The sequence below is a fragment of the Saccoglossus kowalevskii genome, chromosome 10, assembly GCF_978046115.1.
Source record: "Saccoglossus kowalevskii chromosome 10, keSacKowa6.1, whole genome shotgun sequence".
NCBI classification, from domain to species: domain Eukaryota; kingdom Metazoa; phylum Hemichordata; class Enteropneusta; family Harrimaniidae; genus Saccoglossus; species Saccoglossus kowalevskii.
In genome coordinates this window covers 36093108-36381465 of record NC_140650.1, presented here as the reverse complement: position 1 = coordinate 36381465, position 288358 = coordinate 36093108, and the positions used below count along the sequence as shown (strand labels likewise).

The 288358-nt window shown below is 35.4% G+C and overlaps 5 protein-coding genes across 7 annotated transcripts; 2 read left to right on the top strand and 3 right to left on the bottom strand.

Moving 5' to 3' along the window:
* Window positions 1-1751: 1751 nt before the first annotated feature.
* LOC100373104 (uncharacterized) lies at window positions 1752-5045 on the bottom strand. Its single transcript, XM_002732176.3, has 3 exons — window positions 3977-5045; window positions 2948-3214; window positions 1752-2272 (listed from the first exon to the last, which is right to left on the bottom strand). Exons 1-3 carry the CDS (start codon window positions 5043-5045, stop codon window positions 1968-1970), a joined length of 1641 nt encoding a protein of 546 aa, XP_002732222.1. The 3' UTR covers window positions 1752-1967.
* A 5037-nt stretch (window positions 5046-10082) lies between these two features.
* On the top strand, window positions 10083-50546 carry LOC102807217 (serine protease HTRA2, mitochondrial-like). The gene is made up of 6 exons (XM_085504572.1): window positions 10083-10838; window positions 15705-15909; window positions 29138-29332; window positions 29735-29882; window positions 38682-38856; window positions 50084-50546. The coding sequence occupies exons 1-6, from the start codon at window positions 10315-10317 to the stop codon at window positions 50250-50252; spliced, it is 1416 nt and encodes a 471-aa protein (XP_085360698.1). The 5' UTR covers window positions 10083-10314; the 3' UTR covers window positions 50253-50546.
* Window positions 50547-54578: 4032 nt separating this feature from the next.
* Window positions 54579-101688, bottom strand: LOC100373253 (uncharacterized). Of its 3 annotated transcripts, XM_085504571.1 has the most exons (13): window positions 101211-101688; window positions 98749-98879; window positions 98339-98397; window positions 96175-96321; window positions 92662-92941; window positions 81019-81159; window positions 77226-77314; window positions 67524-67547; window positions 66353-66435; window positions 64302-64378; window positions 62628-62754; window positions 57845-57899; window positions 54579-55315 (listed from the first exon to the last, which is right to left on the bottom strand). In XM_085504571.1, exons 1-12 carry the CDS (start codon window positions 101412-101414, stop codon window positions 57858-57860), a joined length of 1404 nt encoding a protein of 467 aa, XP_085360697.1. In that variant the 5' UTR covers window positions 101415-101688; the 3' UTR covers window positions 54579-55315; window positions 57845-57857. The 3 variants fall into 3 exon arrangements, with proteins under 3 accessions (XP_085360697.1, XP_085360695.1, XP_085360696.1); XM_085504569.1 differs by lacking the exon at window positions 57845-57899; XM_085504570.1 differs by lacking the exons at window positions 57845-57899; window positions 67524-67547.
* A 674-nt stretch (window positions 101689-102362) lies between these two features.
* On the top strand, window positions 102363-244453 carry LOC102801750 (serine/threonine-protein kinase 32B-like). Its single transcript, XM_085504568.1, has 11 exons — window positions 102363-102626; window positions 102933-102988; window positions 165254-165579; window positions 202084-202121; window positions 228992-229084; window positions 230822-230925; window positions 233159-233275; window positions 237014-237139; window positions 237431-237553; window positions 238241-238311; window positions 239988-244453. The coding sequence occupies exons 1-11, from the start codon at window positions 102575-102577 to the stop codon at window positions 240166-240168; spliced, it is 1287 nt and encodes a 428-aa protein (XP_085360694.1). The 5' UTR covers window positions 102363-102574; the 3' UTR covers window positions 240169-244453.
* Window positions 244454-245456: 1003 nt separating this feature from the next.
* LOC100366805 (grpE protein homolog 1, mitochondrial-like) lies at window positions 245457-258036 on the bottom strand. Its single transcript, XM_002734255.4, has 4 exons — window positions 257894-258036; window positions 250773-250908; window positions 248553-248783; window positions 245457-246229 (listed from the first exon to the last, which is right to left on the bottom strand). The coding sequence occupies exons 1-4, from the start codon at window positions 257980-257982 to the stop codon at window positions 246035-246037; spliced, it is 651 nt and encodes a 216-aa protein (XP_002734301.2). The 5' UTR covers window positions 257983-258036; the 3' UTR covers window positions 245457-246034.
* Between the last annotated feature and the right edge of the window lie 30322 nt (window positions 258037-288358).

The window sequence follows — 288358 nt, the reverse complement described above, 5'->3', positions numbered from 1 at the left end:
AATTTTTTCATACTATGATTTTTCATAGTATGATATAATTAAATTCCTAGTTGTCCAAAAGTGCATATGACCTGACTCCCTAACCCACTCATGTAAAAGAGAGCACTTTGATGATTCACTCAAAGATCATAAAGTATCAGATTTACATAAAGCAGGTGCGCAGGAACCACCTCGGGAAGATGGCGACCTTCTTGGTGACCTTTATTGCCCATTGTCCTCTTATGCTACCCCACTCCATAATGACATGCACTTGTTCCATCAATTTTGGGGAGATGTGGCATAGCTTGATGAATATAATTATTTAATTTTTGTTTATTGACATGCTCAAGTTGATATTTTTAAAAACATATTATAAAATATATAATTATGAACATAATATATATGAATTATGTAGTATACATCCGGGTATTTTCATCGATGAACCATGACTACCCCTACATGTGCATATAATATTAGCTGCTCAGAATTATCTCAAAGTTGAGTTTGGATTTTTTCATCGTCTCCTTGACAGGCGTTCCTCAGCAACTCGCACATATCCATAACAATACATTGTACAATGGGGCGCGTCGAAGCATCATAGAACGTTTTGTGACGTAGCTCCTCCCGGGTATAATACAATTTCATTACACTCATATTTGTGCCGCAAATTACTTTATTTGGATATATCTGGCGTGATTTGATGTATTGAGAAGACACGTAAGGGACAAAGACCTACTTAACAAAAGCGTTATATTGCTGTTGCTTTTTTGTATGACAGCAAATAGTAATAGATTAGGAGTATAAACAAGCGGTAACGAAACTTTTCTCGTCCGATTTGTACGGTCTCAATTCATGTTCGGAAAAGCTGTATTTAATCTCAGTTAAATAAAAAGATTTCCGTATGCACGTGTTGAAAGTGCCGGAAAGGTCCCGGCGGGAAGTTCGGGCCTGCTCGGGGCTATATGGGTCCGCCAAATCGGGCCTAGGGCGGTGTATGGGAGTGGTTGTATCAAGAAGGGCCAGCAGCGGGCGCAGCAACCCTGTGAGTTTATTCCTGGGGGCATATTGCAAAAATTAGCATTTTAAAGGGGACCTATGTGCCTCCCGCGCGGGTCCGCTGTAGAAGGTGACAAACACCTCTGTTTCCCGCTAAATTTGAAACTCACATGGGGTAGTAACGGCATATAAATTACACCCCCGGATTTTTCGTGGAAATGCGTCAGTGCACGCGCCGTTGTGTTTGATTCAATATACAGAGAGCGCAAGTTTATAGTGGGAATTCTGCTGCTAAGGTATAATAGTGGCATGAAGGTTGAATTAATGGACCCTGGCTATTGAAGATACAAAAATCTTAAATGAGCCACTAGCCAAAAAAAGCTAACTGACTAATTTGCACTGAGGGCGAACACTCGATATTTTACAGTTTCTCCTACTAAATACAATATACACTTTACTTCAGTAAGATCACAAACTATGTGACCTCACTGCAAGCACTTGCATCTTTCGATTAGAGAGTAATCGTCACTGATATCCCCTAGAGATATCCCTGAACAGGCAAAAGCAACTTACATTGCAACTATTGCCACGTGGGCTTTAGATGTCTTCGCGTCACGGTACTCAACAGCCAGCCAATCAATCATCCATGCGTTCCTTAGTACACTGTATGTTGTGAAATGTTTTAAAATAATGTAGCGTTCTCCGCTAAGGCAATCGACACACGCGCTTTTTTGTTATCATATATCGCGTATAACAGAGACATCACCAATTATGAGTATTGGGCTGGTATGATTTATTTATTTATTTATTGATTAGTCTCAAAACAAATTTCCCATGGATAGCTGTCTAAGTCGGGTTGTTTATTGGTGAAATTATTTAGTGTCATTGGAAGTGTAGTGAAAATATATAATAATATTATCCCAACAATGGTCAAATATAAATACAGTATAATATGCATTCATTGGACGGAGTATTGAATAATTTTCTTTATATTACTTCTTCCTTGGCGAATATGGCCAGTATGGACCAGTTGTCTCAAACTTTCTGTAACTGTTTTCGATCTTGAATGATTCGCTCTTACCATCGCACGTTGTTTGAATTTCAAGCAGCTGTGATTTGAAGGGATTAAACAGGTAAAGAACCTGATCCTTGCAGGTATTGGCAGCCAGAGCGCAGACAGCTAGTTTACCTTCGATGAATTCGTGTGTCATCTCTATAGCAACGGGAGAACGTTCTTTGACGTGAGACACTTGGAGAATCATTTTGTCACGTGACAAGGGTTGAACGTCGGCAAAATCTGTAGATGAAACAACACAGTTGTATATCAATGATACAGTGAATGACATAACGCTGGGGGTCATCATAAATATTTCACAAACAGACATTTTCTATAACTCAAAATTGATTTTAAAATTCACATTGACCAATCCGATAATGGTCTGTGACGTCATCATTAGTTCTAATTAAACATTATCCAATCAGAAAGCGTCTCATTCTGAATAAGTGAACTTTTGCAGTGAAATGAAGGCATTATGGTCATAGACGATGTTTAGCTCTTGAGCCAATCACTGTTAAGTATTTGAATTTGAATGAGAGCTTATGATCGGTATTAATTTTCTTCAGTACGTTTATAACTTAGCTAAGGTACAGCTATATGCAGTTCATCATGATTGTAATAGGAAGAAATAGATTCATAACATTATTAAATACAATTACTATTTACAGTGTTCAGAATGCCATACTAGGCTCATAAAATTATACATCTTGTTATATTACAGGTACAATTGTAAAGCTACACGAGTTACCAAAACGCTGTTCTTATACGTCGCGCCCTCTAACGAAGAATCATTTGTATGACGTCAGTTGACTGTGTGCCAGTGTAGTCGTTCGTCGAAAAGTCAAAACATTATTTTCATTTCATTAACTAAAAAAATATTGATAAATATTGTGATGTGTTGCCATGGATATTTACCGTTTCCCTCGTTTTTCATCCAGGTTCCATCAGTTACATTAACGCACTGATAAATTTGCCGAAACTCATCTTGCTGCCCTTTGATGATGTTTTTCGCCGTTTCCAGCTCAGCTCTAAGTTTGGTGCACAGGGATAGTGATGCCTTTGTGATATAAGACAGCGGTACAAGTTCTGTCTCGTATGCTCTACGCAATGTATCTTCACTAAGTCGACGGAAATCCACAAGTTCTAGAATTGCCTTTCTCCCATCCACGGGTATTTCGGTTCCTATGGAAACAAAGATAATTGTCATTCCATTATAACGAAGAGTCGCATAATAAAACAGGTCGTCATATATTTGATATATATGACAACCACAATGAACCACGGGTCGTGCCAATGATTCACATTCAGCTTCGATTATTATTATGAACTATTTGAATTCTACTCTTGGTCTATACAATCAGTTCTGATGTCAATGTGTAGTGCGCTAAAGTATGATATATGGTTGTTGTCTAGAGTGTTATTAACGGTTTTTATAGAAGTTATTTTTCTGCCGTTTCTTATTCTTAACACTTTTCTGTTGGTTCTTTTTTTAGCTTCGTTTGTATCTGTGTATTAGTGATATACTAAGAATATTACCTATGTACACATTGCGAGACAGAAGGCGGTGCATACATCTCACACTGCCTTCACGGTTCAAGACATTAACAACAAGAATATGATTTTTGTCGATCATGATGATTTATCTCTACCGTGTGCTGTTCACGATTGGGGTCTACTTCTAAACATGAAAAACCGTGATATTAATTGGATTTTACAACGGCTTGTATAATTAAAAATACAGGCAATTGAAATGCTGATATTATATAATGTATTTAGCTTTAAAATGGATATTTGTAACTGCAACGAAAACATCAGTAATTCGCGGGTGATTTTTCCTTTTTTTGTCCGGAATTGGTAATATTTTCAAATTCACCACGGATTCAGAATAGATAATCTATTTTACACCAAATATTATCGGAGATAGTGAAAGATAGTCGCCCTTACCTGATTTGAATAATAATTCGACAACTTGAAATATTAAATCATGACTTGTTCGGAAATCCACTGGTAGACAAGTTGCAAGTTTCATGAACACCTCCGTGGAAAGTGATTGGTCTAGAGCAAGGGAGTGCAAGTAGCGGTCGATGACGTCACATGAAATATCGGGAATACATTTCTCGCTGTTGCTTGCATATTGTACCAATTCACGCAGCAAGTTCGGCGGAAACTGCATCAGGTCTCTCACTGTGAATTTTCGCAGCATATTACTGGCCAGTTCAAGAATAATTGATTGGCTTTTACATTTTTGTGTAGCCGTTTTAAGCACAGTTATTACCCATTCTGTATTAACAACAGCTTGCAGCGCTTCGGCGGCAGCGGGTAGCTCTAACAAAATACCATCTATTGTGTCATACATGTCCAGTTGGTTTTCTTTAAGAACGCTCCAGACATATTTTCTAGCCAGCAACGCTAATATTGTGCTGGAAACACCTCGGTCACGTGACATAATTAATAACTGTAGAAACCAACAGAGGGGGATATCAGTGAGTTTATCGAGTACACTGTCAGAAATTGCATCTTTGGCTTTTTTACATCCGTCCTCCATTTTCCAGACTTCTACCAGAGCGTCTATGCACTTGCCGGTAATGTTGGCTTGTTCAGCAACGGGTCCTACCGAGCAACAACCTCGTAATATCTGCACTACGGATTCCATTGACGTCATCTTGGCCGTGTACATGACGTCATGCAAATATTCATCAGTCTGGTCGGACAGGTTGCCAGGTGACGTCATCTGTAGGTACTCCGCCGCGCATCGTAACTGAGCAACATTTTTCGGCGAGACCTGTATATCTAAGTTGTAGCAGAAGTCAGCAACCGACGAGAAAGTGGCGGCTCCACCTGGAAAATCGTTGAGCTCGACATGATTTGAGTCGTTCATAGAACTCCGCGCTAAAGCTTTAAAGAAATCGGATTTCGTATACAGAGGGAATTTGTGCAGCATGAATGTTTGTTTGTTCACGATCACTGTGATGTCGGACAGTTCTCCGGTCACGCGATACTTTTTAAATTCCATGATTCCAAGCCCCGGTAAAGGTGTACGTAATGTTTACCGTTTTCTAACTCGCCAACTTCGATTGAATACATACTTAAAACAAGTCTATCCTCGTTTTGATGTCTTGAAGCTTATTGAAAAGCTCCAATCATTCACTAATCCAATAAAAGACCTTTGTATGGGTTTCCAGGGACCGTCAAAGAGACAATACAAGCGGTGTCAGGTTGGACAATAGAGACAAACAATAAAATGCTCGTATTTTACCTCAATGACCGTAGCTAACAGTAACTACTAGTCAATTGAACTGAACCAATATGTGTAAGCTACTCAAAGAATGATTCCTCGAAGGTGTTCGAAATATACAGCGAGAACCCCTTCATAATACACTTTATCTCATAAATTGCGCCCTCTAGCGACAAAGCGCTTCAGCTTTATCGTATGATATATGGTCGTCCGTGCTATGTGTTTTTTTTCCACACTGCAGAACAAAAGTAAACAGGGTGACATGAAGTCTGTATGATTAACTGTAGACATTTATTCCTTTTTAACATTCTGCAGACGCGCAATTTGTTTTTATGGTTAACTCATTTACAGTCTGTTCATTTGTTTATTGTTATTTATTGTTCACGACTATTTTTTGGTTTTCATTATTAAGTATTTTATATATCTTATCTCAGTAGTTATACGTCATGAATAAACAAAAATAACAATGAAAACATATAAAGATTAAAAAAAATTGAGCCAATACCTGCATCGAATTTTAATCACGCTGACCACTTTATTATCATCATCGTAGATTTTTAGTTTACATTATAAGTTTTTAGTTTGCATTTTTAGTTGTTTACATTTTTAGTTTTTAGTTTACATTTTTAGTTTACATTTTTAGTTTACATTTTTAGTTTTTAGTTTGCATTTTTAGTTTGCATTTTTAGTTTACATTTTTAGTTTTTAGTTTGCATTTTTAGTTTACATTTTTAGTTTTTAGTTTACATTTTTAGTTTACATTTTTAGTTTACATTTTTAGTTTTTAGTTTACATTTTTAGTTTGCATTTTTAGTTTACATTTTTAGTTTTTAGTTTGCATTTTTAGTCTAAATTTTTAGTTGTTTACATTTTTAGTTTTTAGTTTACATTTTTAGTTTTTAGTTTGCATTTTTAGTTTACATTTTTAGTTTACATTTTTAGTTGTTTACATTTTTAGTTTACATTTTTAGTTGTTTACATTTTAGTATTTGTTTGAGCTCTGTAACCAAATTTAAGACCCATTAGTTGGATACTACAAGCTAATGATTTTTCTTTGTCATATAAGCTTCTCCATTGTGAGTGTGGTTGTAAAGATATCTCTTGATTGTGGAAAACAATCATCAGTTCAACCCCTAACAAATCATTTTAGATGGGGTTTAATTGGGATATTAATTTCCGAGAAAAAATTATTGATTAATTTTAAAGTATGCTTTCACAATTCCGTGAAAAGGATCCTTCTTAGATCTACTTCATTTACTAGTTTTTATTTTTAAACTTAAATGAGTATAAAATTTTATGTTTTCTAATTCTTGGTCGTTTATTTCAAGTTAAAACATAACTTTTGATTTTTTAATCTTTATACGTAGCTTCCAGTGTGGAATGATTGACATTGAATTGTGAATGCACATGTGCAAAAATTTCAGTATTTTTACGAGATTAACTCTCTCTATTTCCGATATTAGATTTACGTTCATATACTCACCACAGTAGGGGCTGCATTAAACATACTATGATAGTTATATATATTCATGGATATTTGATATGTAAATTTGTCAGCAATATGCCTGTGTTATTATATTTAGGATAAATTATTTAATTTAGAGAAAGAAAGTAAGCAATCCCCATTGCTTGAGTTTTGAGGGCTAAAGCCATACATACACAAAATTATAGTGAAAACATAACGAATTTCGAGTTCAGTCTTATTGCAGTTACACGGGTTACACAAATTGATTGCCTCTCTTGATGCCATTATACCTGCCCTTTTTAATTTGAAGCTTTTGATAGGCAGAAACTCTAAAAATGCTGACAATGGAATTTTTCTTTGAATACCTTATAAATACTCATTCCAATTTACAAAAAAAGAAAAAAAAAGTCAGACCCGAACAATTACAGAGACCGCCTCAGCAAATTGTTTGCCGAAATTGTAAAACATCGATCAACTATATATTTGCAGTCACAAAATCATTATAAAACAACAAACAGGCTTCATGCCTAAATTTGGCCCAAGAGATCACATTTTTGTTTTAAAGCGGTTACTTTCGAAATACGGCAAATACATTTTTAGCTGCTTTATTGATTTTCAAAAAGCATTTGATCCACTCTGGCACCAAAGCCTCCTATACAAACTAACAAAAATGTTGGTTTTATGAAATAGATGAATCTACCGGGGAATATACACTGGCGGATCCAGAAATTCGGTAAGGGGCGCGCTCCTCCGGTGGGCTGGGTTTGTCATTTGATTTGTTATTTTTTTTTTTTGCGGGCTGAAGGGGGAGAGGCGCGCGCCTAGTGATTTAAGAGATATGGCTCTTGAAGCCCAATTATTAAAACAAAATGGCCGCCAGTCAGCCATTTTGAATCCAATCTAAAAAATAAAATGACGAGCAGCAGGATCCCGTAATGTCTAATGTATGTACCAAGTTTGAACGAAATCCACCCATAAATGGGGCTAATCTGCACTGGCTCGGAAGGTTGTAAATGATTAGCTAGTTTGAATTTCTAATTTGCATAACATTACTGAGAATGAACGTGCATTCAACGCCACAAGTTTTTTGTTTTTTTAGCCAATCAGAATTCATCTTCCGAGCCAGTGCAGATCAGCAGCATAAATGCTTGATATTTTATGATTTTTAGCACAAAAATGACCACCATTTGGCCATTTTGAATAGGATAGTCAAACCAATATATCTGTTTATCTATGACATGATGTATAATGAATATTTAAAATTTGAAAATATTATCAGTCAAAACAAGTCGGAGATATGGGTCTAAAAGCCCATTCATTAAAACAAAATGGCCGCTAGACAGCCATTTTGAATCTTATCTGAAAAACAAAATTATTTGCATCAAGGTCCCATAATGTCTAATGCATATACCAAGTTTGAACAAAATCCATCTGTAAACAGCCGAGAAATGCTTGATTTTGATGATTTTTAGCACAAAATGGCCGCCATTCGGCCATCTTGAATCAGATCGTAAAACAAAATGATGTGCATCAAGGTCCTATAATGTCTAATGTATATACCAAGTTTGAACAAAATCCATCTGTAAACAGCCGAGAAATGCTTGATTTTGATGATTTTTAGCACAAAAATGGCCGCTATTCGGCCATCTTGAATTAGATCATGAAACAAATTGACGTGCATATGTATAATATCATGTATGATGTATGCACAGGGAGCCCAGGAAATATAATCAACTGTAATACGTAGTCTTTATGAGCGGGGGGGGGGGTATCGGCTGGTATCTAGTGTAAGAAATAATAGACAAGGGATGAAGGCTCCAGCCAGCTCACATTTTTTAAACTCGAAAAAACAGACGAAAAAAATAAAAAATAAAATCGAAAAATAAATACCAGGTTGAAGAATATTAGTTGCTCCTTCGAATTTCGCCAAAGCCTTACTTATATTTTACCGATATCTGCAGAATAAATCAAGAAAACTACACAAATTGACTCCATTTTAGAATTCTTAACGGTTAGTCCGAACGCACGACACCGTTGGAGGCGTGGCCTGTTCAGCATTTGTCAATAACCAATCACAAGACTGGTTACGAACCAGTTGAGCAAGGCTAACCGAGTCGTGACCTCGATGTGGTTAGTACCTTCCATGCTGTGATGTATGTGTGAAGTTTGATTGTGATTGGTCCAGGCATTTCTAAGATACAGGTCCGGACGGACGCACGCACGCACACACGCACGGACACACGGAGGTCAAAACATAAGTCCCCGTTTTCGGACTGCGTCCGAACGGGGACTAATAATGTTCATGCTTGGAAATAAGGACAAGAAAATTGTTGTATACAAGATAAGATAATTTATTGACATTATTCTTTCTATAGAAGATGAACATAGTCAAGTGAAATAAAAAAAAAAAGTAAAAAGGATAATCAAAAAATTAAAATAACAGATTAATTAAAAGGCAATTAAAAGGTAGTACAGAATCAGGTGTTTTATTAATACACACCTGTTTGCATTATAAACACACCAAGCTTAATGTGGCAGTTTGTCATAATGTAAATAAATTTATCGGGATGATCCATTGAAGTAAAATTAGGATTATCCTTATGTAAGTCTGTAAAAAGTATCTGCCTCATTTTATTGTGTTGTGGGCAGTCCATAATGTAATGGTACTCGTCCTGAACTGAGTTATTGTCACATCTTGTGCAGATTCTGTGTTCCAGTTTTGTTTTTGGTCTAGTATATCTCCCTTTCTCAATCATAAGCTGATGGTCACTAATTCTTAATTTACAAATATATTTTCTATATTTTGAATTATTCACATCCATCAAATACTTTTCCATTTTGAAGTTTGTTTTAAACTTCCTGTAGGTGCGAAGTTTGTAGAGCTCTCCTGAATCAGATTTTTCTAAATTAATGTCACTCTTCCACTTTTTTGAATAATCATCTTCTATTTTTTCTAAAACTCCCTTCACACTTTTACTATCCCCCTTCCAGTAATCATTAATATTATCAACACCAGTTATTTGACTGATTGTTGTTGCCCACTTTGTTTTGTTGTCGATATTGTAAGACATTGCCTCATGAATTAGAGTGTTTTCTTTCACAGTGCATGATCTATGCCAGTATTTTATCATCATTTTATTAATAAATACTGACAGTGGATGTCTACCCAGCTCTCCTCTTACAGCCAAATTTGTTGCAGACTGGTTAACTTGGAGGAGTAGTTTGCACAATTTTATGTTAATTTTATGTTAATCTATCCCCCAAATCTCACAGCCATATGTTAATATGATCAAAGACATTCAGCCAAGTACTACATGTACTACAACCCTCTGCACACTCGACCCTTGACCTAACTTAGTGGCGAAGTGTTTGTTCGGTAATACTTTACTCTAATCCACGTTCTTTATTTCCTGTTAATTCCAGCCATTTTCTGTGTAATATTTCAATATTTGTACTGTTACGTGATTAATGTGTGACTCGATATGGTGCGACGAGGTTGTAATTTGCATTAACAAGTGCGAAATGCGGAATTAGGTAAAAATTACTGTCGCTGCTAGAGGGCCCACTTCCTAAGAGTTCAGCATGGCGGTGTCAAGATTGGGAAGTGTTTTCGAAGTTGGTCGGAATATGCATCTGAGATTGTTGTTTTCATCTCGATTGACGTCACCTTTAATGCAAGAATCGCCATATAAAATAGTCACTAGAAGTATAAGCAAATCGCAGCGAGATAAAAACATACGGATATACTGGAAGACACTGGGTCAATTCGCTTTGGTTGGCTTTCTTGCTTACAATTTTGTGGGCCCGCTCCAAAGATGGTTTAAAATCGGCAATGTTTCACGCAGAGAGCGCAAAAGACTCGAAATCAGAGAGGCGAAAGAAAATGAGAAAAAAGAACAGCGCAGTGAAAACATCGAAACATTCACAGATAATGATGACGTAGTGAACAAAAGTCCAAGAACAAGTTTGTTGCCGACTGTCAATGCGGCAGAGATTTACGGAAATCCGGGTAAAGGATATATACCGCCAACAAAAAGATTCAATTTTATCGCAGATACAGTGGAGAAAGCTATGCCAGCTCTTGTCTATATTGAAATACACGACAGGTGAGTTAGCCATATCATAGACGTACTGGAGTGGGGATACATCTGTGAGACAGGTGAGTTAGGCATATCATAGACGTACTGGAGTGGGGATACATCTGTGAGACAGGTGAGTTAGGCATATCATAGACGTACTGGAGTGGGGATACATCTGTGAGACAGGTGAGTTAGGCATATCATAGACGTACTGGAGTGGGGATACATCTGTGAGACAGGTGAGTTAGGCATAATAATAAAGATAATTTATTGCATCCTTAGAAATACAGTGTTTCCATCAGTTTATAGCAACAAAAGTAAGATATTAAAAAACAAAATAACAAAATAACTATAGCAAATAATAAATGATAGATTTTAGTGTTTTTGTTAAGTATCTTTCTCGTTTCTCATTAAGAACGAGCTGTGTATAAATTCTCCAACAAGTTTGATTACATTTGTGTTAGAATTTTTCATTAAGTATGTAAATTTCTGTTGGTCAGTTTTTGTTTCATCAGGAAACTGTATATTTGAGAATATATCCATTCGCAGTGTGTGATATTTTGGGCATTTGATGAGGAGATGCATTTCATCTTCTATGTCTGCTAAAGTACATTGTTTACAAATCCTGTTTTCCAAAGAAATTTTAGGTTGGGTATGTCTACCCTTTTCTATTGCTAGGCTGTGATTACTTGTTCGGAATCTAGAGACAGAAATTCTATGTTTTAGATTCAGTATAATTAAGTAACTTTCAAAGTTGTAGTTTGTTTTGAATTGAGTATATGTTCTCAACTTAGGTTTATCCATAATTGTCTCCTTCCAGAATTCAATATATTTTTGTTTAATATTGTTTCCTATTCTCTTTATATTTTGTTTTGTTGCATTCAATTTGTCATTGATATTCTTTATATCTAATGTGTTATCTTCCTTATTTAACTCTTTGTAAATTGACATAATCCATGGGAGTTTGCAGTTTATCTGTTCATGGTATGCCTGTTTTGTTAAATTACATTCTGGAAGTTCTTTGATCCGTGCCAAATACTTTATAAGATTTATTTTGATGTCTACTAGTAATGGTAGTTCACCTATTTCTGCTCTACAAGCTAGATTTGATGAAAATTTATTCAATCCAAGCATTCTTTTACTAAATTTCAGATGGGTTTTCTCGATTGGTGTAATGTCCCATTTATTATTTTCTTGAATTTCGAAGCCCCATACATCTGATCCATATAATAGTATTGGTCTTATACATGTTTTGAATAGGTGTAACATTGTTTTGCAGTCAGTTTCTTTTGGCACAGAAGTCATCATTGCATATAAAGCTCTTGTGGCTTTGTCTGCCAAATTATTTCTTGTGTCGCTGAATTTACCATTCGACTGTAATGATACCCCAAGGTAGTTGTATGAAAATACACAACTAATATTTTGACCTTGATATGTAAATTTTTCAGTATTTCTCAAGTATCCTCTTTTAAATATTACAATTTTACTTTTTGACATATTCACTTGGAGTTTCCAATTTTGGCAATATTTCTCCAAATTATTGATTAATCTCTGTAGACCTTTATTTGTTTCTGATATTAAAACTAGATCATCTGCATAAAACAGTGAGCTAATTTTGATGTTATTAAGTTGAACTTGATCTTTGTCATTGTTTTGTATTGGACTATTTAAGTCATTGACGTATAGATTGAAAAGCATTGGACTCATAACACATCCCTGTCTTACACCTGTGATAGTTTCAAATATCGGAGATATCTTATCACCGAAACGAATGCATGCCTTTGTATTCTGGTACATATTTTGAATTAATTTGTAGATATTTCCAGTAATACCATTATTTAGCAGTTTATAGAATAATCCTTCTCTCCACACTTTGTCAAACGCTTTTTTAAAATCGATGAAGCAAGTATAAATTTTTTTGTTTTGTTTCAGATATTTATGAACTATTGTTTTTAAGACAAAAATGTGATCAGTTGTCCGGTACCCTTTTCTGAATCCTGCCTGATTGTTGTTTATGATATTCTTGCTTTCTATGAATTGGCATAGCCTAATATTTATTATTGTGCAAAATGTTTTGCCTATACAACTTGAAACTGCGACTCCCCTGTAATTATCTGGTTCAGATCTGTCTCCTTTTTTATAAATATGAGAAATTATACTGATATTCCATATATCTGGGTAAATAGCAGAATGTAATATATTATTAAATAATTTTTTCAGAGGTTTAATTAAATAATCTGAGCTGTCTTTCAATAATTCAGGGCAATACCCATCATATCCTGCTGCCTTTCTGGGTTTAAGTTTACTAATTGCTATTTTTATTTCCTTATCTGTTATTTCTTTGTTTAGTATGCATGAATTATTTATGTGTTCTATATTTTCTGTTGATTTAATTGTAGATGTCAAGTCATTTGGTAAATTTGTGTTTAAATTGTCGTTATTTAATTGTTTATAATATTTGATCCATTCTTCTGGTGAAATTGGGTTTGACCTATTTTTGTTTGAATCCCTAAGTTGGTTGATCAATTTCCAAAACTGTTGAGAATTTGCATTTTTTAAGTTTGCCAATTTTGTAACTAATGAATTTTGTTCTTGTAATCTCTTTTTCTTAACATATCATAGACGTACTGGAGTGGGGATACATCTGTGAGACAGGTGAGTTAGGCATATCATAGACGTACTGGAGTGGGGATACATCTGTGAGACAGGTGAGTTAGGCATATCATAGACGTACTGGAGTGGGGATACATCTGTGAGACAGGTGAGTTAGGCATATCATAGACGTACTGGAGTGGGGATACATCTGTGAGACAGGTGAGTTAGGCATATCATAGACATACTGGAGTGGGGATACATCTGTGAGACAGGTGAGTTAGGCATATCATAGACGTACTGGAGTGGGGATACATCTGTGAGACAGGTGAGTTAGGCATATCATAGATGTACTGGAGTGGGGGATACATCTGTGAGACAGGTGAGTTAGGCATATCATAGATGTACTGGAGTGGGGATACATCTGTGAGACAGGTGAGTTAGGCATATCATAGACGTACTGGAGTGGGGATACATCTGTGAGACAGGTGAGTTAGGCATATCATAGACGTACTGGAGTGGGGATACATCTGTGAGACAGGTGAGTTAGGCATATCATAGACGTACTGGAGTGGGGATACATCTGTGAGACAGGTGAGTTAGGCATATCATAGACGTACTGGAGTGGGGATACATCTGTGAGACAGGTGAGTTAGGCATATCATAGACGTACTGGAGTGGGGATACATCTGTGAGACAGGTGAGTTAGGCATATCATAGACATACTGGAGTGGGGATACATCTGTGAGACAGGTGAGTTAGGCATATCATAGACGTACTGGAGTGGGGATACATCTGTGAGACAGGTGAGTTAGGCATATCATAGATGTACTGGAGTGGGGGATACATCTGTGAGACAGGTGAGTTAGGCATATCATAGACGTACTGGAGTGGGGATACATCTGTGAGACAGGTGAGTTAGGCATATCATAGACGTACTGGAGTGGGGATACATCTGTGAGACAGAATATTTTGTTTGATTTACACCATGGATGTACTACATCCATGTTTACACGTAAATCAGTTTGCCAGAATTACTGTGACTGTACCATCACATGTTTTGAACTAACAGTATAACTGTTTCTTTACAAATAACCCAATACTCTTTGATAAATAACTTTCATATTGTACTGTGTGGACTATTTTGACAATCAGGGTATTATCAAGGTAATCAAAAATGCGATCCTGAATTTGATTTACACCATGGAATGACTCATAAGAATTAGTTTGGTGTTTCTTCGTTGTTCAGTGGTTAAATTGTGATCACTTCTTTGGAATCTAAATCAAGAAATTTGTTCAAATTTAGCATGTGTTCTTTTTTTTTCATTTATCATATTTCTACTCTAGATGTTTTTAATTTAATTTTTTTAAATTTTTCTGTGACAGTTGGGATTTTTTAGGGTCATGTGCATCTTTTAAAATGCTTTCTTGCTGGTCATTTCCCAATGTCTGTTCATTTAATGCTATTTTTGCATAATTATATTGTGTGTTATATTACTTAGGAATTTATCATATTTTTTACATCAACAATCAAAGGGAATTCCCTATTTCCTCTTGAGATGAATTAGTTGTGTGTATTTAATATCTAGCATTATTTTAATTATACTTGAGTTGCTGGAAAAGCAAAGAAAGCAAATTAACTTGCAAATTCATCAATAAACTATATAAAAATAACAGTAACATGCTACATGTATTTAGTCTTCCAAATAGTAAGCCATGGGGTCACAAGTTGTTCTAACCAAGATACTAAATGTGGCTAAACATTTGCCAGATAATATTATTCAAACTGTGATCACTTTTAAAAATTGCATGAGAGCTGTGCCATAAGGATTTAACAGCTTAACAATCAATCACATTGCATTACCTCCATTCCCTTTTGTTTTCATGGTTGTTGTATTGCTGGTATACCTCCATCTCTATAAGTAATATATTGGTTTTTTATATACAATGGAGAAAAGGTCTACCTATATCATTTGACATTGTGTCGTACCATTGCTTAACAATGCTGTTTCACCCTAGTGCTGTTTTGTTCCAATGCTGTTTCGTCTCAATGTAGTTACCTCCCAATTGTTTTAATCCACTGTTACACAAACTGTCCAATTATAAAATTACATTTATTTGTAAATATTAACAGAAATGAAACAGTATTGGCATGAAAGATAATAGGAATAAAATATTTTTGGAATGAGGCAGCATTGGGACAACACAATATTAGGATCAAATAGCTGGGATTGAAATAGCATGGGATGAACCAACACTGAACTGTATCATCATTCAACAATACAAACTTGTGTTTTTCAGACATCCTTTCTTTGGGCAAGATATGCCAACATCTAATGGTTCTGGATTCATTGTTAGTCCTGATGGTTTAATATTGACCAATGCTCACGTGGTAGCGAACAAAAGAAGTATCAAAGTTAGGTTACAAGATGGCCGAGTTGTGGACGGCAGAGTTATAGCTATAGACCCGGTCTCTGACATAGCAGCTATTAAAATTGAAGTCACGGTGAGTCAACTTGTTCGTCAATTAATTGTATAGAAGGTTTTGTCTGTTACCGTACATCATTGGAAGACAGTATTCAAATTATGCAATTAATTATAAAGGAAATGCAACATTATAGAGTTGTGGAAATGTAAAATACACAAGTCTACACTCTAAATGTGATAAATGTCAATAGTAAAATTATGTTAATTAGTAATAAAATAACAGATAAATGTTATTATGTTTTCTGAAACTGAAAATGACTTGTAATACTGTAGGCATCAGGAAACAAGACATTAGAAACTTGCAATAAATTACTGAAGTATGATGAATGCTCAAATAAACAGGCTTTTAAGTGATCTGTCATTGTTTTTTGAAAAAAAACAACTTGAAAATAATTCTGAGTTTAAATTAAAAAAAAAACATATATGATATTACAAGGAAAAAAACACCTTTGGCTGTGGTGTGATTTAAATTATATATTAACTAGAAAAAGTTATCAAAATATTAAATATGTAAAATTCACTACGTTCAAATACCCACCATAGACTTAGGTCAGTCAAAATGACTATTTTGAACTGTAGGCATTAGTCTGCAATTCAGCCAATGGCGGAGAGAGAAATCTAGGTCATGGGAAGCCCCATGACCTCAAGATTTCCCTTCACGTCACAAACCACTTGACTGAGGTAATGAGGCGGCACCATATTGCCTTCACAATCACTCTTGTTGTTTCTCCGCCTGAGTTTGTGAAAACGGTGCGCTTCAGTCATCCAGATTTGTTCCTGTCCGGGGTTTTGGTCTGGCTAGCTGTCACCAGCGTGGCAGCCGCCACTGTGCCTAGTAGTTAAGTTTTTTTTATTTTTTACCTTTTTGCGTTTTTTGCTTACAATAACGCAAATTTGTCAGCTTTTAACTGTAATTCATTCCTCTCATGCATGTCAAATTCATTTTTACCAATGTGTCTTTAGAAATGAAAAGGCAATCTTACGATAGTTGCCACCAAGATTTACCAGCTTGGAACCCACATAGCAAATGCCTTTTGTGTTTGGATTGTGTGCAGGGCTCGGTGTTTTGGCCTAGAGAATATTTGTAACCACTGGGGTTCCGAGGCCTGGGATGCTTTCCAAGGCTGCGTGCAAATTACCAAGACAGACCGCTTCACTCGGGTTCGCAGCAGTTGCACATGCAGTAATGTGAGCGTGAGTGTAGCATGAGCAGAAAGTCCTCCCGCTTGTCTACCAGTGCTTTGAGTACCGTGGCGATGAGTGAGAGGCCCGACAGTGGTGGTCCAAAGATTTTTCGACCACCTGGTTTGCCTACGAGATTCAGGCTTTGGTTGAGGACCTGCCAGGACAAATTGCATCCCTTGCAGGTCAGGTAGATCAAATGCAGGGAAGCATGTTGCCTCCACTGCAGTTGCCTCTTGTAGCCAAGAGGCAAGCATCCCGGCTCTTACTTAAGCAGACAAAATCAGTATGTGCTTCCTGGAAACGCCAAGCACTGTGTTACTCTCCGTGCTCTGTTTCTACTGGTTAGCCTCGCTAGACTTGAGCGATGCTTACCCACACACACCAATACACCAAGTGAGTCAGCGACTCCATCGATTCACCCATTTGGGAGAAGTAGTCAAGTACAGGGTGTTCCCTTTTGGGTTTTGCATAGCTCCATACGTTCACCAGAGTGTGGAAACTGGTAGTACTTCTGCTGCGCAGGGCGATCGGTACACATCAACCCTTACAACAAATAAAATAAAATGTTATTATCAATTTTTAGGCAAAACAAATTTTGCATTTTTTTTAATCTGTCTATTGAGGGCGCTATGTGACAAAATAAGTAAAAAAAAAAATGAAATCAGCCCACACTTTTTTTTTTGGTGGTGCGCATTCTGACAAAAAAAACTTTTTTTTCAGCCCTTATAACGAGGAACTTTAATCTTTCTTAGGCCTACGTAATTTGAAACTTATGTCTATCATATACTAGTACATACCGTAGTATTGCCTGGCCTCATAACACTACGGGAAGTATGCCCTCACACTAGGGCAATAATATTATCTCTCCTGGTTTTCATCAATCAAAACAAACTGTATCATTCTCAATTATGTCATGTACATTGTATTTGAGGTCACGCAATATAAGGCATATGATAAAACCTCTATCCAGTCTATAAAGATTATCACGCAATATAAGGCATATTATAAAACCTCTATCCAGTCTATAAAGATTATCACGCAATATAAGGCATATGATAAAACCTCTATCCAGTCTATAAAGATTATCACGCAGAATAAGGCGTATGATGAAACCTCTATCCAGTCTATAAAGATTATCACGCAATATAAGGCATATGATAAAACCTCTATCCAGTCTATAAAGATTATCACGCAATATAAGGCATATTATAAAACCTCTATCCAGTCTATAAAGATTATCATGCAATATAAGGCATATGATAAAACCTCTATCTTGTCTATAAAGATTATCACGCAATATAAGGCATATGATAAAACCTCTATCCAGTTATAAAGATTATCACGCAATATGAGGCATATGATAAAACCTCTATCCAGTTATAAAGATTATCACGCAATATAAGGCATATGATAAAACCTCTATCCAGTCTATAAAGATTATCACGCAATATAAGGCATATGGTAAAACCTCTATCTAGTCTATAAAGATTATCACGCAATATAAGGCATATGGTGAAAGCTCTATCCAGTCTATAAAGATTATCACGCAATATAAGGCATATGATAAAACCTCTATCCAGTCTATAAAGATTATCACGCAATATAAGGCATATGATAAAACCTCTATCCAGTCTATAAAGATTATCACGCAATATAAGGCATATGATAAAAGCTCTATCCAGTCTATAAAGATTATCATGCAATATGAGGCATATGGTAAAACCTCTATCTAGTCTATAAAGATTATCACGCAATATAAGGCATATGGTAAAAGCTCTATCCAGTCTATAAAGATTATCACGCAATATAAGGCATATGATAAAACCTCTATCCAGTCTATAAAGATTATCACTCAATATAAGGCATATGATAAAACCTCTATCCAGTCTATAAAGATTATCACGCAATATAAAGCATATGATAAAACCTCTATCCAGTCTATAAAGATTATCATGCAATATAAGGCATATGATAAAACCTATATCCAGTCTATAAAAGATTATCATGCAATATAAGGCATATGATAAAAGCTCTATCCAGTCTATAAAGATTATCACACAATATAAGGCATATGATAAAACCTCTATCCAGTCTATAAAGATTATCACGCAATATGAGGCATATGATAAAACCTCTATCCATTCTATAAAAGATTATCATGCAATATAAGGCATATGATAAAACCTCTATCCAGTCTATAAAGATTATCACGCAATATAAGGCATATGGTAAAACCTCTATCTAGTCTATAAAGATTATCATGCAATATAAGGCATATGGTGAAAGCTCTATCCAGTCTATAAAGATTATCACGCAATATAAGGCATATGATAAAACCTCTATCCAGTCTATAAAGATTATCACGCAATATAAGGCATATGATAAAACCTCTATCCAGTCTATAAAGATTATCACGCAATATAAGGCATATGGTAAAAGCTCTATCCAGTCTATAAAGATTATCATGCAATATGAGGCATATGGTAAAACCTCTATCTAGTCTATAAAGATTATCACGCAATATAAGGCATATGGTAAAAGCTCTATCCAGTCTATAAAGATTATCACGCAATATAAGGCATATGATAAAACCTCTATCCAGTCTATAAAGATTATCACTCAATATATGGCATATGATAAAACCTCTATCCAATCTATAAAGATTATCACGCAATATAAAGCATATGATAAAACCTCTATCCAGTCTATAAAGATTATCATGCAATATAAGGCATATGATAAAACCTATATCCAGTCTATAAAAGATTATCATGCAATATAAGGCATATGATAAAAGCTCTATCCAGTCTATAAAGATTATCACACAATATAAGGCATATGATAAAACCTCTATCCAGTCTATAAAGATTATCACGCAATATGAGGCATATGATAAAACCTCTATCCATTCTATAAAAGATTATCATGCAATATAAGGCATATGATAAAACCTCTATCCAGTCTATAAAGATTATCACGCAATATAAGGCATATGATAAAACCTCTATCCAGTCTATAAAGATTATCACGCAATATGAGGCATATGATAAAACCTCTATCCAGTCTATAAAGATTATCATGCAATATAAGGCATATGATAAAACCTCTATCCAGTCCATAAAGATTATCACGCAATATAAGGCATATGATAAAACCTCTATCCATTCTATAAAGATTATGACGCAATATAAGGCATATGATAAAACCTCTATCCAGTCTATAAAGATTATCACGCAATATAAGGCATATGGTAAAACCTCTATCTAGTCTATAAAGATTATCACGCAATATAAGGCATATGATAAAACCTCTATGCAGTCTATAAAGATTATCACGCAATATAAGGCATATGATAAAACCTCTATCCAGTTATAAAGATTATCACGCAATATAAGGCATATGATAAAACCTCTATCCAGTCTATAAAGATTATCATGCAATATAAGGCATATGATAAAACCTATATCCATTCTATAAAAGATTATCATGCAATATAAGGCATATGATAAAACCTCTATCCAGTCTATAAAGATTATCACGCAATATAAGGCATATGATAAAACCTCTATCCAGTCTATAAAGATTATCACGCAATATAAGGCATATGATAAAACCTCTATCCAGTCTATAAAGATTATCACGCAATATAAGGCATATGATAAAACCTCTATCCAGTCCATAAAGATTATCATGCAATATAAGGCATATGATAAAACCTATATCCAGTCTATAAAGATTATCACGCAATATATGCCATATGATAGCACCTCTATCCAGTCTATAAAGATTATCACGCAATATAAGGCATATGGTAAAAGCTCTATCCAGTCTATAAAGATTATCACGCAATATAAGGCATATGATAAAACCTCTATCCAATCTATAAAGATTATCACGCAATATATGGCATATGATAAAATCTCTATCCAGTCTATAAAGATTATCACACAATATAAGGCATATGATAAAACCTCTATCCAGTCTATAAAGATTATCACACAATATAAGGCATATGATAAAACTTCTATCTAGTCTATAAAGATTATCACACAATATAAGGCATATGATAAAACCTCTATCCAGTCTATAAAGATTATCACGCAATATAAGGCATATGATACAACCTCTATCCAGTCTATAAAGATTATCACGCAATATAAGGCATATGATAAAACCTCTATCCAGTCCATAAAGATTATCATGCAATATAAGGCATATGATAAAACCTCTATCCAGTCTATAAAGATTATCACGCAATATATGGCATATGATAAAACCTCTATCCAGTCTATAAAGATTATCACGCAATATAAGGCATATGATAAAACCTCTATCCAGTCTATAAAGATTATCATGCAATATGAGGCATATGATAAAACCTCTATCCAGTCTATAAAGATTATCACGCAATATAAGGCATATGATAAAACCTCTATCCAGTCCATAAAGATTATCACGCAATATAAGGCATATGATAAAACCTCTATCCAGTCTATAAAGATTATCACGCAATATAAGGCATATGATAAAACCTCTATCCAGTCTATAAAGATTATCACGCAATATAAGGCATATGATAAAATCTCTATCCAGTCTATAAAGATTATCACGCAATATAAGGCATATGATAAAACCTCTATGCAGTCTATAAAGATTATCATGCAATATAAGGCATATGATAAAACCTCTATCCAGTCTATAAAGATTATCATGCAATATGAGGCATATGATAAAACCTCTATCCAGTCTATAAAGATTATCACGCAATATGAGGCATATGATAAAACCTCTATCCAGTCCATAAAGATTATCACGCAATATAAGGCATATGATAAAACCTCTATCCAGTCTATAAAGATTATCACGCAATATAAGGCATATGATAAAACCTCTATCCAGTCTATAAAGATTATCACGCAATATAAGGCATATGATAAAATCTCTATCCAGTCTATAAAGATTATCACGCAATATAAGGCATATGGTAAAAGCTCTATCCAGTCTATAAAGATTATCATGCAATATAAGGCATATGATAAAACCTCTATCCAGTCTATAAAGATTATCACGCAATATAAGGCATATGATAAAACCTCTATCCAGTCTATAAAGATTATCATGCAATATAAGGCATATGATAAAACCTCTATCCAGTCTATAAAGATTATCACGCAATATAAGGCATATGATACAACCTCTATCCAGTCTATAAAGATTATCACGCAATATAAGGCATATGATAAAACCTCTATCCAGTCCATAAAGATTATCATGCAATATAAGGCATATGATAAAACCTCTATCCAGTCTATAAAGATTATCACGCAATATATGGCATATGATAAAACCTCTATCGAGTCTATAAAGATTATCACGCAATATAAGGCATATGATAAAACCTCTATCCAGTCTATAAAGATTATCACGCAATATAAGGCATATGATAAAACCTCTATCCAGTCTATAAAGATTATCACGCAATATAAGGCATATGATAAAATCTCTATCCAGTCTATAAAGATTATCACGCAATATAAGGCATATGATAAAACCTCTATCCAGTCTATAAAGATTATCACGCAATATAAGGCATATGATAAAACCTCTATCCAGTCCATAAAGATTATCATGCAATATAAGGCATATGATAAAACCTCTATCCAGTCTATAAAGATTATCATGCAATATATGGCATATGATAAAACCTCTATCCAGTCTATAAAGATTATCACGCAATATAAGGCATATGATAAAACCTCTATCCAGTCTATAAAGATTATCATGCAATATGAGGCATATGATAAAACCTCTATCCAGTCTATAAAGATTATCACGCAATATAAGGCATATTATAAAACCTCTATCCAGTCTATAAAGATTATCACGCAATATAAGGCATATGATAAAACCTCTATCCAGTCTATAAAGATTATCACGCAGAATAAGGCATATGATGAAACCTCTATCCAGTCTATAAAGATTATCACGCAATATAAGGCATATGATAAAACCTCTATCCAGTCTATAAAGATTATCACGCAATATAAGGCATATTATAAAACCTCTATCCAGTCTATAAAGATTATCATGCAATATAAGGCATATGATAAAACCTCTATCTTGTCTATAAAGATTATCACGCAATATAAGGCATATGATAAAACCTCTATCCAGTTATAAAGATTATCACGCAATATGAGGCATATGATAAAACCTCTATCCAGTTATAAAGATTATCACGCAATATAAGGCATATGATAAAACCTCTATCCAGTCTATAAAGATTATCACGCAATATAAGGCATATGGTAAAACCTCTATCTAGTCTATAAAGATTATCACGCAATATAAGGCATATGGTGAAAGCTCTATCCAGTCTATAAAGATTATCACGCAATATAAGGCATATGATAAAACCTCTATCCAGTCTATAAAGATTATCACGCAATATAAGGCATATGATAAAACCTCTATCCAGTCTATAAAGATTATCACGCAATATAAGGCATATGATAAAAGCTCTATCCAGTCTATAAAGATTATCATGCAATATGAGGCATATGGTAAAACCTCTATCTAGTCTATAAAGATTATCACGCAATATAAGGCATATGGTAAAAGCTCTATCCAGTCTATAAAGATTATCACGCAATATAAGGCATATGATAAAACCTCTATCCAGTCTATAAAGATTATCACTCAATATAAGGCATATGATAAAACCTCTATCCAGTCTATAAAGATTATCACGCAATATAAAGCATATGATAAAACCTCTATCCAGTCTATAAAGATTATCATGCAATATAAGGCATATGATAAAACCTATATCCAGTCTATAAAAGATTATCATGCAATATAAGGCATATGATAAAAGCTCTATCCAGTCTATAAAGATTATCACACAATATAAGGCATATGATAAAACCTCTATCCAGTCTATAAAGATTATCACGCAATATGAGGCATATGATAAAACCTCTATCCATTCTATAAAAGATTATCATGCAATATAAGGCATATGATAAAACCTCTATCCAGTCTATAAAGATTATCACGCAATATAAGGCATATGGTAAAACCTCTATCTAGTCTATAAAGATTATCATGCAATATAAGGCATATGGTGAAAGCTCTATCCAGTCTATAAAGATTATCACGCAATATAAGGCATATGATAAAACCTCTATCCAGTCTATAAAGATTATCACGCAATATAAGGCATATGATAAAACCTCTATCCAGTCTATAAAGATTATCACGCAATATAAGGCATATGGTAAAAGCTCTATCCAGTCTATAAAGATTATCATGCAATATGAGGCATATGGTAAAACCTCTATCTAGTCTATAAAGATTATCACGCAATATAAGGCATATGGTAAAAGCTCTATCCAGTCTATAAAGATTATCACGCAATATAAGGCATATGATAAAACCTCTATCCAGTCTATAAAGATTATCACTCAATATATGGCATATGATAAAACCTCTATCCAATCTATAAAGATTATCACGCAATATAAAGCATATGATAAAACCTCTATCCAGTCTATAAAGATTATCATGCAATATAAGGCATATGATAAAACCTATATCCAGTCTATAAAAGATTATCATGCAATATAAGGCATATGATAAAAGCTCTATCCAGTCTATAAAGATTATCACACAATATAAGGCATATGATAAAACCTCTATCCAGTCTATAAAGATTATCACGCAATATGAGGCATATGATAAAACCTCTATCCATTCTATAAAAGATTATCATGCAATATAAGGCATATGATAAAACCTCTATCCAGTCTATAAAGATTATCACGCAATATAAGGCATATGATAAAACCTCTATCCAGTCTATAAAGATTATCACGCAATATGAGGCATATGATAAAACCTCTATCCAGTCTATAAAGATTATCATGCAATATAAGGCATATGATAAAACCTCTATCCAGTCCATAAAGATTATCACGCAATATAAGGCATATGATAAAACCTCTATCCATTCTATAAAGATTATGACGCAATATAAGGCATATGATAAAACCTCTATCCAGTCTATAAAGATTATCACGCAATATAAGGCATATGGTAAAACCTCTATCTAGTCTATAAAGATTATCACGCAATATAAGGCATATGATAAAACCTCTATGCAGTCTATAAAGATTATCACGCAATATAAGGCATATGATAAAACCTCTATCCAGTTATAAAGATTATCACGCAATATAAGGCATATGATAAAACCTCTATCCAGTCTATAAAGATTATCATGCAATATAAGGCATATGATAAAACCTATATCCATTCTATAAAAGATTATCATGCAATATAAGGCATATGATAAAACCTCTATCCAGTCTATAAAGATTATCACGCAATATAAGGCATATGATAAAACCTCTATCCAGTCTATAAAGATTATCACGCAATATAAGGCATATGATAAAACCTCTATCCAGTCTATAAAGATTATCACGCAATATAAGGCATATGATAAAACCTCTATCCAGTCCATAAAGATTATCATGCAATATAAGGCATATGATAAAACCTATATCCAGTCTATAAAGATTATCACGCAATATATGCCATATGATAGCACCTCTATCCAGTCTATAAAGATTATCACGCAATATAAGGCATATGGTAAAAGCTCTATCCAGTCTATAAAGATTATCACGCAATATAAGGCATATGATAAAACCTCTATCCAATCTATAAAGATTATCACGCAATATATGGCATATGATAAAATCTCTATCCAGTCTATAAAGATTATCACACAATATAAGGCATATGATAAAACCTCTATCCAGTCTATAAAGATTATCACACAATATAAGGCATATGATAAAACTTCTATCTAGTCTATAAAGATTATCACACAATATAAGGCATATGATAAAACCTCTATCCAGTCTATAAAGATTATCACGCAATATAAGGCATATGATACAACCTCTATCCAGTCTATAAAGATTATCACGCAATATAAGGCATATGATAAAACCTCTATCCAGTCCATAAAGATTATCATGCAATATAAGGCATATGATAAAACCTCTATCCAGTCTATAAAGATTATCACGCAATATATGGCATATGATAAAACCTCTATCCAGTCTATAAAGATTATCACGCAATATAAGGCATATGATAAAACCTCTATCCAGTCTATAAAGATTATCATGCAATATGAGGCATATGATAAAACCTCTATCCAGTCTATAAAGATTATCACGCAATATAAGGCATATGATAAAACCTCTATCCAGTCCATAAAGATTATCACGCAATATAAGGCATATGATAAAACCTCTATCCAGTCTATAAAGATTATCACGCAATATAAGGCATATGATAAAACCTCTATCCAGTCTATAAAGATTATCACGCAATATAAGGCATATGATAAAATCTCTATCCAGTCTATAAAGATTATCACGCAATATAAGGCATATGATAAAACCTCTATGCAGTCTATAAAGATTATCATGCAATATAAGGCATATGATAAAACCTCTATCCAGTCTATAAAGATTATCATGCAATATGAGGCATATGATAAAACCTCTATCCAGTCTATAAAGATTATCACGCAATATGAGGCATATGATAAAACCTCTATCCAGTCCATAAAGATTATCACGCAATATAAGGCATATGATAAAACCTCTATCCAGTCTATAAAGATTATCACGCAATATAAGGCATATGATAAAACCTCTATCCAGTCTATAAAGATTATCACGCAATATAAGGCATATGATAAAATCTCTATCCAGTCTATAAAGATTATCACGCAATATAAGGCATATGGTAAAAGCTCTATCCAGTCTATAAAGATTATCATGCAATATAAGGCATATGATAAAACCTCTATCCAGTCTATAAAGATTATCACGCAATATAAGGCATATGATAAAACCTCTATCCAGTCTATAAAGATTATCATGCAATATAAGGCATATGATAAAACCTCTATCCAGTCTATAAAGATTATCACGCAATATAAGGCATATGATACAACCTCTATCCAGTCTATAAAGATTATCACGCAATATAAGGCATATGATAAAACCTCTATCCAGTCCATAAAGATTATCATGCAATATAAGGCATATGATAAAACCTCTATCCAGTCTATAAAGATTATCACGCAATATATGGCATATGATAAAACCTCTATCGAGTCTATAAAGATTATCACGCAATATAAGGCATATGATAAAACCTCTATCCAGTCTATAAAGATTATCACGCAATATAAGGCATATGATAAAACCTCTATCCAGTCTATAAAGATTATCACGCAATATAAGGCATATGATAAAATCTCTATCCAGTCTATAAAGATTATCACGCAATATAAGGCATATGATAAAACCTCTATCCAGTCTATAAAGATTATCACGCAATATAAGGCATATGATAAAACCTCTATCCAGTCCATAAAGATTATCATGCAATATAAGGCATATGATAAAACCTCTATCCAGTCTATAAAGATTATCATGCAATATATGGCATATGATAAAACCTCTATCCAGTCTATAAAGATTATCACGCAATATAAGGCATATGATAAAACCTCTATCCAGTCTATAAAGATTATCATGCAATATGAGGCATATGATAAAACCTCTATCCAGTCTATAAAGATTATCACGCAATATAAGGCATATGATAAAACCTCTATCCAGTCTATAAAGATTATCACGCAATATAAGGCATATGATAAAACCTCTATCCAGTCTATAAAGATTATCACGCATTATAAGGCATATGATAAAATCTCTATCCAGTCTATAAAGATTATCACGCAATATAAGGCATATGGTAAAAGCTCTATCCAGTCTATAAAGATTATTATGCAATATAAGGCATATGATAAAACCTCTATCCAGTCTATAAAGATTATCGCGCAATATAAGGCATATGATAAAACCTCTATCCAGTCTATAAAGATTATCATGCAATATAAGGCATATGATGAAACCTCTATCCAGTCTATAAATATTATCACGCAATATAAGGCATATGATAAAACCTCTATCCAGTCTTTAAAGATTATCATGCAATATAAGGCATATGATAAAACCTCTATCCAGTCTATAAAGATTATCACGCAATATAAGGCATATGATAAAACCTCTATCCAGTCTATAAAGATTATCATGCAATATAAGGCATATGATAAAACCTCTATCCAGTCTATAAAGATTATCACGCAATATAAGGCATATGATAAAACCTCTATCCAATCTATAAAGATTATCACGCAATATAAGGCATATGATAAAACCTCTATCCAGTCTATAAAAATTATCACGCAATATAAGGCATATGATAAAACCTCTATCCAGTCTATAAAGATTATCACGCAATATAAGGCATATGATAAAATCTCTATCCAGTCTATAAAGATTATCACGCAATATAAGGCATATGGTAAAAGCTCTATCCAGTCTATAAAGATTATCATGCAATATAAGGCATATGATAAAACCTCTATCCAGTCTATAAAGATTATCGCGCAATATAAGGCATATGATAAAACCTCTATCCAGTCTATAAAGATTATCATGCAATATAAGGCATATGATGAAACCTCTATCCAGTCTATAAATATTATCACGCAATATAAGGCATATGATAAAACCTCTATCCAGTCTATAAAGATTATCATGCAATATAAGGCATATGATAAAACCTCTATCCAGTCTATAAAGATTATCACGCAATATAAGGCATATGATAAAACCTCTATCCAGTCTATAAAGATTATCATGCAATATAAGGCATATGATAAAACCTCTATCCAGTCTATAAAGATTATCACGCAATATAAGGCATATGATAAAACCTCTATCCAATCTATAAAGATTATCACGCAATATAAGGCATATGATAAAACCTCTATCCAATCTATAAAGATTATCACGCAATATAAGGCATATGATAAAACCTCTATCCAGTCTATAAAGATTATCACTAAAATAACAATATAAATGTTACAACTATTTATTCTTTTTATTCTTCTTATTCAGGATAATTTATCAGTTTTAAAACTTGGTAAATCTGATGATTTGAGACCTGGTGAATGGGTGATTGCAATGGGGAGTCCATTGTCACTGAGTAACACCATAACATGTGGTATTGTCAGTAGAGTACACCGTGGCAGTGGAGAACTTGGTATGAGAAATAAAGATATGAAATATATACAGACTGATGCAGCTATCAATGTAAGTTATCAATAAATGTATGAACTCAAATACGTAACCTCATAACTTTGTAATTTTTTACCCCATATGTCGCCATTAAGAGATCTAAAAATATAATCTATAATAATAGTTTGAGGTACAGCATGTTAAATAGATCAAATAATTTCAACTACATTACTTTGTTGTTGAATCACAGTGAAATTTATTCTTTTATTAAAGCCACAGCAAAATTATTTCAATTGCTCAACAGTTATAATATGTTGGTCGCTATTTTAGTTTTTGTTTACTTATTTGTCTTCATGAACAATTAATGTATACAAACACAAACAAATCTGGTTGTTGTTATTAGCCCATGATGACACTTATATTAACCAGTTCTACAGCAATATACGATAATAACAATTCAGCATTTGTTTTCAATAGTTTGGGAACTCTGGGGGTCCATTGGTCAACTTAGATGGTGAGGCTATTGGTATAAACACACTAAAAGTGACTCCTGGTATATCATTTGCTATTCCTATTGACTACGCTAAACAATTTTTAGTTAAACTCGATGAAGCTCAGAAAACAGGTAAGATGAGATTATGGGTAACCATGAAGTGTGCGTGCATAAATTCCACATTCCAAATCATTAATTCATCAAAAAAACAATTGGTTATTTCAGCCCTGGATCTCAGTTCAATGTATCAATCTGGTATTTGGACAATATAGGACCTGGATGCACATCATTTTGTTTTACAGATGGGATTCTTAATAGCCATGGTAGCCATTTTGTATTTTCAAATGCCACAATCTGTGACATGCTATGATTAATTGTGTTCAAACTTCACAATCCACATCATACATAATGACACACAAATTGAAATGCATTCAATTCAAGTTCTTATTCAAAATGACTGACTCGTTTTAGTTTTGTTTATCAGTGCACAATTGGACAGTGACTTTGTTAATTGTTCTTGCAAGACTTCCCTAGGGCCTATGGAAGGTCGAGTGCTTTATGTGCAAGAATTTATATTCATATTTATAAATGACATATTTATATTTATATTTATAAAATCTCCATTTGAATTTGTAAAGTCTTCATTCATATTCATAATACAAATTTGCATTTGGTTTTGTGAAATTGGCATTTATATTCATAAAATCTTTAATTTATGTTCATTATTTATCTACATGTATTTATAAAAAATGTGATAAGTGAGCATAGAGGGTGCTTTTTTGGTAGAAATATATATTAGTATTTGAAAAACCTCCATTTATATTCGTCAATCTCAATTTGTGTTCGTAGAATTGTCTACATATGCGACAAGTGAACACTGATGGCGCTCTTCGGTATTGACTTTGATTCAATCTGTAGCCTGTCGGTCCTAACACGAATATTAATGGGGATTACACAAATACAATTATTTTAAACATTATAGAAACATACAAATGGCTTGCAAAGGTTGTAAACTTTGTTAGTCCCCGTTCGGCCGGAGTCCGAAAACGGGGACTTATGTTTTGCCCTGTGTGCGTCCGTCCGTCCGTCCGTGATCACCTGTATCTCGAACATGCATGGACCGATTATGTTCAAACTTCACTCATACATCACACATTATATGGGACATATGCACATGCATTTTTTTTATGATCCGATTAACGATAGCCGAATAGCGGCCATTTTAAGGCCGAAAATGCATCAAAATGGCACATTTTCACCATTCCGGACCCGGATCTCAGTTATGCATGGACGGATTTCGTTCAAATTTGGTACATACATTAAACATAATAGGACCTTGATGCACGTAATTTTTTTTTTCGGATCAAGTTCGAAATGGCCGACTGGCGGCCATTTTGTTTTAAAGAATTCAGTTCTGGATCCGTATCAGAGACATGTCTGGATTGATCAAGTTCAAACTTCACACACACAAGGTACATCATGTCACAAATATGTATGTGCATTTGTTTCATGATCCCATTAACGATAGCCAAATGGCGGCCGCTTTAAGGCCGAAAATGCATTGAAATCGCACATTTTCACCATTCCGGACCCAGATCTCAGTTATGCATGGACGGATTTCATTCAAATTTGATACATACATTAAACATAATAGGACCTTGATGCACGTCATTTTTTTTTTCAGATCAAGTTCGAAATGGCCGACTGGCGGCCATTTTGTTTTAAAGAATTCAGTTCTGGATCCGTATCCGAGACATGTCTGGATTGATCAAGTTCAAACTTCACACACACAAGGTACATCATGTCACAAATATGTATGTGCATTTGTTTCATGATCCCATTAACGATAGCCAAATGGCGGCCGCTTTAAGGCCGAAAATGCATTGAAATCGCACATTTTCACCATTCCGGACCCAGATCTCAGTTATGCATGGACGGATTTCATTCAAATTTGGTACATACATTAAACATAATAGGACCTTGATGCACGTCATTTTTTTTTTCAGATCAAGTTCGAAATGGCCGACTGGCGGCCATTTTGTTTTAAAGAATTCAGTTCTGGATCCGTATCCGAGACATGTCTGGATTGATCGAGTTCAAACTTCACACACACAAGGTACATCATGTCACAAATATGTATGTGCATTTGTTTCATGATCCCATTAACGATAGCCAAATGGCGGCCGCTTTAAGACCGAAAATGCATTGAAATCGCACATTTTCACCATTCCGAACCCGGATCTCAGTTATGCATGGACGGATTTTGTTCAAATTCGGTACTTACATTAAACATAATAGGACCTTGATGCACGTCATTTTTGTTTTTTCGGATCAAGTTCGAAATGGCCGACTGGCGGCCATTTTCTTAAACAATTCAGTTCTGGATCCGTATCCAAGACATGTCTGGATTGATCAAGTTCAAACTTCACACACACATGGTGCATCATGTCACAAATAGATATGTGCATTTGTTTCATGATCCGCTTAGCAATAGCTGAATGATGGCCATTTTAAGGCCGAAAATGCATTAAAATCACGTATTTTCACAATTCCAGAACCGGATCTCAGTCATGCATGCATGGATTTTGTTCAGATTTAGTACAATGTGTTGTACATATGCAAGTGCATTTCGGTCATGATCTGCTTTGAATGTATATGTCACTCAAATATGAACGGAACGGGGACGTGTCATTGACAATGACTTGTTAAATTTAATTTAACTGATCATATATCTGATACTACTTTCGACACTTTCCAGTTTTATAGTTTCAAAAATAGAACTGACATCATCATAGAATGCAGTACAGCATGTAAAAAGGAATAAATTAGAATGTGTTCGGATGATGTGTTTACAAGTACAGATTATGTCAAGGGACTATGTCACTCATTTTGTTTTAATTCTTTTCACCAAACTCAGATAAATGAAAATATTATCAAACAAGCCATGCATGGCACAGTCCCCGTTAGTTATCAAATTTAAGATATATAGTTTTGTTTATAGTAATATAGCTGGAATATAACCATGTCAGGAATATGATTTTTTAACATTAAAATGATTGACATTTGTATCTGATCGTCAAACAAGTACAAGAGAGATATTGCTCTGGAACAGCATTCAAAATCAGTCATTTTGAATACATGTATATATATATATAACATGATGTATAACGAATATATAAAATTTGAATATAATCAGTCAAAGCATTTAAGCGATATGGCTCTAGAAGCCCAATCATTAAAACAAAATGGCCGCCAGTCAGCCATTTTCAATCCAATCTGAAAAATAAAATGATGTGCATCAGGAACCTGTAATGTCTAATGTATGTTATAAGTTTGAACAAAATCCATCCATAAATGCAAGAAATGCTTGATATTTGAGGATTTTTTTAGTACAAAAATAGCCACCATTTGGCCACTTTGAAAAGGATCATCAAACCAGGTATGTACGACCTAGAAATAGTGCCGTATGCGAGTACCAAGTTGCGAGTCGCAAGTAGCAAAATATGCCATATGCTAGTGGTAAAAACGGCATATGCGAGTGGTAAAATATATCGTTTGCTAGTAGCAAAAAAGCCCTATGCCAGGGGTAATACAAGGGCTTGTAACGTTTGCTTATAATATAACAACGTACGTTCAATTGTGTTTTATCACAGTAAAATCAAATATTTACCATGGTTATGAAATGATGTGTACATGGTTGGTTAAGATTGGCATGATGCTGTTAAGGTTTTTACTTCAGGGGTGATTCATGTATAAAAATAATGGTAGCAAATAGGGGTCAACGCGATCTAGCTTAGGTGTCAACCGGCGCACGCCGCCCTGTACTAAACATTACAGTCGACTAGTGTACGCGGATTACATTGCGAAGCTCGCAAATAAAAGCAGCTTTAACTACTATTTCCAGTGCTTTTTGTTTATTATTCATTTAAGTGTTTATATCAAAAAGTTCGTTCAGTCGTTTGCATAGAATCGATGTTTGCTCTTCACGAAATTGCACAGGAAACGTGAAAGCACAATAATTTAATAAACGGCCATGACCAGCCAGCACACTCCGCATAACATGTGAAAATTGTTTTTTCTTTCGGTAAAATTAGTATGAACCCGTGGTCAGCGATTAAAGAATCATAGAATTATAATTGTAGTTAGTAAAAACGGGTGCATGTTCACCAAAGGGCCACAGAATTCTTGTGTCACGCGCCGCCGTTTAAATGAAGACAATGGCAGGTTTCAAAAGTAGTCACACCTCGGAGAATTTGAATTGAAACAAAGAAGCGTTTGCCGTTGCTTGGTCAGGATAGAGAGACAATTTCCATGGGTAAATGCTAGTAGAAGACCCTCAATGCCCTAAATACTTCGACCATGGAACTATAAACCATGTATAGTTCCATGCTTCGACCTAACCACTTTATTTGTACAAGTAGAAAAAGTGATATGTTTCGTTAAAACATATACCTTAGAAAAGATAATAACAATAAAAATATACAGTTCACATATATACTCTCAAGCAAAGATCCTGGCATAATTATAGAACTTGCCAATTATATTTACACAACACAAAGATTTATTTAACATTTAAATACTTTTGTATTGTTTTTTGTACAATTCTTACATATATCTTGTTATTATTTTAAAACTCTTTTTTGGTGTACTTATCCTATGTAAAAAAAAATACACGAAGGCAATAAAGTTATTATTATTATTATTATTACTACATGCCCGGGAACTTCACGTTCAAGTATCCAACTTTCCAATACAAAACATGATTAGTATCAGCAATAATTTCTAGTACTGCCTGGATAATTGCGTATAATTAGTTGACACAAAACATTAGTGTTTTTCGTCAATGTATTAAATATAAGTGCGTTGGGAAATAGCATAATTATATTGCGTGAGTGAAAGAGGCTGGTGATACTGTGTCACAACGCAGTTGAACGCGTTCTATTTATTTCCAACGCGCGTGGTCGGCGCCACTGATTGCGTTTATTTTGTATTTTTATTTTCGAAATGTATCACTGGCTGCGTTTTTTGTTGTTACGTCTCGCAAATGTCCAAGGTCCAAGTAGTCTGGTTGAAACGTGCGTTCCCATTGGTCGACAGAATCAACAGTTTATAGGAGAATTTAGCTAAGGGCCTGTGCTTCATTACAAAGCTGTTGAAATACCACAAAATTAACATCACGTTATTCCTAATCAGCAAAACAGCGAGTTTGTTGTCCATGTCTTGTCTGAGACAAAATTGCTTTGAAACCAGCCATTGTTTCCATTGGCTCGCGTGTGAGTTCCTGTTCAGCGAGTCTACTTGTACTGATAATAACTGTACTTCTATGATTATTTCAATGCTAACATGTCCATGCTTATTTTAACGAAACATAACACTTTTTCTACTTGTACAAATAAAGTGGTTAGGTCGAAGTATTTGAGGCATTGAGGCTAAGTCTTCTACTAGCATTTACCCATGAAAATTGTCTCTCTATCCTGACCAAGCAACGGCAGACACTTCTTTGTTTCAATTTGTTTCAATTCAAATTTGATCCGGGTTGCGTGTAAATACATTCCATGTGTGAGGGACGTCTCGTAAACATGCGGACTTATCACTCAACATGCACTTTATTCCTTTTGCCGATTAGGAATAACGTGATGTTAATTTCGTGGTATTTCAACAGCTTTGTAATGAAGTACAGGCCCTCAGCTAAATCCTTCTATAAACTGTTAATTCTGTCGACCAATGGGAACGCACGTTTCAACCAGACTACTTGGACCTTGGACATATATTACCTTCATACATATACAGTTAGTTGGGGGCTACAAGTCAACACATCAAAAACAAAAATTGTCATATTCAGGAAAAACTGGTGTAAAATATTATCACAAAAATTCACCTATGGAAAAGAAGAAATAGAAGTCAAAGAACAATACACGTACCTAGGAGTAATTTTTAAGTCAAATAGTAATATTGTAACTACAGCTGATAGACTAGCAGACAAAGCATACAAAGCACAATGTATACAATCACAACTATATTTACATAATACAAATAATATTAATATTAAATTAAAGCTGTTAAATATGACCCAATTACCAATCCTAACATATGCAGGAGAAATTTGGGGTGTCCTTCTCAAACCTGCTACATGGGATAAGACAGAAACTGAAAAGTATCACATCCGTTTCTGCAGACAAATTTTAAATTTAAATAATAAGACAAACAAAATAGCCTGTAGGATGGAAATGGGACGGGAACCCCTTATCTCCAAAATATACTGCCAAGCAGTTAGGTATTATAAACACCTAATAACTCTTGACTACAACAACTTGGCATACTATGCACTGAAGGAAATGAAGAAAAATAATTACCCGGGGTCATGGTTGAAGTCATTAGAAGACAACTTAGAAATATATACTAAATGTAATATAGATAATATAACAATACAAGAAGTGATAATTTCAATTAGAGAATATTACACTAACACATGGAACAATGATAATAAAAGAGATGATGCAAAACTGCGCACTTACAGTACATACAAAACCACACTAGACATGGAACATTACATAAAACACATAGATAACAGACATTACATCAAAATACTAGCACAATTTAGAACAAGTAGTCACAAACTAGCTGTAGAAACAGAAAGGTACACAAAACCAAAAACACTGATAAAAGACAGATTATGCACCCACTGTAAAGAGATAGAAGATGAATTACATCATTTACTAGAATGTAAACTGTACACAAAACACAGAGATGACATATATAATATCCTTAAAGAAATTAACAGTGATTACCAAAACTTAAACAAAAAAGAACAATTTAAACTTGTACTACAGTCACCAAATACAAACCATCTTATCACTCTCTGCAAATATTCAGTTAAATCTAAACAAGACTAATTCTTTTATTTTGTCATGTTCTTCTATATTTTTTACATATTCTATGCTACATACAGTGATACTTACATATCACAGTATTTTAATATTTCTTATATTATTAATATTTGTCTGTAGTATTCTTGTCGTTCACTAATGTTGAATTGTTCACTAATGTTGAATTCTTTTTAAATCAATTTTTATATTTCATGTACTTTTATTATTTACTTTATTAATCTGAAAACCTAAAAGGAAATGTTAACTCTTTCTTTACGGTATTAATAAAGCATTATTCTATTCTATTCTATATGTATTATGGAATTGTGTGCTAGTTAACACTTGGGTTGTGGCAAATTTAACACCTCACCGAGGTGTGACTACTTTTGAAACCTGCCATTGTCTTCATTTAAACGGCGGCGCGTGACACAAGAATTATGTGACCCTTCCGTGAACATGCACCCGTTACTAACTACAATTATAATTCTATGATTCTTTAATCGCTGACCACGGGTTCATACTAATTTTACCGAAAGAAAAAAAAAATCACATGTTATGCGGAGTGTGCTGGCTGGTCATGGCAGTTTATTAAATTATTGTGCTTTCACGTTTCCTGTGCAATTTTGTGAAGAGCAAACATCGATTCTATGCAAACGACTGAACGAACTTTTTGATACAGCATTATGCCAATCTTAACCAACCATGTACACATCATTTCATAACCATGGTAAATATTTGATTTTACTGTTGTGATAAAACACAATTGAACGTACGTTGTTATATTATAAGCAAACGTTACAAGCCTTTGTATTACTCCTCGCATAGGGCTTTTTTGCTACTAGCAAACGATACATTTTACCACTCGCATATGCCGTTTTTACCACTAGCATATGGCATATTTTGCTACTTGCGACTCGCAACTTGGTACTCGCTTACGGCACTATTTCTAGGTCGTACATACCTCATCAAACCAATATATTCGTATATCTATGACATGATGTAAAATGAATTTTAAAAATTTGAACATAATCAGTCAAAACAAGTCAGACATATGGGTTTGGAAACCCACTCAATAAAACAAAATTACCGCCAGACAGCCATTTTGAATCTGATCTGCAAAATAAAATGATGTGCATCAGGAACCCGTAATGTCTAATGTATATACCAAGTTTGAACAAAATCCATCTGTAAACAGCCGAGAAATGCTTTATTTTTTAGCACAAAAATGGCCGCCATTCGGCCATCTTTAATCAGATCATAAAACAAAATGGTGTGCATCAAGGACCTATAATGTCCAACGTATATACAAGGTTTGAACAAAATCCATCTGTAAACAGCCGAAAAATGCTTGATTTTGATGATTTATAGAACAAAATGGCCACCATTCGGCCATCTTGAATCAGATTGTAAAACAAATTGACGTGCATATGTATAATATCATGGATAATGTATGTGAGTTTGATTGTGATTGGTCCAGGCATTTCTAAGATACAGGTTCGGACACACGCATGTACAGACACACGGAGGTCAAAACATAAGTCTCGTTTGAAATAGGTCAAACAATGTTAAAAATAGGTCAAACATCAATAAAAATGATTATCATTATTGTATTTTACAAATTTCTTATCCTATAGTGAAAACACTTGTATGATGTTATGGACACTGTTATGAATATTTATAATTGTTATGATATGACCAGCATTATGATCAATCTCATCACATCTCTGACAATGTCTTCACACAATTTTTCGTGTTCTTTGTCAAGTTTCCATAGCAACAGATGAAGATATTTCATCACGGAACAAGTTTTTTTTTCAACACTTTGAACACTACACTTCTCATCTTTGTTAATTATGCTCATAATTGACTGCATGCCTAATAAATTTTTTTGAACAAAATATGATAACAACTACCAGTATGCAAATTTAAATGGTAACAGAAGTTAATTCCTACTCACTAGTTACGAGTTTTTCTCCCAAAATATATTTTGATAAATTTCTGTCTTTATTTGATGGAATGACTCTTTGAAATGTAAATAAAGATACAACCTCTTATTTATTTTAAGGTACAAAGCGTGGAAGGGAAATCAATTTAACCCCACCCAGGAAATACATTGGAATAACAATGTTGACACTAACGCCAAGTATAATATATGAGCTGGACCAACGAATGACTGATTTTCCAGTTGTAAAAAGTGGTGTCTTCGTACATAGTGTCACGGTTGGATCACCCAGTCATGTGTAAGTGGTGCATAAGTAGGAATGTCTGTTTTAGTACTCAGATGAGATATAGTATGATGGCCTCAGTACTAGGTCAAGGCTTGCAACAGAAATGAAATTACTCTCTGTATCTGCACACAACATTTACCTGGCTACAATGTCTGTGTCATGGTAGCCACAATGCCTGTGTCACGGTAGCTACAATGCCTGTGTCATGGTAGCTACTATGCCTGTGTCATGGTAGCTACATATGCCTGTGTCATGGTAGCTACAATGCCTGTGTCATGGTAGCTACACTGCCTGTGTCATGGTAGCTATAATGCCTGTGTCATGGTAGCTACTATGTCTGTGTCATGGTAGCTACAATGCCTGTGTCATGGTAGCTACACTGCCTGTGTCATGGTAGCTATAATGCCTGTGTCATGGTAGCTACTATGTCTGTGTCATGGTAGCTACAATGCCTGTGTCATGGTAGCTACAATGCCTGTGTCATGGTAGCTACTATGCCTGTGTCATGTTAGCTACAATGCTTGTGTCATGTTAGCTACAATGCCTGTGTCATGGTAGCTACAATGCCTGTGTCATGGTAGCTACAATGCCTGTGTCATGGTAGCTACAATGCCTGTGTCACGGTAGCTACAATGCCTGTGTCACGGTAGCTACTATGTCTGTGTCACGATGGCTACTATGCCTGTGTCACGGTAGCAACAATGCCTGTGTCACGGTAGCTACACTGCCTGTGTCATGGTAGCTACACTGCCTGTGTCATGGTAGCTATAATGCCTGTGTCATGGTAGCTACAATGCCTGTGTCATGGTAGCTACAATGCCTGTGTCATGGTAGCTACACTGCCTGTGTCATGGTAGCTACAATGCTTGTGTCATGGTAGCTACAATGCTTGTGTCATGGTAGCTACAATGCCTGTGTCATGGTAGCTACAATGCCTGTGTCATGGTAGCTACACTGCCTGTGTCATGGTAGCTACAATGCTTGTGTCATGGTAGCTACAATGCCTGTGTCACGGTAGCTACAATGCCTGTGTCATGGTAGCTACACTGCCTGTGTCATGGTAGCTACAATGCTTGTGTCATGGTAGCTACACTGCCTGTGTCATGGTAGCTACAATGCCTGTGTCATGTTAGCTACAATGCCTGTGTCATGTTAGCTACAATGCCTGTGTCATGGTAGCTACAATGCCTGTGTCATGGTAGCTACACTGCCTGTGTCATGGTAGCTACTATGTCTGTGTCACGATGGCTACTATGCCTGTGTCACGGTAGCAACAATGCCTGTGTCATGGTAGCTACACTGCCTGTGTCATGGTAGCTACAATGCCTGTGGCACGGTAGCTACAATGCCTGCGTCATGGTAGCTACTATGCCTGTGTCACGGTAGCTACAATGCCTGTGTCATGGTAGCTACAATGCTTGTGTCATGGTAGCTACAATGCCTGTGTCATGGTAGCTATAATGCCTGTGTCATGGTAGCTACTATGTCTGTGTCATGGTAGCTACTATGCCTGTGTCATGGTAGCTACAATGCCTGTGTCACGGTAGCTACAATGCCTGTGTCACGGTAGCTACAATGCCTGTGTCATGGTAGCTACAATGCCTGTGTCATGGTAGCTACAATGCCTGCGTCATGGTAGCTACTATGCCTGTGTCACGGTAGCTACAATGCCTGTGTCATGGTAGCTACAATGCTTGTGTCATGGTAGCTACAATGCCTGTGTCATGGTAGCTATAATGCCTGTGTCATGGTAGCTACTATGTCTGTGTCATGGTAGCTACTATGCCTGTGTCATGGTAGCTACAATGCCTGTGTCACGGTAGCTACAATGCCTGTGTCACGGTAGCTACAATGCCTGTGTCACGGTAGCTACAATGCCTGTGTCATGGTAGCTACAATGTCTGTGTCACGGTAGCAACAATGCCTGTGGCACGGTAGCTACACTGCCTGTGTCATGGTAGCTACAATGCCTGTGTCATGGTAGCTACACTGCCTGTGTCATGGTAGCTACTATGTCTGTGTCATGGTAGCTACTATGCCTGTGTCATGGTAGCTACAATGCCTGTGTCACGGTAGCTACAATGCCTGTGTCACAGTAGCTACAATGCCTGTGTCATGGTAGCTACAATGCCTGTGGCACGGTAGCTACACTGCCTGTGTCATGGTAGCTACAATGCCTGTGTCATGGTAGCTACAATGCTTGTGTCATGGTAGCTACACTGCCTGTGTCATGGTAGCTACTATGCCTGTGTCATGGTAGCTACAATGCCTGTGTCACGGTAGCTACAATGCCTGTGTCATGGTAGCTACAATGCCTGTGTCATGGTAGCTACAATGCCTGTGTCACGGTAGCTACAATGCCGGTGTCACGGTAGCTACAATGCCTGTGTCACGGTAGCTACAATGCCTGTGTCACGGTAGCTACAATGCCTGTGTCACGGTAGCTACAATGCCTGTGTCACGGTAGCTATAATGCCTGTGTCACGGTAGCTATAATGCCTTTGTCTCGGTAGCTATAATGCCTGTGGCACGGTAGCTATAATGCCTGTGTCATGGTAGCTATAATGCCTGTGTCATGGTAGCTATAATGCCTGTGTCACGGTAGCTATAATGCCTGTGGCACGGTAGCTATAATGCCTGTGTCACGGTAGCTATAATGCCTGTGTCACGGTAGCTATAATGCCTGTGGCACGGTAGCTATAATGCCTTTGTCTCGGTAGCTATAATGCCTGTGGCACTGTAGCTATAATAATGCCTGTGTCACGGTAGCTATAATGCCTGTGTCACGGTAGCTATAATGCCTGTGTCACAGTAGCTATAATGCCTGTGTCACGGTAGCTATAATGCCTGTGTCACGGTAGCTACAATGCCTGTGGCACGGTAGCTATAATGCCTTTGTCTCGTTAGCTATAATGCCTGTGTCATGGTAGCTACAATGCCTGTGTCATGGTAGCTACATTGCCTGTGTCATGGTAGCTACAATGCCTGTGTCATGGTAGCTACAATGCCTGTGTCATGGTAGCTACAATGCCTGTGTCATGGTAGCTACAATGCCTGTGTCATGGTAGCTACAATGCCTGTGTCATGGTAGCTACAATGCCTGTGTCATGGTAGCTACAATGCCTGTATTATGGTAGCTACAATGCCTGTGTCATGGTACATGTAGCTACTATGCCTGTGTCATGGTAGCTACTATGCCTGTGTCATGGTAGCTATAATGTCTGTATCACGGTAGCTATAATGTCTGTATCACGGTAGCTATAATGCCTGTGTCACGGTAGCTAAATGCCTGTGTCACGGTAGCTACAATGCCTGTGTCACGGTAGCTACTGTGCCTGTGTCATGGTAGCTACTGTGCCTGTGTCACGGTAGCTACAATGCCTGTGTCATGGTAGCTACAATGCCTGTGTCACGGTAGCTAAATGCCTGTGTCACGGTAGCTAAATGCCTGTGTCACGGTAGCTAAATGCCTGTGTCACGGTAGCTACAATGCCTGTGTCATGGTAGCTACAATGCCTGTGTCACGGTAGCTAAATGCCTGTGTCACGGTAGCTAAATGCCTGTGTCACGGTAGCTACAATGCCTGTGTCACGGTAGCTACTGTGCCTGTGTCATGGTAGCTACACTGCCTGTGTCATGGTAGCTACAATGCCTGTGTCATGGTAGCTACTATGCCTGTGTCACGGTAGCTACAATGCCTGTGTCACGGTAGCTACAATGCCTGTGTCATGGTAGCTACAATGCCTGTGTCATGGTAGCTACACTGCCTGTGTCATGGTAGCTACAATGCCTGTGTCATGGTAGCTACAATGCCTGTGTCATGGTACATGTAGCTACAATGCCTGTGTCATGGTAGCTACAATGCCTGTGTCATGGTAGCTACACTGCCTGTGTCATGGTAGCTACACTGCCTGTGTCATGGTAGCTACTATGCCTGTGTCACGGTAGCTACAATGCCTGTGTCACGGTAGCTACACTGCCTGTGTCATGGTAGCTACAATGCCTGTGTCATGGTAGCTACAATGCCTGTGTCATGGTAGCTACAATGCCTGTGTCATGGTAGCTACAATGCCTGTGTCATGGTAGCTACAATGCCTGTGTCATGGTACATGTAGCTACAATGCCTGTGTCATGGTAGCTACAATGCCTGTGTCATGGTAGCTACAATGCCTGTGTCATGGTAGCTACATATGCCTGTGTCATGGTAGCTACATATGCCTGTGTCATGGTAGCTACAATGCCTGTGTCATGGTAGCTACAATGCCTGTGTCATGGTAGCTACAATGCCTGTGTCATGGTAGCTACACTGCCTGTGTCATGGTAGCTACTATGTCTGTGTCACGATGGCTACTATGCCTGTGTCACGGTAGCTACAATGCCTGTGTCATGGTAGCTACAATGCCTGTGTCATGGTAGCTACTATGCCTGTGTCATGGTAGCTACAATGCCTGTGTCACGGTAGCTACAATGCCTGTGTCACGGTAGCTACTATGCCTGTGTCATGGTAGCTACAATACCTGTGTCACGGTAGCTAAAGGCCTGTGTCACGGTAGCTATAATGCCTGTGTCACGGTAGCTATAATGCCTGTGTCTCGGTAGCTATAATGCCTGTGGCATGGTAGCTATAATGCCTGTGTCATGGTAGCTATAATGCCTGTGTCATGGTAGCTATAATGCCTGTGGCACGGTAGCTATAATGCCTGTGGCACGGTAGCTATAATGCCTCTGTCACGGTAGCTATAATGCCTGTGGCACGGTAGCTATAATGCCTGTGTCATGGTAGCTATATATGCCTGTGTCATGGTAGCTACAATGCCTGTGTCATGGTAGCTACACTGCCCGTGTTATGGTAACAACAATGCCTGTGTCATGGTAGCTACAATGCCTGTGTCATGGTAGCTACAATGCCTGTGTCATGGTAGCTACTATGCCTGTGTCATGGTAGCTACAATGCCTGTGTCATGGTAGCTACAATGCCTGTGTCACGGTAGCTACAATGCCTGTGTCATGGTAGCTACAATGCCTGTGTCATGGTACATGTTGCTACAATGCCTGTGTCATGGTAGCTACATATGCCTGTGTCATGGTAGCTACAATGCCTGTGTCATGGTAGCTACAATGCCTGTGTCACGGTAGCTACAATGCCTGTGTCACGATAGCTACAATGCCTGTGTCATGGTAGCTACAATGCCTGTGTCATGGTACATGTAGCTACTATGCCTGTGTCATGGTAGCTACTATGCCTGTGTCATGGTAGCTACAATGCCTGTGTCATGGTAGCTACAATGCCTGTGTCATGGTAGCTACATATGCCTGTGTCATGGTAGCTACAATGCCTGTGTCACAGTCGCTATAATGCCTTTGTCATGGTAGCTATAATGCCTGTGTCACGGTAGCTATAATGCCTGTGTCATGGTAGCTATAATGCCTGTGTCACGGTAGCTATAATGCCTGTGTCACGGTAGCTACTATGTCTGTGTCATGGTAGCTACTATGCCTGTGTCATGGTAGCTACTATGCCTGTGTCACGGTAGCTACAATGCCTGTGTCATGGTAGCTACAATGCCTGTGTCATGGTAGCTATAATGCCTGTGGCACGGTAGCTATAATGCCTGTGGCACGGTAGCTATAATGCCTCTGTCACGGTAGCTATAATGCCTGTGGCACGGTAGCTATAATGCCTGTGTCATGGTAGCTATATATGCCTGTGTCATGGTAGCTACAATGCCTGTGTCATGGTAGCTACACTGCCCGTGTTATGGTAACAACAATGCCTGTGTCATGGTAGCTACAATGCCTGTGTCATGGTAGCTACAATGCCTGTGTCATGGTAGCTACTATGCCTGTGTCATGGTAGCTACAATGCCTGTGTCATGGTAGCTACAATGCCTGTGTCACGGTAGCTACAATGCCTGTGTCATGGTAGCTACAATGCCTGTGTCATGGTACATGTTGCTACAATGCCTGTGTCATGGTAGCTACATATGCCTGTGTCATGGTAGCTACAATGCCTGTGTCATGGTAGCTACAATGCCTGTGTCACGGTAGCTACAATGCCTGTGTCACGATAGCTACAATGCCTGTGTCATGGTAGCTACAATGCCTGTGTCATGGTACATGTAGCTACTATGCCTGTGTCATGGTAGCTACTATGCCTGTGTCATGGTAGCTACAATGCCTGTGTCATGGTAGCTACAATGCCTGTGTCATGGTAGCTACATATGCCTGTGTCATGGTAGCTACAATGCCTGTGTCACAGTCGCTATAATGCCTTTGTCATGGTAGCTATAATGCCTGTGTCACGGTAGCTATAATGCCTGTGTCATGGTAGCTATAATGCCTGTGTCACGGTAGCTATAATGCCTGTGTCACGGTAGCTACTATGTCTGTGTCATGGTAGCTACTATGCCTGTGTCATGGTAGCTACTATGCCTGTGTCACGGTAGCTACAATGCCTGTGTCATGGTAGCTACAATGCCTGTGTCATGGTAGCTACAATGCCTGTATTATGGTAGCTACAATGCCTGTGTCACGGTAGCTACAATGCCTATGTGGTGGTAGCTACAATGCCTGTGTCATGGTAGCTACTATGCCTGTGTCACGGTAGCTATAATGTCTGTATCACGGTAGCTATAATGTCTGTATCACGGTAGCTATAATGCCTGTGTCACGGTAGCTAAATGCCTGTGTCACGGTAGCTATAATGCCTGTGTCACGGTAGCTACAATGCCTGTGTCACGGTAGCTACTGTGCCTGTGTCATGGTAGCTACAATGCCTGTGTCACGGTAGCTACAATGCCTGTGTCATGGTAGCTACAATGCCTGTGTCATGGTACATGTAGCTACAATGCCTGTGTCATGGTAGCTACAATGCCTGTGTCATGGTAGCTACATATGCCTGTGTCATGGTAGCTACAATGTCTGTGTCATGGTAGCTACAATGCCTGTGTCACGGTAGCTACAATGCCTGTGTCACGGTAGCTACACTGCCTGTGTCATGGTAGCTACTATGTCTGTGTTACGATGGCTACTATGCCTGTGGCACGGTAGCTACACTGCCTGTGTCATGGTAGCTACACTGCCTGTGTCATGGTAGCTACAATGCCTGTGTCATGGTAGCTACAATGCCTGTGTCATATTAGCTACAATGCCTGCGTCATGGTAGCTACTATGCCTGTGTCACGGTAGCTACAATGCCTGTGTCATGGTAGCTATAATGCCTGTGTCTCGGTAGCTATAATGCCTGTGGCACGGTAGCTATAATGCCTGTGTCACGGTAGCTATAATGCCTGTGTCACGGTAGCTATAATGCCTGTGTCACGGTAGCTATAATGCCTGTGTCACGGTAGCTATAATGCCTGTGTCACGCTAGCTATAATGGCTGTGGCACGGTAGCTATAATGCCTGTGTCACGGTAGCTATATATGCCTGTGTCATGGTAGCTACAATGCCTGTGTCATGGTAGCTACACTGCCTGTGTTATGGTAACAACAATGCCTGTGTCATGGTAGCTACAATGCCTGTGTCATGGTAGCTACAATGCCTGTGTCATGGTAGCTACATATGCCTGTGTCATGGTAGCTACAATGCCTGTGTCACGGTAGCTACAATGCCTGTGTCACGATAGCTACAATGCCTGTGTCATGGTAGCTACAATGCCTGTGTCATGGTACATGTAGCTACTATGCCTGTGTCATGGTAGCTACTATGCCTGTGTCATGGTAGCTACAATGCCTGTGTCATGGTAGCTACATATGCCTGTGTCATGGTAGCTACAATGCCTGTGTCACAGTCGCTATAATGCCTGTGTCATGGTAGCTATAATGCCTGTGTCACGGTAGCTACTATGTCTGTGTCATGGTAGCTACTATGCCTGTGTCATGGTAGCTACTATGCCTGTGTCACGGTAGCTACAATGCCTGTGTCATGGTAGCTATAATGCCTGTGTCACGGTAGCTATAATGCCTGTGTCACGGTAGCTATAATGCCTGTGTCACGGTAGCTATAATGCCTGTGTCACGGTAGCTATAATGCCTGTGTCACGGTAGCTATAATGGCTGTGGCACGGTAGCTATAATGCCTGTGTCATGGTAGCTATATATGCCTGTGTCATGGTAGCTACAATGCCTGTGTCATGGTAGCTCAACTGCCTGTGTTATGGTAACAACAATGCCTGTGTTATGGTAACAACAATGCCTGTGTCATGGTAGCTACAATGCCTGTGTCATGGTAGGTACAATGCCTATGTCGTGGTAGCTACAATGCCTGTGTCATGGTAGCTATAATGTCTGTATCACGGTAGCTATAATGTCTGTATCACGGTAGCTATAATGCCTGTGTCACGGTAGCTAAATGCCTGTGTCACGGTAGCTACAATGCCTGTGTCATGGTAGCTACACTGCCTGCGTCATGGTAGCTACAATGCCTGTGTCATGGTAGCTACACTGCCTGCGTCATGGTAGCTACACTGCCTGCGTCATGGTAGCTACACTGCCTGCGTCATGGTACATGTAGCTACTATGCCTGTGTCATGGTAGCTACAATGCCTGTGTCATGGTACATGTAGCTACTATGCCTGTGTCATGGTAGCTACAATGCCTGTGTCATGGTAGCTACAATGCCTGTGTCACGGTAGCTACAATGCCTGTGTCATGGTAGCTACAATGCCTGTGTCATGGTACATGTAGCTACTATGCCTGCGTCATGGTAGCTACAATGCCTGTGTCATGGTAGCTACACTGCCTGCGTCATGGTAGCTACACTGCCTGCGTCATGGTACATGTAGCTACTATGCCTGTGTCATGGTAGCTACAATGCCTGTGTCATGGTACATGTAGCTACTATGCCTGTGTCATGGTAGCTACAATGCCTGTGTCATGGTAGCTACAATGCCTGTGTCACGGTAGCTACAATGCCTGTGTCATGGTAGCTACAATGCCTGTGTCATGGTACATGTAGCTACTATGCCTGTGTCATGGTAGCTACAATGCCTGTATCATGGTAGCTACAATGCCTGTGTCACGGTAGCTATAATGCCTGTGTCATGGTAGCTATAATGCCTGTGTCACGGTAGCTACTATGTCTGTGTCATGGTAGCTACAATGCCTGTGTCATGGTAGCTACAATGCCTGTGTCATGGTAGCTACTATGCCTGTGTCACGGTAGCTACAATGCCTGTGTCATGGTAGCTACAATGCCTGTGTCATGGTAGCTACAATGCCTGTGCCACGGTAGCTACTATGCCTGTGTCATGGTAGCTACATATGCCTGTGTCATGGTAGCTACTATGTCTGTGCCACGGTAGCTACTATGCCTGTGTCACGGTAGCTACATATGCCTGTGTCATGGTAGCTACATATGCCTGTGTCATGGTAGCTACAATGCCTGTGTCACAGTAGCTATAATGCCTGTGTCATGGTAGCTACATTGTATAATGCCTGTGTCACGGTAGCTATAATGCCTGTGTCATGGTAGCTATAATGCCTGTGTCACGGTAGCTACTATGTCTGTGTCATGGTAGCTACTATGCCTGTGTCATGGTAGCTACTATGCGTGTGTCACGGTAGCTACAATGCCTGTGTCATGGTAGCTACAATGCCTGTGTCATGGTAGCTACACTGCCTGTGTCATGGTAGCTACTATGTCTGTGTCACGATGGCTACTATGCCTGTGTCACGGTAGCTACAATGCCTTTGTCATGGTAGCTACAATGCCTGTGTCATGGTAGCTACTATGCCTGTGTCATGGTAGCTACAATGCCTGTGTCATGGTAGCTACAATGCCTGTGTCACGGTAGCTACAATGCCTGTGTCACGGTAGCTACAATGCCTGTGTCACGGTAGCTACAATGCCTGTGTCATGGTAGCTACACTGCCTGCGTCATGGTAGCTACACTGCCTGCGTCATGGTAGCTACACTGCCTGCGTCATGGTACATGTAGCTACTATGCCTGTGTCATGGTAGCTACAATGCCTGTGTCATGGTACATGTAGCTACTATGCCTGTGTCATGGTAGCTACAATGCCTGTGTCATGGTAGCTACAATGCCTGTGTCACGGTAGCTACAATGCCTGTGTCATGGTAGCTACAATGCCTGTGTCATGGTACATGTAGCTACTATGCCTGTGTCACGGTAGCTACAATGCCTGTGTCATGTCCTAATCATGTGACATTATGTGTGTGTTGTCCTAATCATGTGACATTGTGTGTGTGTTGTCCTAATCATGTGACATTATGTGTGCGTTGTCCTAATCATGTGACATTATGTGTGCGTTGTCCTAATCATGTCACATTATGTGTGCATTGTCCTAATCGTGACATTATGTATGCATTGTCTTAATCATGTGACATTATGTATGCATTGTCCTAATCATGTGACTTTATGTATGTGTCCTAAGCATGTGACTTTATGTATGCATTATCATAGTCGTGTAACATTATGTATGCATTGTTCTAATCATGTGACATGTGTATGTTGTCCTAATCATGTGACATTATGTATGTGTTGTGCTAATTATGTGACATTGTGTGTTTTCCTAATCGTGTGGCTTTATGCATTTTCCTAATCATGTGACATTATGTATGCATTGTCCTTATCATGTGACATTATGTATGTGTTGTCCTAATCATGTGACATTATGTGTATGTATTGTCTAATCATGTGACATTATGTGTTGTCCTAATCATGTGACATGTATGCATTGTTCTAATCCTGTGACATGTATGTGGTGTCCTAATCTTGTGGCATTATGTATGCATTGTCACAATCATGTGACGTTATGTATGCATTGACCTAATCATGTGGCATTATGTATGTGCTGTCCTAATCATGTTAGATTTTGTGTTGTCCTAATTATGTGACATGCATTGTCCTAACCATGTGACATGTATGCATATTTCTAATCATATAATATTATGTATGCATTGTCCTAATCATGTGACATTATGTATGCATATTTCTAATCATGTGACATTATGTATGTGTTATCATAATCATGTGACATTATGTATGTGGTGCCCTAATTATGTGACATGTATGTGTTACCATAATCATGTGACATTATGTATGCATATTCCTAATCATGTGACATGTATGTGTTGTCCTAATCATGTGACATTGTGTATGTGTTGCTCTAGTCATGTGACATTATGTATGCATTGTTCTAATCATGTGACATTATGTATGTGTTGCTCTAGTCATGTGACATTATGTAACCTTGTGACTTTGTGTTCATTTCAGAGCTGGTGTGAAACCAGGTGATGTAATAATTAACATAAATGGTAACGATGTAAAATCTGCCTCGGACGTATATGACGCTGTCAGTAAAAATAAAACGCTGTTGGTTACAGTTTACAGACAACGCCAGCAACTAAAATTTAAAGTTATTCCAGAAGAAAGCAACTCGTGAACCTCATGAACATATTTATGTCAGTTTCTGTAAATGTAGATAATACATTGCGCTTGTAATAGAGCAAATATGGTATTGTAAATGTATGATGTGCATGCTGTACGTTGAATTCCATATGATAATTTTAGATGAAGTTGTAATTTCTTTGTAATTCTTTGGTTGCCATTGGTTACATGGTGTTCTCTCAGAATAATACATTATATTCTGTAATGGATGAAGGGTTCAACAATTTTATTGTGAGGAGTGTAATGCTGTATACTAATACCGATTAAAGGAACACATCCTGCATCTAAAGGTTTTCTTATGCAATGTTTCGTTTGTAAATTCCTATTATGTTATTCCACCTGCTATATATCATGTTTCATTTCTGGTTGGACTCCAGGGAGGATGTATCCCACTATTATTACAATGTATTATGTATCATTTCTGGTTGGACTCCAGGGAGAATGTATCCCACTATTATTACAATGTATTATGTTTCATTTCTGGTTGGACTCCAGGGAGAATGTATCCCACTATTATTACAATGTATTATGTTTCATTTCTGGTTGGACTCCAGGGAGAATGTATCCCACTATTATTACAATGTATTATGTTTCATTTCTGGTTGGACTCCAGGGAGAATGTATCCCACTATTATTACAATGTATTATGTTTCATTTCTGGTTGGACTCCAGGGAGGATGTATCCTACTATTATTACAATGTATTATGTTTCATTTCTGGTTGGACTCCAGGGAGGATGTATCCCACTATTATTACAATGTATTATGTATCATTTCTGGTTGGACTCCAGGGAGAATGTATCCCACTATTATTACAATGTATTATGTTTCATTTCTGGTTGGACTCCAGGGAGAATGTATCCCACTATTATTACAATGTATTATGTTTCATTTCTGGTTGGACTCCAGGGAGGATGTATCCCACTATTATTACAATGTATTATGTTTCATTTCTGGTTGGACTCCAGGGAGAATGTATCCCACTATTATTACAATGTATTATGTTTCATTTCTGGTTGGACTCCAGGGAGAATGTATCCCACTATTATTACAATGTATTATGTTTCATTTCTGGTTGGACTCCAGGGAGAATGTATCCCACTATTATTACAATGTATTATGTTTCATTTCTGGTTGGACTCCAGGGAGGATGTATCCTACTATTATTACAATGTATTATGTTTCATTTCTGGTTGGACTCCAGGGAGAATGTATCCCACTATTATTTCAATGTATTATGTTTCATTTCTGGTTGGACTCCAGGGAGGATGTATCCCACTATTATTACAATGTATTATGTTTCATTTCTGGTTGGACTCCAGGGAGAATGTATCCCACTATTATTACAATGTATTATGTTTCATTTCTGGTTGGACTCCAGGGAGGATGTATCCCACTATTATTACAATGTATTATGTTTCATTTCTGGTTGGACTCCAGGGAGAATGTATCCCACTATTATTACAATGTATTATGTTTCATTTCTGGTTGGACTCCAGGGAGGATGTATCCCACTATTATTACAATGTATTATGTTTCATTTCTGGTTGGACTCCAGGGAAAATGTATCCCACTATTATTTCAATGTATTATGTTTCATTTCTGGTTGGACTCCAGGGAGAATGTATCCCACTATTATTACAATGTATTGTTTCATTTCTGGTTGAACTCCAGGGAGGATGTATCCCACTATTATTACAATGTATTATGTTTCATTTCTGGTTGGACTCCAGGGAGAATGTATCCCACTATTATTTCAATGTATTATGTTTCATTTCTGGTTGGACTCCAGGGAGGATGTATCCCACTATTATTACAATGTATTATGTTTCATTTCTGGTTGGACTCCAGGGAGAATGTATCCCACTATTATTACAATGTATTATGTTTCATTTCTGGTTGGACTCCAGGGAGGATGTATCCCACTATTATTACAATGTATTATGTTTCATTTCTGGTTGGACTCCAGGGAGAATGTATCCCACTATTATTACAATGTATTATGTTTCATTTCTGGTTGGACTCCAGGGAGGATGTATCCCACTATTATTACAATGTATTATGTTTCATTTCTGGTTGGACTCCAGGGAAAATGTATCCCACTATTATTTCAATGTATTATGTTTCATTTCTGGTTGGACTCCAGGGAGAATGTATCCCACTATTATTACAATGTATTGTTTCATTTCTGGTTGAACTCCAGGGAGGATGTATCCCACTATTATTACAATGTATTATGTTTCATTTCTGGTTGGACTCCAGGGAGAATGTATCCCACTATTATTACAATGTGTGTTCAAATTTATGTATTTTTCTGTTGCCTACATACAGATGTTGATCAAAACATTTGACAAAAAAACATCATCACTAACGAGAGTATTGTGTATCTGTCTACTGCCCTCTACTGGAGATACTGTTTCAGTGAATAATGGAAAACTGAATTTCAGGTCTCAAACTGCTAAATATTTGTTTCTTGGGCAACCAAGTTTCAATTACTTTATTTTTATCTGGAATTTGTTTCCTGAAAACAGCAAATTTAGTTGATGTAAGTGATTTGACACTGCCTGTCAACTGAGTGTCAGGAAAAAAGTGTTTACTGGGTGTGGTTATTCAACATAACATTTATATCCTTATATTCACAAACATACCCCCCACCCCCCAATATGTATCGTATGTGATTGCAGTGCATTTGTTCAGCTGAGTGTGTTTATAAGATGTTGACAATCATAAACACATGATAATGAGTTGTGATTACAAACTACTTCCACAACAAAAACAGTTATCAGCAGCTTAAATACCTACAGGTCATTAACCAACTGTTCTATACAAAAGTGAGTTGCATAATACATGTATGCTGTGACAACAGATAACCCATGAGAGGAAACTTGTCAAATTCACAGTATTTCTTTGTTAAAGTATGGATCCCGTAAACGTCTTCACCCAGGTGAATACACACTGCATATGATGGCAACTGTAGCAATTTAAAATCTGCATAATTTATGGGAACAAACGTTCACATGACCAAGTGTGGTATTAGCACAAGATGATGGCAGAAAAAACAGACCATATCTGGTGAAGTTTACATGTCACATTCTAGTTATAGAATCATAATATATTGTGTTTAATTCAGTAGAGCTAGTCATGTACTACCATATATTGTTGGTGGATCTCAACCTTAATAAGTAATTTGCTGATGCATTTATATCGCATATTTTTTCTCAAAATTAAGAATGATACAATTTCACCTTTGTGGTGTGCAGTCCCTGATGTAGTTTAGTCTTGTACGAGTGTGCACATAACTCCCATTTGGATTAAGTGCCTTTTATATTTCAGAAATATTTCATTTTTAAGGATTTATTTTCATGTATCGAGCATAACTCATATATTTTGAATATACTAGTCAAGAATAACGTTTCCATGTCACAAATTCTTTGAATTTTTTACAGTAGTTTCAGAGAAGAGAAAACTTCATCGCACATGTACATTTGTATTAACATGTAGCACAAACTATCAAAGAGTGAACACCATTTTAAAAAGTCTGATGATCCATTTTGGTAGAAAATATTTTTTACAACAACCCAATCATTTTCAGAAAACCAAAAATGACAAAAATATTCATCAAAATTAGAGAATTAAAGATATCACGAAATGAACAAATCTGAGAGAGGTTCACATGTAGTACCTATATATGTAATATCAAAGCAATTGAACTTGCGGTTTTCCACAAAAAGTTGAAAATATCACTTTCCACCAAAAATATTAATCAAAATTAGAGAATTGAAGATATCATCGTGAAATGAACAAATCTAAGAAAGGTCCTAATGTTGTATCTATATGTATAATATCAAAGCAATTGAACTTGCTGTTTTCAACAAGAAATCAAAACATCACTTTTTAGCATAAATGACAAAAATATTCACCAAAATGAACAAATCTGAGAGATCCACATGTAGTACCTATATATGTAATATCAAAACAATCAGACTTGTGGTTTTTAACAAGAAGTCGAAAATATCACTTTTTACCAAAAATTACAAAAAACTATTCACGAAAATTAGAGAATTGAAGATATCATGAAATGAACAAATCTGAGAGAGGTCTACCCATGGTGCATATACACCAAGTATCAAAGCATTCAGACTTCAAGAAGAAGTTGAAAAAGTAAAACATTGACACTGACGCCGACGGACGGACAATCACTCATATGATAAGCTCCGCTCGACAAAGTCAACAGCAGAGCAGAGCTAAAAAAGGAACTGTTCACCTGTAACTAAATATGAATGCTTATCATACCATGAGTTGTATTTAAATCATGTGATGGGTTTCACTTTGAATTACATTTTTATTAAGATAATTTTTAGACCACTTAAAAATACAAATTACACTGAAATGAATAGGTGACTGTTTACACTTTCCCTGAAATTGTATTTGTACCAGGGTTTAAGCAGTGGATATCAAGATCAAGGAGGTTAATTAAAGAGTTTGCAGAGATGAGAAAATTAGTACCTTCAAAGGGTTAAAAGCACACCAAATTATGTGAACTCTAAGTATCCACACAATTGTCATTAATTCCAAGTGTGTGATTAACACTGAAGGCAATTTTCCAAACGTTGCTGTGACAGTATCATTTTAACTGACATCAATACAAAGTATGTGTACATTACACACAAACACAGAGGTGACCGAAAATAGCATATCAAGTATTTATCAATTATTTGGCATCTGTGTAATAGAAAATTATTCACAAAATAAAAAAACAAAATTCATTTATAGTTTCCAATTGCATTCTTCCTGTTACGCAGGGTGAAAATATAGACACAAAACGTGTGAAATTGACATAAAAAAGCGCATGAACTTTGGCAATAATACAATTTATCAGATCCTAGAAGTATATACAAAACTTTAAAAAACTATTTTTTATGCAATTTACATTTAATAAAGTTATAAAATAGTGAAAATTGTGGCTGATGGTTAAATTCTAGAAGTCTCCTGTGAACGCTTTGAATCTATATTCCAAATCCATTTGTCGAGAATTCAGGTGATGTTGAAGTGATTCAGCCTATATAACAGAAAGAGAAAAGAAGACATTTAAATCACTATGCAAAAGAACATACCTTCATCTGGAAAACTGCATATATCAATATGTAAATACATGGAATAACATGTGTTGTATAAAACAATTAGAAAGAAATACATGTTGCTATGGAAATGAATATCTATTAATTAATAATAGTATTTAATATTTTTAAAAAAAAGTTGTACTTGAATTCATTGCATTATTGGAGGTACAACATACTCAACATTTGTCCTGGTTTACATTATGAAAGTTTAGGAAATATTTGCAAAATATAAGAAATTTACATGGATAATGGAGGTCCCACTGTATCTCTGTTTTGCCTAGCAAGTTTGGATAATGGAGGTCCCACTGTATCTCTGTTTTGCCTGGCAAGTTTGGATAATGGAGGTCCCACTGTATCTCTGTTTTGCCTAGCAAGTTTGGATAATGGAGGTCCCACTGTATCTCTGTTTTGCCTAGCAAGTTTGGATAATGGAGGTCCCACTGTATCTCTGTTTTGCCTGGCAAGTTTGAATAATGGAGGTCCCACTGTATCTCTGTTTTGCCTAGCAAGTTTGGATAATGGAGGTCCCACTGTATCTCTGTTTTGCCTGGCAAGTTTGGATAATGGAGGTCCCACTGTATCTCTGTTTTGCCTGGCAAGTTTGGATAATGGAAATCCCACTGTATCTCTGTTTTGCCTGGCAAGTTTGGATATTGGAGGTCCCACTGTATCTCTGTTTTGCCTAGCAAGTTTGGATAATGGAGGTCCCACTGTATCTCTGTTTTGCCTGGCAAGTTTGGATAATGGAGATCCCACTGTATCTCTGTTTTGCCTGGCAAGTTTGGATAATGGAAATCGCACTGTATCTCTCTTTTGCCTGGCAAGTTTGAATAATGGAGGTCCCACTGTATCTCTGTTTTGCCTGGCAAGTTTGGATAATGGAGGTCCCACTGTATCTCTGTTTTGCCTGGCAAGTTTGGATAATGGAGGTCCCACTGTATCTCTGTTTTGCCTGGCAAGTTTGGATAATGGAGATCCCACTGCATCTCTGTTTTGCCTGGCAAGTTTGGATAATGGAGATCCCACTGCATCTCTGTTTTGCCTGGCAAGTTTGGATAATGGAGATCCCACTGCATCTCTGTTTTGCCTGGCAAGTTTGGATAATGGAGATCCCACTGCATCTCTGTTTTGCCTGGCAAGTTTGGATAATGGAGATCCCACTGCATCTCTGTTTTGCCTGGCAAGTTTGGATAATGGAGATCCCACTGCATCTCTGTTTTGCCTGGCAAGTTTGGATAATGGAGATCCTACTGCATCTCTGTTTTGCCTGGCAAGTTTGGATAATGGAGATCCCACTGCATCTCTGTTTTGCCTGGCAAGTTTGGATAATGGTGGTTACTGCTACTGATCATTACTTCACACATGTAATGCTAACATACAGCTAATTATCTTCTGATATTTGGGGAAACATTATGAATGAAATGGAGAAAAGCTGGCTACACATAATTGTGCAAATTAAGTAGTGTTTAAGGAATGTGGAAAATTATAAATTGTTATTGGTAGTGTCATCAGAAAATATCAAAGTTTTTAATTCTCTAGTTACTTATAAAGCACACAGTGCAAGTGATGTTGTACTACACAGAGATTTTATTCAACCAGTATCAATTAAGTCCAAAACATGGCAATTGTAGTCTTTATAGTTACGTTTGAAAGTCTATGGAATTTTAAATATGAGAATATATTTTTTATTCAGATGAACAGGACAAATAACATAATTTGTGTCATCTTGTATCATATATATGAACATTTCAAGGTAATTGATTAAACTTGTGAAAATAGCTGTAAGTACATGGTCGTAAATACCCAAGCACAGGTCACATAGTAAAAAGAGAACTCAAAACATGTCTATAGAAACAGTGTTTGTATGGGTGCACTCAAAAGTGAGATACTGTGCATTCCTATACATGTACTTGTAATTTATAGACTACTATGATTATAGTATAACATCTAGTATGACACCTGTTCCCTAAATGTCAGTCAAAGGTAAGGCTTCTATCATGACAATTACAGTTCGACACAAACCAATATAAAAGTAGATATTATCGAAATTATACTCTCATATCACACACACTTGTAAAACATACAAATGAATGCTGTTAAAATAAGACATGTCAAACTAATTTGAAGTGATCTGTGCATGTCTGATAAACAGGAAATTATTTTTTTATGAATATACCCAATAACCTTAGAAACCTGAATGACTCAATATTATTTTACTAATTATCACATTTAACTTTACAATTTTATTGTAATTACATGGTCACCACTAGGGTAGAATATGTGACCAATTCAAGACTAATATATGGGATAAATATGTCTTATATGGCAATTATGGGAGTAATCAGAAACCACTGTGTGCATGTTTGTACAAGCAACTTCAATCTGTTTGTGAAATTATTGTGATAGATCATTTAATCCCTGTGGTACATGACATATTGAACTCACTAAGAGTCATGCATGGGACTTACGCTCACGCTCTGTTTAATATAGCTTAAGTTTGGAATACCTAGCTGGCAGAGGTAACTGAAAAAATTGAGAAAAATCAAAGTAAATAACTGAAATGAAAAGTAAAAGACACACAATAATTTGGTGGCAAAATTAAGCAAACTTTAAATATGCATAAATATATGTATTAGTAAATATAGAAGCAATATTAGGCAGTCGTAGTGTTTATGTATACACCATAGTGCTATCACATACCATGCATTACTAAACATGCATTAAGAAAAGATGAAATCAGCAGGAGATGACCACTGTGACTCCATGAGATGGGAGATGACCACTGTGACTCCATGAGATGGGAGATGACCACTGTGACTCCATGAGATGGGAGATGACCACTGTGACTCCATGAGATGGGAGATGACCACTGTGACTCCATGAGATGGGAGATGACCACTGTGACTCCATGAGATGGGAGATGACCACTGTGACTCCATGAGATGGGAGATGACCACTGTGACTCCATGAGATGGGAGATGACCACTGTGACTCCATGAGATGGGAGATGACCACTGTGAGTCCATGAGATGGGAGATGACCACTGTGACTCCATGAGATGGGAGATGACCACTGTGAGTCCATGAGATGGGAGATGACCACTGTGAGTCCATGAGATGGGAGATGACCACTGTGACTCCATGAGATGGGAGATGACCACTGTGACTCCATGAGATGGGAGATGACCACTGTGACTCCATGAGATGGGAGATGACCACTGTGACTCCATGAGATGGGAGATGACCACTGTGACTCCATGAGATGGGAGATGACCACTGTGACTCCATGAGATGGGAGATGACCACTGTGACTCCATGAGATGGGAGATGACCACTGTGACTCCATGAGGTAGGTATCCATAGTTGTGTAATATATACATATGTATAGAATACAAAGATAGATGCTGAGTGAGACTACTTTCTCATTAGATTACTAAAACATACCCTAGGTTGCCAGAAGAGACATAGATTACCAGACGAGACCTACCGTATTTACCTGAAAGATCACCTTGGACAATGATTTGAATCATATTTTGTGATATCACCAGAACCAAAACATCACCCAGGGCGATGTTTTGGCATTTTTTTCTCAAAAGTTGTTAGAACAGTCACCTTTCTCATAATAGTGTTTCGATCTACACTTGGTACTGCAAAAACTATTATTCGCAGACTCTACTAATTCAGGCACCAATTGAATTTGAAAAAAAAATGTTATTAAATGTATTCTATTCGCTTTATTCAAAAAAGATTTATATTTGTGTCCTTTTAATTTGGGCTGTAACTATTTATGCAAAATGAAAAATATCATTGTCAAGCACTTTTGTTTTTAAAAAAAACATACCGGCATTTGTGATGTTGTTAACAATTTTGACCCAGTAGACCTTCATATCTGTGGTGATTCCTACCAGAGACTACAACACGTACTAGCGATGATTTCAACAAAACATCAAGTTTAATTTTGGCAGGAATATGGCAAGAATATGGCATATAGATCAGAACATTTACTCAATCAACACAGACAGACAGACATGTTCTGAAAACTTGAATGACTTCAACACCATAAAAGGTTGAAAGCTACCATATACATACACGTACATGTATATGCATGCCATGAGTGACCCAATTCATGATCAGTAGACCCAAGTTCAAATCCTACCTGGATGAGCGTGCCACAGAATCAATGGGAGAGCGAAATCCACTGGCCGAGATTCATTCACTAAAGAATGCGAATTTGGTATAAAAAGATTGTTGGCAGAATTGCATGCTTTTCTACGTTTTGTACAAAGCCCCATCAGACTGACACTGTCATTGTGTGCATGACATCAGACTGACACTGTCATTGTGTGCATGACATCAGACTGACACTGTCATTGTGTGCATGACATCAGACTGACACTGTCACTGTGTGCATGACATCAGACTGACACTGTCACTGTGTGCATGACATCAGACTGACACTGTCACTGTGTGCATGACATCAGACTGACACTGTCATTGTGTGCATGACATCAGACTGACACTGTCATTGTGTGCATGACATCAGACTGACACTGTCACTGTGTGCATGACATCAGACTGACACTGTCACTGTGTGCATGACATCAGACTGACACTGTCACTGTGTGCATGACATCAGACTGACACTGTCATTGTGTGCATGACATCAGACTGACACTGTCATTGTGTGCATGACATCAGACTGACACTGTCACTGTGTGCATGACATCAGACTGACACTGTCACTGTGTGCATGACATCAGACTGACACTGTCACTGTGTGCATGACATCAGACTGACACTGTCACTGTGTGCATGACATCAGACTGACACTGTCATTGTGTGCATGACATCAGACTGACACTGTCATTGTGTGCATGACATCAGACTGACACTGTCACTGTGTGCATGACATCAGACTGACACTGTCACTGTGTGCATGACATCAGACTGACACTGTCACTGTGTGCATGACATCAGACTGACACTGTCATTGTGTGCATGACATCAGACTGACACTGTCATTGTGTGCATGACATCAGACTGACACTGTCATTGTGTGCATGACATCAGACTGACACTGTCATTGTGTGCATGACATCAGACTGACACTGTCATTGTGTGCATGACATCAGACTGACACTGTCATTGTGCATGACATCAGACTGACACTCATTGTGTGCATGACATCAGACTGACACTGTCATTGTGCATGACATCAGACTGACACTGTCATTGTGTGCATGACATCAGACTGACACTGTCATTGTGTGCATGACATCAGACTGACACTGTCATTGTGTGCATGACATCAGACTGACACTGTCATTGTGTGCATGACATCAGACTGACACTGTCATTGTGTGCATGACATCAGACTGACACTGTCATTGTGTGCATGACATCAGACTGACACTGTCATTGTGTGCATGACATCAGACTGACACTGTCATTGTGTGCATGACATCAGACTGACACTGTCATTGTGTGCATGACATCAGACTGACACTGTCATTGTGTGCATGACATCAGACTGACACTGTCATTGTGTGCATGACATCAGACTGACACTGTCATTGTGTGCATGACATCAGACTGACACTGTCATTGTGTGCATGACATCAGACTGACACTGTCATTGTGTGCATGACATCAGACTGACACTGTCATTGTGTGCATGACATCAGACTGACACTGTCATTGTGTGCATGACATCAGACTGACACTGTCATTGTGTGCATGACATCAGACTGACACTGTCATTGTGTGCATGACATCAGACTGACACTGTCATTGTGTACATGACATTCCTACTAAACCTGTCAATTTGTATCCTATTAATTAGCACTCTTGAAAAAACTATTATTTTTACTACCAGATTATTTTTTTCTGTTATTTATCTCTTTTTGAGGCACCAAAAATTGTCTTGGTGCAATCTTTAACAGTAGGCAATCTTTAAGATAAATACGATAGGTTCAAAGAATAAACCTAAATTGCTAGAAAAGACCTAGGTTAGACCAAACCAGACCAGGTTACCAGAACACATCTATACATGTAGGTTTATACCAGAACAGACATTGGTTACCTAATCACATCACCAGACCAATATAATTCCAGAACTAACTGGTCAGCTAAAATGATGTATGGTCATGATGGTATGAATAGAAATAACACAGTACTATGGTGAACACAAAACACTGGTGATGATTGTCTGACAATTTAGGGAGAGATTATAAACCCCTTTCTCTTGTCTACATGTAAGTGTATTTTAGCAGACTGTTACAAACAATGACACAGGTATTTAAGAATTATTAGCAATATATTCATAATTTTTTTTAAACGTTGTAATCTCAGTGTACAACTGTGCATATAACACATTGTATTTCCAGGCAGTCCCAGCATGCAACAGTATTACTGTGTTGCACAGGATATCTATGTTGTCAAATACAATACACTACACTACGCAACACTACACTACACTACACTACACTACACTAGCTACACTACACTACACTACACTACATTACACTACACTACACTACACTACACTACACTACACTACACTAGCTACACTACACTACACTACACTAGCTACACTACACTACACTACACTACACTACACTACACTACACTACACTACACTACACTACACTACACTACACTACACTACACTACACTAGCTACACTACACTAGCTACACTACACTAGCTACACTACACTACACTACACTACACTACACTACACTACACTACACTACACTACACACATGCATGATTACAGTGCTTTAAATAATCATTTCAAATGATATTTTTAAAGTCTGTGCTTATTTTTTAAATAAATGTCATCTGTAGTAATTAAAACCACATAGCATGCATGTAAAGTTTGCACAATGACAAGCTACAACATGTATTGAGCTGGAAACATTGACTATGCTGACAGCGAGCATAGAACACCATGACTTACAAACACTGCACATCAAATTCACACACTACAAATATAAATTATACAATTGTACTTCTGAATAAGTACCGGGTAATGTTATTATTATCACATGATGATGGTAATATACTGTAGTTTACCAGTCAGTAATGGCTGTGTTTTTGTAGCCTGTATTACTACATGTATATCCATACATATTATATATAATTGATGAGCAGGGTGTACAAGATTACCATCATTATGTAGTAAAATAAACCATTACCACATATACTGTCCTGGTATTGTGCATTGAAAAGCAATAATATGCCATACTTACCATCTCAAGTTCCTTCTTAGCGGCTTCCAACTCTTCATGTGGTGTGCCTTTTGGTTGTTTCCTTCTCTCTCTCATTACTTCGGTGTGTGATTTGATTCTGTCTGCAAGTTCTCTTTCCCTAGCAGCCCTACATACATGTGAATGACAATAGCAGATCAAATCAACGTCAGCTGTCTGTTTTCAAATAAATTGTATTTACAAGCATTGACAAGGAAATGCACAGGCCCTGTGTTCAGTGCAAATCACATGTAGATAGACATGTTCACCAATGGGCTCCACGCACCGGTGTTCAGTGCAAATCACATGTAGATAGACATGTTCACCAATGGGCTCCACGCACCGGTGTTCAGTGCAAATCACATGTAGATAGACATGTTCACCAATGGGCTCCACGCATTATCTGTCAATTTCAATGTAGTATGACTGAGAAGTACACATAAATTAAACAACATGGCTGCCAGTTGGTAACTTTTGTTTGAATCTCAAAAACAAGCAGCCTGTCGGCTGAGATAGCTCCGCTGTTAGCAATGCACATTTCAATTAAAGAACTGAAGATATCATTAGAAAATGAATAATATGTATAGTATCAAAGCAAAGGACCTTGCTGTTTTCAACAAGAATTCAAAAATATCACTTTTCACCAAAAATGACAAAAATATTCACCAAAATTAAAGATATCATTACAAAATGAACAAATCTGAGAGAGGTCCACATGTAGTACCTATGTATGTAATATAAAAGCAATTGGACTTGCGGTTTTCAACAAGAAGTTGAAAATATCACTTTTTACCAAAAATGACAAAAATATTCACCAAAATTAGAGAATTAAAGATATCATTACAAAATGAACAAATCTGAGACAGGTCCACTTGTAGTACCTATGTATGTAATATCAAAGCAATTGGACTTGCGGTTTTTAACAAGAAGTTGAAAATATCACTTTTTACCAAAAATGACAAAAATATTTACCAAAATTAGAGAATTGAAGATATCATTACAAAATGAACAAATCTGAGAGAGGTCCACATGTAGTACCTATATATGTAATATCAAAGCAATTGAACTTGTGGTTTTTAACAAGAAGTCGAAAATATCACTTTTTACTAAAAATGACAAAAATATTCCCCAAAATTAGAGAATTAAAGATATCATTACAAAATGAACAAATCTGAGAGAGGTCTACCCAAGGTACATATACACCAAGTATCAAAGCATTCAGGCTTGTAGTTTTCAAGAAGAAGTCAAAAAAGTAAAACATTGACACGGACGCCAGACGATGCTGGACAATCACTCATATGATAAGCTCCGCTCGACAAAGTCGACAGCGGAGCTAAAAATATAACATGCAGCTGTAATTCAATATGTATGATCATGATACAAATTTTGTGTGAAATCACCATGTATGTCTCAGAGAAATGATTTTAGGCAGAATTGCTGTCAATTTAACAAATTTGAATCAGAAAATATCAGAATTATTTTACACAATACATGGGGCCCATAGTGAATATACATGTAGCATATTAGTACAATAACACAACATGACACTACATGTACATGACTACTACAATGTAACTACGATAACACAACTACTATAACACGACTACTATAACGTGACTACTATAACGCGACTACTATAACGTGACTACTATGACATAGGATGCAAATCTTATTTACCGAGATTCATCCAATCTTCTTTTAGATCTCGGTGACAGCATATTTTTCAAGGCTTCATGTCTGTTTCTAACTTCTTGCTGCAAGTAATATTAAATAATAATAAATATTCTATTAACTTCATATTAACTTTTTGTATTTGATGGAAAAAACAAAGATAACTGTAGAAACAAAGGTGGGAATTTAGGCAGCTGGTAAGTTTGTATCAAGGCTAGCAATGCTACATGTACTCATTCATTCATTCATGGGGGCACATGCCGGGGTGGCACCTTGCTGCACCCACCATCTGCGCAGACTCCTTTGGCCTACTCCGAGCAAGTGTCTAAGCCCAAGGATTCGCCGCATGGAGGTTGTCACAAAGGTGTTTAGTCTTTGCCCCCAGCCCCTTAGTGAGTGTCCAGGCCTCACAAGAATATAATAAGACCGGGTGTACTAGAAACTTGAAAACTCAGACTTTTACACCTCTACTCAGATATCGCAAACGCCACACACCTTTGTCCAGCGATCTCATAGCACCCTGTGCAAGGCCAAGATGTCATGTACTGATTCAACACTTGAATATGTATTTACTGAGACTCATTAGACTGTGAAAACATTTTCTATATCTCCTTTGTTTGTTGTCTTGTTGTTGTCTTCAAAAAATTCCATTCTGAAGTTATTGTAATGACCACAATTTAGTATGAAATGGCAATAATCCTTGTTTTGGTTGTCTTACAGTAGAGATGTTTTCTGTGTTCTAACTTCTGTCCAATGTATCTGCTTCAATTTTAAGATTGTGAGCACTATTTCTCAATTTAGTTGGAGTAGCTTTTTAACAACACTGAGATAGTTTTTCAGATCAAGTCTTCGTTAAACTGTCTTTCATTTAAAAACAATATCATTGTCTTGGTGGGATAAAGGCTCTTGTTAAATAGAGACATACATATATTTTTGCTTAATCAAGATTCTATATTTCCATTTCACTCAAAATTTAAGAAACTACTAGTAAACTATGCAGGTATACCCCCCCACCAGAAAACTTATCATCAGAATTTCAAATCCTGTTAAGCACATTTCGAGATCAATCTCTTCTACAAACATGCAAACAATTGTTGCGTTTACACAACAATATTTTATCATTAATTTTATCAGCCCTACGGCTAAAACCAGCAATAATGACCGTGTATACGCTTTGAGCTCTGATTGGGCTCAGACCATGTAAATGCAATCAAGGCTTAACAATCAGGCCGAAATCACACCCTCAATCATCTTCTTCAAGTAAACGCTCATTTCAATTATGGTGGAGACCACGTTTGTAATTTCTAGCTTGATGAAAAAGTATGCATCCTAATATCTATTTGGCAGAGTGAAGATGTAGCTCAACAAGAAACAGAAAAATGGTGTACAATATTATACAACTGAACAGATCCAATAGAAATAGAAGAAGTGGTCACAGTTTGCTGACGTGTCCCTACTAGGTTTACGTTGCCAATTATTACATATGTGACAACAGTTGAACAATTAAAAGATGGTAAATTTGAATGACAATAACTTATGTGAATAGGATATAACACATTTAGTGTATTTTAGCTGCTATGTATCCTGTTATATTCAAGATACCTAAATCATTGCCTCAGACTCATGACTCTTTCTTTCTCGCACATCAACAGGATAATACTCTGACATACATTGTGCCATGTAAAGAAACCACAACACAAGCACAACACCAAAATCGTTTTCAGCCATGTTGTTTTCATACTAAGCAATTGAGGATGCTGTTCTGTTCAGCTCTGAACGAACTGGATTGAACTCTAGGGAAATCTCGGCTCTCATTTGGCCAGACCATGTAAACGCATTGGAGATAATCTCCTGTTAATCTGTGGAAGGAGCAGTCGTTCGGCTCCGATAGAATGCTGTCGTGTGAACATATCAAATATTTAACCTAACTGCATGCATATGGTGCATTTTAAGGTCAATAAAAATTCAGTTATTACAAGATGTGATTCCCCTAATTATGCAAATTGGCCATTAACCACCAAGACTTGAGATAAACAGATAACGGTATTTTCACTGACCTTAATTCTATCTTCTTTGGTCATTATCTTCATGTACGCTGGATCAGTGCCATACGGAGCAGCCACTGACGGATCATAGAAATCTGACGTAAATAAATTGAGATTAGACAGATTAAATTCTGATCCATAGCATTTTAACTGATAATGTGTGGCAATGTCAACAACAAGATTAATTAATCTACTAGTGTGACAATAACTAGTTATTTGAAAACTTACACAAATAAAATGTGGCAGTTTGGATCATATATGATAGACATGTACCCTATTACCCCATGTCTATTTATTAGGATAAAATCATATTCCAACTAAGTCAAATACAGTGTTCCATAGTAACTTTTAAGGAGGTCCACATCAATATTTAGTTTCAGTTAATATTTCAGTTTATATTTAGTTAATACTCTCAAACTGTAAACTACCTTATGTAATGAATTGTATTTATTGCAAAATCAACTCATGCAATCATCAATAATTGAAATCCAAAGTATATAAGTAAAGCTCAGTATAGTATCAGCTTGATTACATAGAATATTAATTGTTAGTCACTAGCTATAAAATATTCTTGTAACTAAATCTAAATTGAATTCATGATTGGTGAAATGTTTTCTGGTTGCTAGGTTACTGTACACATGACACTGTCTGAGCTTCAAGAAGATGTAGTTTTGAGATGTGATTTCAGTTTTGTACTGAACATGTTGAATTTGGATATGACAAAATTACATCATCTTGGTATCCATCTATTTAGGGCAATCTATTTAATGGCAACTGGTTATAAAATTGACCTAACCACTGGCATCAGAATCAAAATATACTAACATAGCAAACAGAGAACTATAGATGGGGTTATCAACGCACCCTCCAGCAATGAAGCAAATGTGACGTACGTGGATAAAAGGAAAGTCATTCAAAGTGTCAATACTGTTTGAATCTATATTAGTTTATTAATAAATATGTTTTTGAAAGATTGACTATATTCCAAATAACAAACTTAATTGTGATATATTATATCATTTTAACATCACATAAACCTCACCACTAGAGGGCGATACCTATAGGATGCCAGTTGTGAATGAACAATGTAAGGAAATACATATTCTTATGAATCAACAACAAACTTAAAAAAATTAAAACACTCAATTGATATTATTTAATCATGCTAAAAAACATGCAATACCTGTTGGGTTTGAATTAAACCAAGCTGTAGGCAATGAAAACAAAAATACAAACATACACAATTAATTTTCTGAACAAATATTTAATACATTTTTTTTATTCACAACAATCTCTGCAAACACGTGTGTATGCATGCATCACAACAAAAGATATCAAGATGATTCACAAAGAGCAGTAGATTATTACCTGCCACTCACAGCAAATATTTTAAGAAAATAAAATCAGAGAGAGTAACAAGTTCACACACTAACTAATTCTATTTGTATGTTATTTGCTGTATGACACTCAAAGAAATGTACAAAGTGAATACACATTTGTCAATGTATATACAATCAATAAATGCAACACAGCATTACATATTAATCAGTATAACAACTTTGTATAGCTTGTATACATTGATACCAGCATTACATATTAATCAGTAACAACTTTGTATAGCTTGTATACATTGATACCAGCATTACATATTAATCAGTAATAACTTTGTATAGCTTGTATACATTGACAACACAGCATTACATATTAATCAGTAACAACTTTGTATAGCTTGTATACATTGACAACACAGCATTACATATTAATCAGTAACAACTTTGTATAGCTTGTATACATTGATACCAGCATTACATATTAATCAGTAATAACTTTGTATAGCTTGTATACATTGACAACACAGCATTACATATTAATCAGTAACAACTTTGTATAGCTTGTATACATTGATACCAGCATTACATATTAATCAGTAACAACTTTGTATAGCTTGTATACATTGACAACACAGCATTACATATTAATCAGTAACAACTTTGTATAGCTTGTATACATTGACAACACAGCATTACATATTAATCAGTAACAACTTTGTATAGCTTGTATACATTGGCAACACAGCATTACATATTAATCAGTAACAACTTTGTATAGCTTGTATACATTGATACCAGCATTACATATTAATCAGTAACAACTTTGTATAGCTTGTATACATTGACAACACAGCATTACATATTAATCAGTAACAACTTTGTATAGCTTGTATACATTGACAACACAGCATTACATATTAATCAGTAACAACTTTGTATAGCTTGTATACATTGACAACACAGCATTACATATTAATCAGTAACAACTTTGTATAGCTTGTATACATTGATACCAGCATTACATATTAATCAGTAACAACTTTGTATAGCTTGTATACATTGACAACACAGCATTACATATTAATCAGTAACAACTTTGTAGCTTGTATACATTGACAACACAGCATTACATATTAATCAGTAACAACTTTGTATAGCTTGTATACATTGATACCAGCATTACATATTAATCAGTAACAACTTTGTATAGCTTGTATACATTGATACCAGCATTACATATTAATCAGTAACAACTTTGTATAGCTTGTATACATTGACAACACAGCATTACATATTAATCAGTAACAACTTTGTAGCTTGTATACATTGATACCAGCATTACATATTAATCAGTAACAACTTTGTATAGCTTGTATACATTGACAACACAGCATTACATATTAATCAGTAACAACTTTGTATAGCTTGTATACATTGATAACACAGCATTACATATTAATCAGTAACAACTTTGTATAGCTTGTATACATTGATACCAGCATTACATATTAATCATTAACAACTTTGCATAGCTTGTATACATTGATACCAGCATTACATATTAATCAGTAACAACTTTGTATAGCTTGTATACATTGACAACACAGCATTACATATTAATCAGTAACAACTTTGTATAGCTTGTATACATTGATACCAGCATTACATATTAATCAGTAACAACTTTGTATAGCTTGTATACATTGATACCAGCATTACATATTAATCAGTAACAACTTTGTATAGCTTGTATACATTGACAACACAGCATTACATATTAATCAGTAACAACTTTGTATAGCTTGTATACATTGATAACACAGCATTACATATTAATCAGTAACAACTTTGTATAGCTTGTATACATTGATACCAGCATTACATATTAATCAGTAACAACTTTGTATAGCTTGTATACATTGATAACACAGCATTACATATTAATCAGTAACAACTTTGTATAGCTTGTATACATTGACAACACAGCATTACATATTAATCAGTAACAACTTTGTATAGCTTGTATACATTGACAACACAGCATTACATATTAATCAGTAACAACTTTGTATAGCTTGTATACATTGATACCAGCATTACATATTAATCAGTAACAACTTTGTATAGCTTGTATACATTGATAACACAGCATTACATATTAATCAGTAACAACTTTGTATAGCTTGTATACATTGACAACACAGCATTACATATTAATCAGTAACAACTTTGTATAGCTTGTATACATTGATACCAGCATTACATATTAATCAGTATAACAACTTTGTATAGCTTGTATACATTGACAACACAGCATTACATATTAATCAGTATAACAACTTTGTATAGCTTGTATACATTGACAACACAGCATTACATATTAATCAGTAACAACTTTGTATAGCTTGTATACATTTGAGTGTTTCACCTTTCACAAAATGTGCAGCCAATTAGAAATTACATCCACATGGTCTAAAATTTACAACTCAAAAATGACATGATAAATGATGATTAAAACCGAATTGTGTGAAATTTATTCATTGGTACAGTGTATTGTTGTTGCCTTTACTGTCCAGTACTTAATCCTTGGGTTCTACATTGACAACAAACTTAATGCCATAAGCAATACTGTAACAGTACATTTGATTACAGTAAATGACAATTGATCTTGATATCACTTATACATCTGTCACCGTAATGCCATAAGTTACAGCATGCCATAATTTTGCGATATTTTACGGGGTATTTTTATCCAACCATATAACGAAATGCGAATTCCAAATATGCAATGATTAAGTGTGTAAGCGTCCTCTAATAATAAAAACAAACATGGCTGCTATCAGGGTTTGACCGGACTCCACATGAAGAAGTTCCCTGATTCTGTTCTAAACTTTTTGGATTTCAGCATTCCCATGATGTATCCTCGGAAGGAAAAGATGTATAATAATAAGGTTATTATGAGAATACCTCAAAGTACATGTATGCACTCAGACAGTACGCTGCACATCGACCTCTGCTGTGAGTCTGTCAATAATCCAGCTGTACTGTCTTCATGTATAATTTGAGGTATTCTCGTAATAACCTCATATTATATTTCATCTTTAGTTAGTATAATGGTAAACAGTCAATATCCAAATTTTATAAATTTCATTGGATTGGCAATATGAATTTTGATGGTTTGTCAATAATTTGTAGGTTACAGTGAAAAAAAATATTGGAAATAAATGAATTATAAATATAATGCCAACACAACATTCATCACTCTCATAATCACTCTCCTTCTCTTGTGAAACAGCTTGTAAATGTAATGCTTTGATGACCATTTATGCATTTTGATACATGTATATATTAGGTTTGTCCTATGCCCTACTATCGGCATCACTTGAAATATTTGTAACATGTTAGAATAGACATTAGGTAGAGAACACATCTATGCCACATGTACATCATCTTTGCCAGCAAAGGTTTGTTTATCCGGCCATCAATAATGCTATAATGTGGTGTCTGCTACAAATATGCACTTTTACAGAATCAAGTAATAATCTGCAACAGTAGTTTTTGTTCAGTACTAGGCCACAAAACAAAGACAATCCTGGCAGTGGAAAAAAGCTGCAAAAAAATGCAACGGTGATTCTTTGTCATCAGCAACTCAACTTACATTTTGTTTCTGACCAGTTGTCACATGTTATGTTAACTCTGAATGGCACATGCCTTAGAAATGTCTCAGAAATCTCTGCATTTCACAGAGATCAAACACATATAGGGAAGAGTATGTTTACATCAAGCTCAGGACAGTTTGTGAAAGCATTCATTCTCACTGGCATTCACAAATTTTCCAGTAAAACATTGATATGACTGTTTATCAGCAACAATAGGGATATTAAAACCCAGTGAATAAAATGCATATACAGCATTAAATTGTTTTGATACAGACCTCAAGTGCTTCAACTATATATTCCATGTAAAAAGTTATACTTTAACATAAATACACATACATAAGACTAGGTCATTTAGTTGCAAATATTCATTATCAGTGGGTTGAACCTGTGTTCTGTTTATACGTTGCAGTGGCTTAACTTAAGGTAGAGGGCATTAATGTTTTAACCATGAAACTTTGATCCCATGTGTCACAACATGGAACCCCGAGTTGAGACCAGATTTAGCTGTTCTAATATGCTTTTCAACAGTGGGTTAAAATTAACTTTGAGTTGAATCCCATGTTTTGCTACAATAAAGTGGCAACATTTATACCTGAATTAAAACGTGCAATATTGATTGGACTAAACAGATCAGTGTACATTGTGGAGTACATTCAACTAGACGGTGGGGTTTCAACTCACAACATCCCTTGTCATTTGAATGGACAGGGAAAACAACTCCTCAGAATTGTTTGTAAATGAGAATTCTCTCTCATAAAGTACAGGGATCTGTCTTTAACAATTACTTTGAAAACACTACTGAGCATATGCATAAAATGGAAGAATATTATCACACTAGGAACTAAGTCTGAATAATATTAGGATTCATATCAATAACAATATACAACTTTTAGGTATAATTTTTGGTATAATTGTTAGATGATGATGCCAATTGTTTGTTATTTCTAATGAATCCATAATACTGAAAGTATGAAATACTTAATCTTCCAATTGGTAAGTTAAAAAATATTAGAAGCAGAGCAACAATAATTTGTTAGTTTAAAGCTTGTTATCACATAAATTAAGCTACAATTACGCGATCACCATCACCTCAAACTAAATACAGTTGAAATGGTTTTAGTGTTACTTACGTTTACGAGCTGGAGTTAGGTAGGAATAATGAAAATAAACATGACATGAGCATTAGATTAATACCATGAAATATGACAATGTAGTTAGATGAAATGAATGACAAGTAAATAAATATGATTAAATGATAATTATTATAAAAGAACTACACTATCATGCTAGTATCAGAATTGATTTCACTGAGCCTTTGTGTTATTAAATCAATAAACACTGTTACACAGTGTTTATGACATAATTTTAGGATGATGGCATGCAAATAATTGACAAATTAATATTTGGTCAACCAAAAATTTTATTTTCCAGATATCTAGGTTTTGTTTTTTATCAAATGTGTATAATGTAGCATGAACCTGCTAACATTTCACACTGTGTTTGTTTCTACCATAAATGTCATATTGCCTTAGGAATTAGTGATCTCACGTAATGTGTACCGAACATCAGCAAATATTTAATAAATTAAAATAATCAATGTTGAAATGCTGCATTTGTTGAATTCATATTTGATGCCACTGTGATGCTTAAACCTTCGTTTGTCCTGTATTTATAATAATGGATATCACAGTGAAGAGAAAATGCTCTATTTTTGTGTAAACTGCTAAAAGCAACACATTTTAGTGAATCAGGGAATATTGCAAAATTTTGTAGCAGTGTAAATTACACTTGGCATGTAAACAGCATGTAAACAATGGGTTCGTGTTGTCATCAAGCATGTAAACAATGGGTTCGTGTTGTCATCAAGCATGTAAACAATGGGTTCGTGTTGTCATCAAGCATGTAAACAATGGGTTCGTGTTGTCATCAAGCATGTAAACAGTAGATTTGTGTTGACATCAAGCATGTAAACAGTGTGTTTGTATCATCAAGCATGTGAACAGTGCGTTTGTGTCATCAAGCATGTAAACAATGGGTTCGTGTTGTCATCAAGCATGTAAACAATGGGTTCGTGTTGTCATCAAGCATGTAAACAATGGGTTCGTGTTGTCATCAAGCATGTAAACAATGGGTTCGTGTTGTCATCAAGCATGTAAACAGTAGATTTGTGTTGACATCAAGCATGTAAACAGTGTGTTTGTATCATCAAGCATGTGAACAGTGCGTTTGTGTCATCAAGCATGTAAACAATGGGTTCGTGTTGTCATCAAGCATGTAAACAATGGGTTCGTGTTGCCATCAAGCATGTAAACAATGGGTTCGTGTTGTCATCAAGCATGTAAACAGTAGATTTGTGTTGTCATCAAGCATGTAAACAGTAGATTTGTGTTGTCATCAAGCATGTAAACAGTGTGTTTGTATCATCAAGCATGTGAACAGTGCGTTTGTGTCATCAAGCATGTAAACAATGGGTTCGTGTTGTCATCAAGCATGTAAACAGTAGCTTTGTGTTGTCATCAAGCATGTAAACAGTAGATTTGTGTTGTCATCAAGCATGTAAACAGTGTGTTTGCATCATCATCAAGCAAGTAAACTGTGATCGTGTTGTCATCAAGCATGTAAACAATGCATTCGTATCATAATCAACATGTAAACAGTGCATTTGCGTCATCAAGCATGTAAACAGTGTGTTTGTCTTGTCATCAAGCATGTAAACAGCGCATTTGTGTTGTCATCAAGCATGTAAACAGTGCGTTTGTGTTGACATCAAGCATGTAAACAGTGCGTTTGTGTCATCAAGCATGTAAACAGTGCGTTTGTGTTGACATCAAGCATGTAAACAGCACATTTGTGTTGTCATCAAGCATGTAAACAGTGTGTTCGTGTCATCAAGCATGTAAACAGCACATTTGTGTTGTCATCAAGCATGTAAACAGTGTGTTCGTGTCATCAAGCATGTAAACAGCACATTTGTGTTGTCATCAAGCATGTAAACAGCGCATTTGTGTTGTCATCAAGCATGTAAACAGTGCGTTTGTGTTGACATCAAGCATGTAAACAGTGTGTTCATGTCATCAAGCATGTAAACAGCGCATTTGTGTTGTCATTAAGCATCTAAACAGTGTGTTCGTGTCATCAAGCATGTAAACAGCGCATTTGTGTTGTCATCAATCATCTAAACAGTGTGTTTGTGTCATCAAGCATGTAAACAGTGCGATCGTGCAAACAAACCATGAATTATGCACATTGTATAAATCGCAATGGGACCCACATTAACATGACATGATGAGATGACCACCATCCTTATAACCTTATGAGTCATTGATACATATCAACCACACAATGCAATACAGCAACAATGTACATTAAATAGTAATAGACTGCATACATAACACAAGCATTAATAATAGACTGCATACATAACACAACCATTAATAATAGACTGCATACATAACACAACCATTAATAATAGACTGCATACATAACACAACCATTAATAATAGACTGTATACATAACACAACCATTAATAATAGACTGCATACATAACACAACCATTAATAATAGACTGTACATAACACAACCATTAATAATAGACTGCATACATAACACAACCATTAATAATAGACTGCATACATAACACAACCATTAATAATAGACTGTATACATAACACAACCATTAATAATAGACTGCATACATAACACAACCATTAATAATAGACTGCATACATAACACAAGCATTAATAATAGACTGCATACATAACACAAGCATTAATAATAGACTGCATACATAACACAACCATTAGTAATAGACTGCATACATAACACAACCATTAATAATAGACTGTATACATAACACAACCATTAATAATAGACTGCATACATAACACAACCATTAATAATAGACTGCATACATAACACAAGCATTAATAATAGACTGCATACATAACACAAGCATTAATAATAGACTGCATACATAACACAAGCATTAATAATAGACTGCATACATAACACAACCATTAATAATAGACTGTACATAACACAACCATTAATAATAGACTGCATACATAACACAACCATTAATAATTGACTGTATACATAACACAACCATTAATAATAGACTGCATACATAACACAAGCATTAATAATAGACTGCATACATAACACAAGCATTAATAATAGACTGCATACATAACACAAGCATTAATAATAGACTGCATACATAACACAAGCATTAATAATAGACTGCTGCATACATAACACAACCATAAATAATAGACTGCATACATAACACAACCATTAATAATAGACTGTATACATAACACAACCATTAATAATAGACTGCATACATAACACAACCATTAATAATAGACTGCATACATAACACAAGCATTAATAATAGACTGCATACATAACACAACCATTAATAATAGACTGCATACATAACACAACCATTAATAATAGACTGCATACATAACACAACCATTAATAATAGACTGTACATAACACAACCATTAATAATAGACTGCATACATAACACAACCATTAATAATTGACTGTATACATAACACAACCATTAATAATAGACTGCATACATAACACAACCATTAATAATAGACTGCATACATAACACAAGCATTAATAATAGACTGCATACATAACACAAGCATTAATAATAGACTGCATACATAACACAAGCTTTAATAATAGACTGCATACATAACACAAGCATTAATAATAGACTGCTGCATACATAACACAACCATAAATAATAGACTGCATACATAACACAACCATTAATAATAGACTGCATACATAACACAACCATTAATAATAGACTGTATACATAACACAACCATTAATAATAGACTGCATACATAACACAACCATTAATAATAGACTGCATACATAACACAACCATTAATAATAGACTGCATACATAACACAAGCATTAATAATAGACTGCATACATAACACAAGCATTAATAATAGACTGCATACATAACACAAGCATTAATAATAGACTGCTGCATACATAACACAACCATTAATAATAGACTGTACATAACACAACCATTAATAATAGACTGCATACATAACACAACCATTAATAATAGACTGCATACATAACACAACCATTAATAATAGACTGCATACTAAACACAACCATAAGAATATGTATCAATACATTTCTACATTTAGATAGATTTATTCATCTAGTGTTATCTTTATAAACAGTTTAGATTATTCTAGTTTATTCATATTTCCCTATTAACTGAGGAAATTACCCTATTATTTCACTGTTAAGATCGTTTTCATGTGTTCGTACATTAAGAGTTACCCCCTATGAGCAATGGAATCGACCTCAAACATGCTAATTATTATGCAAGTGTTACCCATAATTCCTACTCTCGATGGATATGGCGGTCATCAATGGAGTCCACATTTGAATTTAGTTCATAGTTTTTCAAGTTATTCACCTATTTGCCCCTCATCAAGGACACTCACAGTTTTAATACAGAAGTTTGTACTACTGATGTAATTACTGGTTGAAATGTTCAGCGTTCTACCCATGAATAAAGAAGTCATTACGACTTTCTTTTGAACTCGATCATTTGAGTCTGCTGTATGTTCTGTGGAGATTTATTAAATGTGGCGATTTATTCGAACCGAATTCCCACAGCCACAAACACAAGCATTAATAATAGACTGTATACATAACACAACCATTATTAGTAGACTGCATACATAACACAACCATTAATAATAGACTGCATACATAACACAACCATTGATAATAGACTGCATACATAACACAACCATAAATAATAGACTGCATACATAACACAACCATTAATAATAGACTGCATACATAACACAACCATGCTGTATTTACCTTCTCTGTTCATTTGAACAGCTTTAATGTAATGTTTGCGCTGTAACTCTCTGGTTTCATCACGCCAATTTTTCAGTAATTCATTGTCTCTGTAATATTAGAAGCATGTATCAATTTCATGTACCTCTCAATGCAATCAAAGAAATCAATCAATTGTAATAACATGATAGAACATGTGCTGAATGCTTACATGGATGAATGTATGTATTATTATGTGTGACACGATATCAAGTTAAAACATTCTACACTGTTGGGGAGGGGGTGGTGAAGCATAGAGAATGCACAGTCTATTAATGCTAATGTCCATTACTGGCAGTGACGACTGGTCCATCTGTCCATCTGGTTAATAACAAACAAATTGCAATTGATGAAATCACAAAATAACCAATCTATGAGTTAGTCTTTGGTGTTTTTCCAGTAATATAAAATATTGTACTGTATGAGTGTATAAATGAAAAATGCGTACAATTTCAATTTTAGGATTGTTTCTAAACAGCAGCCTGTTGGCTAAGATAGCTACGCTGTTAGCAATGCACATTTCAATTAAAGAACAGAAGATATCATTAGAAAATGAACAATATGTATAGTATCAAATCAACAGGACTTGCTGTTTTCAACAAGAATTCAAAAATATCACTTTTCGCCAAAAATAATCATCAAAATTAAATAATTGAACATATCATCATGAAATAAACAAATCTGAGAGAGGTCCACATGTAGTACCTATATATGTGATATCAAAGCAATTGGACTTGCGGTTTTCAACAAGAAGTTGAAAATATCACTTTTTACCATCAAAATTAGAGAATTGAAGATATCATCATGATATGAACAAATCTAAGAAAGGTCCACCCAAGGTACATGTACATATACACCAAGTATCAAAGCATTCAGGCTTATAGTTTTCAGGAAGAAGTCGAAAAAGTAAAACACTAACACGGACGACAGAGACGGACAATCACTCATATGATAAGCTCTGCTAGACAAAGGCGACAGCGGAACTAAAAACAATTTAGACAATTGTTTGTTATGAAAATTTGACTCTAATTTTGACCTTGATGCTGATTGGTAGAATATTATTGAGCCTGTCAATCATTGCATCATGCACTGTTACCCAGTCTGGTTACAATCAGCACAAGTGTCACAAAGAGTGCATCTACAAAGGACACAAGTCTCTTGTTTGTTTATTTCGTACTAATCATCACATTATAATGAAACTTGGTACATGGATGATCTAGGAAGATGCACATACCCCGGTACCTTATTATTTTTACATCAAAATCTGTGTGCATTAATTACCTGATTTGCATAATTAGTTTAGTTTTCAGCTTTTCCATCGATATGTCAAGTACTTATTTTTCTTCAATAAATCTTGGTATATAAATACATGTAACAATTTAATATAATCTAATGTTTTGAGTTTATATACATCTATAATAATTACCTAATTTGCATAATAATTAGCCAAGTATAAACATTTTCACTCATTTCTCATGTACTATTCAACTGATTTCAATGAAACTTGGTACATGGATGCCTTGCGATAATGCACTGATCTGTTTAGTTTTGGGTTGAGCTCCAGTGCATATTACCTAATTTGCTTATTATTTAACCAATTTTATACCTTTTCAATTTTCTCTCAAGAACCAATGAATTTCAATGAATCTTAATACACAGATGCTTCAGGATAATGTGCAGATTTGTTTTTTTGAAATCCATGCATATTAATGACTTAATTTGAATATTAATTAGCAAAATTTGAGTATCTTCACCTGTTTCTCAAGTACCATAACATATTTTAATGAAACATGGGTAGCCACAAAGATGCTCTAGGATAATGCGTAAACCTGATTAGTTTTGGGTTGAGATCAATGTTATACCGTACTCGACCGCGTTAGCGCCCACCCCCCACTTTTGCGCAATTGTTATATTTGGGGTCACATTCGGCAAAGCACCCACCCCTTCAAAATGCAACTAATTTAAAAGTTGGTCTTGCGTAACGAATCTTGGTAATCGTTTTTATATGATACAGCGTGGACATCGATCGCTGTGAACATGTTGTGAATGCGTAGAACATGGTAACCATGCGTAAACTACGCTTCGACGATGACCTGTTAATACAAGTAAAATGCAATAAATATTTCATGCCATATTCAGTTTACCTCTCAAAAATGGCTAGTTACTAGTTTTTTTGGAAAACCATGTCGTTTATTCGCTGAAATCAATTCCAACAGATCGTACTTCGACATCGATTATTCACTTTCGCATTGCGTTACCGGAAAGTCTTCGGGAATTTCCGAAGAATTGCGTCAGTACAACACAGCATTCTGATTAGTTAATAACCAACTTTGACCCATTAGGTCAGACGACGCTGCTGTAGGTCAAATCTGCAATTGTATTATGGCGGAAAGTGATTTTCATCGAGAGTTTGCGTACGATCCAACAACTTCGTCAGTGGAAATAATATGACAATTTTGACTTTGAATGTGTTCCAACAGACTCAAATGTTTTTAATTCCGTAAATTATGGTGGTACGTAATTAATATTGTAATAAAATGTGCATATTTTTTGTGGTCATTTCTGTTTCTTCATTGTGAAAATCAATGACGACGCAAATTAATTTAGTAATTTGATTTTCCCTCAAAGACGTAATCTGTCACTTGATGAATCACAATTTTCATTTGCACTCTTTTTCGAGGGGGTGCTCGGGTAAGCGCCGACCCCTACAAAATCGTGATTTTCTGAGTTGAGGCCCCTGGGCGCTAACGCGGTCGAGTACGGTATGGCTAATGTTTCAGATGACTATATATGGTCATGTCATAAATACAGTATTCCTTATTTGTACTTCATGCCTCTAATAACTTCACAGAACACAAGAGTTCTTTCTAAGCTTTCTTTGATTAAGATTAAAATGGCCACTATTCGGCCATCTTGAATTAGATTATCAAACAAATTAATGTGCATATGTTTGACATCATGTATGATATATGATGTATATATCAAATTTGAACATCATTGGTCAAGGCATGTTAGAGATATGGATAAGGAACAGTCTTCATTAAAACAAAAAGGGTAGCCAGCTGCTCATTTTAATCTAATCTGAATAACCAGATGACGAACAGCAAGGTTCCATAATTTTTGCACAAAATCCATTTATACACGACCAAGATCTGGTTACAGTATGGCAGAAATGCTACAATTCAACAATCTTGAATCTGATGGTCAAAGTACATGTGCATATGTGCGACAACATGTGTGATGTATATAAAGTTTGAACATGATCAATCAAGGCATGTCAAAGATACAGCTCTGGAACCATAATCATTAAAAATGACCACCAGTCATCCATTGATTAAAATGCACTTAATAGTGGATGTAGAAGTTTTAAAGTAATGTCTTAATTGTGATAAGCTTGTACTGTATCAATGTGTGCAAGAGAGAGTATAGAGTAGTTCTTCTATTAGTTAGACTACCCAATTTTTTCTAAAACAATGCTTTATTTTTTCCTCTCAGCAATTCAATGCACACAATTTATCGACCTTGATTTTCTTCTTATTGTCAAGAAATTTAGCCTCACTGAATTTGTTTCAATTTTTCCCCTTTATGTTTGGAATGACCTCCAATAAAATCTGTAATTCTACAGCCATCAAAAATGTAACCATATGTACTCTATTACATGTAGAAGTGCATATCAAAACAGCAGCACGCTGACACATGTACATGGATGGCCAGTCATGTCAGTCAGTCATGTCAGTCAGTCATGCCAACCATTCATTTATATTCTATAACTTACTTTCTTCGCTGTAATATAAGTAACTGTTTTTCTTTCAATTCTCTTAACTGTGCCAGTCTTCTTTCTTCAATTATTCTCGATTCGATTGGATCAATCATCGGTGGTGATGGAGCTCTCTGTAGCTGCTTCTTTTTATTCCTCCTATAAATTGAAATTAGTCAAAAAAAAAGAGTAAGTAACGCATGTACAGGAACAACTTTTTCCCAACAAATATTTTAGATAAAATAGGCATAATGAATATAATATATTCACTCAATAAGAATCAATTACACTAAAGCCTGTGGTGTGATTACTGGTAAATTGTAAGTATCTTTTTCACCATTTTCTTTCTTTTTATTTGTATGTATTTACTATTTTAATTAGTTGACTCACAAGAGATTGTTGATGTTAATGGTTTAGACAAGATAGTAAAACACAGTTTTACAAGGTTGTACTTCTTAATGAAGATACATTGTACATATTATGTGTGAGTTGATATGTACACTCTATTTACAGTCCCAGTTAAATTTTTGAAAGTTCTCTTTGTGCTCGTCATATTAAAGTGGATGGGTTGTCGCAAGCGTGTCCTTGAAACTTGAGTTCCAAGTGGCGTATACAACAGATTGTTTATTTACATCAAAACACGTGTTCCGTGTAGTAGTAATATGGCCAAAAATAAAAACAGCCGTTATTGGGCCATCTTTGATTTGATTATGAAACACACTGATATGTATGATGTATGTGCCAAATATGAATGAAAGTGGTACATAAATTGTGGAAATATAGTAGTAAGGCCAAAAAGTCAGATGGCTGTCAATCGGCCATCCTTGACCAGATTTTGAAACAAATTGTCATGGACATGCATCCTAACATGTATAAAGTACATGTATGTGCCAAATTTGAATGAAAACTGACAGAGCACGTTCAAGATACCGCATAAAAAAAAAAACCAAGATGCCTGCCAGTCGACCATCTTTGATCCAATTGCGAAATAAATCGTCATGGACATGTATCCTAACATGTATAATCTATGTACCAAGTTTGAATGACAACTGACAAACATGTTCAAAATACAACATTTTCAAAAAACAAGATGGCTGCCAGTCGGTCATTTTGAATCGAATTGCTAAACCACTGCATGTGCATATGTCCCACATAAGGTACTAGGCACATGCAAAGAATGAACGGAATCGGTCCACAGGATTCTGAAATATGACTCTGGACAGACTGACGCAGGGACAGACGGACAGACAGACTCAGGAACTCATGGACGGTCGGGACTTGTATCCTAACATGTATGATCTATGTACTAAATTTGAATGAAAACTGACAAAGCATGTCCAAAATACAACATTTTCAAAAAACAAGATGGCTGCCAGTCAGCCATCTTTGATCCAATTGTGAAATAAATCGTCATGGACATGTATCCTAACATGTATAATCTATGTACCAAGTTTGAATGAAAACTGACAAAGCATGTCCAAAATACAACATTTTCAAAAAACAAGATGGCTGCCAGTCGGCCATTTTGAATCGAATCGCTCAGCCACTGCATGTGCATATGTCCCACATAAAGTACTAGGCACATGCAAAGAATGAACGGAATCGATCCAAAGGATTCTGAGATATGACTCTGGACGGACACCCGGACGGACACCCGGACGGACACCCGGACGCACAGATGGACGGAGACCGAATTATAAGTCCCAGTTTTCCGACTTCGTCCGAACAGGGACTAAAAAGTCTACATAATGAAATTTGCTGAAACGATGTTGAAATTAAACTTGAAAATATGGACACACTGCGACACAGATTAAAAAAAAAGAATTCTTGGGCCATGAGCATTACCATATTAAAATAATTTAATGTAAATCTGTTAATAAGTATAGGATTAGTCTTTTCAATAGAGTAAACAATTTGTGTTTGTTTTCATTCACAATCACCACTGTTACTACATGTACGTTCACATTATGGAATCTCGGGACATGCAGAAATTTTTAATCCTTCGGATTTGGGTTTGTGCAGAGCATTCAGGCAACAAATGTTGGTACTTGCCAAGTTACGGTCAGAATAGACACTCAAGATAGAGTTTTTTTCTGCATGTGGCAACTCAGTCCCAATCGTTTATACTTGCCATGTGCCGAGATCTCTAACGTGAACGCCACTTGTATTTGAGTATACACTGCTCATTATCGCAAGAAAGCAGCTCGAGGATATATATGATTGTTAAAAGTGGTGAGCACAATTCCATCTTTGTCTATATCATACAATAATGAACAGTTTATTGATTTAAATAAATTTGCATGTATACTCACAATCTTTATTTATTTGTAGAATATTAAATGATATCAATAATACCTCACAACACTCGAAATATGTAGACATTCAGATTCTATAACCTGCCATACAATTGGATACTTTATCAGACTTAACATAAACAATGTCAAATGTTACATATACATGTCAAATGTTACATAAACATGTCAAATGTTACATCAACTCCATTACTTATACTGACTTGTATTTTAATTTCTATAAACTGATGGCAACCAAATAAAATCAAATATTATAATCTATGGAACAAGGAACAAAGATTTTCAATTTAAAAAAAAAAAGATTGTCATAATATTCCAGCATGAAGTAATATTTTCACATTAAATTTTTAACAAAATCACACTATATAATCATTTGTTATGTTATGGCCGAATAGCTTAATTTAAATTTCTGAATTGGCATTTCTAATTTTTTATTGGGGTCTTGGGAATACTATAAAAAATATTTGATAGTCTGCATAGCGTGAAATAAAATAGATGTTTTTTTAGTGGTTTTTAAAGGCTGGCAATTGTTTTGGCATCACATTTTATTGTGTGTTGATTCACAAAGATTCACTTCTGTTCCCATTTACTGTAGGCCACAGTAATTCCAAACAAAGCTGAATCTTTATGATTCCTTATTTGTTCCCCATAAAGCATTGCAAATTCAGACCATGAGATAATAGTCCAAAGATCCCAATAAAGCTCAATAAATGTTCTAAGAGTGCAACTTAAAGGTATTTGATGTGACTAATGACCATACTGTCACTTCTAATAACGAGCATGAAAATGACAACTACTTTTTGTTTTCTGAATAGATGTTTCCATAGCAACAGTTGCATTGATGTACTTGCCCCGTTTTACATACCAAAATCAGCTTGAAAAATAAATGTAATGTAATTGGGTATCAGTTTCTTCTCAGTATAATGCTGCTTTTTGAGAAAAATTATGAATACACACAATTGTAATGGATTTACATTAAACCATATTGTCATTAAAAATCTATCAAAATATTTTCCGGATTAAATATATGATTAAAGACACACGCTGTCATTATGCCATATTATTTGTTCGTATTATAAATTCAAGCTGTATTCTTTACATAGAAAACAATAATTATTGTAAAAATAATAATAATTTGATTTTCACTCAAAGATTGAAAAAAAATCAAATTTTTCAGACCTTTTATATATTGCTAAGCCTTGTAACAAGACACAGGATTACTCAAAGGCAGGGGGGGGGGGGGTTACAGATCTATTTAGTAGTTTGATATGCTAATACCGGTAGTATGTTTTCTGAGATGTGAACTCCATGTGTGAATCTATCCTCAATCATCAAACAGAATGGAAATAAAAAATAATGTTCTCTAGTACCCGGTAGTTAAAGTGCCTGTGAAATGGCTGCTATTTTCACGCCTAAAATTATCCATTGATATATAAATATTATTAATTTTTATGTTTCTAAGCATGAATTATTTTTTTTAAGTGAAAAAATGAGTTTTAAACTCAGTGTACGGCAACTTTATTTTTGTGTATTTTAAAACGAGGCTCCTCATTAGCTTCTCATTTGCATACAGAAATTCCCCTTGTGACGGCAGAAGGGGAAGTCGCATGGCAGCTTGCATTGCCGATACGTGTACATAAGGCAAATTTCTTGTACAGTTTTCTCATCTTTGACTAAATTGTCACTTATGTACTTGTTCGTTGAGGAAGAATGGACCATAATGAACACATAGTATCAATTTTTGTTGCATGGGGTTGAGTTAGATGCGAAATATGTCTGTTCTGGTGTAGCTGGTCACCGTGATCGTCACCGACACAGGCGCACGTTTGTACACTGTCGCTGGACAAAATAGGATTTGACGTCGGAATTATCTCGTTATTTAGCAGGTTACTAGGCACGTCACTACACTGTTTTATTTCATCGATCGTCTGAGTAAAACTTTCAAACTTAAAATAAAAGAGAACATATTTTGACATTCTAAACATTAGACTATAGTGATCACTATAAAATAATTAAACGCCGAACGACAAATCACAGTTACTAAATAAATGACAGCCGCGTGGAAATAAATTGACATTTTGTTGAAATAGGTGAACGCGTCGGGTCACGACAAGGGCAAGTGCGTTAAAAGCAGCGTTTAATTGGATAACAAAAATAATCAAGATCGACACACATACATATTAAAACTTTATTTGGTGGAAACACATTGACCAAGCCCGGATTCTTATTTCATAAATTATCACGCAGATCAAGCTGCAAGCATGGAGGTAAAAAAAGAACAGAGGTGTGAATTCGACATTCAACACAAATCACCAAACAATTCAGAAACTTTTAACCTTCGAAAATGAAAACAATTAGCAGTGTGTAAGGGCTGTGTAATTTCCTGTTTGTCCGACGCTTCGTTTTCGTGTCACTGTCAAAATTATTGCTACCATTTACTTAACTAAATGGTTTCTATAAAACGATAATCAGGATCGCAAAATAGTCAACTCATTTGAAACACTTGCCGGACGTCTCTCTCTCTTCTGAAATCCGCCTCGGTGATCATGGGCTGGTCCGGAATCTATTTCTTTCAAAAGTGTTGCGCCAGGTTTACGTTGTCGGCGTTTCTCTTTAAATCTAGTTTTGGTTTTTTTCATGGACGAGGACAGTTTTTCCAAAAAAAAAAAAGAATCTGAGGTTAAGTGGCTTTCGTCCACTGATGTTGCACCTTCGGATCGATTAGAAACCTGTGAATACATACACTACGACTACTAGTATACGTTTCACTGAAACTTCCCACAACACAACATCTAAAAACTCTCTCTCAAAAAAAATAAAATAGACCGAAAAATGTATATCGTATAAAAGTATACTGAATGACCAGTGTTATTACGGCTCAGGGGTATGACTTTCTCTCACATTTTGTCATTTGGTGGCACACTTTCGGCGAGAGTCGGAAATCCGGAAACAGTCAACTGTTTCGGGATAGGTGGGCGTGGCTAAAACACGAGAAATATCCCAAATTTACTTGGATACGAGTAATCATTTTCAGCAAAAAAATCAATAACTGCCCATTTCAGTGGGAAACAGATCTAAAATGAAATTACAGAAATACCAGTTTAATTAGATGCTAACTTTAAAGAGCCATGACAGTTGGCATGGTAAAATGTAAAAGTACAAGTGACATAAAGTATTGACAGTAAGAACACATAATGTTGAACCTCTTAAGGTCAAAAGAGCACTCAAGGTGAATCAACTAAGTAAATGAGTCATGCATCATACAAAATCCAAGTGATAAAACTGCTTCACCAGCAAATCTGAATAGCCCTTGCACACAATTTCATACTGTCATGTGACTACAAAAAACACGTCTTGTTTGGTGACAATAATATGCAAGGTATAATTAATAATACCGGTAACTGTTTGAATATGATCAATCTGAATGTTTTTGCTATACACCGATAGTTTTACACATTCACCAAATTATTCCATATGTGGATCTCTCACTGATTCTACTTCATGGCAATGCACAGAGTCCACTTATTCACTGTACAACCACTATTGTACACTATTTTTAATTGTGAATTGATTTATAAATTTAACATTGCTAATAGAACAATTAACTAATATTTTCAAAATGTTTTTAATGAGTTGTTTTATAATGTTGGCTCCAAAAAATAAATTATTTTTTAAATCCCAGGCGATAACTGAAAACAAACTATATTCAAAGCTCAGAACAAAAAATACTGCACATGATGATATCATGGGCAACTCTTCAGATATCTTTTATTTAAACATAAAAGTCTCTCGCAAGTTGTTAAATTATTTTGACCCATCATAAACTATTCAATTGTTTAAATAAGTTCACTGTTATTCATTATACAACATTCATGTGACCGAATACATTCAGCAATCTATATTTAGTAGTTATTTAAAATTGTGTGTTCTTTAATTCTATTAGAATAAACAGTACAAACTCATTACAGTCATGATTCACCATAATACTGTAATGAGTACAGCATGGCCACCAAAGCAACTGCCTACATGCCCCACCTGAATACCTATAGATACTTTTAACAAGCAGCCTCTTAGCTGAGATAGCTCTGCTGTTAGCAATGCATATTTCAATTGAAGAACTGAAGATATTATTAGGGAATGAAAAAATCTGAAAGAGGTCTACTTGAGGTACCTACATGTATACCATAAAAGCAATCGGATTTAACAAGTTTTTAACAAGAAGTCAAAAATATAATTTTTTACCAAAAATATTCATCAAAATTAGTGAATTGAAGATATCACAAAATTAACAAATCTGCGAGAGGTCTACCAGTAGTACCTATATGTATAATATCAAAGCAATCGAACTTGCGGTTTTTAACAAGAAGTCGAAAATATCACAAATATTCATTAAAATTAGAAAATTGAAGATATTATAACGAAGTAAACAAATCTGAGAGAGATTTGCCCAAGGTACATATATCAAGTATCAAAGCAATAACAATTGTAGTTTTCAAGAAGAAGACAAATAAAAAGGTTGACACAGATGACGACGAACAATCACCCATATGATAAGCTCCACTTGACAAAGTCCCCAGCGGAGCTAAAAACAGTCAAAATTCCTTCACAATGTCAATGTGTCTGGTAAAAGAAATCTTCTTAGAAATGTATGCCTTGAAATTGAGTTATACAGTACATGCACTTCTAATAGAGCAAATATGCACGACCAGTCCCATAAATCAGAGAACACACAATAATTCTGATATCACAACTAGTCCCATAAATCAGGGAACACAAAATAATTCTGATATCACAACCAGTCCCATAGATAATGGAACACAAAATAATTCTGGTATCACACCCAGTCCTATAAATCAGAGAACACAAAATAATTCTGATATCACAACCAGTCCCATAGATCAGGGAACACAAAATAATTCTGATATCACAACCAGTCCCATAGATCAGGGAACACAAAATAATTCTGATATCACAACCAGTCCTATAAATCAGAGAACACAAAATAATTCTGATATCACAACCAGTCCCATAGATCAGGGAACACAAAATAATTCTGATATCACAACCAGTCCCATAGATCAGGGAATACAAAATAATTCTGATATCACAACCAGTCCCATAAATCAGGGAACACAAAATAATTCTGATATCACAACCAGTCCCATAAATCAGAGAACACACAATAATTCTGATATCACAACCAGTCCCATAAATCAGGGAACACAAAATAATTCTGATATCACAACCAGTCCCATAAATCAGAGAACACACAATAATTCTGATATCACAGCCAGTCCCATAAATCAGGGAACACAAAATAATTCTGATATCACAACCAGTCCCATAAATCAGAGAACACACAATAATTCTGATATCACAGCCAGTCCCATAAATCAGGGAACACAAAATAATTCTGATATCACAACCAGTCCCATAAATCAGAGAACACAAAATAATTCTGATATCACAACCAGTCCCATAAATCAGAGAACACAAAATAATTCTGATATCACAACCAGTCCCATAAATCAGAGAACACAAAATAATTCTGATATCACAACCAGTCCCATAAATCAGGGAACACAAAATAATTCTGATATCACAACCAGTCCCATAAATCAGGGAACACACAATAATTCTGATATCACAACCAGTCCCATAATCAGAGAACACAAAATAATTCTGATATCACAACCAGTCCCATAAATCAGAGAACACACAATAATTCTGATATCACGCCCAGTCCCATAAATCAGGGAACACAAAATAATTCTGATATCACAACCAGTCCCATAGATCAGAGAACACACAATAATTCTGATACCACAACCAGTCCCATAAATCAGAGAACACACAATAATTCTGATATCACAACCAGTCCCATAAATCAGGGAACACAAAATAATTCTGATATCACAACCAGTCCCATAAATCAAAGAACACACAATAATTCTGATACCACAACCAGTCCCATAAATCAGAGAACACACAATAATTCTGATATCACAACCAGTCCCATAAATCAGGGAACACAAAATAATTCTGATATCACAACCAGTCCCATAAATCAGGAAACACAAAATAATTCTGATATCACAACCAGTCCCATAGATCAGGGAACACAAAATAATTCTGATATCACAACTAGTCCCATAAATCAGGGAACACAAAATAATTCTGATATCACAACCAGTCCCATAGATAATGGAACACAAAATAATTCTGGTATCACACCCAGTCCTATAAATCAGAGAACACAAAATAATTCTGATATCACAACCAGTCCCATAGATCAGGGAACACAAAATAATTCTGATATCACAACCAGTCCCATAGATCAGGGAACACAAAATAATTCTGATATCACAACCAGTCCTATAAATCAGAGAACACAAAATAATTCTGATATCACAACCAGTCCCATAGATCAGGGAACACAAAATAATTCTGATATCACAACCAGTCCCATAGATCAGGGAATACAAAATAATTCTGATATCACAACCAGTCCCATAAATCAGGGAACACAAAATAATTCTGATATCACAACCAGTCCCATAAATCAGAGAACACACAATAATTCTGATATCACAACCAGTCCCATAAATCAGGGAACACAAAATAATTCTGATATCACAACCAGTCCCATAAATCAGAGAACACACAATAATTCTGATATCACAGCCAGTCCCATAAATCAGGGAACACAAAATAATTCTGATATCACAACCAGTCCCATAAATCAGAGAACACACAATAATTCTGATATCACAGCCAGTCCCATAAATCAGGGAACACAAAATAATTCTGATATCACAACCAGTCCCATAAATCAGAGAACACAAAATAATTCTGATATCACAACCAGTCCCATAAATCAGAGAACACAAAATAATTCTGATATCACAACCAGTCCCATAAATCAGAGAACACAAAATAATTCTGATATCACAACCAGTCCCATAAATCAGGGAACACAAAATAATTCTGATATCACAACCAGTCCCATAAATCAGGGAACACACAATAATTCTGATATCACAACCAGTCCCATAATCAGAGAACACAAAATAATTCTGATATCACAACCAGTCCCATAAATCAGAGAACACACAATAATTCTGATATCACGCCCAGTCCCATAAATCAGGGAACACAAAATAATTCTGATATCACAACCAGTCCCATAGATCAGAGAACACACAATAATTCTGATACCACAACCAGTCCCATAAATCAGAGAACACACAATAATTCTGATATCACAACCAGTCCCATAAATCAGGGAACACAAAATAATTCTGATATCACAACCAGTCCCATAAATCAAAGAACACACAATAATTCTGATACCACAACCAGTCCCATAAATCAGAGAACACACAATAATTCTGATATCACAACCAGTCCCATAAATCAGGGAACACAAAATAATTCTGATATCACAACCAGTCCCATAAATCAGGAAACACAAAATAATTCTGATATCACAACCAGTCCCATAGATCAGGGAACACAAAATAATTCTGATATCACAACCAGTCCCATAAATCAGGGAACACAAAATAATTCTGATATCACAACCAGTCCCATAAATCAGAGAACACACAATAATTCTGATATCACAACCAGTCCCATAAATCAGAGAACACACAATAATTCTGATATCACAACCAGTCCCATAGATCAGGGAACACAAAATAATTCTGATATCACAACGGTTGAACCAGTCCCATAATTCAGAGAACACACAATAATTCTGATATCACAACCAGTCCCATAAATCAGAGAACACACAATAATTCTGATATCACAACCAGTCCCATAGATCAGGGAACACAAAATAATTCTGATATCACAACCAGTCCCATAAATCAGGGAACACAAAATAATTCTGATATCACAACCAGTCCCATAAATCAGAGAACACACAATAATTCTGATATCACAACCAGTCCCATAGATCAGGGAACACAAAATAATTCTGATATCACAACCAGTCCCATAAATCAGGGAACACAAAATAATTCTGATATCACAACCAGTCCCATAAATCAGAGAACACACAATAATTCTGATATCACAACCAGTCCCATAGATCAGGGAACACAAAATAATTCTGATATCACAACCAGTCCCATAAATCAGGGAACACAAAATAATTCTGATATCACAACCAGTCCCATAATCAGGAAACACAAAATAATTCTGATATCACAACCAGTCCCATAGATCAGGGAACACAAAATAATTCTGATATCACAACCAGTCCCATAAATCAGGGAACACAAAATAATTCTGATATCACAACCAGTCCCATAAATCAGAGAACACACAATAATTCTGATATCACAACCAGTCCCATAGATCAGGGAACACAACATAATTCTGATATCAGATCATGAGCCTAATGTCATCAATAATGCACTGGTTGAATGTCTCTAACTGCAATAGTGCTCCAATAGTGAGGTCACATGACTATGTGTGGTCATTGGACATGTTGATCAGATCTAGTGTGCAATGTCTTTAATACAACACTGTTTGAATGTCTATCTGAAATAGTGCTCCAGATATGATGTTTATGCATATTTAATGAGGTCACATGACTATGTGTGGTCATTGAACATGTTGATCAGATCTCGTGTACAATGTCTTCAATACAACACTATTTGAATGTCTATCTGCAATAGTGCTCCAGATATGACGTTTATGCATATTTAATGAGGTCACATGACTATGTGTGGTCATTGGACATGTTGATCAGATCTAGTGTGCAATGTCTTCAATACAACACTGTGTGAATGTCTATCTGCAATAGTGCTCCAGATATGATGTTTATGCATATTTAATGAGGTCACATGACTATGTGTGGTCATTGGACATGTTGATCAGATCCAGTGTGCAATGTCTTTAATACAACACTGTTTGAATGTCTATCTGAAATAGTGCTTCTGATACGACTCTGTATGGATGAAGGACGTACAAACATTTGCTAAGCACTATATCATCCAGAGATAATAAAGATTGTTTCCAATTATACAAAATTCAGACACTGCTAGTTCACAAAGAATGAGCCAATTTACTAAATTACATGCCTTTTTTTTGGTGTTTCACGCTATTATACCACTCTTGAACATGTGACTCATTGTCCTAGTCATGTGTTTATTTCTATAACTCCACACTCAGTACTTTGTCTCATCTAAATGTAGATTTTCACACACGTTTTACATGTGCAAATTAGTAATCACCTTCTTCGGCTTTGTAAAGTTTACAAGATGCTGACCATAGGTGTTACTGTTGCAAATGATACAGTACTAACTATACACATAGAAGCCTTGGTTCAACTTACCTTTCTTTCCCAAGAATTCCTAATGCACCTGCTCTTTTGAACCTGTCATATTGTAATTGTCTGTATTCATTGTACGATATAGGTTTATGTAAACTAACAGATTGCGGTCTTGGAAATTCAATATCAGATGGATCACTAACAATTGTAGTTCTTGACTGTCCACTGAATACACGCCGCCTCCTTTTACCGCCACTCTTGGAACGGGGTTGGCTGTATTCATCAGAACTTGTTGATGAATACCTATCAATATCATTGATGCGAAGATCTTCCATTCTCAAATCTATAAGCAAGCCAAAAACAGAATCATAAGAATACAAACAACAATGCAAGATTTTATTTTGAAATTACATTGACTACATGCATAACAACAATGAACGACAAACAACGCCATATTACTGGAATCCTTCCATTACGAATACTCTAACTTCAATCATCTCCAAAACTCTGGGGTCTACCGTATGATCAAATAGACCATTGGCATGTGGTCCACCATATGACCACCACTAAGAATATAGACAATGACAATGCTACTCATGACTGTAGAGAATTCATTAATGGGTGTGTACCAATCTAAATTTGGCTGGCTGATGTCTAAAACATGTATGATACAGAGCACAGGCCTAGAGCCTTGGAGCATGTACACAGGTATTAACGGAGAGAACACACTAAGTTGTGATAATATAATGTTCTAATTACTACCGGTATAAATGTATTTTACTTTTCAATTCAAACCAACACCTGAACATATGCATTATTATTTTATAGAGATTTATGATTTGTAGCAGCATTATGCAGTCAGGGCCAATATAATGCAATGATTGTACCATATTGGATGAGAAGGGTCTATAGCAAGATAATGTGTGAGGCAAAGCCAAACATAATCACATGTACACCCTTCTCATGCAATATGACGCTGTGGGCATTCATATTTGTTGTTATAAATCAACACAATCTGAAAAGAAAAAAGACTGGCTATGACATCATATAAACCTCTGATTTGTGTAGCAGTGATTTATAACATTGAATAATATACAGCAATGACATCCTGTGATGTCCTCAACTTGCTATTAAAGTGATATCACCATGAGGTCACTCAATTTGAAACTGATTAGTACAAACACTGATGCCCATTTCAAGTTTTCTATATGCAAAAATATCACAACCTACACATACAGAGTGTCACTGATGATTGGTGTATATTGCTGTTTTTACTCATAGACATTACGGTTTTATCACAGATTAAATGGTTTAGACTGTATTATGCTATCCTAATTGTTAAACCAAGTCTGCAAACACCTGTGACCACTCTCACACACTGCATATTGCTGTCAAATGATTGTTAGAACAGTCACTATTTTCATAAAGTCTCAAATGACAGCTTACGGTTCATTAATCCATGTTTAAACCTTGCAAACAGATGCTTAGATGTGAAAATGCATTTTAGTTTTTGTATCAGTACAACATTGACATATTGGGTATATTTTGTTCATTTTGTTTTAATTTCTATTTGAAAGGACTTTGAATTCATAATTTGTGAAACAGTATTGATCAACTATAGAAATATTGTCTCATATTATTGTACATAAAAGTTTACACATATTATCAACTATACTTCCCCAGTCATATGCCTAGGGGCCTCAACATGTAAAATCTCGAAAAGTAAAGGGGTGGATTTATACCCAACCATATCTGAAAAGACAAAAATTGTTTTTAATTGTTTTTTATTTGTTTAACATTATAACATGTTCTCTCCTTGGAAAAAGATCCAAGGACAATTTTCATTCACTTTGTGTTCGATTAGGAGGCATATTACATGTACCGTAAAATCTGTATTAGAAGCCGCATCTCTAATAGAAGTCGCACCCAAACTTTTTGAATAATTGAGAATCAAAAATTCATTATTTCTCATAAGTGTAGATGCTCTAATAGAAGCCGTATCCTCTCTGTTGCATTCTACCATTTTAATAGAAGTCGCGGCTTCTAATACAGATTTTACAGTACATCTTTTTGGGAAAAATAAAATTGTGAAATGATTTGCATTATCATTGATTTTTACTTTGACAATAAAAAAAATTACATGATGATGTAAAAATGATTAGGGTCTGAGGGAAAACAGTCAAAGACAAGATCTTCATTGTGGAATGTTTTTGATTCATCCACAAATTCTTGATGCAAAGCAATTTCTGCCATGTTGTTTTTCTGCACGATTTGACCTGAAAAACATCCTCTGATGTGACAGGTCAAGTCTATTATTAACCAATCAGAATTCTGTGTTGTACTGACCCAATTCTCCAGAAATTTGCATATATTGATGACAGCATTTTTTTAACGCAACATGGAAAACTGAATTATTGTGAAATTAAAATACAATCTATTAGCACTGATTTCCACAACAAGATGGTAACACTTTTTAAAAAAAAATGTGGAGGAAGGAGTGTGGAGGAAGTATTTAATACCTTTCCAGGTCGTCAATTGCATCCAAAAATTATGTCGCCAGTTGTAGGCTATGCTGTACCAAGTCTATCACACTTCCTTTTTTGACTTTGGCTTGCTTTTTAGATTTGTGCATGTTTATATTCAGTTATTATATTTGAGGTTACGTAAAATGTGTCTTTTGCCAATGTGAACACTTTGAATTCAATCTTTCTGTGATAAAATATTTGTTGTACGCAAAACCTCAATCTTTCTTATCATTTTCTGAGCCAATGCATGATAATAATGCGATCACTTTGTATGTTCATTCCAAGTCTTTTGTGTCCATTCATGGTCTTGACAATACATGTAGATGCAGCGGGCGTCATGAATCTATTCATAAATTTGCATAAAAGGTGGTAGACCTGCTACAGCTATCCACCACCATGGCGATAGCCAAGATGCACCACCAATTTAATTTCCTACTATCTTTATACTCGTATATAATGAAAACAATGTATTGGTTTACTTCACTTACCAAATAGGTGATTCTCCATCCACCACATATTACATGAAAGGACTGAATCAAATGATTTGACTTTAAACTAGAATTACTTTTTTATAACTCAATTCAGAGGAGAATATTGAGTTAAGATACTCTTTAAATATTTCATCAAAATTGACAATCATCAAATATTTAAAGCACATTATTAAGTGTGAAAATAGACAACTGATTTTGAGTCAAACTGATTTTTATCAAATCCCATGTGATGTTTTACTCCACATCTTATTAAAAATTACACATGCTAGTTAAACTAGTGGTTGATAAGATTCACAATTTAAAAAATGATTAGATAATGATGAGTTATTGTAAACACAAGAACAATTTTAAGTAAAATTTAACCAATATGTTGAAAAATAATTATATACATATAACACATACTAAATCAGACTTGGTTGAGATCACAAACTGGTTAATATAATAGAAAGAAAGAGAGTCAACAACAACAACAACAAGGACAGACATTTTCCCCTTATATGATGATACAGACAAACTTTTAGTTGCATTTCAACAAAGTATATACAAATATTACAACTCACCGGATGCTGAAAGTTTATTATTTTTGATTGCCAATGCTTCTCTCAAGTACCTCAAAATGTCTTTAACACCTTTCTCTAATATATAAGGAGGTGGGAACTCCAATGGATTGTTTTGTAGATTCAAACCATTCAGCGTGTCAACTAAACCTGTCAAAATAAACAGTATTTATGTACTATTAGTACTTGAACATAGCACAGTTACTAAGCGAAATACAATTGTCAGTGTTTGCACACTGTACAATTCTCTTCCATTGTTAATCCTATGTCAAATAAATACATGATAAGCGCAACAGTGGTACATGTTGTCTACTGCAATATCAGAAGTTCATTTACATTCACATGTTCCTATTGCCAGACTAATTTCCAATATGATCGTGTGATTTTTGACATGTCTCTATGTTTAAATCAATGCAATTATACAGACTGACAATTGATTGATGTCCTGCCTTACATCAAATGGGAATAAACAATGTGGCTTTGAGAGCACTTCGTGTTCGATCAGACTCGAATAACTGACACTGACAAACTAGTGCATACAACTGATGTAATTATGTATCAAGCCAGCTATGTCAAGTATTTCCAAATATATGACAAATGAAAATTTGTAGAGCAAAAGACCATGTGTTTTATATATATATATGAATTTTTAAAGAATCTGTGAGAAGATACATAGCGAGGGGAAAGTTGCAATGGGTTATGTACAAATACATACAAATACTTGCACAAGAGAGAGAGGACACATGCTGTCAGAAACCAGCAGCCAGCGAATCTTAAATGGCTATACACTTATCATACCTTAGTATGTTTTGAAGTAACCTGCTACTCGATAACCTCATGATGAGACAGCTGAAGGTAGTATAAGATTAAAAGTTCAGAGCTGTCACAAAATAGGTGAGTGTCAAGATCATTTATCAGCCATGCTTGAGCCGACTTCATTCAAACTTGGTATTTACTTACATGTAGTTACGGTACATCATTTTGTTTAGCCATAGAATTTAAAATTGGTAGCCATTTTTTGTTTATGATTCCTACCCACTTTAGATACATTTCCACCAATCGTGTTTACATTTGATGCAAAGATAAGATATAATTTGCATAATCTCTCCATGGTTTAATTTTTGGCCATTTTCATCCCATAAAAATTAAATCAAAACATTTCTCAACATTTAGTCGAGTGTTTTTCAGGCATGCCTGGGCAGATTTCTATCAAATTTAGAAATCACACAATTTATTTTATAATTTGATTCAAAATGGATGACTGGTGGCCATGTCAGTTTATTTTCATGTGTTCTTAACCATTTCTGACAAGCCTGGAGCAATTTGATTTAATGCACTGAAAATAAGACATAATGGTATACATATGCATGTTGATTTGATTGTCCCAATAAAAGAACACATCATTAACTGTTTTTCAGGTGTCCAGGCCAATTTTTTTAAAAACTCGTATGGATATTACTCATGGTGGTTGACTGATGCTCCTCATTTTGTTTGGATATCTGATTTATAATGGCCAACTGGCAGGCATTTTTTTTTCAAAACATCTTATTAATTTCATTCACAGTTTTTTTTAATTTTTTAAACGTCATTACCCATTTCTCTGACATCCTTGACCAATTTTGTATAAATTTGGTACACAGGTAAATCATTATAGGTTTTATTTGTTTTTTTGTTCTGATGAAATTTCTTGACCTCCTTTTTATCCTAAAATGTCAATTCAGCTAAATACAAATGGGGACAACATTCCTCGACAGTTCTTTCATAGTACCTTAATTACTTAATTCAAGAGTGACAGTAACATTTTCTTTTTGGCAAACAAAAGACCTACTTAAAGCACAGTTTATGTGATCATGAAAAAGACTATAATATTATTATTTATCTCATCCAGGCAGCTACATAAAGGTACATGTACATATAATTTCTTTGAGTGAATTAGCCCAATGCATCCATGAGAGGACTATTGTCAGAGAACAGACAGCATGTACCACTATGACTAACTATTTTTAGAATATAACCACAAGAGATCCTTTCCATGTCCCCTAGGTAAACACAGAATTGACTTGCCCATTTTGTAAAGTTCTATAGTTGTGACACTTGTGTTCACATAGACATAGTCTAGTCATACCCAGTATTCATTAGGAAAAAACGTATTATAAATGTACCATACCTAATTCAGGTGGCAATTCTGTGATCTGATTTCCCTCTAGTAATAGTGTTTTCATACTTCTATAATAAAAGAACAACTTATTAATGCAAAACACACACAAGCACAAATTTGAATTCAAGACACGAATAATCTTATACAGTCAATTTGTGTTCCATCAATTGTTAGCTGAATGCTCACCAATATGTGAAGTTAATTATTGTGGCAACTATCTCCATCGTTGGAACATCAATGAAAAAATTGATTTTTTGACGTCATGCTGTGTTGTAGACTTATATCAACAAAATTTGCCATTTTTAGAGAAAATTAATTCCAGCTCAAATAAAATAATTTACAGTATTACTTAAATAATTTATTTTAAATATCACCTTGTCAATCACAATTTATAAGGATATACAACCTTTGAACTTTACCTGTTATCTCCAATAGTGGCTGGAAGATTTCTCAGTTGATTATTTCGTACATCTAACCATATTAAGTTTTCTAACGATTTAAATAAGGTCTGTGGTAACTCTGTCAAATTATTTCCTTCCATATATAAATACTGAAAGTAGGAATAAAGATATGCAATAATTTTATTTATTTTACTGGCCGCTAGAATTTATGAAATGGTAGCTATAGAGCTACCTCTTCTTTAAGAACTGACCATCAATGTTATTTTGGACTGCAATGACTTGCCTGCTGTGTTAGTACTGCCCACTGGTCATGTAGGAATGTAACGTCTCTTTCTGATACTAACAAATATTCTGGCAAATATGGGATTCAGAAATAAATGTAATAAGTTCAAACAGCATTATGTTAATGAAAAAAAAAACTAATTCTAATTTCTATTCATCTTTGGTGGCTATTAATTTTCAAAACCTATGTAGCAGTGCTGATGTGAACGATGTATACGAACATTTCAGTTTGGGCTAACAGTTTAATAATTTGTACATAAGGAGACATTATATAGCAAGCAAACCGTAAGATACATTTTAAAACATGGAAGTGCTGTCAGGCCCCCTTACATGTGATATCGTCAACAACATTCAAAGCAATATGTTGCCAAGGTTCAAAGGTCATAGAAATATCTTGAAAGTTAAAAATACATGTACAAACGCAAAAAAGTTCACAAAGTTCTACAGAAACTATTGGTATACTACATACATGTAGATACATGTGTATATTACAATAGGTGCACTTAAATGTTTTATTTCTTCAGAAACAGTTTTCTGATGTCTTTGTGTATATGCATGTACTGTATTGTACAACAAAACAATGAACCATTCCAACAAACAATAGTACATAGATGTCATTGTTGCAGTCAGCTGACACATAAAGTTGACATGTCTAATCATGGAGGTTATTACCTACATGGTCTAATATAAGGCTAGTATAATGTCATGTATAAAATAGAAATGCTATAAGCTGATAATCCTGTTTGCTTATCCTATTTAATATGTATATTAATTCTACATGGATACTAGTACATAAGAGCTTTCACAGAGGGTAAAACAGTTTTAGCCATGTCAGCTATACTACATTGTTTAGTTTGTTTCTTTGAAAAATCAAATCAATGCAAATATAAAAGTACATATATATGCACTGCCAAGTTAAGGTCAGAGAAAATAGAAATGGTGACACCTGTAAAAGCAAAAAGTCTGGAACTCATAATATCTCAATGGTCATACATCACAAAACAAATAAAGAAAAAACAAAAAAACAACAACACTATTAATGCTTCCAACTCATTCAAGACACAGTCACTGTCTGGTATTAAGACTGGTCTTAATGAACTGAGCTATATACATATACTTGTTGCTCATAATGGAAATAAATTTATCACACTCACTACTGGTTCTAAAATTATTTATATGCATTTCTGCTTTGTAAAATCATGGATGTACTAACAAAGGATGAACCACTGACCAATGACTAACGTCGACCATGGTAAAAAACAGGAATAATAAACATTTTGATCTGATATTAAATTTGTTTGTCGCAAATCAAGGTAAAATTGAAATATCATACAATAAAAAATTAAAGCAAAAATTTCAAAAACCACTAAGAAAGTACTGTAATTTCCCGATCATCAACAAACTTCAGTCAATCTGATTTATTACCGGTGTTTGACAGGTCACCTGTCACATGGTGGAAACTTTGCATGCTTGTCGTCGCTGTTTTTGAATGCGCAGTGAAATTGGAAAATGGTATGACATACATGTGTAACATTTTCACGCGATGTACACACCCCTTTTAATGACAGCAAGACTCATCTAAATACTTTGATCTAGTTTATCATGTTTTATCTGTATGTTTATTGGTAAGACAAAGGTTCGGAGAGAATTTAACACATTATAACACCAAAAGTAAACTTTCTCCAGTGCTTTTTTAATCCTCTTAACTCAGTGGTTCATAGTTTGGTAGATTGTCCATAGTTAAAGAGGCACCTTCCAGTTAAGTCTAATCTCACAACAAATTTACTTGCTGGATTAAAATAACAAAGATAGATTGACATTGTAAACAACATAAACAATAGTGTCCCATGATATTTTGGTGCAATCCATGGGATTGAGCGGTTCCCTGGGTTTGATTTCCGCTGATGTTAAATGCATTAAATTAAAAACTACAGAACTTTCATAGCCTCATACACTGAATATATTGTTTCAAAACTGTAAATTTAAAACCTAATGAGGATTACACATACCAGCATTCAAATAATCAGCTGATTTAAATGCTCCAACCATGGAAGGTATTTATTGCTATTAATAAAGAACACCTTTCATGACTCCAATCACAGAGCTGCAAACCACTCCCATACACAAATGACAGTACATTTAAAAATCACTGGTAATTCATGTTACACCTCAAAAAACCACTGTTAATTATTTCTCACCTCAACATGATTGAGTTCCAGTATTTCTTCAGGAAACTTTGAAATGTTCCTACCACTGATATCTAAAGTAATTGCACCAAGGGCTCGAGCTGTATCGATTAAATCCCTGACAACTTCTTCGTCTGATTTTCGTACTTTCGGATTTTCAGACACAGGCCTTGAATCGTTATATTCATCCTCGTCCGTGCTTGCAATGTCCGCCATTATTCCAAACAGAAACCAGATGTGGACGATTACCGACTGGCACTGACTTACTATGATGAATTACTAGTTTTGACGCGCGTGAGTCTTGACTGTATTTCAATTTATGTGCTGACTGGACCACTACGTTGTATACATTTCGAAAAGCAGCGAAGTATTAAACTTTAGAATGTCGCTGGGGGTCATCCATTTGCTCTAATTACTTGTAACAGCAATGTACTGGTCATGGATCTATGCCAGTGAAAAATAACGACAGACTTCTAGAAAATGGCGGCCCTTGAGTAAACAATTTGTATACAATTTCTATGGATACAATAGTCGCCTCCAGACAGTTGCAACACCCCCGGTTAAAAATGTAGTTTTCAATATAGGTTAAAAAAAAACAAATTGAAACAAAAAATGAATACAACAGTAAAACAGAATAAGCTGTATTTGTAATATCCACATTTCAATGTTACAAGAGCCGGAGATTTAAAAAAGGGCATCTTGAAACCTTTGAGGTCAAATAAGCTTGACCCAGAACACTCCAATCATAATTTAGGGGTTCCAGCCAGTAGAATACAAATGGAAACTCTTTTAAGTAAATTAAACTCCTCAGAGTTCATTGTTTGTGTACACGTAATTAGTTATGTATTTATTATTAGATTGTATGTGGTAATACACTTTATAATCAAGGTTATACTGCGGTAAGTATATTGTTGTGTTTGACGTTCCCCCTTCCGATAATATAGCATCCCTTTTTGTTTGAAGGGAATGCAAATACATTTGATGTTGCTCTCTGGTTGTGATGCTAGTATATGATCTAGATGTAGATGCACCCGCCATACTACAGTTACTACACATTAATGACGCCATCGTTTTGAGGATTATATCTGTTTGTATATCATGCCATAATCAAATTGACGACTCAAGCCCGAGAACGTCACAGCAACAGAAAAGTACTTATAGATGAGGCAGATATTATTTTGTTCATGAAGCTCACTTGGTGTCAATGAGAACAGTAACTAGCACCTAACTACTGGGACAAGCTAACCGCTCTTCCCGTCGTCGCCTGCCAAGGATTTCTGTCACAATCATACTGGTAATTTATAGTATTGCCTTCGATCTGTCCTTCTCCTGCAGGAAGGACAGAAACATTTGAGACCGTCAAGATAGGTTGCACAATGGGAGGGAACCACTCCGCGCGCAAGCATTCATTTGACGTGAACGGGGAGGGTAAGTGAATTATTATGATATTATTGACAACGCGCCATATTGGGAAGAAACGGGCTTTATTGCTTTATAACCGCCTTCACTCCTTATGAAATTATATGTGTTATTATGTAGTGTTCAAGTTGTTATGTTACTTGGTGATGTCACTTTTATGTATTATTCTATGATTTTGATGTAATACGATGTGTATAAATTTGTTTTTCATATTTAGGGATTTTATTGACAACTTATGTTAAGAATAATAATTCTTAATTTTATTGTCAGTTTTCATGTTTTTATAACTTTATTTGCTTTGATTTTTAATTGCAGTAAATTTTGACCACTTTCAAATTCTTCGAGCTATTGGGAAAGGCAGTTTTGGAAAGGTTAGTACAGTATTATTTTGTACGTAAAGCAATCCTACCATCAGATATGAGAAAACTTAAATTTTACATGTGCTTTCTTTATATAAGTACATGTAATTGGACTGAGCTTATAGCTAGTAATGCCACATCCTTTCATGAAATAACAGTTTTTATGCGGGTAACTAATATGCTCTCACACTCGATGTCTTAAAATACATGCTAGGTAATTGGAAGACAAGATTATTTGTGTTCAAGAGTGTTTGTTGAAGTTAATAATAATGTTAATGCCTAATACACTATGCAGAATGAATGAGATGTGATCAAAGAGTAGGTGTTAATTGCTTGCTCATGTTTTTATCTCTTAGTTGTGACCTTGCATTAACATTGAGATGTCCCCTGATCGCCTTGGCAATAATTCCCATATCAATACTTCTATATTTTGATGCACACATTAATGGAAATGGTTGTATGTATTTTATATTGGTTGTCAGGGTAACAAGATTACTCTTGATACCATGGAAAAGTAATTGAACAAAACTGTTCTACTATTCATTCAATTTAGCTTTCTATTGTTCAGGAATATTATGTAGTGTTTAAAATTTTGTTCATCCATTCTTGCCAAAATAATCTTTTTTTGTTGTTTAATTAATAAACTTCAAGTATCAATGATGACACTGTTCATTAGAGATGATAATTTCAACTCTTCACTGTTGTAACATATTTGCTCTCTTATAGATGCACATATAAACCAAAAATCACATTTGTTGTTAAAGTATCTCTTATTTGACCATTTACCCAATTATATGCACTAATAATAACGCACATACAGTATATTATTGTGTATTACACTTGAGACTGTAAAGTGACATTGAAAGGATTACATAAAAAAATTAGGTTGGAATAGAAAATTAATCCTAATGTTTTTATCTAGCTTCTCCCATGATGCATCACTTCATGTAGAAAAAAAGTTATACTACTATTGTAGTAATCACACCAAGTTGTCTTCATATGTTGTCTGTTGTCTATACACTATACTATGGGTTCCATGCAACATGTACTGTGGGTCTAATGCAACATAAACTATGGGTTCCATGCAGCATATACTGTAAAATGACTAATTTTCACTGGGTTTAAATTTCACTGATTTACCATTTCAGGCATATTCAGTGGGTTTTAAATTCACGGTTTCATCATTTAGATAATGTGTTCTATGCTAAATTTTATATATTCACTGTGTTTTAATTTAGCGCATTTTTCCAGTCAGCGAAATAAGCTAAATTAAAACCCAGTGAATAATTACCCCCTTTACAGTACTATGGGTTCCATGCAACATATACTATGGGTTCCATGCAACATATACTATGGGTTCCATGCAACATATACTATGGGTTCCATGTAACATATACTATGGGTTCCATGCAACATATACTATCGGTTCCATGCAACATAAACTATGGGTTCCATGCAACATATACTATGGGTTCCATGCAACATAAACTATGGGTTCCATGCAACATATACTATGGGTTCCATGCAACATATACTATCGGTTCCATGCAACATAAACTATGGGTTCCAGGCAACATAAACTATGGGTTCCATGTAACATATACTATGGGTTTCATGCAACATATACTATGGGTTCCATGCAGCATATACTGTGGGTTCCATACAACCTATACTATGGGTTCCATGCAACATATACTATGGGTTCCATGCCACATATGGGTTCCATACAACATACTATGAGTTCCATACAGCATATACTATGGGTTCCATGTAACATATACTATGGGTTTCATGTACCATATACTATGGGTTCCATGCAACATGTACTGTGGGTCCCATGCAACATATACTATGGGTTCCATGCAACATGTACCGGTACTGTGGGTCTAATGCAACATATACTTTGGGTCCCATGCAACATATACTATGGGTTCCATGCAACATGTACCGGTACTGTGAGTCTATAATGCAACATATACTTTGGGTCCCATGCAACATATACTGTGGGTCCCATGCAACATATACTATGGGTTCCATGCAACATATGCTATGGGTTTCATGCAGCATATACTATGGGTTTCATGTAACATGTACTATGGGTTTCATGCAGCATATACTATGGGTTCCATGCAACATAAACTATGGGTTCCATGTAACATATACTATGGGTTTCATGCAACATATACTATGGGTTCCATGCAACATATACTATGGGTTCCATGCAACATAAACAATGGGTTCCATGTAACATATACTATGGGTTTCATGCAACATATACTATGGGTTTCATGCAGCATATACTATGGATTTCACGCAACATATACTATGGGTTTCATGTAACATATACTATGGGTTTCATGCAACATAAACTATGGGTTCCATGCAACATAAGCTATGGGTTCCATGCAACATAAACTATGGGTTCCATGTAACATATACTATGGGTTTTATGCAACATATACTATGGGTTTCATGCAACATATACTATGGTTTCCATGCAGCATATACTATGGGTTCCATGCAACATAAACTATGGGTTCCATGTAACATATACTATGGGTTTCCTGCAACATATACTATGGGTTCAATGCAACATATACTATGGGTTCCATGCAACTTAAACTATGGGTTCCATGTAACATATACTATGGGTTTCATGCAACATATACTATGGTTCCATGCAGCATATACTATGGGTTCCATACAACATATACTATGGGTTCCATACAACATATACTATGGGTTCTATGCCACATATACTATGGGTTCCATGTAACATATACTATGAGTTCCATGCCACATATACTATGCGTTCCATGCAGCATATACTATGGGTTCCATGCAACATAAACTATGGGTTCCATGCAACATATACTATGGGTTCCATGCAACATATACTATACATATACTATTTTGGATTTCTTTTAAACAGGAAGTAGTTTTTTCTGATGATACAGTTATCCTATTTCTTCAAAATTTGCTATGTTGCATCTCTCAACTGAACTCCTTCTGACAGTAGAAACTGAATGCTTTAAGCCATCAACTTGATATTTTGCATATAATAATAACTTTATTACATGTAAATGGGATCTGGAATAACTTAATGTGCAAGTCAGAACCCACAAATTACAATAGTTGTTAATAAAATGTAATTATAAGCACTTTAAATTATATATTACAATAATACAGAGATAAAGAAAAGTAATACATATGATAATAATAGTGGAATATTAGTTAATACTCATAAAGCCTTACTAAAGCATATATTTTGACATAGATTTTAAGGACATTCGTAAGTTATGACATAGATTTTAAGGACATTGGTAAGTTGTTCCTGATTTTAGAACCTGTGAATGATTTACTGAACATCCCCATAGTTGTCTTAACTCATGGTACATTAAGATCACTTCTAGGTTTCATTCTGGTGTTATATACATGTGTTAAATAGTATAATCTGTATGTATTTAATAAGTGTGGCATATTTCTGGTAATGAAATAAAAAAAATGGCAAACATTTGGCAGTGAAGTAGGAGAATGTTATAATTTTTGTAATAATTTTTTGTGTACTGAGAATGTATGGCAGAATCATCTTGTGAGAAAAAATTATTTTCATCAGTTACATGGTTTGTCCGCCATCTTGGATTTTTGGCAAAAATTAACATAATTCAGGGCATTTGTTTCTTATGAGTACTTCAATTGATGAACCTGATATTTTGTACATGACATGTATGACCAAACGTCTTACGAGAAAAATAACTAATTTGATCAGTCACCTAATGTCTGTTAGACATTCTGAATTTTCTAATTGTGGTGTGAAACCAACATTCAGTTTCTATGGAAATGGATTTATTGGGTAATGTATATTCCCTAGGAGAGCAAATATGCCTTAGTCACTTGAGTCAATTTGTGCAGTTTACTATATCTCTGGGGTTAATTTAGAAAAAAGACGACTGATTACATTATAATTTTCGAAATCTAAAAAAAGCTTTCTAGAACACAGCAGTTCATTCTACTTGCCCTGATTGAGTAGTCTGATTGTTTGTGAAAAATGTTTCTCAGAACAATCACGCTGATGACAAAAGAAAGCATTTTTCTTATTGTCCTCCTAATGAAGGCCAGAACACTTTGAAATAAATCGTTGCTAACGGTAAATCATGTCATGATACAAAGTATTTATGAGTGTCAAAATAGTGTGACTCTAATCAATACTAAGGTGACACCTAATCATGAATGAAAATACTTATGGATATTGACTTAAAACATTTGACTATTTTATAAGAAAATGATGGTATAGAAGGGTGGCCATTTTTAAGAATTCAATTGCTGTGATGGTAGACTTGCTTTACAAAAGGTTAAGAAAATAGCAACAATGAAAAATAATAGGAATGGTTGTGAAGAAAATGTCTTTTATCTGTTGCATGCTGCACCAACTAGGTTTCTAACCAATGACATAATTTGTGTAATGGGCCTGCATCTATTTTTGGAATAACCAGATTAAACCAATCAGAAACTACTATATTTCCATAATAAAGCAGATTTTGGGTTGCTTTTTTTATATTTTGCTGTATCAGTCAGTTGACATTGTTAGGATTAAGTTAGAACTTTTGACTATCAGCACCAGGTATGGTACATGTATGTAATAGTGCATTCAATCATGCCTCGCACCAGGGTGCACCATGTCCCATACAACTGGACACATGCTCAAGAATTTCAATAACTCAAACTGCACATGGTACATGAGTCAATCTATCAAAAACAAACAAGACCTGTAAGAAATTCTTCCATCGTGGAATTATTATAGCTAAATGATAGTTTTTCAGGATTTTTAAAAGTTGAAAATTATCACATGATAAAATATGAAAAAAATCTTGTACCTGCATGTGTATCTACTTTGTTTATTATTGATGACAATATTTATTTATTTATTTATTTATTGCAACTATATAATTTATTTTGATAAAGTTGTGCAATGAATATACTACTGTTTGAAACGAGTACTTATAATTCGGGCCCCGTCTGTCTGTCTGGAGTCATATTTCAGAACCCTGTGTACCAAATCTGTTCATTCTTTGCATGGGACATATGCTCATGCAGTGGCTTACTGATTCAATCAACGATGGCTGACTGGCAGCCAATTTGTTTTTTGAAATTCTGGTATCTTATGCATGCTATGTCAGTTTTTGTTCAATTTTGGTACATACATTATACATGTTAGGAAAAATGTTTATGATGAACCGTTTCGCGATTGGATCAAAGATGGCCGACTGGAAGCCATTTTGTTTTTTGAAAATGAGGTATCTTATGCTTGTTTGGTCAGTTTTTGTTCAAATTTGGTACATAAATTTAACATTTTAGATTACATGTCCATGATAATTTGTTTTACAATCAGATCAAAGATGGCTGACTACTTCTATATCTCCAAGGCATAGGGACCATTTTAAAGCATATTTGGCAAATACATCATACATATAGGTTTACATGTTCACGTAAGTTTGTAGACTTTGTTGAGCGGAGCTTATCATATGAGTGATTGTCTGTCGTCGTCCGTGTCAACTTTTTACTTTTTCAACTTCTTCTTGAAAACTACAAGCCTTGGGGAGACCTCTCTCAGATTTGTTCATTTCATGATGATATCTTCAATTCTCTAATTTTGGTAAATATTTTTGTAATTTTTGTTAAAATGTGATATTTTCTACTTCTTGTTGAAAACCGCAACTTTTGATTGCTTTGATATTATACATATATTAGGTAGTTTAGGTAGACCATTTTCAGATTTGTTCATATTATGATGATATCTTCAATTCTCGAATTTTGATGAATATTTTTGACTCTCGTGTGCGAAGCACAAAAAGGGAGTCTTTGCAGTTAGTGTGTCTATATGTATGTGTGTGTGTGTGTGTGTGTGTGTGTGTGTGTGTGTGTGTGTGTGTGTGTGTGTGTGTGTGTGTGTGTGTGTGTGTCCGTCTGTTCCACTGATATCTCAAGAACCATACATCAGTTTTTGATGAAACTTGGTGCATAGATGCTCTGGGCCAATGCGCAGATTTGATTAGGTTTTGGTAAAAATCCATGCATATTAATTACCTAATTTGCATGATAATTAGCTGATTTTTAGCTGTTTCATGACTGTTCCACTGATATCTAAAGAACCACTTATTGGATTTTGATGAAACTTGGCACACAGATGCTCCAAACTAATGCACAGATTTGATTAGTTTTGGGTAAAAATCTGTGCAATATTAATTACCTAATTTGCATAATGATTAATCAATTTTCAACTTTTCCACTGATATCTCAAGTACTAATCATCACATTTCAATAAAACTTGGTACATAGATGTCATAGGACACTGCACAGACCTGATAGTTTTTAGGGTAATATCAGTATATATTAATTAGCTAATTTGCATAATTAATTAATTTTCAACTTTTGATATTTCAAGTAGTAATCATCACATTTCAATGACTCTTGGTACATAGATGTCATAGGACACTGCACAGACCTGATAGTTTTTAGGGTAATATGAGTATGTATTAATTACCTAATTTGCATAATTAATTAATTTTCAGCTTTTTATATATCAAGTAGTAATCATCATATTTAAATGAGACTTGCTACATAGATCTTCTAGGATTATGCAGAGACCTGATTAGTTTTAATTGGATATTAATTACCTAATTTGCATAATGTTCCACTGTTATATAAAGAACCACAAATTGCATTTTAATGAAACTTTTAAAGAGAACTATGCAGAAACCCAATTAGTTTTTGGTAAATATTTATGCTTATTAATCTCATAATTAACATAATTAATTAACACTGATATCTCAATCACTGATCATCACATTTGAATAAAATTTGGTACATAAATGCCTGATTAATTTTGGGTTAAAATTTGTTCGTATTAATTCTCTAATTAGTATAATAATTCCTAATTTTTTTGTTCTGTTCTGTTCATATTAGTTACCTGATTTACATAATTAGTTTTCAGCTTTTCCATCAATATCTCATGTACAAGTATTTTTAATTAATTTTTAATGTGTCTTCAATACTCTCAGCACACGGGAGTTCTTTCTAAGCTTTCTTTGATTGTAATTATTGGTAAAATGTGATATTTTCAACTTCTTGTTGAAAACTGCAACTTTTGATTGTTTTGATATTATTATTACATATATAGGTACCTCAGGTAGATCTCTCTCAGATTTGTTCATTTCATGATGATATCTTCAATTCTCTAATTTTGATGAATATTTTTGTCATTTTCGGTAAAAAGGGATATTATCGACTCTTGTTAAAAAAGTCCAATTGCTTCGATATTATATATATAGGTACTACATGTGATTTGTTCATTTTGTAATGATATCTTTAATTCTCTAATTTTAGTGAATATTTTTATCATTTTTGGTAAAAAAAATTATTTTTGACTTCTTGTTAAAAACCACAAATCTTATTGCTTTGATACTATACATATAGATACCTCAGGTAAATCTCTCTCAGAATTGTTCATTTCGTGATATCTTCAATTTTCTAATTTTGATGAATATTTTTGTCATTTTTGGTAGAAAAGAAATGCAAGAGGTAGCATGGTGATTCAGCGGCGCCACCAAGTGGGGGAGATAGGGTTCTCCCTACCAGGGTGTGGAGTTGTTGATAATTCTAAGTTAAAATAGAGCATTCTATGGCTTCCTAGGGACCAACATTAAGTATCAGACAGGTCACAGTTGAAGACTGTGGCTGTAACGTCTGTATTGATAAATCAACTCGAGAAGCTATGTTTTGGATAGACGTATATTTATTGACAACTGATGGCGGCCATGCCGTTCAGGTATCCCATAATGCTACAGAGTCATCACTATAGTAACATATCGTGTGATGTCAAAGGTCATGCATAAATAATGATATAGGACATTACATCCCCTTCCTTGTGGATACTAAAAATCTCACAATACAAATTTTGATCTGATAACATTTGTTGTATACGAACTATCTTTTGTAAACGAATGAATCGAACATTGTATAGATCTTATCGAGTAACGAATAATAACAAACAACAAGAATCACGATGAATGTCAAGAGTTCAAAAGTCTGAGATATACTTTAAATGTTATGAATCGACTAAGCGAATGTCTCTAGATTACAAATCAAGTATTTTGCGTGGAACTGGCTTTCTTGACGATCTGCGAAGTGTAGGAGCGGATTTTGTAGAATCATCGCTGTTAGTCAATTTGTGTTCTTGTCCTGGACTGTTCACTTTTACGTTTTCACCGTTGTTAGGATTACTCGTCTTTGGCATATTTATTTGCAATGATGGTGAATTGATGGAGCTAGATTTTGTAGATTGTTGAGGATATACCGGATCGGGTGTGGTGTCATAATCAGTAAGCGAGGGGTTATGATCATCAAAGCTAGAGTTGTTTTGAAGTAATGATCTATCTAACTTCTTATAGAATGATGAGTTTCTTGTGACCGTGTGTTCATCATTTTCAGCTGTAATCATAGAGCCTTTTTTCCGCACTACTGTCATTGGAGTAGGCTCATACACTGTGGAACCTTTGGTTTTGTTGTATGGTCGTTTTACCAATACCTTATCACCTGTCTCTATATTACATGGTTTCACATTTGATTTGTTGTCAGCACGAATCTTGATTTTGTGCTTCTGCAGTGAATCATATTTACGTACGATTTCTGATACCGGGTCAATATCATTTATTTGAGGGAGCTTGTTGCGTATGATACGTTTCAGAAACAAAGTTGCGGGTGATACACTGGTTGTAGCATGAGGGGTTGTGCGGTAGTTTTGTAGAAATATTTGCATTTCTTTTCTCCAATTCTTTCCTTCTGTTTTTGATGCTTTGATCGACTTCTTCAACGTTTTAACAAATCGTTCTACTTCTCCATTGGCTCTAGGCCAAAGTGGGGTTACCTTGCGATGTCTCAGTCCTAGTATCGAAGCAAATTTCTCAAATTCCTCACCATTGAATGGTGGGCCATTATCAGATTTGAGAATTCCGGGAGTGCCAAACATCGCGAATAAGTAGTTGAGCTTTGGTATGACACAACGTGCAGCAGTTGACAATATTGGTTCTACAAATGGATATCGTGAATAGTCGTCAATGAGAAGAAGTAGCGTTTCACCTTCTGCGTATGCAAAATCTATGCTAACTTCGTCAAATGGATTGTCTGGTAGGATAGACATTTGTAATGGTTCTCTGGTGTAAACTGGGGTTACTATCTGGCAGGGTAAGCATGATTTGATTTTGGTTTCTACCATTTTGTCCATATACGGGAACCATACTTTCTCACGCATGAGACCTTTTGTTTTCACCATGCCGAGATGAGCTTCGTGAGCTATGTCTACTGTTCGCTCTTGCAGTGCAGCGGGTATTATTATGCGATTTGATTTCAGTACTATGGTATCGGTACTGGTAAGCTCTTCCTTCACTTGTTCATAGCGAGATAATTCAGATAGTGATACTGTTGGTGGAGCTTTGTGCCATTTACCTAATCTAATTGCAGACATAACAGCTTGTAGTGTCGGGTCATTGGAAGTCGCGATCTCAACTTCCTGCAGTGTGATTGCCTTCGGCACAGCATTTTCTGTCACATACGAGATATACTCTTCTGATGTATCGGTAAAATCAGAATCGACAGGATGTCTGGAAGCATAGTCTGCTGGGTTTGACAAGCCTGGTTGATATTCAACTATAAAGTTGTACTGTTGCAAGTCCATTAGCCATCGTTCTATTCGTGCGGTGGGTTTGGAAGTTGGGTTGTTGAATAGTGATACTAACGGTTTATGATCTGTGATGATTTTAAACTCTTTTCCATAGAGGTATAAATGGAATCGTTTAATAGACCAATATATCGACAAGGCTTCTCGATCAATTTGCGGATATCTGCTTTCAGTAGGAGTTAGTGGATAGCTAGCGAAGTATAGCGGTGTGACTTCTCCTGTGGTTTCATCTCTCTGGGTTAGAACAGCACCCAGTCCTATGGGACTGCCGTCAACAAATACTGTGGTAGGTTTCGTAGGATCAAAATATCCGAGAGTTGTCTTAGTTGTCAGAGCAGATTTAAGAGATTCAAAAGAAGACTGTTCTTTGTCAGCCCATTGCCATTTAACGTTGTCACAGGTGAGCAATCGGAGCGGTCTGGTGATTATTGCGAAGTCTTTGATGAATCGAGAACAGAATGCAGCGGAGCTAAGTAAACTATGTACTTCGGTTACATTGGTCGGAGGAGCGACTTTTTGTAGTGCTTCGACTTTCTTTGGGTCAGGTGAGATACCCTTTGCGGAGAACACATGTCCAAAGAATAACATACTAGAAGCTCGAAATATACATTTCGGTAGGTTGATTGTGAAGTGATTGTTGTGTAGTTGTCTAAATACTTGCTCTAGATGCTTGTCATGTTCTGCTTGATCGATGCCACCGATGTAGATGTCATCACTTATATTTCTAGCACGAGGTATACCACGGATTGCATCACCGACTATCTTTTGAAATATTTCCGCAGCACACGATAGCCCAAAGTTGAGGCGTTTATATCGATAAAGTCCTATGTGTGTTGAGAATGTGGTCAGGTGTCTCGAGTCTGGATGTAGTGGAACTTGGTGATAGCCCTGATTGAGGTCAATTTTACTGAAAACAGTGCAGCCATTTAAATCTGATATCACGTCATCAATGGTCGGGATTATATGGCGTTCGCGGATGATGGCCTTATTTACTGATCGCATATCAATGCATATTCTAATCTCGTTCGGCCTGTTGGGTTTCGGTACTACAACAATTGGGGAAACCCAGGGCGTTGGACCTTGTGCACGCTCGATGATGTCATCTCTCTCAAGCTGATTTAGTTTCTCTTCAACTTGTTTTCTTGCATGGAAAGGAATACGGCGGTGGGGTTGTGCCACTGGTTTTATGTTTTCATCAACATGTATGTGTACTGGTTCACACTTGCATTCACCCATACCTGTGGTTAGATTTGGAAAACTATCAAGGATATCGGGCGATGGGTTGACTTGCGGGTTTTCGACTGCGTGGACTGTTTTGATGAATTTCAATTTCTGTGATGTTTTCCAGCTTAGTATAGAAGTAGATGAACCCTTAGCTACGTGGAATGTTTCAATCGATGAACTATGATCACTGTTGACAGTTGCCTGGAATTTGCCATACAGATCTAGTGGTTTATCTGTCATATATGGATATACTTTCGTTGTACTGACTGAAAGTCGTGGTCTAGGTTTAATGCTCATATAGTCTCTGTGATTTAAAATACTAACTGTAGCACCTGAATCAGCCATTATTTGCATCGGTGTGCCAAGTATGGTGACACTGAATGTAGGTTTATCAAACTGACTCTCTCACATCACCTCCGAATGTATACTCAGTGTGGTCACTATTGCCGTTAACTTCACTGTCATGGGTTAGATGAAGATTGTCCGATGAACTTTGGTCATTGACTGCCCTAGTATAATGCTTACTTTTATCTCGGGAGCGGTTCTTTTGTTTACTGCGACAAACCTTGGAGAAATGGTTGAGCTTATCACAATTATGGCAGCGTTTTCCTTTCGCTGGACAGTCACCTCTGTGTGGGAATTTACCACCACATAAACCACACTGTCCACTTCGGTTGTTAGCTCTGAACTTCATATTCTGTCTGTCATCATGTGATTTTGTAGACTTGTAACTGACTACATTTGACTGTTGTCTCTCAATTTCACTAGTTTGTTCATCAGCTGTTTCCATTGCTCTCGCAGTTTTCAATAAATCTGTTAAATCAAGGCTTTGCTCAATGGCCTTACGTCTCAGTCGTACTGATGTAGTGCCTTGAATTATTTGTCGTTTTATTTCTAAATTGACGTCATCAAATTCGCATTTTCGTGCTAGTAGCTGTAGACGTGTAGAAAACTCAGAGACGTTTTCATCAGGTTTCTGTACTTCTTTTCTAAATACGTATACATGGTGGTCGACACATTTCTGTGGCTCAAAGTAATCAGACAAAGACTTTACTGCGGTTTGATATGCGTCACGGTCCTCCGTTGGCTCCGGTACGGCCAGCGTGTCAAACACATCACATGTTTCCTCACCAACATAGTGCAGTAACATTGCTTTCTTTTGAGCAGCAGCGGTTACATTCATTGCAGCAAACATGTTGTTTAATCGCTTGATATATTTTTCAAAGCGGGTGGGCGTTGTTTCTCGAAGTCGGAGATCAAATTCAGAGAAATTCGGTAGATTGATAGCCATATTTGTCAGTGTTGATACGATCGGTTGCGGTAAGGACAATGGCGTACAGTGACGTAGTGTCTATTGGCGGTAAATGTGAACTCAAACTGACAGCGTCCAACTTCATCAAATAATTGATGCGAATCGTTGCACAGGTACTCACTCAAGTTGCCAATGGTGGGTCGATTACTTCCTTATTCCGTCCATCCCGTCCTCGTCTCCATTTGTAACGTCTGTATTGATAAATCAACTCGAGAAGCTATGTTTTGGATAGACGTATATTTATTGACAACTGATGGCGGCCATGCCGTTCAGGTATCCCATAATGCTACAGAGTCATCACTATAGTAACATCGTGTGATGTCAAAGGTCATGCATAAATAATGATATAGGACATTACAGTGGCCACATGTGATCTCTGGTCAATCAGAATTTTATGGTTGCCAGAGAATCTGCTCCCCAGGGTAAAGGGCGCATGGACATGGCATGAGGGCGCTGTGCCCTTGTTCGCTTGTTTAAAAAAATCCTTGATGATAATTCGTTTTGTGTTTCGTATTTTCTGTACAAGAGCCTGGGCAAATGAAATTCAGTTTGGATACAACAAATTATAATTTTGGAAGAGTCATTTTATACATCTAATTTCTATTGATACTAGACTAGCCTATTATTCACTCTAAATTAATAACTATGCTTTTGGTGCATATTACTTTTTTTTGGCATGAATTCCACTGTTCAATTGATTTCTCCATTGAAGACGTACACATAACATTCTGTCGCTTTCTTTTGAATATCTCAAAAAATACAACTAAAATGGCGATTTACTGTGAATTGGGAAGATATCCAATTTATTACTTCATACAAAATCAGGCAATTAAATATATGAACAGAATATCCAACTCCAGTAACACACTCTTATAAGGCATTCTATGTTAACAGAAACATGAAAAGCAAATGGTACATGAAAATGATGCATCCTACCGGGTACCATGAACTAATAGATTAATATTAAGTAACCATTCACTGAGAATTGAAACAGGGTACCATACTCAAATGCCAGCAAATCATAGGGTACGTCTTCTCTGTAACACAAATCAAATCAAAGATGAACAACATTTTGTGTTGCCTTGCCCAGCACAGAAACATTCTATTTATGGAAACAAGGAAAATATCTCCAAATTTCAATAAAATAAACCACAACGACAAATTCAGATTTATCTTGAGTAATGGACCCTTTAGGCCAATATTTGCGAATTTGTTTTGAATCTAGACAGCAACACCTCCTGGACATGGATGTCTAATGACCTACAAAATACTTTTTTCTGCCATTTTCATTATTTTGTAATTGTTGCTTTTTCTGTGTATTATTTCACTTTTCATGTTTGTTTTTTTCATTTTAAATGTATTGTACCCATTATCATCCATTCCAATAGAAGTAAAAAAAAACATCCTTGTTTTTCTCTTGCTCCCAATATGATCTTGGCAATTATTGACACAATAGATGTTTCTACATGTATGTTTCATTTATTCATGTAAGATCAATGAAATTGCATAGTAGCATTTAATATTGATCAATAACTTGATTTCACATGGTAGGAATTAGGCCAAATTTAGTATTGTTGCAGTTAATTAATTATGCTTAGGACAAATTATTATTTTTCTCTAATGTGTACTAGGCGTTTGTTGTAATGTGTTTTTAGCAGCACCCTGATCACACAAGTACATCACATATTTTGGGCATCATATGCACATCCATACTTTTCATGATCTGAATCAAGATAGCGGAATGGTAGCCAAAATAAAAAATATCTGCCATTGTGGAACTGGATCTTAGTGGTGTATGGATGTTCATTCAAACTTGGTAAAAACATAGGACATTATGTCACACATGTGCATATTTATTTAAGATGGTTATCTGTTTCAAGATGGTTGAATTGCAGTTGTTTTAATGTTAATACATGCAATTCATCAAAATCAAACATTCCGGCAATTTTGGGTCAGTCATACATACAGATTTTGTTCAAACTTGGTATGTACATTGAATGAATCTTAATGCACATCACTTTGTTTATCATATCAGACTCAAAATGACTGTCTGGTGGCCATTTTCTTTAATGAATGCAGTTTGGGACCCATATTTCTGACATTCTCTGACTGTTCATGTTCAAACTTTAAGTTTCTTAAACTTGAGAACCCACAAGAGCTATGTAGTACAATTACTTGTTTTTTTTTATTGCTATATTTTCTTGAAATACCAGGTGGGAATGTGTCCCACATCTTATTTATTTCAATTGGCTAATGGTAGTTTATAAGTACAGAACAAATTAATGAATTCTGCTGTAGAATAGATTGCCAACAGCGGATATAATTATACATGTATCTCCTCATTTACACTAAATGGGATCTCAAACCACTTAAAAGTAGTAATATGAAGACAAACATCTCTCTTATAGACAGGCTTGTTTCTATCTTCAAATCTGTAAAAGGAGGTTATATATGCACTAGAATAATTGAGTGTATGACAAATAACAGATATGATCCATGGTGAATACAAATAAAGGCAGCCCTGAGTGCCTGCAGACCACATGTGGACAGTGCTTGGTGATTGCAGACCGCTTGGAATAGCTTAGCAACACCATGACATCCCTTGAACAGCTTGGCATACCATGACATCTCTTGAACAGCATGGCATACCATGACATCTCTTGAACAGAATGGCAATACCATGACATCTCTTGAACAGCATGGTAACACCATGACATCTCTTGAACAGCATGGCAATACCATGACATCTCTTGAACAGCATGGCAATACCATGACATCTCTTGAACAGCATGGCAATACCATGACATCTCTTGAACAGCATGGCAATGCCGTGTCATCTCTTGAACAGCATGGTAACACCATTACATCTCTTGAACAGCATGGCAATACCATGACATCTCTTGAACAGCATGGCAATACCATGACATCTCTTGAACAGCATGGCATACCATGACATCTCTTGAACAGAATGGCAATACCATGACATCTCTTGAACAGCATGGCAATGCCGTGACATGTCTTGAACAGCATGGCATACCATGACATCTCTTGAACAGCATGGCAACACCATGACATCTCTTGAACAGCATGGCAATGCCGTGACATGTCTTGAACAGCATGGCATACCATGACATCTCTTGAACAGCATGGCAATACCATGACATCCCTTGAACAGCTTGGCATACCATGACATCTCTTGAACAGCATGGTAACACCATGACATCTCTTGAACAGCATGGCAATACCATGACATCTCTTGAACAGCATGGCAATACCATGACATCTCTTGAACAGCATGGCAATGCCGTGACATGTCTTGAACAGCATGGCATACCATGACATCTCTTGAACAGCATGGCAATACCATGACATCCCTTGAACAGCTTGGCATACCATGACATCTCTTGAACAGCATGGTAACACCATGACATCTCTTGAACAGCATGGCAATACCATGACATCTCTTGAACAGCATGGCAATACCATGACATCTCTTGAACAGCATGGTAACACCATGACATCTCTTGAACAGCATGGCAATACCATGACATCTCTTGAACAGCATGGCAATGCCGTGACATGTCTTGAACAGCATGGCATACCATGACATCTCTTGAACAGCATGGCAACACCATGGCATCTCTTGAACAGAATGGCAATACCATGACATCTCTTGAACAGCATGGCAACACCATGGCATCTCTTGAACAGCATGGCAACACCATGGCATCTCTTGAACAGAATGGCAACACCATGGCATCTCTTGAACAGAATGGCAATACCATGACATCTCTTGAACAGAATGGCAACACCATGACATGTCTTGAACAGCATGGCATACCATGACATCCACTGAACAGCATGGCAACACCATGACATCCACTGAACAGAATGGCAATACCATGACATCCACTGAACAGAATGGCAATACCATGACAATATATTGGTCACCAAGTCATGTGTATTTGAATTACCCAACCATACATGTAGCCATAAGTGTAGGATGGCCAAGCATGTAGCCATAAGTGTAGGATGGCCTAGCATGTAGCCATAAGTGTAGGATGGCCTAGCATGTAGCCATAAGTGTAGGATGGCCTAGCATGTAGCCATAAGTGTAGGATGGCCTAGCATGTAGCCATAAGTGTAGGATGGCCTAGCATGTAGCCATAAGTGTAGGATGGCCTAGCATGTAGCCATAAGTGTAGGATGGCCTAGCATGTAGCCATAAGCGTAGGATGGCCTAGCATGTAGCCATAAGTGTAGGATGGCCTAGCATGTAGCCATAAGTGTAGGATGGCCTAGCATGTAGCCATAAGTGTAGGATGGCCAAGCATGTAGCCAAATTAGAATCTATCATAATACAATCATCTCTGCGTTTAAAATCCTAAAACTTACTCTAAATTAAGTGGCTTTATAAACACCATGATTTAGGTGTTTCAGCATAAACATACCAGTAACTACAGACATATGTGGCAAGGAGAAAAGTGAATACAGATTGTAAAATACTTCTTCAGTCAATGCAGATAGACTTTGACTTTCAAACCATGTTGTTGCATGTTAATCACTACCATATATAGATGCGATGAGTGACCCGATATATAAATTTATGTCCTATGATTGGATAAATACTTGTCCCTGTGTCAGTATAATCCTGCCAGTGTGACAAAACTCTCAGTTGCTTAATTTTGAATTTCTGTAATCTAAATTTATTCAACAATGAACTGTTTCATGAATTATATAATTTTGGGGGGAGCAAGTGTACCTAGTTTTTGAATGTCTATTTTGGGTGTAACTTGGATGTCACAAGGCTATCTTTTGGCAGATATGCATACTTTCTACATAGCTCCATTAAACAAAACTACCATTTTGTACCTGAAATTTTTGCTGAACCTGCTCTGTCTGTGTATATTTTAATCTGAAAAACAAATTATTATTTCTTGAATCAGCTGCAAATAATTCTTAGACTATTAAATCACACACTAGAAACAAATAGTTTCCATTTGTATTCAAGCTCTAAAACAAATTATTATTTTCTGTACCATGAATTAATATAGTTTTTACAATAATTTGAGTCAATAATTATGCAAATTTATTTTGTTGAAGGTGAAAAAAATTGGGTTTGGCAAAGGTCAAAGTGTTAAACATTAAAGTATTAAAATAAATATTTGTAATTATTCGTAAGTGTACATGGCTAAATACATCAAAATATCGTCCAACTGAGTTGGCAATAATAGCTCAGTATGTCTTCAATGCATTGCCACATGAAGGCAATATCTGAACAGTTAATCTGGTATGCACATCAATAATGTGTACTGGTTGAAATGACAGCAAAAATCTTTCAATTTGCCTCCAATATTTGCTGTTATGGTCACATGATTCAAGGTTTCAACCTATCATTGTCTTTGTATCTACTATAGCATAACATAAAAAATAACATCATTATCTCCAAAAATGTGGATTTAAAATGCACTTGGACATACCATTTTATGAGGGATACACTCAACTAGAGTGCAGTACATGTATGTCGATTTGATTCAAAATAAATAAGATTTAGAGCAAAAGAATTGCTTGAAATAAGAAAATGGTATTATTAAATACGGCAAGCATTATATATTTGAACACAGTGAATTGTTTGTTATTTGATCACAAATAAATATGCAATTTCTTTCCAAATTTAATGTTCTCAACTTCTAAAATCATAAAAGTTTATCATAGTGAAAATAAAACAGTTTATAGTACGGTATCTGCTTAGGTTCTGCCTTGAATTTTTTTATCTGATTTAGATCCGTTTTGTATTAATTTTTAAATGCAATCCACTTACCAATGTAAATTAGGTTAATCCTCGCTGGCCCAAAACAAGAACTACATGTGCAGGTACTCTATCATATTAATTATAACAGTCAACAACTACGCATATACCATAGAGAGTGTGGTAAAACTAATGCACACTGTTGAACCATGACAAATGTTGAAGACAGTTGTTTGGAGATAATAGCAGGGTGTTTTATGTGAATTTCAAGATTGTGATATTCACACATATATACCACATACATGTAGCATGTAGCTATTTAGATGATTTGAAAAAAAAAAGCTAATTTTGTGTGTGTACGTACGTGTATCTTTTCAAGGGTGACAGCATTTAATACTAATATACTATACAAAACAAGTGACACAACAGCTTCTTTCAGTATATCTCTTGATACCAAAGCCATTAATTTTCCTGTGGTTTTGTTATATAATCTAAAAATGTAATAAATCATACACAAAAATTGATTTGCAGCAGGGGTTACTGTTTCTTCAAAATACCCCAACTTCATTTGATGCATTTATATGGCATTGCTTTATTCTGTTTTAGTCACTAAAGACATTTAAGATGATTTCAATTGTGTGTAAGATGATTTCAATGACATTTAAATGATTTCAATTACATTTAAGATGATGACATGTAAGATGATTTCAATGACGTATAAAATGATTTCAATGACATTTAAGATGATTTCAATGAAGTTTAAGATGATTCAATTGCATTCGCAGAGACAACCTTTCATGAACATTTCTTCAGGACCAAAGTGAAATTTTTACTGATACAAAGTAGTTTTTAGCCCAGCTGATTAGTTTACAAAATCATGACCGAGGTGTTGATAATAATGGAACTTGATGTTAACATTATGCCACAAAATGACTGCATGCGCATTGCAGAGATGTATAATAAATATGCAGTGCTGTTATTTAGAAATGTATGTTCAAGGGCATTGCCATTATTTATTGGAATATGAGGCTCAAAATACACATTGCCATGGTTTCTATGAATCCATTTTCCTGGGCAGCCAGGCACTAAGGTCAGCTACTTAATAGATCTATGAATGTCTACAGTATGAGTAAACTTAACCATAACAAACAGAAACTGTTAAATGGATTTCATTCAACAAGACATTACTATGCTACATGTACAAGTCTCTGAAGAGGATGATGATCCCTTGACCTTTTTGATCTTGAAAATTTAAAAGACGACATTTGGATCACACCTGTGGGACATCACCTACTAATAAAATGTCATTGTCATCATTCAATGTACATCTACCTTCACACTCGCTATACCATTGTCATGTAAACTTCATCATACATGTACATGTAGTAATGCATGAACCAGCTTCTCACTATATCATTGACATGTATACTCCATCATAGTAATACATGAACCAACTACTCACTATATCATTGATATGTATACTCCATCATAGTAATACATGAACCAACTACTCACTATATCATTGACATGTATACTCCATCATAGTAATACATGAACCAACTACTCACTATATCATTGACATGTATACTCCATCATAGTAATACATGAACCATCTACTCACTATATCATTGACATGTATACTCCATCATAGTAATACATGAACCATCTACTCACTATATCATTGACATGTATACTCCATCATAGTAATACATGAACCAGCTACTCACTATATCATTGACATGTATACTCCATCATAGTAATACATGAACCATCTACTCACTATATCATTGACATGTATACTCCATCATAGTAATACATGAACCAACTACTCACTATAACATTGACATGTATACTCCATCATAGTAATACATGAACCATCTACTCACTATATCATTGACATGTATACTCCATCATAGTAATGCATGAACCAGCTACTCACTATATCATTGACATGTATACTCCATCATAGTAATACATGAACCAACTACTCACTATATCATTGACATGTATACTCCATCATAGTAATACATGAACCAACTACTTACTATATCATTTACATGTATACTCCATCATAGTAATACATGAACCATCTACTCACTATATCATTTACATGTATACTCCATCATAGTAATACATGAACCAGCTACTCACTATATCATTGACATGTATACTCCATCATAGTAATACATGAACCATCTACTCACTATATCATTGACATGTATACTCCATCATAGTAATACATGAACCAGCTACTCACTATATCATTGACATGTATACTCCATCATAGTAATACATGAACCATCTACTCACTATATCATTGACATGTATACTCCATCATAGTAATACATGAACCAACTACTCACTATATCATTGACATGTATACTCCATCATAGTAATACATGAACCAGCTACTCACTATATCATTGACATGTATACTCCATCATAGTAATACATGAACCAGCTACTCACTATATCATTGACATGTATACTCCATCATAGTAATACATGAACCAGCTACTCACTATATCATTGACATGTATACTCCATCATAGTAATACATGAACCATCTACACACTATATCATTGACATGTATACTCCATCATAGTAATACATGAACCATCTACTCACTATATCATTGACATGTATACTCCATCATAGTAATACATGAACCAGCTACTCACTATATCATTGACATGTATACTCCATCATAGTAATACATGAACCATCTACTCACTAAATCATTGACATGTATACTCCATCATAGTAATACATGAACCAACTACTCACTATAACATTGACATGTATACTCCATCATAGTAATACATGAACCATCTACTCACTATATCATTGACATGTATACTCCATCATAGTAATGCATGAACCAGCTACTCACTATATCATTGACATGTATACTCCATCATAGTAATACATGAACCAGCTACTCACTATATCATTGACATGTATACTCCATCATAGTAATACATGAACCATCTACTCACTATATCATTGACATGTATACTCCATCATAGTAATACATGAACCATCTACTCACTATATCATTGACATGTATACTCCATCATAGTAATACATGAACCAGCTACTCACTATATCATTGACATGTATACTCCATCATAGTAATACATGAACCATCTACTCACTATAACATTGACATGTATACTCCATCATAGTAATACATGAACCAGCTACTCACTATATCATTGACATGTATACTCCATCATAGTAATACATGAACCAGCTACTCACTATAACATTGACATGTATACTCCATCATAGTAATACATGAACCAGCTACTCACTATATCATTGACATGTATACTCCATCATAGTAATACATGAACCATCTACTCACTATATCATTGACATGTATACTCCATCATAGTAATACATGAACCAGCTTCTCACTATATCATTGACATGTATACTCCATCATAGTAATACATGAACCATCTACTCACTATATCATTGACATGTATACTCCATCATAGTAATACATGAGCCAGCTACTCACTATATCATTGACATGTATACTCCATCATAGTAATACATGAACCAGCTTCTCACTGTATCATTGATATGTATACTCCATCATAGTAATGCATGAACCAACTACTCACTATATCATTGATATGTATACTCCATCATAGTAATACATGAACCAGCTACTCACTATATCATTGACATGTATACTCCATCATAGTAATACATGAACCAGCTACTCACTATATCATTGACATGTATACTCCATCATAGTAATACATGAACCATCTACTCACTATATCATTGACATGTATACTCCATCATAGTAATACATGAAGCAACTACTCACTATATCATTGACATGTATACTCCATCATAGTAATACATGAACCAACTACTCACTATATCATTGACATGTATACTCCATCATAGTAATACATGAACCAACTACTCACTATATCATTGACATGTATACTCCATCATAGTAATACATGAACCAGCTACTCACTATATCATTGACATGTGTACTCCATCATAGTAATACATGAACCAACTACTCACTATATCATTGACATGTATACTCCATCATAGTATACATGAACCAACTACTCACTATATCATTGACATGTATACTCCATCATAGTAATACATGAACCATCTACTCACTATATCATTGACATGTATACTCCATCATAGTAATACATGAACCAACTACTCACTATATCATTGACATGTATACTCCATCATAGTAATACATGAACCAACTACTCACTATATCATTGACATGTATACTCCATCATAGTAATACATGAACCAGCTACTCACTATATCATTGACATGTATACTCCATCATAGTAATACATGAACCAACTACTCACTATATCATTGACATGTATACTCCATCATAGTAATACATGAACCAACTACTCACTATATCATTGACATGTATACTCCATCATAGTAATACATGAACCATCTACTCACTATATCATTGACATGTATACTCCATCATAGTAATACATGAGCCAGCTACTCACTATATGGTTTTTGTATTATGCTCAGCAAAAAGACTCAACAGGAAATATCAAATCAAATAATAGATATTGTTGTGACTATGAAGGATGATACGTATACAGCAAGCTTATCTCTCACAATCAGCTTAAGTTAGATTGCTACTCAAAGTAAAAAATAATGGAATTTTCTTATTATTACATGTTACATATTTCATATAATTATTAGGGATGGTTGAATTAAAAGAATGGGTAACTGTAATCAGTTTGTGGAAATTAATAGTCTATTTTTGAGATTTCACCAAATATTTCCTATAGTAACTATATATCTGAATATTATGTTGCGAGACATAGTGTGAAAAAATAATGTGCTTGAAAGGTGCTGATGTCAAGATGTATTTACTATATAATAATGACATTTAATGTGTTTTCATTGTGGTATGTCTATGTATGTGTAAATTATGCAAATGAGATAAAGGGATTGATGTAGCTGGCTATGTTTAATGTCATCATACTTATCAGTTTGAAATCTTTCCCTCACACATTTTTTTTTCAAAATTTCACTTATGACTTAGTAAAGTGTGCCACAGTATGGTAGAATTGAGGAAATGTGATTTCTGTTTCAGAGAATATTTTGTTGCTCCAAATAAACATTTAATTAATGTATTTGACAGTATTATTTAATAAATAATGTTGAACATACATCGTATTGTGATTTTGAATATCCTGAAGAAGAAAAAACACATAATTTTTTCACTTTTAGCTAGAGCAAGAAGCAAAATCATGTTTACTTTTTGACCTAAATAATATTTCATAATCTAATCATTTAATTTCTGTGTCAAATCTGTGTTAGCCTAAGCCAATTTATTTAAGAAAGTTTAAAATTGTTATGTGATATGTTTGTTAGGTATCTATCTCTTAAAAAGTCAGACCAAAGAATGTAATCCTGGTGATCACATTTCAACAAACACAGTGCAGAAATTATGCAATAAAAAGATACAATATGAATTAAGTTAAATTTTATGATCTAAAATATGCAAGGAATTCTGCTGATTTTGCATAAAATGCAAATATTTGTTCATAAATATATATTTATTGTGATTTGGAGTATCGTGCTTCTGTCTAAAGAGACAAATAAAACACCACAGTCATACAGAAAACTTTCATGAATTCAAGAAACTATTCTAAATATCCATCAAAATATTGAACCAATGTTTTGATGCCAAAAACACATCCACTAGTGAATGAATCTTTTGCAGTCATGTTGGCTTCTCCATTGTGTTTGGGACAACCAGTGTAGGACTGAACACTATGGGGAAAAAACACAAAGTCAGTGTTTTTCATGGAACTATGTTCAGATACCCATTCTTATTAGCTTTTGTCATTCACTTATTTGATAGAACAATAATATATCAAGAATTGCTTTGAAATTTTCTGCATATTTACAGGTTCATCCACAAATAGTACCAGGTAGTATTCAGCAGATTGTTTGCATTTCTTGCAGACTCAGAAATCATATCTTGCAGATCTTGAGTTCAAATGAGATATATCCATGTAAGTTGAGGAGATCAACTATTGAACATTTTGCAGATCATGAGCTCAAATGAGATATATCCATGTAAGTTGAGTAGATCAACTGTTGAACATCTTGCAGATCTTGACTCAAATCATATATATCCATGTAAGTTGAGTAGATCAACTGTTGAACATCTTGCAGATCTTGAGCTCAAATGTGATATATCCATGTAAGTTGAGTAGATCAACTGTTGAACATCTTGCAGATCTTGAGCTCAAATGAGATGTATCCTTGTAAGTTGAGTAGATCAACTGTTGAACATCTTGCAGAGCTTGAGCTCAAATGAGATATATCCATGCAAGTTGAGTAGATCAACTGTCGAACAACTTGCAGATCATGAGCTCAAATGATATATATCCATGTAAGTTGAGTAGATCAACTGTCCAACATCTTGCAGATCTTGGGCTCAAATGAGATATATCCATGTAAGTTGAGTACGGTAGATCAACTGTTGAACATCTTGCAGATCTTGAGCTCAAATGAGATATATCCATGTAAGTTGAGGAGATCAACTGTTGAACATCTTGCAGATCTTGAGCTCAAATGAGATATATTCATGTAAGTTGAGGAGATCAACTATTGAATATCTTGCAGATCATGAGCTCAAATGAGATATATCCATGTAAGTTGAGTAGATCAACTGTTGAACATCTTGCAGAGCTTGAGCTCAAATGAGATATATCCATGCAAGTTGAGTAGATCAACTGTCGAACAACTTGCAGATCATGAGCTCAAATGATATATATCCATGTAAGTTGAGTAGATCAACTGTTGAACATCTTGCAGATCTTGAGCTCAAATGAGATATATCCATGTAAGTTGAGGAGATCAACTGTTGAACATCTTGCAGATCTTGAGCTCAAATGAGATATATCCATGTAAGTTGAGTAGATCAACTGTTAAACATCTTGCAGATCTTGAGCTCAAATGATATATATACATGTAAGTTGAGGAGATCAACTGTTGAACATCTTGCAGATCATGAGCTCAAATGATATATATCCATGTAAGTTGAGTAGATCAACTGTTGAACATCTTGCAGATCTTGAGCTCAAATGAGATATATCCATGTAAGTTGAGGAGATCAACTGTTGAACATCTTGCAGATCTTGAGCTCAAATGAGATATATCCATATAAGTTGAGTAGATCAACTGTTGAACATCTTGCAGATCTTGAGCTCAAATGATATATATACATGTAAGTTGAGGAGATCAACTGTTGAACATCTTGCAGATCATGAGCTCAAATGATATATATCCATGTAAGTTGAGTAGATCAACTGTTGAACATCTTGCAGATCTTGAGCTCAAAATGAGATATATCCATGTAAGTTGAGTAGATCAACTGTTGAACATCTTGCAGATCATGAGCTCAAATGATATATATCCATGTAAGTTGAGTAGATCAACTGTTGAACATCTTGCAGATCTTGAGCTCAAATGAGATATATTCATGTAAGTTGAGTAGATCAACTGTTGAACATCTTGCAGATCTTGAGCTCAAATGAGATATATCCATGTAAGTTGAGTAGATCAACTGTTGAACATCTTACAGATCTTGAGCTCAAATGAGATATATCCATGTAAGTTGAGTAGATCAACTGTTGAACATCTTGCAGATCTTGAGCTCAAATGAGATATATCCATGTAAGTTGAGTAGATCAACTGTCGAACATCTTGCAGATCTTGAGCTCAAATGATATATATCCATGCAAGTTGAGTAGATCAACTGTTGAACATCTTACAGATCTTGAGCTCAAATGAGATATATCCATGTAAGTTGAGTAGATCAACTGTTGAACATCTTGCAGATCATGAGCTCAAATGAGATGTATCCTTGTAAGTTGAGTAGATCAACTGTTGAACATCTTGCAGAACTTGAGCTCAAATGAGATATATCCATGTAAGTTGAGTAGATCAACTGTTGAACATCTTGCAGATCATGAGCTCAAATGAGATATATCCATGTAAGTTGAGGAGAACAACTGTCGAACATCTTGCAGATCTTGAGCTCAAATGAGATATATCCATGTAAGTTGAGTAGATCAACTGTTTAACATTTTGCAGATCTTCACTCAAATAATATATATCCATGTAAGTTGAGTAGATCAACTGTCAAACATCTTGCAGATCTTGGGCTCAAATGAGATATATCCATGTAAGTTGAGTAGATCAACTGTTGAACATCTTGCAGATCTTGAGCTCAAATGAGATATATCCATGTAAGTTGAGGAGATCAACTGTTGAACATCTTGCAGATCATGAGCTTAAATGAGATATATCCATGTAAGTTGAGTAGATCAACTGTTGAACATCTTGCAGATCTTGAGCTCAAATGAGATATATCCATGTAAGTTGAGGAGATCAACTGTTGAACATCTTGCAGATCATGAGCTTAAATGAGATATATCCATGTAAGTTGAGTAGATCAACTGTTGAACATCTTGCAGATCTTGAGCTCAAATGAGATATATCCATGTAAGTTGAGTAGATCAACTGTTGAACATCTTGCAGATCATAAGCTCAAATGAGATATATCCATGTAAGTTGAGGAGATCAACTGTTGAACATTTTGCAGATCTTGAGCTCAAATCAGATATATCCATGTAAGTTGAGTAGATCAACTGTTGAACATCTTGCAGATCTTGAGCTCAAATGAGATATATCCATGTAAGTTGAGTAGATCAACTGTCGAACATCTTGCAGATCTTGAGCTCAAATGATATATATCCATGCAAGTTGAGTAGATCAACTGTTGAACATCTTACAGATCTTGAGCTCAAATGAGATATATCCATGTAAGTTGAGTAGATCAACTGTTGAACATCTTGCAGATCATGAGCTCAAATGAGATGTATCCTTGTAAGTTGAGTAGATCAACTGTTGAACATCTTGCAGAACTTGAGCTCAAATGAGATATATCCATGTAAGTTGAGTAGATCAACTGTTGAACATCTTGCAGATCATGAGCTCAAATGAGATATATCCATGTAAGTTGAGGAGAACAACTGTCGAACATCTTGCAGATCTTGAGCTCAAATGAGATATATCCATGTAAGTTGAGTAGATCAACTGTTTAACATTTTGCAGATCTTCACTCAAATAATATATATCCATGTAAGTTGAGTAGATCAACTGTCAAACATCTTGCAGATCTTGGGCTCAAATGAGATATATCCATGTAAGTTGAGTAGATCAACTGTTGAACATCTTGCAGATCTTGAGCTCAAATGAGATATATCCATGTAAGTTGAGGAGATCAACTGTTGAACATCTTGCAGATCATGAGCTTAAATGAGATATATCCATGTAAGTTGAGTAGATCAACTGTTGAACATCTTGCAGATCTTGAGCTCAAATGAGATATATCCATGTAAGTTGAGTAGATCAACTGTTGAACATCTTGCAGATCATAAGCTCAAATGAGATATATCCATGTAAGTTGAGGAGATCAACTGTTGAACATTTTGCAGATCTTGAGCTCAAATGAGATATATCCATGTAAGTTGAGTAGATCAACTGTTGAACATCTTGCAGATCTTGACCTCAAATAATATATATCCATGTAAGTTGAGTAGATCAACTGTTGAACATCTTGCAGATCTTGAGCTCAAATGATATATATCCATGTAAGTTGAGTAGATCAACTGTTTAACATTTTGCAGATCTTGACTCAAATAATATATATACATGTAAGTTGAGTAGATCAACTGTTGAACATCTTGCAGATCTTGAGCTCAAATGAGATATATCCATGTAAGTTGGGTAGATCAACTGTTGAACATCTTGCAGATCTTGACTAAAAATAATATATATCCATGTAATTTGAGTAGATCAACTGTTGAACATCTTGCAGATCTTGAGCTCAAATGAGATATATCCATGTATGTTGAGTAGATCAACTGTTGAACATCTTGCAGATCTTGACTCAAATCATATATATCCATGTAAGTTGAGTAGATCAACTGTTGAACATCTTGCAGATCTTGAGCTCAAATGAGATATATCCATGTAAGTTGGGTAGATCAACTGTTGAACATCTTGCAGATCTTGACTAAAAATAATATATATCCATGTAATTTGAGTAGATCAACTGTTGAACATCTTGCAGATCTTGAGCTCAAATGAGATATATCCATGTATGTTGAGTAGATCAACTGTTGAACATCTTGCAGATCTTGACTCAAATCATATATATCCATGTAAGTTGAGTAGATCAACTGTTGAACATCTTGCAGATCTTGAGCTCAAATCATATGTATCCATGTAAGTTGAGTAGATCAACTGTTGAACATCTTGCAGATCTTGAGCTCAAATGAGATATATCCATGCAAGTTGAGTAGATCAACTGTCGAACAACTTGCAGATCTTGGGCTCAAATGAGATATATCCATGTAAGTTGAGTAGATCAACTGTTGAACATCTTGCAGATCTTGAGCTCAAATGAGATATATCCATGTAAGTTGAGGAGATCAACTGTTGAACATCTTGCAGATCTTGAGCTCAAATGAGATATATCCATGTAAGTTGAGTAGATCAACTGTTGAACATCTTGCAGATCTTGAGCTCAAATGATATATATACATGTAAGTTGAGGAGATCAACTGTTGAACATCTTGCAGATCATGAGCTCAAATGATATATATCCATGTAAGTTGAGTAGATCAACTGTTGAACATCTTGCAGATCTTGAGCTCAAATAAGATATATCCATGTAAGTTGAGTAGATCAACTGTTGAACATCTTGCAGATCATGAGCTCAAATGATATATATCCATGTAAGTTGAGTAGATCAACTGTTGAACATCTTGCAGATCTTGAGCTCAAATGAGATATATTCATGTAAGTTGAGTAGATCAACTGTTGAACATCTTACAGATCTTGAGCTCAAATGAGATATATCCATGTAAGTTGAGTAGATCAACTGTTGAACATCTTGCAGATCTTGAGCTCAAATGAGATATATCCATGTAAGTTGAGTAGATCAACTGTCGAACATCTTGCAGATCTTGAGCTCAAATGATATATATCCATGCAAGTTGAGTAGATCAACTGTTGAACATCTTACAGATCTTGAGCTCAAATGAGATATATCCATGTAAGTTGAGTAGATCAACTGTTGAACATCTTGCAGATCATGAGCTCAAATGAGATGTATCCTTGTAAGTTGAGTAGATCAACTGTTGAACATCTTGCAGAACTTGAGCTCAAATGAGATATATCCATGTAAGTTGAGTAGATCAACTGTTGAACATCTTGCAGATCATGAGCTCAAATGAGATATATCCATGTAAGTTGAGGAGAACAACTGTCGAACATCTTGCAGATCATGAGCTTAAATGAGATATATCCATGTAAGTTGAGTAGATCAACTGTTGAACATCTTGCAGATCATAAGCTCAAATGAGATATATCCATGTAAGTTGAGGAGATCAACTGTTGAACATTTTGCAGATCTTGAGCTCAAATGAGATATATCCATGTAAGTTGAGTAGATCAACTGTTGAACATCTTGCAGATCTTGACCTCAAATAATATATATCCATGTAAGTTGAGTAGATCAACTGTTGAACATCTTGCAGATCTTGAGCTCAAATGATATATATCCATGTAAGTTGAGTAGATCAACTGTTTAACATTTTGCAGATCTTGACTCAAATAATATATATACATGTAAGTTGAGTAGATCAACTGTTGAACATCTTGCAGATCTTGAGCTCAAATGAGATATATCCATGTAAGTTGGGTAGATCAACTGTTGAACATCTTGCAGATCTTGACTAAAAATAATATATATCCATGTAATTTGAGTAGATCAACTGTTGAACATCTTGCAGATCTTGAGCTCAAATGAGATATATCCATGTAAGTTGAGTAGATCAACTGTTGAACATCTTGCAGATCTTGACTCAAATCATATATATCCATGTAAGTTGAGTAGATCAACTGTTGAACATCTTGCAGATCTTGAGCTCAAATCATATGTATCCATGTAAGATGAGTAGATCAACTGTTGAACATCTTGCAGATCTTGAGCTCAAATGAGATATATCCATGCAAGTTGAGTAGATCAACTGTCGAACAACTTGCAGATCTTGGGCTCAAATGAGATATATCCATGTAAGTTGAGTAGATCAACTGTTGAACATCTTGCAGATCTTGAGCTCAAATGAGATATATCCACGTAAGTTGAGGAGATCAACTGTTGAACATCTTGCAGATCTTGAGCTCAAATGAGATATATCCATGTAAGTTGAGTAGATCAACTGTTGAACATCTTGCAGATCTTGAGCTCAAATGATATATATACATGTAAGTTGAGGAGATCAACTGTTGAACATCTTGCAGATCATGAGCTCAAATGATATATATCCATGTAAGTTGAGTAGATCAACTGTTGAACATCTTGCAGATCTTGAGCTCAAATGAGATATATCCATGTAAGTTGAGTAGATCAACTGTTGAACATCTTGCAGATCATGAGCTCAAATGATATATATCCATGTAAGTTGAGTAGATCAACTGTTGAACATCTTGCAGATCTTGAGCTCAAATGAGATATATTCATGTAAGTTGAGTAGATCAACTGTTGAACATCTTACAGATCTTGAGCTCAAATGAGATATATCCATGTAAGTTGAGTAGATCAACTGTTGAACATCTTGCAGATCTTGAGCTCAAATGAGATATATCCATGTAAGTTGAGTAGATCAACTGTTGAACATCTTGCAGATCTTGAGCTCAAATGATATATATCCATGCAAGTTGAGTAGATCAACTGTTGAACATCTTACAGATCTTGAGCTCAAATGAGATATATCCATGTAAGTTGAGTAGATCAACTGTTGAACATCTTGCAGATCATGAGCTCAAATGAGATGTATCCTTGTAAGTTGAGTAGATCAACTGTTGAACATCTTGCAGAACTTGAGCTCAAATGAGATATATCCATGTAAGTTGAGTAGATCAACTGTTGAAGATCTTGCAGATCATGAGCTCAAATGAGATATATCCATGTAAGTTGAGGAGAACAACTGTCGAACATCTTGCAGATCTTGAGCTCAAATGAGATATATCCATGTAAGTTGAGTAGATCAACTGTTTAACATTTTGCAGATCTTCACTCAAATAATATATATCCATGTAAGTTGAGTAGATCAACTGACAAACATCTTGCAGATCTTGGGCTCAAATGAGATATATCCATGTAAGTTGAGTAGATCAACTGTTGAACATCTTGCAGATCTTGAGCTCAAATGAGATATATCCATGTAAGTTGAGGAGATCAACTGTTGAACATCTTGCAGATCATGAGCTTAAATGAGATATATCCATGTAAGTTGAGTAGATCAACTGTTGAACATCTTGCAGATCTTGAGCTCAAATGAGATATATCCATGTAAGTTGAGTAGATCAACTGTTGAAAATCTTGCAGATCATAAGCTTAAATGAGATATATCCATGTAAGTTGAGGAGATCAACTGTTGAACATTTTGCAGATCTTGAGCTCAAATGAGATATATCCATGTAAGTTGAGTAGATCAACTGTTGAACATCTTGCAGATCTTGACCTCAAATAATATATATCCATGTAAGTTGAGTAGATCAACTGTTGAACATCTTGCAGATCTTGAGCTCAAATGATATATATCCATGTAAGTTGAGTAGATCAACTGTTTAACATTTTGCAGATCTTGACTCAAATAATATATATACATGTAAGTTGAGTAGATCAACTGTTGAACATCTTGCAGATCTTGAGCTCAAATGAGATATATCCATGTAAGTTGGGTAGATCAACTGTTGAACATCTTGCAGATCTTGACTAAAAATAATATATATCCATGTAATTTGAGTAGATCAACTGTTGAACATCTTGCAGATCTTGAGCTCAAATGAGATATATCCATGTAAGTTGGGTAGATCAACTGTTGAACATCTTGCAGATCTTGACTAAAAATAATATATATCCATGTAATTTGAGTAGATCAACTGTTGAACATCTTGCAGATCTTGACTAAAAATAATATATATCCATGTAAGTTGAGTAGATCAACTGTTGAACATCTTGCAGATCTTGAGCTCAATGAGATATATCCATGTAAGTTGGGTAGATCAACTGTTGAACATCTTGCAGATCTTGACTAAAAATAATATATATCCATGTAAGTTGAGTAGATCAACTGTTTAACATCTTGCAGATCTTGAGCTCAAATGAGATATATCCATGTAAGTTGAGTAGATAAACTGTTTAACATCTTGCAGATCTTGAGCTCAAATGAGATATATCCATGTAAGTTGAGTAGATCAACTGTTTAACATTTTGCAGATCTTCACTCAAATAATATATATCCATGTAAGTTGAGTAGATCAACTGTTGAACATCTTGCAGATCTTGAGCTCAAATGAGATATATCCATGTAAGTTGAGTAGATCAACTGTTGAACATCTTGCAGATCTTGAGCTCAAATGAGATATATCCATGTAAGTTGAGTAGATCAACTGTTGAACATCTTGCAGATCTTGACTCAAATGATATATATCCATGTATGTTGCGTAGATCAACTGTTGAACATCTTGCAGATCTTGACCTCAAATGAGATATATCCATGTAAGTTGAGTAGATCAACTGTTGAACATCTTGCAGATCTTGAGCTCAAATGATGTATATCCATGTAAGTTGAGTAGATCAACTGTTGAACATCTTGCAGATCTTGAGCTCAAATGAGATATATCCATGTAAGTTGAGTAGATCAACTGTTGAACATCTTGCAGATCTTGAGCTCAAATGAGATATATCCATGTAAGTTGAGTAGAACAACTGTTGAACATCTTGCAGATCTTGAGCTCAAATGAGATATATCCATGTAAGTTGAGTAGATCAACTGTTGAACATCTTGCAGATCTTGAGCTCAAATGAGATATATCCATGTAAGTTGAGTAGATCAACTGTTGAACATCTTGCAGATCTTGAGCTCAAATGAGATATATCCATGTAAGTTGAGTAGATCAACTGTTGAACATCTTGCAGATCTTGAGCTCAATTGAGATATATCCATGTAAGTTGAGTAGATCAACTGTTTAACATCTTGCAGATCTTGAGCTCAAATGAGATATATCCATGTAAGTTGAGTAGATAAACTGTTTAACATCTTGCAGATCTTGAGCTCAAATGAGATATATCCATGTACGTTGAGTAGATAAACTGTTGAACATCTTGCAGATCTTGAGCTCAAATGAGATATATCCATGTAAGTTGAGGAGATCAACTATTGAACTTCTTGCAGATCATGAGCTCAAATGAGATATATCCATGTAAGTTGAGTAGATCAACTGTTGAACATCTTGCAGATCTTGACTCAAATCATATATATCCATGTAAGTTGAGTAGATCAACTGTTGAACATCTTGCAGATCTTGAGCTCAAATCATATGTATCCATGTAAGTTGAGTAGATCAACTGTTGAACATCTTGCAGATCTTGAGCTCAAATGAGATATATCCATGCAAGTTGAGTAGATCAACTGTCGAACAACTTGCAGATCTTGGGCTCAAATGAGATATATCCATGTAAGTTGAGTAGATCAACTGTTGAACATCTTGCAGATCTTGAGCTCAAATGAGATATATCCATGTAAGTTGAGGAGATCAACTGTTGAACATCTTGCAGATCTTGAGCTCAAATGAGATATATCCATGTAAGTTGAGTAGATCAACTGTTGAACATCTTGCTGATCTTGAGCTCAAATGATATATATACATGTAAGTTGAGGAGATCAACTGTTGAACATCTTGCAGATCATGAGCTCAAATGATATATATCCATGTAAGTTGAGTAGATCAACTGTTGAACATCTTGCAGATCTTGAGCTCAAATGAGATATATCCATGTAAGTTGAGTAGATCAACTGTTGAACATCTTGCAGATCTTGAGCTCAAATGAGTTATATCCATGTAAGTTGAGTAGATCAACTGTTGAACATCTTGCAGATCATGAGCTCAAATGAGATATATCCATGTAAGTTGAGTAGATCAACTGTTGAACATCTTGCAGATCTTGAGCTCAAATGATATATATCCATGTAAGTTGAGTAGATCAACTGTTGAACATCTTGCAGATCTTGAGCTCAAATGAGATATATCCATGTAGGTTGAGTAGATCAACTGTTGAACATCTTGCAGATCTTGAGCTCAAATGAGATATATCCATGTAAGTTGAGTAGATCAACTGTTGAACATCTTGCAGATCTTGAGCTCAAATGATATATATCCATGTAAGTTGAGTAGATCAACTGTTGAACATCTTGCAGATCTTGAGCTCAAATGAGATATATCCATGTAAGTTGAGTAGATCAACTGTTGAACATCTTGCAGATCTTGAGCTCAAATGATATATATCCATGTAAGTTGAGTAGATCAACTGTTTAACATTTTGCAGATCTTGACTCAAATAATATATATACATGTAAGTTGAGTAGATCAACTGTTGAACATCTTGCAGATCTTGAGCTCAAATGAGATATATCCATGTAAGTTGGGTAGATCAACTGTTGAACATCTTGCAGATCTTGACTAAAAATAATATATATCCATGTAATTTGAGTAGATCAACTGTTGAACATCTTGCAGATCTTGAGCTCAAATGAGATATATCCATGTATGTTGAGTAGATCAACTGTTGAACATCTTGCAGATCTTGACTCAAATCATATATATCCATGTAAGTTGAGTAGATCAACTGTTGAACATCTTGCAGATCTTGAGCTCAAATGAGATATATCCATGTAAGTTGGGTAGATCAACTGTTGAACATCTTGCAGATCTTGACTAAAAATAATATATATCCATGTAATTTGAGTAGATCAACTGTTGAACATCTTGCAGATCTTGAGCTCAAATGAGATATATCCATGTATGTTGAGTAGATCAACTGTTGAACATCTTGCAGATCTTGACTCAAATCATATATATCCATGTAAGTTGAGTAGATCAACTGTTGAACATCTTGCAGATCTTGAGCTCAAATCATATGTATCCATGTAAGTTGAGTAGATCAACTGTTGAACATCTTGCAGATCTTGAGCTCAAATGAGATATATCCATGCAAGTTGAGTAGATCAACTGTCGAACAACTTGCAGATCTTGGGCTCAAATGAGATATATCCATGTAAGTTGAGTAGATCAACTGTTGAACATCTTGCAGATCTTGAGCTCAAATGAGATATATCCATGTAAGTTGAGGAGATCAACTGTTGAACATCTTGCAGATCTTGAGCTCAAATGAGATATATCCATGTAAGTTGAGTAGATCAACTGTTGAACATCTTGCAGATCTTGAGCTCAAATGATATATATACATGTAAGTTGAGGAGATCAACTGTTGAACATCTTGCAGATCATGAGCTCAAATGATATATATCCATGTAAGTTGAGTAGATCAACTGTTGAACATCTTGCAGATCTTGAGCTCAAATAAGATATATCCATGTAAGTTGAGTAGATCAACTGTTGAACATCTTGCAGATCATGAGCTCAAATGATATATATCCATGTAAGTTGAGTAGATCAACTGTTGAACATCTTGCAGATCTTGAGCTCAAATGAGATATATTCATGTAAGTTGAGTAGATCAACTGTTGAACATCTTACAGATCTTGAGCTCAAATGAGATATATCCATGTAAGTTGAGTAGATCAACTGTTGAACATCTTGCAGATCTTGAGCTCAAATGAGATATATCCATGTAAGTTGAGTAGATCAACTGTCGAACATCTTGCAGATCTTGAGCTCAAATGATATATATCCATGCAAGTTGAGTAGATCAACTGTTGAACATCTTACAGATCTTGAGCTCAAATGAGATATATCCATGTAAGTTGAGTAGATCAACTGTTGAACATCTTGCAGATCATGAGCTCAAATGAGATGTATCCTTGTAAGTTGAGTAGATCAACTGTTGAACATCTTGCAGAACTTGAGCTCAAATGAGATATATCCATGTAAGTTGAGTAGATCAACTGTTGAACATCTTGCAGATCATGAGCTCAAATGAGATATATCCATGTAAGTTGAGGAGAACAACTGTCGAACATCTTGCAGATCATGAGCTTAAATGAGATATATCCATGTAAGTTGAGTAGATCAACTGTTGAACATCTTGCAGATCATAAGCTCAAATGAGATATATCCATGTAAGTTGAGGAGATCAACTGTTGAACATTTTGCAGATCTTGAGCTCAAATGAGATATATCCATGTAAGTTGAGTAGATCAACTGTTGAACATCTTGCAGATCTTGACCTCAAATAATATATATCCATGTAAGTTGAGTAGATCAACTGTTGAACATCTTGCAGATCTTGAGCTCAAATGATATATATCCATGTAAGTTGAGTAGATCAACTGTTTAACATTTTGCAGATCTTGACTCAAATAATATATATACATGTAAGTTGAGTAGATCAACTGTTGAACATCTTGCAGATCTTGAGCTCAAATGAGATATATCCATGTAAGTTGGGTAGATCAACTGTTGAACATCTTGCAGATCTTGACTAAAAATAATATATATCCATGTAATTTGAGTAGATCAACTGTTGAACATCTTGCAGATCTTGAGCTCAAATGAGATATATCCATGTAAGTTGAGTAGATCAACTGTTGAACATCTTGCAGATCTTGACTCAAATCATATATATCCATGTAAGTTGAGTAGATCAACTGTTGAACATCTTGCAGATCTTGAGCTCAAATCATATGTATCCATGTAAGATGAGTAGATCAACTGTTGAACATCTTGCAGATCTTGAGCTCAAATGAGATATATCCATGCAAGTTGAGTAGATCAACTGTCGAACAACTTGCAGATCTTGGGCTCAAATGAGATATATCCATGTAAGTTGAGTAGATCAACTGTTGAACATCTTGCAGATCTTGAGCTCAAATGAGATATATTCATGTAAGTTGAGTAGATCAACTGTTGAACATCTTACAGATCTTGAGCTCAAATGAGATATATCCATGTAAGTTGAGTAGATCAACTGTTGAACATCTTGCAGATCTTGAGCTCAAATGAGATATATCCATGTAAGTTGAGTAGATCAACTGTCGAACATCTTGCAGATCTTGAGCTCAAATGATATATATCCATGCAAGTTGAGTAGATCAACTGTTGAACATCTTACAGATCTTGAGCTCAAATGAGATATATCCATGTAAGTTGAGTAGATCAACTGTTGAACATCTTGCAGATCATGAGCTCAAATGAGATGTATCCTTGTAAGTTGAGTAGATCAACTGTTGAACATCTTGCAGAACTTGAGCTCAAATGAGATATATCCATGTAAGTTGAGTAGATCAACTGTTGAAGATCTTGCAGATCATGAGCTCAAATGAGATATATCCATGTAAGTTGAGGAGAACAACTGTCGAACATCTTGCAGATCTTGAGCTCAAATGAGATATATCCATGTAAGTTGAGTAGATCAACTGTTTAACATTTTGCAGATCTTCACTCAAATAATATATATCCATGTAAGTTGAGTAGATCAACTGACAAACATCTTGCAGATCTTGGGCTCAAATGAGATATATCCATGTAAGTTGAGTAGATCAACTGTTGAACATCTTGCAGATCTTGAGCTCAAATGAGATATATCCATGTAAGTTGAGGAGATCAACTGTTGAACATCTTGCAGATCATGAGCTTAAATGAGATATATCCATGTAAGTTGAGTAGATCAACTGTTGAACATCTTGCAGATCTTGAGCTCAAATGAGATATATCCATGTAAGTTGAGTAGATCAACTGTTGAAAATCTTGCAGATCATAAGCTTAAATGAGATATATCCATGTAAGTTGAGGAGATCAACTGTTGAACATTTTGCAGATCTTGAGCTCAAATGAGATATATCCATGTAAGTTGAGTAGATCAACTGTTGAACATCTTGCAGATCTTGACCTCAAATAATATATATCCATGTAAGTTGAGTAGATCAACTGTTGAACATCTTGCAGATCTTGAGCTCAAATGATATATATCCATGTAAGTTGAGTAGATCAACTGTTTAACATTTTGCAGATCTTGACTCAAATAATATATATACATGTAAGTTGAGTAGATCAACTGTTGAACATCTTGCAGATCTTGAGCTCAAATGAGATATATCCATGTAAGTTGGGTAGATCAACTGTTGAACATCTTGCAGATCTTGACTAAAAATAATATATATCCATGTAATTTGAGTAGATCAACTGTTGAACATCTTGCAGATCTTGAGCTCAAATGAGATATATCCATGTAAGTTGGGTAGATCAACTGTTGAACATCTTGCAGATCTTGACTAAAAATAATATATATCCATGTAATTTGAGTAGATCAACTGTTGAACATCTTGCAGATCTTGACTAAAAATAATATATATCCATGTAAGTTGAGTAGATCAACTGTTGAACATCTTGCAGATCTTGAGCTCAATGAGATATATCCATGTAAGTTGGGTAGATCAACTGTTGAACATCTTGCAGATCTTGACTAAAAATAATATATATCCATGTAAGTTGAGTAGATCAACTGTTTAACATCTTGCAGATCTTGAGCTCAAATGAGATATATCCATGTAAGTTGAGTAGATAAACTGTTTAACATCTTGCAGATCTTGAGCTCAAATGAGATATATCCATGTAAGTTGAGTAGATCAACTGTTTAACATTTTGCAGATCTTCACTCAAATAATATATATCCATGTAAGTTGAGTAGATCAACTGTTGAACATCTTGCAGATCTTGAGCTCAAATGAGATATATCCATGTAAGTTGAGTAGATCAACTGTTGAACATCTTGCAGATCTTGAGCTCAAATGAGATATATCCATGTAAGTTGAGTAGATCAACTGTTGAACATCTTGCAGATCTTGACTCAAATGATATATATCCATGTATGTTGCGTAGATCAACTGTTGAACATCTTGCAGATCTTGACCTCAAATGAGATATATCCATGTAAGTTGAGTAGATCAACTGTTGAACATCTTGCAGATCTTGAGCTCAAATGATGTATATCCATGTAAGTTGAGTAGATCAACTGTTGAACATCTTGCAGATCTTGAGCTCAAATGAGATATATCCATGTAAGTTGAGTAGATCAACTGTTGAACATCTTGCAGATCTTGAGCTCAAATGAGATATATCCATGTAAGTTGAGTAGAACAACTGTTGAACATCTTGCAGATCTTGAGCTCAAATGAGATATATCCATGTAAGTTGAGTAGATCAACTGTTGAACATCTTGCAGATCTTGAGCTCAAATGAGATATATCCATGTAAGTTGAGTAGATCAACTGTTGAACATCTTGCAGATCTTGAGCTCAAATGAGATATATCCATGTAAGTTGAGTAGATCAACTGTTGAACATCTTGCAGATCTTGAGCTCAATTGAGATATATCCATGTAAGTTGAGTAGATCAACTGTTTAACATCTTGCAGATCTTGAGCTCAAATGAGATATATCCATGTAAGTTGAGTAGATAAACTGTTTAACATCTTGCAGATCTTGAGCTCAAATGAGATATATCCATGTACGTTGAGTAGATAAACTGTTGAACATCTTGCAGATCTTGAGCTCAAATGAGATATATCCATGTAAGTTGAGGAGATCAACTATTGAACTTCTTGCAGATCATGAGCTCAAATGAGATATATCCATGTAAGTTGAGTAGATCAACTGTTGAACATCTTGCAGATCTTGACTCAAATCATATATATCCATGTAAGTTGAGTAGATCAACTGTTGAACATCTTGCAGATCTTGAGCTCAAATCATATGTATCCATGTAAGTTGAGTAGATCAACTGTTGAACATCTTGCAGATCTTGAGCTCAAATGAGATATATCCATGCAAGTTGAGTAGATCAACTGTCGAACAACTTGCAGATCTTGGGCTCAAATGAGATATATCCATGTAAGTTGAGTAGATCAACTGTTGAACATCTTGCAGATCTTGAGCTCAAATGAGATATATCCATGTAAGTTGAGGAGATCAACTGTTGAACATCTTGCAGATCTTGAGCTCAAATGAGATATATCCATGTAAGTTGAGTAGATCAACTGTTGAACATCTTGCTGATCTTGAGCTCAAATGATATATATACATGTAAGTTGAGGAGATCAACTGTTGAACATCTTGCAGATCATGAGCTCAAATGATATATATCCATGTAAGTTGAGTAGATCAACTGTTGAACATCTTGCAGATCTTGAGCTCAAATGAGATATATCCATGTAAGTTGAGTAGATCAACTGTTGAACATCTTGCAGATCTTGAGCTCAAATGAGTTATATCCATGTAAGTTGAGTAGATCAACTGTTGAACATCTTGCAGATCATGAGCTCAAATGAGATATATCCATGTAAGTTGAGTAGATCAACTGTTGAACATCTTGCAGATCTTGAGCTCAAATGATATATATCCATGTAAGTTGAGTAGATCAACTGTTGAACATCTTGCAGATCTTGAGCTCAAATGAGATATATCCATGTAGGTTGAGTAGATCAACTGTTGAACATCTTGCAGATCTTGAGCTCAAATGAGATATATCCATGTAAGTTGAGTAGATCAACTGTTGAACATCTTGCAGATCTTGAGCTCAAATGATATATATCCATGTAAGTTGAGTAGATCAACTGTTGAACATCTTGCAGATCTTGAGCTCAAATGAGATATATCCATGTAAGTTGAGTAGATCAACTGTTGAACATCTTGCAGATCTTGAGCTCAAATGAGATATATTCATGTAAGTTGAGTAGATCAACTGTTGAACATCTTGCAGATCTTGAGCTCAAATGAGATATATCCATGTAAGTTGAGTAGATCAACTGTTCAAAATCTAACATTGAACATAAACGTACATGTATAAATAAATTCTTTGATTTGCATCATATATATTAAAATATAATACCGCTATGTCACAGATTGTTGGGAAAAATAATGAATTTTAAAGGATTATATATACACCATGTTTGTGTGGTTAAAAAACAGGTTATACAAAAATAGATGTTGAAGTGTGTTTAAATCATCAAGACTGCTTTTGAAAGGCAGTGGAAAACAAAATGGTGTCTTTGTAATCATCTTTATATGAAAATCCACGTCAGTCTGGATTCAATTCCAATTCTCATCAGTGTATAATTTTATCGGAAGGTAATAAAATCTTGGTTGCCATGGAAATGTTCATGTATGGGAAGGGGGAGGGTTTTGTGTTGCAAATCATCACCAACAAGTCTTGGATTTGTGCTTCGTTAATTCTCTTCCAGTCCAGTCTGTTTTATCATGGATACTAAAACTCATTTGACTATAATGTATTTATTATTATGTCTTGGAAACATTACACCCATCATAACATATGGAGTTCTGTCTAGAGTGAACTATTGACATATAACTTTCTAATGGCTCCAGTAATATTCTTCAAGGAAATATTGTCTTTCAACTGTCAGAAACAAAGAAAAATTCATGATATTTTCCTGAGTGAAAGGTTACATCAACTTGCTAAATTAAAGTACTGAAACTTGTTTCCGTGGAAACTATGACTTTGTGATTTCTGTTGTGAATTGCTACTCTGGTAGCCATTTTGTTTTGATATTTGCATGTCAGAATACATACATCTGGTCATTGACACATTGCTATAGTTACAGAGAATATGTCAAGAAATTGTTGAAAGTGTTTTGGCCTCATTTATTTTTAAGAGAGTGTAAAATTTGTATCATTTCATGGTATGTCTGTTTTGCATTAGGTTTCAATCTCTTAAAATGTACTGAAAATCTTGTCAATTACAGAAACTAATTTAAATTTGTGTTGCCATGTAATAGCTACATGGTTGAATGTAATATAGAAGCAATCAAAACCTAAAATAGTCTGGTCGGTTCAAAGAATGTAATCTTGGTGATCACGTTTCAACAAACATCAGTTAAATATCTATGTCAGCAGAGAAATTATGTAATGAAGAGGAGAAAAGAGTCCTGGGTTATGATCTAGTGTGTGCAAGGAATCGCATCAATGTTTCTACACACACACACAGACAGACAGGAAAAAAAAATGTGTGTTTTTTTCAGTGTCCATGCAAGATTCCAGAGTTATAGTTGGTGACATTTTAAGAGATGTCTTCTCAGCAGCTAAGCTATCAATCACATCTCCTTAAGGTAGAATCAAGATCCTGGATTTTGTTATTGTATTTGTATTCAATTTAGGGTGTATATACTTCTCAACAATTTAGTTTCATATAACAAAACATATTTAAGGGGTCAACAATCTTCATTTCACTAAATTGTCATTCAAAATGGCTGACATATTGGCTTCCATCGTAAATTTCTTGGAAACAAGTTCAGTGACCCTTTCTATTTTTGCTCATTCTCAAACCCATTTGATATAACCAAAGTCAAGTTTAGTCACCATTCACAAAAGAAATTATAGAAAAGTACACTAAATGCACATGCTATTTTAAAATTGATTAATAATTGTTTTCACACATGTATATTTTAAATTGAAATTGCAAACTTGAATATGTTCTATAAATCTCAAAAATATGGTTAATTTATTTGTAGTATAGTTGAGGTACAAATATGTTTTACCGCTGGTATTGTCTCATATTTATATTTCAGTATTATTGCCTGTAATTGACATATACATGTTAGATGTTTCAAAATTTAATTTAAATTTATTCTTTTTTTTTATTTTTTTTATTTTTTTCAAGTAATTTATAAGCAAATTGTTCATCAAATTTTACATTTCTCACTTGTTTTATAATTAAGAAATCCATGAGACTTTCTTATAATTAAGAAATCCATGAGACTTTCTTATAAGATTCTTGTAATTTTCAGTATATTTATTACAAAAGATATCCTGAAAATTGTATTAATGTCTTACTTGATTTGATTACTGATAAGACTTTGCCAATGTATAATATTCTTATTAGAATTTTCATAATATTTAATAAATTTATTTATAATCTTCAATACTGATGATCAGATTGTAATTAGTGCGAGATAAAATATATATGACTGTAAAATTAAGTTATCATGGTCAATACATGATTTCATAATTATATCATAGTGACGAGGAACCACTCTGATTACTGCTTACAGTAATTTTTAAATCAATTTATTGGAAGCATAAATGTTCAAATGTGAATGACAGAGGCAAGTCTGTACATGGTCAAAATAATATTTCAAATATTATTGTGGAGATATGTTCCTGATATAGTAAATATAGTATTGTCAAAATAAGATATACTTCAATGATATGGAAATGTCTTCTACCGTAATATAGTATATGTGGTATTTATTTTTTGTACCTATTTTTAATGTTTCTTTGATTTCATTTATGGTCCCTGTGCTTCATTCTTACATGTAGATCTTTGCCTTGATTTTTAACTTGAATATGTCAGAAGAGATAATTTTTATTTTGACAATTAACAATTTTCCTCACATTAGTTCATACATGTTTCTCCTACCTATGGGGTATACATATATATGTACATTTCTCAGATCATTCACTATGCTTGGCCAGTAGTACATACTGTATTTTTGTAAAAAGCCATTGTACCTTTCTTCAAAACACAACGCCAGCTGATGCCTTTTTTTTCCATTCATTTTGGCTGTATATTGACGCTTTCATCAGGCAATGTGTTAAAATTCAAAATGTATTTTTGGAGATATAATAAGCTCATGGTTATAAATATGATAGCACTAGTTGACTGTAATTGTCTGATGTACACTTTAGTTTCCTACAGGAACTTATTAATCATGAATTGGAATGATAAAGTGCCGTATATAGAGCAGGATGAACTCACTTTTTTGAAATGCCTGAAATCACCTCCTGTCTGTGTATCATTCTTTCACAAATTTGTAATGTATTGTCTTGCGTATTTTGGTTGTAGTTATTTGTGTTTACGAAATGACTTTCGTTTAATGGGATATGTATGATTGTTATTCCCATTTTTATTTTTACAGGACATATAACACAAAAAACTATTTTTAATTTCAGTTCAGAATTATTCTTATAAAGATCATACATTATACAAATATTCACCCCGACAGACGTGGACATACAGTTTTAGTGACCCGAAGAGCTCATTGTCAACCTCGGCTTCGTCTCAGTTGACAATGAGCTCTGAGGGTCTCAAACCTAATTTCAACAACTTCAGCCTGGCGAAAAATTGACTTCTACAAACACATCCGGCACCATCCTGTGTGCAGCTATAGGCTACACTGCGTTCCAGTTCGCATTAGAACACTGAAACGAGCTGCACACTGCTTGAGTATAGGTTTATGTCAACACCATTCTCTTTCAACAAATACACTGTACATAAAATGTCAATATACACTGTCAAAACACAAAATACGTAACAAAACCAAACAAAACGGTGTCGTTACAAGGCAAAGTCCACTACTCTCAATTTTATTTAGGTAGACAAACTGCGCGATCGCAGATCGAATGTCGAAAAGTGCATAGCGCTGGGCGCAGTAGCAAAACACATGGCAATCGTGACTAAAAATCATGTGAAATCACTACTTAATCACAGTTGATTGTCTTTCCAATAAGATAGTCAAATAGTGCAAGCAAATCTGGCAGACTAATCATTTCACAAATATTGCCACATATCGTGTTTCTCTGACAAGTTATTTGCGTATTTCAGGGAAATTCTGGATGGAGGTAGACATACAAATATAGCAGAAAGTTGACACACAAATATCTCTACCTGTAATGCCGCGAATCTGATTGGCTGTCATGGTTATGAGGTATAATAATGTTCAATGTTACATGAGACACATCCTTAGTATATTTCATGTACATCAATTTGTTTATGAATTTGAACTGTGAAATTGGCAGCTCTTTTCATTTCACTCAAACATGGAATGAAAATTGTGCCTGATAAAGTGTTAGCTACACGCATGTGTGTTTTGATCATCTAACACTTTTGTTATGTTTCTTTCAATTTGTTTAGATGCACTGATTTGGGTTGTTATAAAATGGCAATTATTTTACAACTTGGATGTCAAGCTAACTTACTCTTTAATTTATGTTTAATTGGAAAGTACCACAGTTGGTGTACTGCATGCATTCATATTTCATATGTGAACAATTTAATTTGCATAATTGCATCTGTCAATCACAGTGTGATACGATGACTGGCGTATGAAACATTGTTACATTATGCATGTTCTGTATCTTACATACACTGTACTGATGCTACTTTACTTGTTGATAAGTTTGGATTTATCAGCTTCATCACCGACGTACTTTTTGCTATCACCATGTCATGCATTTACTTAATTCCCTAAAGTCAAACTCAACCATTCATTAACCAATTGAATCACCAAATGTTGTAGAACTAAAAAAACACACACTTGCATATTATTGAATCTTATAAATCCATATTAAATACTGTAAATGATGCAATTCCTTTATCTGTACTTTTAATAGCATTAAAAGTTCATGCTGTATTCACCTTACCTCTTAGCACATACATGAACTATTCATACCCATATGTGTGACTATGTGCTTACAGGCCTGCTTTATTTTATCTGCTAGGTAAATTCAAATGAATATGGAGGGTTAGTTGTACTGTCTGCATGAATAATATTATTAGGATTGTTTGTAAGGTTTACTTTATGAAAAAGTACATTCGCCTTGCATCTGTTTAAGTCGATTTTGAAGCACTCATTAAATCTGTAACACTATAATGACTTAGACTTAGTTCTAGTTGATGAAAACAACCACATTGTGTCATGGTTTTGTAGCATTCTAAATTTTCATGCACATTCAAATAAAACCACAATTTTTATGTCATTTGTAAATGCCATCATCCATTTCCAATTATTCTCACACACTATTATATACATATATCAACTATGTCTCAGCTACATTGTAGGACTCTGTCTTTTAACTGTAAATGGATGTGATGGCCAAAACACTGTATTTTTCCAGGGCTAAGCTGCACTGTGTCTACAAGATAGCTAGATCATCCATGAAATCAAGGGCTACAATTTGAGGTGATTCCTTGAAGTTTATTGATGAAATCGTCACGGTGATTGACCATTGTTGCATACATGATGTTACATCTAGTTAAATAATGTATTCAATTTAATGATATACTTGTAGAAGTGGACATGTCCTGCATGCATGGCTACTAAGTTAGTCTCTAATCTGAAATATTGTCTAATAGTTTCTACTCAGTAATGTTGATATTTATCTTGGCCTTTCTGTAGTCTACAAATGAGAAAAATCTTTTTGTAGCCATTTTTTGATACAAATTCAAACGAGAAGACTCAATGCATGTGTAAATGCAATAAAAAAATTTGAATCCGGAAAATTAGAACAATGAAAATTAGAATAATGAAAAATAGAACAATGAAAATTAGAATAATGAAAAATAGAACAATGAAAATTAGAACAATGAAAAATAGAACAATGAAAATTAGAACAATGAAAAATAGAACAATGAAAATTAGAACAATGAAAAATAGAATAATGAAAAATAGAACAATGAAAAATAGAACAATGAAAAATAGAACAATGAAAATTAGAACAATGAAAATTAGAACAATGAAACAGAATAAATTATACATTACAAGTTGGAGCAATTAGGATATTATACTTTTCCCAGTATTGTGTAGATAGAGGTTATAAGGTCTTTTGATGATGTATGTATCTGAGAGACAACCACCTCAAGGATCTATACGGTAAATATAAGGCTTTTAGTAGTTGACAATGACGACTTGCATATTTGAAAGCATCAGTTTTTACATCTAATTGGTCTACATGGATGTGTTTTAAACCTAAGGACTGTTTGATATGTCGACTGTTCTTGTCATGGTGATGTGTGTTGTTAGCTTGGTATTAATAGTTAATAACTCAAGTCCAATAATAGTCAAATCTTCTTAGAATTAAACTATAGATCATCTTGTTAGACAAACATAGACTTATGTTTCGGTCTTTGTCCGTCCGTTTGTCCGTCCATCCATCCATCCGTCCGTCCAGTTTGAGTCATATTTCAGAACCCTGTGGACTAAATCTGTTCATTCTTTGCATGTGCCTAGTACTTTAATTTATCTAGGACATATGTACATGCAGTGGTTTACTGATTCAATCCAAGAAAACATGGTATCTAACATGACATGCTTAACATGCCTTGTCAGTTTTTGTTCAAATTTCCTACATATATTATACATGTCAGGATACAGGATACGTCTATGACGATTAATTCCATGATCGGTTCAAAGATGGCCAACTTGCAGCCATTTTGTTTTCTGAAAATGTGGTAACTCCTATGTGTGCTTTGTCAGTTTTTGTTCAAATTTTGTAATTTAATTGTATATTTTAGATTATATGTCCATGACAATTTGTTTTACAATCGGATCAAAGGTGGCCAACTGGCAGCCATCTTGCTTTTTGACCATACTACTACATCTCTGTACATGAGCCTGGACATATAAAACTCAGTATGTTTTTTTTTTAAAACAATTTACGGGCACAACATTATCATAGCAGATTACAAGCTAGTATTGATCAGTGAGTGACAAAGTTGTCCTTCACATCATTGTTAACAAATGATGTCTCCGTACAACTAGTCTAGGATTCTAAATTTGTAATTCAAATATGATATTGGGTAAAACATTTCTGTAGCCCACATTATTTAGTACATGTATAGACCATAGATACTAAAAATATTGCTATTGTAATAAATGTTTAATTTATTGTTTAATAAATGTGTAACTGTAAAACCACTCTGAATTATTAGCCATATTATGAGAATATAATTTTTTTTTTTTCCAAATTTGTGTGCAACATTATGCAAATTTGTATGTGTTTTTCCAATACAACTGAGAATTATACCACACTACATGGAATTAAACCTGTTAGAGAAATATTTATATACCTTGTGATATAAATTTTTAAAATCTGACAAAAAGTTGACTCTGTCATTAACCATAATCTTGTCAGTCCTTGTACATTTAAAGGGTTACATGTATGTAATGTTTTTTATGGCTGGCTTTCAGAGATCCTTTCAATTTCCATGAGATAGATTTCAATTTTTTATGTCATAGACAGAAATTAAATATTAACAAGTTTTAATATAAATTTTACATGTGTCAACATGCTGTCTAGGAATGAATTAATATTTATAGGTCATTGATATATGAAGCATACACACAGTAAACATATAAACAAACGTTTGCATAAATATGTGGAGGCAAACAATATTCTGAGCCCTTGTCAAACTGGATTTAGGCCTGGGTACAGAACAACTGATAACATGTTCATTCTTAAAACTGCCATTGACAAATATATCAACAATACTGAGAATAAAAAAAAGGGTGGTAAACTATTTGTTGGTTTTGTAGATCTTAAAAAAGCCTTTGATAGTGTATGGCATAAAGGGCTTTATTATAAAATGCTGAAAAACAATATCAATGGTAAATTATAAAATGTAATTAAAAATATGTATGAAAATGTCAACTATGACATAAAACTAAATAATGGTATTACCAAACAGTTTAAATTACTCAGAGGTGTCAGACAAGGTTGTAACATTAGCCCCATATTGTTCAATCTTTTCTTAAATGATTTCCCAGATACATTGGATGAGACATGTCAGCCTGTTAAAATTGGAAAGTCACCAATAAGTAGCCTACTTTATGCAGATGACTTAGTATTACTCTCTGAAACAGAGGAAGGGTTACAAAATTGTTTTACTAAGCTACATTCCTATTGCACTGATTGGAATTTGGAAGTAAACACTCCCAAAACCAAAGTAATCGTCTTTAACAAAAATGGCAGGTTGCTCAATCATAAATACAATTTTTATTATAATAATATAGAAATTGATATTGTGAGTAATTATAAATATTTAGGTATGGAGTTTAAGCCAAATGGAAAGTTTGATTTGGCAAAAGAAAATTTATATAAAAAGGCAGTCAAAGCATTTTTCTTTATTAAAAAATCTCTTAGTGGGTCAACCAAAAGTAATATAAAAACTTGGCTGAATGTCTTTGATCATGTTATTAGGCCTATATTAACATATGGCTGTGAGATTTGGGGGATAGAAAAGTATACAGACAAAACAGTCATCGAAAAAATTAACATAAAATTGTGCAAACTACTCCTTCAAGTTAACCAGTCTGCAACAAATTTGGCTGTAAGAGGAGAGCTGGGTAGACATCCACTGTCAGTATTTATTAATAAAATGATGATAAAATACTGGCATAGATCATGCACTGTGAAAGAAAACACTCTAATTCATGAGGCAATGTCTTACAATATCGACAACAAAACAAAGTGGGCAACAACAATCAGTCAAATAACTGGTGTTGATAATATTAATGATTACTGGAAGGGGGATAGTAAAAGTGTGAAGGGAGTTTTAGAAAAAATAGAAGATGATTGTTCAAAAAAGTGGAAGAGTGACATTAATTTAGAAAAATCTGATTCAGGAGAGCTCAACAAACTTCGCACATACAGGAAGTTTAAAACAAACTTCAAAATGGAAAAGTATTTGATGGATGTGAATAATTCAAAATATAGAAAATATATTTGTAAATTAAGAATTAGTGACCATCAGCTTATGATTGAGAAAGGGAGGTATACTAGACCAAAAACAAAACTGGAACACAGAATCTGCACAAGATGTGACAATAACTCAGTTGAGGATGAGTACCATTACATTATGGACTGCCCACAGCACAATAAAATGAGGCAGATACTTTTTACAGACTTACATAAGGATAATCCTAATTTTACTTCAATGGATCATCCCAATAAATTTATTTACATTATGACAAACTGCCACATTAAGCTTGGTGTGTTTATAATGCAAACAGGTGTGTATTAATAAAACACCTGATTCAGTACTACCTTGTAATTGCCTTTTAATTAATCTGTTATTTTAATTTTTTGATTATCCTTTTTACTTTTTTTTTTTATTTCACTTGACTATGTTCATCTTCTATAGAAAGAATAATGTCAATAAAGTTATCTTATAATATTTTCTTTCCTCCCCACACCCAGTCAATAGACATTCTGAGTGTCTGGACCTGGCCACACAAGTCGAAATGTGTGTGAACTGTCATGAGCTAGTCTGCTCCTGCCGAAAAACACTTGATCTTGGTCCCAATTGGAAGTCTGAGTCGAAAAGCTGTATGTGCCATGATCAGGGTCTGAACACTCTGGAAAAGCCGAAATCACGCTCTCAGCTGTGAACTTAAAAAAAAAAAAAGAATATACTAATATATGGTGTTCTGTGGCAACAATGTTTTCCTGTGTTGGTAAAAATCTACAGAATGCTACCAATAAGTACACATACTTTGTGTACATTTCCTCGTTGTACGTATCCAAGGTGGGTTGAGTACCAGCTCCTGCAATGAACAAAATGAATGTAGAATATTGTCAGCTAAGCATATTTATACTGCAATACCTTTCATCTTGCAATGCTACTTCAACATGAAAAATAGCTATTTGAATAGTTACTTAGGACAATGATTACAAAATACTATCTACTATATATCATGTATATCATCTTCTAGATTGACAGCACAATTCCATCACAAGCCCAGTGGGTCCTAAGTGGTTCCACAGCTACCACTCTGTGTATAGTGTCATCTGTTCTAATTGATTGCCATACTGTCTATGGCATCATCTGTTATACTATTGGCTATTGCACTGTCTATGGCATCATCTGTTATACTATTGGGTATTGCACTGTGTATGGCATCATCTGATACTATTGGCTATTGCACTGTCTATGGCATCATCTGTTACTATTGGCTATTGCACTGTCTATGGCATCATCTGTTACTATTGGCTATTGCACTGTCTATGGCATCATCTGTTATACTATTGGCTATTGCACTGTCTATGGCATCATCTGTTATACTATTGGCTATTGCACTGTCTATGGCATCATCTGTTATACTATTGGCTATTGCACTGTCTATGGCATCATCTGTTATACTATTGGCTATTGCACTGTCTATGGCATCATCTGATACTATTGGGTATTGCACTGTCTATGGCATCATCTGTTACTATTGGCTATTGCACTGTCTATGGCATCATCTGTTACTATTGGCTATTGCACTGTCTATGGCATCATCTGTTATACTATTGGCTATTGCACTGTCTATGGCATCATCTGTTATACTATTGGCTATTGCACTGTCTATGGCATCTGATACTATTGGCTATTGCACTGTCTATGGCATCATCTGTTACTATTGGCTATTGCACTGTCTATGGCATCATCTGTTACTATTGGCTATTGCACTATCTATGGCATCATCTGTTATACTATTGGCTATTGCACTGTCTATGGCATCATCTGTTATACTATTGGCTATTGCACTGTCTATGGCATCATCTGTTACTATTGGCTATTGCACTGTCTGTGGCATTATCTGTTATACTATTGGCTATTGCACTGTCTATGGCATCATCTGTTACTACTGGCTAGTGCACTGTCTATGGCATCATCTGTTACTATTGGCTATTGCACTGTCTATGGCATCATCTGTTACTATTGGCTATTGCACTATCTATGGCATCATCTGTTACTATTGGCTATTGCACTGTCTATGGCATCATCTGTTATACTATTGGCTATTGCACTGTCTATGGCATCATCTGTTACTATTGGCTATTGCACTGTCTGTGGCATTATCTGTTATACTATTGGCTATTGCACTGTCTATGGCATCATCTGTTACTACTGGCTAGTGCACTGTCTATGGCATCATCTGTTACTATTGGCTATTGCACTGTCTATGGCATCATCTGTTATACTATTGGCTAGTGCACTGTCTATGGCATCTGTTACTATTGGCTATTGCACTGTCTATGGCATCATCTGTTTTACTATTGGCTATTGCACTGTGTATGGCATCATCTGATACTATTGGCTATTGCACTGTCTATGGCATCATCTGTTACTATTGGCTATTGCACTGTCTATGGCATCATCTGTTACTATTGGCTACTGCACTGTCTATGGCATCATCTGTTATACTGTTGGCTATTGCACTGTCTATGGCATCATCTGTTATACTATTGGCTATTGCACTGTCTATGGCATCATCTGTTACTATTGGCTATTGCACTGTCTATGGCATCATCTGTTACTATTGGCTATTGCACTATCTATGGCATCATCTGTTACTATTGGCTATTGCACTGTCTATGGCATTATCTGTTATACTATTGGCTATTGCACTGTCTATGGCATCATCTGTTACTACTGGCTAGTGCACTGTCTATGGCATCATCTGTTACTATTGGCTATTGCACTGTCTATGGCATCATCTGTTATACTATTGGCTATTGCACTGTGTATGGCATCATCTGATACTATTGGCTATTGCACTGTCTATGGCATCATCTGTTACTATTGGCTACTGCACTGTCTATGGCATCATCTGTTACTATTGGCTATTGCACTGTCTATGGCATCATCTGATACTATTGGCTATTGCACTGTCTATGGCATCATCTGTTACTATTGGCTATTGCACTGTCTATGGCATCATCTGTTACTATTGGCTACTGCACTGTCTATGGCATCATCTGTTACTATTGGCTATTGCACTGTCTATGGCATCATCTGATACTATTGGCTATTGCACTGTCTATGGCATCATCTGATACTATTGGCTATTGCACTGTCTATGGCATCATCTGTTATACTATTGGCTCTTGCACTGTCTATGGCATCATCTGTTATACTATTGGCTATTGCACTGTCTATGGCATCATCTGTTATACTATTGGCTATTGCACTGTCTATGGCATCATCTGTTACTATTGGCTATTGCACTGTCTATGGCATCATCTGATACTATTGGCTATTGCACTGTCTATGGCATCATCTGATACTATTGGCTATTGCACTGTCTATGGCATCATCTGTTACTATTGGCTATTGCACTGTCTATGGCATCATCTGTTACTATTGGCTACTGCACTGTCTATGGCATCATCTGTTACTATTGGCTATTGCACTGTCTATGGCATCATCTGATACTATTGGCTATTGCACTGTCTATGGCATCATCTGATACTATTGGCTATTGCACTGTCTATGGCATCATCTGTTATACTATTGGCTATTGCACTGTCTATGGCATCATCTGTTATACTATTGGCTATTGCACTGTCTATGGCATCTGATACTATTGGCTATTGCACTGTCTATGGCATCATCTGTTACTATTGGCTATTGCACTGTCTATGGCATCATCTGTTACTATTGGCTATTGCACTGTCTATGGCATCATCTGTTATACTATTGGCTAGTGCACTGTCTATGGCATCTGTTACTATTGGCTATTGCACTGTCTATGGCATCATCTGTTTTACTATTGGCTATTGCACTGTGTATGGCATCATCTGATACTATTGGCTATTGCACTGTCTATGGCATCATCTGTTACTATTGGCTATTGCACTGTCTATGGCATCATCTGTTACTATTGGCTACTGCACTGTCTATGGCATCATCTGTTATACTGTTGGCTATTGCACTGTCTATGGCATCATCTGTTATACTATTGGCTATTGCACTGTCTATGGCATCATCTGTTACTATTGGCTATTGCACTGTCTATGGCATCATCTGTTACTATTGGCTATTGCACTATCTATGGCATCATCTGTTACTATTGGCTATTGCACTGTCTATGGCATTATCTGTTATACTATTGGCTATTGCACTGTCTATGGCATCATCTGTTACTACTGGCTAGTGCACTGTCTATGGCATCATCTGTTACTATTGGCTATTGCACTGTCTATGGCATCATCTGTTATACTATTGGCTATTGCACTGTGTATGGCATCATCTGATACTATTGGCTATTGCACTGTCTATGGCATCATCTGTTACTATTGGCTACTGCACTGTCTATGGCATCATCTGTTACTATTGGCTATTGCACTGTCTATGGCATCATCTGATACTATTGGCTATTGCACTGTCTATGGCATCATCTGTTACTATTGGCTATTGCACTGTCTATGGCATCATCTGTTACTATTGGCTACTGCACTGTCTATGGCATCATCTGTTACTATTGGCTATTGCACTGTCTATGGCATCATCTGATACTATTGGCTATTGCACTGTCTATGGCATCATCTGATACTATTGGCTATTGCACTGTCTATGGCATCATCTGTTATACTATTGGCTCTTGCACTGTCTATGGCATCATCTGTTATACTATTGGCTATTGCACTGTCTATGGCATCATCTGTTATACTATTGGCTATTGCACTGTCTATGGCATCATCTGTTACTATTGGCTATTGCACTGTCTATGGCATCATCTGATACTATTGGCTATTGCACTGTCTATGGCATCATCTGATACTATTGGCTATTGCACTGTCTATGGCATCATCTGTTACTATTGGCTATTGCACTGTCTATGGCATCATCTGTTACTATTGGCTACTGCACTGTCTATGGCATCATCTGTTACTATTGGCTATTGCACTGTCTATGGCATCATCTGATACTATTGGCTATTGCACTGTCTGTGGCATCATCTGATACTATTGGCTATTGCACTGTCTATGGCATCATCTGTTATACTATTGGCTCTTGCACTGTCTATGGCATCATCTGTTATACTATTGGCTAGTGCACTGTCTATGGCATCATCTGTTACTATTGGCTATTGCACTGTCTATGGCATCATCTGTTTTACTATTGGCTATTGCACTGTGTATGGCATCATCTGATACTATTGGCTATTGCACTGTCTATGGCATCATCTGTTACTATTGGCTATTGCACTGTCTATGGCATCATCTGTTACTATTGGCTATTGCACTGTCTATGGCATCATCTTTTATTTTTGGCTGCATATTTCAACCAATGGCTTTTACTGTGATTTATTTTGTCAGTTGTTGATTCTTAAAAGATATCAGAGCTATTACAATTCCAATTAATTGTGTTATTGACCAGAACATAACAGTAATATTTAATAATTAGCAACAGCAAACAATTATTTTACTACGGGTTCAAACTATTCATTCTTATTTGCATGTACCCAGTCATAGCGAGCAAACAAGAAAATGTAAATATCATTAAAGTTATAGTGTCGCTGTGTTTGAGCTGGAGGCAAGTACCGGGGTAGGCAAAATATGTAATGGTAGTGTGGGAAGGAGTGTTATAATGAAATAGTGTACATGTTGTTAGCTTTGATCACTCTCCATGTCTGAAAGGCGGTAATCAAGTAATGCATTAGCTGATGACAAGAATCCAATGTTTTTTTAAGTAAACACATTCGCCAATTTGTTTGATGTTTTTCTTTTTAATACCAGCTTTCACATCAGTTTAATGAACTGTAAAAACTATAGAAGGGAACTAAATCCTCTTATCTCATCTCACTCACATTTTTATCTTGTTACAGTTGTGTACATAAACTTTTTTAGTTGTAGTTGCATTTGATCTGGTTCAAACCACACGGAGCCCAGGAACTATGATCAACTTTACACAGTTCCTATCAGCTCATGGGGACTGTGTACAGTTGATCATAGTTCCTTGGCTTCCTGTGTTCGAACTTGCTACAGTTGTGTCTTGTGTACATAAACTTTTTTAGTTGTAGATGCATTCGATCTGGTTCAAACTTGCTATAGTACATATGATCTGGTTCAATACTTTTTTATGCTTGGTTATAATCACCATCCAAATAGGCTAATTTTACCCAGAGAGGTCTTATATCATTACCAAATGCCCTCGCTTGCCATTTATAACATCCATTTTAAAAATCACAATTACTGTCTTCTTGATATTTTTTCAAATGAGCAATTTACCTCTAGACTCATAATATCAGTTGTCATGGAAACAGGATCAGTGAAAACATCTGTAGTACAGAATAAGATATACAAGACTCATATTTGTGCTATATAAATGCATTGCAGTGTAACATATACATGTATGCTAAATGACAGAATTTAAGAGTATAGCATGTTTGCTGAGTTAAGTGGCGTTGCTTGTCTAGACATTCTAACATTCTTTGCATCGATGGTTGATATTCATAGCCATCTTCCATCCTATTCTGCTTTGATCAGTTTTATCAGTTTTTGTTTGTTTGACTGACAGTGGCATCTCTTTTCAATTCATATATTTTGAAATATATTTCAAGGTGAGAAATGCTACACACTTCGCTCCAGGAAGGTTATACTCTTAATATTTTTTTACTGACCACTAAGTGAACATACTATTTGATGATTTACTTTATTAAGTTTAATATTAATATAAAAATTAGTTCTTGATATTAATTGAGATATTAGTTCTGGAAATACTAAATAATGTTTGACTTGAACTTGAAAATTCAATTCTTTCTGCATTACATCTTTGTTACATTCTTGAATAATGGTTAATTGCAAACAGTTTTTGATTTTATACAGTATTGTACATAGTGCATAGGGGGTGCAGATATAAACTGGAATGGCCCATTGTACATAGTGCATACCTGTACCTGTAAATAATTAACCTCACTTTATTTGATAGTATCACTTCATGGTGACAAAAGTTTTGTTGGTATTTAAGAGTTCAAAGGTCACAGTATGACATCCAGCTTTGACAAGAAAACTTGATAACAAGAAAGTAAACAATTTCCATGTGTGCTCAGAGCACAATATCATCTTGTGTCAGTTCTAATCACATTTTGACTCTTGTGAGTGAAGCACACAATGGGAGTCTTTGCTGTTAGTGTATCTGTATGTATGTGTGTGTCTGTTCCACAGATACATAAAGAACCGTATGTTGGTTTTTGATTATCCTACTAACTTCATAAGTATTTTGGTTCATCACAACTTCCAGGATCTTCACATTTCATTTTTGGCCCTCCGTTCTGCGTAGCTTTCCTATATTACCACAGCGACAAGTAGGTAGGTATATTCTTAAAGCCCACTGTCATCTGAAATTTGTTCTACTCTACAACTTGGGGTGTTGGGGATGTCATGTGACCTCACAGTACAGTCTTAGCATGACTTAACTCCCAACCTTGCTATCACCTAGTTTTGCTTGCTTGCGCTTTTTTGAGTGAGTAACATTGTTATCAATAATTTCAACTTATTCATAGTTACTAATTTGAGAAATATTTACATGTTGGTTGCATACAGCACACTGTTAATAAATTACATTTTTCAGAAGTAAATTCATGAAATGTAATTAATTTGACTGAATGTGCAGTAACAAACTATTCCCAGTATATATTAAGATTGAGAGCAGTGCGGTGATGAAAGTCATATTAAATTATCACCTGTCAGAGTATAAATGTATCTCATCAGATTATCTTTGCAGCGAGTGTTAGTTCTTTCACCGTTCACAATGATGGAGTTTCCAATATAAACATTGATTAGGTTACACATAGAACTCATACAACCTGAAATCTAAAACTATCAGGAATATGTGTTGAAAGAAAACTAAATTGTACATGTAGTTATAGCGCAACATTTTAACTGTTATATATAGTGTTTGTTTCAAATGAATTTACTGAGAATTGAAAACAATAGAATTTACTGTTTCTTTAAAAGCCATATTTGCATTAATTCCAAAATGTATCTCATTTGCACATTTCAATTTGTCTTTATTTGAGGTAAATATGTTATATAGGAGGTTGTTAACGTGAAATTCAAGCATTTTCCTATTATTATATTGCAAGAACACACAAACCTCTGACATGTATGGAAGCAGTGCAAGAACACTCAAACCTCTGACATGTACGAAAGCAGTGCAAGAACATACAAACCTCTGACATGTACGAAAGCAGTGCAAAAACACACAAACCTCTGACATGTACGAAAGCAGTGCAAGAACATACAAACCTCTGACATGTACGAAAGCAGTGCAAAAACACACAAACCTCTGACATATACGAAAGCAGTACAAGAACTCAAAAACCTCTGACATGTACAAAAGCAGTGCAAGAACTCGAAAACCTCTGACATGTACAAAAGCAGTGCAAGAACACACAAACCTCTGACATGTACGAAAGCAGTGCAAGAACCCAAAAACCTCTGACATGTACGAAAGCAGTGCAAGAACCCAAAAACCTCTGACATGTACAAAAGCAGTGCAAGAACCCAAAAACCTCTGACATGTACGAAAGCAGTGCAAGAACTCAAAAACCTCTGACATGTACAAAAGCAGTGCAAGAACACACAAACCTCTGACATGTACGAAAGCAGTACAAGAACCCAAAAACCCCTGACATGTACGAAAGCAGTGCAAGAACCCAAAAACCTCTGACATGTACGAAAGCATTGCAAAAACACACAAACCTCTGACATGTACGAAAGCAGTGCAAGAACCCCAAAACCCCTGACATGTACGAAAGCATTGCAAAAACACACAAACCTCTGACATGTACGAAAGCATTGCAAAAACACACAAACCTCTGACATGTACGAAAGCAGTGCAAGAACACACAAACCTCTGACATGTACGAAAGCAGTGCAAGAACCCAAAAACCTCTGACATGTACGAAAGCAGTGCAAGAACTCAAAAACCTCTGACATGTACGAAAGCATTGCAAAAACACACAAACCTCTGACATGTACGAAAGCATTGCAAAAACCCAAAAACCTCTGACATGTACGAAAGCAGTGCAAGAACACACAAACCTCTGACATGTACGAAAGCAGTGCAAGAACTCACAAACCTCTGACATATTATTGCCATACTGCATTCATGTATACTTTTGAGTGATAACTTTGTAAGATATAATTATATTTTATCTTGTACATAAAAGCTATCATTCATACATATATTTCCTGTTTACAAACAATGCATATTCTTCCCAGTCAAAAGTTGTTTGTACATAAATTTCCCTAAGACCAGTACAAATTAAAGAAAGCTTAGACTCGTGTGTGCTTGAGAGTATGGAGACACATTAAAATTAATTTAAAATTTTCAAACAAGAAGTTTGGCAAGTAATATGTGTCTGCTATTTGAGATGCACATCGTGAAAACAATGTAATCCACATTCTGGAAGTTTAGAATACTTACAGATAATACATTTGATTTTACATCTGTTGTTTTCAGTCTATTTTATTACCTCTACGACAAATTCAATTTACCGGTAAATCTGATTTTTTGAGATATCAAAAATGAGGTAACAATAATAGATATGCATGTTTTTCAACATTGAACTAATCATGTCAATAAACCGAATGAATAATTATGCAAATTAAGCAATTATTATGCATAGATTTAGGTCTGTGTATTGTTCCAGGTTTCTCGTAACAAAAAAATCAACTTATATTGAAGACAAAATGTGTACATCAAAATCTAGAATGTAGATGTTGATTGTTAGTTCCCGTTCGGACGAAGTCCGAAAACGGGGACTTATAATTCGGTCTCCCTCCGTGCGTCTGTGTGTCCGTGCATCCGTGCGTCCGTCCGGAGTCATATCTCAGAATCCCTGGGACCGATTTCGTTCATTCTTTGCATGTGCCTAGTACTTTACGTGGGACATATGCACATGCAGTGGTTTAGCGATTCGATTCAAAATGGCCGACTGGCAGCCATCTTGTTTTTTGAAAATGTTTTATTTTGGACATGCTTTGTTCGTTTTCATTCAAACTTTGTACATAGATTATACATGTCAGGACACATGTCCATGACGATTTATTGGATCAAAGATGGTCGACTGGCAGGCATCTTGTTTTTGTTTTTTATCCGGTATCTTGGACGTGCTCTGTCAGTTTTCATTTGGCACATACATGTACTTTATACATGTTAGGATGCATGTCCATGACAATTTGTTTCAAAATCTGGTCAAGAATGGCCGATTGACAGCCATCTGACTTTTTGCCTTACTACTATATTTCCACAATTTATGTATCATTTTCATTCGTATTTGGCAAATACATTATACATATCAGTGTGTTTCATAATCATATCAAAGAAGGCCGAATAACGGCTGTTTTTATTTTTGGCCATATTACTACTGTGAACACGTGTTTTGATGTAAATAAACAAACAATCAAGTTTCAAGGACACGCTCGCGACAACCCCTCTGCTTTAATATGACGAGCACAAAGAGAACTTAATTTAACGGGGACTGTGTCATTTTCAATGACTTGTTCTTTTTAAGAAAATAACAGATGGTAATGCAGTATTACATTATCTAATTCTATTATTATTCACCTTCTTTGCTTGTAATGTTATAAAAACAAGGGGAATTCAATTCGTGTCTGCCCATAATTGAATAGCAATCTTTCTGTCGGGAATTAAAGACAAAGTGGTTGGGGGATGGTTTATACACCACAGTGCTTCAAATTCAGTGGATAAATGGTCTGTAGTATGTGTAATTTTAACAAATTATCCACAGAATTAATGAGTTTAGATCCTATAACATCATCTAACATGCTGGCTATCAGATTGTAATTTTTAAGCTAGTATTATTGTCATCAATAATTAGGACTCATTCTTTGTAGTTATTAACCTATGTTACTAATATAGGATGCATTTAAACAGATTACTTTATTAATTTAAATAGATTACAGTTTTGAAAGCATACTAAGCTAGATTTGAACCTGCCAGCCTAAAGCTCACTAAGTTGCACTTGGACTGTATTACGTTCCAGTCCATCAAGGCTTGTTATAATTGTTTAGTGGACAACGTCGTTTTTCCTGATAACATATTTATGCAACATTTTGCAGAGGCATGTTTTTTTTTAATGTTGGATGTAATTTCTCTGACGCTGTAGTCTTTTTTTCTGATCAAATGTTTATGAAAAAAAAAATTAGTTATTCACTCTTTCCATCATTTCTGGCATTTCTACTGCAACCGATGCCAAGTGATGTTAAAAAACCATGTACTGTGCCATGTCAGCCTGCACCATAGATATGACCAGAACACACAACAAAATATACAAATACTGTTGTTTTTTATTGTGAATGAACCATCCCTGTACACCTCATGTAAAATACATCATTTACATATGAATTCTGATTCATTAAACTGTGACACCTTAACTAAACACTGTTTCATTATTAAAATATATTTATTTTTTAATTATAGTTCAAAAATTGTTTAATTTTTAGCTCCGCTGTCGACTTTGTCTAGCCGAGCTTATCGTATGAGTGATTGTTCGTCGCCTTCGTCTGTGTCAATGTTTTACTTTTTTGACTTCTTCTTGAAAACTACAAGCCTGAATGCTTTGATACGTGGTGTATATGTACCTTAAGTAGACCTCTCTCAGATTTGTTCATTTCATGATGATATCTCCAATTCTCTAATTTTTGTGAATATTTTTGTCATTTCTGGTAAAAAGTGATATTTTCAACTTCTTGTTGAAAACCGCAAGTCCAATTGCTTTGATATTACATATATAGGTACTACATGCGGACCTCTCTAAGATTTGTTTATTTTGTAATGATATCTTTAATTTTCTAATTTTGGTGAATATTTTTGTCATTTTTGGTAAAAAGTGATATTTTCAACTTCTTGTTAAAAACCGCAATTCCAATTGCTTTGATATTCCATATATAGGTACTACCGGTACATTTGGACCTCTCTAAGATTTATTCATTTTGTAATGATATCTTTAATTCTCTAATTTTGGTGAATATTTTTGTCATTTTTGGTAAAAAGTGATATTTTTGACTTCTTGTTGAAAACTGCAAGTCTGATTGCTTTTATATTACATACATGTATATAGGTACTACATGTGGACCTCTTTCAGATTTGTTAATTTCGTGGTGATATCTTCAATTATCTAATTTTGATGATTATTTTTGGTGAAAAGTGATATTTTTGAATTCTTGTTGAAAACAGCAAGTCCTGTTGCTTTGATACTATACATATTGTTCATTTTCTAATGATGTCTTCACTTCTTTAATTGCAATGTGCATTGCTAACAGGGGAGCTATCTCAGCCGACAGGCTGCTGTTTATAATATTCTGCAGTTCAGGCTAAAAAAATGATTTGCTTCTAATCCTGGAGTGAGACACCTTTTTTTTTTTGCTGTTTTTCATATGCTGATATGTTTGATGAATCTTGTTATCTGATTGACAGCTGTGGGTTTGACTTATTTGACAATTTTTTGTCTGAATGTCAATATTCCACATCAACAACGTGTGTAAGTCCTGATCCACTGTGACTGTTTATTTTTAGGTATGTATAGTTCAGAAGAAAGACACAAAGAAGATGTTTGCAATGAAATACATGAACAAAACTGCATGCATTAAGAAAGATGCCATCAAAAATGTCCTCAAAGAACAGGAAATCTTGCAAACGCTGGAGCACCCATTTTTAGTGAATCTGTGGTTTACCTTTCAAGATGAAGAAGACATGTTTATGGTGGTTGATTTGTTACTCGGTGGCGACTTACGATATCACATCCAACAAGAAGTGAAGTTTGATTCAAACCTAGTACGACTGTATATATGTGAACTCGCACTGGCTTTGGATTATCTCAAATGTTTTTCCATATTACACAGGTTAGTCAATTTTCAACTTTTTCTGTATTGATCATAATTGTTGTTAGGTATTTGGGAGGGGGCAACATTTCTGTTATATATATATACTGTAGTTTATAGAATCAGCAAAAGTTTCAAATTATAATAAGTACAGTACTCATTTCGCCCAGCCTCCCGCCCGCTTCCGGATTTCAATCGCTTTTTTTTCGCTCGCTTTGTTCAATTCGACCGCGCAATTTCCGCTTTTTTTTCGACCGCGCAAATCCGGAAGTATCCGCTCGCGCAATCGCTCGCTCGCTCGCTCGCCTGACAGAGCAACCGCCCGCATTTACAGTTCATTACCTACTGTTTCATGTACAAGTGTGCCATTTTTGTTTTTATGATGTTAAAATAAGAATAAATACAATCAAAATTTTATAGAACGACCGTTGAAAAAATACGGTGGATCACACGGCCATATAAAATTGGTAATAATACATACGCGTAGCAATAATGTCCACCATAAACAAGATCGAACCAAACATGTGAAATCAAATACGACACTGACACAGACACAACTAATATGAAATAAAACCATTCAATTTTTGGTGGAGAGCTAAAAATGTCTACTGTAGAGTATGGTATTCATTGAGTAACCGTGTGTAGGGTGACGGTTGTCATGCACGCATGGTTTGGGTTTAACACGGGTCAAGTTGTAGATATGTAAATCTATGGCACCTATAACAATTGAAGAATATCTGCAGGAATAGTAAGACTGTGAAAAAAAAACGACCAATCGATTGTTATAGAATGACAGCAGTGTAAAATTTGTCAAACAAATACAATACTTGCAAATGTAATGTCGGCCAGCGCCCATCTTACTTGTCCGAAGTTGTCGAAGCCGACATCAATGGAGATCGCGTTTTTTAACTAGGCGGCTGGCAAGCGGACTAACACGTTACATAAACTTGTTGAATTACAATTATGGTTTTTATTTTCGCGCCCAATGTCTCGTTATAAAATAAAGGATTCAAAGTTTGCAGGGTATTCCGTTTTTTGCGAACTCTGGGCGAAATACTTTCATGAGCTATACGTAGTTCACTTACAGCCAAAACAAAGTCAGCTTGGACATTAAGTTGTGAGACGCGACAAAACAAACGCTGCCAGTGATAGATTACATGAATAAAAAAAAACAAAATAAACGCAATCAAAGGCGCCGACCACACGCTTTGGAAATAAATAGAACGCGTTGCTAAGAGGAATCGCACCTGCATCTCGACGACGTCTCCGGTCATGAGCAGGGTTTGCCGCGTCTTAGAAAAATTGAAAGTTAAAAAGGAATCAGTGTCGGGGAACCATTCACAATGCTTGCATGAAAAATCCCCCGCGAAAACCTTTTTTTTCTGTTACAAACACTATGGTACCTGAATCCCGATTAATTCATAAATATGAATCGTTAAGGGTCAATTTCCTGCAATCCTTCAAGATTAAATTTGCCTCCGAAAATCTTTCTAACGATGACCTGGAAGATTGCCATGATTGAGTGCCACCATTTCTGTTCTAAGATTTATTCAGTATAATAATACAAATGTTCACCCCAACGGAGGTGCACATACAGTTTTAGCGACCCGAAGAGCTCATTGTCAACCGAGGCGAAGCACTACGATAAGCTCTGTTCCTTGTTTGCACATTATGATGTTCACACAATCGCAGACATTATTTGTAAGGGTGCTCTTTGAAATGGCACATTTTCTCGATGTTTTAGCGAGTACTCCGCGGGTATATGGCTTGTTCTCACATCAGCATAATTTTTCTCGAATTCACTCATCGCTTTCCCACATGCACTTCTCGTTCTTTGCTGCTAGCTTTTTTGCACTCTAATATGTTGTTGTTTTTGTCTTTCTAAACATCGAGTTTATTTTTGACATTCAACGAGATCGCTTGAATTTTGAATTTGATGACGGTTCGAATTTATCCACTTTTACAGTGATCAACATTGCGTTCGAGTAGAGTTACTAGTAATTATAAGCCTGATTTACATTTTTCTTGCGGTGTTTTTCGTCAATGTATTAAATATAAGTGCTTTGGGAAATAACATAATTATATTGCGCGAGTAAAAGAGTTTGGTGAGACTGTCACAACATAAAATGTATCACTAGCTGCGTTTGTTTTGTTTTCTGCAACAAATTAACTGTTCCGAGATCTCGTTCATTTTTCGTCCGGCTGCTGCCAATCCAATAATTCGCCGTCGCATGTAATCAGACAAGCGATTAATCGTCACAGTCATTATACTAGTAGTTTAAGTCCAATTGATTTGTAGAAATTCAGCTATGTGATAATTATATGTGCAGTTTTGTTTTGCGCACCCAGACACGATCAAAAGTTAACCAATAGATTTTCTGAACTACAGCATTCGTATTACGTGTGCAAATTGAGTAAGAGTCATAGTGTGAGTTGCGTTCGCAAATAACAAAGTGTCAAATTATTTTGAGCGCCGTTCGGAATAAATTTAGTCAAAATCACACAGAAACACACACACACAACACACAAATACTGGTACTCAATAATATCGCGATTGACCAGTCATATAGCTGCTTGAACTACACACACAAGGATGTAAATATGTAAATCCAGGTCACAGTTCGACTTGCGTAGCAAACGTTACAATGTGTCAAGTGATTTGAAGGCGTCTTTTTTCCAAAACAGAGAAGCAATAGGCGTTGTATTTTGAATCGTCATTAAAACCTAAATTTATTACGAATAAAAACTTAAGTTTATACATACAATGTACGATCATTGTTACTCCAGCGGTCGGTTGGCAAGCGGACGGTGTTTCTGAAGCCAGTCATAGCAGGAGCGAGTGAGCGAACAAAAGCGAACGCGAGCGAGCGGAAACAAAGCGGTCGGTTTCCGGTCGGAAAGCAGCGAGCGGTCGGAAATTAAGCGATAAGCGGTCGGAAAAAAAGCGATAAAAGCGGGAGGTTGGGCGGAATGAGTACTGTACCATAGACTGATAAAAGCTTATTATAAACTCATTTAAACAACAAGTAGGTCTGTGTATGGTCAGATTGAATAAATTCATTTGACTGGATCTGGAATCCCAAATAGTAATTTAAAAATATATTTTTGACACTTATTAATATTCACATAATTATGCTTATAACATTCGTTTAAAATTCATGCCTCGTAACCCCCCAAAATAGGGTGCAAGTTTGGTATACTTAAATCATCTTTAAAATCATGCCGAAAACATTTCTGTTTTTCATGCTTCTCTATTTGAGGTACATTTCTAATATATTATATGTGAAACATGTCTTTTATGCTCACTACCCTTATACAGTGCAATGTGTCACATATGAAATACACATAAAAACTGTGCTGTAAAAAAAAAAAAAAAAAACTTTTTATTAGTTGCGGCTGTGCACAGCCCCTTAGTACAATCTAAATGGTCCAAAATGTTATTCTATACTAAGAAAACGTGTGATTAAATCAAAACGTAAATTGCATTTAATTGCCAAAAGAAACAGATTGCCAAATATATATTCATCTTTTTAGTACATGTATCAACCAATTCTTCTTTAATGATCTGAAATTTAGGGGATAGAAAATAAGTAATAATAAATGGGAAAAAAACAAAACCGAGAACATTCATCTAAAATTTATTAAAGTATTGCTAGGTATTAACAAATACACAGCAAATGATGCATCTTGGGGTGAAATAGGAGTAACCCCTTTGAAAGTCAATATTAAAATAAACATGATCAAATTTTGGTCATGATTAATAAATATGCCACTAAATAATTATGCAAAAGTAGCATTAAATTACTAGGCAGTGTCAATGGGATTCCTTTGTGAAAAACATTTTTAAAAACATACGCAACCCTATAAACTCTCCACTGTCACAGCAAGATATTAAACAACTTGCAGTATATTTCCTACTAAAAAGAAAATATGACAAATACGAAAAAACATACATGTACACTAAACTAAAATTAATTACAATTTTGAAGACTACTTAAATGTGTTGAATACAAATCAAAGAATTTCTGTAACTAGATTCAGAACAAGTAATTGCAATTTAGCCATTGAAAAAGGAAGACACATCCAACCAAAACACCATTAGAAAATAGGATTTGTAGACTTTGTTCATTGCATGACGTAGAAGATGAAATACACATCCTTTTGGTATGAACAAAATACCAAACACACCGAAAAGAAACCCTCTCCAATATTATATTCAAAAAGAAAACATCACTAATCTACAGAAATTCATTTAGCAAACGAAATGTTGTGACAAAAATACAATTAGGATGTTAGGTGATTTTATTCACAATTCTTTCATTTTAAGAAATGAGCATTCTCTTGATTTGTAATACTGACTTTCTCTCTACTAATACAATCATTTTATATACATATTGCTATTAACCGATAGAAAATGTTATTTCTAAGGATGCAATAAAGATATTATTATGTTCATTTGGAAAATTTACTATGCCATTTCTGTCGTGCAATTCACACTTTCTGAATTTGCTTAGGTATTGTTTTACAACATTAGAACTACATGTACCTTCCTGGTTACTGTGATAACCTCTGTTTCCTCGCATGCATGGACATGATTGGGCCTAGCAGATATGCAAACATATGAGACAAGCTTAAATCTTAGCCTGTACTTGGTGTAACCTGAACACAACTATTGTTTCTCTACATGTGTAAAATCCATGCCCATTGGCGTGTTGCCATAGAAACAGATTCTGTATAGCTTTTACTTGCAACAGTTTTAGAGAATTCCTACATGTATGTTGTGAATAAATAGGTAGTAATATATTCTCTATGTTGTGATGTAGCAGCGAGAAGATCTTAAATAAATAGGTAGTAATATATTCTCTATGTTGTAATGTAGCAGCGAGAAGATCTTAAATAAATAGGTAGTAATATATTCTCTATGTTGTAATGTAGCAGCTAGAAGATCTTAAATAAATAGGTAGTAATATATTCTCTATGTTGTAATGTAGCAGCTAGAAGATCTTAAATAAATAGGTAGTAATATATTCTCTATGTTGTGATGTAGCAGCGAGAAGATCTTAAATAAATAGGTAGTAATATATTCTCTATGTTGTGATGTAGCAGCTAGAAGATCTTAAATAAATAGGTAGTAATATATTCTCTATGTTGTAATGTAGCAGCTAGAAGATCTTAAATAAATAGGTAGTAATATATTCTCTATGTTGTAATGTAGCAGCTAGAAGATCTTAAATAAATAGGTAGTAATATATTCTCTATGTTGTGATGTAGCAGCGAGAAGATCTTAAATAAATAGGTAGTAATATATTCTCTCTGTTGTAATGTAGCAGCTAGAAGATCTTAAATAAATAGGTAGTAATATATTCTCTATGTTGTGATGTAGCAGCTAGAAGATCTTAAATAAATAGGTAGTAATATATTCTCTATGTTGTGATGTAGCAGCGAGAAGATCTTAAATAAATAGGTAGTAATATATTCTCTATGTTGTGATGTAGCAGCTAGAAGATCTTAAATAAATAGGTAGTAATATATTGTCTATGTTGTGATGTAGCAGCTAGAAGATCTTAAATAAATAGGTAGTAATATATTCTCTATGTTGTAATGTAGCAGCGAGAAGATCTTAAATAAATAGGTAGTAATATATTCTCTATGTTGTGATGTAGCAGCTAGAAGATCTTAAATAAATAGGTAGTAATATATTCTCTATGTTGTGATGTAGCAGCTAGAAGATCTTAAATAAATAGGTAGTAATATATTCTCTATGTTGTGATGTAGCAGCTAGAAGATCTTAATAAATAAATAGGGAGTAATATATTCTCTATGTTGTAATGTAGCAGCTAGAAGATCTTAAATAAATAAATAGTAATATATTTTCTATGTTGTAATGTAGCAGCGAGAAGATCTTAAATAAATAGGTAGTAATATATTCTCTATGTTGTGATGTAGCAGCGAGAAGATCTTAAATAAATAGGTAGTAATATATTCTCTATGTTGTAATGTAGCAGCTAGAAGATCTTAAATAAATAGGGAGTAATATATTCTCTATGTTGTAATGTAGCAGCTAGAAGATCTTAAATAAATAGGTAGTAATATATTCTCTTTGTTGTGATGTAGCAGCTAGAAGATCTTAAATAAATAGGTAGTAATATATTCTCTATGTTGTGATGTAGCAGCTAGAAGATCTTAAATAAATAGGTAGTAGTATATTCTCTATGTTGTGATGTAGCAGCTAGAAGATCTTAAATAAATAGGTAGTAATATATTTTCTATGTTGTAATGTAGCAGCTAGAAGATCTTAAATAAATAGGTAGTAATATATTCTCTATGTTGTGATGTAGCAGCTAGAAGATCTTAAATAAATAGGTAGTAATATATTCTCTATGTTGTGATGTAGCAGCTAGAAGATCTTAAATAAATAGGTAGTAATATATTCTCTATGTTGTAATGTAGCAGCGAGAAGATCTCAAATAAATAGGTAGTAATATATTCTCTATGTTGTAATGTAGCAGCTAGAAGATCTCAAATAAATAGGTAGTAATATATTCTCTATGTTATAATGTAGCAGCGAGAAGATCTTAAATAAATAGGTAGTAATATATTCTCTTTGTTGTGATGTAGCAGCTAGAAGATCTTAAATAAATAGGTAGTAATATATTCTCTATGTTGTAATGTAGCAGCGAGAAGATCTTAAATAAATAGGTAGTAATATATTCTCTATGTTGTAATATAGCAGCTAGAAGATCTTAAATAAATAGGTAGTAATATATTCTCTATGTTGTAATGTAGCAGCTAGAAGATCTTAAATAAATAGGTAGTAATATATTCTCTTTGTTGTGATGTAGCAGCTAGAAGATCTTAAATAAATAGGTAGTAATATATTCTCTATGTTGTAATATAGCAGCTAGAAGATCTTAAATAAATAGGTAGTAATATATTCTCTATGTTATAATGTAGCAGCGAGAAGATCTTAAATAAATAGGTAGTAATATATTCTCTTTGTTGTGATGTAGCAGCGAGAAGATCTTAAATAAATAGGTAGTAATATATTCTCTTTGTTGTGATGTAGCAGCTAGAAGATCTTAAATAAATAGGTAGTAATATATTCTCTATGTTGTAATATAGCAGCTAGAAGATCTTAAATAAATAGGTAGTAATATATTTTCTATGTTGTAATGTAGCAGCGAGAAGATCTTAAATAAATAGGTAGTAGTATATTCTCTCTGTTGTAATGTAGCAGCTAGAAGATCTTAAATAAATAGGTAGTAATATATTCTCTATGTTGTGATGTAGCAGCTAGAAGATCTTAAATAAATAGGTAGTAATATATTCTCTATGTTGTAATGTAGCAGCTAGAAGATCTTAAATAAATAGGTAGTAATATATTCTCTTTGTTGTAATGTAGCAGCTAGAAGATCTTAAATAAATAGGTAGTAATATATTCTCTATGTTGTAATGTAGCAGCTAGAAGATCTTAAATAAATAGGTAGTAATATATTCTCTATGTTGTGATGTAGCAGCGGGAATATCTTAAATAAATAGGTAGTAGTATATTCTCTATGTTGTAATGTAGCAGCTAGAAGATCTTAAATAAATAGGTAGTAATATATTCTCTATGTTGTAATGTAGCAGCGAGAAGATCTTAAATAAATAGGTAATAATATATTCTCTTTGTTGTAATGTAGCAGCTAGAAGATCTTAAATAAATAGGTAGTAATATATTCTCTATGTTGTAATGTAGCAGCTAGAAGATCTTAAATAAATAGGGAGTAATATATTCTCTATGTTGTAATGTAGCAGCTAGAAGATCTTAAATAAATAGGTAGTAATATATTCTCTATGTTGTAATGTAGCAGCTAGAAGATCTTAAATAAATAGGTAGTAGTATATTCTCTATGTTGTAATGTAGCAGCGAGAAGATCTTAAATAAATAGGTAATAATATATTCTCTTTGTTGTAATGTAGCAGCTAGAAGATCTTAAATAAATAGGTAGTAATATATTCTCTATGTTGTAATGTAGCAGCTAGAAGATCTTAAATAAATAGGTAGTAATATATTCTCTATGTTGTAATGTAGCAGCTAGAAGATCTTAAATAAATAGGTAGTAATATATTCTCTATGTTGTAATGTAGCAGCTAGAAGATCTTAAATAAATAGGTAGTAGTATATTCTCTATGTTGTAATGTAGCAGCTAGAAGATCTTAAATAAATAGGTAGTAATATATTCTCTATGTTGTAATGTAGCAGCTAGAAGATCTTAAATAAATAGGTAGTAATATATTCTCTATGTTGTAATGTAGCAGCTGGAAGATCTTAAATAAATAGGTAGTAATATATTCTCTATGTTGTAATGTAGCAGCTAGAAGATCTTAAATAAATAGGTAGTAATATATTCTCTTTGTTGTGATGTAGCAGCTAGAAGATCTTAAATAAATAGGTAGTAATATATTTTCTATGTTGTAATGTAGCAGCGAGAAGATCTTAAATAAATAGGTAGTAATATATTCTCTATGTTGTGATGTAGCAGCTAGAAGATCTCAAATAAATAGGTAGTAATATATTCTCTTTGTTGTGATGTAGCAGCTAGAAGATCTTAAATAAATAGGTAGTAATATATTCTCTATGTTGTAATGTAGCAGCTAGAAGATCTTAAATAAATAGGTAGTAATATATTCTCTATGTTGTAATGTAGCAGCTAGAAGATCTTAAGTAAATAGGTAGTAGTATATTCTCTATGTTGTAATGTAGCAGCTAGAAGATCTTAAATAAATAGGTAGTAATATATTCTCTATGTTGTAATGTAGCAGCGGGAATATCTTAAATAAATAGGTAGTAATATATTCTCTTTGTTGTGATGTAGCAGCTAGAAGATCTTAAATAAATAGGTAGTAATATATTCTCTTTGTTGTGATGTAGCAGCTAGAAGATCTTAAATAAATAGGTAGTAATATATTCTCTATGTTGTAATGTAGCAGCGAGAAGATCTTAAATAAATAGGTAGTAATATATTCTCTATGTTGTAATGTAGCAGCTAGAAGATCTTAAATAAATAGGTAGTAATATATTCTCTATGTTGTGATGTAGCAGCTAGAAGATCTTAAATAAATAGGTAGTAATATATTCTCTATGTTGTAATGTAGCAGCTAGAAGATCTTAAATAAATAGGTAGTAATATATTCTCTATGTTGTGATGTAGCAGCTAGAAGATCTTAAATAAATAGGTAGTAATATATTCTCTATGTTGTAATGTAGCAGCGAGAAGATCTTAAATAAATAGGTAGTAATATATTCTCTTTGTTGTGATGTAGCAGCTAGAAGATCTTAAATAAATAGGTAGTAATATATTCTCTATGTTGTAATGTAGCAGCGAGAAGATCTTAAATAAATAGGTAGTAATATATTCTCTATGTTGTGATGTAGCAGCTAGAAGATCTCAAATAAATAGGTAGTAATATATTGTCTATGTTGTGAGAATTTGTACTGGTGTTGGCCCTTGATTTGTACTGGTGTTGTCACTTCATTTGTACTGCTGTTGTCACTTCATTTGTACTGTTGTTGTCACTTCATTTGTACTGGTGTTGTCACTTCATTGGTACTGCTGTTGTCACTTCATTTGTACTGCTGTTGTCACTTGATTTTTACTGGTGTTGGCCCTTCATTTGTACTGGTGTTGTCACTTCATTTGTACTGGTGTTGTCACTTCATTTGTACTGGTGTTGGCACTTCATTTGTACTGGTGTTGTCACTTGATTTGTACTGGTGTTGTCACTTGATTTGTACTGGTGTTGGCCCTTGATTTGTACTGGTGTTGGCCCTTGATTTGTACTGGTGTTGGCCCTTGATTTGTACTGGTGTTGTCACTTGATTTGTACTGCTGTTGTCACTTGATTTGTACTGGTGTTGGCCCTTGATTTGTACTGGTGTTGGCCCTTCATTTGTACTGGTGTTGGCCCTTGATTTGTACTGGTGTTGTCACTTCATTTGTACTGGTGTTGTCACTTCATTTGTACTGCTGTTGTCACTTCATTTGTACTGTTGTTGTCACTTCATTTGTACTGGTGTTGTCACTTCATTGGTACTGCTGTTGTCACTTCATTTGTACTGCTGTTGTCACTTGATTTTTACTGGTGTTGGCCCTTCATTTGTACTGGTGTTGTCACTTCATTTGTACTGGTGTTGTCACTTCATTTGTACTGGTGTTGGCACTTCATTTGTACTGGTGTTGTCACTTGATTTGTACTGGGGTTGTCACTTCATTTGTACTGGTGTTGGCCCTTGATTTGTACTGGTGTTGGCCCTTGATTTGTACTGGTGTTGGCCCTTGATTTGTACTGGTGTTGTCACTTGATTTGTACTGCTGTTGTCACTTGATTTGTACTGGTGTTGGCCCTTGATTTGTACTGGTGTTGGCCCTTCATTTGTACTGGTGTTGGCCCTTGATTTGTACTGGTGTTGTCACTTCATTTGTACTGGTGTTGTCACTTCATTTGTACTGGTGTTGGCACTTCATTTGTACTGGTGTTGTCACTTCATTTGTACTGGTGTTGTCACTTGATTTGTACTGGTGTTGGCCCTTGATTTGTACTGGTGTTGGCCCTTCATTTGTACTGGTGTTGGCCCTTGATTTGTACTGGTGTTGTCACTTCATTACCTTGCCCGTACCATCAAAGATGGAAGGGAAAGGTATTTTAAGGGAAAAATTTTGTCCGGCGTTGTCGTCGCCGTCGTCGTCGTTGTCGTCGTCGTTAATAATTGTTATTGTGTGCATGATAACTTTACTAATTCTATTCCAAACTTCATCAAACTTGGTCACCTTGTTCATCAGTATAAAGTCTTCCCTGAGTTTGAACAACAGATGTCCTGTATGAAAATATCATGCAAAAATTGAGAAAAACTGATAAAATATTTTGACTGTTTCTACTTGACTGATCACTGGTGATACACATCAAAGGTCACTGATCTCAGTGGAAATATGCATTGTTGTATGTGTTCAATGAAGCAAATGATTTATCTTGTAATAATATCCTTGGTAATGTATCCCTTACTGGGTTTCAAAACCAACTCATGGAGAGATTGCAGAGTCTGATACACATTTGCAAACCTACCAATAAATCTTTACAGAAAACAAGATGTCAGAAAATCAATATAAGCACTCCTATGAACTGGGTGCCAAACTTTGATCAAGATCTGAAGCTAATAGAAAATCTGTTTAGTTCAAAGTTTTCAAATCAAAAACAATACATAAAAAATACATAAAAAGCAAAATATTTCATCCACATTTTAAAAAGAAAATTGTTCTAAAATATATGTATTCTGTATTTGACAAACAGTTCATTCGACAAATGAAAACTCACAGGAATATGTTTCAGCTATTAGAACAGAATGATAGAGTTTTTATAATACTAGTTTAAAAACGCACTTCAAAGATTGCAGTGTTTGAAGATGTAGATTCTCAGGAGGCAACAGTACTGTTGACTTCTCCCTCCACTGGACACCAACTAACTATTTAAGTTGATTTGCATACAAAGCAGAGCTTGCAACATGATAGCTATTCATAAAGGGTGTTTTTTTTACTTTTCATATAATACAGTAGTCACACAATGAGGCAGTTCATATTTGTCTCAGTGAATCATTAATTTTTGACAGACACCTGTACAAAATACTTGGACTAAAGCCAGCTAAAATTTTCTGTTATCTTGCATGTTTTATGAATCTATTCACATCTAAATGCAGCACTTTTTTTCAATGAGACATTTGTTTTTATACTAAAATATCTGAATTACTTTGAAGAAAGCTGGAAATTATGTCCCTTAAAATAATTAAACAAATAAGGCACCAATGTTTTTGTAAGATATTTACATCTTTTAAGGACATTCGGTAGACTGATTCCCCACTGTTGGTTCAACCCCAAAACTTGTTTGTATTCATAATTAATTATGACAATGCATATTTATATTGAAACAAACTATGATAAAGGGAATTATATTATATAACAAAGGGCAAGGTCACCAGAGTTTAACTATGTTTTGTACTGGTGTTGTTACTTGATTTGTACTGGTGTTGTTACTTGATTTGTACTGGTGTTGTCACTTGATTTGTACTGGTGTTGTCACTTGATTTGTACTGGTGTAGGCCCTTGATTTGTACTGGTGTTGTCACTTGATTTGTACTGGTGTTGTCACTTCATTTGTACTGGTGTTGTCACTTGATTTGTACTGGTGTTGTCACTTGATTTGTACTGGTGTTGTCACTTGATTTGTACTGCTGTTGTCACTTCATTTGTACTGGTGTTGGCACTTGATTTGTACTGGTGTTGTCACTTGATTTGTACTGGTGTTGTCACTTCATTTGTACTGGTGTTAGCACTTGATTTGTACTGGTGTTGTCACTTGATTTGTACTGGTGTTGTCACTTGATTTGTACTGGTGTTGGCCCTTGATTTGTACTGGTGTTGTCACTTGATTTGTACTGGTGTTGTCACTTGATTTGTACTGGTGTTGGCCCTTGATTTGTACTGGTGTTGGCCCTTGATTTGTACTGGTGTTGGCCTTGATATGTACTGGTGTTGGCCCTTGATTTGTACTGGTGTTGGCCCTTGATTTGTACTGGTGTTGGCCCTTGATTTGTACTGGTGTTGTCACTTCATTTGTACTGGTGTTGGCCCTTGATTTGTACTGGTGTTGGCCTTGATATGTACTGGTGTTGGACCTTGATTTGTACTGGTGTTGTCACTTCATTTGTACTGGTGTTGGCCCTTCATTTGTACTGGTGTTGGCCCTTGATTTGTACTGGTGTTGGCCCTTGATTTGTACTGGTGTTGGCCCTTGATTTGTATTGGTGTTGGCCCTTGATTTGTATTGGTGTTGGCCCTTGATTTGTACTGGTGTTGGCCCTTCATTTGTACTGGTGTTGGCCCTTGATTTGTACTGGTGTTGGCCCTTGATTTGTAATGGTGTTGGCCCTTGATTTTTTCTGGTGTTGGCCCTTCATTTGTACTGGTGTTGGCCCTTGATATGTACTGATGTTGGCCCTTGATTTGTACTGGTGTTGGCCCTTGATTTGTACTGGTGTTGGCCCTTGATTTGTACTGGTGTTGGCCCTTGATATGTACTGGTGTTAGCCCTTGATTTGTACTGGTGTTGGCCCTTCATTTGTACTGGTGTTGGCCCTTGATTTGTACTGGTGTTGGCCTTGATATGTACTGGTGTTGGCCCTTCATTTGTACTGGTGTTGTCACTTCATTTGTACTGGTGTTGGCCCTTCATTTGTACTGGTGTTGGCCCTTGATTTGTACTGGTGTTGGCCCTTGATTTGTATTGGTGTTGGCCCTTGATTTGTATTGGTGTTGGCCCTTCATTTGTACTGGTGTTGGCCCTTCATTTGTACTGGTGTTGGCCCTTGATTTGTACTGGTGTTGGCCCTTGATTTGTACTGGTGTTGGCCCTTGATTTGTACTGGTGTTGGCCCTTGATATGTACTGGTGTTAGCCCTTGATTTGTACTGGTGTTGGCCCTTCATTTGTACTGGTGTTGGCCCTTGATTTGTACTGGTGTTGGCCTTGATATGTACTGGTGTTGGCCCTTGATTTGTACTGGTGTTGTCACTTCATTTGTACTGGTGTTGGCCCTTCATTTGTACTGGTGTTGGCCCTTGATTTGTACTGGTGTTGGCCCTTCATTTGTATTGGTGTTGGCCCTTGATTTGTATTGGTGTTGGCCCTTCATTTGTACTGGTGTAGGCCCTTGATTTGTACTGGTGTTGTCACTTAATTTGTATTGGTGGTGGCCCTTGATTTGTACTGGTGTTGGCACTGAAATTATACTAGTTTTTGGCACTTGATTTGTGCTGGTTTTGGCACTTGATTATACTGGTTTTGGCACTTGATCTATTCTGGTTTTGGCACTTGCATGTGTGGAAACTATCAGTATACTTGGTTTGTACTGAGATGATATCTTTCAAATTTGTAAAATAGATGGTTTTGGCACTTGATTTGTACTGGTTTTGGCACTTGATTTGTGCTGGTTTTGGCACTTGATTTGTATTGGTTTTGGCACTGAAATTATACTAGTTTTTGGCACTTGATTTGTGCTGGTTTTGGAACTTGATTATACTGGTTTGGGCACTTGATCTATTCTGGTTTTGGCACTTGCATGTGTGAAAACAATCAGTATACTTGGTTTGTACTGAGATAATATCTTTCAAATTTGTAAAATAGATACTCCAGAAGATAGATAAGCTTTAAGTGATTGAAATATTATTAATATTTGGTATGATAGATTAATATGCAAGATTCTCATCAAGTGTATCAATGCATATCATTGTCATAGCAACCATCAGAGATATGTGACCATAAATATTTATTAGAAAAAAAATGTTTTAACAATAAAGTTTCTTCCTGCTTATGAAGGGAAATCTCTTATGCTTTTTTTTTTCTTTGTACTATTTTCGTGAAGCAAGAGCTGACTTGTCATGAGTTACTTTGATATAAACTTGAGTAAGTCTGAGTAAATATTAAAGATTTCAGGTTGATTTTCATAAGGCAAAGTTAGCAGTGCTGTACTTCAGACTCAGGATCATCAGATCAGATTCTAGGATGTTCAGGAATCAGAATTTCTGCAATGGTTGGAAGCCTTTCACATTATTCCAATCACAAAGCCCACTAATAGCACACCCGCATATCACAGTGCTTTTGTAGGAGGACTATAATTACATATAGCTGGATTATAACTGATGGGTAGGTCAACAAAGGTCATTTTGTTCTTTGACTGATTAAAATTCAGATCAGATCATCTCACTTCATGAATCTGATGAATGGCAAGAAATAGTACAGTCAGTTAATGGTTCATATATTTGCTTTCATTACTACTGTTGCTATGCATGTAAACACTGTTGCTATGCATGTAACATTGTTTCTATACATGTAAACATTGTTGCTATACATGTAAACACTTGCTATACATCTAAACACTGTTGCTATACATGTAAACACTGTTGATATGCATGTAAACACTGTTGATATACATGTAAACAATGGCTATACATATAAACACTGTTGCTATACATGTAAGCACTGTGATATGCATGTAAACACCGTTGCTACACATGTAAACACTGTTGCTACACATGTAAACACTGTTGATATGCATGTAAACACTGTTGATATACATGTAAACACTTGCTATTCATGTAAACACTATTGCTATACATGTAAGCACTGTTGATATGCATGTAAACACTGTTGCTACACATGTAAACACTGTTGCTACACATGTAAACACTGTTGCTATATATGTAAACACTGTTGCTATACATGTAAACACTGTTTCTATACATGTAAACAATGTTGCTATACATGTAAACACTGTTGATATGCATGTAAACACTTGCTATTCATGTAAACACTATTGCTATATATGTAAGCACTGTTGATATGCATGTAAACACTGTTGCTACACATGTAAACACTGTTGCTATACATGTAAACACTGTTTCTATACATGTAAACACTGTTGATATACATGTAAACACTTGCTATTCATGTAAACGATATTGCTATACATGTAAGCACTGTTGATATGCATGTAAACACTGTTGCTACACGTGTTAACACTGTTGCTATACATGTAAACAATGTTGCTATACATGTAAACACTGTTGATATGCATGTAAACACTTGCTATTCATGTAAACACTATTGCTATATATGTAAGCACTGTTGATATGCATGTAAACACTGTTGCTACACATGTAAACACTGTTGCTATACATGTAAACACTGTTTCTATACATGTAAACACTGTTGATATACATGTAAACACTTGCTATTCATGTAAACGATATTGCTATACATGTAAGCACTGTTGATATGCATGTAAACACTGTTGCTACACGTGTTAACACTGTTGCTATACATGTAAACACTGTTGCTATACATGTAAACACTGTTTCTATACATGTAAACACTGTTGCTATACATGTAAACACTGTTGATATGCATGTAAAGACTGTTGATATACATGTAGACACTTGCTATACATGTACACACTGTTGCTATACATGTAAACACTGTTGCTATGCATGTAAACACTGTTGATATACATGTAAACACTGTTGATATACATGCAAACATTGTTGCTACACATGTAAACACTGTTGATATGCATGCAAACACTGTTGATATACATGTAAACACTATTGCTACACATGTGAACACTGTTGATATGCATGTAAACTGTTGATATACATGTAAACACTTGCTACACATGGAAACACTGTTAATATGCATGTAAACACTGTTGATATGCATGCAAACACTGTTGCTACACATGTAAACATTGTTGATATACATGTAAACAATGTTGCTACACATGTAAACACTGTTGCTATACATGTAAACACTTGCTATACATGTAAACACTGTTGCTATACATGTAAACATTGTTGTTATACATGTAAACACTGTTGATATACATGTAAACTATGTTTCTATACATGTAAACACTTGCTATACATGTAAACATTGTTATACGTGTAAACATTGTTGCTATGAATGTAAATATTGTTGCTATACATGTAAACACTGTTGATATGCATGTAAACACTGTTGCTATACATGTAAACACTTTTGCTATACATGTAAACACTGTTGCTATGCATGTAAACACTGTTATGTTTCATAGTTGAATAATACATGTGCCACCTAATTTGTATTAGCTTTTCTTTTCTAAGCTCGTTTAACTACATTACTAAGATGACATCATCTTATTATAAGTAACATCTCAGATTTTCAATCTCTGTTTATTCCAGAGATGATGTGATCTATTCATTCAATCTTTTGTCAAAGACTCATATTTGAGGCATACATTCACTGATTTAATTTGAACATCACATCGCAACATATTATATTACATAGCAACACAACACCTTGTACATATTATTTCACATCACATCACTTCACACTTTATTACATCATATTTCATTATATCACATGTCATATCACATTTCATCACATCATATCACATGTCATCACATATCTGACACATGACATCACATTTCATTGCATTGCAGCACATCATATCACATTACTCCACAGATCCCACACATTATTACTTTCATTACATTACATCACATTACATCACATTTCATTACATCACATTGTATCACATTACATCACAAAACCCACACATTGCATTGCATCAAATTTCATTACATCACATCATATCACATTTCACCCCGGATGTCACACATTACATCACATTTCATTACATCTCATCATATAATTTCGTCATTCATTTCATCCCAGAACCCACACACTATATCATGTTTCATTACAACACGTCATATCACATTAAATCACATCACAGATCCCACACGTTACATCAAGCTTCATTACATCATGTAAATATTACATCACTAATCCCACGCATTACATTGTGTAACATTACATCACATCAAATTGCAACACAGATCCCACACATTACATCAAATCATATCACATCACAAATCCCACATACTTCATCACACTTCATCACATCACATTGTATCACATTATATCACAAATCCCACACATTACATCATATCACATTTCATCACAAATCCCACACATTACATCATGTTTCATTACATCGCTTCATGTCACATTATGTCACAGACGCCACACATTACATCACATTACATCATGTTTCATCATATCATAAAATATCACATTACATCACATTGTATCACATTAAATCACAACATATCACATTACATCATGTTTCATTACATCGCATAATATCGCATTACGCCACAGATTCCACACATTACATCACATTTCATCACATCATAACATATCACATTACATCATAACATATCACATTACATCGCATAATATCACATTACGTCACAGATCCCACACATTACATCACATTTCATCACATCATAACATATCACATTACATCATAACATATCACATTACATCACATTGTATCACATTACATCATAACATATCACATTGTATTACATCACATCATATCACATTTCATCAATAATTTCACACATTTCATCACGTTTCATTACATCGCATCATGTCACATTACATCACAGATCCTACACATTACATAACATTTCATCACATATCACATTTCATTGCCTCATAACATATCACATTACACCATGTTTCATTACATCACATAATATCACATTACATCATAATTTATCACATTACACCATGTTTAATTACATCACTTAGTATCACATTACATCATAATATATCACACTACATGCACAGATCACTTATATCTCATCACATACATCACTTAGCATGAATACAAATTATCATTACATTGTTAAAATTATTGAAGATAATTAAATTGATTTCCTTTAAACTCCTCTCTCCTTTTGGAGTTTATGATATATGCTATGGAGCAGTGCATTATGTGTGTTAATTGTTAGATATTGAATGACACATACAACACATACAATAGTGAATAATTTCTAAATCAGCTCACATTGCTAATGTTTGATGTCATAAACAATTCAGTATCCTATTACATTTATTCTAAGCAGAGACATACAACTACAGATAATTATTTTACATGAATATTTTATAAATTTCATTCATGAGATCTCTTAGGGCTAGACAGTAGCTTTTAATATTTACTATTATAATAGTCTATTAAGGCAAGTTAATTCTATTCTACTATTCATTTGGTGAAATGGCAATTTTACATGTTCCTGGATACACATTTAGGAATATCTTTATTGTCTAGTCCCATCTCTCGTTTGGTAATCTTGGCTGGTAATTTTGTAAACTAATAAGCTTTTAGAAAGACTACTTAATAGAGTAAAAGCTTCTCATTTGTTGTAAAGCGTTAACTGGTGTGCTTCCAAATACCTGAGGTGTTAAAGATATGTCATCTATTTTCTTGATTTTGAAATAATCAATTAATTCTACTTACGATAGAAGAATGATCTATTTTCATCATTAAAGTGCTGGTCCATTAGTGGTTTCTCTCAGATAACATCTTGTGGCAGCACAATATTTTTTTTATTACATCATTCGTATCTCACTACGTTTTTACCTCATGTAGTCTTAATCTCATTGTAAAGTGTCTCAGTGACACTGTTCTACTATTTCTCATATCTTGATACATGTATCTTTGCAGACAAGATATCCATCAAGTCATGCTGAAATGTACCTCCATGTAGAGTCTCAGAGGACTTAGTAACATTTGATTGGCTGTGAAATCTAAGCTAGACATTTTCATTAGTAATTCCTCTGGGTAAAAACCCTATTACCCTTGTAGTGGTAATTGGCCATTACGCCATAATTACAAATTATTTGAGATTTCTATACTGATAAAGAATTGTGATTGCCTTCTCTAAATCTGTATTGGTTTAGAATTCTTGTAAGCTTTATGTGTGTGCAGGTCTGTTTAGAATTTCATGAAGATTTGACATTTATACACTTTATACACTACACTGCACTACACTACACTACACTACACTACACTACACTACACTACACTACACTGCACTGCACTGCACTACACTACACTACACTACATTACACTACACTACACTACACTGCACTACACTACACTACACTACACTACATTACATTACACTACATTACACTACACTACATTACACTACTCATTTCATTTGTGACTTTGTCTCTTACCCTAGTTATATTTTCAATGCTGAAAGATTAAATCAATCAATCAATAGTTCATGCCTTACATGCTTGTTGTCAGTTATTCTCACTTCTTGCTCACATTTTGTATTATTTTTAAGGTATACCTAAAATTTGGCTCATGTTACATATTTTTTGAAAGCATGCATGCTTGCATGTACTTGTAATTATATTGGTTGTAGAATTTGAAACTTATTGTAAGTCAATAAAAATTTGTCAAAATTATTATTATGAGTAGTATTATGAGAAAATCGACTTGTGAAATATACTCTGACAACACAGAATCAGCCAATCATAGTGACAATGCTGAATCAATATTCAAATGTGATCTTTTGAACTCATCTCAGTTTGAATTCAATGTTTGAAAATCATACTGCAATCATACTGCAATCATACTGAATCATACTGCAATGAGGGCAAGGTCAGGGGATGAATGGCATTAATGAATCTTCCTCTGTTAACGTAGCATTCTGTGCTCATGCAGAGATACAGGAATCATTCGTATAGCAGGCATGGTTCCCTTGTGTTATTGCTTTTCCTCAAACTAGTGCCTTTGTGCACACAATATCATAGAAGGTACATAATGACAACACTGCATAGAATGTTGGAATCAACATGTACGTTCATATACATGTTTATATTCACTTATGGATGTACTAGTGATCATTTTAGTATATCACACACTGGTGTACTAGTGATCATTTTAATATATCACACATTGGTGTACTAGTGATCATTTTAATATATCACACATTGGTTTACTAGTGATCATTTTAATATATCACACATTGGTGGACGAGTGATCATTTTATTATATCACACATTGATGTACTAGTGATCATTTTATTATGTCACACATTGGTGTACTAGTGATCACTTTAATATATCACACATTGGTGTACTAGTGATCATTTTAATATATCACATATTGGTGGACTAGTGATCATTTTAATATATCACACATTAGTGTACTAGTGATCATTTTAATATATCACACATTGATGTACTAGTGATCATTATAATATATCACACATTGGTGTATTAGTGATCATTTTAATATATCACACATTGGTGGACTAGTGATCATTTTAGTATATCACGCATTGATGTACTAGTGATCATTTTAATATATCACACATTGATGTACTAGTGATCATTTTAATATATCACACATTGGTGGACTAGTGATCATTTTATTATATCACACATTGAAGTACTAGTGATCATTTTAATATATCACATATTGGTGGACTAGTGATCATTTTATTATATCACACATTGATGTACTAGTGATCATTTTAATATATCACACATTGATGTACTAGTGACCATTATAATATATCACACATTGATGTACTCGTGATCATTATAATATATCACACATTGATGTACTAGTGATCATTTTAATATATCACACATTGGTGTACTAGTGATCATTATAATATATCACACATTGGTGGACTAGTGATCATTATAATATATCACACATTGGTAGACTAGTGATCATTTTAATATATCACACATTGGTGTACTAGTGATCATTTTAATATATCACACATTGGTGGACTAGTGATCATTTTAATATATCACACATTGATGTACTAGTGATCATTATAATATATCACACATTGGTGGACTAGTGATCATTTTAATATATCACACATTGTGTACTAGTGATCATTTTAATATATCACACATTGGTGTACTAGTGATCATTTTAATATATCACACATTGATGTACTAGTGATCATTTTATTATATCACACATTGGTGTACTAGTGATCATTTTAATATATCACACATTGGTGGACTAGTGATCATTATAATATATCACACATTGGTGGACTAGTGATCATTTTAATATATCACACATTGGTGTACTAGTGATCATTTTAATATATCACACATTGATGTACTAGTGATCATTTTATTATATCACACATTGGTGTACTAGTGATCATTTAAATATATCACACATTGGTGGACTAGTGATCATTATAATATATCACACATTGGTGGACTAGTGATCATTATAATATATCACACATTGGTGGACTAGTGATCATTTTAATATATCACACATTGGTGTACTAGTGATCATTTTAATATATCACACATTGGTGGACTAGTGATCATTTTAATATATCACACATTGATGTACTAGTGATCATTATAATATATCACACATTGATGTACTCGTGATCATTATAATATATCACACATTGGTGGACTACTGATCATTATAATATATCACACATTGGTAGACTAGTGATCATTTTAATATATCACACATTGGTGTACTAGTGATCATTTTAATATATCACACATTGGTGTACTAGTGATCATTTTAATATATCACACATTGGTGTACTAGTGATCATTTTAATATATCACACATTGATGTACTACTGATCATTTTAATATATCACACATTGATGTACTAGTGATCATTATAATATATCACACATTGATGTACTAGTGATCATTTTAATATATCACACATTGGTGTACTAGTGATCATTTTAATATATCACACATTGTTGTACTAGTGATCATTTTAATATATCACACATTGATGTACTCGTGATCATTTTAATATATCACACATTGGTGGACGAGTGATCATTTTATTATATCACACATTGATGTACTAGTGATCATTTTATTATGTCACACATTGGTGTACTAGTGATCACTTTAATATATCACACATTGGTGTACTAGTGATCATTTTAATATATCACATATTGGTGGACTAGTGATCATTTTAATATATCACACATTAGTGTACTAGTGATCATTTTAATATATCACACATTGGTGTATTAGTGATCATTTTAATATATCACACATTGGTGGACTAGTGATCATTTTAGTATATCACGCATTGATGTACTAGTGATCATTTTAATATATCACACATTGATGTACTAGTGATCATTTTAATATATCACACATTGGTGGACTAGTGATCATTTTATTATATCACACATTGAAGTACTAGTGATCATTTTAATATATCACATATTGGTGGACTAGTGATCATTTTATTATATCACACATTGATGTACTAGTGATCATTTTAATATATCACACATTGATGTACTAGTGACCATTATAATATATCACACATTGATGTACTAGTGATCATTTTAATATATCACACATTGGTGTACTAGTGATCATTATAATATATCACACATTGGTGGACTAGTGATCATTATAATATATCACACATTGGTAGACTAGTGATCATTTTAATATATCACACATTGGTGTACTAGTGATCATTTTAATATATCACACATTGGTGGACTAGTGATCATTTTAATATATCACACATTGGTGGACTACTGATCATTATAATATATCACACATTGGTAGACTAGTGATCATTTTAATATATCACACATTGGTGTACTAGTGATCATTTTAATATATCACACATTGGTGTACTAGTGATCATTTTAATATATCACACATTGGTGTACTAGTGATCATTTTAATATATCACACATTGATGTACTACTGATCATTTTAATATATCACACATTGATGTACTAGTGATCATTATAATATATCACACATTGATGTACTAGTGATCATTTTAATATATCACACATTGGTGTACTAGTGATCATTTTAATATATCACACATTGTTGTACTAGTGATCATTTTAATATATCACACATTGATGTACTCGTGATCATTTTAGTATATCACACATTGGTGTACTAGTGATCATTATAATATATCACACATTGATGTACTAGTGATCATTTTAATATATCACACATTGATGTACTAGTGATCATTTTAATATATCACACATTGATGTACTAGTGATCATTTTAATATATCACACATTGGTGGACTAGTGATCATTTTAATATATCACACATTGATGTACTAGTGATCATTTTATTATATCACACATTGGTGTACTAGTGATCATTTTAATATATCACACATTGATGTACTAGTGACCATTATAATATATCACACATTGATGTACTCGTGATCATTATAATATATCACACATTGATGTACTAGTGATCATTTTAATATATCACACTTTGGTGTACTCGTGATCATTATAATATATCACACATTGGTGGACTAGTGATCATTATAATATATCACACATTGGTAGACTAGTGATCATTTTAATATATCACACATTGGTGGACTAGTGATCATTTTAATATATCACACATTGATGTACTAGTGATCATTATAATATATAACACATTGGTGGACTAGTGATCATTTTAATATATCACACATTGTGTACTAGTGATCATTTTAATATATCACACATTGGTGTACTAGTGATCATTTTAATATATCACACATTGATGTACTAGTGATCATTTTATTATATCACACATTGGTGTACTAGTGATCATTTTAATATATCACACATTGGTGGACTAGTGATCATTATAATATATCACACATTGGTGGACTAGTGATCATTTTAATATATCACACATTGGTGTGCTAGTGATCATTTTAATATATCACACATTGGTGGACTAGTGATCATTTTAATATATCACACATTGATGTACTAGTGATCATTATAATATATCACACATTGATGTACTCGTGATCATTATAATATATCACACATTGATGTACTAGTGATCATTTTAATATATCACACATTGGTGTACTAGTGATCATTATAATATATCACACATTGGTGGACTAGTGATCATTATAATATATCACACATTGGTAGACTAGTGATCATTTTAATATATCACACATTGGTGTACTAGTGATCATTTTAATATATCACACATTGGTGGACTAGTGATCATTTTAATATATCACACATTGATGTACTAGTGATCATTATAATATATCACACATTGGTGGACTAGTGATAATTTTAATATATCACACATTGGTGTACTAGTGATCATTTTAATATATCACACATTGGTGTACTAGTTATCATTTTAATATATCACACATTGATGTACTAGTGATCATTTTATTATATCACACATTGGTGTACTAGTGATCACTTTAATATATCACACATTGGTGGACTAGTGATCATTATAATATATCACACATTGGTGGACTAGTGATCATTTTAATATATCACACATTGGTGTACTAGTGATCATTTTAATATATCACACATTGGTGGACTAGTGATCATTTTAATATATCACACATTGCTGTACTAGTGATCATTATAATATATCACACATTGGTGGACTAGTGATCATTTTAATATATCACACATTGGTGTACTAGTGATCATTTTAATATATCACACATTGGTGTACTAGTGATCATTTTATTATATCACACATTGGTGTACTAGTGATCATTTTAATATATCACACATTGGTGTACTAGTGATCATTTTAATATATCACACATTGGTGTACTAGTGATCATTTTAATATATCACACATTGGTGTACTAGTGATCATTTTAATATATCACACATTGATGTACTACTGATCATTTTAATATATCACACATTGGTGTACTAGTGATCATTTTAATATATCACACATTAGTGTACTAGTGATCATTTTATTATATCACACATTGGTGTACTAGTGATCATTTTAATATATCACACATTGATGTACTAGTGATCATTATAATATATCACACATTGGTGGACTAGTGATCATTTTAATATATCACACATTGATGTACTAGTGATCATTATAATATATCACACATTGGTGGACTAGTGATCATTTTAATATATCACACATTGGTGTACTAGTGATCATTTTAATATATCACACATTGGTGTACTAGTGATCATTTTATTATATCACACATTGGTGTACTAGTGATCATTTTAATATATCACACATTGGTGTACTAGTGATCATTTTAATATATCACACATTGGTGTACTAGTGATCATTTTAATATATCACACATTGATGTACTAGTGATCATTTTAATATATCACACATTGATGTACTACTGATCATTTTAATATATCACACATTGATGTACTAGTGATCATTATAATATATCACACATTGATGTACTAGTGATCATTTTAATATATCACACATTGGTGTACTAGTGATCATTTTAATATATCACACATTGTTGTACTAGTGATCATTTTAATATATCACACATTGATGTACTCGTGATCATTTTAGTATATCACACATTGGTGTACTAGTGATCATTATAATATATCACACATTGATGTACTAGTGATCATTTTAATATATCACACGTTGATGTACTAGTGATCATTTTAATATATCACACATTGATGTACTAGTGATCATTTTAATATATCACACATCTGTGTACTGGTGATCATTTTAGTACATCACACATTGATGTACTAGTGATCATTTTAATATATCACACATTGGTGTACTAGTGATCATTTTAATATATCACACATTGGTGTACTAGTGATCACTTTAATATATCACACATTGGTGGACTAGTGATCATTATAATATATCACACATTGGTGGACTAGTGATCATTTTAATATATCACACATTGATGTACTAGTGATCATTTTAATATATCACACATTGATGTACTAGTGATCATTTTAATATATCACACATCGGTGTACTGGTGATCATTTTAATACATCACACATTGATGTACTAGTGATCATTTTAATATATCACACATTGGTGTACTAGTGATCATTTTAATATATCACACATTGATGTACTAGTGATCATTTTATTATATCACACATTGATGTACTAGTGATCATTTTAATATATCACACATTGATGTACTAGTGATCATTTTAATATATCACACATTGGTGTACTAGTGATCATTTTAATATATCACACATTAGTGTACTAGTGATCATTTTATTATATCACACATTGATGTACTAGTGATCATTTTAATATATCACACATTGATGTACTAGTGATCATTATAATATATCACACATTGTGGACTAGTGATCATTTTAATATATCACACATTGATGTACTAGTGATCATTATAATATATCACACATTGGTGGACTAGTGATCATTTTAATATATCACACATTGGTGTACTAGTGATCATTTTATTATATCACACATTGGTGTACTAGTGATCATTTTAATATATCACACATTGGTGTACTAGTGATCATTTTAATATATCACACATTGGTGTACTAGTGATCATTTTAATATATCACACATTGGTGTACTAGTGATCATTTTAATATATCACACATTGATGTACTACTGATCATTTTAATATATCACACATTGATGTACTAGTGATCATTATAATATATCACACATTGATGTACTAGTGATCATTTTAATATATCACACATTGGTGTACTAGTGATCATTTTAATATATCACACATTGATGTACTTGTGATCATTTTAGTATATCACACATTGGTGTACTAGTGATCATTATAATATATCACACATTGATGTACTAGTGATCATTTTAATATATCACACATTGATGTACTAGTGATCATTTTAATATATCACACATTGATGTACTAGTGATCATTTTAATATATCACACATCGGTGTACTGGTGATCATTTTAATACATCACACATTGATGTACTAGTGATCATTTTAATATATCACACATTGGTGTACTAGTGATCATTTTAATATATCACACATTGATGTACTAGTGATCATTTTATTATATCACACATTGGTGGACTAGTGATCATTTTAATATATCACACATTGGTGTACTAGTGATCATTTTAATATATCACACATTGGTGTACTAGTGATCATTTTATTATATCACACATTGGTGTACTAGTGATCATTTTAATATATCACACATTGGTGTACTAGTGATCATTTTAATATATCACACATTGGTGTACTAGTGATCATTTTAATATATCACACATTGGTGTACTAGTGATCATTTTAATATATCACACATTGATGTACTACTGATCATTTTATTATATCACACATTGATGTACTAGTGATCATTATAATATATCACACATTGATGTACTAGTGATCATTTTAATATATCACACATTGGTGTACTAGTGATCATTTTAATATATCACACATTGTTGTACTAGTGATCATTTTAATATATCACACATTGATGTACTCGTGATCATTTTAGTATATCACACATTGGTGTACTAGTGATCATTATAATATATCACACATTGATGTACTAGTGATCATTTTAATATATCACACATTGATGTACTAGTGATCATTTTAATATATCACACATTGATGTACTAGTGATCATTTTAATATATCACACATCGGTGTACTGGTGATCATTTTAATACATCACACATTGATGTACTAGTGATCATTTTAATATATCACACATTGGTGTACTAGTGATCATTTTAATATATCACACATTGGTGTACTAGTGATCACTTTAATATATCACACATTGGTGGACTAGTGATCATTATAATATATCACACATTGGTGGACTAGTGATCATTTTAATATATCACACATTGGTGTACTAGTGATCATTTTAATATATCACACATTGGTGGACTAGTGATCATTTTAATATATCACACATTGCTGTACTAGTGATCATTATAATATATCACACATTGGTGGACTAGTGATCATTTTAATATATCACACATTGGTGTACTAGTGATCATTTTAATATATCACACATTGGTGTACTAGTGATCATTTTATTATATCACACATTGGTGTACTAGTGATCATTTTAATATATCACACATTGGTGTACTAGTGATCATTTTAATATATCACACATTGGTGTACTAGTGATCATTTTAATATATCACACATTGGTGTACTAGTGATCATTTTAATATATCACACATTGATGTACTACTGATCATTTTAATATATCACACATTGATGTACTAGTGATCATTATAATATATCACACATTGATGTACTAGTGATCATTTTAATATATCACACATTGTTGTACTAGTGATCATTTTAATATATCACACATTGATGTACTCGTGATCATTTTAGTATATCACACATTGTTGTACTAGTGATCATTATAATATATCACACATTGATGTACTAGTGATCATTTTAATATATCACACATTGATGTACTAGTGATCATTTTAATATATCACACATTGATGTACTAGTGATCATTTTAATATATCACACATTTGTGTACTGGTGATCATTTTAATACATCACACATTGATGTACTAGTGATCATTTTAATATATCACACATTGGTGTACTAGTGATCATTTTAATATATCACACATTGATGTACTAGTGATCATTTTATTATATCACACATTGATGTACTAGTGATCATTTTAATATATCACACATTGATGTACTAGTGATCATTTTAATATATCACACATTGGTGTACTAGTGATCATTTTAATATATCACACATTAGTGTACTAGTGATCATTTTATTATATCACACATTGATGTACTAGTGATCATTTTAATATATCACACATTGATGTACTAGTGATCATTATAATATATCACACATTGGTGGACTAGTGATCATTTTAATATATCACACATTGATGTACTAGTGATCATTATAATATATCACACATTGGTGGACTAGTGATCATTTTAATATATCACACATTGGTGTACTAGTGATCATTTTAATATATCACACATTGGTGTACTAGTGATCATTTTATTATATCACACATTGGTGTACTAGTGATCATTTTAATATATCACACATTGGTGTACTAGTGATCATTTTAATATATCACACATTGGTGTACTAGTGATCATTTTAATATATCACACATTGGTGTACTAGTGATCATTTTAATATATCACACATTGATGTACTACTGATCATTTTAATATATCACACATTGATGTACTAGTGATCATTATAATATATCACACATTGATGTACTAGTGATCATTTTAATATATCACACATTGGTGTACTAGTGATCATTTTAATATATCACACATTGTTGTACTAGTGATCATTTTAATATATCACACATTGTTGTACTCGTGATCATTTTAATATATCACACATTGATGTACTAGTGATCATTATAATATATCACACATTGGTGTACTAGTGATCATTTTAATATATCACACATTGATGTACTAGTGATCATTTTAATATATCACACATCGGTGTACTGGTGATCATTTTAATATATCACACATCGGTGTACTGGTGATCATTTTAATACATCACACATTGATGTACTAGTGATCATTTTAATATATCACACATTGGTGTACTAGTGATCATTTTAATATATCACACATTGATGTACTAGTGATCATTTTATTATATCACACATTGATGTACTAGTGATCATTTTAATATATCACACATTGATGTACTAGTGATCATTTTAATATATCACACATTAGTGTACTAGTGATCATTTTAATATATCACACATTAGTGTACTAGTGATCATTTTATTATATCACACATTGATGTACTAGTGATCATTTTAATATATCACACATTGATGTACTAGTGATCATTATAATATATCACACATTGGTGTACTAGTGATCATTTTAATATATCACACATTGGTGTACTAGTGATCATTTTAATATATCACACATTGGTGTACTAGTGATCATTTTAATATATCACACATTGGTGTACTAGTGATCATTTTAATATATCACACATTGGTGTACTAGTGATCATTTTAATATATCACACATTGATGTACTAGTGATCATTTTAATATATCACACATTGGTGTACTAGTGATCATTTTAATATATCACACATTATAAATCAAAAATACATATTTTTGTTAATTTTTTCCTATAATTGCTAAGTGTATTCAGACTTAGAACAGAGACTTTCAGAGTTTTTAGAACTGGTGTGTGTACTTACGGTATTCAAAAAGGACATTTCAATTGTCAAATTCAAAATAAAAAATAGAATGGACTGTGACAATCTCAATTGCTTGTTTTAATCAGTATTTTCTTTTCTTTCTCTTGATAATAGCATTTGACTATGTTCTATTCCGAAAACGAGGACTTATGTTTTGACTTCTGTGCATTCTTTTTCACCTGTGTATCTCAAACAAGCATGGACATGGGCATCTAACTTTACACATACATCATACATCTTTGGATACATATGCATGTCCATTCGTGTTTCATGGTCCGAATCAAGTTGGCTGAATGGCAGCTATTTTTGTGTTAAAAAAATTCATCAAAATCAAGCATTTTTGCCATTCAAAAACTGGATCTTGTGTATGGACAGATTTCATTCAAACTTGGTATACACATTAAATAATAGGGGACTATTCCCTGGCCAATCATATTCAAACTTTATTATACATCATACATCAAAAAAGTATACAAATGTAGATTCTGGTTTATGCAAATTAGTCTTTGCATGAGCTTTCGCAAATTCAAAATTTCAATAAAGTGCCTGTGTTTAATTTTTAAGTTGTCACTGTCTTGTCCGAAATGTGTATATATTTACTATAGTCGGTTAAGGCAAGTGAGTTATTCATTTGTATTAAGTGCAATTTTATTTGTCCCAGGCTATATGAATCCCCTTTATTGTCAAAGTATATGACATTCTAGGGCAACACGTAATGCATGAGTGCATCTAGATGCAGCTTTAGAAAATTCATGTAATTTGGCTCAGAAATTTCAATTATCTCACATTTCCTATAATTCCATGCTGCAACATTTTCTGCTGAATGATATTCATTTCATGGTCCTTTCTGGAAACACAATTCTGTATTGTCCTTCACCCAAAATTAATCTGACATCCATTATAACCAGTGCCATAAGTGATTTTCAGAAATGGAATTATTGTGCCAAATAATCTTAACAAAGATATATTTACCGAACAACTAGGCATTCATTGTACAAATATAATCTGTTTTCTGATTAAGGTCAACCATGGGGTTAATAATATAATTCTGATGAAACACGACTATGGCCTGGTTGTCATGGATACCACCACTGACAATAAAAATAAGGAACCCGTTTAGAGCACATCATGAAAAGGAGAATAAATCATTGTTAAGTCTTTTGAGGTTATTATATTATTTTGTTTTGCACTAACTACTAAGTATTTCCGGCTATATTATAAAATCTTTGATTTCGTAGGATATTAGTTGTCGTGAGAGATGAGTTTTCGTGATTTTCATTAGTCAGTGAAAAACACCTAATTTTGTATCACTGAGGTTCTCAGGTCATGGAGTCATACCTACATGAAGTAAAAGCTAACAATGGTAAACCAGTTTATCCTCAAATAACTTTCAATAAGCAATCAGGAAAAGTATTGCCATTTAGTTTTTATGAATATCATCTGTAGTTATTTATATTCCCGCTAGACTGTTTATTCCTTTGGGTAGTAAAATCAATCCATCCTCTCACAATGCACTCCTCTCATCATCATCTATGTAGATATCGGCAATTTTTTTCTTTGGAGAAAACTTGCATTATGGCTCAGATAAAACATGTGTAGATATATCCATAGAGATAAAAGTTGTCTATCTGTACATTAAGTAACTCAGCAAATTCATTGTGCATTTCAATTCTAAATTTGTACATGTCAATACTGCAATTTAAAATTCATAAATAAAAACAGTTCCTATTTATTGCTACACAAATATAGCACATCAATTCAGAAACATAAACTTGGAGGGCTTAAAAGCCAGTGTGTTGTCAACCATGTCATTTATTATGCTATTTGCTGTAGTTCTAAACATAACCATTTTGAAATATTTATTACAAAATATTAGGTATATTTTGTGTAATGACTTTTGCTCTAAATGTGTATCCATGTCTCGCTATTTACATGCGATGGTTGTTAGTCCTGCAGGCGGTGACTCAAAGAATATAACACCCTTGGATGCTTCATGCTTTATTGTTATGAAGTGATGATACATGATGCATGTAATTGGAATGGCAATCACATCCTTGAGTATTGCATGACGGATGGGGATTTATTTGAAATGATGCAAGTATCTAATGTTGTCACGGCAACTATCATAAAGTTGATGGATGAGATGCTACTTGTGGATATAGAGCTGTGCTGCATAAATCACCTCAGCACAGAATATTATGTAACATAGTTTCTAATTTTTTAGCCATATGGAAATCCAATCAATTAAAATCTGATGTAGGTAGATGTTATATTCATTTGTAACTCTGGTTGTCCTTGATTTCTCCTTCACTACATCTGACATTCATGCAAATTACATTTAGCTTTTTTCTAACAGGACTTTATAACCAATTTCTGCGACAGAATTTTTCCTACAAACAGAACGATGCTACCCCTTACTATTTATTTATTTTTTCTCCTTTGCATTTTTTTTTCAAATATAATACACTCTCGCTTACCACCATGTTTGTAATGGCTCCATAGCAACACCAGTGGAAAAATATTTTTCTGAAGATATTTATTTTCTCAGAATATCCCAGCAGTTTGTAGATTATTCTGCATTGCTTGGTTTCATTTTCCATGATCTCTGTTCACACAAATTGTGTACGGCTTTTATTCTTCACCTCAATAAATCAGAAACTAAAGATACATGTAGCTACCAGACAAATAGTTTTCATACTGCAGAAACTGAGGATTTACTAGAATTAAATCAGTTTAGTTTACTGCCCATTATGCCAATTGGCATATACATATAGGGCAACAGCAAGGATCTCCACCCCTGTCTGTTTTGGGCTGTTTTGAAGTCAAGTTCATCACTTTCATTTGGTTCTCTACTGTTTGAAGTCAGGTAATTCGGTGTCCAGTGTAGGGCTATTTTTGTGATGGTTCTTTCCTCATCACATGTCCAAACCAGTTCCAGCACCATCTGACTATGATGTTGTCGATGCTTTCTTGCTGTCATCTATTCAGTAGGTCTTGGTTAGATAATGTGTTGAGCCAAAAAATCTTAAATAGTCTTTTCAGATTTATTGTGTGGAAGACTGTTTGATATCACTTAATGTCATTCAAGAATGTTATGAGGATGAAGTTCTGATACATGTATATTTTGAGTTTGGTTTTGGTGCTGTAATGGAAAGACCACTATACATTGAATGCTTTCCTGGCTTTGTTTAACCAGTTCTTGATGACATTTGCTCCCCCATTATGTCTCACTGTGTTCCCAAGATACACATGTAGGTGAACTCCTCTGTTGTTTGTAGATCTTTCCCATCTACTTGGATTGGTAAAAGGTTTTGGACATTTAACATTAAAATTTGAGTTTTATTCTGGCTTATCTTAAGGCTCATTTGCTGGGAAAAGTCACTGAGTTGTGATGTGAAGTGTGTGGGATCAGAGCCAAGTTATCAGAAAAATCAAGGTCTTTTAATGCTGTAAAGAAGGTCCATCATATGCCACTCCTTTGGTCTGACATATCAACTAGTCAATAGCAATGTTGAAAAGTAGTGCTGACATCACAAACTCTTGTCTTACTTTCGTCTTAACCTGGAATGCAAGTCTTCAGTTTCTCACTTTACAAACAAAGTTGACATGGAAGGTGTTGATGAGGCACAGCCATTATTTGTGATACAATGTGATATGTATAGCTACAAGGTCACAGTAAGCCAGCAAAAAGGTAACTGAAAGTTATGTACCCAGCATTAACTACTAGCCAACTTATAGGTATAGTTTTAAAAATTGGATTCAAAATATACATATAATAATTTTTGATAAAATTCATGCATAATAATTACCTATTATGTACCGCTTTATTATTAGATTTATCAATTTTTAATGTGAATTGGATAACATAGGACAATTTTAAACCATAAAAATAAAACAAATATCATGTAATCCTGGGAGCGTTGATAGTCATTGATATTGAGTAGACTGAGAAATGCTTGAATGCACACACAAATGATACTCTAATTGCAGCATTTGTAGCTAAGCTAATAACAAGTCTTAAATTACCTTCACTTCTTCTGACCACATATGATCACATGACCTGTTATCATGGAGTTTTGGATTTATTGACTAATACATGTAGATTGACTTCTGTCAATCACACTGTCTGTGTATAACTGCAGATTTTTTAACCATGTATTTGATTCAAAGTCGGCACATAGATATCATACGTATGCACATCAATCTGTTTCTTTGGATTCAATCATACACCCTATGATTCAATATGACCATCTGAAGGTCATTTTGATTTTGCCTAATATGCATTCATAAGTGGTTTTTGACTCCCATGTGCAAAGCCATGTAATTGGGAGTCTTTGCAGTTAGTGTGACTGTATGTACATGTATGTGTGTGCATGTGTATGGGTGTCCGTCTGTTCCACTTCTATCTCAAGAACTGTACATCAGTTTTTGATGAAACTTGGTACATAGATGCTTTGGGCCAATGCACAGATTTGATTACTTTCCGTGCATATTTATTACCTAATTTGTATGATAATTAGCGAATTTTTAGCTGTTCCATGACTGCTCCACTGATATCTCAAAAACCATACATCGTTTTTTTATGAAACTTTGTACATTGATGCTCTGAACTTATGTGCAAATTTGATTAATTTTTGGTAAAAATCTGTGCATATTAATTACCTAATTTGCATGATAATTGGCCAATTTTTATCTGTTCCATGACTGTTTCACTGATATCTAATCAACCACTCATTGGATTTTGATGACATTTTGTACATATATGCTCTGAACTAATGCTAGGTTTTGATTAGTTTTTGGTAAAAATCCATTTAATTACCTAATTTGCATAATGATTACTTAATTTTAAGTTTTTACACTGATATCTCAAGTACTAATCATCACATTTCAATGAAACTTGGTGCATAGATCCTCTAGGACTATGTACATGTAGAAACCTGATTAGTTTTAGAGTGAATAATTGCACATATTAAATACCTACTTTACATAATCAATTAATTTTCAGCTTTTCCACTGATATCTCGAGTACAAATCATCACATTTCAATGAATCTAGAACTATGCAGAGACCCAGTTAGTTTTTGGTAAATATTTATGCATATTAATCACCTAATTTGCATAATTAACCAATTTTCAACGTTCACACTGGTATGATAAGTACTAATCATCACATTTCAATGAAACTTTATACATGTACAAAGATGCTCTAGGACAATGTACACAGTTTATTAATTTGTGGTTAAAATCTGTTTATATTAATTGTCTAATTAGCATAATAATTCATAATGTTTTGGTTCTAATCACATTTCAATAAATCTTTGTACATAGATGGTCTGTTACATTGCGCAGACCTCATCAGTTTTACACTCAAGTTTGTTCATATTAATTTTCTGATTTGCATAATTACTGTCAAGTAATTTTTAATTATTTTTAATGTGTCTCCAATACTCTCAGCACATGGGAGTTCTTTCTAAGCTTTCTTTGATTTTTATATGGCATGAGATCAATATTTATACACATATACTATTAGTGTAGTACAAAAACAGATTATTTTTTCATGCAAATTGATGCTAATTGAATGGCTAGTGTGTATACATGTATTAATATATTTGTTGACTTGTTTATTGAACTAAAATAATTAGTGATTCTTGGAACACACATTCTTAATATGGTATAAATATCTTGTGGATGCAAATCAATGCTAATAAAGTGACAAATTTATGATTTTATACTTATATTGTCATAAAATAGTTTCAATTCGATGAGATAAGAAATTAAAAACAAGAACAGCTTTCTTGAAAGAATATGATTTAAATATTTATTTGTTTAATTCTTATCAAACACATTGACTAACATTCATTTTTGTTTTGCCTACAATAAATCAAATGATTCATTGGAATTGCTTATTAATTTATTGATTTTTGGAGAATAGCTTGAATAAACCTGTTAAAATATTACCTGAATTTTTTTTTCTTATTTTCCAGGGATATAAAACCAGATAATATTTTATTGGATGAGAAAGGTAAGTTTTATTGGTTAGTGTGTTCATCACATACATGTAACTTACACTTGAGTTTTGTGTGAGCAATGTATTTCACATGTGTATAAACATGACAATGATATCAAAGATGACACTTACTGAACTTGTCCCACATGATATATGTATGGAACCTGATGCACATATCAAACATGACAATGATATCAAAGATGACACTTACTGAACTTGCCCCACATGATATATGTATGGAACCTGATGCACATATCAAACATGACAATGATATCAAAGATGACACTTACTGAACTTGCCCCACATGATATATGTATGGAACCTGATGCACATATCAAACATGATAATGATATCAAAGATGACACTTACTGAACTTGCCCCACATGATATATGTATGGAACCTGATGCACATATCAAACATGACAATGATATCAAAGATGACACTTACTGAACTTGTCCCACATGATATATGTATGGAACCTGATGCACATATCAATCATGACAATGATATCAAAGATGACACTTACTGAACTTGTCCCACATGATATATGTATGGAACCTGATGCACATATCAAACATGACAATGATATCAAAGATGACACTTACTGAACTTGCCCCACATGATATATGTATGGAACCTGATGCACATATCAAACATGATAATGATATCAAAGATGACACTTACTGAACTTGCCCCACATGATATATGTATGGAACCTGATGCACATATCAAACATGACAATGATATCAAAGATGACACTTACTGAACTTGTCCCACACGATATATGTATGGAACCTGGTGCACATATCAAACATGACAATGATATCAAACATGACACTTACTGAACTTGTCCCACATGATATATGTATGGAACCTGATGCACATATCAAACATGACAATGATATCAAAGATGACACTTACTGAACTTGTCCCACACGATATATGTATGGAACCTTATGCACATATCAAACATGACAATGATATCAAAGATGACAATTACTGAACTTGTCCCACATGATATATGTATGGAACCTGATGCACATATCAAACATGATAATGATATCAAAGATGACACTTACTGAACTTGCCCCACATGATACATGTATGGAACCTGGTACACATATCAAACATGACAATTATATCAAACATGACACTTACTGAACTTGTCCCACATGATATATGTATGGAACCTGATGCACATATCAAACATGACAATGATATCAAAGATGACACTTACTGAACTTGTCCCACATGATATATGTATGGAACCTGGTGCACATATCAAACATGATAATGATATCAAAGATGACACTTACTGAACTTGTCCCACATGATATATGTATGGAACCTGGTGCACATATCAAACATGATAATGATATCAAAGATGACACTTACTGAACTTGCCCCACATGATACATGTATGGAACCTGGTACACATATCAAACATGACAATGATATCAAACATGACACTTACTGAACTTGTCCCACATGATATATGTATGGAACCTGATGCACATATCAAACATGACAATGATATCAAAGATGACACTTACTGAACTTGTCCCACATGATATATGTATGGAACCTTATGCACATATCAAACATGACAATGATATCAAAGATGACACTTACTGAACTTATCCCACACGATATATGTATGGAACCTTATGCACATATCCAACATGACAATGATATCAAAGATGACAATTACTGAACTTGTCCCACACGATATATGTATGGAACCTTATGCACATATCAAACATGACAATGATATCAAAGATGACACTTACTGAACTTGCCCCACACGATATATGTATGAAACCTGATGCACATATCAAACATGACAATGATATCAAAGATGGCACTTACTGAACTTGTCCCACATGATATATGTATGGAACCTGGTGCACATATCAAACATGACAATGATATCAAAGATGACACTTACTGAACTTGCCCCACACGATATATGTATGGAACCTGATGCACATATCAAACATGACAATGATATCAAAGATGACACTTACTGAACTTGTCCCACACGATATATGTATGGAACCTGGTGCACATATCAAACATGAAAATGATATCAAAGATCACAATTACTGAACTTGTCTCACATGATATATGTATGGAACCTGATGCACATATCAAACATGACAATGATATCAAAGATGACACTTACTGAACTTGTCCCACATGATATATGTATGGAACCTGGTGCACATATCAAACATGACATTGATATCAAAGATGACACTTACTGAACTTGTCCCACATGATATATATGTATGGAACCTTATGCACATATAAAACATGACATTGATATCAAAGATGACACTTACTGAACTTGTCCCACATGATATATGTATGGAACCTGGTGCACATATCAAACATGACAATGATATCAAAGATGACAGTTACTGAACTTGTCCCACATGATATATGTATGGAACCTTATGCACATATCAAACATGACATTGATATCAAAGATGACACTTACTGAACTTGTCCCACATGATATATGTATGGAACCTGGTGCACATATCAAACATGACAAAGATATCAAAGATGTCACTTACTGAACTTGTCCCACATGATATATGTATGGAACCTGATGCACATATCAAACATGACAATGATATCAAAGATGACACTTACTGAACTTGTCCCACATGATATATGTATGTAACCTGATGCACATATCAAACATGACAATGATATCAAAGATGACACTTACTGAACTTGTCCCACATGATATATGTATGGAACCTTATGCCCATATCAAACATGACAATGATATCAAAGATGACACTTACTGAACTTGTCCCACATGATATATGTATGGAACCTTATGCACATATCAAACATGACAATGATATCAAAGATGACACTTACTGAACTTGTCCCACATGATATATGTATGGAACCTGATGCACATATCAAACATGACAATGATATCAAAGATGACACTTACTGAACTTGTCCCACATGATATATGTATGGAACCTGATGCACATATCAAACATGACAATGATATCAAAGATGACACTTACTGAACTTGTCCCACATGATATATGTATGGAACCTGGTGCACATATCAAACATGACAATGATATCAAAGATGACACTTACTGAACTTGCCCCACACGATATATGTATGGAACCTGATGCACATATCAAACATGACAATGATATCAAAGATGACACTTACTGAACTTGTCCCACACGATATATGTATGGAACCTGGTGCACATATCAAACATGAAAATGATATCAAAGATCACAATTACTGAACTTGTCTCACATGATATATGTACGGAACCTGATGCACATATCAAACATGACAATGATATCAAAGATGACACTTACTGAACTTGTCCCACATGATATATGTATGGAACCTGGTGCACATATCAAACATGACATTGATATCAAAGATGACACTTACTGAACTTGTCCCACATGATATATATGTATGGAACCTTATGCACATATAAAACATGACATTGATATCAAAGATGACACTTACTGAACTTGTCCCACATGATATATGTATGGAACCTGGTGCACATATCAAACATGACAATGATATCAAAGATGACAGTTACTGAACTTGTCCCACATGATATATGTATGGAACCTTATGCACATATCAAACATGACATTGATATCAAAGATGACACTTACTGAACTTGTCCCACATGATATATGTATGGAACCTGGTGCACATATCAAACATGACAAAGATATCAAAGATGTCACTTACTGAACTTGTCCCACATGATATATGTATGGAACCTGATGCACATATCAAACATGACAATGATATCAAAGATGACACTTACTGAACTTGTCCCACATGATATATGTATGTAACCTGATGCACATATCAAACATGACAATGATATCAAAGATGACACTTACTGAACTTGTCCCACATGATATATGTATGGAACCTTATGCCCATATCAAACATGACAATGATATCAAAGATGACACTTACTGAACTTGTCCCACATGATATATGTATGGAACCTTATGCACATATCAAACATGACAATGATATCAAAGATGACACTTACTGAACTTGTCCCACATGATATATGTATGGAACCTGATGCACATATCAAACATGACAATGATATCAAAGATGACACTTACTGAACTTGTCCCACATGATATATGTATGGAACCTGATGCACATATCAAACATGACAATGATATCAAAGATGACACTTACTGAACTTGTCCCACATGATATATGTATGGAACCTGGTGCACATATCAAACATGACAATGATATCAAAGATGACACTTACTGAACTTGTCCCACATGATATATGTATGGAACCTTATGCACATATCAAACATGACAATGATATCAAAGATGACACTTACTGAACTTGTCCCACATGATATATGTATGGAACATGATGCACATATCAAACATGACAATGATATCAAAGATGACACTTACTGAACTTGTCCCACATGATATATGTATGGAACTTGATGCACATATCAAACATGACAATGATATCAAAGATGACACTTACTGAACTTGTCCCACATGATATATGTATGGAACCTGATGCACATATCAAACATGACAATGATATCAAAGATGACACTTATTGAACTTGTCCCACATGATATATGTATGGAACCTGGTGCACATATCAAACATGACAATGATATCAAAGATGACAGTTACTGAACTTGTCCCACATGATATATGTATGGAACCTTATGCACATATCAAACATGACATTGATATCAAAGATGACACTTACTGAACTTGTCCCACATGATATATGTATGGAACCTGGTGCACATATCAAACATGACAAAGATATCAAAGATGTCACTTACTGAACTTGTCCCACATGATATATGTATGGAACCTGATGCACATATCAAACATGACAATGATATCAAAGATGACACTTACTGAACTTGTCCCACATGATATATGTATGTAACCTGATGCACATATCAAACATGACAATGATATCAAAGATGACACTTACTGAACTTGTCCCACATGATATATGTATGGAACCTTATGCCCATATCAAACATGACAATGATATCAAAGATGACACTTACTGAACTTGTCCCACATGATATATGTATGGAACCTTATGCACATATCAAACATGACAATGATATCAAAGATGACACTTACTGAACTTGTCCCACATGATATATGTATGGAACCTGATGCACATATCAAACATGACAATGATATCAAAGATGACACTTACTGAACTTGTCCCACATGATATATGTATGGAACCTGATGCACATATCAAACATGACAATGATATCAAAGATGACACTTACTGAACTTGTCCCACATGATATATGTATGGAACCTGGTGCACATATCAAACATGACAATGATATCAAAGATGACACTTACTGAACTTGTCCCACATGATATATGTATGGAACCTTATGCACATATCAAACATGACAATGATATCAAAGATGACACTTACTGAACTTGTCCCACATGATATATGTATGGAACTTGATGCACATATCAAACATGACAATGATATCAAAGATGACACTTACTGAACTTGTCCCACATGATATATGTATGGAACCTGATGCACATATCAAACATGACAATGATATCAAAGATGACACTTATTGAACTTGTCCCACATGATATATGTATGGAACCTGATGCACATATCAAACATGACAATGATATCAAAGATGACACTTACTGAACTTGTCCCACATGATATATGTATGGAACCTGATGCACATATCAAACATGACAATGATATCAAAGATGACACTTACTGAACTTGTCCCACACGATATATGCATGGAACCTTATGCACATATCAAACATGATAATGATATCAAAGATGACACTTATTGAACTTGTCCCACATGATATATGTATGGAACCTGATGCACATATCAAACATGACAATGATATCAAAGATGACACTTACTGAACTTGTCCCACATGATATATGTATGGAACCTGGTGCACATATCAAACATGACAATGATATCAAAGATGACACTTACTGAACTTGTCCCACATGATATATGTATGGAACCTGGTGCACATATCAAACATGACTTTAACACATTGTTATTTGGGCTCATGACATCATCTTCTCCAGATAAATGGGGCCTATAGTTACACTAGTGCTTCAAACTGTACTTCAGTTTGAGTATTTGTTTAAAATTGAAAAGTCATCAATCTAAATAATGGAGGATTATCAGTATACCACTAGTGTTTGCTAGCCAAAAATCAATGCATCATTCCACTCTGTATGCATGTGTCTCGATCACTCCAATAATGCATAGATACAGTGCTAGTAATATCTCACTGTTTAAATACTATGCAAAATCTGTGCAGCTGGCCTGGCTTAGGTATGGTGCCAGTAGTATATGTATCTCAATACTCATTGTTTGCTTTGAAATTTACACATTGCAGGAATTCTCCATTTTCAGTTGAAATAGGATAGTTTTACCATATGATTCAAATTTACAAGTAGCTAAGCATAGTGATTGAAGTGAGTTAATGAGTGGAACATTGAATTCTTAGATTCTAGGCATTGATAGAGTGATATAATGAGTGGAGTGTCGAAACATTTCTAGGCATTGGTCGAATAAAATAATGAGTGGAACATTGAATAAATTATAGACATTAGTGGAATAAGATAATGAGTGAAACATTGAATAAATTATAGACATTAGTGGAATAAGATAATGAGTAGAACATTGAATAAATTATAGGCATTAATGAAATAAGATAATGAGTGGAACATTGAATAAATTCTAGGCATTAATGAAATAAGATAATGAGTGGAACATTGAATAAATTATAGGCATTAGTGGAATAAGATGAGTGGAACATTGAATAAATTCTAGGCATTAATGAAATAAGATAATGAGTGGAACATTGAATAAATTATAGACATTAGTGGAATAAGATGAGTGGAACATTGAATAAATTTTAGACATTAGTGGAATAAGATGAGTGGAACATTGAATAAATTTTAGACATTTGTGGAGTGAGATAATGAGTCAAGTCTACCAATTGAGGAATACTTCTCACTTTATGTATACAGCACAATTTATTTAACTCTCAGTTTCTCAAATACAGTATGTCAGACTTTCAAACTTCAAAAGAGACATAAGTAGGGGTGACATGACACCAGTGTAATTCCAGGCACCATAAAATGTTATCCACAATGCTACTGTAAATAAGTGCAAACACCTTTTTTACAAATGAATTCAGTTTAAATCCAGATAATTTCCAGTGTAAACAGTGTTTGAAATTACTGTATGCCAGGCACAGGTAACTATTCAGTCGGGCTGGTGAAAATATTGAGTTACTAGCCCTGTGGTCAGTTGATTTTTTGAGAAAATAAAAACAAAATTTACTTTTACAAAAATTCTATAAATGTATGATTGTTGTCAAAATTATGTACCGAGAGGTCTGATGTGACCGTTTTGAGACATGCAACATGAAAAACAGCATAAATAACCATCCATTAATAATGCATGATTTAACAATTTCCACACTACGCGTGATTTCATTGAACTATCACACTATGCGTGATTTCATTGAACTATCACACTATGCGTGATGTCATTGAACAATCACACTATGCATGAATTCAGTGAACTGTCACACTATGCATGAATTCAGTGAACTGTCACACTATGCGTGAATTCAGTGAACTGTCACACTATGCGTGATTTCAGTGAACTGTCACACTATGCGTGATTTCATTGAACTATCACACTATGCGTGATTTCATTGAACTATCACACTATGCATGATGTCATTGAACAATCACACTATGCATGAATTCAGTGAACAATCACACTATGCGTGATTTCAGTGAACTGCACACTATGCGTGATTTCAGTGAACTGTCACACTATGCGTGATGTCATTGAACTGTCACACTATGCATGAATTCAGTGAACTGTCACACTATGCGTGATTTCAGTGAACTGTCACACTATGCGTGATTTCAGTGAACTGTCACACTATGCGTGATTTCAGTGAACTGTCACACTATGCGTGATTTCAGTGAACTCTCACACTATGCGTGATTTCATTGAACTATCACACTATGCGTGATTTCATTGAACTATCACACTATGCGTGATTTCATTGAACTATCACACTATGCGTGATGTCATTCAACAATCACACTATGCGTGATGTCATTGAACTGTCACACTATGCATGAATTCAGTGAACTATCACACTATGCGTGGTTTCATTGAACTATCACACTATGCGTGATGTCATTGAACAATCACACTATGCATGAATTCAGTGAACTGTCACACTATGCGTGATTTCAGTGAACTGTCACACTATGCGTGATTTCAGTGAACTGTCACACTATGCGTGATTTCAGTGAACTGTCACACTATGCGTGATTTCAGTGAACTGTCACACTATGCATGAATTCAGTGAACTGTCACACTATGCATGAATTCAGTGAACTGTCACACTATGCGTGATTTCAGTGAACTCTCACACTATGCGTGATTTCAGTGAACTGTCACACTATGCGTGATTTCAGTGAACTGTCACACTATGCGTGATTTCAGTGAACTGTCACACTATGCGTGATTTCAGTGAACTGTCACACTATGCGTGATTTCAGTGAACTCTCACACTATGCGTGAATTCAGTGAACTGTCACACTATGCGTGATTTCAGTGAACTGTCACACTATGCGTGATTTCAGTGAACTCTCACACTATGCGTGATTTCAGTGAACTGTCACACTATGCGTGATTTCAGTGAACTGTCGCACTATGCGTGATTTCAGTGAACTCTCACACTATGCGTGATTTCAGTGAACTGTCACACTATGCGTGATTTCAGTGAACTGTCACACTATGCGTGATTTCAGTGAACTGTCACACTATGCGTGATTTCAGTGAACTGTCACACTGTGCGTGATTTCAGTGAACTGTCACACTATGCGTGAATTCAGTGAACTGTCACACTATGCGTGATTTCAGTGAACTGTCACACTATGCGTGATTTCATTGAACTATCACACTATGCGTGATTTCATTGAACTATCACACTATGCGTGATTTCATTGAGCTATCACACTATGCATGATGTCATTCAACAATCACACTATGCGTAATGTCATTGAACTGTCACACTATGCATGAATTTAGTGAACTATCACACTATGCGTGATTTCATTGAACTATCACACTATGCGTGATTTCATTGAACTATCACACTATGCGTGATGTCATTGAACAATCACACTATGCATGAATTCAGTGAACTGTCACACTATGCGTGATTTCATTGAACTGTCACACTATGCATGATGTCATTGAACAATCACACTATGCGTGATGTCATTGAACAATCACACTATGCATGAATTCAGTGAACTGTCACACTATGCGTGATTTCAGTGAACTGTCACACTATGCGTGATTTCAGTGAACTGTCACACTATGCGTGATTTCAGTGAACTCTCACACTATGCGTGATTTCAGTGAACTGTCACACTATGCATGAATTCAGTGAACTGTCACACTATGCATGAATTCAGTGAACTGTCACACTATGCGTGATTTCAGTGAACTGTCACACTATGCGTGATTTCAGTGAACTGTCACACTATGCGTGATTTCAGTGAACTGTCACACTATGCGTGATTTCAGTGAACTTTCACACTATGCATGATTTCAGTGAACTGTCACACTATGCATGATTTCAGTGAACTGTCACACTATGCGTGATTTCAGTGAACTGTCACACTATGCGTGATTTCAGTGAACTGTCACACTATGCGTGATTTCAGTGAACTGTCACACTATGCGTGATTTCAGTGAACTCTCACACTATGCGTGAATTCAGTGAACTGTCACACTATGCGTGATTTCAGTGAACTGTCACACTATGCGTGATGTCATTGAACTCTCACACTATGCATGAATTCAGTGAACTGTCACACTATGCGTGATTTCAATGAACTGTCACACTGCATGAATTCAGTGAACTCTCACACTATGCGTGATTTCATTGAACAATCACATTATGCGTGATTTCAGTGAACTGTCACACTATGCGTGATTTCAGTGAACTGTCACACTATGTGTGATTTCAGTGAACTGTCACACTATGCGTGATTTCAGTGAACTCTCACACTATGCGTGATTTCAGTGAACTGTCACACTATGCGTGAATTCAGTGAACTGTCACACTATGCGTGATTTCAGTGAACTCTCACACTATGCGTGAATTCAGTGAACTGTCACACTATGCGTGATTTCAGTGAACTGTCACACTATGCGTGGTTTCAGTGAACTCTCACACTATGCGTGAATTCAGTGAACTGTCAGACTATGCGTGATTTCAGTGAACTGTCACACTATGCGTGATTTCAGTGAACTGTCACACTATGCGTGATTTCAGTGAACTGTCACACTATGCGTGATTTCAGTGAACTGTCACACTATGCGTGATTTTAGTGAACTGTCACACTATGCGTGATTTCAGTGAACTGTCACACTATGCGTGATTTCAGTGAACTCTCACACTATGCGTGATTTCAGTGAACTCTCACACTTTGCGTGATTTCAGTGAACTCTCACACTATGCGTGATTTCAGTGAACTGTCACACTATGCGTGATTTCAGTGAACTCTCACACTATGCGTGATTTCAGTGAACTCTCACACTATGCGTGATTTCAGTGAACTCTCACACTATGCGTGATTTCAGTGAACTCTCACACTATGCGTGATTTCAGTGAACTGTCACACTATGCGTGATTTCAGTGAACTCTCACACTATGCGTGATTTCAGTGAACTGTCACACTATGCGTGATGTCAGTGAACTGTCACACTATGCGTGATGTCAGTGAACTGTCACACTATGCGTGATTTCAGTGAACTGTCACACTATGCGTGATTTCAGTGAACTCTCACACTATGCGTGATTTCAGTGAACTGTCACACTATGCGTGATTTCAGTGAACTGTCACACTATGCGTGATTTCAGTGAACTGTCACACTATGCGTGATTTCAGTGAACTGTCACACTATGCGTGATTTCAGTGAACTGTCACACTATGCGTGATTTCAGTGAACTGTCACACTATGCGTGATTTCAGTGAACTCTCACACTTTGCGTGATTTCAGTGAACTCTCACACTATGCGTGATTTCAGTGAACTCTCACACTATGCGTGATTTCAGTGAACTGTCACACTATGCGTGATTTCAGTGAACTCTCACACTATGCGTGATTTCAGTGAACTGTCACACTATGCGTGATTTCAGTGAACTGTCACACTATGCGTGATTTCAGTGAACTCTCACACTATGCGCGATTTCAGTGAACTGTCACACTATGCGTGATTTCAGTGAACTGTCACACTATGCATGATTTCAGTGAACTGTCACACTATGCGTGATTTCAGTGAACTCTCACACTATGCGTGATTTCAGTGAACTGTCACACTATGCGTGATGTCAGTGAACTCTCACACTATGCGTGATGTCAGTGAACTCTCACACTATGCGTGATTTCAGTGAACTGTCACATTATGCGTGATTTCAGTGAACTCTCACACTATGCGTGATTTCAGTGAACTGTCACACTATGCGTGATTTCAGTGAACTCTCACACTATGCGTGATTTCAGTGAACTGTCACACTATGCGTGATTTCAGTGAACTCTCACACTTTGCATGATTTCAGTGAACTCTCACACCATTCTCCTTCCCAGAGTTCCTTGCGGTTAGATCACCAAAAGTATCTCTGCCACCACACACCGCCATTTTGTGGTGAAACAACACAAGACTTTTACTATGCGTATCATCCGCGTATTTTTGTTATTAGAGGGTTCTCGTGTTGATTTCTTCATCCTAGTAAACAAGTTTTAAAATATTTTATCGATAGCTGATAATGATTTTTTCATAAACATACTGAAAACGGTGAAATAGTTATAATTTACAAAATAAAAATAATTTCATCGTGGAATAACAATTACTAAGGTGTTACTCGGTTCATCAAACTGACCGTCCTGTCGATTGCCAGGCAAAGAAACATGAACAAACGAAAGCACTTCATATTATTGACGACTAAATCGTCCTACTGCAACACTGTTTGTGTTCGGGAAGAAAAAAAAAAGCATCTAACTTTGAAAACCCGTACACATTCGTCGGGTTCGAAAATCGAACACTCGCATGGCAATGTTTTGGTGAGCGTCTTTGAAAGTAGTGCCGCTGTGACGCATCGACCAATCAACAACAAGCATAAGATCGCGTGGAGGAAGAGATATATTCGTGGAATTGAACTCTGTCTGGGAGATTGCTCTCGCACTATGCATGATTTCAGTGAACTCTCACACTGCATTTCAGTGAACTCTCACACTATGCGTGATTTCAGTGAACTGTCACACTATGCGTGATTTCAGTGAACTGTCACACTATGCGTGATTTCAGTGAACTCTCACATTATGCATGAATTCAGTGAACTGTCACACTATGCGTGATTTCAGTGAACTCTCACACTATGCGTGATTTCAGTGAACTGTCACACTATGCGTGATTTCAGTGAACTCTCACACTATGCGTGATTTCAGTGAACTCTCACACTATGCGTGATTTCAGTGAACTCTCACACTATGCGTGATTTCAGTGAACTCTCACACTATGCATGAATTCAGTGAACTGTCACACTATGCGTGATTTCAGTGAACTGTCACACTATGCGTGATTTCAGTGAACTGTCACACTATGCGTGATTTCAGTGAACTCTCACACTATGCGTGATTTCAGTGAACTGTCACACTATGCATGAATTCAGTGAACTGTCACACTATGCGTGATTTCAGTGAACACTCACACTATGCGTGATTTCAGTGAACTGTCACACTATGCGTGATTTCAGTGAACTGTCACACTATGCGTGATTTCAGTGAACTCTCACACTATGCGTGATTTCAGTGAACTGTCACACTATGCGTGATGTCAGTGAACTCTCACATTATGCGTGATTTCAGTGAACTGTCACACTATGCGTGATTTCAGTGAACTCTCACACTATGCGTGATTTCAGTGAACTGTCACACTATGCGTGATGTCAGTGAACTCTCACATTATGCGTGATTTCAGTTAACTGTCACACTATGCATGATTTCAGTGAACTCTCACACTATGCGTGATTTCAGTGAACTCTTGTAATGTATACTTGTACTCATGTTATATATATTTGTGAGACGCCCCTTACTTGTAGGTCATTGGAGATGACCCCTAACACGTGATGTAAGTTATTATTCTCTGGTATGACGACATTCTTGTAATGGCGGCCTGTATGAAACATCGTGTGAATGAATAAAAGCTGTTTCTGCCTCACTGGTTGGACTTGTGTGAATACCTTACATATTGGCGACGAGGTAAACTGGCAAGTACTCCAAGATTCAGTTCGTTTATCAATATTGAATGAAAATGGCATCTTTTGGGAAAATTGAAGAGTTCAATGTGGCAGACGAAGAATGGTCACAGTATACGGAACGCGTGACGCAATACTTCATCGCAAACGAAATTACTGATACGACAAAGCGTCGAGCTGTTTTACTGAGTGTCTGTGGGGCAAAAACGTATAGTTTAATGCGTAGCTTGGTGTCGCCCGACAAACCTTCCGACAAGACATACACAGAACTTTGTGAATTAATGCAAGCATATTACCACCCGAAGCCTTCGCCCATTGTTCAACGGTTTAAGTTCAATTCGCTAGTTAGAAAACCGGGTCAGTCTGTTGCCGAGTTTGTAGCAGATCTCAGACATATTGCTGAGCACTGTGATTATGGGGCTACTTTGCAAGAGATGCTACGGGATAGGCTAGTATGTGGCATCCAGGATGATCGCATACAGAGAAGGCTACTGTCCGAATCAGCACTGGATTTCAAGAAAGCCATGGAACTTGCACAAGGTATTGAAATTGCAACGAAAAATGCAACAGATATTCAAGTATTGAAAGCAGCCACTCCACAAGGGAGGGAAGAGAAAGTTCACACAGTTCAAGAGGTCAAACCCAAGAGAACTAACCAGAATAAACAGAGAGGTTCTGTTAGTCATGGAAACCACAGTGGCAACAACCAAGGTAATACCAAACCATGTTACCGTTGTCTGGGGAAATATCATTCACAGGAAATGTGTCGTTTCAAAGATTCTGAATGTCATCATTGTCACAAGAAAGGACACATTGCCAAAGCATGCAGAAGTAAACAACATGGTAAACAAGCATGGAAACGAAAGGATGATCAACATGCAACAAACTTAGTACAAAGTGACATTAGTTCAGAAACTCTTGACACTAGTTATACACTTTTCAATGTTGTGGGGTCAGATCAAGAGAAAGTGCGCCCTCTAGAGGTCGATTTTCAGATAAATGATAAGCCTGTAACCATGCAAATTGATACTGGGGCATCTGTGTCTCTGATGAGCGTAGAAACATATGTTAATGTTTTAGGTAAAATACCAGCCCTTAGTAAATCTACCTCTGTGCTTAGTACATATACTGGTGAGAAAATCAGAGTATTGGGTGCAATGAATGTTCATGCTAGGTATAATAGTCAAAGTGCTACTGTTCCAATCCTAGTAGTTGAAGGATGTGGTGCAAATTTATTAGGCCGAAATTGGTTGAAGGTATTCAAGCTAAAATGGGCTGATATTTGTCATATTAAGAGTTCACAGTTTCATGAAACACTGGTGGACAAGTATGCTGAAATCTTTCGAGAAGGGTTAGGCACTGTTAGGAAAATGTCCGGGAAAATTCATGTAGACCCAAATGCCCAACCAAAATTCTTCAAGCCTCGCCAAGTACCATATGCGATGAAAGCAAAAGTTAACCTAGAATTGGATCGACTTCTCCGTGATGGAATCATAGAACCAGTTGAGTTCTCTGACTGGGCCACACCTATTGTCCCTGTTCTGAAGGGTAATGGAAATGTCCGTATTTGTGGGGATTACAAGGTAACGATAAACCAGGTGTCAAAGGTCAACACATATCCAATTCCAAGAATTGAAGATTTATATGCTACATTGAGTGGAGGAAAAACCTTTACCAAGCTTGACTTAAGCAATGCATATCTACAACTTCCTCTGGATGAAGATTCCAAGAAATATACCACAATAAATACACTCCGTGGTCTCTTCCAGTATAACCGGCTCCCATTTTGTGTTTCTTCATCACCGTCGATATGGCAGAAATGTATGGACAGTCTATTGCAAGGTATACCACATGTCTGTGTATACATTGATGATATTCTGATTACTGGGGAGTCAGAATCTGAACATTCGCAGAATTTAGAGACAGTTCTGTGCAAGTTATCCGAAGCGGGGATTCGAGCAAGAAAAGAAAAATGTATTTTCAATGCAAAAGAAGTAGAATACCTGGGATACAAAATTGATGCTGAAGGGTTACATCCTGTTGAAAGTAAGGTCCGTGCTATAATGGAAGCACCCATTCCACGTAATGTCACAGAATTACAGTCATATTTGGGTTTTCTCAATTTCTATGGTCGTTTTGTGGGTAATCTGTCTACCGTGTTAGCCCCACTACACCTGTTACTAAACAAGAACACAAAATGGTTCTGGGGTAAAAAACAGGATGATGCTTTCAGGAAATCCAAAGAGTTGTTAAATACTTCAAGGTTGTTGGTTCATTATGATCCAAGTAAGGATTTGTTACTTGCATGTGATGCATCTCCTTATGGTATTGGAGCCGTACTCTCTCACATCACAAGTGAAGGCTCAGAGAAACCGATCGCATTCGTTTCGCGTACATTGGCACCAGCAGAAAAAAACTATTCACAGCTCGAAAAGGAGGGACTTGCAGTTGTATTTGGGGTTAAGAAATTTCATAATTATCTCTTTGGTAGGCACTTTAAAATATTGAGTGACCATAAACCCTTACAGTCATTATTTAATGAAGCCAAAGGTGTACCAATTATGACCTCACCACGAATACAACGATGGAGTTTAACATTGTCTGCATATGACTACACATTCGTGTATAGACCCGGAAAACTGATGGGTAATGCAGATGCACTAAGTAGGTTACCGTTACCTGAAAGTCCACCAGAAATTCCTATGCCAACAGATACTGTATTATTAATGGAGTTCTTGGATGTTTTACCAGTGACTGCAAGTGATATTAAGAAATGGACAGACCGCGATCCAGTCCTATCACGTGTTCGAAGATTTATTCATCATGGTTGGCCAGCGAGTATAAGGGCGGATGAATCAGAATTAAAGCCATATTTTGTCCACAAAACAGAATTGAGTGTGCAAGACGACGTCATTCTTTGGGGAAGTAGAGTGATTGTTCCAGCACAGGGCCAATTACGCATTCTGAGATTACTACACGAGTCTCATCCTGGAATTGTCCGAATGAAGGCCTTTTCACGAAATTATGTTTGGTGGCCATATCTGGACAAGGATATTGAAGCCACTGTGCAGAGTTGTAATGCATGCCAGATCAATGCTAAACTACCACCCACAACGCCCATGCATCCATGGGAATATCCTAAAGGACCTTGGGATCGTGTTCACATTGACTTCGCAGGACCTTTCCTGAACCGAATGTTTCTCATTGTGACTGACGCTTATTCCAAGTGGATGGAGGTAATTCCAATGGTTAGTACAACATCAGAAGCTACAATAAATAAACTGAGAGGACTGTTCTCATCGCTGGGATTACCAACTACACTGGTATCGGACAACGGTTCCCAATTCACAAGCAGTGAATTTCAAGCATTTATGAATGCAAATGGTATTATCCATTTAACGTCTCCACCATATCATCCGGGATCAAATGGCCTGGCAGAACGATCGGTTCAGACGTTCAAAGTAGGAATGAAAAAGCCTTGTAGTGGGAGTGTGGAAACAAAGTTGTCAAGATTTCTGTTCAAATATAGAGTGACGCCACACTCTACGACAGGTAAAACGCCTGCAGAGCTACTTATGGGACGAAAATTAAGGACACATTTGGACTTACTACAACCAAATGAGCGATCAACTGTACTTCGTGCTCAAGCAAAGCAAAAATCTGGGCATGACACGCATACAGAGTCCAGAGAGTTTGAAGTTGGAATGACTGTGTTTGTCTACAACTTTAGGCCAGGTCCACGTTGGTTAAATGGTAGAGTAGTAGAGAAGAATGCTTCTTCTTATATAGTTAGATTAGAAGATGGTCGTGAGGTGAGACGCCACACTGATCATGTTAGATTATCTAAAGTAGGGTTTAGTACAGGTTGCGACATGTATAGTTCCCTTTCTACACATGATGATGACAGAGAGATGCATGTTCCAGCAGTTTTACCATCTAGTTCAGGGGGAAATTTAGTAAGTAAACAGATTCCGATCGAACCACTTGCTTCTCCTAGTAAACCGTTGTTGCCTGTACCTGCTACACCCAAACCAATGTTGAGGGTTTCTACACGCATAAGAAAACCACCAGTTCGTTTAGATTTGTGAGTTTTTACTGTTATGTATTTTTGATATTTTCAAAGTTCAAAGAATATACCCATATCCATGATATGGATGACTATTGTGAAACCAAAACTGTAGAGTAGGGAAAATGGATGCTGAGGATCCATTTGAGGGTGATTTGTGCGAGTAACCTCTCCCCTCTGATGATAGGATTTAACGTTTATTGTTATTTTGTTAAAGTAGGCAAAGAAAATTTGAATTTAAACTTTGAGATTCTATTGTACAAGTTCTCAGCTTAAAAAGGGGGAAGTGTAATGTATACTTGTACTCATGTTATATATATTTGTGAGACGCCCCTTACTTGTAGGTCATTGGAGATGACCCCTAACACGTGATGTAAGTTATTATTCTCTGGTATGACGACATTCTTGTAATGGCGGCCTGTATGAAACATCGTGTGAATGAATAAAAGCTGTTTCTGCCTCACTGGTTGGACTTGTGTGAATACATTACAACTCTCACACCATTCTCCTTCCCAGAGTTCCTTGCGGTTAGATCACCAAAAGTATCTCTGCCACCACACACCGCCATTTTGTGGTGAAACAACACAAGACTTTTACTATGCGTATCATCCGCGTATTTTCGTTATTAGAGGGTTCTCGTGTTGATTTCTTCATCCTAGTAAACAAGTTTTAAAATATTTTATCGATAGCTGATAATGATTTTTTCATAAACATACTGAAAACGGTGAAATAGTTATAATTTACAAAAAAAAAAATAATTTCATCGTGGAATAACAATTACTAAGGTGTTACTCGGTTCATCAAACTGACCGTCCTGTCGATTGCCAGGCAAAGAAACATGAACAAACATGTGTTCGGGAAGAAAAAAAAAGCATCTAACTTTGAAAACCCGTACACATTCGTCGGGTTCGAAAATCGAACACTCGCATGGCAATGTTTTGGTGAGCGTCTTTGAAAGTAGTGCCGCTGTGACGCATCGACCAATCAACAACAAGCATAAGATCGCGTGGAGGAAGAGATATATTCGTGGAATTGAACTCTGTCTGGGAGATTGCTCTCACACTATGCATGATTTCAGTGAACTCTCACACTGCATTTCAGTGAACTCTCACACTATGCATGATTTCAGTGAACTGTCACACTATGCGTGATTTCAGTGAACTGTCACACTATGCGTGATTTCAGTGAACTCTCACACTATGCGTGATTTCAGTGAACTCTCACACTATGCGTGATTTCAGTGAACCCTCACAATTGTGAGAGTTCCAGTTGACCCAACCTTTTCAGAGCTGGAGTTGATATATCTTTCTGCTCGATGTTTTTACACTGCATTTTGAAAATGTTGAGTTGGTTTTAGGAATCAAGCCTCCAGCAAAGAAGCAAAAAGTAAAATGTGATTTCAAAGAGGTGAATAAGGTGTATGATAAAAACATTGTAGAAAACTGAATTCAAACTTATGATTAACAATGATATACTGAGCAGACAGTGTATTGTGAAGAATGCAGGGGAAAGGCAAGGGGAAAAAAATTTTGAACATCATACAATAGCTACATTGTAGATAAGGCAGTAGAGGAGAGAACGACAGCAATTAAAGAGACAAGAAGAGTAGTAGAGGCCTCTAATGTTACTAGATTTGCTGATGTAGATTCTCACTCAAGATTATGAATCAGATTTTTCTGACTTGAATTAAAGTCACTGCACTGACACTGATTGAATGAAATGTAGTGAAATGATTGAAAATAAATAAAATATTGAAAAGATAAACAGGGCTGGTAAATTTTTAACAGGGCAGGCAAGTTTTAAAGTTAACCATTTTGACAAATTTCAAACGTTGGTGTAAACTGGTGAAAAACCTACCTCAAAATAACTCCTTTCTCTCAGAAGCCCATTACAAGTAGTATTACTAATGTCTACCAATCTGTGTATTCTGTTAATAGTCAATCAAATACGACACCAATTGCATTTTTTCTTTGTTCAATTCAAATGTCATGTTCAGCATTTCCCATGGTGCAACAGTGTGTATAAGAAAACACAATTTTTTATTCTCAAATTGTTTTCGGTCACCATTCAGATGCAGTCTGAAAATGTCAATGTTGATGTGTTGCCTTGGTTATTCTGGACTTACCGATACACCATAGAAAAATTGAAAGATTCAGCATCATTTCATTTATAAGTGCACAGCACTGAACATATGTTAATTTACATTAAGTGGTTGATGTTGTTGGTTTGAAACCCTTCCATGGCCAACTCTTTGCTTTGTGTATGCGAAACACACAATGGGAGTCTCTGTGTGGTCAGTATGTCTGTGTGTATGTATGTATTTATTTAAGTACGTCTGCATTTGTGGTATCAACATTGTTACGACTTTCATTTAACTTTACACCTACCAAGTAACGATTGACATAACAAGTGACGACTCTCACTATTTTTAATAATTTATATTAATATTTAATCAAATTTAAGTCAAGTTTGCATAGCTTAGAGTTAGTAATAGGAAAGGTATGGTACACTGTATATTAATATAATTGTACAGTACCCCCTTTACTAAACCTAAAGTTTGCAAACATTTCTATGTTAAGCCACAGAATATTCAACTTTTATTAGCTCCGCTGTCGACTTTGTCGAGCGGAGCTTATCATATGAGTGATTGTCCGTCGTCGTCGTCCGTCGTCGTCGTCCGTGTCAATGTTTTACTTTTTCAACTTCTTCTTGAAAACTACAAGCCTGAATGCTTTGATACTTGATGTATATGTACCTTGGGTAGACCTCTCTCAGATTTGTTCATTTCATGATGATATCTTCAATTCTCTAATTTTGGTGAATATTTTTGTCATTTTTAGTAAAAAGTGATATTTTCGACTTCTTGTTGAAAACCGCAAGTGCAATTGCTTTGATATTACATATATAGGTACTACATGTGGACCTCTCTCAGATTTGTTCATTTTGTAATGATATCTTTAACTCTCTAATTTTGGTGAATATTTTTGTCATTTTTGGTAAAAAGTGATATTTTCGACTTCTTGTTGAAAACCGCAAGTCCAATTGCTTTGATATTACATATATAGGTACTACATGTCGACCTCTCTCAGATTTGTTCATTTTGTAATGATATCTTCAATTCTCTAATTTTGGTGAATATTTTTGTAATTTTTGGTAAAAAGTGATATTTTCGACTTCTTGTTGAAAACCGCAAGTCCAATTGCTTTGATATTACATATATAGGTACTACATGTGGACCTCTCTCAGATTTGTTCATTTTGTAATGATATCTTCAATTCTCTAATTTTGGTGAATATTTTTGTAATTTTTGGTAAAAACTGATATTTTCGACTTCTTGTTAAAAACCGCAAGTGCAATTGCTTTGATATTACATATATAGGTACTACATGTGGACCTCTCTCAGATTTGTTCATTTTGTAATGATATCTTTAATTCTCTAATTTCGGTGAATATTTTTGTAATTTTTGGTAAAAAGTGATATTTTCGACTTCCTGTTGAAAACCACAAGTCCAATTGCTTTGATATATTATACATATAGGTACTACATGTGGACCTCTCTCAGATTTGTTCATTTTCTAATGATATCTTCTGTTCTTTAATTGCCATGTGCATTGCTAACAGCGGAGCTATCTCAGCCGACAGGCTGCTTGTTTAATTAAACTTGAATTAAAATAGAATTCTGTGTTGAATTGCATTTTAATTGGGTTTAATTAAACTCCAATTAAAACACAAACCTATATATATAACAATAACGCAACTACATTAAAAGTTAATCCAATGTGTGTCGTTGGTAAGACGTGTATGTGCATGTGTTTGTGTGTTCCACTGATATCTCAAAAACCAATTATCAGATTATTCAATGAAACTTGGTACATACATGTAGATGCTCTGTTTAGTTTTTGGTTAAAATCTGTGCATCTTAATGACCTGATTTGCATATTAATTAGCCAATTTCTTTTTTCTCAAGAACTACCTAACAGATTTCGTATATGGTCATAAGTATGCATACCTGTAATTGTTGCAGTCAGGGATATGCATTCAGTGTTATATTGGTGACATAAGATACAAGATACAATGTATAACTAACATATACATACAGTCAAAACTCGTTAATACGAACTCGGTTACAACGAAATACCGGTTACAACGAACAAACACCGAAGTCCCGTTTGAAAATCCATTATCCCTATGGTAATTGACAACGCTTAGAACGAACTCGTTTATTACGAAAACCCGCTTAGTACGAAAGGATTTTCTCTGAAAAACAATGGTCTGTAACACCTATAGCGAACATTTCATTCGCTCAAACAGCTGCGAAATCCTAAAACGAACCGCCAAATACACGGTGTTACGCTTCCGCTGTTGGCAGTGGGCTTGAGCTGTGCAGCGTAAAATAAAAACAATGTAGCCATTCACTGGGCGTGAAAATCTTTTGTGTACGTGACTTCCAGTGTCTAGTCATTTTCGACGCCCTTGCTGCTCGAGTTTTTAATTTTAAGATTCACAATAAAAAAGTGTGAAGCATGGACGCTGTAAATTTTAGATAAATTACGGCGACTACGAGTGAGATGCCAGTTTCCGTCCTGACTTCAAAATGTCAACTCGTGTCAAACGGCGTGCCTTGTCGTTGAACTGTAAAGTCCAAATGATCAAAGCGATTGAGTCGGGCATTCGTCACGGCGATGTCTGTCGAAAATTTGATGTTAAACCCAGTACACTGTCAACGATTTTAAAGAAAAAAAACTGATGTTTTGAAGATGTTCGAACACAACAAAATTGAGCCGTGCCGGAAGCGAATGCGATTTTCAGCAGTCGACGACGTTGAGCAGGCATTGCTGAAATGGTTTACCAGTGCCCGTTCTATGAATGTCCCAATCAGCGGTCCTATCCTCCAGGCAAAGGCCGAAGATTTAGGACAGAGAATGAAGCATTCCGAATTCAACATTTGTATTTTCCATTTTAATATTATTTTAATAAACATGACAACGTTTATTTCAATACTATTTGTGTGTTTTTAATGCTTGGTCTAGTCATGGAACTATATAGTTCCATGGTCTAGTGTTTAAAATGGCGCCATAGTTTTGTTTACCCTGACTTATGGTAATTAGTTTGTTTCTGTAAAGCGCCCTCTAGTGGTGATCGGTTATTACGAACACCGGTTATAACGAATATATTCACCTGGGGCCTTGATATTCGCACTAACGAGGTTTGACTGTATACATATATCAGATGATCATGTGATATGTGGTCATGTGATATATGGTCATGTGATGCAAGAAGTGCTATATTTGTATTGTCTGACAAGATAAATGATGGGAATATCAAGTCATCATATATGGTCATGATTTCAAATACTTTTAATTGTTAAACCATAGCCAGTTTGAATCACCCTGTATTTTTTAATGTTTTTTTGCGGTATTAGAAGCACATCTCAATGACATGGCAAGTGTATGGTCAAAATAAGACAAAAGATTTTTCATGCAATAAATAAATTGTTGCTTCATGAGTATTGGGGATGTGCTTCTACTGTACTGTAAAATCCCTAATTGAGGTGCCAGGGAAGAGTGAAAGGCCATAATTTGTTTTTTAAATAGGCATCACAAGCTGTTGTTTTTTGTCGCATGATGTCAAAAAGTACTTAATGATATTAATGTGATATGCATATATTTTAATTTTGTTGGTTCTAAAAGTAGCTTAAAATAAAAACAAAACGAATGCATTGCTTACGGTAGTAGATTTTATGGTAGGAATAAAAAGTATTCCTTATTTGTACTTCATGTCTCCAATAACCTCAGCACATGAGAATTCACTACATTCAATTACCCACCATAGACTCTGATCAGGTAAAATGACTATTTTGAACTGTAGGCATTAATCTGCAAATCAGCCAATGACGAGGAAAGAAAGCCCCATGACCTCATAGATTTTCTTCCACATTACACAACACGTGATCGAGGCAAAGAAGCCAACGCCATCTTGCCCCATCTTCACTCTCTGTTTTCTCCGCACCGAGGGTGTATTGGAGCAAAACAGTATGGTTCAGTCAGCAGTTTGTCGACTGAGTTTTCTGACGTACTCCTTCTGTGACCATTGGTAACAGTAAGACCTGGTGTCTGGTACAGTGGTAGGATAACATTTTTCTTATTAGGGGGCCCTTGTGTTCTTTTTGTACCGCACGGAAAAAAACTTGGATGACGCATTTGACAACGTTTGTAGGGCTTCATTGTGTCAAGTTTCAACTGTAATTGTGTTTAACTCACATGTGCCTTGTTAATTTCTAAATGTTGCTAAAACAGCTGACAAGAAGAAAGGAAAGCACTCCATGAAGAGCTTCTCACCTCCGGGTCATCACCCTAAAAAAATGACTCTGTCTTTCGGGAATTGCCACATAGCAAATGTCACCATTGTTTAGAATGCGTTCAGAGTTTGAGGTTTTTTGCCATGAGACCTCTGATATAGATGGGAAACAAGCAGGGCAGGATGTTGATTTTGTCTCTCTCCCACTTCATAGCAGCCAGGGATCGTTTGTTGAGCCAGTACAAGATTTTTCTTTTTCCCCAGAATAATGCCTCTGCTACAGGTCTCTCCTCCTTCAATGACCCGCAGGCGTTCCCACAGGAGACCAACCCGACTTCCAGACATTTGATCAGACATGCCCTTGCTCACTTCCTTATAAGTGGAAGGGGAGTTCGACAATGTCTGATCTTGCGGGCTCTGTCAACCCTTCGGAGTCCGTTCTCCGAAATGACTCCACGAACTGTGCCGTAGGGGTGATAAGGAGGTCATCAGTCCTAGTGACCTGATGTTCGTAGGGCGTTGGTCACCTGCCTAACGCTGGACCAAGCACTGTCCGATCGGTACGGTGTCAGATTCCGGAGTCTGGAGCCAAATCTCAGCTGGAATCTCTTGGTTTCTTCACGTAACCCAGGTATCACAAACCTTTGTTCTCGCTGGACTCTGGAATCTCAGAGTCAGAACACACCAGCCTCCTAGACCAGCAGACACCAGTAGACACATTTGTTAACTGGACATCACACAGTTATGTGTGATATCTTGCAGTGTTATCTGGCTCATAATAACACCTTTCCATACTTTCATAGCAGTACTGAAACATGTCATAATAACACCTTTCTATACTTTCATAGCAGTATTGAAACATGTCATAATAACACCTTTCAACATAAATAACATAACACCTGCAAACATAGTTAAACATATTCATAAATCAGGCTGCTTCATGTATGACAATATTATATTGTTATTCAAGAAATGGTTCATATCAATAGTCATGTATTTAAATGGCAGCTAAAAATTCCCTGAATTAATCACTTCTTGATAAAGCTTCAATATGTTTGTAATTTTTGGTCAAAAATGTAGACTTCTTTGACTTTACCTTGGCTGTATCTCTATTAAATTTAAACATTTAGTGGTATTTAAAATACTTTACCTTGGCTCAGAATACAGCCATGTACAGGTATGTCAGAATACAGCCATGTACATGTATGTCAGAATACAGCCATGTACAGGTATGTCAGAATACAGCCATGTGCAGGTATGTCAGAATACAGCCATGTACATGTATGTCAGATTACAGCCAAGTACATGTATGTCTGAATACAGCCAAGTACATGTATGTCAGAATACAGCCAAGTACATGTATGTCAGAATACAGCCAAGTACATGTATGTCAGAATACAGCCATGTGCAGGTATGTCAGAATACAGCCATGTACAGGTATGTCAGAATACAGCCATGTACATGTATGTCAGAATACAGCCATGTGCAGGTATGTCAGAATACAGCCATGTACATGTATGTCAGATTACAGCCAAGTACAGGTATGTCAGAATACAGCCATGTACATGTATGTCAGAATACAGCCAAGTACAGGTATGTCAGAATACAGCCAAGTACATGTATGTCAGATTACAGCCAAGTACAGGTATGTCAGATTACAGCCAAGTACATGTATGTCAGAATACAGCCAAGTACATGTATGTCAGAATACAGCCAAGTACATGTATGTCAGAATACAACCAAGTACATGTATGTCAGAATACAGCCAAGTACATGTATGTCAGAATACAGCCATGTGCAGGTATGTCAGAATACAGCCATGTACAGGTATGTCAGAATACAGCCATGTACATGTATGTCAGAATACAGCCAAGTACATGTATGTCAGAATACAGCCATGTACATGTATGTCAGAATACAGCCATGTACATGTATGTCAGAATACAACCATGTACAGGTATGTCAGAATACAGCCATGTACATGTATGTCAGAATACAGCCAAGTACATGTATGTCAGAATACAGCCATGTACATGTATGTCAGAATACAGCCAAGTACATGTATGTCAGAATACAGCCATGTACAGGTATGTCAGAATACAGCCATGTGCAGGTATGTCAGAATACAGCCAAGTACATGTATGTCAGAATACAGCCATGTACATGTATGTCAGAATACAGCCATGTACATGTATGTCAGAATACAGCCAAGTACATGTATGTCAGAATACAGCCAAGTACATGTATGTCAGAATACAGCCATGTACATGTATGTCAGAATACAGCCAAGTACATGTATGTCAGAATACAGCCAAGTACATGTATGTCAGAATACAGCCATGTACATGTATGTCAGAATACAGCCATGTACATGTATGTCAGAATACAGCCATGTACAGGTATGTCAGAATACAGCCATGTACATGTATGTCAGAATACAGCCAAGTACATGTATGTCAGAATACAGCCATGTACGTGTATGTCAGAATACAGCCAAGTACGTGTATGTCAGAATACAGCCATGCACATGTATGTCAGAATACAGCCATGTACATGTATGTCAGAATACAGCCATGTACATGTATGTCAGAATACAGCCAAGTACGTGCATGTCAGAATACAGCCATGCACATGTATGTCAGAATACAGCCATGTACATGTATGTCAGAATACAGCCATGTACATGTATGTCAGAATACAGCCAAGTACATGTATGTCAAAATACAGCCATTAGATTCAACATGGCCAACTAGTTGTCATTTTTTCATTGTTGATAATTAATTGGTCCATCAGAATATTACTATATCTGATTAATATTTAGTGCAAAGGAATGCCAAGTGTCTGGTTTCCATATGTATAATATTGTGAGTTGAAATGAGATTACTGGTACATGTACATAAAGATGGAAAACAAACAAAGCAGGAATTCACAGAAAATATGAAAATATTCACTTTAATTTCATAATATATGATTTATGTTTGTGGGGTCAGGTTTGATATTTGTTTTGTTGCAAATATTGATTTTCTAACCAAAATGCTTATTTAAATATATTCAATTATCTGCTTACTTTCAGGGCATGTTCATGTAACTGACTTTAATATAGCAACAATTTTATCAGATGATGATAGTTTAGTATCGTCCATGTCAGGGACAAAGCCATATATGGGTAAGTTGATTGATATGAGTTGAGTCAGTCGTCTTTATCGAGCGGAGCTTATATGAGTGATTGTCTGTTGTCCAGTGTCTGTCTTCTTGTTGAAAACCGCAAGTCCAATTGCTTTGATATAATATATATATATATATATATATGAGCACTACATCTCTACTTCTCTCAGATTTGTTCATTTTGTGATAATATCTTCAATTCTTTAATTTTGATGAATATCAGTATTTTTGTCATTTTTGGTGAAAAGTTATATTTTTGACCGCAAATCCGAATGATTTGACATATAGGTACTACATGTGGACCTCTCTCAGATTAGTTCATTTCATGATGATATCTTCAATTCTCTAATTTTGGTAAATATTTTTGTAAATTTCAGTAAAAAGTAATATTTTCGACTTGTTGAAAACTGCAAGTCTGATTGCTTTGATATTATTATACATATAGGTACCTCAGGTAGACCTCTCAGATTTGTTCATTTCGTGATGATATCAATTATCTAATATGATGAATATTTTTGTCATTTTTGGTAAAAAGTGATATTTTCAAATTCTTGTTAAAATAGCAAGTCCGACTGCAGGTTTCTAGTTGATATGAATAATTCATAGTTGATGCTAACATCACAGAATAGATTATATTAACATAATGAAGGCAAATTTATTTATTTATACGTTATGAACACGTACAGTCACTCCAACCAAAATAGCAAAGAAAACTATTAAATTGCATAGAACCAAGGAAACAACTCGCATTGTTCGTGGTAGTCAAATAGAAAATATAGAAAATTGGAAAAGACTGTTTCGCAAATCAACAGAACTATGACATACAAAGAAATCACATTTGTTGTGGCCGAGACGATCGATTTACATCTTGTCAGTACGTATGTGTTCAGAAAATGTGTGCTGAGAGCGTAGATTTTACATCTTGTCAGTACGTATGTGTTCAGAAAATGTGTGCTGAGAGCGTAGATTTACATCTTGTCAGTACGTATGTGTTCAGAAAATGTGTGCTGAGAGCGTAGATTTTACATCTTGTCAGTACATATGTGTCCAGAAAATGTGTGCTGAGAGCGTAGATTTTACATAAAAACATGAATAAATTCAGGAAGAAATTTCAACAAACTAAGCGAAAGGTCGCTGGCATTTTCCTCTAAGAGAATGGCAACTAAAAGTGGGGGATCCTTGGTTTCGAAACGAGTTCTATTTGACAAGACGAATGTCAACACAGCATGCTGACAAACACATCTCTCCCCTCTGTGTAGTTTGCGATAGTGTCTCGCTGGTATTCTTTGCAAGAAATATCATGGTAGTCTAATCGTTCCTGCACTTTTATAATGCATTTGTCAAGAATTTCACGATTGGCCATGATAAAATTATTATAGACATCTGCGCGACTATTCATTTGCATATGAAAGTACCCGGATCTGGTATCTCACCAGTGAATTGTGGCACTAGACAGTCTGTCGTGCCTGATGGCACTCCATACTTCCTGTCCCGGCGTTTGCAATTTAATCATGCCTATTACATTTATACACAATATTTATTAATAATAACAGATTAATATTAGGTCAACAGGGACATTAGGATTAATTCAGTATATGTTGTATTAATTTAAGAACGTTTATAATATAAACAACATTTTTCGGAATTGTTCTCATCTAATTGCAACATGGACTACAAAAATATACAACACATACATGTACTATGTATCCATTGATATTCAATTGTTTGCTTTTTACAGCACCAGATATATTCAATTGTGTTTTAGAAGATAATTCAGGTTACTCATATCCTGTGGATTGGTGGTCGACTGGTGTTTGTGCCTATGAAATGTTGAGAGGAAAAGTAAGTAACTTGGTTAGGGATGAACCAATTAAAATCAAGAGGCTCATGTGTTTGTGCCTATGAAATGTTGAGAGGAAAAGTAAGTAACTTGGTTAGGGATAAACCAATTAAAATCAAGAGGCTCATGTGTTTGTGCCTATGAAATGTTGAGAGGAAAAGTAAGTAACTTGGTTAGGGATAAACCAATTAAAATCAAGAGGCTCATGTGTTTGTGCCTATGAAATGTTGAGAGGAAAGTAAGTAACTTGGTTAGGGATGAACCAATTAAAATCAAGAGGCTCCTGTGTTTGTGCCTATGAAATGTTGAGAGGAAAAGTAAGTAACTTGGTTAGGGATGAACCAATTAAAATCAAGAGGCTCATGTGTTTGTGCCTACGAAATGTTGAGAGGAAAAGTAAGTAACTTGGTTAGGGATGAACCAATTGAAATCAAGAGGCTCACGTGTTTGTGCCTACGAAATGTTGAGAGGAAAAGTAAGTAACTTGGTTAGGGATGAACCAATTGAAATCAAGAGGCTCACGTGTTTGTGCCTACGAAATGTTGAGAGGAAAAGTAAGTAACTTGGTTACGGATGAACCAATTGAAATCAAGAGGCTCATGTGTTTGTGCCTATGAAATGTTGAGAGGAAAAGTAAGTAACTTGGTTAGGGATGAACCAATTGAAATCAAGAGGCTCCTGTGCCTATGAAATGTTGAGAGGAAAAGTAAGTAACTTGGTTAGGGATGAACCAATTGAAATTAAGGGCTCCTGTGTTTGTGTCTATGAAATGTTGAGAGGAAAAGTAAGTAAGTGGGTTAATGATGAACCAATTGAAATCAAGAGGGTTATCAATATCTGTGCCTGCAGCATACTAAGATACCAGTGAAAACGATGGAATAAGGGATGCAAACTACTTGAATAAATTGACAGAATGATTCAGTGTTTTAGTTAGAACTTTTGTCTGGTAGTCCAAATATTCACAGATTTCTCTTCAATTGCACATGCTTTATGTGATCCACAGAAGAGTCTAAGAATTTCCGTTGAATACAAAACTAACAATCTGATTTATATTCAAAGTAGTCATGTCTGATCACGTTTACGAGGAGATTGACAAAATTGTCTCAACTAATCTCAGGGTCATTCATTGTCATGACAGCTGACTCCCTTGATTTTAAATAAGCACTCATAAAAATTGTTGAAGGTTTTATAAACAAGTATCAGTAGATAATATAATATACCTTTATTTATTATATTCAATGGTATTTAGAAAAGAAATACCCCCTTCTGGTTTTGTCTGAGATGCTGACATTTTCTGTGTGTTGTCATGGCAATATGTCGGATGTGTATATTAGGAATATAAACTTAACACTTTGAGCATCATAAATTTTTCTCTACAAAATTTTGACGCAACTGTTGATCTGTTTTTATGTATTTTTCGCTATCTTTTTTGATAAATTCATATCAAATGGACATAATTTCCTTTTGTTACATTGATGAACAAATTGTGAGGGTTTATAATTTCTGTATGATGACAAAAATTTACTTTGATGCACAAGGAGTTAAAGTTCAAAGGTCTAAGGAAGAATTACCAATGTGTGCATTATTTAGTGCATATTTTGTGTGAAAATGACATTATTTATAGAGTAGGTAGTACTTGTTAGTGAGTGCATAATAAAATGTCATGCCTCCTCAGTGTGTTACCAGGCACAACAGCAGACTGAATGTACAGGAGAAAAAACAATAATGACACATTGCCATAACAATAATATGCTTCACATAAGAAGACTTGGTCTGTCCCAAAGCAGTTTACATTTAAGCTGCTATAGTGACTTTTGTGATAAATTGCGCAGCTAAAGGCTACATCCAGGAACTGATGATAGTTGCAGGGAAACGTGTGTAATTCATAGATCTAATGTATTAAAGACGCATGCAGTATTTGAAATAGCAGCCATGCCAATGATAAATTTAGCAGTGCTAATATAAGAGCTTCAATTTATTTTATTTTGTTCGTTATTTGTACAACAGTGTTGGGGCTAATCTGCACTGGCTCGGAAGGTTGTAAATGATTAGCTAGTTTGAATTTGCATAACAATACTGACAATGAACGTGCATTCAACGCCACAAGTTTTTTGTTTTTTTAGCCAATCAGAATTCATCTTCCGAGCCAGTGCAGATCAGCCGCAGTGTTGAGTGAGAATAAATGATTGTCATTATTTAGTGTTCATATTTAACAATGAATAAATGTTTTTCTAGAGGCCATACGATATCCATGCCAACACCTCTTTAAATGATGTAAGGCATCTATTTAAAGTCACAAATGTATATTATCCATCATCCTGGGATGAAGGCATGATTAGTCTGTTAAAGAAGGTAAGTACCTAGATTGCGCTTCTAGCCCAAGGTTAACTCTTACTGTCCAGGGCATATCTCTGCCAGCCCGGGGTTACCCTTGTTAGCCAGGGACCATCCCTGTCATCAAAAGGCTATCCCTGCCAACTATGGGGCTATCTCTGCCAGCCCGGGGTTACCCTTGTTAGCCAGGGACCATCCCTGTCATCAAAAGGCTATCCCTGCCAGCTCTGGGGCTATCCCTGTCATCAAAAGGCTATCCCTGCCAGCTCTGGGGCTATCCCTGCCAGCTCTGGGGCTATCCCTGCCAGCTCTGGGGTTATCCCTGCCAACTCTGGGGCTATCCCTGCCAGCTCTGGGGCTATCCCTGCCAGCTCTGGGGCTATCCCTGCCAGCTCTGGGGGCTATCTCTGCCAGCTCTGGGGCTATCCCTGCCAGCTCTGGGGGCTATCTCTGCCAGCTCTGGGGCTATCTCTGCCAGCTCTGGGGCTATCTCTGCCAGCTCTGGGGCTATCCCTGCCAGCTCTGAGGGCTATCCCAGCCAACTCTGGGGTTATCCCTGCCAACTCTGGGGGCTATCCCAGCCAGCTCTGGGGCTATCCCTGCCAGCTCTGAGGGCTATCCCTCCCAGCTCTGGGGCTATCCCTGCCAGCTCTGAGGGCTATCCCTGCCAGCTCTGGGGCTATCCCTGCCAGCTCTGAGGGCTATCCCAGCCAACTCTGGGGTTATCCCTGCCAACTCTGGGGGCTATCCCAGCCAGCTCTGGGGCTATCTCTGCCAGCTCTGGGGGCTATCCCAGCCAGCTCTGGGGCTATCCCTGCCAGCTCTGGGGCTATCCCTGCCAGCTCTGGGGGCTATCTCTGCCAGCTCTGGGGCTATCTCTGCCAGCTCTGGGGCTATCTCTGCCAGCTCTGGGGCTATCCCTGCCAGCTCTGGGGCTATCCCTGCCAACTCTGGGGGCTATCTCTGCCAGCTCTGGGGCTATCCCTGCCAGCTCTGGGGGCTATCTCTGCCAGCTCTGGGGCTATCCCTGCCAGCTCTGGGGCTATCCCTGCCAGCTCTGGGGCTATCCCAGCCAGCTCTGGGGGCTATCTCTGCCAGCTCTGGGGGCTATCTCTGCCAGCTCTGGGGGCTATCTCTGCCAGCTCTGGGGGCTATCTCTGCCAGCTCTGGGGGCTATCTCTGCCAGCTCTGGGGGCTATCCCAGCCAGCTCTGGGGCTATCCCTGCCAGCTCTGGGGCTATCCCTGCCAGCTCTGGGGTTATCCCTGCCAGCTCTGGGGCTATCCCTGCCAGCTCTGAGGGCTATCCCTGCCAGCTCTGGGGGCTATCCCTGCCAACTCTGGGGGCTATCCCTGCCAGCTCTGGGGCTATCCCTGCCAGCTCTGGGGCTATCCCTGCCAGCTCTGAGGGCTATCCCTGCCAGCTCTGAGGGCTATCCCTGCCAGCTCTGAGGGCTATCCCTGCCAGCTCTGGGGCTATCCCTGCCAGCTCTGAGGGCTATCCCTGCCAGCTCTGGGGGCTATCCCTGCCAACTCTGGGGGCTATCCCTGCCAGCTCTGGGGCTATCCCTGCCAGCTCTGGGGCTATCCCTGCCAGCTCTGGGGCTATCCCTGCCAGCTCTGAGGGCTATCCCTGCCAGCTCTGGGGCTATCCCTGCCAACTCTGGGGCTATCCCTGTCATCAAAAGGCTATCCCTGCCAGCTCTGGGGCTATCCCTGCCAGCTCTGGGGCTATCCCTGCCAACTCTGGGGGCTATCTCTGCCAGCTTTGGGGCTATCCCTGCCAGCTCTGGGGGCTATCTCTGCCAGCTCTGGGGGCTATCTCTGCCAGCTCTGGGGGCTATCTCTGCCAGCTCTGGGGGCTATCTCTGCCAGCTCTGGGGGCTATCTCTGCCAGCTCTGGGGGCTATCTCTGCCAGCTCTGGGGGCTATCTCTGCCAGCTCTGGGGGCTATCCCAGCCAGCTCTGGGGCTATCCCTGCCAGCTCTGGGGCTATCCCTGCCAGCTCTGGGGCTATCCCTGCCAGCTCTGGGGCTATCCCTGCCAGCTCTGAGGGCTATCCCTGCCAGCTCTGGGGGCTATCCCTGCCAACTCTGGGGGCTATCTCTGCCAGCTCTGGGGCTATCCCTGCCAGCTCTGGGGCTATCCCTGCCAACTCTGGGGCTATCCCTGTCATCAAAAGGCTATCCCTGCCAGCTCTGGGGCTATCCCTGCCAGCTCTGGGGCTATCCCTGCCAGCTCTGGGGTTATCCCTGCCAGCTCTGGGGCTATCCCTGCCAGCTCTGAGGGCTATCCCTGCCAGCTCTGGGGGCTATCCCTGCCAACTCTGGGGGCTATCCCAGCCAGCTCTGGGGCTATCTCTGCCAGCTCTGGGGGCTATCCCAGCCAGCTCTGGGGCTATCCCTGCCAGCTCTGGGGCTATCCCTGCCAGCTCTGGTGTTATCCCTGCCAGCTCTGGGGCTATCCCTGCCAGCTCTGAGGGCTATCCCTGCCAGCTCTGGGGGCTATCCCTGCCAACTCTGGGGGCTATCCCTGCCAGCTCTGGGGCTATCCCTGCCAGCTCTGGGGCTATCCCTGCCAGCTCTGGGGCTATCCCTGCCAGCTCTGAGGGCTATCCCTGCCAGCTCTGAGGGCTATCCCTGCCAGCTCTGGGGCTATCCCTGCCAACTCTGGGGCTATCCCTGTCATCAAAAGGCTATCCCTGCCAGCTCTGGGGCTATCCCTGCCAGCTCTGGGGCTATCCCTGCCAGCTCTGAGGGCTATCCCTGCCAGCTCTGGGGGCTATCCCTGCCAGCTCTGGGGGCTATCCCTGCCAGCTCTGGGGCTATCCCTGCCAACTCTGGGGCTATCCCTGCCAGCTCTGGGGCTATCCCTGCCAGCTCTGGGGCTATCCCTGCCAGCTCTGGGGCTATCCCTGCCAGCTCTGGGGCTATCCCTGCCAGCTCTGGGGCTATCCCTGCCAACTCTGGGGCTATCCCTGCCAGCTCTGGGGCTATCCCAGCCAGCTCTGGGGCTATCCCTGCCAGCTCTGGGGCTATCCCTGTCATCAAAAGGCTATCCCTGCCAGCTCTGGGGCTATCCCTGCCAACTCTGGGGCTATCCCAGCCAGCTCTGGGGCTATCCCTGCCAGCTCTGGGGCTATCCCTGCCAGCTCTGGGGCTATCCCTGCCAGCCAGCAGAAATGTATAATTTAATACCAATATTTTGCAATTATACCAGCTTTAGTTTTATATCTGACATGTTGATTCTGTATTGTAGCTATCCATGTTAAAAAGTTTTGAAATATTTGTAAAATATAAAAACTTATTTTTCTTTTATACACACACAATTAAGTTAGACAATACATTGCATATCTGTGAATCAACAGCCAAGGAGGTGTATTCAGTTTGTAAAAAAAAACCTGAAACTGCTTTGAAACGACTTTTGTGGGTACACATTCAGAAATAAAAAAAATATCAGTTTACGTTTGCTTTAAATCATCTGTATATAATTAATTTAATCCCTGTTGGATGTAATATTTCGGATTTCATCTGAACCAATTAACTACCCTGTCTGATTTGTCTACAATAAGGCAACATTTATTAATGTACACCAACTTGTGGCCATATTAACTTTCTTGAATATTTCTTCTCAGCAGTCACCTAGGAGACCAAACTTGATTTTTGGAATTCCATTTTGACTCCCTACAAAATATGGGGATGCTTTGCTGTTTATATGTGCTTATGTTGTGATGAAACTGTCTACTTTTTTTTATCTAGCTACTTGCAGTGAATCCTTCTGACAGGATATCATCATTAGAACAACTAAAACAACACCCGTATATGTCATGTATGGATTTTGATGCTATATATAGAATGGAAGTAACACCAACTTTTGTACCTGCTGTAAGTTAACTATTTATTGTCATGGTAACATACACCAGAATCTATCATTTGCTTTGTTTTTTATCATCACTGAGGGCGCTATTTGACAGAATCTTTATCGTTGAATGAAATTAATAATGGAAAGAAAATAAATATCTTGATTTTCAAATACAAGATTGATTGTAAACTATAGTCAAACAGAAAACAATAATTGCTTGTTTACATGAATGTTAATGACGATCGATGGATGTTACTTTTTATTAAAAGAGAAATTTGAAAATAATATGGTACATTTTCTTTTTTACTTGATAGAAAGATCATTTGAATTGTGATCCAACATTTGAATTGGAAGAAATGATTATCGAAGCTAAACCATTACATAAGAAAAAAAAGCGGCTAGCAAAACAAGGATCAAAAACTGGTAAAGATGTCAAAGTAAGTAGCTTGCCGTAACTATAGTAACATAATTTATTTGCAGTAACAAAAACAGTTTTTTAGCTCCGCTGTTGACTTTGTAAAGCGGAGCTTGTCATATGAGTGATTGTCCATAGTCTGTTGTCAACTGTTTACATTTTTGTCTTCTTCTTCAAAACCGTTAAAGCAAATGCTTTCATATTTGCAACATAGATTCTTAGTCCTCTCACAGATTTGTTCATTTTGTGATATCTTCAATTCTTTAATTTTGATGAATATTTTTGTCATTTTTGGTAAAACGTGCTATTTTTGAAATCTTGTTGAAAACAGCAAGTCCCATTACATTGATACTATACATATTGTTCATTTTCTGATGATATCTTCTGTTCTTTAATTGAAATGTGCATTGCTAACAGCGGAGCTATCTCAGCAGAGATATGCTGCAATTGAAAATAAAGGTTTTGCATGAATTAATGTTTTCAGATGGATCAAAGATATACCAGGTCATTCTGGCTTAGTATTACAAATTATTATATCAAAAAAAAGGTATTTCTTAATGACTTATAATGGTTCTCCTATTGGTTTTAACAGATGAGTAGGCAGGCAAGTCAGTTTGATTGCTTACAATACAGGCTAAAAAAGAAGCAGAAATGAAAGGTTTTACATGTATACTTTGAAATATTCAAATGTCTTTCTCAATTTTTACAGGATATTAATGATCCAATGCAAATCTGCCTTGAAAACATTAATGCTGAGTTCAAGGTATATAACAGAGACCGGTAAGATGTGAATTAATTGTTTGTTTGTTTGTTTGTTTGTTTGTTTGTTTGTTTGTTTGTTTGTTTGTATTGTTATACTATCCTTTAGAGGCTATTCTTGCAATGTGTTCATTTATCTGAGCAAGTAATAGTGTCTAATTGACACGCCATCACAAGTTTACATAGTCTAGTAACTGGACATTGGGGACCAGCGACACTGGACATTGGGGACCAGTGAGACTGGACATCGGGGACCAGTGAGACTGGACATCGGGGACCAGCGAGACTGGACATCGGGGACCAGTGAGACTGGACATCGGGGACCAGTGAGACTGGACATCGGGGACCAGTGAGACTGGACATCGGGGACCAGTGAGACTGGACATCGGGGACCAGCGAGACTGGACATCGGGGACCAGCGAGACTGGACATCGGGGACCAGTGAGACTGGACATCGGGGACCAGTGAGACTGGACATCGGGGACCAGTGAGACTGGACATCGGGGACCAGTGAGACTGGACATCGGGGACCAGCGAGACTGGACATCGGGGACCAGTGAGACTGGACATCGGGGACCAGCGAGACTGGACATCGGGGACCAGTGAGACTGGACATCGGGGACCAGTGAGACTGGACATTGGGGACCAGTGAGACTGGACATCGGGGACCAGTGAGACTGGACATCGGGGACCAGTGAGACTGGACATCGGGGACCAGCGAGACTGGACATCGGGGACCAGTGAGACTGGACATCGGGGGCCAGTGAGACTGGACATCGGGGGCCAGTGAGACTGGACATTGGGGACCAGTGAGACTGGACATTGGGGACCAGCGAGACTGGACATTGGGGACCAGCGACACTGGACATTGGGGACCAGTGAGACTGGACATCGGGGACCAGTGAGACTGGACATCGGGGACCAGTGAGACTGGACATCGGGGACCAGCGAGACTGGACATCGGGGACCAGTGAGACTGGACATCGGGGACCAGTGAGACTGGACATCGGGGACCAGTGAGACTGGACATCGGGCCCAGTGAAACTGGACATTGGGGACCAGTGAGACTGGACATCAGGGCCAGTGAGACTGGACATTGGGGACCAGTGAGACTGGACATTGGGGACCAGTGAGACTGGACATTGGGGACCAGTGAGACTGGACATCGGGGACCAGTGAGACTGGACATCGGGGACCAGCGAGATTGGACATCGGGGACCAGTGAGACTGGACATCGGGGACCAGTGAGACTGGACATCGGGGACCAGCAAGACTGGACATCGGGGACCAGCAAGACTGGACATCGGGGACCAGCAAGACTGGACATCGGGGACCAGTGAGACTGGGCATCGGGGACCAGTGAGACTGGACATCGGGGACCAGTGAGACTAAACATCGGGGGAGATTGAGGACCAGTGAGACTGCACATCGGGGACCAGTCTGACAGTGAATTGCAAAAATCATTGAATTAGCAATTTCCAGTTGTGTTGAATAAACCCTGTGAAGTGTATTGTTTTTTCTTTTGTTTGGATTAATTTAACTATATTTCCTAGTATTTATTTTATGTACTGTGTTGATAATGACTTACTGGACTATATACTGTATTGATAAGGACTTGTTGTAATATATATTGTGTTTATAATGACTTGCTAGATATATACGTTACTGATAATGACTTAAAATTTATATATTTTTAGACTAAAACAAGAAAAAGATAAAATAGAGAAGGATCCTGAAGTGAAAGAGGAACAAGTGGAGAACAACACTAATAGTCCCATCAAAGTACAGCGAATAGAGGGTGAATCTGTCAACACACTCACTAACAATGAAAATGGGGAGCACACACAAAACACTAAACCAGCATCCCCAGAAAAATAAATTATTCTGCAAAATAAATATAAAAAAATCATAAATTTTCAGGTTGAGAATTTAAAGGAAATACTTTGTACAAATTACTGGGTAGATAATTTGATGCATTTTATGTCTGACCACTTAAGGCAAGTGCTGTAAATATTGAAACACCATAGCAACCAAGATAATTTATGCAAAATCGTTAATTAGTTCACTGTAGAATTGCTGTAAATGGCATCTGAGTCAATATTTTGATAATGTGACACAGGTGTTTTTTGCAATGGTTTCTGATACCAAAATTCATCCAAAGTTTTTAATCCAAAATGGCTGCCTGCAATACCATCGATCACTAATAACATTATGAAATATTATCTCATTTATTTGTGAATATGTACATTTCAAAAAATCAAAATGTAACAGCTAAACTATATTATTATTATAGTGTTATCAATTTAAGATTTCATTCACCCTTACAAAAATGGTCCTATAGAATTGCCTCAGTTCTACAGGATTCCATTATGCCATTCCATAGACTGTTTTTGTATGGGTAGTTTTTGATGTCACCAAGAAAACAAAATAACAATTCATTGTTCAGTTTGACCCAATAAAAGATGTTAAATGTGGAAATTAATAAATTTCAAAGAGCAAATAATAGTTGTGGGTACCTGAACTTATTTGCATGAAATCAATAATTATCTGTTAAACCTTACTTTGGCAGCCATTTTGGATTGGAAATATGCAAAAATACATACAATTAAGGTTCATAGTTCAAAAAGTTCAGGTATTTGCTCGTAACAGAGAATAATTTGGCAAAGTTTCAGGAATTGTTGTCTCAAAATTGTGTTAGCCACAACCATCCTCAACTTTCTATTGTTATCTCACCAAACGATACTGCAAGTCAAGTTTAGACCAGTAACAAATCAGAAATTGTGTTACAGGGAGGTTTTCAGTAAGAACTTGAGACATGCATGCATTTGTCAGTTTTCAGGATGATAGTAATTTTGTCGTTCCATACATTACATCAACCATAATGCATTGAATACATGCTCAGTAGTGTAAAATTTAAATTTGACTTGAACTTGAACTGCCTCCATTCCCCTGCTTCAGCTAATCAGAAAAGTTAACAAACTTGTTTATTTGGCACACATATTCAATACATATGTCTGGATGCCAAAATGTCCAACTGTTACATATTCTCTATTCAAAAACAAAACTGAATTTGGTATCATAGTAAAATCTGCCTAAAACAGCATATTTCTGCTAAGTGAATCAATGTCATGCAGCCTCCTTTGCTTCATAATAGTCCAGCAGCCTGGACCCTGAAACTCTTTAATTGTGAAGCAATGGATTTGTCTGTTGATTAAAAAAAATAATTAATACAGTATCATAAATGTCCATTTCTGTTTTAATTTAATTAATTTGATCTTTGTTACTGATGTCCAATAAATTTGTTTGTGATACATCAAAGAATTTCTGGTAATGAAAGTTGATACACAACAAATGATTCACTGGTAAATAACTTTATATATGAATGTAAATAACATTTTTTGTTGATTGTCATCAACCTCACTCGTATATATGTATAGTTTTTAGTAGAATTGTCATGGTATGTAAATGAACAATGATTTAAACCACAGTGATTGATCACATGGTATTTGGTATGCAAATGAATGATTTGAACCACAGGGATTGGTCACATGGTATTTGGTATGCAAATGAAGATTCATTTGAGCCACAGTGATTGGTCATATGGTATTTGATCATAGATTGGAAAGTATGTCACATCCATCTGACAAATGTAAAGTTCTAAATAATGTTTCCTCAGGGGTTCAGCTTAAAATTAGTAATTCAATCAATTTATAAAATGGTACATGCTGAATACCTTGTCTACAGTGTATTGATTTGTAGTTTATTTTTATGTTCTAAAACTGGATTAAATTTGTTTTTAAAATTAAAACCTTCATAAAATGGTCCCATTTATATATGTACCCCATTCATTTGACTCTTCTGTTGTACGTTTAATGACAGTGATGTCTTGTATTCTTAATATTTAGCTTTCAATTTATAAGAATGACAGAATAATGACACTGCTTTACCCAGGCTTTCAGAAAATACAAAGTTTGCTAAGATAAACCTGAGATCTTTCACAGATCTTGAAATAAATAGATTTTATTTATATTTATTGTAATCTTGATTTACATACAGTCACCAAAACTTTTTGTGTCCTGGGATAGAGATTTATTAGAGATTGATATTATGAATAAAGAGAGATCAAGGCACACTTTGACTGGAATACTACCATTAAAGTTGCATTTGCATATATGTGAAAATGATTTATTACTGCGCTGACCATTCCACATATTTCATTTTGAGACTACTGGAGGGTCTAATCCTTCAGACAATATACATACAATGTGACTGATACATACAATGTGACTGATACATACAATGTGACTGAGCTTAAAGGGACAAAGCCTACTAGTGAGTGTCTAATGTTTAGAAATGTGACTTAATTTAAAGTACCACTTAAATTCCCATTATGGAGTTAGTTTTTTATTACCCATTTCCAATCTCACCATTTGTTGGTGTATACCAGAGTACATTTGTCAACTGATGGTAGCTCATAGATTTGCAAAGTGTGAATGCAACTTTGATACAAGAAATATATAGTGTATGATTTAACTGTAATGTCACTTGTACAATTCACAATGTTTTGTTTTTTTTAAACAAATGAGATTTGTATTTTCCTCAAATCATTAAAAAATTATTTTTTTTGAGCTTATTCAGTAGTATATTTATACGAAGAGTACTTTTGCAACGAACTATAGCTCTGGCTTAATTGTCCTGCCATGTTTTGTGGTGGTTAGGTTAAGGGAACATGTGTCATTTAATGTTCAGATTAGCAAAAACAATCTTTCTTTTAGATCAGGGGGGGGGGGGGGCATGTCCTTCATAGTTAGGGAGACATGCCTCTTAGAACCTTAATTCATCAGTTTACCACCCTGCTTAAAGTCACTTTTTCCCTAAATTTTCTGTAATTTAGATATTAATTTTGTTTCATATTAACAACTTTTATCATTAGATGAAAGGAATTGTATACAAGGAGAAAATATGTCCTCGTTTTCTGTCATAAGTTTTGTTTCTTGTGCACATGGTTACAATAACTCAGCAATTCATATCCAACCATCTTCAAATTTGGTTATATTAATCACTATAAGATGTTGCCAAAGTTCAAACAATTTTTATCTGATCATCTTCAAACTACAAGTCCAATGTTGGTATGCCTAGCATATATAATTTCAAGATGTCTGAAAAAATTGCCTGAAAAAGAAAAAATAGAAGTGGACAAAATGAAATTTTAATATATTGATTTAAATACCAGATCACACTTGGCACAGTAACTAAATGTTTTTTTTTAGTAGTATAAATCATTTTCCCACCAAAGTTTTGCTTTGATATACAATGTATTGCTGTACTATTTATGCAATTCTTATGTCATTCTACAAGGGACTTTTGAGATTAATAAAGTACATTTATTATTAAAGGTACAAAATGTTATACCTCATACCTACCTTGGCATTTATATTTAGATATTCACCAGTGTGATAAACACAATCAGTCTAGTTTGCATCCATCCTGAATTTATATTTAATTTTTAGATTCTTAATTGGTATGCCGTTTATGGTTTTAAGCTTGATATGTTTATGGAAGAAAAGTATAATGCGCCCTCAACATGTACTTTGATTTGGACCTACATTGTAGTTGAGGGCGCACTATACTAATGTGGGAATTCATTTTTTGAATTGCATGTGCAAAGATGCATGTTGAAGCTGGGTTGGAGCCTGGTCAACGTGCATTTGTAATACAATTTTTTTTTTTAAATAAAGTGCTGATTCTTATTACCTGAGATAGCAAAGTCTATGCTCTACAAACTATGGCCATTATGCACATCTATTTTTAGCTTGGGTTAATAAATGTTCGACTGTATATTGAATACATTATTGCTTGATACACAAGTCATTGTAACACATTTAAAGCACCAGTCATTAAACAGTGTGCTTTTGAGTTAAATATTGTATTCTACACCTGCTTATGTTATAGGGGATCCATATTGTCCACACCACGCTTTAATGATTGACGTTTTCTGAGACTAGAGTAAAACAGAAGATCTGAAGCGTCAACACTTACTATTTATTTAGTTCACACCAAAGGATTTTTTAACATATTTGTTCTGTTGGTAAATTTGACATCCAAGACAATGTGAAAAAATAATGATTAATATGTATTGCATAATAAAATTCATTTACACAAATATTCTTGTGTCAAGTAATATTATATGAATGTTAGATTGTGAGAGTCTATTCTGTATAGCAAAGACATAACTTCTCTTTTAGCAGTGTCCATAATAACATGTAAAACACAAATGTGCTTTAACCTTTGACAACGCTCTGAGTTCTACACAGAAGTTATGAAGACTACATGTACATCCCCATTTAGGATATTTTATGTGCGATTGAATGCAGTATCAAGTGTCTTGGTCACTTCTACTTCAGTTGCGTGTTTCTGTCATAGTCAACTTTTACTGTTATTTGATTGATAGCTCACAAATAGAAGTTGTTTTACCGTTGTACTGAGAAATCTGGTAAATATCAAACTGATTAACTTATTCTGAATGGAAAAAGACAATATTGCTGTTTTATCATGTTTTTCACCCTAGTCTGTAACCTTTCTATCCTTGGTGGGTCCTTTTTCACAATAATCAGAGTAAAGCACACTCGCCATTGTTTTCAAAATTAGCATATTCAAATCAGTGGTATATTTATAAGCCAATCAACGCAATTCAATGAGCACTGAGGTTAAAATCCAGACTTGTTGAGAAAACCCATGAAATGATAGGGAAGTAACCCTGCTACAACCATCAGTTGTCATAGATTTGGAATTTCACTTTTTAACATTTCCAAGGATAATCAGACAACATTTAGGTTAGCCCTGAGACAAATCTTTTTATCCAAAAGCTGAAAGTAAAACCACTTCAATCGGTTCATCATTGGTATAGGAATCAGTCTACATGTACATAATACCTTAAATCTTGAGTCTATAATATAAACAATTTTTACGCTTGGAGAAAAATGAAAGGAGTTTATCACAAAAAAGGAATAGTTAGAAAATAAAATCAATTTTGTCAGAAAGAAACTTTTCAGGTTTGAAAACTACAATCCACTCCCACTTATTTTTTGTGTGTGACATTGTTCCCAATGACAGTAACATGCTACAAATGTTGTGGAGTACCGTATGTTATTTCATGACACGTGACACCCATCACTAGAAGTGTTTTATTTTGCTATGCTACACTGAATACCACAGCAACTGTACAAAATGGTGTATGGTAATAAGGCAGACCACGTACATAAGTACGTACAGAAAAAGTAATTAATACACCCCTATACATGTAACACTGGGTTATTCACATTTTGTAGGTACATGTACTGAGAGTTTCTGTTTCAATAACAAAAAAAAGGGAATACCAGTTTACAAAATAAATTGCAATATGTCATATCAATTGTAGAACACTGGTTCAAGCAAGATGAAACTACATACATCTGTTTATGCCAGCCATGTCTGGCACTGGATCTAGTGATGTCTTGGCAGAAAACTGTAATATCACTACTGCATGTTCCAGGCAAAATGAGTGGGAAAAGAAGAGGAAGGATAGTGTCGACATACAGCTATCTTTAAAAATCACATTGATGGGATGGTACATTTCTTTATGCTATACATATATGTCTTGTATGTTTTTCTCCACTGTACACAGTACAACAGAATTTGGGGTTGGCAAAATGTAAAAGTAACATAGGGTTATTATGCTTTCATTCCTCATCTAATTGTCTACTAGCTAAGGGGCCTTGGCAACTCCAACAATTGCTGGTCGTACTGTCCGGTCATGTAATTTGTATCCTATTTTGGAAACCACGGCAACAGTTCCTGGTGTCTTATCTGGTACAGGAAGTTCAAACAAAGCTTCGTGTAGATTAGGGTTAAATTTTTCACCGAGCGGTTCAATTTTGGTAAGTCCATGTCTTGAGAAAACCTGAAAGGAAAATTAATAGGTTATTTCATCTTATCAACGTTCTTTAGTGAAAAAAAACACGTTAACTTCTGTCCTTTGTACAGGAAGTGAACAGATCTGTAATGTGCAAACTTAAGTAAAGGAGGAAGCAAGTAAACTGAATCAGTAAAAAGGAAGTGAGCAAACTGAGCGAGTAAAGGAGGACGTGAGCAAACTGAGGGAGTAAAGGAGCACGCGAGCAAACTGAGGGAGTAAAGGAGCACGCGAGCAAACTGAGCGAGTAAAGGAGGACGTGAGCAAACTGAGGGAGTAAAGGAGCATGTGAGCAAACTTAGCGAGTAAAGGAGCACGCGAGCAAACTGAGGGAGTAAAGGAGGACGTGAGCAAACTGAGCGAGTAAAGGAGGACGTGAGCAAACTGAGGGAGTAAAGGAGCACGCGAGCAAACTGAGCGAGTAAAGGAGCACGCGAGCAAACTGAGGGAGTAAAGGAGGACGTGAGCAAACTGAGGGAGTAAAGGAGGACGTGAGCAAACTGAGCGAGTAAAGGAGCACGCGAGCAAACTGAGCGAGTAAAGGAGCATGCGAGCAAACTGAGGGAGTAAAGGAGGACGTGAGCAAACTGAGGGAGTAAAGGAGGACGTGAGCAAACTGAGGGAGTAAAGGAGGACGTGAGCAAACTGAGGGAGTAAAGGAGAACGTGAGCAAACTGAGGGAGTAAAGGAGGACGTGAGCAAACTGAGGGAGTAAAGGAGAACATGAGCAAACTGAGGGAGTAAAGGAGCACGTGAGCAAACTGAGGGAGTAAAGGAGCACGTGAGCAAACTGAGGGAGTAAAGGAGCACGTGAGCAAACTGAGGGAGTAAAGGAGCACGTGAGCAAACTGAGGGAGTAAAGGAGCACGTGAGCAAACTGAGGGAGTAAAGGAGGACGTGAGCAAACTGAGGGAGTAAAGGAGCACGTGAGCAAACTGAGGGAGTAAAGGAGGACGTGAGGAAACTGAGGGAGTAAAGGAGGACGTGAGCAAACTGAGGGAGTAAAGGAGGACGTGAGGAAACTGAGGGAGTAAAGGAGCACGTGAGCAAACTGAGGGAGTAAAGGAGGAAGTGAGCAAACTGAGTGAGTAAAAGAGGATGTGAGCAAACTGAGGGAGTAAAGGAGGAAGTGAGCAAACTGAGCGAGTAAAAGAGGATGTGAGCAAACTGAGCGAGTAAAAGAGGAAATAAAGGAGGAAGTGAGCAAACTGAGCGAGTAAAGGAGAAAGTGAGCAAACTTGGCGAGTAAAGGAGGACGTGAGCAAACTGAGCGAGTAAAGGAGGACGTCAGCAAACTGAGCGAGTAAAGGAGGATGTGAGCAAACCAAGTGAGTAAAAAGTAGTGAGAAACTGAGTGAGATAATACATACTGTATTTGCTGTATAAGCACACCTCTTAAACACATTGTAAGCTGGGTTACTATAATATAACTTATTTTACCGTAAACACACCTAGAGCAAATACGGAGAGTCAATTTGCTATAAAACTACATTACACCTGACAGTATAGGTATTCCAAGTGACAAAATAGGTGTTCCACTTGATGCTGTAAGTGTTCCACCTGAGTATAGCTGTTCCAAGTGACAAAATAGGTGTTCCACTTGACAGTGTAGCTGTTCCACCTGGCAGAATAGGTGTCCCACCTCGCAGAATAGGTGTTCCACCTGACAGAATAGGTGTTCCTTCGATGGTATTGGTGTTCCACCCGACAGAATAGGTGTTCCAATTGACGGTACGGGTGTTCCACCAGACACAATAGGTGTTCCACCAGACAGAATAGGTGTTTCACCAGACAGAATAGGTGTTCCACCCGACAGAATAGGTGTTCCACCCGACAGTATAGGTGTTCCACCCGACAGTATAGGTGTTCCACCCGACAGTATAGGTGTTCCACCCGACAGTATAGGTGTTCCACCCGACAGAATAGGTGTTCCACCCAACAGAATAGGTGTTCCACCCGACAGAATAGGTGTTCCACCCGACAGAATAGGTGTTCCACCCGACAGAATAGGCGTTCCACCAGACAGAATAGGTGTTCCACTCTACAGTATAGGTGTTCCACTCGACAGTATAGGTGTTCCACTCGACAGTATCAGTGCTCCACCCAACTGTTTTAGGTATTTTCCACCTGACAGTATAGTTGTTTCACCCGACAGTATAGGTTTTCCACTCGACAGTATAGTTGTTTCACCCGACATTATAGGTTTTCCACTCGACAGTATAGTTGTTTCACCCGACACATCTTTACATTCAGTTCTCTATGAACACATCATCAATTATTATTGTAATGTTTTATGTTGTCAATCACTCACCTTGAGTAACTGAGACTCTGTCATTTTTAATCCTTCAAAGAGAGACTTAAATGAAGGGCTGCTGTCAAGCTCAGATTTCTGCACACTTTCTGTGGCTTGACCCAGTATGTCAGCTATTTCTAACAAATCCTTACAGAAACCTTGAATAGCATAAAGACGAATATCCTCCAGTTGTTTTTTATTTCGATTCCTCACATTTTCAGTCTCAGCCAATGCCCTCTTGTATTTATCCTATGGAACAGAAAATTCAAAATAGATGTAACTATAACATTTGCTGGATTTACCATTTGTATTGCATACATGTAAGATGAAACAGCAGTTCTATGGAATTTGTGTTGGTGCATTATTTAGTTATGTAATATCTTCATAAATATAGGGTATATAGAATATTTTATCATTATTATTATCATTTAATCACAGCATACTGTAATTTTGTAGTAATGTAAATTATGATTACATCAAAGACTAGAGTTTGATACACCGAAGGATTTAATCAGGAAGATGTACAACAAGGAATGCCATTAGAGAAGAGTGCTCACTCCACACACTTATAATACCTCTGTAAATTAACAGCTAATTATCACTCTTTGAATAGAATAGCTTGTCTGATCACTCACTTGACTACGATTAGGAGAGCTATTTCCAGCATCCAGACAAGGCTTGGTACTATGCTACTGTGACTGGTACTGTGGATAGCTCTCTTACATTACTATGTTTAGGAGAGCACCAAGCATGGTTTAATAACATAGTTGAACTCTGGTGACCTTGCCCCTTGTTATATAATATAATTCCCTTTATCATAGTTTGTTTCAATATAAATATGCATTGTCATAATTAATTTTGAATACAAACAAGTTTTGAGGTTGAACCAACAGTGGGGAATCAGTCTACCGAATGTCCTTAAAAGATGTAAATATCTTACAAAAACATTGGTGCCTTATTTGTTTAATTATTTTAAGGAACATAATTTCCAGCTTTATTGAAAGTAATTGAGATATTTAGAATAAAAACAAATGTCTCATTGCAAAAAAAAGTGCTGCATTTAGATGTGAATAGATTCATAAAACATGCAAGATAACAGAAAAATTTAGCTGGCTTTAGTCCAAGTATTTTGTACAGGTGTCAAAAATGAATGATTCACTGAGACAAATATGAACTGCCTCATTGTGTGACTACTGTATTATATGAAAAGTAAAAAAAACACCCTTTATGAACAGCTATCATGTTGCAAGCTTTGCTTTGTATGCAAATCAACTTAAATAGTTGGTGTCCAGTGGAGGGAGAAGTCAACAGTACTGTTGCCTCCTGAGAAACTACATCTTCAAACACTGCAATCTCTGAAGTGTGTTTTTAAACTAGTATTATAAAAACTCTATCATTCTGTTCTAATAGCTGAAACATATTCCTGTGAGTTTTCATTTGTCGAATGAACTGTTTGTCAAATACAGAATACATATATTTTAGAATAATTTTCTTTTTAAAATGTGGATGAAATGTTTTGCTTTTAATGTATTTTTTATGTATTGTTTTTGATTTGATAACTTTTGACTAAACAGATTTTCTATTAGCTTCAGATCTTGATCAAAGTTTGGCACCCAGTTCATAGCAGTGCTTATATTGATTTTCTGACATCTTGTTTTCTGTAAAGATTTTATTGGTAGGTTTGCAAATGTGTATCAGACTGTGCAATCTCTCCATGATTTGGTTTTGAAACCCAGTATGGGGATTCTGAGATACATTACCAAGGATATTATTACAAGATAAATCATTTGCTTCATTGAACACATACAACAATGCATATTTCCACTGAAATCAGTGACCTTTGATGTGTATCACCAGTGATCAGTCAAGTAGAAACAGTCAAAATATTGTATCAGATTTTCTCAATTTTTGCATGATATTTTCATACAGGACATCTGTTGTTCAAACTCAGGGAAGACTTTATACTGATGAATAAGGTGACCAAGTTTGATAAAGTTTGGAATAGAATTAGTAAAGTTATTATGCACACAATAACAATTATTAACGACGACGACGACAACAATATACCTTGCCCGTACCATCAAAGGGTCATCACAAGGATACCGCAAAGTATTCACTCAGACAGTACAGTTCATCTTAATGGCCATGGTTTGCATGTAAAATCTAGGGTTACCAGAATCGCATCATTTATTTTATATTAAATGAATACATTATTATACCTCTTGTTAAAATACTTACTGTCAACTCATCTAACTGTTTTTGTAACTTTGACTTTTCTTCTTGTAGTTGTTTTTCTGCTTGACTGACTTCATCTTTCATAGAGTCTTTATTTTCACTCACATTTTCTTTAACATCTGTTGTGAGAAATCTCACACTGAAAGGAAAAGTACAGATATTCAGAACTGTTTGAGATGGTAGTCAATAAGCATAGTTCTCGTCCAATATACCTACTATTTCTACATGTATATATTATTTTCTATGTGCCATTCCATCTCAAGGATTATAGGCACTTATTGATCTAAGAATATTGCTCATAGATTTAACAACAATATAACAATATGGCAAAATTTCATAAAAATCTGTGCCAGGCGAAACTCAAAAAAGAAATCATGAATGGAAAACCATTAGTTTAGATTCAGTACGAATATCACACAAATACGTGATCATATTTGTATTTTCTCAATAAATGAATGTGTTAGAAGCTTGAATATAGAGAATTGCTGTCCGAAGTAATTCCACAGATAAACGTATTCAATGAATAGCCATGAAAAGTTTACACAATGTTAGTAAGGACTCAGCTTTAGTCTGAATAGTTTTGATTTATAATTAACATCATCACAATATTTATTTTATTCTTTATTGAATTTATGATACTTTTAATTACTTCTCTTACAAGTTTTACAAAACATAAAAATATTGTGGATATCAGTGAAGAAAAAATAAGTGTTTGAATTTGTTGTGATAGATAGCTGCTCCGATATCAATAACAATAACAATTGCAGGTCACCAGCCTTTTTTAAAATGGTACGGTATTCGCATTTTAACGTTAAACAGTTTTAGATATACTAAATTCGATATAATATGTTTTCATGTGAAATGTTTCTGCTTCCACTCAGGTATACAGATTTATCATTGTTAAATGCAACAAACATCATCATCTATGTTTTTTATGATTATATTGTGGCTTAAATGGTTTCTATGATAATTCCAGGAGTGACAATTTGTTTACACTGGTTTGACCGAACACTGGTTACTTTTTGCAGTTGCTTGCCCTGGAGATGGGTTTTGTTGATGATTGGATCGTTATACAACTTAAATCGGTTGGGGTCAAATCAGTTTGGGATTTAATTGTTGTATTGCTTACTATAGCTGTTTACAGTGTTCTGATTATTTTGATTTACTCATTTTTTTATTACATTCTCGTTAATTATGCTCAGTGTTTGGTGTAAAGTTGAAGCGATGACTGAATAAATGAACCTTGGCTGGCAAAGATGCAGGAGGAAGTGTACACATTTGTTGAAAATGAAAAAAAATATTCAATATAATGACATAGATTATTGTAAAATGCCTTGGAATCACTTTTGTAAATAAAAAATATAATTTTCCATCAATGGTTTATGCAAGTTAATTTACTGAGTATACATGAATTGGTGGGCAAAATATGTATAGGAAGACTAATATTTTTCGACATGATGGTAGCGTGAAAATTTTGAAACATTATAATGATTGATTATAATGATTTGTTTTAACATTAAAATGATTGACAGTCATCTTGTATCTGATCGTCAAACGAGTACTTGTCCATATTGAGAGATATTGCTGTGGAACAGAATTTATTAATTATTATTATTGTATACATGTATCTATGGCATGATGTAACAGGGGCTACATGTATAATAAATATGTAAAATTTGAACATAATCAGTCAAAGCATGTCAGCGATGTGGCTCCACAACCGGATTCATTAAAACAAAATTGCCAGCAGTAGGTCATTTTGAATCTAATCTGAACAAAAAAATGATGTTTGAATTTAATCGGTCCAGGCATGTCCAAGATATAGTTATGGACACACACACGCACGAACAGAGGTCAATCCACAAGACCCTGTTTTCTAATGGCATTCGAACGAGGACTAAATTTTTGTATCAAACAAATTAAAAAATGCAGTTATGTTTTTGTGTTCGTAGCAGCATCCCCCCCCCCCACATATTTCCCAATTTAGATCCCCAGAGCAATGACAGTCTAGAAGGCAGTGTACATGTCATGTCTGTTTTGTGCAACTTTTGTGCAAGAAAATACGATGAAGAACACATCAGTAAAAATTAATAAAATAAATAAATTGTCCGTTTCAGTAGTGAATAACGATCTGGCAGCTGTAGCGAATAGACAACAGAATATGAATTTTAGTCTTTAAGGCAATTGTAAAATTGACCCTAGTATCCAACCACCTTTTCCGGGCATTTTCTCTGGCCAACTTTTCATTGAGATGATCGTCTTCCAAGTGAAACCCATGCCACGAACACAATCTTTTTTCTTGAACATTGTAATGTTTATTAATTAGTTTCACCAGTGAGTACGCCATTGTTCAATATAAAAAAGTAGCTGTGCTTGGCTGTAGCTTGTACAAGATTTGAACAGGAATTTATACATGAATGGCCATTAGGTCAGATTCCTTGCGAGTTTTTGAGATTACCAAAACTCTTAAAAAACTACCAGCAAATAAACCTCTATCCCTGGTCAGGAAACAGCTATTGTCTAAGGTGTGAATTACCCGATGTGCTCAGACTGCGCTGGGTATGGCTTTCCGCGAAGCATAGTATCTTGATATCAGAGCATTCTATTGAAACGAACGATTCATTGTTCCCTACATGTTCTAGTTTTTACAACCGAAAAAAACATATATTTTGATACTTTATATAAATTTAGAAGCTCAACACAATTCTTTAGCCTGCAAGTTATTCTATAGTGGCATATTGACATTATTATTCTTGAATATCGCACTTAAATTTGAGGGACTCAGTCAGGGATCGCAACTTGGAACACTTCTAACAACCTTGACCGGTTGGGCCCTTCTATTCGTCATGTGTTTTAGAAAGATCAATGTTTTTTATTGAATAGCTTGAACCCAGTTGTAGTTGGTGGATCGGTTCATTGTGCTTGTTTTATTATATTATATACAGTATACGTATCATATTTACGCATCACTTTTTCTGTTCAAAATAAAGATTGCCTCTTGCCGATTCATTGTCATTTGAATTTTCATGTCATTATTTTTGTTTACAAACATATATTTGGGATGTAGTTTACAATGCTGGTGACATCGTGTCTCTAAGAATAAGATCCTGCAGTATCAATTCTTTAGCACTGCCAGAAATTGAGTAGGCAGCCCATTTTTTTCGCCCCGATGAGAATTTATTTACGAACGCCATTTTCTTTTTGATTTACTAACTTACTCAACACGAGTCAGCGGATTAGCCCATTTTATAGTATGAAAACTACGTTTAACCATAATATTTGTTTTCAATGTGAATAGATTTGTACATTAACCTTTTGGTGATGTGGTTAGTTTTTTCTCAGAAGTTCATATTTTGACAAATCACGGTAATACATGCATGTTCTGTTCTGTTTGAAATTTGTGATCGCAGTGCTAAAGTTAGTGTACGCTCAGTTTTGTGGCTTATTATCCAAGCCCTGTAACCAGCCCTGGGACAATAGTCTGCGAAGCGTTTTAAGACCGGGTATAGAGGGACTGTGAAATAAATAATAAATTAAAATAAAATAAAGCAAAAGAAAATGTTTAATAAAAGAATATTTATACACATATTTAAAAAAATAAAGCAAACTAGGGCACGGATCTAGAAGCCGTATCTACACACGAATTGGTGACGTCACGAAATACATGACCTTCAATCGGCGGGGTTTCCTCGATATATACGAATTGGTATATACAAATTACAATAAAAATACTTTACACATAAGGTAAAACAAATCACGTGACAATATAATGATAATAACGGTAATAAATCCTAGCTTAACAGTTGAACAGAACGCTCATATAGTCAGTCAGGTGACGCCGAGGGTCACGCACTGTGTTGCAAAATGGCCGTGTGGTTGAAACTGGGTCATGGCGTGACGGGTGAGGAAGACATCATTAAACACTCTCAAAATCACAATAAAACGGGGAAGTGGTTGCATATTACGGCGTAGCCAACATGGGAAATAAAAAAAACGCCTAATACAAACGACATGGGTTCGAATCACACTAGATACACACTCACCAGAACCGAAGCAATCAGAAACCAGCAATCGTTTTGGCTTTTCCGTTCAACTCATCGGAACACTGGAGTAGTTAGAAAAATGAACACTACTTAACGACCAACGTCGTGGCGTGGTACACAAGCGTGCCATCAAAATAAAACAAAATTAGCTTGAAAAGACAGTGGGTTAGAGTCCCGCTCAGAGCTACCGTAAAAACGTAAATCAAATAAACTGAAGTCTCTCAAACCGTAAACAAAGGACGTCGCGAAAAAATAGTAAACCTCACAAAACTCCACCATACAAAACTGAATGAATAAATAATAAAATAACTTGCGTCTTAAACTGGACGCGCAATTTGTTCAACAGTTTCCAGATTGTGACAAGACCCAAGTAAAGGTAAGTTTTGTTAAAGTGTCGATGGCGTTCCCTATATTACGAAAACAATTAGGCAACAGACGAATATCTTCTGTGGTGTTGTGGAATTTATACCGTGTCTGCGGAATTGTTGATTGAGGGTTCAAAGCCAGCAGTTAACATTTTGTTAGAAAGTTTCACAATTAAATCAAATATTCAATGATACCAGTATATTTATTTCATTATTTTAACAACTTGCAATGCTGGAAGTTGGTTAAACACAAGTTCTTACACCTAAAAAAGTATCAAATATTTGTCGACACATTTATTCTCTCAACCTTGTAGAGGTGGAAATTAATTAAACAACAGGTATTTACTCACAAATGGTCAATATTTGTCCATACATTCATTCTGTCAATTCAAGAACTTGTACTTGTGGGAATTAATTAAATGAGAGTTGTCTACACCAAAATAAGTTTCAAATACTTGTCCATACATTTATTCTCTCAATTTAACAACTTGTAATGGTGTAAAATAATTAAAACGAGAGCTGTCTACACCAAAATAAGTCTAAAATATTTGTCCATACAAAATTTCTCTCAATTTAACAACTTGTAATTTTGGGAATTAATCAAACGAGAGCTGTCTACACCAAAATAAGTCTAAAATATTTGTCCATACATTTATTCTCTCAATTTAACAACTTGTAATGGTGTAAAATAATTAAAACGAGAGCTGTCTACACCAAAATAAGTCTAAAATATTTGTCCGCACTTTTATTCTCTCAATTTAACAACTTGTACTTGTGGGAATTAATCAAACGAGAGCTGTCTACACCAAAATAAGTCTAAAATATTTGTACATACATTTATTCTCTCAATTTAACAACTTGTAATGGTGTAAAATAATTAAACGAGAGCTGTCTACACCAAAATAAGTCTAAAATATTTGTCCGCACATTTATTGTCACAATTTAACCACTTGTTAATAGTGGACATTACTTAAACGCGACTTGTTTAATCAGTTGACATCAATGCAACTTACCCGCAGACAGTGTACATGTACAACAGAGTATCATTATTGAGTAATTATAAACTGGAACGTGTCTTGGCATTAGGGTTAGGGTCGGGTCAGGTATGGGCAACGTAATTATTAACAGGAACATGTTTTGGCATTAGGGTTAGGGTCGGATCAGGTATGGGCAACGCAAATGGCAAACACCCAATTGGCAAGATGTACACTAACGGGTTATGCCATGCATATACATATAGTTTACACAAGTAAAAACACAAAATTGGCAATTTTTTGGACAATTGTAACTCAATAATAGAAATATGTTGTATTTCTATATATATATACACACTATATAGTCTTATCAAATGCAAACACATCCAGTCAATAATTGTGGTCTTGTGGTTCAGTTGTCTACACAGTGATCAGGAGGACCCGGGTTCAATTCCCATGCCTGCCAGTCTTTTTTCGCAAACACTAATTTGCAATAAAGCTAAATATGAAAACAAATCATTCATTTGCATGACTACCCATATGGTTCAGTGGATATGTACAATGTAGGCAATGTGAGAGATCGCTGGTTCGAATCCAGTACGGTTAGTACGATTTTTGAATGCTAGTGAAAACATTGATCCTATAAGAAGGACTTAAATCCTATCATTTGTGTGAAGACACTCGTGGTACAGTGGACAAGACAGTGCGCTGGGAACTCAAAATTGCAAGTTTGAATCACGGACAGGACACTCCTACAAGATATACGTTAAAAACATAAACAGCAACTTCTGTATATAAAGAACTCAAGTCAGAAAAACAGAACACAAGAATACTACCTCACATGGAAGCCAGTCGAAGTCGTCGAAGTACGAACACAGTTGACAGCTGCAGGTCACGTGCAACAACAGACACGAGGATCAATGCTGCTCTCCAAATGGGTCCCTTCTTTTGTATTGACCCCCTAAGGATTGCTAATCCCCCTTTCTAACTCTTCCCCCAAAAATAATATATCGCCCCTTTCATGAGCACAGAAACTGCTACATCATGAATAAATTAGCATAATTAAAAAAAAATTGCATAAAGTCTAGGTACTCCCCTTCTGGAGCCCTGCCCAAACTAGTAACCAGGGACATATACATTTTAGCTTGGGCCCGCTCACCCCTACCTGAGCACAAATCCTAACACTCCAAATAACGAAGCGACTCAGAGAGGGGTACATACATGTACAATTGAAATAGGGAAGGGGCACTAGAGGGAAAGGGTTAGGATTCGAGTAGCCCCGAGTACAGTTCTGTAGGTTGGCCTCCTTTCGCTGATCATTCGGGCCCACAGTCCTGAGAAGTCACATAGACAGGGGTTTCGACACCCAACGACAAACTTTTGGCAGAGAAGCTTTTTGCAGTTTTCATGAGTGTAATCAGTCGAAACATCTATTGCCAATCTAGCGACCATAAATACCTTTATTGTGGCCGAAAATCACATACTCTTGTACTTTAGTTCCAGGGCTTTGCAAACATCCAACGATGGACAAAATAACACTACCGGCGATTAAAGAGACGGACTGAAGCAATACCAAGAGAGCTACAGAACTGCATCTCGTTCTAGTAGTAGTACTAGTAGTAGAGCTAGTGATGTAATTTAGTGAGAAAATACGTTTATGAAAGCTCTGCAATTATATTACCAAACCCGAAACGATACCCTGAAAACGTTTACTAAATTCGTTACAAGAAACCTTTGCTTACCTTGATGTTGGTGATCTGGTAAACGTGGTGGCAGTTATCTGCCGATACAACGCAGATCGTGCAAAAACTCGTGCACCGATGGCCGCCATGTTGGAAATGACCTCGGCTGACACAGAACACGTGAAATCAATCTAAAGCCCGCCCTCTATGACGAATTTGTAGGAACGAAACGAACAATATTGATAAGTAAAATGTACACACAATGGCTGTTGATTCAAAACCATTACTGTGCCATTTACTTCATCATCCCCATAAGGTAGTTGTTATTTACAAAATAATGAATCAGCTACAGCGCCATAGTGGATGAAGAAAACGGTTTTTGGATAATACCCGGTAAGTTTAATGCAACTTGATATCATCAGAGGATATAGCACCCCAACTTTAAAAATGCAACAATAACAATTCTCTCGTTTTCTGGGTTGGTGCTCATTTATATACTGTCGCTTTCAGGTATTTAGAAACTGCACATCTATTTCATTTGTGTTGTTATTTATACAGCTGACGTCATAGAATTCCAGATTTGTTCAACACTTTTATTCCAATTTGAATTCATTTCGATTGCTTCTATTAATGCATATTTTAATATATTATGGTTTGGTAGTTCATTTCGTAACGATGCGGGAAATAGAAGCTTTAATATTAATAGGACCTTAACCTAATTTTCCATTTATTCCAATTATTGGAGTCATTTAACTGCCCATCCCCATCCCCTAGAGATGATGCGATAACAGTAATTGCAAATTTGTTCTAGGCTAGTTTTCTGCTGCAGAAATTAATAACCATATTTTTGTTTTCTGTAAATCAATAACCAGTTTTCATTCTTTACGAACGAACACGACACTAGAACGAGCCCGAGCTTGAAAAACACTCGCTTTTTGTACTCTGTAAGCCGGGATATATTTGATTGACGTGTTCGCCAGTTTGTTATTTAACAAACGGTATCAATAACCAGTTTACACATATTACACAATTATTGAGTAAAGTATCAAATTAAAAAAGTTAATTAAATTGCGTCTTGTCTACATATCGTTTTAACTGATTTTAATTAAATTGAAACGAAAGGTTATTGCATGAGAACGACAACTTTATAGATTTAAAGATCACTAATGATGAAAGGAACATAAATGAAATTCTTCCAACAGGTAATTACATTTTAATTAAATTATAGCAATGTTACACTGTACCAAACTATAACAATTAAATTCATGAATGTTATTCTATTACAAATCGCCCTAAACACACACGCTAGTCACGTGCTTGAATTCATTGCTTTAACATTAACAATTATATAACCACTACAGAGCTCGTTGTCGATATTCTGGAATTCTTCAAGATTGTCCATGATATTCTGGAATTCTAGAAACTCGTTGTCAATGGTCTGAACTTCTAGGAGCTCGTTGTTGATAAACTAAATTTCCAGGAGCTCGTTGTCCAAAATCTAAATTACCAGAAGCTCGTTTATATTTTTTCAAGTTGCAACATATATCCTCTTGTTGGTTTGCTTAACGTTCATACAATTATAACTGTGACAGTGTGCTTTTTCTTTTGACAATTTCAGTTCGAAATAAACGTGCCACAGATGCGTTGTTAATTAAATGATATTTTTACACACGTTGTATAATACCCATATCAAATACGACTCGTCACATAGACCGTGACGCTTATATTCATAGTTTATCCCGAATACGTCTATTCTCTGTCGAAATATGTATTTTGTGTAGTTTGAATTGGAAAAAAGATCAAGGAAGCCATTTTTGGGGAGAAGCAAAGCAGGAGTGAAATAAACATCAGAAATCAGGAACCATTATACTATAATATATATATATGGTCTTTATTTATAATAGAAGGCCATCGGCCCATAATATCTACATACATTATTTATATTTGAAAATAAAATTACAATTTTTAAACAATTGACAATACTTGTAGCTCTTTTCGCAATTTCATTGCGTGAAAAGTAAAGGCTCCCAGTCTTTGAAGAAGATCTGTATTTTTTGTACCCATAAATTTGTAATATTTACTGACTGTTGGGGGATTAAAGAAGTTAGCAGGAATATACTTTATTCTTAAATTAACAAAAAAGGAACAAATAAGTAAAAAATGGTATTCATTTTCAATTTTGTTACTGTTACAAAGCAAGCAAATGCGTTCACTCCTATCCACATTATTTTTTCTATCTGTCTCAATACGAAGATAGTGGCATGAACAGCGGAGTCGAGCTAACATTTGAACATGAGAATGCACTTTCACACAAAATAAATACTTTTCTGGTTCCAATGAAAATTTAAATTCCCTATAAAATGTCAGTTTCTCTAAAGTACATACCTGGCTGAACCAATCAGTATATAAAACTTGTTTCATTTTTTTCTTTAAAATGCGCAAAAACACATTTACGTTATTGACAGTTTGTGATTCCCAAACATCATCTAAATTACATAAAAATAATATATTTTTAACATGACTAACCCAGGTTAACCTGGATCTAAGATTGGATTTTTCAATATTATATAACATAAGGTAGCATTTCTTTGGGTAACGGGTTTCTGGCATTTTTAATAATTTTGTCCAATACCTACTGCATTTTAATGCCATGTGAAAATAAATAGGAAATCTGCCACACTTACCCAATACTGCAACATTTGGAGCATTGCAGGAGATACCCAAAAAATAACGACAGGCTAGAGATTGTACACGTTCCAAACATAAATGATTTTCAAAGCCCCATACCTCGGAACCATAAGTTAATATTGGTAACACCATAGTGTCAAACATTTTAAAAAATACATCAAAGGATAACATACCAGTAATTTTTGTAACCCTGGTAATATTGAAAAATGCCTTCTTTGCCTGTTGTGATAATATTTTGTTGCTATGCACAAATATGTTTATATGTTGCTATAATGCACATACTATAGTTCTTGTAGATACTCGATTCAGGTTGATTAAAACAGTTTCATGAACATTTCTAGAAATGAAATTTACAAGATGAATACTGCCCAGTGATGATGAATACTGCCCAGTGATGATGAATACTGCCCAGTGGTGATGAATACTGCCCAGTGATGATGAATACTGCCCAGTGATGATGAATACTGCCCAGTAATGATGAATACTGTCCAGTAATAATGAATACTGTCCAGTAATAATGAATAGTGCCCAGTGATGATGAATAGTTCCCAGTATTGATGAATACTGCCCAGTGATGATGAATACTGCCCAGTGATGATGAATAGTGCCCAGTAATGATGAATAGTGCCCAGTAAAGATGAATACTGCCCAGTAATGATGAATAGTGCCCAGTAAAGATGAATACTGCCCAGTAATGATGAATACTGCCCAGTAATGATGAATACTGCCCAGTAAAAATGAATACTGCCCAGTAAAAATGAATACTGCCCAGTGATGACGAATACTGCCCAGTGATGATGAATACTGCCCAATGATGATGATACCAACAAGAAAACATTTCAATGACTGGCCATTTTGAAACAAGTCTACCAAAAACATTCTCCACACATATTAACTGACAATGATTGATGGAAACACAGAAACATGTAATTGCTGGTAACTAAAGGTTTTCAACGTTCTATACAAAATAAAATATTTTTTGGTAATTCTAAGGAAAAGTGCCTTATATATTTTCTTAAAATACATTCATGCTTACCTTGGATTGGTAACAATAAACTGTTATAGAATAGGAGTGAATAATGATCCCCACAGAGCGATATTTTAAATTTAACACAAGCCATGCATAGCACAGTACCCGTTAGTTATCGAATTTAAGATATATAGTTTTGTTTATAGTAATATAACTGGAACATAAACATGTCAGGAATATTATTATGATGATTGTTTAACATAAAAATGATTGACATTTGTATCTGATCGTCAAACGAGTATTGAGAGATATTGCTCTGGAACAGCATTAATTAAAACAAAATCAGCCATGTTGAATACATGTATAATGAATATATAAAATTTGAACATAATCAGTCAAAGCATGTCAGAGATATGGCACTAGAGCTGCATTCATTAATACAAATGGCCACCAGTCGGCCATTTCAAAAATAAAATGACGTGCATCAGGAACCCATAATGTCTAATGTATGTACCAAGTTTGAACAAAATCCATCCATAAATGCCAGAAATGCTTGATATCTGATGATTTTTTAGCACAAAAATGACCACATTCGGCAATTTTGAATAGGATCGTCAAACCAATATATCTGTATATCTATGACATGATTTATAATGAATATTTAAAATTTGAACATAATCAGTCTAAGCAAGTCAGAGATATGGCACTAGAACCACATTCATTAAAACAAAATGGCTGCCAGTCGGCCATTTTGAATCTTACATGTATCTGAAAAACAAAATGATGTGCATCAAGGTCCTATAATGTCCAACGTCTATACAAGGTTTGAACAAAATGCATCTGTAAACAGCCGGGAAATGCTTGATTTTGATGATTTGTTAGCACAAAAATGGCCACCATTCAGCCATTCATATTGAAATTATGGGACGCGGATGAACAGTGTTAATACTTTACACCGCCCACCGAAGCTAGCATTGTAATGTGTTAACTCATGCGTACAGCTGATTCTACTTTGTGTAGAAGTATCGCTAAAATGAAGTCAGAAAGATCACAGCCTGAAGTTAGCACTCTGCTGCCATTAGTCTATTATTTTGTTTGTAGGTGAGTGTAGCACTGTAATAGTGTTAACGCCTGCATATAAAAGATTACACCTCGAAGTGACTAGAAAAAAGGGTATGATGGAAAACAGTATAAGTAAAATCTTTATTGGCAAACATACTTATATTAATAAAGCTTTACAGAGTTACATAAGAATATAAATAGTTATGTACGAAATAAGAGATGCACCATGGGATATCATATTTATTATTTATTTTGTTTAACTTTTAAATTTGTTGAACGGGAAACATACAACGTTAAACTAAACAAAAAATGTTATGTTGCCCGTGACTCGAAATTTGATTAACTGTTAATTAAAATTCGAGTTACAAAATTTGGACGTTAAACAAAAGTAACAAATTTATGTTGCTCGTAACTCGATGTTTGGTTAACTGTTATTTAACATCGAGTTATAATTTTTGCATGGTTTTGCAAAAGCGGGGGTAGTTTTTAAAATATGGGCGTGGTCATTTTTGTAACTCGATGTTTTCGTAACTCGATGTTTGTAACTTGAACAATTCAGTATCTCCCATAGATGACATGGGAATAACAGTAAATATACATTGGTACATTGTTTCACTTAAATGAAATGAATACAAATGAAACTATCAATAGTCACTTACATGACGTTTGTAGGCAAATGAACCAGTTGGCGATCTCGAATAGCACACAGTTATCTTTATTTTAATAGATTATGCTATGATAAAACCCATTATGATCGTATCAGATGAAGTAACGCATTAGAACGAAACTGTGTTGAATATGATCTCAAAGAAACACGCCCTCAACCCACGACGATGTCGATGTGTACATTGCGAAATCCTTGTAGATACTCAATTCAGGGTGATTAAAACAGTTTCATGAAAATGTCTGGAAATGAAATTTAAAATATGATTAGGTTGCTTATTGCTATGCATATGCGAAAAATATGGGACGCAGATGAACAGTGTTAATACTTTACACCGCCCACCGAAGCTAACATTGTAATGTGTTAACTCATGCGTACAGCTGATTCTATAGAAGTCATCGCTAAGATGAAGTCAGAAAGATCACAGCCTGAAGTTAGCACTCTGCTGCCATTAGTCTATTATTTTGTTTGTAGGTGAGTGTAGCACTGTAATAGTATTAACGAATATGGAAGATTACACCTCAAAGTGACTATCTTCATACGTAAAATCTTCATTTGTTAACATAACTATATTTATAAAGCTTTACAGAGTTACATAAGAATATAAATAGTTATGTACGAAATAAGAGATGCGCCATGGGATATCATATTTATTGTTTATTTGTTTAACTTTCAAACTTGTTGAACTTCGAGTTACGGGCAACATACAACGTTAAACTAAACAAAAAATTATGTTGCCCGTAACTCGAAGTTTGGTTAACTGTTATTTGAACATCGAGTTATAATTTTTGCGTGGTTTTGCAAAATCGGGGGTAGTTCGGTATTTCTGAAATATGGGGATTTGATAAAGGGATGTGGAGATTATATTTCAGACGTTTTGTAAATATTTCCATAAAATTTCATATAACGCTATAAACATTGCTGTTAGGGTTGGGCCAGGTCAACAGAGTTTAAGGTCACGTAGGCTTGAGAAAATTACTAAATATTGCCTACGTATTCTAAAAATGAGAAACGATCGCTACATTCTCTCCCCACACAGGGCTAATGTGACATGATTTAATTTGAACTCAGATTGTTTTTTTTTGCGATTTGCTTAGAATACGTTTAACACAGAAATGTAATCAGAATCCACAATAATTTTGTACTGGTCTATTACTTCATACCTTGAGCTACTTACTTTACATAGTGTCTTGGAGAAATATTGCTGTGGATGTTTGCTCTTAACCATTCAGATTATGCCTTATAATATGTCTTGAAAAAAAGTGTACCCTTCTAAATACTGCTCCAAGTGTATCTGCTAAAATTCACATGCTGTCACCTATGGGATGCAAGACATTTCATGAATATGCAAATAAGGTGTTTCTGCCACACATTATCAGACAGATAGAATCAGTACGACGACTGAACGTTGTATACAATCACTACATTCCATGTAGTATTAAGAATTCTGCCATTCTTGAATGTGGCTTAGGACAAAGTATTGTGGTTACAGACAAGACACCAGTGCCTCAAAACTGTTCAAATTTCCTTATAGTAGATGAAAATAAGACCGGGCTTTATCTTTTTCTAGCAAAATACATCTACATCTACACTCTATCTTAAAGAACACAAATACATCACTTGATCATGACATTGACCTTGTGTCACGTGATCACGAAGGAGCGGATGCAATATTCAATTTGCATACTCTTCACTGTGCAAATCAGGGTCACAAGAAATCATGATTAGGACTCTTGACTGTAGTAGTCCTTGCTATCTTGGCATTTCAGAATCTACTATTGGGTGTGTTGTGAATTGCATCAGTACAGGTATATATCGGCCCATTGGAGATGAAATATCAAAGGCATTGCCATTCTTTATTCTTCACAGGCACTCTCACAGCTTTTGGAAAAGTGACAGCTTGGGAAATGTGGAGAAAATTACTATTCAATTGTATTGTATTACAATTTACCATGTTGTCTAGCATAAATTTGTGAAGCAGTTGTCAAAGAGCTGGAGATGTTTGTGATTATACTTTATCGTAAAACCACTGAGTGTCATCAGGTTAACGAGGCTAGAAAGAAGCTTCGCTGCCACGCACTGAGCTATGTCTTTGTGGAGGATCCTGCTACAGAGAGTGAGGGTACCTGATTACAATTGAACTGATTAAGCAAAAAATTATGGTATGTATTGGACATACTCCTGTATATTCTCCTTCAACCTGCATAACATTTCTTCAAAAATTGAACAAAAAATAAATAGTTAATTGATACAAACAATTACCTTATTGGTCTACTATATCTTAATGAAAATTACGCCTTATTATTTTTAATTACTTATTTTATTATTTTATAAACAAAACACTAAATTATATAGCTTATTATCCTATCAAATCCTGCACCGATCTTCTTATTTTGAAGAGAATATGAGAATACACATATGTGTAGTGAACACTATCGTTGTGTACGGAGAACTGTGACACACTTGGCTGATAACACATACACGTAGAGATACTAGTACCAAATTCTACCCAAAGGAATACATATTAGTTCATTGCAGATAGTCCATCTTTATTCATCCAAACGGTCAGCTGAGGTAACCCCTCACTGTCCACTTCTCTCCTCCTTTCTCTTAAAAAGAGGTTTACAAAATGTCAATAAACCTGAGTAATAACACTTAGAATAAACAACTTTGACAGAAAACTTATAATATGAGTACACAATATAGAAATTTGGTTAAAAAGAAGAGAGGGGAATTAAAGACTGACATCTTAAATAAACTTCAAAAACTTGGTAAATCAAACCCCGACAAATATTGGAGATAATTAGAGAACTAAATAATGATAATAGTTTTGAAAATATTGATTGTAATAAACTATTCAACCACTTCAATGACTTTAATAATGATACAGACAGTCAAGATATTAATACAAACATCAAACATGAGTCTAATATCTTAAATAAATTATCAACAGATTCAAAAGAACTAAATGAACCAATCTCACAAGTTGAAATCCAAAAACTCTATTAATAGCCTTAAAATAGGAAATCCCCAGGAAAAGATAACATCTCAAATGAGATGATTAAAGCTGGCAGGCTTTAATATGATTCTTACAAGTGGATTTCACCCCTACTAACTGGAATGAATACAGGAATAATAACCCCAGTATTTAAAAAGGGTGATAAATCTGACCCCAGTAACTATAGGGGTATTACACTGTTAAACACCTTAAGCAAACTGTTCACAACAGTCTTAAAATAAAGACTTATTAAATATATTGATGTAAATAACTTAATTGTTAAGGAAAAGATTGAATTTATCCCCAAATTCAGAACAAGTAATCATTTGTTTGTTCTGAAACAAATTCTTGTTACTACCTGGAAACAGGGGAAAAAGTCTTTGCATGTTTCATTGACTTTAAAAAAGCCTTTGATTCAGTTTGGCATCAAGGCTTGTTTCACAAACTTGCACAAAACGGTATCACAAAAAAATTCTATACTATCATCAGGTCAATGTATTCAGAATCTCTAAGTTATGTCAAAATCAGTGAATTCCCAGTGAAAAGAGGCATCAGATTCACTGCACTTATTCCACTAGCGTTGGATCGCCGTTAGAGGGCATTTCTTTAACTATGAGAAATTGTTCACACTTGTCTCGTCTCGTCTCGGGGTTAAATCAAAACTTTATTATCGGTTGAGATTTTAATGGAGGTTTTGAGTCTGATCTATGAGCTACCAAGCCCTACCAAACTTGGAGTCAAATTTGGTGGCTTGATTGCAAATGGTAGCCTTCACTTATTTGTGGTCAACACATTAATCCCAATCTATGTGATAATGGCCAAGTTTTATCGTGTTTTATGATGACACGATGCCATCACCTTACTATTGTTTGTGTTAATATAGGATAACAAATATTGAACTAATTTTTTGTAATATATTTTCAATATATCCACATCTCTCTCTATCTATATATATCATTTTTTAACTAGCTCGTTAAGACGTCTCATATCTGTGGCCACCACGAATGGTATAACAAACGTTGAAAAACATTAAACGGGTGCACTTCAAACGAGTGGTCGCCAAGAACCAAACTACTCGTAGTAAAAGTCAGACTGTCCTCTATCGACGAGAAAGTGTAACTTCGTTAAGTGCGCACGGCTTGACAGCTCAAAATTAAATAACACCGAGTAATTAATTGATTTATATATTCAGCTTCCATTAATAATTTCAAATTCGTTTATAAAATTCGTAGTATACCATTCCCCTAGGAGGCTTTGATTTCATTCTATTAGAATATACTCCGTAGTTTGTGTTCATGCTATGTCGGACATGTTTTAGTTTGTTTAAATTGGCAATCGTGTTTGGCCTAAAAAGTGCAGTGAATTGACAATATCTAAATACGTATTTTTCTTCTTTACATCTTCTTTCATCAAATATGGTTATACACTTCTGGAGGCAAACCATGGCAAAAATCGCGAATATTTTTCAACAAATAAATTGTCCGACTATAAGAAAACTCAAGAGAACACGAAAGAATGGTTAGAACTAGAAAAACCTAAATGTCAGACTTTTTACGCTCATAAATTATTCATGATTTGTTTGAGATTGTATAAATCGTATTAATAATAATATATGACGTTTTAGGTCCATGCTACCGATTAACTTGAAAATATTGAGATATGATGAAATATTGTCACCATAGAAACCAATAAAAAGATAAAATATAATTATCTGGGACGCATTATTGACAGTTATTTCTTGAATTAGGGAGATACTGCCAATTTGGCAAGTTTTAGCTATTTTATTTATTTTGTTTTTCTTGCAGCCACATTGGCAGTTGTATTCGCAGTGTGTTACGCAACAATTTGTCTATAGAAGGACAAGGTGCCAATGACCAGTAGAAATCACGTCTGATTCACGTGCATACCATAGTAAACTATATGTTGCTTCCAACCACAAACTACTTGCTTAGCTTATTCAGTAGCGTCATCTTACATTCTACTGTTTTTCTAATACAAAATTTCGAACGTCTCTGTGCAGTTGATGTGTTTGGTTCAGGTGGGGCTTCCAAAACAACAAGGATTTCAACTGCCAAAACATTTTCTCTTTTCAAAAATATTCCTTTTTCGTTTTTTTGCGAACGTGTGAACTTCTCTGCGAAATTTACGAACGCATATGCGTATCCCCCGTGACCAGCTAAGTGCCCCACCCCGAGGACCGGACCACATCGTACCAGGCTACACTAACATCTTGTGATAACACGTAGTAACACCGAGTGTCTCAGGTAATGGCAATTACAAAATTGGACGACAAAAGCATTTATGAATAAGATTGAACGACACATGAACTAATGTAATGACAGAGGTGTCATGATCACTTTAAATGTAAGGTTGCACTACCTCGTAGTCAAATCTCAAAGTCATAAACAGCTCTCGTTAGTCAGCAAACTCGTAAAAAAGTCGCTTAAGTCTGTTTTAGTGATATTTATCACCGATGGAAATCACTGAAAGATAGTGTTGTCAGGTTCGTGGCAATACTCCGAACGATATAGGTGTAAATTTAAATAGTATTTCCCATACCTGTGTAATTATTTCGATTTTCACGCTTCGTGTAGCGGTTGGATATTTTTTTTCACACCGTCGTGTTATTTTATATTGTGCCCTTGTAGAGGCGATAGGCTAACTGTGTAATTAAAAATGCGAATATAAGTTTTGTTTTCCGGCGCCTTATTGCATTATATCGGCTATGAATGTTGAGGTGTTGGTTGCTGTAAATATCAGAACTAAATAATTCACTCTTATCAGGAGGCGTGTTCGTCTTGGGTGATTTCTACACATTTTGCTACATACTAGTAGATTGATGAAGTTGGTGCACTCAACAACTTTAGTGTTAACACAACAGGATATGCACGTTCTGGGAGTTGTTATTGCAGGTATAAAGAGTGGGCGGAATATGTGGGCGATGAATAGTGTGCACGAATGAATAACTTTATTAAAACCAGTAATACCAAAAGTTGTTTCCTCAGCATCAGGAACGTCCTGTCCACGCCGGCTTCTCATTTGACGGGTTTCGGTGTTTAGTAGCATTGGATGATATCTATTGAGATCATGTGTATGTTGTGGGCTTTCCTCGTTCCGTCTATTATCATAAAGACCCACTATTCGATTGAATATTATTTATTTGAAAATTCGCCATGACCACGATTGTTAGAGACTATACTATTAATATTAGCGTAGAAAACGTTACGCTGGGGGGTAGAGAACTTCATCAAGGGAAATAAACACTTTTAACCAGGGTACATATTGACATCAACACAGTAATATGCTTCTCGTTATCAAAGCTGAGCTCCTTCCAATGTTGAACTAAAATATCTGCAGAGATAGAGATTCCAATATTATATTAATCAAGAATAGATGGTCAGACAAATACACATTGTTATACATTATTGCAGAATGTTAGTAGAAATTAAATAGTGAACGAAATGATTCTTCATGTCCACATAAACCCACAATGCACTAGCGTGATAATAATGCAATTGTTTTCTATAAACTAAAAATACGAATTGCTTTTTTAAAGTATACGTAGTGTCTACTAGCGGATGAAAAATGAATTTCAACCTAATTTAGAAATTATGTGAACAAAATGCGTGGAATTATTTGCATGTTAATATCGTCGGCAAAAGTTTAGCTACTGGGTATATTTAAATCTCCTTCTAGCTTTCTACTCTTGTAAGTATGGGAAATGAAGTCTGGTATATAACGAATGAATACGTAATACATACACCTACCTGCCTCATTAGTATTCATACTGAACAGTCTCATTTCCTGTTTTTTATGAACTGACCTATACTACGTGTTTATATCAACTCGGTCAAATCATACCGCACAATATAACGTCGTAGCATACACTGCATCGTGGGGGTCTATAAAGTACCTGCGATATTGCAATATAAAATCCAGGTTTAAGAAATACAGCGCCAACTCAAACGAATATTATCGAGTGTCATATTTTCAGAATCGCTCTGATGTCACAGATTTTATTAACATTATGAAATTTCAGTACGAAATAATTCAGTTCTTTATGGATGTGTCTGGAAAGCCCACTCATGTGTTTCGATATTGTCAACATATGTACTCGTTACAGTGTGTTAACACGCCATGTCAACATATGTACTCGTTACAGTGTGTTAACACGCCATGTCAACATATGTACTCGTTACAGTGTGTTAACACGCCATGTCAACATATGTACTCGTTACAGTGTGTTAACACGCCATGCCAAGAACATTTGAGTTAAATTGAGTTAAGATTGGAGTCTACTCGTGAATGCAAATACCCAGAAATTATTCATTCTGAAATAAAATGTACTCAAGGACAATATATCGTTATACATTGACTTAAAAGAAGTTGGGGGTCACCGGGCTATTGTTTAAGAAAATGATTGTTGTATTTTAGTTCATAGTTTGGCAGTATTATAACGCTATTACCATATGTTTCTATGGCAGGGATATTATTAGCCATATCTTAAATTGTAGGTTGGTGACATTGACTGAAAAATCATATATTGGTTTTTAATGGGGTACTGAAATTTGCGTTTCAAAAAGTGTTGAAAATGCAATTTTCAGAAATAGCGATTTTTTGTAAAAACGTAATGCATACACACAAAAAAATGCTATTTTATTGTGCAATGGGACAATAGCTCCGTAATTGTTCATAACCAATGAACATTATGTCAGGGTACATTAACTGGAATTGTTCGGATTGGCTGTAAATTAACCCATTCACAGAGCGCACTGGCAAATTATTTTTAGTACTAGCGTACGCAACTTTCAAAACTACGTACGGTAATATAATGAAGATGTGTCTACTTGCGAAGAACTGAAAGCGATCCCATTCCGCGCGCGTCAATTGGGGGTCTCCGAATTGATAGCGTTTGTGCGTCATCGTTTGTGCGCTTGCGCCGAACTCTGCACAGTTCGATGCGCGTTACATTAATAAATAGTTCGGATGTCACATACGTTTTTTTTCCACTTTTTGTAGTACATTTTCAGATGTAACAACTACAGGAAACAGGCCGTGCGTAGTGAGGTGATTGACCACAAAATTTAAGCTGTCTGTGGCCACATGTGGCAGAGGTACTATTGCGTAAAGCGCAAAGACCTTTGGGAAGGAGATTGCGCTTGCGCATATCGCGTGACCCGGGGTCAACAAACCGGAATGTATGACAGATTTTGAACGTTCCAAACGTGCAGAGCTGCAGTGCACCGAACATCACAGTTTCCAACTCACAACGTAAAAATTCACCTGAAATAAAACTCAAAAACATCTTTCAACTAACTCGTACCAGTGTCTGAAAATTTGAACACTATTCTGCCTAAGCACGAATAACGAGCATGCAAATTTAATATCTTAGGCTCTTAGTGTAATATTTTCGTATTTTTGCGGGTATTTTGGGAGCCCGGGGGTCACTCTATATTAAAACCTTACACCATGTGCGTTCTTGCTAAAAAATAATAGGCCCCTAGGGCTGGCAGCACATTGGCAAACCATATCCCCTATTGCGGACGCAATGTAAATTTAGTACCCCCTAGAGCAGACCTAATGAAGAATAAAACACCCCCTATTTCAGACACATATTGAGAACATCCTACCCCATATTGCGAGCATTCTCTGCCGTTTTTTGTGATCAACTCAAACAAGTTACCATGTATGTTTTATGTTATTGTATACACTACTGAAAGCTAAATATACTGGTCAAGTTTCCATCGACAGTTGTAAATTTTGTACGTGTATCAATAAACCTTCTCCGCATGCTCGTGTTGGAAGTGGCGGGTAAGTCCCGATGGGAAAGTTCGGGCGGACATTTGCGGGCCTAGTCGGGGCTATGGGTCCGCCAATTCGGGGCCTGGGGGGGGGGGGGGCTAGGGCGGTGTATGAGAGTGGTTGTTTCAAGAGAGGGCCTACAGCGGGCACAGCAACACTGTGAGTTTATTTCTGGGGGCCTATTGCAGACATTAGCATTTTAAAGGGGGCCTATTTGCCTCCCGCGCTTTCGTCGGGTCCGAAAATCAGATTTGAAAGTTGTACCGCTGCGATGCATCGACCAATGAGAGTGGTGGAGATCTCATGGTGGCAGATATGTGAATATCCATACTTCAATGCAAATTACCTTGTTACAATATATTTTCATAGTTTATGCTAATTAACTTTTTAGTGTGAATATCCATACTTTATGCAAATTCATAGTTTACGCAAATTATCCTGTTACAATGTGTATCTATAGTTTATACAAATTACCCTGTGATAATGTGTATCTATAGTTTATGCAAATTACCCTGTTACAATGTGTATCTATAGTTTGTACAAATTACTCTGTGATAATGTGTATCTATAGTTTATGCAAATTACCCTATTACAATGTGTATCTATAGTTTATACAAATTACCTGTTACAATGTGTATCTATAGTTTATACAAATTACCTTGTGATAATGTGTATCTATAGTTTATACAAATTACCCTGTGATAATGTGTATCTATAGTTTATGCAAATTATCCTGTGATAATGTGTATCTATAGTTTATGCAAATTATCCTGTGATAATGTGCATCTATAGTTTATACAAATTACTCTGTGATAATATGTATCTATAGTTTATGCAAATTATCCTGTGATAATGTGTATCTATAGTTTATACAAATTACCCTGTGATAATGTGTATCTATAGTTTATGCAAATTATCCTGTGATAATGTGTATCTATAGTTTATGTAAATTACCTTGTTACAATGTGTATCTATAGTTTATACAAATTATCTTGTGATGTGTATCTATAGTTTATGAAAATTACCCTGTGATAATGTGTATCAATAGTTTATGCAAATTATCCTGTGATAATGTGTATCTATAGTTTATGAAAATTACCCTGTTACAATGTGTATCTATAGTTTATGCAAATTACCCTGTTACAATGTGTATCTATAGTTTATACAAATTACCTGTTACAATGTGTATATATAGTTTATACAAATTACCCTGTGATAATGTGTATCTATAGTTTATGCAAATTACCCTGTGATAATGTGTATCTATAGTTTATGCAAATTACCCTGTTACAATGTGTATCTATAGTTTATGCAAATTACCCTGTTACTATGTGTATCTATAGGTTATACAAATTACCTGTTACAATGTGTATCTATAGTTTATGCAAATTACCCTGTTACAATGTGTATCTATAGTTTATACAAATTACCCTGTGATAATGTGTATCTATAGTTTATGCAAATTACCCTGTGATAATGTGTATCTATATTTTAAACAAATTACCTGTTACAATGTGTATCTATAGTTTATGCAAATTACCCTGTGATAATGTGTATCTATAGTTTATGCAAATTACCTTGTTACAATGTGTATCTATAGTTTATACAAATTACCCTGTTACAATGTGTATATATAGTTTATACAAATTATCCTGTGATAATGTGTATCTATAGTTTATGCAAATTACCCTGTGATAATGTGTATCTATAGTTTATGCAAATTATCCTGTGATAATGTGTATCTATAGTTTATACAAATTACCTGTTACAATGTGTATCTATAGTTTATGCAAATTACCCTGTGATAATGTGTATCTATAGTTTATGCAAATTACCTTGTTACAATGTGTATCTATAGTTTATACAAATTATCTTGTTACAATGTGTATCTATAGTTTATACAAATTATCCTGTTACAATGTGTATCTATAGTTTATACAAATTGCCTGTTACAATGTGTATCTATAGTTTATACAAATTACCCTGTTACAATGTGTATATATAGTTTATACAAATTACCCTGTGATAATGTGTATCTATAGTTTATGCAAAATACCCTGTTACAATGTGTATCTATAGTTTATGCAAATTACCCTGTGATAATGTGTATCTATAGTTTATACAAATTACCTGTTACAATGTGTATATACAGTTAATACAAATTACCCTGTGATAATGTGTATCTATAGTTTATGCAAATTACCCTGTTACAATGTGTATCTATAGTTTATGCAAATTACCCTGTGATAATGTGTATCTATAGTTTATGCAAATTACCTTGTTACAATGTGTATATATAGTTTATACAAATTGCCCTGAGATAATGTGAATCCATAGTTTATGCAAATTATCCTGTGATAATGTGTATCTATAGTTTATACAAATTACCTGTTACAATGTGTATCTATAGTTAATACAAATTACCCTGTGATAATGTGTATCTATAGTTTATGCAAATTATCCTGTGATAATGTGTATCTATAGTTTATACAAATGACCTGTTACAATGTGTATCTATAGTTTATACAAATTACCCTGTGATAATGTGTATCTATAGTTTATACAAATTACCCTGTTACAATGTGTATATATAGTTTCTGCAAATTACCCTGTTACAATGCGTAACTGTAGTTTATGCAAATTACCTTGTTACAATGTTTATCTATAATTTATGCAAATTACCCTGTTCAATGTGTATCTATACTTTATGCAAATTATCCTCTAACAATGTGTATCTGTAGTTTATGTAAATTACCCTGTTACAATGTTTATCTATAATTTATGCAAATCACCCTGTTCAATGTGTATCTATAGTTTATGCAAATTATCCTGTCACAATGTGGATCTATAGTTTATGCAAATTACCCCCATTAAATTGTATATATATAGTTTATGCAAATTACCCTATTACAATGTGTATAAATAGTTTATACTAATTACCCTGTTACAATGTGTATTCAAAGTTCATGCAAATTACCTGTTACAATGTGTATTAATAGTTTATGCAAATTACCCTATTACAATGTGTATAAATAGTTTATGCAAATTATCCTGTTACAATGTGTAACTATAGTTTATGCAAATTACCCTATTACAATGTGTATATATAGTTTCTGCAAATTACCCTGTTACAATGCGTAACTGTAGTTTATGCAAATTACCTTGTTACAATGTTTATCTATAATTTATGCAAATTACCCTGTTCAATGTGTATCTATACTTTATGCAAATTATCCTCTAACAATGTGTATCTGTAGTTTATGTAAATTACCCTGTTACAATGTTTATCTATAATTTATGCAAATCACCCTGTTCAATGTGTATCTATAGTTTATGCAAATTATCCTGTCACAATGTGGATCTATAGTTTATGCAAATTACCCCCATTAAATTGTATATATATAGTTTATGCAAATTACCCTATTACAATGTGTATAAATAGTTTATACTAATTACCCTGTTACAATGTGTATTCATAGTTTATGCAAATTACCCTATTACAATGTGTATAAATAGTTTATGCAAATTACCCTATTACAATGTGTATAAATAGTTTATGCAAATTATCCTGTTACAATGTGTATAAATAGTTTATGCAAATTATCCTGTTACAATGTGTATTCATAGTTCATGCAAATTACCTGTCACAATGTGTATCTATAGTTTGTGCAAATTATTCTGTCATAATTGTATGTATAATTTATACAAATTATCCTGTCACAATTGTGTCTATAGTTTATACAAATTATCCCGTTACAATGCCTAACTGTAGTTTATGCAAATTATCCTGTTACAATGTGTAACTATAGTTTATATAAATTATCCTGTTACAATGTGTATCTGTAGTTTATGTAAATTACCCTGTTACAATGTTTATCTATAATTTATGCAAATCACCCTGTTCAATGTGTATCTATAGTTTATGCAAATTATCCTGTCACAATGTGTATCTATAGTTTACGCAAATTACCCCATTACAATGTATATATATAGTTTATGCAAATTACCCTATTACAATGTGTATAAATAGTTTATGCAAATTATCCTATTATAATGTGTATCTATAGTTTATACAAATTATCCTGTCACAATTGTATCTATAGTTTATACAAATTATCCTGTAACAATGCGTATCTATAGATTATGCAAATTATTCTGTTACAATTGTATCTATAGTTTATACAAATTACCTGTTACAATGTGTAACTATAGTTTACGCAAATTTCTCTGCTACAATGTGTATCTATAGTTTATGAAAATTACCTTCTTATAATGTGTATCTATAGTTTGTGCAAATTATCTTGTCACAATGTGTATCTATAGTTTATGCAAATTACACTGTTACAATATGAATTCATAGTTTATGCAAATTAACATGTTACAATGTCTATCTATAGTTTGTGCAAATTGCCTGTTACAATGTGTATTCATAGTTTATGCAAATTACCTGTTACAATGTGTATAAATAGTTTATGCAAATTACCCTATTATAATGTGTATAAATAGTTTATGCTAATTACCCTGTTACAATGTGTATTCATAGTTCATGCAAATTACCTGTTACAATGTGTATTCATAGTTTATGCAAATTACCCTATTACAATGTGTATAAATAGTTAATGCAAATTACCCTATTACAATGTGTATAAATAGTTTATGCAAATTATCCTGTTACAATGTGTATTCATAGTTCATGCAAATTACCTGTTACAATGTGTATTCATAGTTTATGCAAATTACCCTATTACAATGTGTATCTATAGTTTGTGCAAATTATTCTGTCATAATTGTATGTATAATTTATACAAATTATCCTGTCACAATTGTATCTATAGTTTATATAAATTATCCTGTCAATTGTGTCTATAGTTTATACAAATTATTCTGTTACAATGCCTAACTGTAGTTTATGCAAATTATCCTGTTACAATGTGTAACTATAGTGTATATAAATTATCCTGTCACAATGGTGTCTATAGTTTATACAAATTATCCTGTTACAATGCGTAACTGTACTTTATGCAAATTATCCTGTTACAATGCGTAACTATAGTTTATGCAAATTACCCTGTTACAATGCGTATCTATAGTTTATGCAAATTATCCTGTCACAATTGTGTCTATAGTTTATACAAATTATCCTGTTACAATGCGTAACTGTAGTTTATGCAAATTATCCTGTTACAATGTGTAACTATAGTTTATGCAAATTACCCTATTACAATGTGTATAAATAGTTTATGCAAATTATCCTGTTACAATGTGTATTCATAGTTCATGCAAATTACCTGTTACAATGTGTATTCATAGTTTATGCAAATTACCCTATTACAATGTGTATCTGTAGTTTGTGCAAATTATTCTGTCATAATTGTATGTATAATTTATACAAATTATCCTGTCACAATTGTATCTATAGTTTATATAAATTATCCTGTCACAATTGTGTCTATAGTTTATACAAATTATCCTGTTACAATGCCTAACTGTAGTTTATGCAAATTATCCTGTTACAATGTGTAACTATAGTTTATATAAATTATCCTGTCACAATTGTGTCTATAGTTTATACAAATTATCCTGTTACAATGCGTAACTGTACTTTATGCAAATTATCCTGTTACAATGCGTAACTATAGTTTATGCAAATTACCCTGTTACAATGCGTATCTATAGTTTATGCAAATTATCCTGTCACAATTGTGTCTATAGTTTATATAAATTATCCTGTTACAATGCGTAACTGTAGTTTATGCAAATTATCCTGTTACAATGTGTAACTATAGTTTATGCAAATTACCCTATTACAATGTGTATCTATAGTTTATGCAAATTATCCTGTCACAATTGTATCTATAGTTTATACAAATTATCCTGTAACAATGCGTATCTATAGTTTATACAAATTATCCTCTTACAATGCGTAACTATAGTTTATGCAAATTATCCTGTCACAATTGTGTCTATAGTTTATACAAATTATCCTGTTACAATGCGTAACTGTAGTTTATGCAAATTATCCTGTTACAATGTGTAACTACAGTTTATGCAAATTACCATATTACAATGTGTATAAATAGTTTATGCAAATTATCCTGTTACAATGTGTATTCATAGTTCATGCAAATTACCTGTTACAATGTGAATTCATAGTTTATGCAAATTACCCTATTACAATGTGTATCTATAGTTTGTGCAAATTATTCTGTCATAATTGTATGCATAATTTATACAAATTATCCTGTCACAATTGTATCTATAGTTTATATAAATTATCCTGTCACAATTGTGTCTATAGTTTATACAAATTATCCTGTAACAATGCGTATCTATAGTTTATACAAATTATCCTGTCACAATTGTATCTATAGTTTATACAAATTATCCTGTAACAATGCGTATCTATAGTTTATGCAAATTATCCTGTTACAATTGTATCTATAGTTTATACAAATTACCTGTTACAATGTGTAACTATAGTTTACGCAAATTTCTCTGCTACAATGTGTATCTATAGTTTATGAAAATTACCTTCTTATAATGTGTATCTATAGTTTGTGCAAATTATCTTGTCACAATGTGTATCTATAGTTTATGCAAATTACACTATTACAATATGAATTCATAGTTTATGCAAATTAACATGTTACAATGTCTATCTATAGTTTGTGCAAATTGCCTGTTACAATGTGTATCTATAGTTTATGCAAATTATCCTGTCATAATTGTATCTATAGTTTATACAAATTATCCTGTCACAATTGTATCTATAGTTTATATAAATTATCCTGTTACAATGCGTAACTATAGTTTATGCAAATTACCCTGTTACAATGTGTATCTATAGTTTATGCAAATTATCCTGTTACAATGCGTAACTATAGTTTATGCGAATTACCCTGTTACGATGTGTATATATAGTTTATGCAAATTATCCTGTCACAATTGTATCTATAGTTTATACAAATTATCCTGTTACAATGCGAAACTGTAGTTTATGCAAATTATCCTGTTACGATGTGTATCTATAGTTTATGCAAATTATCCTGTTACAATGCGTAACTATAGTTTATGCGAATTACCCTGTTACGATGTGTATATATAGTTTATGCAAATTATCCTGTCACAATTGTATCTATAGTTTATACAAATTATCCTGTTACAATGCGAAACTGTAGTTTATGCAAATTATCCTGTTACGATGTGTATCTATAGTTTATGCAAATTATCCTGTCACAATTGTATCTATAGTTATATAAATTATCCTGTTACAATGCGTAACTATAGTTTATGCAAATTACCCTGTTACAATGTGTATCTATAGTTTATGCAAATTATCCTGTTACAATGCGTAACTATAGTTTATGCAAATTACCCTGTTACGATGTGTATCTATAGTTTATGCAAATTATCCTGTCACAATTGTATCTATAGTTATATAAATTATCCTGTTACAATGCGTAACTATAGTTTATGCAAATTACCCTGTTACAATGTGTATCTATAGTTTATGCAAATTATCCTGTTACAATGCGTAACTATAGTTTATGCAAATTACCCTGTTACGATGTGTATCTATAGTTTATGCAAATTATCTTGTCACAACTGTATCTATAGTTTATACAAATTATCCTGTTACAAAGCGTAACTATAGTTTATGCAAAATACCCTGTAACGATGTGTATCTATAGTTTATGCAAATTATCCTGTCACAATTGTATCTATAGTTATATAAATTATCCTGTTACAATGCGTAACTATAGTTTATGCAAATTACCCTGTTACAATGTGTATATATAGTTTATACAAATTATCCTGTCACAATTGTATCTATAGTTTATGCAAATTATCCTGTTACAATGCGTAACTATAGTTTATGCAAATTACCCTGTTACGATGTGTATCTATAGTTTATGCAAATTATCCTGTCACAATTGTATCTATAGTTTATGCAAATTATCCTGTCACAATTGTATCTATAGTTTATACAAATTATCCTGTCACAATTGTATCTATAGTTTATGCAAATTATCCTGTTACAATGCGTAACTATAGTTTATGCAAATTACCCTGTTACGATGTGTATCTATAGTTTATGCAAATTATCCTGTCACAATTGTATCTATAGTTTATGCAAATTATCCTGTCACAATTGTATCTATAGTTTTACAAATTATCCTGTCACAATTGTATCTATAGTTTATATAAATTATCCTGTTACAATGCGTAACTATAGTTTATGCAAATTACCCTATTACAATGTGTATCTATAGTTTATGCAAATTATCCTGTTACAATGTGTATCTATAGTTTATGCAAATTTTCCTGTCACAATTGTATCTATAGTTTATGCAAATTACCTTGTTATAATGTGTATCTATAGTTTGTGCAAATTATCCTGTCACAATGTGTATCTATAGTTTATGCAAATTACATTGTTACAATGTGAATTCATAGTTTACGCTAATTACACTGTAACAATGTGAATTCATAGTTTATGCAAATTACCTTGTTACTATGTGTATCAATAGTTTACGCAAATTACATTGTTACAATGTGTATATATAGCTTATGTAAATTACCTGTTACAATGTGAATTCATAGTTTATGCAAATTAACCTTACAATATGTATATATGGTTTATGCAAATTAACCTGCTACGATGTGTATCCATACTTTATGCTAATTATTTTGTTGTAGTGTCTAGACATGCTGTGTAAAAAAACTACCCTGTTTCATACCTAAACATGTCCTGGCGCAAGCAATTAACCGATTATTCCATGTCATGTCTATCTTAATTTAAATCAATTCCAGACGAAACACGTAACCACTTCACAAAAAGTCGACAGCATCATATTAAAAAATATGCATGCTGTTTCCATGGTAACTATGTATGTAAGTAATTAGTAATCAGAAAATAGTTACGTCGTCTGGGCAACAAAAATGTTATTATCGAATATTATTATATCTGTTCAGCCATTCACTAAAACAATTTAGGGACTACGTTATTTTTTGTTGAATTCGACTGTAATTTCGACTTGTACATGGAACAATGCAATTTAAATACTAAATACTTTCACACACAAAACTAATATTGAATGAAATATGATTCAGAAAAACGAAATCACAAAATTTTTTCTCGTTTTGTAAATACTGGCGATGAGGAACAATTGTACACTAACAATCTCACACATTGTATGTAAAGAGTTGTCAATCTCCAGAATCGTGTACAATACAATGTTGTTTTACAATACTATGTAATCTGTGTGAATTAGTCCAATTCTATGCACTGCAAGTCATCAGGTTTGAAATTCAAGTTTTTGAATGCTTGTGTTCTATCTTCTTCAGGTATAGCTTCTAATGTTGAACGATGACGACTTGCCCACTTTGTCAGCTTGAAATCTCCAGTCTTGCAGGTTTGGATCAGGTTGCCTGTGAGTCGCCGCCCTTCATATATGGTCGCCACTGATTTTAACATTAACATAAATTTCTTTTGATGGTATTCTCTACTGCCTTCTCATTGCTCTGTTCTGCTGTCGTCTTTAATGCATAGTTTGTACAAGACGGTGAAGAAGTTGCCCCGAATATGTGCACTTTCATGCAATATTCCCATGGTGGGTTGTTAGTTTTATCATTGGGCCACCACAACAACCTATGGTAGTCCATGTCATTCACTGGTATTCTTACTTGTGAGAACATGGCTTCAATGTCTGACATCACTGCAACTTTCTCTTCTCAGAACCGCACAAGTACAAGTACACAAGTACAAGACTAGCGTATTCGTCAGATCTGGTCCTTGTATCAATTGACGGTTCAATTAAGTCCCTCCATACTCAGCAGCACAGTCAAAGACTACTTGTAGTTTCTTTTCTTATGTGGGTGATAAACACCATGGTGAGGTAGGTACCACTTCTTTCCCTGGTGACCCTTGACAGCTGAGACTGGTATCATTTCGCGGCTTTCCATATTTGTCTTCCAGGCATTTTCTAGCGGCTGTATACCCAATTTCCAAGGGCATGAAGAAACATCCCTGGATTAGATGTCGTGGCTTTCCTCAGGTGTACCGCTTTAAAAGGTGTAGCCCGTCCTTTGGGTTATGCGTGTGCGCTTCTATTGTATATTCAAACTCTGGTACAAAGTCTCAATATTCAACTGGGTTGCCATCAAATATCTCTATTTTCACCCCTGATAGTGCTGCGCAGTTGCTGTGTTTTCTCAACAGTCTTTCAGTGCATGTTAGCATGTCGGGTTCAGGTTGCATGGCCTGAGATTTGATATTGTCAAAGGGTTCAGAGATTTGAAATTGTAGTGGTGCTCTTTTGCTGTAGCAATTGTACTCATCTGCGTGTACTGATGTTACATTGGCCTCTTTTGTGACCGCCTTTGCATATGTCACAATATCTTTTTGTGCGTTTACTGTTTAATTGAACAATACAGCTTCTTTGAACAAGTTTGAAATGCCAGACATTGCACTTGCGGTTTCAAAACTTTTACCTAAGTATGCTTGCTCCTTGGCAGTTTCTTCTGCAATGTTTGTCTCATGTTGAAGCTCTTCTCTGTGTCATCGGGTCTTCGTTATCTCTCGCTCATTAACTAATTTCCCTTGGTGAGCTTCTTGTTCCTGCTCAATTTGTTCATCTTCATTCTAGCTTCCTTATTGTCAAGAACATGTTCAAGTTGTAGGCCCTTCAGACGTGCCAACATTACTATTTTATGTGCTAATGCACTATGCGCTGAAGCGTCACTTCTTAGACTCTAAGTACACGACATGACACTGCTGTGGCATTTCGATGTCTGGTCTCCTACATTGGAAGTGCTGTCTGTCGGGTCAATGCATGGTTCATCATTGTTTTACTCTCTCGCCCAGTTCTTGCGACCATGTTTCATATTGATGCTTAGCTTTTTCTTTGGACAGTGCATCATAGTATTTTTTTATCAGCACGTTCCAAATTCCCTTTTGCTTTTTTATATTATTCATTTCAGTTTTTACCTCTGATACTTTTGCTGGGTCACATAGCAGTGGTTCGATTCGGTTTGTTATTCAAGTTATTACTCCGCTTTCAGCTTTTCGTGACAATTTCAACCAACGAACACGTTTGTCTTCGCGTGACTCCTGTAGTTGGCCCTAATGCTAGATGTTGATGGTTCATCTGCCGTCTGTTCACCTACATTATTTTTGTCAGCCATTTTCTTTCGCAAGGGGAATTTGGGTTGTTGAATGGTCGATAATAACTGTTGTAACTGAATATTGTTTACTTTTTGGAGATCAATGTTGTCAACAGTCTTTTGTAACACATTAAATGCTAATAATCGTGAACAGGTTTCAAGTGGTCGTTATTTATAGAAAGTTTTTTACCGCTCACGAGACTGCGTGGTTGAACAAGGTGATGGATTCCTATGGGTCTCTGTGTTCACATGGCTAAGTTTCTAATAATATCACAAGCTATGGCCTTTACTACACAGTGCATTCCAATCGTGAAGGAGTTTTGCTTGATAAAATATCTGAAGACAGTTCATCAATTTCCATAACTTTATTGTCTCTTTTACCAAAACATGAGAATAACTGAATAACATGTAACTCAACTTCACTAGATAAAATCACTACTTAGCTGCATTGTCCTGGTTCACATTCAAACGGGTTGTCAATCTGTTGTCATGAGTAGCACTGGCGTATTCGTAAAAAACGTATATCCCTTTGCTTGGGTGTCCGTCCAAAATACATGTGTTTTCTGGTTGCCTTCTTGTGTTCAACTAAACTCACTAACCTGACCTAATTATGCTATAACTTACTTGCTAAGCAACGGTTACTGTTGCTGGGCAGACATTCTATTTTGCCCTATATGTAAATTAGTTGGGTTTCGTGGTCAGTGACCTCTTGGATGTACTAAATTTTATCAGTTCCCACGCTGGACAAAAGCGCCAACTTTGTAGCGGTACTTCCTTGGGTGATAAGTTTTGAATCTGGAAGGGCTGCCAAAGTATCGGTGAATTCTGTACGCAGATAGAGGGCGTACTTTCAAAATAGCCGCCAAAATACTTGAAAATGGCACATTATCGGGTAACATAGTCCCTTAAAAGCCATAATTGGCAATATTTTGAATCGTATAAGTATATTAAAACCATGACCATGTTAATGACATCCAAAGACATATTTCCAGTGGGCGGTGTAGTTCAAAATGGCCGCCAAAATACCATAAAATGGCCTTTAACTGTGAAAACAACATTATTTTAGTAATTGATGGGTGTTATAAGATGGTAAAATACTTCTGATGCCATGAACATGTCAATGGCTCAATAATGATCAATATTGTGTACTTCTAAAGAAAGTTCTATTCACAAAATGGTCGCTCAAGTGAGGTATGCAACACACACATATCATAAAATATTACTTTCAAAACATTCCACTTTGTTGGAAGGTGATTTAATGTTCTTGCTAGTTATTTTCAAAGCACTGGTTACAACAGTTTGTATTGTACAACCATTCTTTGTGTGGAAAAGTCAATAGTCGAATCTCACCTGGGACCTAAGAATGTCATGTTAGAGAGTATTATGTAATCGGTTACTTTATCTGGCAGTTACAATTATAAAGTTGTGTGCACTTCAAGTTTGCCATGTTGCATTCACTCCTGCCACTGCAATCATGTTTGCTTTTGCAACTGCACTTCACAAGTTCACTGCAGGCTTTAGTGGAAATGGGAGTGGTGATCCAAATAGGAATCCATGTTGGAGTGTCTTTTTCCTGTGTCCATTCCTATCCCTCTGGTGAAGGAACGTATCAGGTTACTGAACTTGTCATATAGCCCAACCTCATAGCGTTCCAAAAGCTGGAAATGGGGAGATTGTAGATGTACAGAAGCAAAGGAATTGAGTGCCATGTAAGTGAAAGCTTGAGTCACATCGGGAAAGGAATTACAGCCGCCCCATGCTAATGTCTTTCCTTTTCAGAGGAAGACTGATGTAGTGTCACAGCCAGTGAAACTTTGGAATACAGAAAGTGCTAAAGATCTGTCTTTACCAAGAGCTGTGCAGATGGCGTTAACATGGAAGTATCTAAAATGTTTGGTACTACCAATAGCAACCCATATGTCTGCAGCTGAATTTAGGCTATGTAGCTGTTGCAATTTGCCAATCAGAATCACCAGTACACCAGTATCCACAGTGCGTACTTGGCATGTAGTGGATCCATTTTGTAATGCATCCAAGAGATGAATATGTAGCCTTCTGTCTGCTTCTACATGATCACAATCTGGCATTTGGTGATTCATACATGTGCCCACTATTGACCTGCCAGATGTAATGAAAATCTCTCTTCCTCTTGAACATTCTGTCATAGAAACGTTGTTAGAGAGGAAAGCAAAGAGTTCTTCCTTGTTTTTAGAGTTACGCAAAAAGTCTTTCCAGTTACCTGGTATCTTATTCCGACCTTCCACTTTCCGACGAATCCCTGTACCACGCTTTTCTAGATTTGACTGTTTAATGCTGCTATCAACATAAGTATCCCATATACTAAATGTCGCAAGATGTGGGGTACAAATACATTATCAGCGTATTCGTCAAACAAGGCAATATTATCCATGGAAAGAAGATGTACTACTGCAGCCCCATCCAGTATTTAACATCAAAGTTAGTGGGCGGGTCTTTCTGATTCTTCAGTTCCAGCCTTGTTGGAGAACCGCATTTTGCTCCTGATAGATAATGAAGGATGGTAAAGGTAATCCTCATGCTGGGAGAATATACTCATATCACCATCTCTATGCTGCATTACGATGTAAAGTCTTGGGAAAAGAGCAATGTCGTCCTTTAGCATTTTCTCTGTTTGCTTTGAAAACTTCTTGCCGGATGGGCACTTGAAGAGGGGGAGAGAGTTTTTCTTAATTGGGTCATAAATCGATTGCTTTCGATCTACGATGACACACTCTTGTGGTAATTATTGTATTTCTCTTTGCATAATGCATACTGTTGTATCCATAACGTTTCAGAAGTCCATGACAAGCAGTTACGGTGCATTATCTAAAAATAGATTACTCATTCTACTTATAGTGAAGACCAAAGCCTATGTTTGCTCTTTGAATGTTTCTTGTGCTGCAAACCCTTTCTCGTGATGTAATATCTCTGCTTCAGTTGAATATATGTATTCACTTTCAAATTATGAAAGAAGTCTTTTTTGTTCTGGAATAGCTATCATCCACTTCTGAAAACAGATGGGCTTTGTGTTAGCCTAACTGCACCACCAGCACCCTTAATGAGCACATTGTTTTGTTCATGTGCCTGATCTATTGGCATTGAAGAAAATCTGTTCAATGTTTTCAGTGGCCATGGTCTTCAAATTCAGATTTAGATAGATTTAGATTAGAATAGATAGTGGAAGGGTCGCCATATCACAGATACATGGAACCATCAAGCATAATTATGATGATCAAGGGCGAAGAACCATATAATAATACACTTGAGGACTTCTGTCTTCAGGAATGCATCCTTCTGTAGCTTAGCTAAGTCCAACACACCTACTTGATGGGGTGTCTAGTTCGTGTAAGGTGGGAAGCCTTGAGGAATGAGTCAGCTGTAGCAGATGAAGCAGCAGCGAATGTTTTCCACATGGCCATCCCAATATGAAGACCTCCAAACATGACAGTGTAAATGTCTTCGTCGTGGGTATCAGGCCAAGGCCACTGAACAAACTTGCCAAGGGCAAAATTTGGGGCATCCGATGCAACAACGGGTATCTGTCCAGGATTGAGATATTCTGTAACTGCATGAAGCATGTTCATGCAAAGAGGCATGAAATGCTGCCCAAGTCACAGTGTTGCCTTTGTCTAGTTGTTGCTTTGCTACTTGATGTAAAACGTACTGTAACCATTGTTTCTTCTTGTTCCGTGCTTCTTGTAGATGGCCCTCTACCTTCTCAGTGTTGCATGGGGCTTCCAGAACACACACCTTGGATTTGTTGAAGGCAACTGCTTGAACAGCTGTGTAGTTGTCAGGCAGAACATGTTTTTTCTGTGTACCATTCGAAGAGAAGAAGTTAGCCTTTTGGCTAGATCCCAGATTGGTCTTAGTTGGACACTGAAATAAGCTAATAGCAGTAGCATGGAAAGAATCTTTGGCTTTAGTACGTGAGGTGTTGTAGTCAATGTTGTCTAAGGCACTAACAGTGAAAAGAAGGGTACACAATACCCTGTTCCTCAAACTGATTGCAGACAGCTGTCGCCAGTTGGAATTCAAGTTGAAGAACCCTAACATAATACACACATAGGCCCAATTTATACAGTTGTGTAATCAAATTCTTTGATCTGGTGAGTGTGTGAATATTATTCCCTATATACAAAGGAAGTGGTGGCTCATAGTTTGTGGAATGTCATGACACTTCTGCAGACGGTGATCCTTGTTAGCAGTTGAAAAGGATCAGTTGTGCTATAGAGAGACATGCCTGTGAATCTACTACTTGTTGATCCTTTAAATTTGCTCAAATTACCATATGGTCACAAGAAACTTTAGATTTACAGGTGTTGATTCTTGTTGGCACTCTAAGGGAAATGAACCATCAAAGTGAAACCTCTTAAAATTAAAGATGTCCTTGTGAACGGTTCTGCCAGCTTTCGCAAGAATAAATGCATCACGATCATAATCACAATCAAATGCCCCCTTCAGTAACTGCTGCAGTAAAATTTTACTTGTTTTGAGGTTTTAATTTTTAAACCATGTTTTGATTGACATTTTCTGTATAAATCTAACTAGCACAGCATAACTCAGAATTTATTATTTATTGTATCTTAGCAGCCATTTTCAAAAGTGCCCTCTGTTAATAATCCTAGAAAACTGTTTTTACTGGTCAATGCTTAAAATATCCCTGATAAGTACTCAAAAGTTGCCATTTCACCCGCTATTTTGCGATTTTCCTAGATTTTGGTGGACATTTTGAATAACGCCCTCTATGTGGCCACCGAAGCATTAGATATGTTGGCACCGTGACCTCTTCCAGATTTGATGCTAAGGGCCTAAGGAAGCCGCTTTTGTCCGGCGTGTCCGCATATCTCCCATAATTGTGATTACCCTACCTGACGAAACATTAAAGACTAATTTCACTGAAAGGAGTTTCCTAACATTTCTGTTCATCTTGTATTCTGGTGAATATTTCAAAACTATTTCTGGCTTGAACGGGTTCGATTTTCCGCGTCTAACATCCATAGAACACAAAGGTTCTAGTAAGTTTATAAAGTTAGTCATTTATTGTACAATCTAATGCTTTGGCATCTAGGAAAGGATTGCACTATTTTAAAAAACGTAAATACAAACCATTTTATCGCGGACTATGTTTTGCAAGGTAATATTATTGTTGTGAAT

Bases quoted from the DNA above. Each gene is read 5' to 3' on its own strand.
- LOC100373104 (XM_002732176.3), bottom strand. From the start codon at position 5,045: ATGGAATTTAAAAAGTATCGCGTGACCGGAGAACTGTCCGACATCACA. The intron at 3,215-3,976 runs GTAAGGGCGACT...TTGTTTCCATAG, and splicing joins CGAATTATTATTCAAATCAG to GAACCGAAATACCCGTGGAT. The intron at 2,273-2,947 runs GTAAATATCCAT...TTTCATCTACAG, and splicing joins GATGAAAAACGAGGGAAACG to ATTTTGCCGACGTTCAACCC.
- LOC102807217 (XM_085504572.1), top strand. From the start codon at position 10,315: ATGGCGGTGTCAAGATTGGGAAGTGTTTTCGAAGTTGGTCGGAATATG. The intron at 10,839-15,704 runs GTGAGTTAGCCA...TGTGTTTTTCAG, and splicing joins TATATTGAAATACACGACAG to ACATCCTTTCTTTGGGCAAG. The intron at 29,333-29,734 runs GTAAGTTATCAA...TGTTTTCAATAG, and splicing joins AGACTGATGCAGCTATCAAT to TTTGGGAACTCTGGGGGTCC.
- LOC100373253 (XM_085504569.1), bottom strand. From the start codon at position 101,414: ATGGCGGACATTGCAAGCACGGACGAGGATGAATATAACGATTCAAGG. The intron at 77,315-81,018 runs GTAAGTTATAGA...CTAATATTACAG, and splicing joins CTTATATTACAGCGAAGAAA to AGACAATGAATTACTGAAAA. The intron at 66,436-67,523 runs GTATTGCATGTT...TATTTACGTCAG, and splicing joins GTTTAATTCAAACCCAACAG to ATTTCTATGATCCGTCAGTG.
- LOC102801750 (XM_085504568.1), top strand. From the start codon at position 102,575: ATGGGAGGGAACCACTCCGCGCGCAAGCATTCATTTGACGTGAACGGG. The intron at 165,580-202,083 runs GTTAGTCAATTT...CTTATTTTCCAG, and splicing joins TGTTTTTCCATATTACACAG to GGATATAAAACCAGATAATA. The intron at 233,276-237,013 runs GTAAGTACCTAG...TTTTTTATCTAG, and splicing joins TGATTAGTCTGTTAAAGAAG to CTACTTGCAGTGAATCCTTC.
- LOC100366805 (XM_002734255.4), bottom strand. From the start codon at position 257,982: ATGGCGGCCATCGGTGCACGAGTTTTTGCACGATCTGCGTTGTATCGG. The intron at 250,909-257,893 runs GTAAGCAAAGGT...TTTTCCTTTCAG, and splicing joins ACCAGATCACCAACATCAAG to TGTGAGATTTCTCACAACAG. The intron at 248,784-250,772 runs GTAAGTATTTTA...TCTGTTCCATAG, and splicing joins AACAGTTAGATGAGTTGACA to GATAAATACAAGAGGGCATT.